Consider the following 267059-nt stretch of genomic DNA (forward strand, 5'->3'; position numbering starts at 1 on the left):
ATTGTGCTTCTGCATTAATTTAGTGGCATTGTAAGGCAATGTATTAATTATGGATGTTCATTTCTTTAATGTGTACTGCACTCAAGTGTCCATTTGAGGTTTACTTAAAGCAAAAACCCCTCTGTTAATACAATACAATGTAATACATCACATCATAAATTCAACGCAATAAAAGTGTAGCAAGCAAGCACAGTATGCATTCTCAGTATATTCTTATTCTCTATATTCAAAATATTAGTAACACATTAAAAAGGTTCCACTCGCTAACATTAGTTAAAGGCAGGGTAGGTGATTTGTTAGACACATTTTTTGTTATGCTGGTTGAAAGTCTCTTACATCATGATAGCAATCACTAAAGTATGTGGTTTAAATGTATTTACAGTGGGGAGAACAAGTATTTGACACACTGCCGATTTTGCAGGTTTGACCACTTACAAAGCATGTAGAAGTCTGTCATTTTTATCATAGGTACACTTTAACTGTGAGTGATGGAATCTAAAACAAAAATCCAGAAAATCCCATTGTATGTATTTGATCACCTACCAACCAGTAAGAATTCCGGCTCTCACAGACCTGTTAGTTTTTCTTTAAGAAGCCCTCCTGTTCTCCACTCATTACCTGTATTAACTGCACCTGTTTGAACTCGTTACCTGTATAAAAGACACCTGTCCACACACACTCAATCAAACAGACTCCAACCTCTCCACAATGGCCAAGACCAGAGATCTGTGTAAGGACATCAGGGATAAAGTTGAAGACCTGCACAAGGCTGGGATGGGCTACAGGACAATAGGCAAGCAAGCTTGGTGAGAAGGCAACAACTGTTGGCGCAATTATTAGAAAATGGAAGAAGTTCAAGATGACGGTCAATCTCCCTCGGTCTGGGGCACCATGCAAGATCTCAACTCGTGGGGCATCAATGAGCCCAGAACTACACGGCAGGACCTGGTCAATGACCTGAAGAGAGCTGGGACCACAGTCTCAAAGAAAACCATTAGTAACACACTACGCCATCATGGATTCAAATCCTGCAGCGCACGCAAGGTCCCCCTGCTCAAGCCAGCGCATGTCCAGGCCCGTCTAAAGTTTGCCAAAGACCATCTGGATGATCCAGAGGAGGAATGGGAGAAGGACATGTGGTCTGATGAGACAAAAATAGTGCTTTTTGGTCTAAACTCCACTCGCCGTGTTTGGAGGAAGAAGAAGGATGAGTACAACCCCAAGAACACCATCCCAACTGTGAAGCATGGAGGTGGAAACATCATTCTTTGGGAATGCTTTTCTGCAAGGGGGACAGGACGACTGCACCGTATTGAGGGGAGGATGGATGGGGCCATGTATCGCGAGATCTTGGCCAACTACCTCCTTCCTTCAGTAAGAGCATTGAAGATGGGTCGTGGCTGGGTCTTCTAGTATGACAACGACCCGAAACACACAGCCAGGGCAACTAAGGAGTGGCTCCGTAAGAAGCATCTCAAGGTCCTGGAGTGGCCTAGCCAGTCTCCAGACCTGAACCCAATAGAAAATCTTTGGAGGGAGCTGAAAGTCTGTATTGCCCAGCGACAGCCCCAAAACCTGGAGAAGGTCTGTATGGAGGAGTGGGCCAAAATCCCTGCAGCAGTGTGGGCAAACCTGGTCAAGAACTACAGGAAACGTATAATCTCTGTAATTGCAAACAAAGGTTTCTGTACAAAATATTAAGTTCTGCTTTTCTGATGTATCAAATACTTATGTCATGCAATAAAATGCAAATTAATTACTTAAAAATCATACAATGTGATTTTCTGGATTTTTGTTTTAGATTCCGTAACTTACAGTTGAAGAGTGCCTATGATACAAATTACAGACTTCTAAATGCTTTGTAAGTGGGCAAACCTGCAAAATCGGCAGTGTATCAAATACTTGTTCTCCCCACTGTATATTGTCTGTGGAAGGTGTAGGACCATAAAATGTTCGTCCAACGGCGGAATTAATCTACAGCAGTCAGGTGGTACAGGTCAGTGCTGTACACAAAGGAAGATATTTGGAAGAATTTTTGTAACCAAGCAGACTACCCCACTGACTACCATAGTATTTTTTTTTCAACTATGGTAGTCATTGGGGGCCATTCAATATCATTCTTCCAAATATCTTCCTTTGTGTACAGCAGAACAAAGAAATGTATACAGGTTTGGAACAACTTCAGCGTGAGTGAATGATCACAGAATTTTCTTTTTTGGGTGTATTGTCCATTCTACCAAAATGCTTTATATAAAATATTACATTGATTTATTTTATTTTGCAAGATGAGTCAGTCTGTGCCTTAGCAGTGGGAGGTTTTTTGATGATTGAGTGATGAGGAGTTTTATTATTATTTACTCAACCCATTCACTGGCTATAGAACACTGCAAACTGAGTCTTTTTTCCTTGAATATCAGCACGGTTGTGATTTCCTGTGGCATGAGCTTGCTTGTGTGATATATTTAATTCCATATTAAAAATATTTTCATCTTGATATAATTTATCGAAGAATTAAGTTGTCATTTCGTCTATTTCTTGCATATGAATGTTGTACATGCGTTTGCCATTAGTTCAGCAGATGGTAAATGAGCCAAATGCAAATGACCTAATAAACATTCTGCATTTAATATGATCATGGAGCACATTACTGTAGCAGCATTAAAAGCAGTTCAATTTAAAAGCACAAATCCAACACCACACTTCATGACCTCACATCAATCATAGCCAATTACATTACAGTCGTTTCTAATTAATGCAATTATGCTTGTTATACTTTAAACAAAAAGCTAGTGAATGCATATAATATTGTAATTTACCTCAGATTTATTGAGCATGGAAGTGCATGAGGAGCCTTGGATGTAGTGTGTTTTGTACACTGCACAGTATTTAGGTATTACTGCTCGCCATCTTCAAAAGAAAATGCACAAAACACTGTCAGGCTGCATAAAAGGCCATGGACTCTCTAATACTGTATTATGAAAGTACTTTCATCTGCTGCACCTTCTGTTCATTTCCCCCACTTTTTTTGTTTTATTCACTTGGCTGCTTTCATATTGTTATGCATCAGAAAACAAATGAAGCGTAAGTGTTAGACCACTGATGTCTGAAGACCTTTTAGGACTTTATTTTTAGTTTTCCTTTAAGTCATCAGTGCCCTCACTCAGACTTACATTTATTCATTTTCCACTGAAATCAGCAGGATGTGAAAAATAACCGTGCATAGTTTAATTTGTGTTTACAGCATTGGTCTAAACGGTGCAATTACGCACTTTTAGACTTTTCTCAAACTTCCTGGGTGTCTCTAAATCAGAATCCTAGACATATAAAAGGATGCATTTGGTCAAGAAAACTACAGGAGTATAAAGGATAAAATATACCACACATTAACAAGATGAGATATTATTTCAGAGCCCTTCTGCCAAGTGCCATGCTTGAGCTTTGCCAAATCAGACAGTAATTAAGAGGGGATTATATCGCAACCAGCCAGGTGTTTCATTACATATTCATTGCATTTATTCTCTAACACAAAAATGCTGTTTCAAAAATTTGCATTTGTCTTAAACGACTCTGAACTTCTTAAATGTACCATTAAACAGCAAATGTTTGTACGTCATTTACATATTGGAAAATGTACTGTAAAGCATTCAACATAAAATTACACATAAAACAAAATCACCGGTAAATGTTCTGCTACAGTTCAGTCTCTAAGACTCATCACTCTGAATAATTCAATCCAAAAGTGCAAAAATATAAAATAAAGAAAAGAAAAATAAAGAAATGGCAGCGCACGGCATTAGTAGGTGGTAAAAAAACAGAGCCACTGTCGATTACTCATGGGCACCAAGTTATTAAATATTTACCTTATAAAAATACTTCTTTGGGATTGGATAAATAATGTCTCTAGGTGCAAGATTTCTCAGATTTACAGTATGATAAAGGATGTTTCAGAATCTTTGTCAGTGACTGTTTGTTTCTAGTCATGCTGTCCAACTAGCAAGTAGTGGGTAAACAAAACTTCCATCACAATAAGTGTATTGTGATGTCACTAAACTTAATGAAATTAAGTTTAACACAACATATTTACATGGTAAAATGACTGTTAGGCTACTGTTTTATTAGTGCTTGACAAACATTTCACAAATGTTCTTGCGATCTTGATTCAATATCGATTAAATATCAGGTACAGTAGCTACATTCATTTTTCTCAAGGAAAATATCTCAACTAATGCTGCAAACATATGGGAGCCCTGTCAGCCTCTCTATAGTTATGGACTCTATAACCTCTCAAAACAAAACACCGGTCACAAATTAGAAGTCTAAAATGAGAATTTTTAAAGAGAAATTATGGAATATTTCGATATAAGAGAAGAGGGGAAATAAAATTCAATTTTATTTGAATAAAATAAATTTATTTTAAAATTATTTTTTTCTATATTTTCTTACAAAAACCCATCGATTTGCTTCAGAAGGCATTTATTAACCCCCTGGAGCCATACGGATTACTTTTATAATGGATGGATGCGCTTCTTTGGAATCAGGTCTGCCATTCACTATTATTATAAAGCTTGGAAGAGCCTGGATATTTTCTTTATATAACTCCGATTGTGTTCGTCTGGATGAAGAATGTCATATACACCTAGGATGGCTTGAGGGTGAGTAAATCATGAGCTAATTTTCATTTTTGGGTGAACTAACCCTTTAAATGGCTTTCCTGAGGTAAATGTAACGTTATGTGGCATTGTCCTCCAGCTGTTTTACTGACCTCTTTCCGCGTTTGAAACACTGATTGATCGATTACATGCATGAGACATGATACATTTCGTTAAGTTGTAGTGTATCTTTCAACACCTTCTAATGTTCATTTGTGTTTAAAAGATTGGGGGTATGCCCTTAAATGCATACCTCGGGTCTTTAGCGACCCGAGACGTAATTCACTACCCTCCTCCTCATTCATTTTTTAAAGTTAGACATCTACCTTCTTATTATTCCTCAATCAATCCATTTTAAACAATATAACAAGAAAAAAATAATAAAATTATAATTGAATGCCTGTTTTTCCACTAGTTTTTTGTCAAAATTGAATAGGGTCGCTAACGACCCGAGGTGTGTAGATTGTACAAATTTTTTTATCTGCACAATAATAAATAAATCTATAATGACGAAATGAGTGCACTTCACCTTTATTCCACAAGGTGGCAATGTCTGATACACAATGATGAAGTGACGTTTCACTCATATTTACCTCAGACAGAAAACGAAACAATAATATATATATATATAGCCTATATAATCTGCAAAACTTAAAATGGCTCAGCGATTTACTGAGGAGACTGAAACGCTGAACGCAATCAAATATTAGTGTCACTGTCACTTGATGATGGATCTGGTGAAGGAAGCTGTCAGTGATCAAAATATTTATTTTGAAGACGTTGAAAATGAGTTTTGAGGATATGTGTGAGATCGCGAATATGAGGGAAATGCAGAATGTAGCCTACTGGGAAATGAGTTCTGACGAGGACAGTGATGATGGCATAAAACATCTGCTCAAACTGAACCCTTCCAAGCTCCAAAAGGTAACGAAATGTGTTTTATTTTATTCTTCTGTAATTGTTACTCAAATATCAGGAGTTTTATATATTATTGCTACAGGTAGGCTATAGATCTATCCATGTTAGATATAGATCCGGGTCGCTAAAGACCCGAATATGTAAGAATGTTTGGCAAAACAGTCATGCATTTAAGGGTTAAAGGGTTAGTTCACCCAAAAATTAAAATTAGCCCATAATTTACTCACCCTTAAGTCATCCTAGGTGTATGACATTCTTCTTTCAGACGAATAAAATTTGAGTTATATTACAAAAGTCCAGGCTAATCCAAGCATTATAATAGCAGTAATAGTTGTTCTGTTTTTGAAGTCCATAAAAAATGCATCTGTCCGTCAAATAACGTGCTCCATGCGGCTCCGGGGTGTTAATAAAGGCCTTCTGAAGCGAATCGATGTGTTTGTGTAAGAAAACGATCTATATTTATAATTTTATAAAGTAAAGTTTCGGCCGACCGCCTTCCGTGTTCAATTTATGGAAAAAGTGTTGAAAGTGCCTCTGCCGATCGAAAGACTAACGCGACCAGCTACGCTCGTCACATACGCATCTAGAGTTTCACTTTCAACTTTCAACACTTTTCCACGGAAGGCAATCGGCTGGAACTTTACTTGATAAAGTTTTAAATATGGATAGTTTTCTTACACAAACGCATCGATTCGCTTCAGAAGGCCTTTATTAACACCCCAGAGCCGCATGGAGCACGTTATTTGTCGGACAGATGCATTTTTTAATGGACTTCAAAAACAGAGCAACTGCTGCAATTATAATGCTTGGATTAGCCTGTACTTTTTTAATATAACTCTGATTATATTCGTCTGAAAGAAGAATGTCAATACACCTAGGATGACTTGAGGGTGAGTAAATCATGGGCTAATTTAAATTTTTGGATGAACTATCCCTTTAATATGAAATAACTAGTAGTAAAGAGGAAGGGATGATCTGTTCACCTGCCACAACTGAGGCGCTACAGCCATCTGTCACGTTTTAGAGCACCAAAACTGTATTTTTTGCTTGAATTTCATAATAAAATTAACATAATTGGAAAGACGAGAGTTTCAAAGTAACCTGCTCTGCCTTTTCTGTCGGTGTCAATGCCCTCTTTGCTTCGCGATTTTTCACTGCTTGAGAAAATGGATGTGTTGCATGAGAGCTTGAGAAAAGTGTTAATTGCTCGAGTCTGAGTTGGTAGCCCTGGATCTAGCATGTTTACAAGATGTTAAATTAATAACATTTAATCATGAATTAATTCAAACTAAATCCATAATATGATCCCATGATGGGAACCCCTAAAAGGTTCTATAGAACCTTTTTCTTCTAAACATCTCTTTCAGCGTTTCAGTGAAAGAAAGAACATTATAGAGGTTAGACATGATATGAGGGTGAGTAAATAATGGCACATTGGAAATCTCTTGTGAAATCGGGAAAGCTTCAGAAGAGACGAGAACCAGACTCATCAGAATGGCACGTTTATGGATGAATATTCAAAGGGTGTGTGGGCTGACTATTGAGTGTGGGGGAAAATTGATTCAAAGCTAATTACAAGAAAACAGAGGAGGTCCTTGTGGGCTTTTTGTAGAGTCTGGCTAGTTTAAAGGATGAAAAGTAAATTGGCATCTGACAAAGTGAGGAACAAGCCTCTCAACAAAGATGCTCACCAGCAAAAGGGCATCAATTACGGTCCATCTAAAGTGCTCTCTCTCCCTTCACCTCCAAGTTTCCCATCAGCCAATATCCTGCATCATGCATCTGGAGCTCGTTCTACACATACTAATACCACGTCTCTCTGCTGCTAGATTGCTAGTGTCAACATTGTGATTATACAGCTGTCTGCAAGAGTTTTATTTTAGCGATAGTTGAAACTGCATAAGGAGTGGAACGCAAAATCTGCTGAACCATGGACTTGAAATATACTTGCACATATTTTTTCTCTGCAAAATACGGTGCTAGATTTAACGGATCAGAGTAAAAATGTGTGTAATTGGATAAATAACCAGCAATTGCAGTACATTCATGTTCATTTCCACATGGATGGACAGGCAATCAGAGATTCATTGGCACCAACTTTGCCTTGATCAGTGCAAGCTGAAACAAATTTGCTTGTTTGTCCATGCAGAAAGAGAAAAAAATAGACTAAACCACTGCAATGGTTTATTCCTTTTTCAAATGGTTTATTCATTTTCTATTTCCAATCTGCTTAATATGACTCATCATATGAGAAAACAAGAGTAACCAAATTACTTCCTGACACTGAACATAATATACATCATATGGGCACTTCCTCTGCTCTCACAGATAATTGCCCTTAGAGATGATGGTGCTAAATTTAAGTTGGGTTTACTATGCATTACTCCCCATCTTATATTTCTTTTTATAAAGATGCAAACCATATTTACTTTAAATCACAATATTTTTATGTTCACTATTTGGTAAACATAAGAGTGTATGTTTGTTCATTAACAATGCCAGAGAACATTGTAGTTCCTTTATAACTATACAAATTTTGGTGGATCTCCAAAAAGTTTCCATTTGATTCAAAGTCATTTTATAAATGTAAGTCAATCAGTTTACCAAGTGCCATTTTTGCTTGAGTATATGTAATCGTATAATAAGTATCTGTATCTGTCGGTGTGACTCGCACAACACCAAATACATTTCACTGCCAGCTGTATACTTGTATATAACTGTGTATGTGACAAATAAAACTCTTTGACTTTGACTTTGTACTATATATCAGTTATTGCATAGACATTGTCTGGCTCACAGGAATATAAATATGAGAAATCACAAAGGCCAAATTCCCTTAATCATTCATCACAATGAGAAAAACCAAAGAACAAAGTTCTGATGTGCAGCAAAAGATTGTTGAGCTTCACAAAATAGAAAGTGGCTGCAAGAAAATAGATTCCATTTCCACCATCAGGACAATATTTGAGAAGTTCCAATCAACTAAAGATGTTACGAATCTGCCTCAAAGAGGACATGTGTCTATATCGTCCTAATGCACGGTGAGGAGGAGAGTTTGAGGCCAAAGACTCTCCAGGTATCACAGATGGAGAATTGCAGAGATCAGTTGAGTCATGGGGTCAGAAAGCCTAATTTTTTTAATAAATTAAATTAAATCAAACAGCACCTACATCACCACATGTTGTTCGTAAGGGTTTCGAGAAAAATTCTCCTTGCTCATCCAAAAACACTCCAGCATATTCAGTTGTCAGACACGACTGGAACTTCAAAAGGGACCTGGTTTTGTGGTCAGATGAAACAAAGATGCTGCTTTTTTGGCAGCAAACCAACCATATGAGTTTAGTGCAAACAGGGATAAAATGTACCCCATGCCCACATTTAAAAATACTGCTGGATCTTTAATGATGTGGACCTTTTTTTTTTGCTGGAGGTCCTCATCATCATACATGGGATCATGGATTCTAGCAAATACCAACAGATCAGCAAAAAATCAAAACCTTCTGCTAGAAATCTTATAATGGGCCATTGTTGGATCTTCCATCAAGACAATGATCCAAAACAAACATCAAAATCAACACAATGTCATTGAGCACAAAATGAAGCTTCTGCCATGGCCGTCCCAGCTCCGTGACCTGAGCCCTATTGAAAATGAGTGGGGAGAACTGAAGAGAAGCACCAACATGGAGCTGGGAATCTGAAGGATCTGGAGAGATTCTGTATCCACCTTATTCTTGACAAGCCGACTGAGTTTTGAATTATGGATGGCACTTCCATTAAAAAGACTGAATCAAATCATATGGGGCAGGGGGCAGTCGTGGCCTAATGGTTAGAGTCGGACTTGTAACCGGAAGGTTGCGGGTTTGAGTCTCATGTCCGGCAGGAATTGTTGGTGGGGGGAGTGAATAGCCAGCACCCTCCTCCACCCTCACCACGACTGAGGTGAGACCCTTGAGCAAGGCACCAAACCCCCAACTGCTCCCCGGGCTCCGCAGCATTATGGCTGCCCACTACTCCGGATGCGTGTTCACGGTGTGTGTGTGTTCACTACTGTGTGTGTGCACTTGTGATGGGTTAAATGCAGAGCACAATTTCCAAGTACGGGCACCATACTTGGCCACACGTCACTTCACTTCACTCACTAAGGTTGCGCAACAAATAAAGCTTATCCGTCAGTTTGACTGAATGAGATGTCAGTTTTCCTTCATGTTTTATTTTCAGACATCATGATTATAACGTAACGCTTGGTATTTTAACACGTTGAAGTACGATATGAGTATTTGATATATTATATCAAGAATATCTATGGTAAGAGCTCTTTTCAGTCGCTGCATTCTTTTTCCCATTGTATTTCACACTGTGAAAAAGGAAAACATATACTGCACAATTGTGGTCTGTTCTCCCGATTTAATTTACGATATATCCCATTAATAATTCACTGGAAGAATCTCTCGTTTTTCTCATCAAATCCTCGCGTCTCTTTCCAGGTTTGTTTCCAAAGGTAAATACAATTTATTATCTGCCGAAATGACGGAAATCAATATAGGCATTAAAGGAGAAAGCTCAGAGCTGTTATCTTGGCAAAAGGAGGTTGCAAAAAGTATTATTTAATAAAGGGGTGCCAATAATTATGGCCAACGTGTTTTGGAGAAAAGCATTCATTTCATAATGTGATTTACACCACACTTACGGCACCCCATCCCCCCATTCTATTACTTCAATGAATTTTTTTAACCCTCTGGTGCTCTTTGTTTAGGGGTTGCATTGGTTGTCTTCCTGGTCATAAGTGACCGGACACCTAAAAATTAAACTTTCTCCACCCCAGTTAAACCAATGCAATTTATTTTTCTTCAATAATATGTTTTCTTTTTAATTTTGTATTTTGAGATGATTTGATGGTATTTTTTTATATTTATGCAATAATTATGGTCTATTTTTGCTATTGAAAATTATAAAAACATGAGTTTTTTTAATTTTTAATTGTTTTAATTGTTGCAGTATTTCAGGTTAAAATAGAGACTAGGCCTAGCCTGACGTCGTCATACTCAATTCTAGTCAGAATTTGAGTCTGATACTGCTCCGTTGGGCTGTGATTATGGGGCGTGTTTCAACCGAACCAGGAAAGACCTCAATTGGATAGACCTACAACCAATCAGAGCAATGGAGCGACGCATAACGTTAGTTGTCAAATGTCAACAGAACTCAACTGCACTGTGTTGCCATGTCCGCGGGTTGAAGCGACCCCAATTATGTGATATACAAACCCAGGAATGCAAATTTTAGCAGGCAGCCCTGCCAAAATAACATATTTTACCCCCCAAATGCCTTTTTTTCCCCGGAGAACCCCCCTGGAAAGCTATTGAGCTTGTTTTTGGCTAGTTTTGAGGAACGTTAGCAATTGGGCGGGTTTTGTTGTAAAAACCTGGCAACCCTGTCTGCACGCACGCTGGAATAAGTAGCCTAATGTTAGAAGAAAAAGATGAGACGATCTTTGCCGGTGTTGTAAAAAAATAATTTAAGGATACACAGAGTACTTACCAACACGATCATCATTTCTGAGAGAAATAGTGAAGGTGAATGCATATACGAACAAGTTCTCCGTTTAGGATTAGAACAAATTCAACCCAAGCGCCTTTGATGACGTGGATGATTACGTTACTGTTTATCATCTGTCCATCATCGTCTAAAGCCCGCCCTGACAATTTCATTGGTCCGAACAGTTTCTGTTCGGGCATAATTACTTCTCTACCGATCAAGTCCAGACCGAACTGCCAGAGTAAAAATGTTGTGGGCGGGGCTAAATTCGGCTGGCATCCAGGCTAGACTAGGCCTTCAAAATATTTTTTTTTGAAGGCAGATTAGCGCCCTCTTTTGGAATTATTTAAGAAATCATACAACCATGGGTGTAATGCATGGGCGTCAGTTTGGTTTGAAATGTGCTGGGGACAGAGACGCATTCAGAAGTGCATTTTCAGAAGTGCTGGGTACATTTTTTTTTCTCTTTCGCGCAGGTCATGTTTTGAAAGACTATGTCCTGCAGCTTACTGATGTAAATAAATAAAAATGTCAGATGAGAGACATATTGCGGGTCTTATAGCCTATCTTACTCATGCCGACGAAAGCGCCCCGCGAATTCTTTAATATTTTTCATTTTTGCAATTTTTTTTACCACTTCATTATCAGAGTCCCACTGGAGCCCGTGTTTTTTTTAATCCTCCCTATTACACATTAGTTACAGCCATTAAAATAGTTCAGTTTTGTTTTTAATATCAAAGTAGATATATTTCGTTTTGTTTCTTTATTAAGTTAATTTAGAAAAATGTTTAAAGCATTTAATGTTTGTTAAACTAAAGTTTTTGCTTTTCAAAGTGACGACCAAGCGGCCAGCGGCCGACAGTGAGTTAACCCAACACTTTAGCCTCTGAAATCAACACTTGACTTGTCTTGCTTATTAAATCCATAAAAAACACTTAAAGCATCGTTTAAATGTTTAGCCTATTATCACCACCATCACAGTAAAAAGGCATTTTTGACAAGATGAGGCAGGCAGATCGCAACGGCGCGCGCAAACAAAACGGGCTACACAATCTAAACAAATAATTAAAAATAAAAAACATGCTGGTTGTCTTACCTTAGGCTACACCTCTCCGCGAAATGAATATATATCCGATCTTCAATTCCCGTGCTATATACACATTTAACGGAGTTCATGTCAACGAAATCAACCGATATGAGTATTTTATTCATCAGCTCATTTCAACATCAAAGACCGCATTATGAGAACGAGCGACCTAAACACTGGTAAGAGCATTTAGTCTCATTAATTTTAATGAAGATGATTGTGCTTTTGAGCATCTAAAACTTAGCTTATTTTCAGTTTCACTTGTGGCAGTTTGCGTGTTGGCTTGCTTTACTCATTTGCGGCGATGCGTGTTGCATAGCGCCGTCCTATAGCCTAAAAAAGCCCGAAGCCCGGCCCGCGTCTGAGGTAGGCTATAACTGGAAAATTGGCCCGAAGCCCGGCCCTAGGGCGTAAAAAAGTCGGGGCCCGTCGGGCTCAGGCAGAAATGTAGGGCTCTACTTTGAGTAAGGCTGAAAGCGTCTTTCTTTTTAATACATTTCTTGAATGTCTCAATTACAGTAGGCCTAGCCTATAGATAATTATGATATTTGTGGCTGCACCGGGGTCCGTCATTACGCTAAATCATGAGCGGTCCATGGCACCTGCTACCCATGGCTGTTAAGAACTGTATAGGCTACATCAATCCATTACAACAATTTCGTGTTATGGGCACTGCCACTGATACAGGCAGCGGAAGAGCCTATTTTACGGAGCTTGCTTCTGCTTTTCAAACGTTTTTACAACAAAAGATGTCGTTAAAACGACATAAGATCTCGTTATTATGAGAAAAGATGTAGTTAAAACGACAAAAGATATCGTTATTACGACACAATTGAGTGGAAAAAATAATATGTGTGTGTCAGCAATGCTTCACCGCAAAATTGAACTCGAGGTTTAAAAAAAAAAAAAAAAAAGTGGTGGGTACAAAAGGACTCATGACGAAATCTGGTGGGTACGCGTCCCCCCCGTCCCCCCCGAAATCGACGCCTATGGTGTAATGGTCTCTATGGAGAGGCTTGAGAATTCCCTAGTTCTCTTTTGAAAACATTTAATGATTTTTTTTTTTGGTGGAATATATATTTAAAAAAAATCTCAAAAACTATTTATTCTAAAGTTTTAGATATTTTTTGTTGTTGTTAGAAATATAGATTTTTTCTGTGAATGTGTTTTTGCAGATTTCCCATTCATTTCCTATGGTGGTAATTTTTGACCGAAGAGCACAAGTGGGAGTATTTTTTTATGACCACTTAGCACTTTTGTCTGTTTACATACCTAATGCTAGAAAAGTCACCAAGTTTCATATCATTCTGATGAAGGTGTGATTTTTAAAAATTAAAAAATGTGGTTCATAGGCTCAGTTTTTCATAGGTGTGTGTGTGTGTGTGTGTGAGTGGATGTGTCAATATCACACTCTTGATGTTTTAGAGTGTCACCCCTTTACTGCTGTGTACTTTTTTTCAGCATCGTGGCTGATTTGTAGATTGTACACACAAATATTCTGAGAATTTCGCATTCATTTCCTATGGTCGGTCATTTATGACCAAAGACAATGAACGCTACTTTTTTTTAACGACCAATTAGCATGCTCGAATCATGACCCCAATTTTTTGGAGTGTTTACATACCTGATGCTAGAAAAGTCACAAAGTTTCATATCATTCAGATGAAGCAGTGATTTTTAAAATTTCAAAACAGAAAATTTTCCGGTCAGAAATGACCGAAGAGAACCAGAGGGTTAAATTAAATATCAAAAGGATAAACAATGCAGATTTTTTTTTACAGCCATCTTTGATCATATTTACCATATTTACAATTCTGACCACAGTTACAGACCACATTGCTACAACTACAACTGGTCCTGCAGATTTGCCTTATAAAACATGAGCAAAATCAGGCCCTTCCTATTTGGACCATGCTACACAACTCCTTGCCCAAGCTCTTGTTATATTTTGGACTCTTGTAATGCTCTCTTGGCAGGCCATCCAGCATGCACTGTCAAACCTCTGCAACTGATCCAGAATGCAGCAGCGAGAGTGGTCTTTAATGAGCCAAAGGCAGCGCACATCACATCTCTTCATCAATTTGCACTGGTTGCCAATTGCATCGAATTCAAGGCACTGATGTTTGTCTACAGAACAACCACTGGGTCTTCACTCCTGTCCCTAAACTCATTACTTCAGACCAACATGCCATCCAGAATCTTGTGTTCTGCAAGTGAACGGCGCCTTGTGGTGCCATCCCAAAGAGGCACAAAATTACTTTCACAGACCTTTATCTGGACTTTTCCAAGCTGGTGGAATGACCTTGCCTCCCTGAGAGATTTTTAAGGAATGGCTTTTGTCGTCAACACCTGACCCATTAATACTTATACTTACTATTCTAAATATCTATTTAAAAAAACAAAACTTGCTACGTGTACAGTGCTGGACTAACTGGAAATAGTCACAGCACTTGCATATTGTTGCCCTATTGTTGGCTTGATTTCTTCTATTGTTCCCCTCATTTGTACTTTAAATTAAATTTAAATAACCATTTTTTTATTCCCTATTTTCTCAAAAACAAAACAACTTTTGATCTTCATTTCCATCTTGTTAGGTATTCAGTATAAACTTGTAGTTATAATTAATTAAGTTTAAAGCTGCAGTCTGTAAGTTTTACCTCTTTGTCGCCATCTCTGTTTGAACCCTGAAATTGCAGTTATTTGCAGAGTTAGCTTCTTTACGTGGGTTGTGCATCGGCATGGCTCCTCAGCGCGGAAGAGTATAATGTTTTGAGGTGTATGTGTGGGTTGTCTATCAACGCACCAGTTGTCAACGATGACTGTCGTTTTGAACTTTCTAGATTACAAGCAAAATGTCAAAATGACAAGTTTAATTACATTCCAGCTACTGTAAGAAGAGGCCACAAATGATCCGCCACCTGCAGCATCCACACACACGATATAGCCTACTAGCCCTGACTCCTTTATGTATACAGACGTGACGTAAATGATGCAAAGATGAATGGCGGAAGCTCGTATTTCCCACGGAAAGCAACCAGTACCCCTTAAATTATAACATTATTTCAAGCTTACCATTGTGAATCGGGCTTGAACACTGGCTGGTTATGTACTTGCCCAAAAAATGTAATTTTAGATAATATTCGGCCCCAAAAAAAGTTACGGATTGCAGCTTGAAGTGCCTGAGCTTGACGTTCTGAGTATATAGCCGCATTTCCACCGCAGGGGTGGTACTCGGTGTGTTTCGACCACAGGAACCAGGGTCTAAATGAAGTTCCTGGTAAATATTTCCCCCTCCAAACGGCCCTGCTCGTGAGGTAGTACTTTTTTCAAAGTTCAGGAACTTTCGGGGGTGGGATTTGGGCGCTGAACATGCTGATTGGTGGAGCTCACGCAGCATTTTATTTAAACCGTCATTTTTAAAAGAATATCAGTCTTGCTCTTTCTGTCCAATGGTGCGCATTGTCTCAGCCATCGAACGGTCAATGTCCGTAATAGCTGATTGTAACATATGTTGTCTAATTTTAAATCTAGCTTTCAGAATACGCTTTAGTATCAGTGCTCTTCTCTTTTCCGCCGTTTTGTTAATTACATCTTTAGTAAACCAATACATAACTAGCAAAAGCAGTGCTGCTTGAATCTCCTCCATACTTGTTATTGTTGCAGACAGTATTGCACAAAAATTATTACTGTCCGTCGCTGACTGTCCCACGTCTCTGGACTAATTTGCCTAATCTTCACGGTACTTTAGACCGCAGTGGAAACGCAGACAGTAGCAGGTCTGGGGGAAAAAAAATCCTGTAAAGAAAGTCCCTGGTACAAATTGTTCTGGGTAATTTCGGTGGAAACGGGGCTTATTTCTGCAATGTTACCTTGACTCTTAACAATAAAGGTTCCAAAAAGTTTTTTTTCCCCTAAATTATGCCATTTAAAAGAACCATTTTGGGTTTACCTCAAAGAACCTTTCAGTGAACAGTTCATAAAAGAACCAATATAGAACCTTTATTTTTAGAAGTGTTGTACAAAAAAAAAATGCCGTCGGAAGCAAAAAAAAATGTGGGTAGGTACTCTCTCAGAAAAAAATTACTGGAGTAGATGCCATCTGGCAAATATTACACATAGTACAAATATTGCCTTGTTTGCTAAACGTCTGGTTGGACAAGACAACATTAAGGAAATCACCTTAACATTGAGAGTGGTAATAGTGTAGGGGTAAGATGGGTGGCATCATGTTTTGACGCAATTCGACCTGCGGTTCGAATCCACCTTTTGCCGAACTCACTCTACTCCCTTTCCCACCACATATCAGATCGGAAAGGCATTTATTTTCAATTAAAATTAAGAAAATATTAGATAAAGCGTCTAACATGTGTTTAATAATAAGTGTTTATCGGTTAGGGGTAAATAAACAGACATTGATTTAGAGACGATAAAAGTGAGTGGGTCCAATATCATTGATCGTAAAAAAGTGGGTGGGTCTTGTCCCACCCACATACAATGGCTCCGACGCCCATGGTTGTACAGAAATACTCCCTAAAATGACAACACAAATGTATACATAAAAAAAAAAAGTTAGTTTAAAAGGTAGGTTACTACATAACACGAATGACCCTCCTGCCACTCATACAACAAGTGCACAGTAGTGTGTGAACACATTTAATTGAAGTGCTTCAGTCCATTCATGTCAGCTACATGTTACACTCTGCTAGACAACATGTTTTACTGCCTTTCTTTTTTGTTCCCTCCACCAAATTCACTGTCAACTGCAAATCCCCATATGCAAATGAGGCCATTTCTGACCGGCCCCATTTTGTCTGCAGAGAGGAGCTTTTATTAACATGTTTCTTTCCTGCTTCACAAGTCTTGATGAATCCATTCTCATACTAATTACACTGTCCCTGCTTGGCAGTCAGTCCCTCCGATTCAAGGAAAGGTCTCCATAATGGCTTCAGATTAAGACCTGATCTCTAGGAAAAGCAATGAGTGCCTGAGCTCCAGTGGCTAACCCATTTATGGCGACTTGTTATCTGCGGCGGCTGGAGGCAGCTCTAATGAGTAGCCCAGAGTTGGCGCGGGAAGGAGAGGGTGACCAAAGGCAGGAGGCCATGCTTATCAATCGACACTTATTTGAATTAGTCACTGGCAGAGCGACAGAGGTGATACTTTAAAGCATGCAACGCCACTGAGCTCTATACTATGTTCTGGGAAATATACCACACGACTATAACTTGCACCAGGTCCAAATTGCATTGTTGAGAAAGAAAGTCCCAGCAGTATATAAGTCACGTTTTGTAAAATACCAATAGCCCTAAATAAAACGAAACCTTTACAAACATTTTAAACAATATAAAATATTTATTTTAGTTCCTCTCCCTCCACAACAAATTATTTAACTTGATCAGTATTCAGAACAAAACAGGAATGAAAAATTTAGCATAAAGGCCCATTCACATCAAGAACGATAAGTATAAAGCAAACATAAATCAGAGAATGATGGACAATGTAAGGTATTATTCAAGCCTCAACAGGAATTTTCATTTAAATGCACAAATGGAGCTCAACAACCGGGCATCTATAACACAGCGGTTGTTAAGTAGTATTGAGAGCTTTGATGGATACAAAGGTATTGTCCCCTCTTTCCTGATCAACAGCGGGGTAAATAACAAAACGAGAAAGGTCTGTTAGTATTTTTTCATTACTATGCAAATGCATGACTCAGAAGAGTTCAGTGACCTCCAGCATTAGTAGCTCCTTTCCAAGGTATAGAGAGCTGCTACTGGACAGAGATCTCATTTTCATGCTGCACCAGAGAGCAGTGTCTGGGGTATAAACACTCTTGGTCAGTCTGGATGAGGTAAGACATGCTTCAAATGCATTTTTTTTACAGGGAAAAGAGAGTACTGAGTCGATATCTCTTCCATTGAAAATGACCAATAAAAACAATGATATGAGAAAACAGCATTACACTCTGACTATGTCCTCTTCTTTTGAAAGTTTTATTTTTCCACAAATGAATAAATGCATGGACATGAAATATTTTATAAACATACCTGTATCTTAAGGCTTCCGCTAATAAAATAAAATAAAAAAAAGAATCAACCTAGCAACAAGACCAATACTGCAACAATATTATAGTGATATTAATACTGAAGTCCTCTTAGGTCATTTTCACTACAATCAATAACTGAGCTGGGGGATTTTCAGATTCAGTTGTTCATATGATTTCGCTGTGGTGACCAACATACGGCTGCTTGTTTTGAAAGTAACTTTGTTGCGAGATGCATTTCATACTTTGCAACACTATTGACAATAGACAATGGACATCGCAAGAAATGGTAAGACTTTTCAATTCCAAGCGTAGGTTAATTCTGTAAAGCCATTGGTATCTGTCAGTCGTGATAGTGTAGGGGTAAGGTGCGTGGCACTAAGTTTTTGACGCAATTCAACCTGAGGTTCGAATACGGCTTTTGCCAAACTCGCTGTACTTCCTTTTCCCATCACATATCAGATCGGTCAATAAAAAATGAAGAAAATATTCGAAAAGTGGAAAGAAAGTGTCTAACATTTGTTGTAACCGCTGCTCATGTTTTTTATGTGGACAGGTTGTAGCTGCAGTTTTGGTTTATGTTGACAGTGACACCGTGTGCGGGAAAGTGCCCGCTCACTTTTGCCCAGGCCCGACCAAAAATAAAATTCTGCCTACGCCACTGGATCTAATATAAAGCAGTGCAATGATGAAGATTAGGAAACATCTGACACTGAACCAGTTTACATTGCTTATTTATCTGACATTGAACAATTCCAATTAAGTATTCTATAGAGCCACGTGCGGTAACTAGTGCGTAATGTTAACCAAAAGCCAAATAGCTATTTAGCAGATTGTTTTTTATGGTCTCCTTTTTCAAACTGATACTTTTTTTCTAAAGTCTTTTTTAGCTTCTTTTCATTTTCAAGAAAGTTGCTGATATCTAAATCTGAATGCTGTAAAGAACTCTAAAAATTGAATGGCTTGTAAGATTCTTTATCGTGAGGCTTCTTTAAAATAATATTCTTCCGTTCATTTCAGAATTTAATGTATTGTAACCATCTTAGAGTATTAAGTTTATTGTCTTTATGCATGTAAAAAAAAAAAAATGTGTGGCATAAATTGCCACTTATGATGATCAAATTCCCATCTCACAATGTGAAAGTAAAATGGATTGTGAAAGACAACACGTATTGACTTTAAAGTAGTATTAGTAAATTCAGTATTTATGCGTTATGTGTTTATCTAGTGTTTATTATATATATTTTGTACATATGTGTTCAAATGAACAGTGGGCCGCATTCAGTTTTATCTCACTATTAGTCATTAGCATGTCTCTCATGCGTCATGTTTCAAAACTAAGACAGGTGCAGTATATCTAGAGTAAAACAGCTGCAAGTCATTTCCTCACTGGCAACATCAATCATATGAAACTCTCAAGCTATCAGAAGCATACTGATTAGGCTGGACAACACGAGGGAGATCGAAAGAGAGTTACAGAGGTAATTGTCGCTGGAGAATAGGTAAGAGTCTTTCAGTCGTCATCCACATTGGAAAACAGACAATGAGGGAGCGAGATATATGCTCTGATAGTGCTGATAATCGGTGAGGTGATTAGGAACAGGTGTGCCTAGTTAATACTCATTATTGTGAGCATTGGGTGATGGTAGAGCCAGGAAGGTAAGTCTGTTATTAAGTCCACACGAGGTGTGACCATAGGCAATGGGGCACAGGCAGAGGGTGTCACTTTGCGGGGGTAGATGGTGTGGTGTTTTAGCCATTGCACACTCCTTACAGCCTGAGACATCTTGGAGGCATGTGCAGAGTGGATTAGTGGTGTATGTTGGGTCAGAGGAACGTAGGTATGGTTAGCGGGGCACCCCGGCAGAGCAGGTATCCACAGGAGCATGGAGGCAGGAGAGGACATCTGCCTTGACATGTTTGGTCCCCGGACGATAGGAGATGGTGACTTGGAAACGGGTGAAGAATATGGCCCACCTGGTCTGCCTTGGCTCTTTTGGCCTTGTGAAGATGCTAAAGATTCCGATGGTCTGTCAACACCCCGAAGGGATGGCGGGCCCCTTCAAGCCAGTGCCCTCCATTCCTCAAGGGTGAGCTTGATGGCTAGGGGGTTCTCGGTTATTGATACCATAGTTTTTCTCTGCTGGGATCAGGATGTAATAGGAGTGGTGCTGAAGTAAAGGCCCGTTGGAGAGTAAGCATGGCTTTGGTTGCATCCGAGGTCCTTTGAGGAGATTGGTGAGAGGAGAGGCGATGGAACTATAGTTGTAGATTAATTGTCAATAGAAGTTGGCCAAACCAAAGAATGCCTACAATTCTTTGATGGTTGTGGGAATGGGTCAGGACTTGACAGCTTCCACCTTCTCATCCACCTGGATACCTTCACGGCTGATGTTGTATCAAGAAACTCAGTTGAGGGCTTATGGAAGGGGCACCTTTTGGGTTGCTTCAAGTTGCTGTTCCCGGAGCTTTTGAGGGACCTCCGAGATGTGGTGGCAATATTCGGTCAGGTTCCAGGAGTACACAAGAATATTGTTGATGTAGACTATTGCAAACTGGTTGAGGTAATCCCAGAACACCTCATTTATGTATTCCTGGAATACGGAAGGGGCATTAACCAGCCCATATGACATTACAAGGTAGGGGTCACAAAAACAATTTTTTTAACTTCGTCCCATCACATACGCGGATGAGGTTGTAGGCACTCTGAGGTCCAACTTGGTAAAGATGGTGGCTTCACGAAGCTGTTCCAGAGCAGCCAGGATGAGATGATGGATGATCCCTAGGATGATCACAGCAGTGGAATTCTCCAGAACCAGCAGGATTTGGAGTTGAATGGGACTCACACAATGACGGATCTCACCTCGGCCAAGCAGCTATCCCATTATAGATTGGACTTTGTACGGGATGGAGCTGAGCATTTTCTTGAGATGAAGTGTGGTCAATCTGCATGGACTCCGGAGCTGGTTCTGGAGAGCTGAGAAACTCTGGCTGGCTGGCTGGACATTTGGCACAAATTATCCTCCATACAGCCTTTGACGCAACTGGTGACTCTAATGAAAAGTTGAATAAATCACTCAAGCCCGATGGTATCGTCATTGGATGAGAGATGCAGCCACAGAGCTGGTTCCAGGACTTGGCGGTAGGTTTGTTAGAAGCGAGTACTCGTTCGAACTACTGGCAGCAGCTAATGTACAGCATCTGACAGCATAGTCTTGAATTGAACATTTGCCTTGACGTAAATGGTATAATTGCTCACCAATTGATGAATCTCTATTAGGTTTTCCAAAAACTTCCCGGAAATTAGCAACAAAAGCATCCAGGGTCTGTGTTGCTGCTCCATTCTGCTGCCAGATGGTTTCCACCCATTGGAGTACTCTGCCTTTAAGAAGAGATCAAATAAAGGAGATTTAAGCTCTTTCTGTGGGGAAACGATGCAGCTGCATATCTAGGGCGAGTGAACTGCAGGTGGAATACGTTGCAATCCTCTGCTGAGCCAGAATAGGTTGCCAGATTGACCATGGGACTGGCAGTGTAGATGGGTGCAGAAGAAGTGCTTGGTGCGGAAAAAGGTGCAGACACAGTGGCTGGTGCGCTGAGGACTTTGTGCAGGAAATCCTTCAGCTCCTGGATTGGATCGGGACCTGTCAGGTTCATGATGTGATGGTCTTCCGTGACGGGATACCAGACTCAGAGTTTTGTGAACAGGACAGGTATTTTATTGCATAGGTGGATAATGAGAATAAACAGGTAAGCAATGCAGATATAGACTTCTGCAGGCAATAGCAGATTCTTTTCTCTTTTTACAGGTTTCTGGAGGAAGCACGGGAGTGGATAGACTGCTAGCTAATCACACACTTCCCTGAATGGAGATCGGGGTAATCCAAGAGCTGGGGGAGGTAAGTGGAGCAGGTGAGTATGGTGAGGGAAAAAGAAGACACTGGAGAACACAAGGGAGACACTGGAGATTGAAGGAGAGTCACAAAGGTAATCGTCGCGGAAGAACAGGTAAGTGTCTTTCAGGTTTTGAGTTCAATGTCATCCACATTGGAGACCAGACAATGAGAAGTGTGCGCTCTTATAGTGCTGGTAATTGGTGAGGTGATTAGGAACGTGTGACTAGTTAATACTCAAGAGATTGTGAGCGTTGAGTGACAATGGAGCCTGGTGAAACCGTGACATTGACTACGTTTACATGTGCACCAATAATACGACTATTTATAATAATCAGAGTAAGGTCTTAATCGCAGTAAGATGGTTACATGACATGAGCAGAACTCTTCAAATTTTCATTATTATGATTATTCGCTAATAAGTATGATTATACCACATTCAGATAGGCATACAGTATGCATGTTACCGGCCATTGTTTTAATCTACTCGCATGAGATTCATATTACATTTTTATGGATGTAGCTTACTGGATATTATTCGGCGCTGTGATGAACATTGCAATGCCGGGTTTGTCTGCTGCTGTCATGTTCTTTGCGTTGTCTAGATAAAGATACAGAGCAGAGAGTGCACAGCGAGTTGTGTTGACAGAGTTTAGTGATTTGAAGAAGAGAAAACTTCAGAATAAATGTCACGAAGTTCATTCATGAAGTTGTGCGAACAACACACGATATCAGTGTACGTCCGCGAACATGCGCACTTTGGTCAGAATGGTAATAATGTGATTAAGGCGTTTACATGCCTGTTTATTGCAATTAAAATTGGTGTACACCACGTAGTTTAATGCGACTATGGCTACTACAATTATGAGCTTAATCGCATTTGTTTGATCGAAGTATTGCGTTTACATGAGGTAAAGTTTAACCTCAATATTGTCAAAATCCATTTATAATCCCATTATGAGGGAGCATGTAAACGTAGTAACTGTCTGTATGAGCGAGTCATTGAATAACTCATTCAACCAATTCAGTCAACACAGATTCATTCAGGAATTCAAATGTAACTGCCTTTACAAGAGAATCATTGAATAATTTATTCACCTGATTCTCTCAAAACACTTGCTGAGATGCAAAATGGTTTCAGTTTTCTTTGACACTGTTGATGAAGCAAAAATAGATGGAAAAAAAAACTGACCATGTGGTGTAAAACAATTTACTCACTATTAAATTTGTTTATTTAACTGTTGTATATAAACACATTTAATATGATTCTTAAATATGCATTATACGGTTTGAAATAAGTGTGTGGCTACTGTATATGAATAGAATTTACAGTTAAAAGTGAGCTAAAATGGTGTTGTGTATTGAGCATTATGTGTATATGTATATTATGTGTTATATGTATTTCTTTGACTGACATTAAAAGGCCAAGGTGGGAATGATATTCTATCCAAAAAGACAGAAAAATGCACATAAATGTATGTTATATATGTCAACATAAATAGCCTGTAAAGAAGAACCGACAGAAGTAAACACCGCTCCTTGATTTAATTTACTCTTCTGTCCATATGCAAAGCTGCTGGTGTGAGCAATGGGTATATTTCTCTCTTCTCATACCAAAAGCCTTTTTTTTTTCTTGAGTGAGTCACTCACTGATCTCATTTGGGAGGACTAAGGAAAAGGTGCAGCATCCAAGTCTCTCACAGCGATAAGCGAGATGGAATACAAGGACTGATATGCGAATAAATCAGATGCCTCATGAATATTTATAATGCTGCTTACCTGCTCAATTATATTTACAGATTTAAATACCATGGAAACATTTTGAATCTCTAGCTGTGTGCATTTGGTTGATAAGGGAGGAGTTGCAACATTTGATTTTGTTTTCTTTCATTATAAAAGATTTGATTACAGCTCTGAAATGGTTTTGAAATTTGTTTATATGTTGGACTGAGAATAAATAACACACCTGTGTTGTTTCTGCATTATAAACCTATGCATTTTATAATGACTTGTTGGCCTGCTATGAATAGATTTCAAACATTCGCAAGCCAGTCTAGCATCAAATATAACTTCGTCTATATGATCTCAAATAATCCAGATAGGAAACAAGCTAGAGCAAAATGATTAAAATAGCAACTGTTTGCTCTTTAGGGTAAACAGCAATTATTCTGCAAATGTAGGCATGAACCAATGAAAACACTTGTTCATCGGACAGATGGCAACATCAAAATGTGCTTATCTTACAACATTAGCAAAACTGAAGAACCAAAAATATCATTATTGCTTCCGAGACATCAACATCATTTTTCACATGGATCATTAATAATGCAAACAAAAGATTTCAGAAGAATCTAATTAGCCCATGGTGCGAGCTTCATTCAAGCTGTCTGCTGCACTCAGGTATATTAATGAACAGACGTTTTCAGAATTCACCAAATGCGCACACAAAACACATATCAAATGCCAAATAAAACCTGCCGTGCATGGCTGTTGCAAAAATCCATATTTCTGTAATGTCAGCAGCATGGTAATTCAATTTAGTAAAACATTTGACGGGCATTATATAATATGCACATGTAGAACAAAGCATGATGAGCAAATGCCTTTCTGGTCTCAAACCTATATAAACAAATATATAAAACATCTAGCAGATTTTTCCATCTGCTTGCAAATACATTCCAAATTGGTTTCCATGAGGATTGAAACATCCAGGCAGCAAGATAAATCTACAAGTGGATTGTACTTGTAAGTACACGGAGAGGGCAAAGAGAGCTTGAGAATGGCAACGAGAAAAATTCATTTCAGGAAAAAATCATTTCAAGCCATAAACTTGACAGCTTCAGTAGGCCCTGAGATGACACTTAAAAGACGCATCTTAAACGGCGAATGTTCAGTAAATGTTAAAGTGAAGTGCTTATGTAATCCTGTAGTTCAGGATTGCGTCCATGTCATGAGATCAATTCCGAGGAAACAATTTGCATACTATGCATCCTAAATATTAATCGAAAATAGAATTAGTATGTCCCAAAGCTTGCCTACTCTTCTGCTACACACTAAAAAGTATAGGTACTTTTTCTTCACAAAAAGAGTACATACTTTTAGGTCGTACTAGTATAAGTAGGCAAGTTGGGATGCAGCATTGGTGTTGTTGGGCAGAGGGTCAAGGTAGGTTCAGCATGACACCCTGTGGCAACTCTGCTCCAGTGCAGTTTGATTTCTCTAAACTATATAAAATATAAACCAAAATGACTGATAAAATCATTCTCAATTATACACTGAAAAAGAGCTTTTCTCCCTCATGTTATTGTTTTAAAAATGTGTCTAATAATGTTAGTATTAAGGTATTTTAATACACAATGTACTATTAATTGAATATCGATGTAATGTATGCAATACACAGAGCCTTCAGGAAAAATGTACACACATGAGGAAAACATTATTTATTATGGATTTTGTTTTGACAGATGGCTCAGGAGGGCTTTGAGAAGCTGTTAACATCTCACAACCAGAGTTAAATATGCAATTACACTATATTGCCAAAAGTTTTGGGACGCCATCCTTTACATGCACATGAAATGTAATGACATCCCATTCTTAATCCGTAGGGTTTAATGTGGAGCTGGCCCACTCTTTGCAGCTATAACAGCTTCAACTCTTCTGGGAAGGCTTTCCACAAGGTTTAGGAGTGTTTTTGTAGGAATTTTTGACCATTCTTCTAGAAGCGCATTTGTGAGGTCAGACACTGATGTTGGGCGAGAAGGCGAGAATTCATCCTAAAGGTGTTTTTTCGGGTTGAGGTCAGGACTCTGTGCAGGCCAGTCAAGTTCTTCCACACCAAACTTGCTCATCCATGTCTTTATGGACTTTGCTTTGTGCACTGGTGCGCAGTCATGTTGGAACAGGAAGGGGCCATCCCCAAACTGTTCCCACAAAGTTGGGAGCATGAAATTGTCCAAAATGTCTTGGTATACTGAAGCATTAAGTGTTCCTTTCACTGGAACTAATGGGCCAAGCCCAACCCCTGAAAAACAACCCCACACTATAATCACCCCTCCACCAAACTTGACACTTGGCACAATGCAGTCAGGCAAGTACCGTTCTCCTGGCAACCGCCAAACCCAGACTTGTCCATGGGATTGCCAGTCAGAGAAGCGTGATTCGTCACTCCAGAGAACAGGTCTCCACTGCACAAGAGTCCAGTGGTGGCGTGCTTTACACCACTGCATCCGACACTTTGGATTGCACTTGGTGATGTAAGGCTTAGATGCAGCTGCCCAGCCATGGAAACCCATTCCATGGAGCTTTCTATGAACTGTTCTTGAGCTAATCTGAAGGCCACATGAAGATGGAGGTCTGTAGCTATTGACTCTGCAGAAAGTTAGTGACTTCTGCGCACTGTGCTCCTCAGCACGTGCTGACCCTGCTCTGTGATTTTACATGGCCTACCACTTTGTGGCGGAGTTGCTGTTGTTCCCAATTGCTTCCACTTTGTAATAACAGCACCAACAGTTGACCGTGGAATAGTGAGGAAATTTCACGAATGGATTTATTGCACAGGTGGTAACCTATCATGGTACCACGCTTGAATTCACTGAGCTCCTGCGAGCAACCCATTCTTTCACAAAAATTTGAAGTCTGCATGCCTAGGCGCTTGATCTTATACACCTTTGGCCATGGAAATGATTGGAACACCTGAATTCAATGATTTGGAGGGGTGTCACAATACTTTTGGCAATATAGTGTATGTGCTTTATGGTTTATTTGAACCCACATCAATACATCAGAAGTCAAGGAACTAAATTCGGTATTAGTAAAACAAACAAGACAAAGGATTTGATGCTCATATATTATTTATTCCTTTTAAATATTTTCCTCTTATAATATACATTTCTATCTTAAATAATACAAATGCGCTGTGCTAGATCTATTATTTCAAAGAATGCCCAGTACTTCCATGCTGCACTGAAATATATATATTTGTATAGACACGCTCGCCCACATACACACAAACAGCCATTCATCAAAAGAGCAAAGAGCTTGGAATTTATGGTCAGTTGTATACAGAGGAATGAACATAATCCTCTCCCCCTCTCCTCATTTTGGTACACAATATGTTGTATTTGCCATCCAGAACATTCTGCTAGAGAAGTATACATTTCAAAAATACATAATTTTCACACAAACAGCAACCATTAAGGAGTCTACTCAACCACACTGCCAACCAAAGCAAAACGAGCTCTGCTTAAATGTTCCGCGAAACCGCTATGGCATTAACACGTCTAAACTGGCATATCTGACGCTAGGAGATAACATTAACTGAGAAAAATAAATTAAAAAAATAAACGGAAGATCAGGACGAGATTATTTCACTTCTGTTTTTGTATATTTTGGTATATATATATATATATATATATATATATATATATATATATATATATATATATATATGCAAAGGGCGTATAACTACTAAACGACAGAAGTCATATCTCAGCTTCATCACAATGACATAATTACCTTCGATTGATTAACATTCACTCAGCTCTCAATAATATGAAAGGAATGGATTCAAGAATGCCTCAACAAAGCACATCTGAACTTAAGACAAAAAAAAAGTCTGGTCTCCTTCTTCATCAGTGGCAAACCTTTTTGGGAGACCCTGTGAGTACAATATCACTCTTTAACTCTTCCGTCTTATGTAAAGTCCTCTTGATTTTCGAAAAACGTCCAAAACAGGGAAGTGTGAAGGTCAGCATAGTGCGATCAGACAATCTTATCGATGCTTTTTAGCATGGATAACAATGTGGTGCAAAACAAGCAGGCCAAAAACGTGAAGAGGCTTAAGGAAAAACAAAACCAATCAACCAGTATTTCTTCACATAGCATACTGTTAACTATTTAAAGGCACAAACAGACCATATAAAACAGCTTTCTCATTTCATAATTAGCGATCTTGTAACAAAACTACCATGTAGGACGAGAAGCAAAGGGCACACGTTGAAAGCAGGCCTGTGCACGCGAGATAAAGTTTGTCCATTCACATTTGTAACTGACAGTTTGCGAGTTCTCTCGTATCTTTGTACACGTACAACAAATACACAGTATTTTCCTGCATTGCAGATCAGTAGCAGGTGACATTTTGAACTGAGTCAGACTGCTGACTCGGTGAATGAGAAGTTTTAGTGCAAACTAATGGAGTTGCGAAGGTGGATGTTAAGGAGTGGCGTGATAACCTTTGGTTTGCTGGGAAGGCAGAAAACGGGGAAACTCGGTGTGGGATATAAGGCAAGTCATGATGGGCGACGGGAGGACGAAAGCTCATTACACATTGGTCAGTCAACAGAATGGTAAGTTAACCAAATGCATTCTGGGATATTTGGTCCGCCACAATAAATCTGTGATCCCCCAACACCCTGTTATGACGACTGAACGAATGATTGGCCAGTGCATTGTGGATCAAACTGATTGGTGCCTCCTAAAAGACGGAGCTTGTGTTCAAATTTATCTAAAAATAAATATTTGTAACCTTCCATCTACAGATCATTAGTTCAATAAGGGTGCGTTTACTACCAAAAAGAGAATATTAGAGCTCTATTCCATAATTCAAGGTCATTGTTAATGTACCTGCATTAAGTTCTTTTTACACTCATTCAGCAAATATAAAAGATAACTGTAAAAATAAACACTCAAATTCATGGAGTGAAAAAATCACATTTTGGCGATCGGTACCTTTGAACTCAAGGTAGTTGTGCTCAGAATGCCGTTATATAAAGTCACAAGGGATAATAGTCGAAACTCTTAGTGCTACGCCGAGAGCATTTATCCTAAAGGAAGAAAAAAAAAATAAAAAATAGGAAAACAACAACAACTCCCTAAAGACTTGTGGCCATCCAGTTGATAGGACTTTGATTGTGTCATAACGTTTTGGGTTCTGGTTTCAGTGTATGGCTCCATTTAGACCTACTGAAGGTTTTTCAGCAGACGGCCGTAGCGGAAGTCGTAAACGTGGCGGCAGACAAACACCAGGTCGGGATCGATGTCGTTGGGCACGCAACGATGAGCTGGAATTACATAGTCGGAGGGAGGGACCAGGGGGCTACGTCTGGGTAAGCCCTCCTCATGACACTTCATCAAGGCACAAAATCTGAAACATTAAAGATCAGATCAAATTTGTACAAAGGAAAGGAGGTGATGATACATTTGACACTTGCAGTGAGGTGATGAATATCGCTTACCTACAGTACTGTGCTAATGTCAACACATAGCACTTATCCTCTATACATGCCACGCTGTTTTCATCCTGATGCCGAGATGCGAAAATCTCATTCTGGAAAAATTCACACAGCATTAATATTTTATTTTCATTTTAAGGGAATCCATGCTGTAAGTGTACTGAATAAATATTGCAACAAATACAATGTGAAATGAAAATTTAAATGTAGATACATCAAATACTTCCAGATACTGGCATGTTAAAATGTCCAAACGATAGTCAATGATCATGTTAGAGAGTGCTGGGACTCATTTGTTTGTCCAGTGTCCCTATTACAGTGGGTTACTGAACACAGGAAACTTGTGCTGCCTACTTCCTCTATGAAACTCATAATCAAAGGAAGTCAAATGTTGACATTGCTAGTCCCCGGAGGACCACACTGCTGTGCCATGAGCAATTCTAGACTCACCTCACAGTGCATGCTGGGAATGCGACCCCCCTGAGTGTGTTCTGGGCGGTAGTACCAAAACAAGCTCATCATCAGCTCCCCTAAAAGTAGGATTCAAGAATTGTGAGCTCTTCTGTGACTGCCATTGGCATATTAGAGAAAACAGTGTTTAGAGGAAGACTTACCCGACTCAGGGTCTTCCCAGAAGGCAGAGACTTTGGCCACATAAGGCAAGGACTTCTTCCTGGGACCTGAGCGCAGTAGCACGGCGTCTCTGACCCTGATCACCTCTCCATCTCTCTGCACTCCTTCATAGCACCTGCGCAGGGATGTTGATTCCTCACTCTTAAATCAAATGAAAAATAGAGAGTTTTATCCCACATTTTATCTCATTATACACTTTTGCATCAAGTTAGACAAAAAAAAACTAGGGGTCAACTTAAAAACCAGCCTAATTATTTTAAAAAGTTTTCTTAAGATAGATTAAGTAGTAGGTGGCTTGTCTGAACAACTAGTCTCAATGCATTTCAATAAAATTGCACTAATTTTAACTTGACACTGACTTTCAAATGCAACATGTGGGGAGTACGACTTAAAGACTTAAGATTTTTTAAAGTCGACATTAATGTAATAAAAGTTGACATCATTAATGAACAAATAAGCCTGAACCTTGAGCTGAGACTCAAAAGTTGGTTGCGTTGGCAGGTGGCATATGACAGTGCTGCCCACAAGTCTATTGTTCCTACACAACAGCTTATATCTCTCAGTTATTTTGTCTTTGGCTTGTTATATTTCTCACAGATTTTTGCTCCTTCTAAATCAGATACAGATAAAGTGAAAAAGTAAATAGTACATTTTTATGAATGCACTAGTGAGAGAGCGATTGCGTGTGAATTAATTCTACTGGTAGCATGTCTCTACTCTCTACTAATAGTGAAGCTGTGGGTTTTAGTTACTAGGAAATATATGCAGTTTCTGAGCTATTTTATTGATAAAACAGAACAGTATTGACAATACATCTCTGCACTTCTGAATGTTTCTGTGTGCGTGTGATCTGTGAGCTACTGTCTGTGTGCTTTTTGTACAAGCTGTTTAACACATAGAACTACCGGAACTCTATAACTACTAGAATGGTCATATAGCACCGACTGCACCGAATGTCATTTTTGTCATGTCATATTTTTTTGTCATGTCACATTTGAAGCTTCTATTAAGGTTTTAAATTAAAAGAACTGTATGTAAGAAATGTATTTCAATTAATCATAAAATGTCCCTGATATGTCAAGACATTAAGAAATCATGTTAATTTCAAATACTTATATCACTGACAACAGTTGTCCGTCCAGGATATTGTCATTTAAAAGTAAAGTTGCAGCCCTCAACTGATGTTGATGTTGACATGTTGTGTTTTGGCCTGAAGCGCCACCTTCCACCTATCTACCAATCACGAAGTCAGTAGTGTTTCGACATCCGGGTTGCCAGCTCTGCTCTAGTTACCACAGTTGCAGCTACAAACTTTTTGGATAAAAAATGTCTAAGGAGGGGGAGAGGGGATACACCGCTCTACAGTAATTTGAAAGTGATTGCAGTACCAGTTTTGGCCACATTCCTACACACAGTTCCTTTAAGTTTTATATGTCTATCATCATATTTTGTGTCAAAATCCTCAAACAAAATCCTTAATTTGAATAAAATCGTACAACATGGATTAAATGGAGCGCCAAACGGACGCAGATTGGTCTACATATTACAATTTTTTTTATAATATATAATTGTATAAGAGCTACTAGACTGCACCCGATGGTGCGTGCCTCGCTTTGTGTGTGGCAAGCGGGAGAGCAAAGTTTTTCACCGCAGTGGAGAATTGAAGGAGAATATTTTGTTAGACAAAAATATGTTGTGAATTATGGAAATTATTAGATCTATTTGTTTTTCAATACATTTAGACTTTTGGACTTTACAACGCTCTGGATTTTTTGGAAATGTTAGGATCACACGAATCGGAAACAATCTCTTTCTTGCTGACATTTCAAAAGGTAAAGCTACGTTTTATCTTAGCAATAGCATAAAAAATAACTAGAAAGTTGCTAGGCACCAGTGGCGTGCATCTTCATTGGCGGGGAAAACGCAAGGTACGCCATCTGTAATGCGTACGTCAATTTGACCATTATGGCCATTCTACGTTAAAAAAATACTCAGAACTCTTAATAAAATAACAATTTTAGAACAAAATATACACACATTTAGGAAGAGTCAGTGTACTATAGCTACATGGGTTTAATTTCAACAAAGTTATTACATTGCAAAATTTAAAAGCGGTCAAAATGACCACCTTGGTAGTTAAAACGTACATTCACCCAATACATTTTGAGCATCCAGATGGTATTATCAGATATATGTTGGGGTGCACACTCCGAGTATGCATTTATTTGTAATTCTAACTTAGAATAGAGGAATAAAAGTGGACTTCAAAGATTTCTTATCCCGTTGCACCCTCTATAGGCCACGATCAGCAACTAGTCGACATCAAGTTTAACACGTCATAGCAGAGCATTAAAGTCTACTAGTCAACTAGTCTGTGCAACCCCCTAGAGTAGAGCTAAAAAAAACAGCACGAATTTCAACGCAACATTAAAAGATGTCATATGACTGCAGAAGATTTTTTATGTTTTTGAAAGAAGTGACTTATGCTCACCAAGGCTGCATTTATTTAATCTGAAATGCAGTAAAAACTAGCCTGGTTAAAACCAGACCATTCTCAGTAGTAACTGAGTTATGGTCTGGCAAAGCTTCATAGACAAATCATTTCCAAAGGGGCGTCACCAACGGACGACGCTCAAATGCCTCTGGGCGCAATTGGATAGACCTAAAACCAATCAGAGCGATGAGGGAGATGACGTATGCAGAGCGACGGAGAAACATCTGAGACTCTGGCCGTTTCTCAATATGCGTTCTTGTCTGTACTTGTGTTCTCAAATAGGAAATGTCCCCAGTTTCCATTTCAGAAATCTGGTCACCTTACTTAAACCACATATTAATGTTTAATATATTATTTTTTAAATGTAAACGAAAAGAGGCAGGGTGTTTTATACTTCGTTTTATTATAAATATATAAGATAATCAATGTAGGCCTAGCTACGCGTTGCCTGAACCACATTTGTGTTGCTACTATGTTTAAGATTTTTTTTTTTTTACTGAAATGAGGCAGTTGTGTTTTATGATATATTTTGTATTGCGTCCGTGACTTGCCAAGTTTGACTCCGGAGAATGAACTCCCGAGGACGGGAGGACACTAGTCTGCCTACTCTGCTAATGGACAAGCAGCGTTCTTGACAGTAGGGATGGGCGATATCTTATCGTTTGCGATATACCGGTAAAAATTCTCCCCACGATAAGAATTTGCCTTCCCGCGATAATAACGATAAAGCCTAGTTGATGGCGCGACCCATCCGCACCGTGCCACCGCTGGCCGTCTCTTGATGCCCTAAACGTTATTACTTTATGATGGCCGCGGTGGCTGCGTTCGTCACTCTGTATAGCTGAACGGGGGTTGGAGAGAGAATTTCTTGTGGTGCCCCCCGCAGCACTTGGTGCTCTACGCGCAGTGCTTGATAGGAGCTGCGGCACTGAATCCGCATCTCACGTGCAGAACGAAAACAACTATGGTGGAAGCTGCGGAAGAGTTCATAGCTAAACGAGGGGCTACCTGAGGGCAATCTGAACCATACAGATGTATTTTCACTCGCTGAGCACTTGGACTGAGCGAGATTTGCTCTTTCTCAATCGATCGGTAAAGCACACTATTTCAGTTAATTTCAATGAATGCGCAGTGTATATGACGCACATTAAACACTAGTGTGAGGCGCGCGACTGAGAGTGCTCAGTGACACACACACACACTCAAAGAGAGAGCGAGAGAGTCTTATACCAAACAGAATTGACGTGCTACATGTAAACAATATCCTTTGTTGCATTTTCCTGTAAAGTAATGGCGTTTATTTGGAATTATTCAGCCTTTCGTGAACAGGAAGAAAGGAATGCACAAACGGGAATCTCATTGGCTGGCATTGATTTCAGCCAATCAGTTGGAATGAACGCTGACAACGTGATTAATATTCATGAACCCAGAAGCTCATTATTCCTTAGTGCAGTTTATTTTTATTAGTAGAATAATTCGTGGTATTATTATATTATCAACTCAAATTACTGAAGTTCTATCATTAAATCATTATTTTCAACTTTTTTGTAATCTGAAGACATTTTTGGGATAATTACTTTTGCTGTTTCTGCTATTTTTACCACTGTATGAATAAATACAGAATCGGTTTACATGTAAAACTTTTCATTGATTTAAAAATTATTTTTGTTTGTATTGTGTGACGTTTTTTAGCACAGTTGCACTATTTAAAAATTTCCTGCACTTTTACAGAAGACAATTATATCTGCAACTTTTCCATTTCTGAAAAGGCTGGTGTGGAATTTTACATAAAAAAATTATAAAAAAATTATTAATTATATATATATATATATATATATATATATATATATATATATATATATATATATATATATATATATATATATATATATATATATATATATATATATATATATATATATATATATATATATATATATATATATATATATATATATATATATATATATATATATATATATATATATATATATATATATATATAAAACATGGGGAATGATACTACATTTATCGTCATTGATATCGTTATCGCAATAAATACTAGAAAATATCGGGATACATTTTTAAGTCCATATCGCCCATCCCTACTTGACAGTATCACTCAGTATATATTTGTATATTTTAGGCTACAATAAAATGAAATATATGATAAAACACCACTCTGCCTCTTTTCATTTTCATTAAAAAAATATTATTAAACATATTATAGCCACACAAATGTAGTGCAGGCAAAGCATTTGATCTTCAATGCATGTATATAACAAAATATAAAAAAACAGGCCTCTATTCGTTTACATTAAAAAGAAAAAAACAAACATTAATTTTGTGTGTATATATAGGCTATGATTATCATTGTAATAAAATGAAATATGACATAAAACACAACCCAGTCTCTTTCTTTTAAATGTCAGTTTATGTGTGATCAATAGCCATTATAAAAGTATAAGTAAAAGGTAAAAGAAGCTATACAATAAATAAAAGCAATTCAGTCAAACAAAGTCAGCGCTTTTAGACTACAACAGTAAAGTTTAAAAGCTTAAAAATATAAAGTTATGAAACTTCACTTTGCCCTCAGACAAAACGATCTGTCAGGGAACAAATTATAGATTAATGAGAGCAAAGATCAGCCGTTAGATCTACACAAGACGAATCATATCTTATGTTTAACCACTACAGAGACATCAGCGGCAGACGTCAGAAGGACTGGCTGAGGAAAGGCTGCTCTCGGCGGGGTTAATGAGCGCTGAGCGCCACTGATCCAATGGAGCTCACAACTCCGAAAACGGCAGATCAAATTTTCAAAAAGGGGCTCTCTTTATAAATAAACCACGGATTTGAGCTTTAAACAACTACATTCTCGCCTGAAAAGGACTTAAAACTATATTTTGTGAAACATTAACACTACAAGAGGGCTCTCGCTAAGACCCATTCGTTTAGCCACCAAAGGGGCAAGCTGGTATATCAGACTTTTGCCGAATCCAGTCGGTAAGACAGCGATAACATCTTTTTTAGATATGAAGGCTTCGGGTGTTGTTCTTTGCTCGGGCTTTAACGAAAAGGAAAAGTTTAAATCGCTTAAAACAGACGCGATAGCTGATTCGAATGAGTGATGTTCCACGGCGGCATCCATCTTTGTAATGTACAAAATCTGCTTCACCATCGCTGCGCTGTCGTCATCGAGTAAAGCCCGCACCAACGTTTCTGATTGGGGCCGCGATTTCGAAGGATTTGGAAATGGGCTTGAATGGGTCTTTGCCAGACTACTTGCAGAGCAAATCTAAATTTGCCGGAAGTTGTCTGGGTTTTCCCAGGCTAAGTAAAAACAGTAATATTGTGAAATATAACAATACATTTTTTTAAATTTTATTTATTCCTGTGATTTGTATTCAGCTTTGTATTCCTGTGGCGAATCTGTATTTCCACAATTACTGTATTTCCAAATTCCTATAGAACATATGTAGCCCTGCCTTTTTTTGGTACTGCGCTCGTTGGGTTCTGGTTTGTATTTCCACAGTATGAAGGTAAGATCTTATGGATTTATGATATATTAAAATCGTCCTGGTCTACTGACATTTATATGACATCCGCTTCAAACATTACAGTGCTCATGATAACTTTTGTCAACTCTACAATAAGTAAATCTACTTGATCAGCCAATTACTCTTCCACAGCCATAGAAATATAGTATTACAGGTGTGAGTCTCGAAATGTCCGGTTCACACAGCAACTTACAGTTGCGTCTCGGATACTGTCTGTATGAATGTGCAATGAGAGTCAAGCCTGTATTCTCTTACCCATAACCACAGTGACAGTGACCAAAGCAATATCAAAGATGGCGACGTTCATAAAACTGAAAAGTCTTATCACTTTTGACACAACAGAGTAAACATGCACTAGCCTGATGTCTTTAACCGTTGCATCTTGCGCATGACACGACATTTGAGGCGCGCATAGAACACAAAACTGATGGGAGCTGCTCTGGTGGTTAAAAGTAACTCGAGACTGATTCTAAAACCTTCAGTTGACGCACAGCTCATATCTCCCTCACTGCAAGTTACCGAAAGCAAAACCACACACTAAACCCCTAAGGAGAGGAGAGTGGCTCGCTCGCAATGTATGACGTGACAGACAACTACAGGTAGTTGTCTAGTCCGGTTCCTTTCACACAGCACAAATTTTCTGAGAATGCGGTTGTAAGTCCTTAAAATGTACAGGTGTGAGTTTGGTTATAGAATGCAGTTGGTGACGGACTAAATAGATCTGAAGTACTGTGTAAACATTTCATAAACTGTATTTAATACAGATGTTTCAGTTCTTATTGGAGAAGAAAACAGCAGCATGATGCAAATGTTTTTTAAACACAACCGCTCATTGTCTGAGGTTTTCCCGCTGGACGTTCGTTTAAAATACTTGTTTAAAAGCACCTCACTGGAATTTACAAATCATGTCCTTTTCAATGAACACAATACAATGTTTACTATTGACATTTTGCAACAGCTGTTCTAAAGAAATTGCCTGGGACATTATTTTGTCATTTGTAAGGAATAAATGCAATATATCTTGAATTAATCGCTGCTTTAATTCTTGCTCTGAGCACCACCTAAACGTCTTTTTAGGAAAATTTCGATACACCAGGACAGGGCAACTCGAGTACGTACCATGATGAATACTTCCTTTTCTGTTGCCACACCAACAGGCAGCCAGCCGTTTGTTGCCCGGCGACGGCTGATCTTAGGCTGCTTGGCAGAGCCACTGCCATGGCCTGCTCCCAGCTGGCCATCCTTAATGTGGGGGCAAACAGCAGAGTCCCGCACCCCTGAACGAGAGCCACTGGGCGGCTTGGCCCTCTGAGGGCATTCCCGCCCCACTCTAATCTGCACCTGGGGTCGACTGGCGTCGGGAAGAGGTGTCTGCAGGTGGGGCACTGACTGGGTGGATGGAGGCACACTGGAAATGGGGCAGATGGACAGAGGCAGGGCAGAAGGCATCGTGATGGACGAGCTGTGGTCATCCAGAGGGTAAGAGTAGTCTTCTACAGAGCGGAGGAAAGAAAAATCATTGGTTCATAAAATGCTCAACATGCATTTATGATCATAAACAAACACCATATTGCATGTAATACAACCCAGCAGACTAATGCAGTCATAAATGAGTCAGTGTGCCAGATGCTGCGTGGTCAGATGCAAAGCTAAGAGCTGTAACCACAATTATATACAACCTTGAGGGGATTGGATTTTGTGACAGGAACTACATATCAATTTAGAAATGTGGAAACAGGGAAGCACTTGATTATTAATTCATAATTGAACTTCGAACAAAACAATGACAGTGCATTATCATTTCAATAACATCCAATTGCTATGATCCATGGGTGTCGTAAAGGTTGCGTGGGCAAAATGGATGAGCCAATCTTGGGAAACCTCCTGTCAATGGGCTATGCGGTTCCCATAGTGATGAGGAAATTTGAGGTGAGCCTGTGTCATTCTTCTGGTAATGCATAAAAAGAGAAGAAATGTGCATTTTTAGGGTTCATCTTAACCCCAGAAATTACATTATGTAACGATTTGTTCCAAAGCTGTACTACTGTATTTTTATCAATGGAGAACAAAAGGTGAATTTTCTTTTCACATCTTGATCTTTCATTGTGACCATATAGGTTCAAGTAACAAAAAATAATACAAAGCAAATCACATACAGTACGTTTCATGCACTAAATAATTCCTTATGATTTGATTTTTATATGGAAAAGATCTGTGCGAACAATAATTAAAATTCTCCTTTTTTGTAAAGCATATGCTTTTGGCGCGACATGAGGGTAACACAAGTAAAAAAATAACAAGATCATTTATTTCAACACTGATTGGACTATCCCTTTAAGATTTAACTGGTCTAGAAATGCATGCTTGTTACTTTTCATGCATTACCCAGGAGAATGTTTTTTTGGGGGGACCTACTTCTTTGAAAAGCCTATATGTGAGACTAACTGTGGGTAACGAATCTGTGCAATTACAAGAAATTAAAAGTGCATAGTTGAGAACTGTCAAATTAGAGGAAAATCCATTAACTCTGAATACAAAGTTTTATACTTCATAAATCGTCAGATGTGCCAGATGCTGCAAGGTCAGATACAAAGCTGTAACCACAATTATATACAACCTTGAGGGGATTGGATTTTATGACAGGAACTACATATCAATTTAGAAATGTGGAAACAGTGAAACAATTGAAAATGTGCAAATATCAGAAATCAAAAGTGCATAGTTGGGAACTGTCAAATTAAGAGTTAAAAAAAAAAAATTAAGTTTTATACTTCATAAATCGACCTTTAAAACTACAACAAAAGAACACATACAATAGCAGATAAAACGTATTAATAACATCAACATACTGATTAAATGAAATGTGTCCCTCAATCTATTGCTGCCATGGTATGTCATTTTAAAAAGACATAAGTCTTCCATTTTTCAATTAAATTGGAAATCTTGTTAGGCTGCCGAGTTCCATTTTTAAGTAATTAAAATGAGGTTTAGTCTATACGCATGGTCAAATCAGCTCAGGGTCAGAGGTCATTGACTGAAGGAACTGAGTGACTTATCTGAAATCAATTATCTCTTGAATTACAGTGTTACTGACCACTTAAAAAATTACTCTTTAAAAGCTGATTAACAAGTTGGTGATTTTAACCTGCAGCAGGGCAGACTCCTTCAGGGACCTCTCATGCAAAAGATCAGGGTCTATCACCCTACCCATCCCCTGAGGTTTGACATCAATGAATAGCAAATGTGGACATTTTATTACAACCTAGAATCCAGAAAATCTGATAGAAGCAACAAGTGTAAATTGAACACCAAATCAAACAGCCCTCAAACCAAGTGCACACAATGACATGCGGCTGGAGTGGTAATCAATGGTCTACACAAATAATAGATAACAATACTTAAGATAACCCTGTTCACAGTGCTTGGTCTCTGTAGACTGAGTCTGGGTAAGTGTGTACGGAAAAACGCAGTCAATGTACATTCACTCAAGCATGAAGTGTTGCGTTATTAGAACAAAACTTCACTTCCCTCTGCAGTATATAGACAGCTTTACTAGATTTGCACTCTCCTAATACTCAGTTTTTAGCGCACACAGTATTAAACGGTTCAGTATTGCACTTTGTGTATGAGAGAATAGTAAAGCTTTGCATTTTCAAAAATTACACAATTTCCACATCCATTTAATAGCAAACCGAATATACCAAGTTTAAAGTAATGCTAAAATGCCTCTGCTTTGCTTGTTTTTCTTGTCACGGTAAAAGTCACGCTGTACCTAAAGAGAAACCCACAGAGTCAGATTACTGTCTCATTAACGGAGATTACGGCGAGTGAAAAATTACATTGTATAACCCAGCCGTGTGGTTAAAAACCAACAAGGGAGCATGTCTGCGGAGGTCTCTGCCTGTGCCGACGTTCACAGGCGGCTGCGAGACCACAGCTGCCACCTCACAATGAACAGACAGTTCAAGTCTCCTGCCAACAAAAATAACCAGCACCCTCCCCACCTGTGGCAATTACTCACATGCAAACCAACAGCGAACAGACTGCAGGGAACATGCATCCACAATGACGTGGCTGGGGAAGGGAATTTCATATCATTTGTCTCCTATTCAAGCCGTTACTTTTTTCCCCACAAGTCCTTGATGCAACCTCAACGGGGTTTCTCTTGACATCTTTTAATGTCACTGTATTTGGTGTGTACACCTATAGAGCAATCACTTTAAAGACTCATTCATAAAGACATCTACCGCCAAGACTGTCAAGGCTGAGGATAAAAGCATGGTGTAGAATGATGAATGTGGAAATCACTTCATCCACTTAAAAAGATAAGTTTTCTCTAAAAATCTGACTTGTTCATTTGCACATTGAAGTTTTCCACAAAAAAAAGCCATCTCTCAAATCATAGAGGAGATGCAACAGTGTTACTTTTTATGAATACCTTATGGATAAGTGAAAATTTTTATGGAAAAAACATGCCATTTTACATCTAAAAATTTTTTTTAATTGGCAAAACATCATTACTCCAGTCTTCCGTGTGACATAATGGTGATATGGTGCTTAAGAAACATTTCTTATAGTTATCAATGTTGAAAACAGCTGTGCTGCTTAATATTTTTGTGGAAACTATGATCATGATTCTTTAAATAGAAAGTTGAAAAGAACAGCATTTATTTGAAATAGATCAATCTTTTTCGTAACATTATAAATCTCTACTGTCACTTCCGATCAATTTAATAGATCCTTGCTGAATTTAAGTATCTTTCCAAAAAAAAGTCCAAAAAAAGGTTTAAAATATATGTTATGTGTTTAAAATAAGTTTGACCACGGCTTTAAAAGAACATAATTTTAATTCATTCAATTATAATACATATAACATACATAGGATAATACAATCTTTAAAGGAACATGCCAACTTTTTGGGACTTTAGCTTATTCACCGTATCCCCCAGAGTTACATAAGTCCATACATACCATTCTCATCTCTGTGCGTGCCATAACTTTGTCTGACACACCCACCGCTAGCCTAGCTTAGCACAAAGACTGGAGTTAAACGGCTCCATCTAGCCTACTGCTCAATAAATGACAAAAAAATAGCAACATTTTCCTATTTACATGTTGTGGTGTGTATTGTTACATCGTGTACTAAGACCAACGGAAAATTAAAAGTTGCGATTTTCTAGGCGGATATGCCATACCATGGGTGCAGCAGGCGCAATAATATTGCACAGCGCCTGAAAATAGGCTTACTTCCTTCAATATAACCAATGTGACAACCTGCTTGCACTGAGAGCGTGTTGGGGACTATATGTTGGCGTTATTTTGTCACTTATTGAGCATCAGGCTAGCTGGATCCATTCACCTCCAGTCTTTGTGCTAAGCTAGGCTAGCAGTGGGTGCATCAGACAGAGTTATGGCACGCACGGAGATGAGAATGGTATGTATTGACTAGGCTTGCTACGATAGTCGGTGTTGCCGGTGTTACCAGTGTTCAGACTCAACACCGGTTACATCACTTGCCCACCGTGGCACCGCCCACCGTCTTTTTGATTTTTTTATAGTAATAAAATAATTTAGTTCAGTTAGAGAACAGACAATACAAATAAAAACTGAACGTATCTGCTTAATAAAGCAGGATCCGACTGTGAGTTTCGGCAGCGGCAGGAGTCATTCATCAGATTTAAGAGTGAGGAGCTGACTGAGATGTTCGCGGAAGATTTGGTTTCAAAGCGAAACGTAAAAGTGCCTATTTAAGGGAGTTTGTCATTTGTTTTGTTGTTGTGTTTTTCATTAAAAACAATAGGCTAATGAACCCACAATTCAAGCAACCCACAGCCGAATTGGATTTGAATTTTAATTCAAAACCGAAAGTAAAATGTGCACGGCCACACAGAGCGGGCATTGTTTACTTTCGCCTGGCTCCGCAGTGCGAGCCTCCGCGCTACGCTGACTGTGCGCATTTATTTATTTTTGCGGGCGCGTCGAGTATAAACAAGGCTTTACGGACGAACTGTTATTCATTCATGGCGTGCATCTCAATCATAGACTGATCAATGCTTGATCAGTGCCCTGACTACTGAACTAGGGAACTGATTGAGACGCACCCATGGCCTCATAGAGCTCATTTACAGACGAGCTGTCATTCACGGTGTGTGCGCACTGGCGCGTTTTCAGTTCAGAGCGGTCGTGTGCATGTTACTTTCGGTTAGATAGAATTAGTGATTTAAAACCCGTTTTACCGGTGTTGTCACACATCAATTAACCGGTGGGAAAATTTCCTCACCGTCACATCCCTAGTATTGACTTATCCAACTCTGGGGGATACGGTAAATAAGCTAAAGTCCTTAAAAGTTGCCGTGTTCCTTTAAGAGATAATAAATTGCTTTTCTCTTACAGTTACTGTTCTTCAAAAAAAATCATTACTTGGTACATATAGGATTAAGCATGGTCAAATTTAAACCTAAAAAAAAAAAGTCAATATTACAACAACTTAAAGTTTAACGGCGTCTTGCTAGCTTGCAGTTTCTTCATTTTATCAAATGCAGCCCTACTTAAATATAAAATGTGACAGTTTACCAATTCTTACTTTCTCCTCAATACTTCAATCATAAGAACAGCAGGCAATCAGTTTCAAGTTTAAATGCTCAAACATCCTTGTAAAGTTACAGTTATGGAACTATAGACAAAATGATAGACATCTTTATCTTTCGTTCCATTTCTCATCCTACCTTTTTCCATTTTGTGCATGCAGCTGGAGCATCCTGCGTTGTACGAGCAGCCCCTGCTAGCGATGGGTTGCGTGGGTCTGTAGGCATAGCTGTTGAGCCTGCAGGCTTCTCCATAGCAGGTGCCCACAGAGTTACAGTACGCCGGATGAGGGATCCCTGTTGTATGGGAAACCGAAGAGGGCAGCAGTTTTGGTCTCTGGACCCCACTAGTGCACATCGCCACCTGGGGTACTGACGAGGGTGTGTGGCTTCCGGGATTTGAGCTTACAGGAAGCCCCGGAGTCCCGTGATGGGCAATGTGGACATAGTACCCAGGGTAACATGGATAGGAATGGGCACCGATGGGCATCGCTGGATGTGTCAGGGTGTGAGGAGAGGGAAGAAATCCCTTCAGAGAATGTTCATCGGTTTCCGGGAAGGTTTTCTGGCCGAGGAACAGGGCTAGTCTATGGCAGTACTCCACTGATGTCTCCTGGGAACAGCAGTAATATGATTTCACATCAGTCTCTGTTTTCTCTTCCTTCACAGGCTTCAGGGGAAAGCCGAGCATGGATCTGCACTGATATCCGGGGCTAATAAAGCCATGGCTTCCTGTGCTCCCATCCCACAATGCCTCAGCGTGGAGGGCTTGCTTCTCGCAGAGGCTGCAGCATTGCTGCGCTACTTTTAACTTGGACTGACAGGCCAAGTTGAGCTGCTGTTTACGCGATTTAGACTGTAGCTGTTTCCCTCGCACTCCACAGCCGCTCGGTTTGCCATCTGTTTTACCTCTGCGCTTCACTCCAGAGGATGTGCTGGTCAGCTTGAGCAGGGCGGCCGCATTTAAACCGGCCAGGCGCTTGGGAGCAGGACTGTTTAGAGTCTGTAGATCAATAGCTTCGGCTTCCGTCTTCGCTTTTTTGTGGTTCCGACATTGTTCGGTCTCTCCGGTACACGTGCGTTTTCGGTTGTCTTGGACTTTTCTGGAACAATCATTATCTTTCGCTGTGTCTTTAGAGAGAGAAGCGTCTCCTTTTGTCTGCTGCTGCTTCTTTGAGAGTTTTGAAGTCTGTTGAGGGTCCTCTCTGTCCAACAGCAGACTGTTAACAGCCTCTGCATTCAGAGAGGCCAGCCGTCTCTGGCGAGGTTCAGGGATGAATTCTGTGTATAAGGCAGATTTATCTGGTTTCACTTTGCTTTTTGGTTCAGGCGCTGACCGGCAAGTCTTACAGGCTTTCTTGCGACACTTGCAGATTTTCGCCTTCCCCTGCATTTCCTTCACCTTGGCCTTCATGCTGTTCCTACAAGTTTCGTTCTCGTCCAAGCGCGTCAGTACGACACAGCAGTTAAGCGCACTCACTTCACCCAATCCATGTCGTCCCCTTAGGGGGTACAGCTTCCGGTCTCGCTCTGTGGTCTTCCCTTTTATTTCCTTACCTTTTCTTCTTTGGGTAGAGCATCTTTTAGCCTTCTTTTCTGGCCAAGTTCTGTCCATAGTTGTCTGACAGCTCACCTGGTCCGCAGATTCACTCTTATATCCACATAAAGAGTTCCTCTGCCGTGCATGGGTCATCACACTCTGTCATGCAAAACCTATAAAAGTAAATATAAAGCATTGTTAATGATTAATTTCCAAACTGTAACCACTATGATTAAATATATAATGTGTACAGGAGCCATTATGAATTCCATAACCTTTACTAATTTATATAAATGCGACTGACTATATAAACCAAAGCTAAAAAAAATCAGCACAAATGTGGCCTCATGTGCCACCTTAATCAGGTTTCTGGTCTGGCAAGAGTTTAAAGAATTTTAATTGGGAAGGGACAAACATAGTTACTAATCTGCAAAGGTGCAATGAACTATTTTTTTTAATGAGCATATGTTGTTTTGGCCTTTTGTAACAAACATCTTTCAACGTGAATTCCCCACAAACAATGCATAAAACATTATTTTAATATTTTATCTTAGCAGGCAAGTAACACTTACATTTTACATTTAATTCATTTATTACATTTGACTCTAATAGACCTGGAACACTGCCATAATTAGCCTATGTCAATTATTTAAATGAATGATGATGTAGTTGCTAAAACATATACAGTGAGACCGCATAAAACATAATATTATGACATTGTGGGTTATGATTGATGTGATGGAACCACAATGTCTGAACTTTAAATCAGCTATTCTAATTTACATCTTGCATCATTTAAACGGATATTTCACACAAAACTGAACACCCTCTCATCATTTATTCACCCTTGTTATGTTTCAAAATAAGGACCTTTCATTAGCTTTAAAACAACATGATGGGGAGTAAATAATGACAGGATGTTCCTTTAAGAGATAGAGAGTCACCTGATCTGTAAAGAATTACATAGTCATGGTGCTTCTAATAGTTTCTTAAGTGCCCATTAAATTGTTGCTCTCCAAATAAAAACTATTCGATTTGCAATTTTGTGGTACATAAGGTTGAATACTTAACTCAAATGTCAGATGAGAAATGAATGCAAGAAATATTTCTGACGATTTATCATGTCCAACATGTTTCCCCAAGACCTATTGATTAACTGAAAGGCAAGTCAGGGGTCAAACACACACAGAGACATGACAGTAATTGGGCTCCATATGAAACTTAACACTTACTGACACAAAACACTAACTGCTCTGACCTATTGACAAGTTCCTCTTTCTTTAAAAAGGAACAGAAGTCCTTGAGGCTTTCCAACGGACTCTGAAGTTAGACCTAAAATCTATTATTAGTCAAAAGCATATTTTAATGTTTGATGAATCCCTTTAGTTTTAAATATGATTTTGAGTTTTATGTTCTGTATTATTAGGATCACTGTGCTCCACCATGAAAGACAGAAGAGCTTTGAAAAAGTATGAATGCTACAGGCTTGCTTGGATTGTGTGAATAGATTCATTTATTCATGTGCTTGGTTATTAAGTTTGACAGCTGCTGTATTTGAATCTCCATCTGTCAAATAAAAGAGGTCATCATAACCATCAGTCAAGCCCAGACGCATGCAGTGCTCTCCTTTACAACGCACAGAGCAAGTTCAGCACCCGTGAAAGACACATTTTTGTTTCACATTCCCAAAACCAAACTGTAAAATATGGACACAAAAAGGCATCTACCATAATTGACAACTGTAGCATTCTCTCATTTCAGCACAACACTCCTCTTCAGCTGTCCTACTGCTCTACCATTTAAAACCATTCACCCATGCACCAGATAAAGAGGGGAATCATTCTGTAGTTCGAACCCCAAAAGTGACTACACTTTAAATATTTAGTTATACTAAAAGTAAAATAACCAAACATACACAATATTGATCTCGACTGTAAATAAGTTGTAGTCAAATTATTATTTTGTTAACATTGCGCAAAAGAAAAAGTTTAACAATTTCCAATTGACCAAGAATCAGAATTAACCCAGGAAAACAAATCTAGGTTGAAAGCATATTACTTCTCTTCTTCTGCTTTATAAAGTTACTTAAAGATTGCTGCAATTAAAACCTAAAGTGTGTTCACAAATGTGAAAAGCTGTAAACAAAATGTCTAAGTGCCACTAAAAACTAAATCAACAGTCTGTAATTGTGAATGTCACAAGTTATTGATCTGGAGGGATGTGTGGCTCATAAAATAATAGACTAAGTGCTGGTCATGTCCAATTGAGTGACAACTCTCCAGTGGAAGGTAGCTGGAGGATGAATTGTTGGTTCCCTTTCAGGAGGGGTGAAGGGAAATGGACTGCTGCCCATAATTTACACCCATTGGGTGTTGTTGTTTTTTCGGGTTGAGGTATAAACCCGACTTTCTGGCAAATAACCGGATAGCCATCTGGCGTTTCGGGCATAAAACGAAAACGTTCAAGAGAAAATGCATTCAGTCTGCACTTTAATGGGTGGATTAATGCGGTTTAACATGATATCTGACGCGTGGAGCTATCTGAAGTTGCTCTTTCCTTCGTGTGATTTGAAATTCACCCCTCACTCACTGTATACAAATACATTATGTTCTTCTTTCCTCCTACACTGCAGATACGGAGAAGGGGAAGGTGTGGATTTGGGGGGGGGGGGGGGGGGGGGGGGACTGAAAAAAGGAGAAAACACACCAGAGTGAAATGTACAGCGCGATTAAAGTAATCCGGGATAAAGGCAGCAAGCGCGTGCTGGAGGTGTATGATGATGAGAGGAGCTCGCGCGGCTCATAGGGCGTATCACACACACAGTAAAAAAAAAAAACATCGCTGTTCGCCTCACATCCAATGGTTTCTGCCACCGCATACCTCCGACCTGCAAACCGAACCAGTAAACTCGAATCCGAGCGATTAATGCCAGTGCTGAAAATGACACTAAACGGCCAACCGTGAGAATCAAACGCCGAAGCGGGTAGCGCTCGCTCGGTCGGTCCCTGCCGAAATTTCCGAGCTTCGCGATGGTATCCTGAGCACGATGAAAGAACAGTTTTCGCAAGTCGAACTAAAAAGCGTTCCTCGAACCGAATTCACACAGCAATGATTAAGAATCATGTCATATTTCAGGCTTCCCCCCCACCGGAGAGAGCGCGAGCGCGAGAGAAAAGCGCATAACCAAGATAAAACAGATTAGTAATCCTTCATTTACCTCGTCATCCACTCACTCCGCTGATTTCCCGATCAAATAATCACATTCCGCAAGCAACGAGGGTCCTGTTGTTGGGCTATTACAACAATATCGATGTTCAACAGTGAAATGAAACGAGGGGAGCACACAGCTGACAAGACACGTTTAATCGGTGACCTACTTCCGAAGTAGCGTGCTGCTCGAGATAATATTCATGCGCTGCATTCGTGAAAGCCGCTGCTGCGCTGGGACGAGGTCTCGTTGGCATCACTCAGGTAGTTGAGTGATGAAAAATGCAAAAACGACAGGCATCGGCTGAGATTTAGACCCCAAAGCTCCGTAAAACTCACTGTTGGTCAGTGCTTGGTCTCACGCAGTGAGCAAGTGCCTTGGATCAACAGCTATTACATAATGGACAGCCTTGGACTATCTCATCATCAGCAATACTCAGAAACTAGATAATGAAATAATTGCCAAAGGGAAAAAAGTTTGCATGAGGTTATCAGAGATGTCTAGGCACGACTTCTAGTTTTAAAAGATTACAATTGCTCACATACAATGATATAGATCCTTTTAATCCTAATACTTCCAGGAACAAGCCTACTTCCCTATTCAAATCTGATTCAAATTGGTTGGTTTTTTACCTCCTTATTACGGAATGTTTGTCAGGCTTACAGGTGGTCGCCTCTTTAATGCATGTGAAAACAAGTAATGCAGGCTTGCGCTGTAAAAGACAATCACGTAATCCTGTTTTAGGGTTTAGAACACTATTTCAACTGAATAAAAATGTGTCCTTACAGAGAAATGTTACATACACACACGCTCACTGATGTTTGTTTAAAGATTGCAGCTCGATTTTATTTTTAGAAAAGTGTTGCTTGCTATGCGTTTAGTTCAATACTACTACATCCACAATTAGTAATAGATCCATAAAACAAGTTCACAGATAATGTTTTGTTATTAAACCAATAGTGTCTTGGACAAATAAAAATCTAGATCTCCAACATACACTCTAACAAAAGTCCTTGTTAATATAAGGAACTTTCTTATATTGAATTTTCAGGTGTTTTGCCTGTATTGTAAATTACTGTATGATTGCCTTGTGTTGTTTTAGGGTTGGTGAAAATATCTGTAAACTTGATGGAAAAAGTATAATCTTGTGCCAGGACGACATTATCCGTTTTCCTAGAGAATTTTCTCTTACGGTATACTTTTTCACTTACTTGTTCCTGAATTCCAATATGAACTGAATTAGCGAAAATTTACAATTGAATTGAGTTAAATGCCTTAAACTCAATGTTGAATTGAAGAATGAAGGAAAATGGGGCAGAAGACCGCAAATTGATGGGGAAGTATATCAAACGAAACACTATTTTAAGATAAGTCTCACAGAAGGATGATGATTTAAGCTTGAAAACTTTACAGACGTGTGACTGTAATGAAGATTTATGTCGTCTGAGAGAAATGGCTATCAACAGAGTTTACATACACTAAGAATACAATTGGAAGTATAGAGTATATGAATGCAAAGTTGTTATGCTTGAGAGCTCGGAGCAATCCATAATGATAATCATGTATAGATAGAATCTCTACAGACATAGGAGGACCAAAGTTTCAAGGTCCTACAAAGGCTAGTCTGAGAGAAACTCCGCAAAATGCTCAAAAGCTTATATTTTCACATGTAAATTGATACGTTTAATACCATTCAGAAAAGTTTAATTTAGGAAAAATGAATGGGATTCGCATACTTAGTCCAATAAGCTCAACAGATCAAATAGATAAGCACTTACAAATCTTCACAAAACTAGCTCGAGGCCAAATCTTAACACGCACACAATGAAACATTAACCAGGATCTTATGCTCAAAAGATTCTTTCTCTGAAGCTGTAATGTCTCAGATAAGATATCAAATAGAGATGTTAAATGAACTGTCCCTAAAATGTTGATTGTGCAGTTTTAATCAGGGAGCCTTTAAAACACACACACTGCATGTGCCAGGATGGCAAACACAGCCTAATCTTAGCAATAAAAAGTGGGTGGAAATATTAGACCCTTCTATCAAGCCCATTAGTATCTTGAGTGGAAAAAGCTTTAGAAAGTGAAACTGTGATTTTCTGCTTTATGAACCAATCATGATAAAAGCAACGCAAATGTCAGTGTCATCTCAAATTTCCGTCAGTCTTTTAAAATGGAAAACTCCAGCTAAAAACAAATGAACAGAGGTAACAATTAACACTGCAAGCAAAGCTCATTTTACACTGACACATGCTCATAGCATAAACCTCAAAGTGAAGATGTTTTCCCAGCAGATCAGCCTTCAGCTTGGCCTTCTCATGAACGTGATTATCCTACGCTACTTGAAATCCGTTTTAATGTTGATTTAACAGAGAGAGAGAAAAGCATTTCAAATAGGCTATTTAACTCGCATAATTCAGCCTCATTTAACAGATGCTCACTGCCTTTGATAGATCAGATGGTAAAGCAAAAGGACTAAGTAGAAGCTTGGTCATCCATTTGTCATTGATGCCAACAAGAGGAAATTTCTCTTGAATTTCCCTATGAAGTTCTGCCTATTAGTAAGAAAATTGGTAAACAAAATTCAAAACGCACAAAAGGAAATTAAACCATTGGTTTGTTTTAGTATCCTTCTATATGCAGAGGTGTAGTGTACTCGCTGAGTATTTTGGTGTTTTACTTGAGTAGGCTATAGTACTTTTTTTGCCCCTGTATATCCAAATACTAAGTTTTTCAAATTCACATGATAGGAGTTACATATCAGCTGTTATGAGAACTACATAAATGCTCGAAAGAACCTCTAAAAATGAAGCTCTATCAGCTCAGGTGGCCATGGGTTCATTTACACACACGCATTTGAAAAGCAGAATTCACTGAGAGAAGGCTGAAAAAGCGTTAATGTTAACCCACTGCGTCATCACACCAAGAGTGCAGAGGCACAGTCTGATACTGACACTAACGCATTGTCCAAGAGTTCACTGTCCACTGCGCAACCTTCTGCCAGTTATAGCGACTCAGAGTTTACTCCATTTCAGAGCACTAAAGTGAAGCTTTCAGATAAATTGCTTCCTTAATTTGCCTCAGTACATCAATAACTTCCCCATCAATACAAGATTTGGAAGTATACTGGTATATGTATAGTGGCATTTACAGAAGAAATGTATCTATTAGACATTGACCAATAAAGACAAAACCAGTTCTGCTTCTAACAGCAATTATTGTAGAGAAAAAGCCACTTTTAGATTAATTGATTAAACCAAAAGAAATTACCATCATCATCGTTTAATTCTGCAGATTTCCAAAATTACGTTTAAATCAGCAAACCAATAAAACAACGGGGGAGACAGAATCGCAAAGGCAAACAGAACAAGAGAAACATAAATACAAGGGTTTCACAGAACGATGACTTGATGTAAGGTCCAATAAGATCTAATAAAAATCTAATTCTCTTATTAATATATAATCAGACTCAAATGAGAAAAGATGAAGGAGGGTCCTAATAAAAAGATGGCATCTAGCTCTCCAACATTCATGTGAAAAATAAGCAAGCTCAGTTGCTCTATTAGCTCTCTAAATTAACAGCATGTACTGTAACCAGATTTGCTAATATTTGGTCACTGATGCATGACTAAAAATGCTTGTAATTTTTACTGGAAAAAAAGTTAATGGGTTAACCATAAGTTACCTTACCATATATGATGGGAAAACTGTAAATGGATGAACATTAACAATTTTACGGTAAAATGCAGTCCAATGTATAGTTTGAGCATGAATCGCCATACAAAGCTATGGTGAAAAACTGTAAAAGGTCATTCCCAGAAGTCCCTGCGTAACAACATATATGATAAAAAGTTAATATATATAATTTAATTCTCATTTTTGTTATCAGTAAATGTACATTATAGGGTGTTTTGTGTTACATCTTCTGTTAGTTAATGTTTATTGTATGTTAGCCTGATGGCGTTTTTTTGACCCTGTGCACCATTTCTGTATGAGTATTGGCCATGTTTTAAGGATAGGCTACTTTATGATGATCCCTAATGTGGTTTTCTATTGTACCACATTATGGTTATTAGTATACATTTTAAGGTAAAAAGTAAGTTCTGATAAGTAGATTTGCATATTGACATATAATGAAGTGTAGTTAGAAGTAGGATTGGGAATCGTTTGAATTTTAATGATTCCGATTCAGCTTATTTCCGATTCTTAGCGATTCCTAACTTCAATTCCAAAGTTAAACCATTTTAGATATCATTCACGTTTATTCTAAGTCTTATTGCAAAACTTTTAATTGTAGCTGAATGAACAAAAATCAACAGGCTAAATAACACTTACACAAATAACATTTCCCCACAGCTCTGGAAAAAACTAAGAGACCACTTAACATTGATTTCACAAACGTTAATTGGCATTTTTTTCAGAGCTGCATGTTACAAAAATAAAATAATGCATAGCAAAAACAACTAGCCTAATTCATATAAATTTCAAGCACTATTAAAGTAAAGTAAACACTCAGTAAATAAAAAAAGAACCAAAAATAAATAAATACAACTGAACAAAGATGCAATTGAAATGGTGTACTAAGATTTTCAGGTATTCAGGTACAGAAACTGTAATCAAATGTAAAATAATTGCACTAGAATATAGGCTACATTACAAATATAGTTACAAAAGTTATTCAGTCTAGAACAGCAGGTGATTTTTTTCCTTTGTCTTTTGTTGTTTAATGGACATTATAGAGACGGCAGGAGGAATATTAGGCTGCTGTCACTTTAAGAGCTGCACAGATCCAATATACAGTTACACATACGTTTTCTTTGTCAACTTAACTGGTTACATACATTTAAGACATAACCAACTGTATTTAAGAGATTATTTTGACATTTTTGTGTGTATTTGTACTTGCAAAAAGACGTGGAAGAGAATTCAGTATTGCATACTATTCAATATGAGAAGTCGTTCTGTGTGCATTTCGCTTTGGGTGTATGCGCAGCACAGAAAATAGCGCGAGTCTTATTTGCGCTTGAATGATTTAATATCACATTTAAATCCTCCCTAGTTAGAAGTGGTACAACAAAACCCCTATTCGGATGGTAATTTTTTCTCATGTGGATGACCGTAAAAATAAATTAGCATGCCACCTCAGTGATAAGACTTGTGCATTCGGATGGCGATTTATTCACAGTGGAGGAGCGAGTTTTGTGATCCTACGAACCTGGGAACCCGCTGCTAATGTGGTCAGTCGCATGATTGTCTGCTCTAAATAAAATGTCATATTGGAATACGAATAAATTAATTTAATTTAATAATAGATGATATCAAATTATTGTTTAATTATTTATATTGCCTGTTTAAAAAAAATAAGAAGATAGACAAATTATAGGTAAAATGGTTTTCTGTCTTGTATTTTATCTCAAGATGATGGATGTCATTTAAAAATGTGGAAATGAGCAGAAATAAGTTAATACAGCCTCTTACATGAGGTATACATAATGCTGATTGGTTATTTTAACGTATGATTGCTGGTGTAATAACTGCCCATTTCAAATATTTACAGTGAGGAAAATAAGTATTTGAACACCCTGCTATTTTGCAAGTTCTCCCACTTAGAAAACATGGAGAGGTCTAAAAGTGTCATCAATGGTGCATAACCACTGTGAGAGACATAATCTAAAACAATCCAGAAATCACAATGTATGATTTTATAACTATTTATTTGTATGATACAGCTGCAAATAAGTATTTGAACACCTGTCTATCAGCTAGAATTCTGACCCTCAAAGACCTGTTAGTCTGCCTTTAAAATGTCCAACTCCACTCCATTTATTATCCTAAATTAGATAAACCTGTTTGAGTCGTTAGCTGCATAAAGACACCTGTCCACCCCATACAATCATTAAGAATCCAACTACTAACATGGCCAAGACCAAAGAGCTGTCCAAAGACACTAGAGACAAAATTGTACACCTCCACAAGGCTGGAAAGGGCTACAAGGAAATTGCCAAGCAGATTTGTGAAAAAAGGTCCACTGTTGGAGCAATCATTAGAAAATGGAAGAAGCTAAAGATGACTGGCAATCTCCCTCGGACTGGGGCTCCATGCAAGATCTCACCTCGTGGGGTCTCAATGATCCTAAGGACCCGTCCACACAAAGCCAGAACTTTCCCTATCCGATCTTTTTTTTTTCCTTGTTTCAAGAAATATCTGCGTACACACGAGAGCATGAAAACGGCTCAAAACGATGTAGTATACATGCCAGGCCAGTATGTGGCACTGTAATTCTGCCACAGAAATACACTAAAAACGGAGAAGAAGAGTTGTGGCTAGAAGGGGTACGCCAATAGTCGGAGGTTAGGTAAAATCTCACAATAAAATAACAATAAATAAATTTGCTACTTACCAGATGTGTTTTATTAACGCATACACCTACCCCAACCCTAAACATACCCTTACAATAATGCAAATACAGTAATTAAACAACGCAGTATTGATGTGCGCATGCCCAGTGCCCGTAGTTGTATCCCTTAGTCTTCCCCGCGCAGGACGTGGTGTGATGACATCACCGTTTCACAAAATATATGGATTGGCTCTATACACGAAACCGCAAGGGTGTCGTTTTCAGATTTATCCACTTTAGAACCCGGTTTAAAAAAATAGTGGTTTCAGTCTCCCAAAACGCCGGATCCATGTGGACGAAATGCCAATACGATAAAAAAATGTATATGTATACAGTGATACGCGTCTCCGTGTGGACGGGCCCAAAGAAAGGTGAGAAATCAGCCCAGAACTACACGGGAGGAGCTGGTCAATGACCTGAAAAGAGCTGGGACCACCGTTTTCAAGGTTACTGTTGGTAATACACTAAGACGTCATGGTTTGAAATCATGCATGGTACGGAAGGTTCCCCTTCTTAAACAAGCACATGTCCAGGCCCGTCTTAAGTTTGCCAATGACCATTTGGATGATCCAGAGTCATGGGAGAAAGTCATGTGGTCAGATGAGACCAAAATAGAACTTTTTGGTCATAATTCCACTAAACGTGTTTGAAGGAAGAAGAATGATGAGTACCATCCCAAGAACACCATCCCTACTGTGAAGCATGGGGGTGGTAGAATCATGCTTTGGGGGTTTTTTTCTGCACATGGGACAGGGTGACTGCACTGTATTAAGGAGAGGATGACCGGGGCTATGTATTGCGAGATTTTGAGGAACAACCTCCTTCCCTCAGTTAGAGCATTGAAGATGGGTCGAGGCTGGGTCTTCCAACATGACAATGACCCGAAGCACACAGCCAGGATAACCAAGGAGTGGCTCTGTAAGAAGCATATCAAGGTTCTGGCATGGCCTAGACAGTCTCCAGACCTAAACCCAATAGAGAATCTTTGGAGGGAGCTCAAACTCTGTGTTTCTCAGCGACAGGCCAGAAACCTGACTGATCTAGAGAAGATCTGTGTGGAGGAGTGGGCCAAAATCCCTCCTGCAGTGTGTGCAAACCTGGTGAAAAACTACAGGAAACGTTTGACCTCTGTAATTGCAAACAAAGGCTACTGTACCAAATATTAACATTGATTTTCTCAGGTGTTCAAATACTTATTTGCAGCTGTATCATACAAATAAAAAGTTAAAAAATCATACATTGTGATTTCTGGATTTTTTTTTTAGATTATGTCTCTCACAGTGGACATGCACCTACGATGACAATTTCAGACCCCTCCATGATTTCTAAGTGGGAGAACTTGCAAAATAGCAGGGTGTTCAAATACTTATTTCCCTCACTGTATGTGCTTTTCTTCTCTTTCTCTTTTAAGCAGTGATGAAAGATTGTTCTTGTAAATACTAAATAATCCAGCATTTCAGTAATAAAAGTGTAGGCTAGATCTTTAAAATGCATCCAAATTACAGCGAAACGCACTGGTAGGGTGCTCCGCAGTGGTCGGATATAAATAGTGATGAAACGATTAATAGGGCTATAGGTACCAATATACCTTTCCTCAATACTTGAAAAATTGTCACTGCATTTTTTTATGGTGATTTCTGCAACCACAGCCGCTGTTTTATTTACTATACATTTAACAGGATTTTCTTTACAGAGTACACTTCTTAAAGCCACAATGTTGCACTGCAGTAAGCTAGATCGATATTAGGCATGATAAAACATGGTACTTGCGGTGAATCATGAAAATGAGATTTAAACAAATAAAGTTCTGTGTGAACTTTAATAATTAGCTACACATCAGAAATCACTGATCACAGATCAGAAGGAACTGAAAAAAGACTTCTGTTTTCATTTGTACATCCAAACACTGAGAAACTGCCAGCATTCACTCGTTCACAAGCCATGATCTCTCAAGGACAAACAAATATGGCGCTCACATGGGCGTGCCAAATTCTCTGGGCGGAGGAAAGGGAGGTAACCGTTCATGTTATGACGTCATAACAGGAAAATTCAAGATCAGCTCGTCTGGGCTGTCATTTTCTCAAAGGCAGAGAGAGACAGCCAGAACTAGGTTTACACCGATCAAAATTTCTAGCCACTTGGGGACAATATTCAGGCTAGGGGAACTCATATTAATGTTGAAATACCTCATAAAATGAAAATTTCATGCCATGGGACCTTTAAAGCGTTTCCATGGTTTCTAAAAAATAAAACGGAAATCGAGGGTATGATGTATTTTTATGGGCGACGCACAGACACGGTCCTTGTCCTGGTTAAAATGGCTTATTTCTCTGGATTTAAACATTCTTGGAAACATTTGGGAAAATGTAAGTACACAAGTCAACAAACTATATAATATTGTTCTAGTGGTTGTTGGATATTTTAATCCAAAAATCTTACATATTGTGCCTTTAAAGGAACACGCCGACTTTTTGGGACTTAATAATCAAGGACCTTTGTTGTCGTACCATGCAGTGCAGCAGGCGCAATTATATTACGCAGCGCCTGAAAATAGTCCCCAGCACGCTCTCTGTGCAAGCAGGTTGTCACGTTGGTTATGTTGACGGTAGTTAGCCTATTTTCAGGCGCTGCGTAATATCATTGCACCTGCTGCACCCATGGTAAGGCAGCAAAGTTCCTTGATTATTACGCAGGAATGAGAGTATAGTTTCTAACCATATCAGTCTAGAAAAACCTTTGACAAACTTTTCATTTCCATCGGTCTTAGTACACGATATAACTACACATCACAACATGTAAATAGGAAAATGTTGCCGTTATTTTGTCACTTATTGAGCAGTAGGCTGGATGGAGCCGTTTACCTCCAGTCTTTGTGCTAAGCTAGGCTAGCGTGGGTGCGTCAGACAGAGTTATGGCACGCATGGAGATGAGAATGGTATGTATGGACTTATCTAACTCTGGGGGATACGGTGAATAAGCTAAAAGTCAGCGTGTTCCTTTCAAATCAAGTGAGATCTTACATTTATCAAAAAATTATTGTTGCTATTAATCAATTTACTTAGTTAAAAATAACCTTGTTCACTACATATGTTTTTTCTCCTAATATCACAATTAATGATAAAGGCGGCATGAAACGATAATCGTTTTTCCTGCATTTTGATGTACATCGGAGTGAAAAATTTAGGGCGGGACTTGACTTGTCCATGGGGAATTGATTGGATGGTTTGCAATTGATGTAATGTAATTTATGAGGGCACTTGGGGGAAAAAAAAGAAAAAGAAAGATGTGTATAGATAAATCATTTATACTCAGTACTGCAATATTCCTTAAAACATGTATTTATCAATTTAGATTTTATGGTGACTTAAAGTATAAATGAAAGTCATTTGACATAACATTGTTTTCAAGTGTAACAAAGTGGTTTTGTTTATCTATACACTATTGCCATGAAAAGAGTGTAAAATATCTTTCAATACATCTAAAGAAAGCATAAAGAGACTGTGGATGTACACAGCATGTTCATTTGTTTGCTTGTGTTAGTTCAGACTCTTAGATGACAGTTTGTTGCCACTAAACTGACAACACACAGGAAGTCAAACTCTTGTTAGTTGTTAAAGAGTCTGCCTTCAAAAGCATGAAAGACACAGGACAAAGTGCCCAGGAAAGTGCAAGGGATGTTTTTTTTCCTCAGAATACATTCTTATGACAAATCTTGTTAAGATTACAGTGAAGAATCGACACCGTTAGATGCTTTCTGAGAGAAAAATCAACAATAGTTTGACTGGATTTCCAGCTGTGTAGTAACGACCAGCACAAACAACAATAGAGGCTCAATCTTGTGTTCTCGCACGCTGGGTGTTGCCAACTGTGATTTTGAAGACCATGTGCTCTACAAGCTTCAGGGGAAGCCTGAGGTCTGGCCTGGAAGATTTTAGCATGGCTCAGGAACAGGCTTTACCATCCTTTCAGCATAAACATTTTAGCAGTGCTAATAGACCAGAGCTTCAACCTCTTCACGTCAACCACAGCTGCAAACCCGCAAACAGCTGAATTTGGTCTCGGTGGCCACTTTTACCCCCAGTTCTCTCCTCGAACAGACCAGTACATTTCACAGCTGTGGCTCTGGCACCGGACCAGGTCGTGTCTGATCGGGTTTAAGATTAGCCACATGAAACGATTCTTCCTCGTCAAGCGAGGAAGTGAAGTCAATATGTGAGCTGGAAATCTATGGGACACATGTCCTGAAGGTAATGAAGAACATTCAACAGTGTCTTCATTCAAATAGAAATACTGTAATCAAAGTACTTTTGATGCAGCCTGAAGAATGTCTCGCCTCTGGGGATTTCATCTAGGATGAAAAGAAGGGACATTTGAGCCTTTGTGAGTCTATAACTGACATAACTCCAATCTCACCCTAAATTATCCAAAAACATGATACATTTGTTTCATACAGTGTCACTAGTGAGAAACTGCGTCTATAGGTTTCCATGAACAGCGTTCAGTACATCCCCCTCAAGGGAAAACAATTAGTCATCACTGATTAGTCAGCTGACATTTGGTACACATTTTGGTACATTCAAATAACTGTTTGCAAATGAATTATTAAATATGCATGAGGAGAAAGATGATTCAAACATTTGAAACAAAGCATGAAGAGCTTTTTCAGTGCAGAATTAAACTTTCTAATCATCTAAACAGGTTTAACAGTTTTTGGAAAGGGAAGGAACACTATCAACAAGTCTTGACGTTTTCATGGTCAAACTGTGCAACAGACACGGTACACTTTAGGTAGTGATGCACTGATACTAAAATTCTCACATCCGGTGTAAGCCAGTGCCAGCAGTTAAGCGACTGAATGCTAGTGGGCAGTTAAGTTACTGAATGCCTATAGTGTCACAAATCCCACAATATCCAAGTGAGTCGTTTTTGGAGCAGTCATTATTTCAATGGCAACGAATTATGCTCGTCACGTGACACACCACAGCCACAATAGCGCTGTATGACTGATGTATCGCTTATATTTAGCTTTTTTTTTAATTCAAAATATTCACAAACTTAAATATGTCATGAACTTTCTGATATTCCAATACTCAAATATGTGAAAAGGCCCGTTCACACCAAGAACAATAACTATAAAAGAGAACTATAAATATAACTATATTAGCGTCCACACCAGCGGATAATATTGTTCTGTTTATTCTAAGCGTGTGCTTGTTTGTCGCTTTAAATGCTCGAGCTCGTCACAGCAGGAAGGATTCTGATTGGCTGTCAATGTTTTTATTGTTCATCAGCTGGATAAAATCGTTCTGAAAGTGATTTCAACGATAGTTTCGCTGTGCCATTATCGTTATAGCTGTGGTATGAACAGTATTCTTTAATATTGAGAACGATATTTAGAACTATATCTTTAAAATTATCTTTATAGTTATTGTCCTTGGTGTGAACTGGCCTTGAACTGGCCTTAAAGGATTAGTTCACTTTTAAATAAACTTTTGCTGATAATATACTCACCCCCATGTCATACAAGATGTCCATGTCTTTCTTTCTTCAGTCGAAAAAAAATTAAGCGATACCAAACGTTGAATAAGGGTCTTATCTAGCGAAACGATCAGTTTCTGCGAGAAACCGAGCAGTATTTATGCTATTATTTTACCTCTTATCAGACGAACATGATCATCTCTGAGCTCCGCCATAACTTACACTAAGTGAGGTCAAAATACGAGCGTGGTCATTGATGTATACGTAGATGCCTCATTAGCGCCTGCACGGATCAGTAGAATGAGGCATCTACGATCGCTAGATCTTTGACCACGCTCGTATTTTGACCTCACTTAGCGGAAGTTATGGCGGAGCTCAAAGATGATCACGTTCATCTGATAAGAGGTAAATTAATAGCAATGAAACAGCTCGGTTTCTCGCAGAAACTGATCGTTTCGCTAGATAAGACCCTTATTCATCGTCTGGTATCGTTTAAAGCCCTTTGAAGCACTGAAACTGTCATTTGGAACTTCAACTATTTGGAGCCCATTGAATTCCATTATATGGAGAAAAATCCTGGAATGTTTTCATCAAAAACCTTTCTTTTTGACTGCAGAAAGAAAGACATGGACAGCTTGGATGACATGGGGTTAAGTAAATTATCAGCAAAAGTTTATTTAAAAGTGAACTAATCCTTTAAGTGAAAGCGTTTCGTCACCTTTATAAACACCTTTATAATGATCTTAATTGATAAAAACGCTGGATGGGAGCCGCCATGCTTGTTTGCCCTACAATACAGACAATCGTGTCATATTTACAATACGTAAATTCATTCACTTCTCCAGAAATACATGAAAGTTAGTGGCCGTTAAACTGGAAGAATAGAGTAAACTTTATAGTTATCTACACAATCTGATATTAATAAAACATTGTTGTCACATTATAATGAAAGGATTATTATTGCTGCTTCCATAGATCAGTGCGTATTTTACAAACTAATTTGTCAATTTTATTTTTTAGCTAATACATTTGTGTATATAAATGTCTAAAACCTTAAATAAATATTTGGTTGAAAACACTGAATAGTTGTGATGCGACACATTTTTTAAATTAGCAGTTGATCATATGATTCAAAAGAGTTAAATAAATGCTTTGTTTATAATAAGGACTTCGTTTTAAGCTACTTGCAGGATGTTTTAATTGTACAAAGATCACGGAAAATGTTCTCTCATAACACATGAATTTTGGCTCAATGTTACACATAACAATCATAACATTTAGCAGTGTTATTCAAAATTTTAAAGATTAGCTTTAGGTAAGCATTAAATGACAGTAAAGGTAATCTAAATGCAAAAATAGGGGAAATGTGCATGTACATGTACAATTAGGCATACAATATCAAGATTATAATAATTCAATCTCTAATAACTGATATGGCACCAATATATATTGTGCGTACCTAATTTTGGAATTTGCTTCTACTGTATGCCAAAGAAAATGGACCCGTGTGTCACAGGAATTTGGAGGCTCTGCTTTGTTCAAATTCTGTAAGTGGCTTTGTCCCCGGGTCCCGCTGGAAGACGCTTATATTAGCTTTGGCAGATCAGCAGCAAAATTACTTAAATCAATAGAGGCTATTATTTTTTTATCTTGTTTGTATCAGCAAAAGAATCAATGCCTTAAAGATAAACTAGCGTACACCCTGTATCTCCACTTGTAAAGCATTTCAATACAGTGAAGCCATTGTATAATCATTACAACTTTGTCAAAATTCAATTCGCCACATCAATTTTTTTAGATTTGATGTGCAACGAGTGGAGACGAGGCAGCTCTGTTATATTCCATGTTGCACAAATTTGGTAAAAGGGGTTATGGACCATTAATCTAAAAGTCAATTTGCTGCACATAAGCTGCCGTCTGTAATGGGATATCACTGATGATCTGCTCAGTGAAAAATCCTAATCATGCATACATGTTTGATGGATTTCTTTTTCCCAAGAGGTGATAATTCATGTTAAACATGAGTTGAATTGATTCAGTGAGAGACTGATCTGTACTAAGCGCACTTGATAACGAAAATAGAATGAGTGCAAAAGGAAACTAATTATATATCTAAAAAATGTTTGACATTTATTCATGATATATCCAGATCTATTAGATTAGATTTCAATTAATTTAATGCCCATAAATTCATCTTTACAACACTAATAAGTTCACATCACTGTTAAACAATTTTAGCAAACTTCAACATCCATTTTTTATACTGTACATTATAATGTTGTGACGCATAAATTCAAATGTATAATTTAAAATGATTGTTGTCCTATTATTTGCCATTTAGCGGTATTGGTGAGAATTTCAATATCGGTGCATCCCTAATAATTATTTTGGCTATTTACGAAGTAAACATGAGATTTTATATTAATTTCCATATGTATAAAACTGACCTTTCATGCTATATTGCAAAGATAAAAATATTCCTTACCCAGCTGTTTCATAAATCTGTTAAACTGAGGAGTATACCACTGACAAAAGGTGTATGATTTACTTTTAAACAATTTTCAATCAGAAATTGCTAGAAAACTTCAAAGATTGAAAGACTGTAATGGTATAAAACGATGCTCGGTTACTTAACGTAACCTCGGTTCTCTCTAGAAGAGGGAACGAGTATTGCGTAAGTTTCCTTACGCATCGGGAAAGTATTCTTTCTTCGAGATTTCTGAAAAACCCAAAATTATCCTTAATTTTGTAACATTGTCAACGCAGTGCGCCAGCCTGGCAGACCATAGCAGGCTATTCCAGCGTGCTATTGGCTGCTCTGCTGGCAACTGCAGCAGCCTATCGGTGAGCCCGCATGACGTGGCGACCAATGAGGGCGCTTCGCGCCCACCTGGCTTCATTTGCCTACAGGTGGGGCGTGGCCACGTGTATATAAGCGGGGCTCACGGGCTGCGTATTCGGTTTTCGTAGTTCTGAAGCGTAAAAGCCCGCGGGGCGCACGGCAAGGAACGCAATACTCGTTCCCTCTTCTAGAGAGAACCGAGGTTACGTTAAGTAACCGAGTATTGTTCTCTTACGAGAGGTTCTCTCGTATTGCGTAAGTTTCCTTACGCATCGGGAACACATTGTCAACGCCGTGCGCGCCTCGCGTACAGCATATGTATCCCAGGGAACCGGGGACCATAACACTGCTCGGGCAGGGTGGCCGGTAAGGAAAACGGGCCACCACATATACAGACACTTCATTCGAACTGACGGGTGGTTACAACACCGTCCCATGAATGAGGGAACGGCACCTGCCGGTCTCCTTCAAATTCGCCACACCTTGTCTCATGAATGAGGGAACGGCAACGCCGGTCACCTTCAAACTCACAACAGCTTGTCTCGTAAATGAGGGAACGGCACCGCCGGTCTCCTTCAAATTCACATAAGCCTAGTACCGAACTTACTACCAGTATGTGAGCTATGTCTGCGCAGAATCACTGGGCAGAACCAACAGCCCTATTGAACTGATAACACTTTCGCCTGTAAGGCAGGAACTTCCAGATTGTAAAATCTCACGAACGTAGACGGGGAGGCCCAGCCTGCCGCCATACAGATATCGTGGATGGAAATCCCTCTGGCCCAAGCCCACGAAGAGGCCATGCCTCTAGTGGAGTGTGCTCTGACACCTAGCGGGCACTGCAGGTGTTTGGAAGCGTAAGCTGCTACAATCGCGTCCACTATCCACCTGGACAGGGTCTGTTTCGAGGAGGCGAGACCTTTAGTGCGCCCTCCAAACGAAACAAATAGCTGCTCAGAGCGCCTGAAGGCGGCGGAGCGTGTGACGTAAATCCTCAATGCCCTGACAGGGCAGAGGACATTGCCACTGTCCCCCTCATCGGATGCTGGCAGAGCCGAGAGGGAGACAATCTGCGCCCTGAAGGGAGTGCCTATCGCTTTGGGGACATAACCATGCCTCGGCCTAAGAATGACCTTGGAGTCATTCGGGCCGAACTCCATACACGTCGGGCTCACTGAGAGCACACCACTCAGTGAACACCGACCACTTACAACTATATAACCGCCTCGTTGAGGGGGCTCTAGAGTGTGAAATCGTGTTCATAACCCCTTCGGGCAGGTCAACGGGTATCCGTTGGTCACCCATACATGCAGAGACCATCGCTCTGGATGGGGATGCCAAACTGACCCTCCTGCTTGAGAGAGGAGGTCTGCTCTCAGCGGAACTGGCCAGGGGGGTGAGTGCGACAGCTTCACCAGCTCTGGGTACCAAATCTGGTTCTCCCAGCGCGGCGCTATAAGGAGCACCGGGCGGCGCGTCTCCCTGATTTTCGCTATGACCTGGGGCAATAGGGAAATCGGCGGGAAAGCATACAGCGGGAGGCTCGGCCAAGGTTGGGACAGCGCATCCTCGCTTTTGGACAGAAACCTCGGGCAGCGGGCGTTCTCTTTTGTTGCAAAGAGGTCGAGCTCCGCTCTGCCGACTAGGCGCCATACCAGCTGGACTGTCTGAGGGTGCAGGGACCATTCTCCTGGGAGAATGAGGCCCCTGGACAGGTTGTCCGGGCCCACATTGAGGTGGCCAGGTACGTGCGCAGCTCTCAGCGAGCGCAGCGAGCTGTGTGCCCACACGAGCAGGCGTTCTGTCAGATTGCCCAGACACCTGGACCTGACACCGCCCTGCCGGTTCACGTAGAACACCACTGTGGTGTTGTCCGACCGGACCAACACGTGGTGTCCTCGTATAAGCGGGAGAAACTGCTTGAGCGCGTTCTCTACCGCTATCATCTCCAAACAGTTTATGTGTAGGAGCTTTTCTCCGCTCGACCAGAGGCCCGAAGCCGATCTGCCCTCGAAAACGGCGCCCCAACCCGAGGTGGAGGCGTCCGTCGAGATGACCTTGCGGTATGAGATGGCTCCCATCGTCACTCCCCGCTGGTACCAGTCGGCTACTAACCAGGGCTATAGGGCTGAAACGCAGCCCTGAGTCACTCTGATCCTGAAGCCTCCGGACGCCCAGGCTCTGTGAGGCACTCGGGCGTTTAATCAGCATTGCAGCGGGCGCATGCGCATTAAGCCCAGCTGGAGCACAGCTGCAGCTGAGGCCATACGTCCCAGCATCCTCTGAAAGAGCTTGAGAGGTGAGATTTTGCCCGGCCGGAAGTACGCAGCCATGCGCCGAACTTGGCGCGCGCGTTGGTGTGACAGGCGGGCTGACATTGCCACAGTGTCCAGATTCAAACCCAGAAATGAGGTTGATTGCGTGGGCACTAATGAGCTCTTGGTCCAATTGACCGTGAGCCCCAGGCTGTCCAGATGGCTGAGCAGCATTGCCCTGTGGGCGAGGAGCTCGGCCTCTGACTGCGCCAGGATGAGCCAATCGTCCAGATAGTTCAATACTCGCATCCCTCAACTTCTCAGGGGAGCGAGGGCCGCGTCCATGCACTTCGTAAATGTACGGGGTGCTAGTGACAGGCCGAACGGAAGGACGGTGTATTGATAAGCCTGGCCGTCGAAGGCGAATCGTAAGAATGGCCTGTGACGTGGCGTTATCTTGATTTGAAAATATGCATCTTTCAAATCTAGGGAGATTAGCCAGTCTCTCGGGCGAATATGCGCGAGGATCTGCTTGGTCGTGAGCATCTTGAACGATCTTCTCATAAGAGCTTTGTTCAGACGCCTCAGATCCAGAACCGGTCTGAGCGACCCATCCCTTTTTGGCACAAGAAAATACCGGCTGTAAAAGCCTGACTCGCTCATAGAATGGGGAACCGGTTCTATAGCCCCTTTGCACAGCAGCGTGGCTATCTCTGCTCGAAGTAGATGTGCTAATTCCTCGCTCACTCTCGTCTCCGTACGCGCACAGAAGCGCGGAGGGCGGCGAGCGAACTGTAGAGTGTAGCCGTGCTTCACTGTTTTCAGCACCCATTCTGATACACCTGGAATGGCTTCCCACGCTCTCACATGTGCCACACGGGATAGAACGGCCTCCGGGCTCGAAGCGCCGCGCTTCGCGGGTTTGACGGCCTGTATAGGAGGGGCGGGCGCAGTGCTCTGTGCTGTGGGCCAGCCGATCGCTCGCGATGGCTGGCTGCCCTACACACTGTATCTCTGCCGCTTCGAGCGGGGAGTGGCTTGTGTGTGGCCCTACACTCATCGCTCCGGCCACCCTGGGCGGAGAACAAATGGTGTGTGGCGCGGCGCGTAGCGCCTGAGGCATAATGTTCGCGAAAATGTGTGAGCGCGTTTGAGCGGGCACAACTCTTACGCGTGGAACATGACCGGTTAAGAGTGGCTGTGTGACAGCGCGTGTGGTGGTTAGGCGTGGACGCAAACAAGCGGACACGTGACCTAACTCTAGCACTCGAGCGGCCGGTGGCCGCTTTATGTGAGTGAGAGACACGGGGTTTATAGTGCTTGTGTGCAGGGGTGAACACAGAAAAGTGGGCACATTTACTGCATTTGAAACACCTACGGCGTGAGCCGTGCAACCAGAAATAATGCAACTTTTGTGATTTCTCTGGTTCGCCGTAAAAACGGCGGTTATTGACAGGCGAGAGGGCAGTTTTGCCGGCTCGTTGGCTGTGTGAAATCCATCTGCAGCAGCCACAGTGGTGGGGGCTGAAAGGAAAGAGTTTTGACGGTGGTCCGGCCGCGGCGGGACTTAACCGTCGTTTCTCGCCTCTGGCTAGGAGGACTTTGGAGGCTCGGACTTCAGCGCGATCCTAGGCCGGGGGCCCCGAAGGGGAGGCGGCTTACCACGGCTGGAAGAGCGCGATCTGGGGCGGCTGCTCGGTCTTCGCTGAGACGAAGGGGGCCGCGCTGGGCGCTGCGCGGAGCTCGGTGATGGCTGGTTACGAGGACGGCGAGCAACGGAGCTATTGCTAGCGCCGGGGCGTCGAGGCAGGAAGAGGTTCATGGCCTGAGTCGTCTTCTGCACTTCAGAGAAACGATCGACGATCCCCTTGACCGCTGGTCCGAAGAGCCCAGACGGGGAGAGCGGGGCGTTTAGAAAGGCTGCGCGCTCTGTTTCTCGCATATCCGCGAGCGTGAGCCAGAGGTGGCGCTCAGCTACCGTGAGGGAGGCCATAGAGCGTCCGAGGGCCTGTGCTGCGGTCTTGGTAGCACGAAGGGCGAGATCCGTCACGCTTCGCAAATCCGTGACCAACTCAGTGTCATAGCTTTTCTCGTCCAGGTCGCGGAGGAGATTAGCTTGGAGGATTTGCAGCATGGCCATAGAGTGCAGAGCAGATGCCGCTTGAACGGAGGCAGCGAAAGCGCGGCCGATCAGCGATGACGTCACTCTGCAGGCCTTAGACGGGAGGGCAGCCTTTGAGCGCCAACCAGAAGGCGGGCAAAGGTGCGCTGCGACCGCCTCTTCCACCAGAGGGATAGCATTGTAGCCTTTCTCAGCCGCGCCGTCAACTTGTGAGAGCGCCGAAGAAGCCTGAGACGAGACCCTCGCGGAGAATGGCGCGTTCCAGGACTTCGCGAGCTCCTCGTGAAGCTCTGGCAGAAAAGGTGCAGTCCTGGAGGTGGGCGCACGGCGGCGACTGTTTAGGAAGCATCCGTCAAGTCGATTCGGCGCTGCCACCTTGGGCGGGGCCCATTCGAGGCCTAGCTGCTCGACAGCCCGGGTGAGAAGGCGCAACAGTTCCACGTCTTCACCCGCTCGAGAGCGTCCGGAGGCCCGGACTGAAGAGGTCGCGGAAGACCAGTCCTCGCTGTCGGAAGCCATGATGGAGCAGCTGTCGGCGCGTTCCACGGCCGCTTCCGCCTCATCCCCGGAGGCGGCAACAGAAATGGCGGCCTGGGGTGGGGGCGGGGAAGGCGAGAGTGAAGCCGGCGGGAAGGGTTCCGGCGAGCTTCTCTCTGCGAACTCCGGAGTCCGCTGCGAGCGGCGCTTCTTTCTGTGCGGCTTAGCAGGGACTGGAGGGATGTCGTCATCGAACTGATTGAGTCGAGCCCGCAGGGTCGACATCGTCAGTTCCTCGCACTCCGGGCATCCGCCGGCGAGTAGTGCGGCGGCGGCATGATCACGGCCCAGACAGAGAGCGCAGATCACATGGCGGTCCCCAGAACTGAGCTGCGCGTGACACGAGCCGCAGGTGGAACGAGACATTTTGTATCAAACGCTCGGCTCTTTTTGAGAAAGTGTGACGCAGCGGCGACAACACTTGAGCGTAAAAGGATATGGGCTGCCGGATAGCAGAGCAGGCACGGATGGCTGAAGGTGGCGCGATGCTGCCGGCTTCTTCAGGCGCTGTCCTCTGCTTGCTCGTCTGCACGATCACGGCGGCGGGTTCCAGATCCAGCGATGCGAAGGGCTTCGCTGAAGAAAAGAAAATCGAATACGCAGCCCGTGAGCCCCGCTTATATACACGTGGCCACGCCCCACCTGTAGGCAAATGAAGCCACGTCACGCGGGCTCACCGATAGGCTGCTGCAGTTGCCAGCAGAGCAGCCAATTGCACGCTGGAATAGCCTGCTATGGTCTGCCAGGCTGCTGCACTGCGTTGACAATGTTACAAAATTAAGGATAATTTTGGGTTTTTCAGAAATCTCGAAGAAAGAATACTTGCCCGATGCGTAAGGAAACTTACGCAATACGAGAGAACCTCTTGTAAGAGAACAATATCCTTTGTTTCATTAACACCTTTAAAAAAAATTAAGTTCTCTACACATTAAAATAATATTTGCAGTAAAAATAACTGCAGTTATTTAAACTTTTTGAGGATTTTAAGGCCTCTCATTGCTTTTTATATACCAATCCTAATATTTACAAGGAAAGTAATACTATACATATATGATGGGCCCTGAACCCCTAAACAGGGAATAAAACCCTTTTTAAATTTTCATCCATACTTGTTTCTTTTCCTTCAGCTTCAGCTTCAAGCTTTCAACAAAGTAATACCATAATTACTGTCACTTTATATTCAGTAGACCTGAACACTATTTATATCCTCTTCTGATAGTAGCATTTAGACCTTAGGTTATATTTTACCTTGTCGGTTTAGTCAAAACATTTCACCTTTAGCTGACTGTTTTTGGGAGCACATTGCCTTGTAAGTGTATTCAACTTACAGAAAATTTAGAATTTTTTATGAAGGCATTTAGGTCAAACAAAACCAATGAAACGTAAAAACAAAACAATCATCGAGGAATCATCATTTTTACATACAATTCAGGCACTTAAAAAGGGAAGCCTAAAGGAATGTGAATTAAGTCACAATGGACATCAGACTAAATAACCCAACATCATTCAAAAATCCTATAATTGGATCATAAAATAGGACAACAGAACATACGCTTAATCCTCAAACATGACAAGGCAGCTCTGGATAATAATGGCATAAAATTGGCAAGCTAGATGACCAGACCTACTAACTGAAAATTTAAAAAATGAGAAATATTACAAATAAAACTGCTTATTCATTGGTTTCAGTCATGACCTAAAATATATTTTCCATACCAGCTTGCTTGTCATTGTCTTTTGTTTGTTAAAAAAATATTAAACCCACGCTTCATCATCAATGTGTTGTTGCCAGAATAGAAATAAAATACCCAAATTAATGCCTTTTCAAATGATAGCATATATAAAGTCTAGATGTTATGAACTAAATTGAAAAAGCTAATGACAATTGATGTTAAAGATTTTTGAGGTACATTTTAACCTAGACATTTTTTAATAAATAAGCAAAATCAAAAAGCCTTACAATTCTCTCTTGATGAAAACAAAACTGTAGATAGAACTTGAAAGATAGCAGACTATAATGTCATCTCTTGTTAGGCAAGTAAACAGCAGTTTGACTCTTTCTTTATCGACAGAAATAAGTTTCAACTAGTATTGTCACCTCCCACAGCACAGCAATCTGGTGACACAGTCATACAATAATGTCATGGAGCATAAATAGCCCATTAAAGCAGCTATTACATGCACTTAAAATTGTGTTATTCAAATAGGTACATTTTTATATAGATCAATCACTCAAAACATAGGGTTAGTTTACCCAAAAATGAAAATTCTGTCATTAATTACTCACCCTCATGATGTTCAAAACCTGCAAACCTTTCATTAATCTTCAGAACACAAATGAAGATCTTTTATTAAGATATTTCTGTCCCTCTATTGACAGTCCACACAACTACCATTTTGACGCTTCAAAAAGTTCATAAAGAGATAAAACTAATCCATATGAATTGAGGGTAATAGTCAAAATTTTCAGAATAGACTTGATCGCTTTATATGAACCGATTGAATTTAGGCTTTTATTCATAAACATTGATCCGCGAACATAAACAGAAACTTAATCGAACCTGCTCGACATACGAGAAAAAACCTTATTGTTCTTGCGGAAGCTAAAACGTGCTGCGTAACACACAAGAATGAACCTCATTGGTTCTTGCGGAAGCTCAAACCTGCTGCGTAACACACAAGAATGAACCTCATTGGTTCTTGTGGAAGCTCAAATCTGCTGCGTAACACACAAGAATGAACCTCATTGGTTCTTCCGGAAGCTCAAACGTGATGCGTAACACACAAGAATGAACCTCATTGGTTCTTGAGGAAGCTCAAACGTGCTGCGTAACACAAGAATGAACCTCATTGGTTCTTGAGGAAGCTCACCCGTGCTGCGTAACACACAAGAATTAACCTCATTGGTTCTTGAGGAAGCTCAAACGTGCTGCGTAACACACAAGAACGAACCTCATTGGTTCTTGAGGAAGCTCACCCGTGCTGCGTAACACACAAGAATGAACCTCATTGGTTCTTGAGGAAGCTCACCCGTGCTGCGTAACACACATGAGAAGGAACCTCACTGGTTCTTGCGGAAGCTCAAACCTGCTGCGTAACACACAAGAATGAACCTCATTGGTTCTTGTGGAAGCTCAAACCTGCTGCATAACACACAAGAATGAACCTCTCTTGTTCTTGCGGAAGCTCAAACCTGCTGCGTAACACACAAGAATTAACCTCATTGGTTCTTGCGGAAGCTCAAACCTGCTGCGTAACACACAAGAATGAACCTCATTGGTTCTTGAGGAAGCTCACCCGTGCTACGTAACACACAAAAATGAACCTTATTGGTTCTTGTGGAAGCTCAAACCTGCTGCGTAACACACAAGAATGAACTTCATTGGTTCTTAAGGAAGCTCACCCGTGCTGCGTAACACACATGAGAAGGAACCTCATTGGTTCTTGCAGAAGCTCAAACCGGCTGCGTAACACAAGAATGAACCTCATAGGTTCTTGAGGAAGCTCACCCGTGCTGCGTAACACAAAAGAATGAACCTCATTGGTTCTAGTGGAAGCTCAAACGTGCTGCGTAACACACAAGAATGAACCTCATTGGTTCTTGAGGAAGCTCACCCGTGCTGCGTAACACACAAGAATGAACCTCATTGGTTCTAGTGGAAGCTCAAACGTGCTGCGTAACACACAAGAATGAACCTCATTGGTTCTAGTGGAAGCTCAAACGTGCTGCGTAACACACAAGAATGAACCTCATTGGTTCTTGAGGAAGCTCACCCGTGCTGCGTAACACAAAAGAATGAACCTCATTGGTTCTAGTTGAAGCTCAAACGTGCTGCGTAACACACAATAATGAACCTCATTGGTTCGAGTGGAAGCTCAAAAGTGCTGCATAACACACAAGAATGAACCTCATTGGTTCTTGCGGAAGCTCAAACGTGCACACTTTTATGAACGTTTATGTGAATTAAAGCCTAAATTCAATCTGTTCTTAAACTGATCGTGTCTCTTCAGAAAATCTTGGACTAAACCATTCAATTCAAATGGATTAGTTTTACGATCTCTTCATGAAAAATTTGGAGCGTAAGTTACGTAGCTGTCAATGGAGGGACAGAAAGCTCTCAGATTTTTTTTTAAAAATCTTCATTTGTGCTCCGAAGATGAACGAAAGTCTTGCAGGTTTGAAATGACATGAGGGTGAGTAATGACAGAATCTTCATTTTTGGGTTATCTATCTCTTTAAATGTGCCATTGTTCATGTCTAACATCAACATTGCAAAAAATGCAGCCTAATCATAATATGAAAGTATTAAATTCCCAAGAACTAAAACTACTTACATAAAGTCTAAATTCTTAGTATAAAAATGCTTTTTGTTGGGTGACATTCAAAAGTTAATTTGCCTAATTATAGCCTTTAAAGAATCAATTAAATGCAGTACAAACAGCAAATGAGTCAATGTATCAATGTCAGTCAGTACAACAACAATTTATGAATTTCACTTTTTTTTTAAAAAGTGGGCCATCGAGTTTTATACTCGAATAAAAGTCAGACAATGTGAACTGCAAAAATGTCGGTTTCAATTTGATGTTCCAGTGTTTTCGACAGGGAACAACCAGTGCAAAGACATACAACCCGTGATTGCGTTACTAACAAACAAAAGATTAGACAAACAACTCATCACACTGCGAGCGACGCGACAAACTATTACGCTCCCTTTATATTCTCGCTAGCGCTTGAGTTTTAGGACAAATATTGGGAGCGTTCTAGTTTTGACGCGTCGCGTAGGAATGTGATGTAAATGGATAACGAACCTGTCATTATGAATAACGAAACTAAATGATGGATTAGACCTCTTATCAAATAGCCCTCGTAATTACTTCACAGAGTGACGTGCTAAGATGAAACTTAATATAGGAGGAAGGAACGCTAAAAATATCGACTTGTGTCTAAAAACTTCCCATATTCCTTCAAACGTACGGATTCTCTTACCTTTAGTTGTGTCGTGGATTTAAATTGCATACTTTGTTGATAACGCACTGCTGGCCCGCTGTTGTTTCTCTCGGGTTGATCTCTTGAATACATGGGAAGAGAAGCTCATAGTGCTGTCATCCTGAGGAGAACACCTGGAATCGAGCAGACTCATGCAGAACTGACACAAACACTTTTGCCATGGAGTTTACGTAACACCACCATCCGCTGTTAATGGCGGTGTTCCAAAACCTAGTGGTCTGCCTGCCTAGACTGCATTTTTAGGCATCACAGTCAACTGAACTGACACACAACACGCCGCTGAGTCTCTAAACATGCTGCACGCACTTATAATGCTCAAAAATAGCGCGTGGTGAATGCGCCCAAAATATCCATAATGCTGACTAGGTAGGCAGCTCACTAGGATTTGTGACGCGGCCAGTGTGTTGACGTATGGCATGCTGGGACAACATGGAGTTTCTTAAAGGGCTATGGGTACATGTGAACCCCAAAAAGCATTTAGACACTTACGACTGTATTTACTTCTCTTCATCAGACAATAAATATCAAACAAGAGAAATCTTCAAATAAATGATGCTACTTTTCTGAGACAATTTTAAAAGTGACTTTATAACCATTTTAGTAGATGAAGTCAGCTCCCCTGAAGTTCACACACAGGTGTAGTTTATCACACTGACTACAATACATGGGCATACTCTTTTACATCTGACAGAAAGTGTCAGAATACTTTGTTATAAGCCACAGTCTTTTCTCTAGCAGTGTTTTTATTTTAACAATCCCTTCAAACAACAATTTCAATTTTGACATTTTTGTAACTGCTATTGATTATCCATCAATGCATGTTCAAAGAACTTAACTAATCTATGATCAAGTATAAACAATATCAAGTTTACATCAATGAAGTAGGCTATCTCCTCAGTAGATCATATGGAATTTATATTGTTAAAAGAAAATAAATTATTCAATTTGCAATGAAGATTCATTGTTCAATAATGTTCCACAACACATGCTCAAAAAATAAACCAAATGATTAACATATAGGCTATTTATAACATTTAAATCACTATTGTCTAAAAGTTCTCAATTATTTTCAATTTTAGAAATTAAAGAAATGTACTGATAATAGAAATAGTGAACAGCTTGATGAGGCATCTTTTTCAATGTCCAAAATAAAATTACATTGTTATTGTTAACTAACTAATTATATATTATAGTTAAATTATTTTAGTTAAATGAAATAAAGTTGAAATAAAAATATTAATATTAGATGAACAGACAACTTAATTGGAAATGTTGCCTTGGCAACTAACTGAAATAAAAAATAAAATAGATACCAAAATGGCTAAAAACTAAAATAGAAATAAATGAAAGCCAAATAAAAAAACTGAAACTAAAATTAAACAAATATCTAAAAGCTAAAAATAAAACATGAATAAACTATATAGTAGTATAAAAATCCTACTAAAATAACACTGGTAAATTGAGGCATTTCTAAAATTAAAATAAAAACTGATAAAATCTAAAATAACACTGAAAGCATGCAAAGCTTTTATATACAACAGAAATTCAATAGATATAGATGGAAGGAGGATTATGTTTATTCTAAACAATCGTTATATACAACACGTAAGGTTAATTCAAAAACAAGATTATTCAGTAAGGCAGAATTCTGAAAACCCAAAGGTTGGAGGGATCAGTACAATACAAAAGCACAACTTTTTAATTTTAAGATTATACAAATGAATTGGATACACATCACTAAAATACAAACAAATGAAATTGGAAAGAATGGTTGAATTACACTGACTTCAATAAATATCCTCTATAAAGAAATCTTTATTTTATTCACCTAAAACGAGCCACAAACAATCATATTACGGGCAGAGAAGATATGCAAAGCAGCTTACGCACAAAGACTGACCGTGTTTTGAGAAAAAACAAATCAATTACATGTACCATGTGCTACAGAAACACCCAAGTCACATGACAAAGGTGGTCTGAGAGGTAACTCTCTTACTACTGCTTGCATTCTTGTATGCGAGACCACTTTATGTATTGTTACAGATCATCATATAAACAGCTTTAGACATCCAAAAGACATGTTATAGTTTTGTATCACTGCTCTTGAAACCAATTAGCAACTATGCTTCACATGAATGGAAGTGTTAAAATTAGGATGCCAGACGACTGTTTTGTCTGAAATAAACACAACACGGTTCATGTAGTATCAGATACTCTTCTGCAAAGTCCTGCTCTTATTTGAACATGGCATTGAAGGCTCTGCCAATGATCATCCTTCTGACCTCACTGGTACCAGCTCCAATCTCATAAAGCTTAGCATCTCTTAAGAAGCGGCCCATTGGGTAGTCATTAATGTAACCGTTTCCACCTGTGAACAGACGCAAAAGTGAGTCAACTAGGACTTGAGTCATAAGAATATTGGCTTACTGAATTAGCAGGATTTCATTCACTGATGTTGGGTGCATCCCAATCAGCTCTCTAGCTTCCTAGGTCGTGAATCAGTACATCATGTACATGAATTCAGGCGCTGGTGAGGACAGTAAGGACCCTGGCTCACTACTCATTGAGAAACTGATGACTTTTTTTCCAGCGACACAATTTCCTCATTTTACAACATCACTACCGGTATTTATGAACAACAGAGCTGATATTTTTCTGACATGATATTTTATATATATATCCAGTCTATCCAGTAATGCATTCATGTTGAAATATAATTCAATAATGGTTTATATTTTAAAACATCGATCGTGTGTCATTATGTGTAGCGAGTTGGGAACATCTGTTAAGGGAACATAGTGAGCATTGATATTCCCTGCTTTTCACGTTGCATTGTGGGACTTTTATGGAGCAAAGGTGTCAGTGCACTAGTAGGATTTTGCCCTTAAAATGGCCGACTCCCTGATCAGTGCCATGATGCTGAACAAGGAAGCTGATTGAGACACACCCAAAATCCTGAATTTATAAATTTTTTAAGCTAATGTCAGAGCAGTTGTCATCGTATCAATATACACTATATTGCCAAAAGTTTTGGGATGTCTGCCTTTACATGCACATGACCTTTAATGACATCCCATTCTTAATCCGTAGGGTATAATATGGAGTTGGCCCACCCTTTGTGAGGTCAGACGCTGATGTTGGACGAGAAGGCCTGGCTCGCAGTCTCCGCTCTAGTTCATCCCAAAGGTGTTCTATTGGGTTGAGGTCAGGACTCTGTGCAGTCAAGTTCCTTCATACCAAACTTGCTCATCCATGTCTTTATGGACCTTGTTTTGTGCACTTGTGCGCAGTCATGTTGCAACAGGAAGGGGCCCTTCCTAGCCTGATGTCGTCATACTCAATTCTAGTCAGAATATGAGTCTGATACTGCTCCGTTGGGCTGTGATTATGGGGCGTGTTTCAACCGAACCAGGAAAAACCTCAATTGGATAGACCTACAACCAATCAGAGCAACGGAGCGACGCATAACGTTAGTTGTCAAATGTCAACAGAACTCAACTGCACTGTGTTGCCATGTCCGCGGGTTGAAGCGACCCCAATTATGTGATATACAGACCCAGGAATGCGATTTTTAGCTGCCAGCCCTGCCAAAATAACACATATTTTACCCCCCAAATGCCTTTTTTCCCCGGAGAACCCCCCCTGGAAAGCTATTGGGCTTGTCTTTGGCTAGTTTTGAGGAACATTAGCAATTGGGCTGGTTTTGTTGTAAAAACTTGGCAACCCTGTCTGCACGCACGCTGGAATAAGTAGCCTTACGTTAGAAGAACAAGATTAGTGTAAACAATCTTTGCCGGTGTTGTAAAAAAATAATTTAAGGATACACAGAGTACTTACCAACACGATCATCATTTCTGAGAGAAATAGTAAAGGTGAATGCATATACGAACAAGTTCTCCGTTTAGGATTAGAACAAATTCAACCCAAGTGGCTTTTGATGACGTGGATGATTACGTTACTGTTTATCATCTGTCCATCATCGTCTAAAGCCCGCCCTGACAATTTCATTGGTCCGAACGGTTTCTGTTCGGGCATAATTACTTCTCTACCGATCAATTCCAGACCGAACTGCCCGAGTAAAAATGTTGTGGGCGGGGCTAAGTTCGGCTGGCATCCAGGCTAGGCCCTTCCCAAACTGTTCCCACAAATTTGGGAGCATGAAATTGTCCAAAATGTCTTGGTATGCTGAAGCATTAAGAGTTATTTTCACTGGAACCAAAAGGCCAAGCCCAACTCCTGAAAAACAACCCCACACTATAATCACCCCTCCACCAAACTTTACACTTGGCACAATGCAGTCAGGCAAATACTGTTCTCCTGGCAACCGCCAAACCCAGACTAGTCCATCGGATTGCCAGACAGAGAAGCATGATTCGTCACTTCAGAGAACACGTCTCCACTGCACAAGAGTCCAACGGTGGCGTGCTTTACACCACTGCATCCGACTGTTCTCTGATCTGTGTGCCCAAACATGTGCTTACCCTGCTCTGTGATTTTACTTTGTGGCTGAGTTGGTGTTGTTCCCAATTGCTTCCACTTTGTTATAATAGCACTAACAGTTGACCGTGGAATAGTGAGGAAATTTCACGAATGGACTTATTGCACCGGTGGCACCCTATCATGGTGCCACGCTTGAATTCACTGAGCTCCTGAGAGTGACCCATTCTTTCACAAATGTTTGAAGAAGCGTCTGCAAGCGTATGCTAGGTGCTTGGTTTTATACACCTTTGGCGATGGAAGTGATTGGAACACCTGAATTCAATGATTTGGAGGAGTGTCCCAACATTTTTGGCAATATAGTGTGTGTGTGACGTTTACAATCAATCAACACATGAATGCATTAGCAAATGTACATGCAAATTAAATTTGCCTGTACATTCAAGGCACAAATCATCTATGGCAAAAGGTACAAGTTTGACTTGTTTGCCGTTTATCCACCCAGTAATTGTTAAGAATGAAGACAGAAGGGTTTGGCCCTGATCTCCTAAGTTACATCGTGAGCTATTTCTCTGTTTTTGCAGTGCTAACTTCTAGGCACTCACCAAGGCATTGAATTCCATCCAAGGCAACTTGAGTCGCATTCTCAGCACAATAAAGGATCACCCCAGCACAGTCCTACAATAACATCACAAATCAATATTGATACTACACACTCTGGAAAAACTGTATGCATAATTTCCAGGCTGATATGTAACATTCTAAAATAAAGAAGTCAAATAACAAAAACTGTGTAAAGAGCTCTTACCTTAGCACTGAAATGGCCTTTGTCACAAGCACGGGCAACGTTGTATAAATACTGTCGACATGAACTAACCCGTGTGTACATATCAGCCATTTTTCCTTGCATTAGCTAGTCAATGGGGAGACATAGTTGTTTAATATCTTTTCTTAATTTGAAATGCATGCATGCATATATACATTCAAATGTTTGGGATCACATTTGGGGGGGGGCTTTGCACTGACTTTCTATGATGTTCAAAGCATTTCTAAGTATGCTGATTTTTAGAAGGCAACTGTCTGATTTTGAGATGGCAAACAGGAACATGGTTTTTGTAACATTAGCAAGACATTATTAGCTGTTTGATGTCTAATCATGTCAACGTTGTAGAGAGCGATAAATCAAGCACGTTTCCATTCTGATACAATGACTTGTAGACGACCCTGTATAATTCACTCTTCCTATTACTCTTCTGAAGAAGTTTCTGGTTCAAACATATATGGCTGAATTAAACCAACATTTCCACTTGCCATAATGCCATTATGTAGTATTTACAGATGGCTGAGTGGATTGCAAGTTCGTGACAACAGCCGTCTTTGAACCTCTTGTCAGATGCCAAAAGCTCAGTCAGTCTTTACTTTCAGTTTCTGTAGTGAATAATTGACTCGGGTTTGACACTTCTTCACCGACATAACTCACGCAAAGTTTGCACATTGCTTGTGTGATATCCACTGGCTCGCCTTCATGGTTTAAAATGGAAATATTTTCAATTTTGCCATGTGGCATTTTTCTTTATCACCAGTTGCTTGCAAAATGATGGACAATGATTCACATTATGTGTGCGTCATTTCCTGTGATAATAAAATTAAGTAAATTACTAAATAAATGACTAAATAAAAAAGCAACAAGCAAACTTAAAGGGATAGTTCACACAAAAATTAAAATTACCCCATGATTTATTCACCCTCAAGTCATCCTAGGTGTATATGACATTCTTCTTTAAGACGAATACAGTCGGAGTTATATAAAAAAAATGTCCTGGCTTAAAAGCATCCATCCATTATAAAAGTAATGCACAAGGCTGCGGGGAGTTAATAAAGACCTTCTGAAGTGAATCAGTGGGTTTTTATAAGAAAAATATAAATTTTGAACACGTTATAAAGTAAAATATCTAGCTTCCGGCTGACCGCCTTCTGTATTCAACTTACGAAGAAAGTGTAATCCTCTCACAGTTCAAAATGTCAGACGCGCCAGTTACACTTTTTTTGAAAGTTGAATACAGACTGCGGTCTGCCGGAAGCTAGATATTTTACTTTATAACGTGTTAAAGATGGATAATTTTTTTACACAAATGTCAGAAGGCCTTTATTAACCCCCCGGAGCCATGTGGAGTACTTTTTTAATGGATGGATGCACTTTTTTGGGCTTCAAATTTTGGCCTGCCATTCACTGCCATTATAAAGCTTGGAAGAGCCAGGACATAACTCTGAGCGTATTTGTCTGAAAGAAGAATGTCATATACACCTAGGATGGCTTGAGGGTGAGTAAATCATAGGGTAATTTTCAGTTTTGGGTGAACTATCCCTTAAAACTTGTTTGCTTAATTTCTGCAAATTATTTGCTGATGCAGGTACAAACAGATTCTTGATATATAATTAAAGTGCTGTGGCCGAAAGTTTGCACATCATTTCATTAATTAGTAGATGAACATAAAACATTTCAAACACACAAATCCTTCCATATTTCAGAGTGAAAAGCATACCTGGAAGTGGCCAATTTTCTGTCCAAAGGCTTCACGAATATGAACATAAGGAATTGCATTGTCAAGCACAGCTTGCATGATGCTGAGGGAATGTGTAAAAAGGACAAAAATAACTATTGGACAGTCTTTGTCAATTTACATTTCTAAGCACGATACTGTAAATAAACAGCAACAATTACCCAACAGGTCCAGCAGCCAGGACAAGTCTCTCTAGGTCCAACCCACTCATCATAACATATACTCCTTTATTTAATGGTCCCAAAATGTTTTCCTCTGAAACCACAAAAGAACATTTTCAAATGTAGTTTGTACCTCCAACACATTCAGACTCGCTAATATGCATAATAAACTTGTGCACATTCACACACCAGGAACTTTGCAGTCTTCAAAGATGAGTTCACAAGTGTTAGATCCTCTCATTCCCAGTTTATCCAGCTTCTGCGCTGTGCTAAATCCTGGCATGCCCTTCAAGTACACAAGCACAATGACTATGATATGATTACATTTGAAGTTGTAGCTTTATGGAACAACAGATTAAAAATGAAACAATTCAATCAAAATCTGAGTGATTTTTCCCCCCAAACCAGTTCAGCGGATATCCCACCCTGCAAACAATTTCATTAGCTGAGGTTACAGTGACGGGTAGGTTTAGGGATCAGGGTTGGGTGTAGGCTGTCGTTGTTGTGATTGACATGGCCAATGAAATGTTTAGAATCAACTCCAGGGTGGGATTTCCGCTGAACTGGTTTGGGGGGAAAAATCACGTGAATGCTACATGTAATACAGTGTGAACGGTGCATCACAATCAATCATCCAAGAGGAAGTGGTTTGTCTTTTCTAACCTTCTCTACGATGAAAGCAGAGATGCCCCGGCCTTCAGCCTCTGGGTTAGTCTTAGCATACACAATCAGAACATCTGCATCTGGTCCGTTCGTAATCCAGAACTTATTACCGTTTAACACGTAGTGATCCCCTTAAAGATGACGGATCAAAAGGAAAATCAAACAGCAAAACATTGGATGTCACCATTCTAGGGGCAAGATGAATCTTTTTTCATTAGATGGCCATTCAAAAGAAGTTATGCATTATGATTAAATTATTTTTGCAAGCAGCATAAATCACTAATATGTCATTACATTATAGCAGATATTTTTCCAGTCACAAATTTATTGAAAAGGCCCTTCCAAAGCATAACAAACATACAATACAAACACTAATTATAAAAGAATGCACAATATATTGATATCATTTTACTATATTTATTATTTTTATTTTTTTAATATTGGAAATATATCAGCCGATATTGTATATTTATTTGTTAGTTATAGTAAAGGGTTAGTTCACCCAAAAATGAAAATTCTATCATTAATAACTCATCCTCATGTCGTTCCAAACCCGTAAGAACACTTCGGAACACAAATTAAGTTATTTTTGATGAAATCCGAAAGCTCTCTGAACCCTCTCAGCTATTTAATTAACACTTTCAAGGTCCAGAAAGGTAGTAAAAATGAATTGTTAAAATAGTCCATGGGTTAACCTTAATTTTATAAAGTGATGAGAATACTTTTCGTGCGCAAAAAACAAACAAAAATAATGACTTTATTCAACTATTTCTTCTAGCATGTGTCAGACTCTTACGCTGTTGACGTAGTGTAAACAGTGCCAATAGAGTCCCAAGAGTCGGACACAGGCTAGAAGATACTGTTGAATAAAGTCATTATTTATGTTAGTTTATTTGCGCACAAAAAGTATACTAATTAAGGTTGAACCACTGTAGTCATATGGACTATTTTAACAATGATTTTACTACCTTTCTGGACCTTGAAAGTGTTAATTAAATAGTTGTCTATGGAGGGGTTAGAGAGCTCTAGGATTTCATCCAAAATATCTTAATTTGTGTTCCGAAGATGGGTCTAACGGGTTTGGAATGACATGAGGAAATAATAATTTTCATTTTTGGGTGAACTAACCCTTTTAAAATATTTATAATTTATTAACAGAGTTAAATGTAATCTTTTGCAAATCCAAAATGAGTGTGAATTTTGTGTTTATTTTTCATTTATTTAGACAAAATATTGTTTTCCTATCCATTTATCGGCTATAGTCAATAACAGGAAACTAATTATGGGCTTATTGGAATAATTTGAATATTGGTGCATTCCTAATAATAAGATCTAGATTCCTTATACATGCAAAATTGTACATACATTGGCATTCAAAAGCTTTGGATTGATAAGATTTTTTTTTTAAAGAAGGAATCTTGAATAGAAAATTCAAGAGAGCATTTATTTGAAATATAAATATTTTGTAACATATATAAATGTTTTAATGTCTTTTAATGGAAAACTATGTGAATGGCGCTGCAGGATTTTGAACAACTCATCCCGTGAGCGACCCCCGTCTGTTTGGCAACTAACATTAATATTCTCTTAATATTCAAAAAGCCAACATGAACAATGTGCAGTGCCACCAAACATCAAAATAAATGCGTCTTTCAATAGGAGGTGAAATGGAAATAGCGGGTCAGTCAGTGCCACCCTGGACACCCCTCTGGCTCCACCACTACTGTCTGATTGGCCAAATGGCCCAATCTGTTGTGATTGGTCTACCGCTTATAGCAGGTGTCAGAAATGAAATGCCCATTACCATACTGAATTTCAGCTACGGAGGATTCCTAAAGCTCAGCGATTGTACATTGTAAAGACCGCAATGATGGCGTTGATTTTTCCATATCAATCTGAGTGCGAGTCCGATGATGAAACATTGGAAGAACTAGTTATTCAACCCGAACCTCCATCGCAAGGATGACTTGACAGTTTGAGGTAAATTATGAGATGTTGCAACTGTAATTCCTCAACATCAGCATAAAAGTGCCCCATTATGGTTTTTCGAATATTCCCTTTCATGCAGTGTGTAATGTAACCGTTTGAGAATGTAAAAGTCGAAAATGCATGATAAATAAAGTTATTGTCTCCCAAAAGATAGAATCGACTCTGAACCGCCATAAGAGTCATTTATGTTTTGAATCCTACTGCGCTATGGTTCTATGTCACTAGAAATGTATTTACATGTAGGAACTGTATTTATCAATAACAACGCATACGTTAGCCGAGCACTAACGTGAATGACTGATGTAATATTAAAGTTTCTAAAATAAATCTTGGTCCATCCTTTATCATACTCAAAGTAGAAAGAACAACAGACAATCTGTATTAATGGACACAATTTTAGGTAATAGTGGCCCACAGCTGCTTAGCAAAGCCAGTAATAATGGGAGTTAGCCGGCTAGCCGGAGACCTACACAATATAAAAGACAAAACTATGTATTCTGAACACCTGGTAGAAAATATATACATCAATAATTAATCATACTCACAGGTTGTGATTCTGAGGAGCAAGTTGGACCAAATAAAGTGGGTAGTGTCCCATCTTTAATGAATAAGCGTTTTGTAAATCTCATTAAGAAATAATTAAGACCTCACTGAGATTTGAGAATCAATCGTCAAAAGGTTATACTGCTGTTGTATCGCTGTGGTTATTTGAACCACTGACTCTTCACATCCTCATCCTTTGGAAATGTTTACAGCACGCAGAAAACAGCGTCTTCTCAACATGTACACAACACAAACCAGCTATGGTGTTTGAGGGCAGGGCAAAGTAGATGTTGTTGGGCAGCCAATAAACACCATAGGCGAGGATTATGTAAATGTGTTACCGTGTTACGTATGCAGGTCACAGAAGTGAGACTGGAATTCCTGATAACGCATTTAGGCAGTTCAGTCAATTCTTTCTTTTGGGAGACAATAAATATTTATCATCCACTTTCGACTTTACAACTTTGCAGACGGTTTACATTCATAGACAACTATATTACATGCTGCATAATATTCGAAAAAGCATAATAGGGGCACTTGACTTTAATTTGAAAAAAAATCTTATTGACCCAAAACTTTTGAATGCTAATGTATGTGAAAGGACAATATATCTCACAAATCAGTTATACTGTAATATGCACGAATGCCAATGGCACTGATGTAACAGTGTTTATTATAGCAGCAGACAGTGGTGACTAACGGAACAGCACATAGAGTGATAACAGAAGGCCAGTCACCTTGTTTTTTCGCTGTCAGTTTCATGGACACCACATCAGAGCCAGCGTTGGGCTCACTCATGGCCAAGGCACCCACATGCTCCCCCGTCATCAACTGAAGCACAAACATTGTGAAAAACAACTCAACCCTAAAATCCATAAATAGCCTAAATGTGCTACTTAATTAGCCTGCATTTACAGTGTGGAAAATTAATTGTCCCTAATGCATTATGTCATGGGTCTGTTATAGAAAGCTAGCTAAGAAAACACAAGACACATCAATTTAAATGTTTTGTCTCACACCTTGGACATGTACTTCTCTTTCTGTTTCTGGGTCGCATGTCGAACCATCTGATTTACACACAAATTGGAGTGCGCTCCATAGCTGAGAGCAACAGCTGCTGACACACGGGAGATCTCCTCCATAACAATCACATGATCAAGATAGCCCAATCCAGTTCCACCGTACTCCACTGCACACATTGATAAAAAGTTAAAAGCCGTTGGTTTTTAAAAGAAAATCATATCAGACTATGCTCAATACTGTCTAAGCAACAGTTTTATCATAAACAATATTTCTTGAAGACTGTAAATGGTCCTACCTGGAGCAGTAACTCCGAGCAGTCCAAGATCACCCATCTCCTTCCAAAACTCCTAGTTTATAAAAGATCATATTTGTTCTGATTCATTACTCAGGATTATTACACAGAGACTCCTGAGATACTTGTCAAGTACAGGAACTCACCCTCATGCGGGGAAATTCGTTTTTCTTGTCAATCTCATCAGCTTGTGGAGCGAGCTTCTCCTGGCAGAATCTCTGGACTGTCTGTCTGAGCTGGTGTTCAAAAGAAACATGTGTGATAAACGCAGGCAAGTCTGTCCACAAACAACATGAGCTGCCAAAAACCTCAACAAAACAATCCCAATGCACACTTTTCATGGTGCTCCAAAGACTATCAAGGCATTATAGAGACCAACAAACCATGGTTTTACCCATGTCAGGGTAAAAGGAGGCATGGGAGGTCGTGCTACAAAAAAAGAAACTTTTTACGTTTCGTTTTTTTAGATTCGTTTTTCATCAGAATGGTACGAACCTTGGTAAATGTTTTAGCACTTGCTGTGTGAACAAAAAAAAATGATTAAATGGGCCTGAAAAAAAAATAGTCACACTTGTTTGCAGTTAATAATGACCGCATTGGAAATGAATGGGACATGCATTTCATCTATTGGAAGCGCTACGTACTGCGCACAAACAACTTACTGAAAGCTAATTTTTTAAGATATCAACCTCAAATTTGGAACACAGGTTGTTTAGATTCATGGCTTTGATTTTCTCACAGTTTTAGAGTACAACTTTTTTGGAAAATATGTAATTCATATTAAAATTTAAATAGTATTTTACATAACAATAAATGTTTAATTATCAAAAATTTGGGGTTGGTGATTGGCACAAATATTGATTTTGATCTATTCATTATCAATATATGTATATAGCCTACTGTACATGTAGGGAAAAATAAGTTTGCCTTTTTAGCACTATTTTAAACTTTTCTTGGTTTAACTTATATTTGCTCGCATTCATTAATATTCACTTGTGTGTGCTTATTTAAGTATCATTAAAAAAATATTAAGATGCAAGTTATTAACGTTTTAAAATTTCACATTTAAAGAAATCTAGTGTTTGATCATGTCTAAATATGTATTCAAAAGCAAAACCTAAAAATAAGTAAGCAGTTATGATCTTCAATATTGTTTTGAGCCACTAGATACATATTTATTAAAGAGCCATACAGGCACCTATAGTGGGTAAACCATGGCATTACAAATGAAATGTATTATTTTTCCAGCCACAAAATGACTCTAATTTGCCTCTTTGCATTGGAATTCTCTATTGTAATATAAATAAGAAAAATATTAGAAGAAAAATATTTTAACTCATTAAATGGTAATTAATGGACCATAATTATTGCACAAATACTAGGCCTATTTAGTTCCAAAAGATCTCCTCAAAATATTCAATAAATATTATTAAACTAAAATATAATTGAAAAATAGTTAAGGTGTGTGGTCACATTTGACCATCAATGAGTATGAGTGTGAGCAATTAGTAAGCAATACCTGAGGGCTAAATACAAGAAAAACATTAATGTTAACAATTGTGGGATTACAAATTTATACATTGTTATATCTAGGTTCCAATGTAATAGAATATAACTGAAAACATTATCTATATTTGTGTTTTACATTTTGAAGTAAACTTGAGGAAATTCTAAGGAGAAGATTACGTCAGGCTGTGTAAGTGGTTGAGACATTAAGTCTTTTGTCTTTATGCATCTCCTGACTATTTACCATGACAAGTTTAGAGCAATACTGCCTGAGTGATTGGATTAGCATCTATGCATTTGAATGGCACTGTTATGCTGATTGAATCTGGACGAGAGACACAGTTATGTAGGGTGTGTCCTTTTTACCTATACAACATTTGCATTGTATTGTTCAGAGTGTCTCCTCCTCTGCTGTATAACCCCTCCCCCTGAAATGTAGATAAATAGCATTATTTTGTACTGTTAAATCAGACTGTTTTCGGACGACCTGCAGCACAGAGTTCTCATTAAAAGAATTACTTCTGTTTGATCCGGACGTCTCCTGGTCTCTACTTCAAGAAACAACAGAAGTTCACAACACAATGTTGCATCTCCATAATAAAATGATACTGTAAATGGGTGACGTAATAATCCATGCACACTATGCTGGGCTGTTTACCAAAAATTGCAGCAAATACCTGTATGGTACAAAACGGTCGTCTATCCATTCAAATGCATTGACAGCGCTATATGTGTGGAACTATTGAGAGCTCCATGAACCACGTAACCGCGCGCGCCACCGGGAGATGAGAGCATGTCGCAACTGTTTTTCAACGCCTCGGCTTTAACTGCCACATTAGCGGCAAAACACTATTTCGTGTTTGAATTTCGTATTAAACCTTTAAAATTTTAAAAGCTTAGACTTTGTTTCATATAAAAAGCAGGTTTGGCCATTGGAGAGCGAGAGACACGCGTGAGTGAGAGAGAGCAGGGAAAGCAAATGCAGCTGAACGAACATTTTATATAGCGTAAAAAAAGAACGACGCGCAATATGTGGCGGCCGGTGTTGATTCTGTGGAGCACCGCCACAAATTAGTCTATGTGTGGGAAACACTGTTGTAATTATGTGTGGTACTGGTGGATTTTCATGGGAAATTCGAGCATGTCTTTGCGTCATTACATCACGTCTGTAAACATAAAGAAAGAGTCTGGCTAGTAGGCTATCGTGTGTGTGGATGCTGCAGGTGACGGATCATTTATAGCCTTTTCTCACAGCAGCTGAAATAATTAAACGTATCATTTGATGGTGGATAGTATTCCAGAAAGGTCCAAACGACAATCAGCAGTGACAACTGGAGATTCACCCGTAGTCAAAAGCAAAAGATTAGACAGTACAGGAATTAAAATCTACATGTAATGCTAAAACACACTAAATGCACGTAGTCACGCAATGCTGATGTTGTTAACATTAAAGGGGTGATGAATTGAAAAACAACTTTCCCTTGAGCCTTTAATATATAAAAGTTAATCGTGATATAAGAATATCCTGTAAGTTTCAGAGCTGAGAACTTCCTCATTAGTCAAAGAAAAGCTTTTATTGACACCAGGCCCAGAAAACGCTCAATCTCAGAATGTGTCGGCCCTTGACCTCATCGTATGCTGAAACGCCGCCTCAACAGTACGCCTGATTTTGTAGCCCCGCCCACCGACTCGTGGAGCTAAACGGATCGCGCTACTGAGCAAAAAACATGCCCGAAGATAGCAAGATATTGCGCTGTGCCTGGTTGTGGAAGAACACAGTCGCTGCATAAGCTTCCTTCGAATTCTAATATTGGGAATGTGTGGTTGAACTTTATTTTTAATTAATATCCAGCTCACGTGGGGAAGACAATACACGCATGTTCATGTAACCACGGATTCGTTTGTAAAAAGGAGACTGGGTTTGCAGACAGGATGAGATTACATGAATGAATGAAGCAACACACTAATGTGAGTAAAAATGTTTTTATATGTGATAGTATTGCATTGTTACAGATCAAATACAATGTTACATTTAGGGCTGTAATCAACCAAAGAAAATCTTGGTCGACTGAAGTCCTGAAATTTTCGACTAAAAATCGGCAAAAAAAAACGTTACATTTATTAGCTGCGCACTGTGCGCAGTACTTGGTGGCCTTGTTGTCTGCCTAAATTAATTATAAATAAACATAAAAAACTAGTAGGCTATTTGCAGTATATTAAATCGTTTTTGACTGAAATGAGTTTGACACACGAGTCTGTCGGCTCTGACAGCATTGCATCACGTGCACCTGTGCAATATCATAGCCTGTGATTTCCGAAAATATAGTACTATGTTGTCAACTAGTGATATCATCACAAGAACTTTTGAGGAATATGCAACAAAATTTAGACAATTGTTTTTGTCATATGTATTATAATAACTGACAGACACAATCATTTAAGCTGCTCTGTGCAGCTCGAACATAGGATCAGCTCAGCTTCGCGGCTGAGACACGAATAGACTTAAAAGCCACAAAAGGCACGTACACTTTAAAAAAGGAATATTTATTAAACAAGCCATATCAAGAGCAGAAACAAAATAAAGTGCATAACTGAAAAATAAAGCATAAGCTCAAAACGAATACAAACAGTGGGCAAAGCGCATCGCGCATTAGGCTCCAAATTAAAAATAAAATAATAAAGTGCCCAAATCCAATAAATAATACTATAAATAAATTTGCAGTTTGCACAATAATAAAAGGGACGGGGCAACTCAAAACAGACGGGGCAACCAAACACAGACAAGTTAGCTTAGCCGTTGTTTTTAGGTGATATGACATGTTTGTCGTCGAGCTGTGATATGCAAAATGTTGCTTGCAAAATTTGCATTCGACTTTTTTCCCCATTTTCTATTTTTTTTTAAATGCTGCCACATTACCGATGTCTTTGTTGACATGGTAGAAGAGGACTGACTAGGAAAACACTCTCACAATTTAATAAATAATAGGCCTATACAGCAAAGTAGCCTACTAACTTCAATCTGTCTCTCTTCTCCAGTGGGTTGGGCTAATCCAAAAGAAGTGAAAACAAGGGGGGGTGTTCTGAAGACAGACTGTTACCTGTGAAACAGGGGTGCTCTGAAAACACCCCCATAAGCAATTAGTGCTTTCCACCTGATGAAATGAACGCTGCAAAACTGATGAAATGAACGGGGAAAAAAAAACGACCAATCAGAATTTTGGTCGAGCCAGAACGTATCGACTAATAATCGACTGGGAGATTACAGCCCTAGTTACATTGTGTACATGTCTAACTAAACATAATTTGCCACTGTCACAGGGCTCGCAAAGCCCAACGTCCCGGGCTATGTGTTTTCTAGATACATATCATCTTAAATAGTGAAATAACATGAATTTCTTGATGTGCGTTGTTCACTCTCTTGACTTGATATTTGAAAGAAAAATACAATCGTTTTGATCATGCTCTGTCTGCAACGTACTTGGAGCGTGCGTATATCCACCGATCGGGCGGGCCAAGTAATATAAAGTAACATTCTTTTATTAATTGCGGGTGGATGAGAGATAAATCATTGTGTTTGTTTGATAAAGACATTTTGTGAGCCCTGAGGGACGAATCCGGTTGCCGTTTCCCCACACGCTTTCAAAACAATGCCTCACGCCTACTCATGGGGGAGCCGAAGCTCATTAAATATGCAAAGCTTATCCAATCCTAGCCATGGGCATTTACCTCCAAGTCTTCAGTGCAGTCTTAAGAGAGGCTCAAAACAAGGGCAGAAAATAGCCTATTACTTATTCAGTATGATGTTTTTGAATGTAAAACCACGCGAACGTCACAAGTAGACCTCAGACAACAGTATACATTTTTTTTAAAAGCCAGTTTATGACACCTTTAACAATTTGAGAACAAAGTATAAAAATAAAAACAATTTGCATGGTTGGATGTGATGTGAGCCAAGCTATCGTTAGATTTAATCAGCATTTGTAGCACGATTTTTTGTAATGCTCAGTCAGAACAAAAGTGGCTGACATGTTACTTGTTCAGATGACATTTTCCGGTGAAACATATTATTTTGGTCACATCTGTAATTCCGAAGTACAGTATCCACACCAGTGCAGTGGCAGCCTACACATATTACTCCTTAAAACATTAGATTCATCCACACTAAGGAGCCGTGACGATGCACAACAACCCACATAAAGATAATTCCACAAGGAACTGCAATTGCAGGTTTCATTTCAAACTGTAAATGTACAAAATGTACAGACTGCAGCTTTAAGTCTGTGCTCCAAAGCATTCAAGATTTATGACTGTTTAAATTGGAAATTGTATTTTCAGGTCCATGCTCAAGAAGTGAATAAATTGATTATTAATATCATAAATATATGCATAAATATAATTTAGCACCATAAATCCCCTAAAAATACAAACTATTAAACAAAAAAACATTATCAAACTAAAATATAGTACAATGATTTAATTGGGGAAAAAAGGTAATTTTTGACCGACACGCAAACAGTACCAGAGGGTTAAATGTATTTTATTCCTGTGATGTCATTACTCCAGTCTTCAGTGTCACATGATCCTTCAGAAATCATTCTAATATGAGGATTTGGTGCTCCGGAAATATTTCTTGTTATTATCAGCGTTGAAAAGTTTAGTATTTTTTGTAGGACTCTTTGATGAGTAGAATGTTCAAAGGAACAGCATTTATTTAAAACAGAAACTATTGTAACATTATAACTGTCTGTGCTGCATTTTTGTGGAATAAAGTACTATACTATCGTAGTGTTTTGTAGTGTAAAGTGTAAATGTGTAAAAGTGTACATGCAGACTTGGAAACCATAAAAAAAAAGATCTGGACTAAGAGGGATATTTGCCAATTCCTCACAATGAGACTACCATGTCCAAACCATATGTGTTCAATTTCAGATTTTGTAAGGTGCGTTATTATGACCACCAGTTCAAGTGGGCTGCTATAAAAACTAATGAAGGGCATCTGAAATGATCCTGTCCAATCAAAACGCGCCTACCGTTCACACACCCACCCAACAAGTTCATGTGACACAGGCAGCACAGAGAATGCTGCCTTCACGTGCTATCGGAAATTTGATAATTCCGACTTCTGAAGTCGTGATTACGAGCTCATTGCATTCAAGTTTCAGAATGCGGGGGCGTTCATGTGCAATTTTTACCTCGGAAACTCGTATTTACGATAATTCCGATAGCACGTGAAGGCAGCATATGAAAACCGTAAAAACATGTCACTTTAAACTATCTGTTTAAAACGTATACGTTTTCATTTTAATGTTGGATCTGTAGTTGATGCGTTTTTCAATGTCAGGTCAGAAACACAACTCTGACTGACAGTTTCTTGTCCAGTGTGCTCTAATTGAAGTTGAATATAATTGCGCGATAAATTCCTGGCGACTAAACATATACAATCTCTTGTAAGTTCCTAGAATTGTGTCAGAGGTCATTGTGTGAACACGCACAACAAACTGACACATTCTTATGAACGTTTTTAACAAGACGTAAACAAGAAACTCTGATATTTTACGAGCGTTGGCTCTGGGTTACGTAGCGGGGATGTGTGTGGGATACCTGGATCTGCTCCTCGGTAAGACCATTCACAATGTCGTCCACTGGAACAGCTCCAACGCATCCTCGTTGCGAAACACTAACATTTGCCACTCTTTGACAAAGACGCAATGCTCTTCTGACAGCAAACATTTTGTAGTGACTGCAGGATGACAGAACAAAAGGGGAAATCGATGAGCTACTTATACAAGTGCACTTGGACAGGTTAAAAGTGCAGGAGGAGGGCAGTCCTAAAGTTCCCTAAAATGCAGTGGAAGGAATTGCGTTCTCCTTCTCTTCTGTTGTGTAACGTGACCTCTACCCGCCACTGAAGCTTTACTGCCACCTACAGCGACGAAGTACAAACTACAGCCGAACAAACTATGACGACCTCAAAACGCTTTAGAAAAACAACAACAAAAAGATGCTACAGTAAAACCTGTACATTGGTTAACAGTAAGTTACCTACAGTACATTTTAATTGAAAAAAATCCATAGCCTACATGTGACTTTTAAAGAAATGAATCGAAAAGGCTATGAATTACTTTAATTTACGGAGAAAAAATAAACAAATCAATATGTAGCCTACTTATTTATAGGGTAAAATCATTTTGATTATTATGTTTTCAGAAGTAAAAATGATGCATGCATTAGAATTTAAGATAAAGGGGCCATTTCCAGAAGTCCCTGTGTGAATCACATTTGCCTGGGCTTTATTTTAGAAATTAAGTTTATTTTTTTGTTTAAGATTTTTTTATTATGAGTTAGGCTATATAGGCTACATTGGAATGTTGAGGAATGACAACCTCAAGCATTTTTTACAGAATACAAATATAGTAGCCTAAGCTTTAAAGCTGTTTTAATGTAGTTAAATAGAATCCGTTTTACAATGTATTTTCAATTGTAATTTAACATACATCTGAGAAACAATCAAAATAATTTGTAATGGGATAAACAATGCTTTATATTGTTGCATATAACATACGTTTATAGCATGTAATTAATGTGACTGATACATAATAAAAAACAGCAGTAGGCTATGATCGAATACATTGAATAAGGAAATGAGCTATCAAGCAAAAGTCAAACAAATTAAAAGTCAGGAAGAGCGGTGAACGTTTCAAATGCGGAAGATGTGTGTTCACAGAGCTCGAGCGCTGTTGACAGCTCCCTGGCTGTGAATGTAGTCGGCTACGTTCACAGATTCACACTAAGCCAAACAAACTTTCCTGGGTGGAGATCGTTTGTTATGTAACTTACTGGAAATAAAATAGCCTATCTGGACTGAACCGACTGAATATCTCTGTGGCGATACGCTGGATTTATTTTAGGGCCCCCCCATACTAGCAGAGTGTGGCCCCTCGGACAGAGGGGGGTTAATCTGAACCCTCCTGTCACTTCGATGCCCAAACAGAGGCGGAGGTCGCTGAGAGAGGCGGTGTTCTCCCGTTCGTCTCCTGTTTGCGACGGATCAGGGAGAGGAGGAGGAGGAGGAGGACGCGCAGGAAACTTTTCATCAACAGAGATTTGTGATGATCAAGCACAGATGGCGGAACAGTACAGTGGGCAAGCAGGCTTTCTCTGCGACGGTAAGCCGGGGAGAGGGTGCCGAGTGCCGCAGGTGACCATCACGTCTGATGGGGACTCACGGGAGATCACCGAGGAGGATCTCGATGAGGAGGTGAACGAGCGACTGCGACGCAAACTCTCCAACTCCTCCATCTCTTCCAACGGCTCCTCAACGGCGTTTGACGAATCTGAGGATGACATCCTCAGCGATAACGAGACCAAAAGCAAAGGCATCGTGACTCTGGAACATTTGGGGGACTCCGTAGACTCAGGAGAGGTAGGTTATGTTGTGATTTACGTGCTATAACCAATGAAGAGGCACTAACAAAAATAAAGTTTCTTTATTGGCCTCTAGCCTGAACAACCCTTAACGTCCATGGAAAGTTCCCATTATTAAATGCTCCTTTGCATTAAGAAATAATTTAAGAACAGAGTGATCACTGAAAGGTTCTTTAGGGGACCCAAAATGGTTCTTGAGTGTGAAAACCCCATTTTGAAACTTTTTTTATAAGAGTGTAGTCAGGCTATTTGACAGTAGGTTTTATAGTAGGCTTTACAGTTGTCACACTTTTTACTCTTGAGACTTTTTATCAGAATAATGTGTTTTTTAAGTTTGTAGTTTTTGCTGCAGTAAGCTATTGCTATTGCCACTATTATTGCCCAGGAAAACAAATGCGGTTCTTCAGACAGATGCTGATCTTTTGTGACAGCCTTGTGTTATCATGTTACTACAAGGGGCAAGCTGTCACACTTGAATCTGGCATTAAACGACACAAGATAATTAATGCAACTACAAAAATATAAGCATTGTCTTGGCATGCATTTTTATTATCATATATTTATTATATATTTGTATGGTAATTCTGTCATTTTAATTTTTCAAACTAAAACTAGGACTTTGACCTTATAGAAATAGGAGTTTGAAACCCACATACAAAACCACTTCTTGGGCAACACACATTTGTGTAAGTGGACTTTTGGCTCAAAAGCTTTTACTAACTGAGAGACACATTTGTGACAACTTCACTATGTGACAACTAGTCCCTGTCTTCAATATATGACACATGAGATAAATAGAAATAAACTTTTAGAGAGACTTGGGGTGAATTAAATGAGGGCCTCTTTATTATTTTTATACATCTCTTCTTAAACTAAATAAAAGAAGACTAAATAAAATGAGAACATGAGACTAATAATGAGGAACTGTTGTGTTGTCCATCTTCCTAGCGTTATTCCCACTCATTTGCAGGGTCTGCTTCACACTCACATTTGATTTGGCACAGGTTTTATGCCGGATGCCCTTAGGAACTGTTTTGTTGTAAAGTTATGAAATCCTTTTCGATCTGTTCTTGAGTTGCCAATGAGGCGTTTGATACCTGTTGCTCTATCTTCATTTGTAACTCTGAGGCATTAGAAAACTTTGAATTGAAATCGGCGTATTTCCACCATTAACACAATGCCCGCTATGTGTTTAATCGTTTGTAGAGCGCATTCACGTTCATCATTATGGTATGCATGTGTGGGCGTCTGTTTGTCTGTACTTGCTTCTAATTGTGAAATCATGTCTGTTCACCATGTTGCCAATTCAAAAGTACTGTATTTGTGAGACAACACATGGCTAGATCTGGATCAGGTGACTCATGTGTGTTCTTTCTGATGAAATATTTGCAGTTGTGTCACAAAAAATATAACCGAAATATCCATCCATCCATAGCAGATCGATGTTTCTCCCTTATTGTTTACAAAGTAGGCTGTTCAGAGTTTTAATCGGAATTGTTTATTTTTTGTTTGCATTGAGTGCCTTCAGTGTAGATTGAGTTCAGCAAATATCACAGGCGTGCAGCTTTAATAACCTGGCAGCACTTTGAGCGTTAAAATAACAAGCTCAACAGGCTTAACCACTATGTGCCAAAGCCTTTTTTCTTTTCATATCGCTACTCACATGTTGTTAATTTCTGTAACAGTGTGTGAATTCAAAGTGTGACCTTTGCAAATTGTTTAGAAAATATTCCTGTTAGTGGATGGGACAAGCAATGTTGATGATTTCTAATAATGGCTAATCTTAGCTACCAAAAAAACTAGCGAACTAGTGAAGAGAATTAGAAATAATAATGTACAAATAATACATTTAACACAATGCTTAATAGATCAATTAATCTGACCGGTCATCTCCTAACATTTTGTTTCTCTCTTCTGCCATGTCTGTGATTGTTTTGAATGGATATGTTATGTAGTCCTCAGGCTCATTCACAGCCATAGAAGGCCTTCGCTGTCATTGTATGTTAAACACTTTGCCTCTGTAAATCTGGACGGTGGACGCCATGTCTGCATAGTATCTACCGTTTCCTTTTCAGAAAGTCTTCTTGCACTGAATGAACTGATTGAATGTTGATCTTCTTCGTCACAATAAAAGCCGATCTCAATGACACTGTAAAAAGCCATTCAGAGCTTTTGAATGTAATGTATGCACAGACCTGTTCCAGACTCTAATATTCTGGGAAGGAAAGCACATGCAGTGTCACAAAGTGGCAATGTTTCATTTTATCTGCCTATATCAAAACATAAACTCATTGCCGCTTGACATTTAGGCAGAAGCCACAGACACAAACAAGTTTCCATCCGCAGTTTGATGGTAGACCAACTTCAGGTCAGTTTTATATTCTTAAATACTCACAGTCAGAATGTTTTCAGCTGTAAACATATGCCACTTTTGTAGTTCAGAAGCACATTTTCACTATAATAGTGGAAAAACAGTTGTGACAATTGTGTCTTTTTGACTATCTAGCAAACAAAAGATACTATAGATGGCACATTCAGCTTTTAGTGTAACATTTTCGTCCTGATTTTTTTTTATTTCAATTCATAAAGGCCTTGTTCTTAATATCAAATTTTCAGTTGCAAAGAACAGAGTGTTGACTGTTTTTTGTGATTCAGTATGTGATATGTTTACTGAAGGTAAAGCTTTTTATGTTTTTGTAGAAACATGTCATACTTTTATAAATCATGATTGGTAGTTGTTTGAGAGTTGGCACCATAATGTTTGAATTGTCTGTATGACTGTCCAGTTCAATATTTAGTTATGGGCGTGTTAAAATGTGTGTATGCACAGTTCCAAAAAAGTGCAGGGCATAGCCTTTAGTTTATGGCGTTTCTCTGTATTTATACAGGGCCGTACGCAGCCTTCTCGACTTTAAATATGATGTAGTCTCTGGATCTTGTCCAACCCTCTAAAGCAGTTTTATGTACTACGTCCAATTTAAAGGCTCAATAATGGCTGCACTGTGAAGGTTTTCAGATCAGCTCTTGTACCTGAGGGAGATTTGAACATGTTGGCAAACTTGAATCATCTGATTCTGCTTCATAAGCAGAGGTAGAAAGTAACACACGTGTTTATTTCCATATCAAGTGGAAGAACAAACACTGCACTTCAGCTACACCCTTTAGATTGCAACATATGCTGTATCTATTCTCCTAAAGGACATTTTTTCAAATAATATATTAGAAATATTTACAAAGTTGTTATGAAATGAAAATCGACCCAATGCCTGTATTCATTTATTGACCTCATAATTTTAATCAAAATGGCACAATTTAATCTTCTGGTGAAACGACTTCTCCAATCCTTTAGTTCACTCAAACCCAACCCCTTGCTTACTGTACGATCAACTGCAAGTTATTTTTTAGTTATAAATATAACTGCAAGTTAATATCTGCCTTAGTTCAATCAACAAGCAATGAATAGAACCATGTCCCACCCTAGTTATTTTTTCTATAGGTCACAGGACGAATTTTGTTGAAGATTGACAAATGAGGTCTTACTTTGGACTCCCAATCATCTCTGAGTTGTAGAAAACGGCCAGTGGTATTAGCAAGTGGAGATTGCATGCCAAGCTACTCCCCTGTAAATACGGCTATTTAAGATGGTGGCACACATCCATTCATTCAGGTTTATACTGAGGAGCGAAGTAACCAAGACGTTCTAACCTATCTTTCCGTCATGTTCAATGCTACGTTGAAGACTGACAAATGGGGTCCCTATGGAAAGCGCCACAGCCACTGAACTGTTACGAGTGTCGGAGACGCAGATACTGGCAAGCTGTAACGTGCCCTTTTTGCAACTGCCCTCATACAGTCGTAATCCTACCCAGCCCAAAAAATAATAGTCCTCAATGCCTACAGTATGAAAGGGGCAATGCTTACCATGGAGACGGTAGCAGCTGCTGTTCCTTTTGCATGTTACTGCATGGGAAGAGTGCTTTTGTTCTCTATTCCCTTTTTTTTTCAGCCACGACCACGCTCGTAACCCCCCTTAAAGGGTGAGACACAGAGCAAGCCTTCCTGCACATTAACGGTTTGTACCCAAGACACAGGGAAAAAAATTACTCCACCCGGAGATTGTATAATCTCACCATGGTATTAGTTGTCGCCCAGCATGCAGCTCTGCAGATGTCTGCCAAAGCGCCCCACACCAACGGCCAGGAGGAGGCAACACTCTGAGTGGAATAAGTCAAGGTGCGGGACACAGCAATGCAAGGGCTGGATCTGCTTCCTCCAGGGGTAGTGCTTGCAAGTTCACCACCAAGTTCACCTGGTGGGAACTTTGGGCACGTATCCAGGACGGGTCTCAGGATTATGTAAGAAGAGATCTGATTCGATAACAGGTCTTCCACCCTCTTGAGTGCAGTCAGGAGTGCAGTCAAACAGGTCTACCTAGGCATCCCCAAACTCTCAGTCCATGTAGCTAGTTCTGAAGTGTTCTCGTATGCATCAATCCGAGTCCCGTTACCATTGTTGTGGTTGCCATATGTCCCAGGAGCCTCTGAAATTGTTTCAGTGGAACCGCTGTCTTCCCCCTGAATGCATTCAGACAGTTCAGAAAAGAGATGCTCTGCACAGGGGAGAGCTTGCTTTACTCCTAGTTGACCTTGAAGCACCAGATGGTTGACGTGCCTGAGCACCAGGTCCCTGTGTTCGCATAACAGATCTCGGGTTGGTCTGAGAGGAGAGCTGGGGAGCATAGCATCCCGAAGTAGAGGCAGTGAGTGTGGTGTGACTACTACCTGGCTTTGTGGTTCCTGCGAGGGACTGGCAAAGGAGGCATAAGGAAGCAGCTTGTCTTTGAAACGCAAGTAATTTTTTAACTGTAAGTTATTTAACTTTAACTGTTATGCCACATTAGTGCCAAAGCAGTCAGGGAATAATACGGATTCAGTTGCAGGTAACAGAAGAGTTTATTTTGAGCTCAGAAATGGACACAGGGAAAAAATAGCAGGAACAAAAAACAGAAAAAATAATCCAAATCAAATGTCCACAGGTCCGGTGAGCACCATTAAACAAGGACGGTTCCCAACGTCACCAATGACGCAATGTAGAAGTTCTACTGAGTTCTCAGATGAGCGCAATGAGCGCGCAGAGGGGAAATTCCCCGGTGATAGTGACGAGTGCGCAGAGAAGGAATTCCCTGAAGAGAGCGGTGAGCGCGCTGAGAGGGACTGGAGCGATGATTCCGAGCTTCCACAGAGCAGGGATCACCTGGGCAGGTATCAAAGGAATAAAGGTCTGGCGGGCGAGAGGGAGAGAGGAAGTAGAACAAAAAAATATAAAACAAGAAAACAAACAGCACTAGGAGCCTGGAAAAGCACGACACGGCAGGACTTGACAATGACGAAAGTCGGTCAAGAGCAAAAGCGTTGCACAACATATAACAACGGTCGGACAAACAAGTGAGAAAGAGAGGATCTAATATAGGGGAGAATAATGAGGGGAAATTAGCAACAGGTGTAACGGTGAACACAAATGAGAATTAGGGATAACGAGTGGGAGGGGAAACACCATGTAACACCATGTAATAGAATGGCTATACGGCTGAATAAAATTATGCTGCATTATTTTCCTGTTTAACACTGTAAAGCTGCTTTGAAACAATCTAAATTGTTAAAAGCGCTATATAAATAAAGTTGACTTGACTTGACTTGACACAAAGACAGCGAAACACCTGTCTAACTTGTCAACCAAGACCATGTGCGCAAGATAAACAAAGCACGCAAAACACGGAGACACAAAGAAAAAACAAGATCAGACCAAAGTCATTACAGTAGCGCTATTTATTGTTTAAATTCCATATTAAAACTTAAAAAAAAGTAAAAATTTAGACTTTGGTTCATATCAAAAGCAGGTTTGGCAATTTGACGTGAGATTTACTTGGGCAGAGTGAGAGCGTGAGACAGTGCGTAAGAGTTGGCAACCCTGAATGCCATCCACGTACGTCATCTTGGCATGCTCGCAGCCCAGACATGTGAGACAGTGATCGTGGCCATCAGATGAGGACAGGAAACGACTGCATCCAGAAAAACACAGACGGAAAGACATCTTTAAAAACACGCTCACCACTCGTGCTTGCTCTTTTAGGGAAATCTGCTCTTTTGTGCTGATGTGCCCAGGGGGGGTTTGCTGCACTTAACTCTTTCCTCGCTATTAACGAAAATTTACATCATTTGTGAGTAGGGATGCTCATATTGACCGTTTAACCGTTAACCGAAAGTACGAATTTTGACCGATTAATACTATCAGTTAAACAGTTTTGTTTTTTTTTGGCTGCATGGTTAAAGAAAAATATTCTGTATTTGTTAACTCATGGGTCGCGTCGACACGTGCAACCACACGTGTCTAAACAGACGTATTTCGCAAAATGAAGCAATGGAAAAAAAGTAGGCATACTCTGTGGGACCATTTTGACTTGCAAAATATGCTACGCGGCATTAAAATACAGCAGTAGCACAAGCTCTAGACTGGTGGAAAGCAAAGGTGCTTCCCAAGGCTGGCCGCTCTAGCGAGGCGTTATCTCTGTATTCCAGGGGCATCAGTGCCATCTGAAGCCTTGTTTAAGGCTTTTCGTAGTGTGGTTTTGGTAAAGTTTACTAAAGTAAACATTGTCACGCATGTTCTTCTCGTCAATGTTTCCTGATGGTTTATAGAACAATTACTCCGAGTCGCCCTCTGTCATTTCAAAGAATAGCACAACGACGAGTGTGTCGAGTAAACACATCCCCAAACGGACAAGGCATGCGCAGTCATCGGAGGCTCGCGCTGCGGAGCCAGATGAAAGTATAAACAAGGCTTGAGAGTATGTTTTCTGTCAGCAGGTGCGTGAACATTTGATAATGTGTGAATCCAGGTTCTGTTGTTGATCTATTCTGTTTGCTGCGGTTTTCACGGTAAAATAAACCTGTGAAATAGGGGTGTGACGGTTAGTATATAACCGTGAGACCAACGGTTATTTGTTAAACACCGTCATTAGAACTCTATAACCGCCAAAACCGTGTTATTAAAATATTTTTTACAAACATAAAAAAATAAATAAAAAACAAATCATTTTTTAGATAGGTTCCCTCAGCTGACGAGGGAAACGGAGGCGGAGTTAGTGGTGCTTCGGAGGCTGCTACTGCTGGAGATGATTCGGGAGAGGTCTGTCACTGTGCATCACCCCCTACCAAGAAGAGAAATCTTGGCGATCTCCTTAATAAACGGAGGTCTGAAATCTCTGCCCCTTTACCGATCAGAGCGCGCGCTGACACGGAGTTAACCCGCTATCTCCAAGAACAACCAATTGACTCTACGGCTAATCCACTAGCATGGTGGAGAGACAATGAAACACGCTATCCGCTCTTAGCAAAATTGGCACGTAAATACATGTGTATTTGTGCTACAAGCACAGCATCAGAGCGAGTTTTTAGCACTGCGGGTAACATAGCTACCCCTGTCAGATCGTCACTAAAACCGAGTAAAGTGAACATGTTGGTGTTCCTGTCACGGAACTTGGAAGTCGAAAAAGATTAGGAATTTAAAATGTCATTGCACTTTCTTTGTTTCCTGTATGTAGTTAGTTTAATTAAGGTATTATTACAACAGTCGTTGTTCGACTTTTTTCTTTTTCTTTGAAAAAGGTATGTAGATTTTATCATTTGTAATTTAGGCCTAGGCTACTCATTAATTTTTATGCAGCTCTTATAGAATTTAAGTAGCCGACTTGTTTTAAAGGATTAGTTTACTGTGTGTGATTTATTTAAAACAAAGCATGTTCATTGCAAAGGTTTTTTTTTGTTAAGGATTTGTTTACTGTGTGTATTTAAATAAACTTATAGCAAGTAGGTAATCAGTGTCTGCTCGTTTATTCAAACTAAGTTGTCCTATAACAGACGAACATCATCATCACCCCCCCCCCCCCCCCCCCGACGACGGTTATGTTACAAACCGTCACATTTGACTCACATCATAACCGTCATCACCAATTCTGAAACCGGCACACCCTACCGTGGAAAACACGTATATTTAACGGGTCACAGACACTCGTCAATTGTATATTTATTTAATGACAATTCAATATTATAATCTTATCAGTTAACAGTTAATAATTGGATAATGAGCGGCGGTTGTCGTCGGGAAAATTAACCGAAATGAGCATCCCTATTTGTGAGACAACCCATCCCCACCATTGACAGAAATTTCCGGCTTTCCGTGTTTGCACTGTTATACAGTAGGCAGGGGGGCTATTACACATCTTCTGAAAGAGTACTGAATCTCCTGATCAAAACACAGGCGAAGAAGAAAATAAGCAGAAATAAGCAATATCTTATGTAAGCAGATGCATATGTAAAATAACATTGAACAGCATATACATAAAAACTGCCTAATGTTACCGAATGAAATGTCAAACCAGGAAGTGGTATAGGACTGTGCAAGCTTTGGGGGTGTTGATGGACCCGATTTACTCCATCTATGTTTTGATCATCATTGTGAATCTGTTCCAGACATAGCATTTTTTTTTTAAAAACGCAATTTTCTCAGTGTTGATAAAAAAGGAATGCATGACGCTAGAAGAGATCTCTCGGTTGAAAGCCCTTTTAGAATCAGAAAACGCTCTTTGTGAGGCGATTGGAAGAGAATGATCACTGTATGCAACCACTCAGCTTTGAAGCAAAAATCTGAATGTGGATGTGGGCCGCCGTGGGCGGCCGGGAGTGGCTCTCAAGTAAGACCCCATTTGCCAGTCTTCGACGTAATGTTGATGGAACGTTGGTGACTTCCTCTATTTTCATTGCGACTTTGATGTAAAATCAAAATGGACCCTATTTCCTTTTTTAAATCGCTGGTCTTATTATGAACAATTCATCATTGCATGTTATTCCAACAGAGAAAAAGTGGACCAAATTGGATCAAATGGATAAAACGATAGCCCATCCTAAATTTTTCCTCACTAAATATCCTGCTACACAGTTGTATGTCACATTATAAAAGTAAAATGCATTGTGAACACAATTCACGTTGACCTATATTATATATTTATGCATTTGTCCAAAGCGACTTACAGTGCCCTTATTACAGGGACAATCCCCCTGGAGCAACATGGAGTAAAGTGCCTTGCTCAAGGACATACTGGTGGTGACTGGGGATTGAACCAGCAACATTCTGCGTATCAGTTCCATGGTTTAAACCACTGGACCACCATCTCTCATACAGACATTAAATGAAGCGAAGGTAGCTAAGAGTGCAATGCAAATGTTACTTCTCAAATTAACAGAATAGCTTCCGGAATGCTCATTTGAAATGGGTAGCAAAACAAATTTTATATTTGTCTATAGTCTATATTTTGGAGTGCAGTGCTGAATTACTGAGCTTCACAGCTCCAACTGAGACCATGCGAGTGTGAGTCAGTCTTACACACTTAAAGAACATTGTGCAGTGTTAAAAAAAAAACACCGCCAGCTGGTTTCGGTCATTGGTCACTCTTCTTATTTGGGATCCAATCTCAGACTTGTTGTCGGGTGGTCAAGGGTTGAGCTTTACATACGGTCAGCAGAGTATTTGAAATATTTAATGCATGATTAATGGATGATTATGTTTTAATGTGTTCCAGCAAAGCAATGCTTGGTGGAAGCTGAAGACACTTGTCCATTGCCCTTTGGTGGCCTCACAACGAAGACGCCTGTCCTGGGTTCAGTTAGCAGGCCATAAAGGTACAGTATACCCAAAAATGCTGCACATTTTAGTCTGATTTAAATTCCTGTTTCAGTTCCATATCTGCACAGCTTGCACAGTTTCCGGGTTAAATGCATATGGAACAGCATTGTACCCTATGCTTGGGACCATTAATTTATTAACATTAATTATTTATTAACATATTATTTATCAAAACCAAATCAGACTTGAATATGCTTTTTAGTTTATTATTGTTGTTATCTCGGAAAGCAATTATTTTTTACATAAATAAAAATGATTGCTTAAAGAAATCTAATAACTACATGCAGTAATAGTGTAAAAAGCATATTTTGTGTCTTTGCTTTTATTTTTTAACTTCTTTCTGAATCTGGAGCTTATTTATTTCTGTACTGCAAGAACCAGTAATTCTCTCGTTCAAATGTATTTGCAGACATATTGCCTTTGTGAAAACACCACTGATTTTAGCTAATGTTGTCCAGCTGTTTTATTGTAAACAGGGCTTTTAAATACATGGGGAAGTAAAGTCATTTGATAAAATTTTTAGGGAAGTGGTTATGAGCAGTGTTATGTGATGACGCGTGACTCACATAGTCAAAGACCATAACATTCTACGTATGATCTTATTTTAATTAACACATCTTTTGCTGCAGATATCAGATATGTAAAAAAAAAAACACATACAATATCTAAGTACATTATTTACAATTTTTAACTCATCATGTAACATTAATTTTCACAGATGATAAAGGCTGACTAAGATCTGGTTGACTGGCTGAGCGGCTCAGTGTTGATTATATGTGCTCCAGTGACTCCAGTCATCCTTTGTGTTTGTGTTTCTGCCCAGGCAGCTTTAAAGCAGGGGATGAGGGCTCCATACTGAAGAAGTTCTCTGAGAATGAGAAGTTGTGTTTTGAGAGGCTGAAAGAGGATGCTTTACATTCCTTCGTGCCCAGCTATTATGGAGTGGTAGAGAGAGACGGAGAGCTCTTTCTCAAAATGAAAGACCTGTTGGCCAACTTTGATTTGCCGAACGTCATGGACTGCAAGATGGGAGTGAGGTACAGTGATTGGACAACAGATGCTCCTTTTTTTACACAGACACATGTTGCCTCAAATTAAAGTATCTTAATTTGGAGTTTATTTTATGTCTTTTGTTAATTCTCTCGTACTTTATTTCTTTATGATGTATTTGTATATTCAATGTTTACAAAGGGATACAAAAAATGCTTGATGAGCTTTTAATTGTTTGTATGCTCAAAAAAAGGTCACAGAACCACAGAATTATATAATCCAAATTTATGATGCAAATCACTTAAAACGTAATAATTACCTAATAATATATATATATATAAAATACAATTATTTATGACCATTTTTATTTGATCAAAAATACAGTACAACTGAAATATGATTACTATTTAAAAGGACTGTTATATTGTTTTAATATACATAACGTTTTTAATATACACTGATCAGGCATAACATTATTATATTATGTTATATTATATTGTGTATTGTATACAATATTGTGTCTAGCCATCACAATTTGTCCCTTGTCAAACTCGCTCAAATCCTTACGCTTGCCCATTTTTCCTGCTTCTATCACATCAAATTTGAGGACAAAATGTTCACTTGCTGCCTAATATATCCGTGATGAAGAGATAACCACTGTTATTCACTTCACCTGCCAGTGAAGTCATAATGTTATGCCTGATCGGTGTATTGTATATGAGATGGCGAAGCTGAACTCTCAGCATCATTAATCCAGTCTTCATTGTCACATTATCCTTCAGAAATCATTCAAATATGCGGATTTGGTGCTCAAGAAACATTTTGTATTATTGTCGATATTTTTGTGGGAATGTATTTTTTGGTGAACAGAAAGTTCAAAAGAACAGCGTCTATTTGAAATAGAAAGAGTAGTGCAAATATTTAAATATAACATTAATATAATATAATTAATAGTATATCCCCCAGTTTCACAGACGAGCCTTAAACTAGTCTCAGACTAAAATGCATGTATGAGCTGTTTTAACTGAAAGCAACTTGCACTGACATATCTTAAAATCTGTCAGTGCCATTGTTTTGACCCAAGATGCACACCAGTTATGTTTTTTTAGGGCACGTTTAAAAAAAAGCTACTTAAATGTCCTAATTGAACCAAGGCCTAATCCTGGCTTAGTCTAAGCGCTGTTTGTGAAACTGGGCCTATATGTTATAATTTAATATTAAATATTTATTATTGGAATACAATTAATATTACAAATAGAACCGTAATTATTACTTATTATGCTAAAATATTTAATCCTCTCTTTTCATAGTCATGCTAACATATTGTGTATGATGAGTTTACTCTGCCTGCTGAAACACCTGTTCTGGTTGTTGGCCTGCATCCTGTCAGGGCAATGGGTGGGGCTCATGAAGAGAGAGGCCCTCTCTCCGCACACAATAATAACCACTTCCTGTGCACATGCAGTCAAAACTTACATGCATGCTTAGCGAGGCAGACACGGGGCGTCCCTGAGGGCTTCCTTCTCACATGCATTTCACGCATTCACACTCTGAGAGACATTTTGTGCAAGGAGTCCCTTGGTGACTTCCTCTTCCTACACAGGAAGTCAAGTAAAGTTCAAGCTTGCATGAAATAAAAACGCACATGATTGAATCAACATTTCAGCCATGATTAATAGACAATTCCACCAGGTTGCTCCCTTTCCAGGTAATTAAATATCCAATTCAACTTTCTTTCTTTCAGGACATATTTGGAGGAGGAGCTGGTGCGGGCAAGGGTGAAGCCAAAGCTGCGTGAGGACTTGTATAATAAGATGCTGGAGGTGGACAGCGAGGCTCCAACAGCAGAAGAGAAGCAACAGCAGGCAGTCACCAAACCACGTTACATGCAGTGGAGAGAAAGTCTCAGCTCTACTAATACTCTGGGCTTCCGCATTGAGGGTATCAAGGTAGCCACAGTGCCTAAAAATCACAGCCTGCTTGTTCACATCCCAGCATCTGTTTTTCTGTCATCCTTTGGCTAGCGTTACATTGTACGATCACGCTCTTATTCGTGCAAATGCTTTTAGAACCTTTCAAGCGCAACAAGACAAAAGAGAACACGCTGTCTGTGAATGTCCTGTCTATGTGACACACACACGACGAAAAGAAAGACGCGCGCCAGAATGAAGTTCTCCGAACAACACATACAGTTGTGGGGGAAAAAATTTTTTTTTGCAGAGTATCCTGATAAGAGTATTCTTAAATTTGTTAAATAAAGTCTTAAATGAACGTAAAAAGTCATGAGAAAATGAGATGCATGTGAGATCTGTCATTGTGCAGCAGCGGCAGGTCTTAAAGGTGCGGTAAGTGATATCTAAAAAATGCAGTCAGACCGACACAACAACAAACATGTAGCCAATCAACATTAGGGGACGTATGACGGTGGAGGGAAGAGAACGAGCAAGAGGGAGATTTGAAGAAAGATTGCTGGAAGAGAGATGCCTGAGAGACATTACAAAAGAGAACAGCTCATAAGAATATCACTGGAAAATTAAGGGTTATGATCAGGAAAAAGCTTTAGGACCTGATATTACAAAAGAGCCAAGCGTGAAGGCCTGAAAACAGACACGGAGTGGAGGTTGGTAACACTGGTTTTCAGTGTCATTGTTTGTCTGGAGCTGCTGTGCTGTTTTTGTGCTTCATTGTCATTCGTTCGTTCATCATCTTTATTTTTCATGAACCATAATTTTGTTGCGCTTCTGCTCCGATAAATACGGTAGACATCCACACTTGCATTGCATCTGTAACGGAGGCTAGTAAGAGTTGTGCAGGGTGATGACTGCTAGAGAATGCTGTGTTTACCGTTTAGCGTCCTTGTTAGTGTGCCTCGCATGCCAGCGATCGGGGTTCGAAGCTGATTTGGAGCCGGACGGTTAGGATTGGAGGGGGAGCAATGAAGAGAGGGGTGTGTTTTTTTTTTGGGTTGATTTGAAATTTCAACAATGTATCAAAAAAACAAATATCGCTTACCCCACTTTTAAAGTGATAGCATCCACTAATGCTGTGTGTCATAAATGTTAATTAAAAAAAATTACTTGCTGTTCTTGATTAAACGTTTGTAGCTTTAATAAGACTGTGAAAAAAATCTTTGTGAGCTAAAATAGCTTGAATGTAACTCTACTACACCCTTGCTTTATTTAGTATACTCGGATTCATGAATATGCAAATTAGCCCCGTCCCCACTCGAACAAGCTCAGAAATACAGTCGGCCAACTTACCGTAGTAAACGACTCGGTTATTAACATAACCTCGGTTCACTGAGAGAAGGGAACGAGTATTGCGTAGCATACGCAAGGGGAACTCCTGTTTCCTCGAGAATTGAAGCAAAAATTGTATCCTTAAAATTATCCATGTAAAACGCAGTGCAGCTGCACAGCAGACCTAGCAGAGCGTATGGACGTGCTGATTGGCTGTGCTGCGGCAACTGCATGAACCTATGGCGAGGCGACAGAGCAGGAAGGACCAATGAGGCGGCAGTAATGTTCCCGCCTTGAAAGTCCACCTGAATTAGCATAGCGAGACTATAAAAGACCCTGTCATGCCATAGGTACTCAGTTTACCGATCGACTGAAGCGACACACTGAGCGAGCACAAGCACGGCCTGCTACGCAATACTCGTTCCCTTCTTTCAGGGAACCGAGGTTATGTTATTAACCGAGTCGTTCCATTTCGAGAGAATCACTCGTATTGCGTAGCATACTCAGGGGGACCCATGTAAAAGCTGTGCGTGCTGGATCTCCACACATTAGGGCATGTAGGCACTACAGCCCCATATAGCGAGAATGAAAAAAACCCTTGAAACCGTCCTTAGAGGGCTCCGAAGAGGGTAATCATAAATAGATAAGTGGGCCGGATATGATCGGGCCCTTATATGAATGTATAATAAAACCAGACAGAGTCGGGCTTATGGAAATTGTAATGTTTTGTGAGTACATGGGTGTGTTTCACAGTATGTTATATGGAGAGAATGCCTGATTGCAAAGCAGGAACCTCCAGATTATAGAATCTGATTAAAGTGGACGGAGAGGCCCAGCCTGCTGTCGCACAGATATCATCCAGTGAAATGCCACTAGACCAGGCCCATGAAGAGGCCATGCCTCTCGTGGAGTGATCTCTGATGCCTGTAGGGCAGATGAGGCCCTTAGACTGATAAGCCAACGAGATAGCATCTACTATCATCTCGATGATCTCTGCTTCGTGACTGAACTACCTTTAGTGTGGCCACCGAAACAAACAAAGAGCTGTTCTGACTGCCTGAAGGCTGCAGAACGCTCTATGTACAATCTGAGCGCTCTTACTGGGCAGAGCAAGCTTGCGTCTTTTTCGCCTTCCGAAGGAGGTATCGCTGACAGCCTAATGACCTGTGCTTTGAATGGAGTGGAAAGCACTTTAGGCACATAACCGTGTCTCGGTTTGAGGATGACCCGGGAGTCATTAGGCCCAAACTCTAGACAGGACACACTTATTGAAAGTGCGTGAAGGTCACCTACTCTTTACGGACGCTAAAGCCAGTAAAAAAGCAACTTTAAGCGAAAGGTGCTTAAAGCTTACTGACTGTAGCGGTTCGAATGGTGCTTCTTTCATAGCTTGTAAGACTGTGGAAAGATCCCATATCGGAACTGAAAGGGGGCGAGGCGGGTTGAGCCTTCTAGCCCCTTTAAGGAAACATGTAATGAGCTCACATTTCCCCAGGGACTGACCTGTCACTTGGATGTGATGTGCCGCTATCGCAGCCACATATACTTTGAGCGTGGAGGGGGAACGACCCGTGTCCAAGAGTTCTTGTAAGAAGAGAAGCACTTCCGCAACCTCACATGATTGTGGGTTCATGTTCCGTGCCCTGCACCAGTCTGAGAAGACTGACCATTTTAAAGCATAGAGCCGCCTGGTTGTGGGGGCTCTAGCCTGTGATATGGTATTTAACACTTTTTCTGGGAGGTTCCCGGGTAGCCATTGATGGGCCAGACGTGAAGGGCCCATAAATCGGGTCTGGGATGCCAGATTCTCCCCTTCGCTTGCGTGAGGAGATCCTTCCTCAGCGGTATTGGCCATGGGGCTGTTTCCAGCATCGGAGTCAGCTCTGGGTACCAAGTCTGACTTCGCCACAGCGGGGATACCAGCAGTATAGCGCATTTCTCCTCCCTGATTCTCTTGATCACTTGCAGTATCAAAGAGACTGGAGGAAACGCATACAGGGGATGTCTGGGCCACCCTCATCTTCCTCTTCCCATTGTGGTCCTGCAGCGAGGGAGGGGCGTTGTTCCTCCTGTGTGAACGTAACAGGAGGTGGCGGTACAAGCGGGGACTGACCCGGCATGTTCCCGCTAGGCTGTTCAGGCTGTCTCTGGTTGCGGCACTTCTTCCTGCACGGTCCAGACGAGAGAGCAGCCGGAGAGGGATCGTTGCTGAAGATGGCAGGCCGAGCCCGCAGGGTCTGCAATGCCATCTCGTCAGACTCTGGGCAGCCACCCTGGGAGAGTGCAGCGAGGGCGTGTTCTAGGCCGAGACACGCCACGCAGATGATGTGCCGATCCCCACCGAGCAGAGGTTTTCTGCACGATGCGCACGTAGAACGAGGCATTTGAAACAACACTCGTAGCGGATAAAAAGGGTAACGCCGGATAGCGCAGCTGGAACGACGGCGTCTGAAGGCGGATGATTCCGACATCCTCAGAAGGTGCACGGGTTCCGCTGAGGTGCTCTTTCGACGGCGGCTTCAGGTCCAGAGATCAGCGAAGTGAAGAGTCGCTGAAGGAGATTTAAACTGAGTACCTATGGCGTGACTGGGTCTTTTATAGTCTCGCTATGCTAATTCAGGTGGACTTTCAAGGCGGGAACATTACTGCCACCTCATTGGTCCTTCTGTCGCCTCACCATAGGTTCATGCAGTTGCCGCAGCACAGCCAATCAGCACGTCCATACGCTCTGCTAGGTCTGCTGTGCAGCTGCACTGCGTTTTACATGGATAATTTTAAGGATACAATTTTTGCTTCAATTCTCGAGGAAACAGGAGTTCCCCCTTGCGTATGCTACGCAATACCAGTGATTCTCTCGAAAGGGAACGCTGCACAATGCCGCTATTTACATCGTCGGACACATAACGGTAATTCATATGATTATTCTTTTGCTTGACTACGTTATTAACAGCTAATAATGTGTTGCTAATGTTACACAAACCATGTTCCCGTTTGCCATCTCAGTCTGCCTTCAGTATCAGTCAGTATCCTTAGAAACGCTTTTAACAACGTCATGGGGAGAAAGGCATACAGTTCATCATAACTTCGTAATATACATCATATACATAATTCACTTGGTAAATCAGATTTTTCACTTGGTAAATCAGACTCCGTCCACTGCTTCAGAGAATAGTTAATGATATTCTAAAGCCCGCCGGCACGTTGTCATGATTGGTTAACAAGGTAGTTTGTGACGTCAGAAACACTAGCGATTTCAAACTGCGTTTTTGGTTCACCGCAGTTTTAAAGAGAAAATACTCTACAAAGGTGCTGACTTGTGAATTTGCACATGATTTTAAAGGGTTAGTTCACCCAAAAATTTTAATTCTCTCGTTAATTACTCACCTTCGTGTCGTTCCCAACCCAGTAAGACCTTCGTTCATCTTCGGAACACAAATTAAGATATTTTTGATGAAATCCGAGTAAAAACAGTGTAGCGCTTCTGAGTTACGTCAGAGCTACACCAGCACGCCAGCTTACCATTGGCTGAAGCTGTTCACGTGAGCACCACGACGCATGCATGTCATGCTGACGCAGGAGCTGACCAATGTAAACTGCGCAGGAGACTGACACCGATGTGAAGAAATTATTGAATAAAGTCGTTATTTTTGTTGTTTTTTGCTCACAAAGTATTCTTGTCGCTTCATAAAATTAAGGTTGAACCACTGATGTCTTAACTACCTTTCTGTACCTTGAAAGTGTAATTTAAATATCTGTCTATGGAGGGGTCAGAGAGCTCTCGGATTTCATCAAAAATATCTTAATTTGTGTTTCGAAGATGAACGAAGGTCTTACGGGTTTGGAACAACATGAGTGTGAGTAATTAATAACAGAATCTTCAGCTTTGGGTTATCTAATATATAACAAACACCACATAGATTTATAAACAACATTAACACCAACAACATAAACACCCATGTTTAATTACTGTGAACTATATTGTTTGTTTGATGCTAATTATAGAATAAAAAGAGAGACTGGTTAAACTAACTAACAGTTTGTGCTTACAAAGATAACATTGCTGTAAAAGTTTAGTCATTTTGCTTCCACATGGCTTGAAATGTAAGATATATCATACAGTATGTTTTTTTTTTAATCATAGAAATATATTATAGCATAGAAAACTATGCAGATCAACGACGTGTGAGATGATAATTTACACGGATGTGCTGAACACCTCTGAAGTAAACTAACTCTGGAACAGAACCTGCTCCGGGGCAGTGTGAGTTGCTATGGCTACTTACATACCCTGAAAGTTACCTCGGTTTTTGGAACCGAAAGTTGAGGTTATCCGCTTACTTACTCTTATACATACTATGTCACATAACCTGCTTTCTGGAATACCCCCCAGGTAACATGAGGGCTATACATACACTGACTGCTAATGAGCAAACACCTGAAGGCAATTAAACATTGGACCAATGAGAACTTGGGAATCACATGACATGAAAAACATAACGACATGAAATACCAAGCAATAAAACAAACAAAAACTAGAACCCAACCAAACACCAGGGGGTATTCCAGAAAGCAGGTTATGTGACATACCTTGTTTATACTCAACGCATCCGCAAGAGCGTGAGGGTGCGTGCGGCAAAAATGACGTCAACGCGGAGTGGGCGGTCGTGCGCGTTGGGTGCGCAAGACCCAATTTCGCCTGGCAGTGTGCAGCGCATTTTTTGTAACAGCGCGCGCGACTCCGCATCCGAAGATGAACGAGTTCTAGGCGAATCTAGCCGAGCATGACGTCTCATCACACCGGCACCCAGTTTGCACATACAAATTAGGTGCTTATATTTACAAAATGAGTCTACAAAAGCAGTACATTAGCCCACTTCTTCTCGACGCTTTTTAAAACAATTACTCCGAGTCGCCCTCTGTCGTTTCAAAGAATAGCACAACGGCGAGCGCGTCAAGTATAAACGCCTCGTCTGTTTGGGGAGGAGCGCGCGCAGTCAGCGGAGGCTCGCGCTGCGGAGCCAGGCGAAAGTATAAACAAGGCTTAAGAGTAAGCGGATAACCTCAACTTCCGGTTCCAAAAATGGAGGTAACTTTCAGGGTATGTAAGTAGCCATGGCAACTCAATCTCTGAACATGACCTACTCCGGAGGGTTAGTTTGCTTAAGAGGTATTCAGATGCGTGTTTTATAATTAATATAACTAAATTTGTTATATAGTTAGTTATATAATTTACAATATTATATATTAATTCTAAAGCACTATTTTAATATTTTTATGAACTAACACAAATCGTTTTAAGCTACTTTTAAGCACTAAATTAGTGTATTAAGTTTAACAGACATGTTTTTTACTGATGTGTTACCAGCGTTCACAATTCCCTGACATTTTCATGTTTTCTATGACTACAAGAACCCTGTATTTGTAAAAACTTTTCATCTGACTTTTTTGTTTTTACATACAATACAATACATTGTTTTCTTATTTCAGAGAGGGGACACCTGCAACACAGACTTTAAAAAGACCCGGTCAAAGGAAGACGTCATTCAGGTCTTTAAGGATTTCGTCGAAGGCAATAAAAACATAATTGTGCGTGAGTTCTTGAGAACTAGATCAACCTGTTCTGTGACATAATGCATGCACACCTACATTTCCATGGAACAATCCTGTTCGTAGCTTAATGAACACTAGACCTTGGGTACTTTGTATCCAGGATATACATGTCTGATGTAAAAAGGCCATATATTGTTTACTCTCAGAGTGATGCTCTAACAAGGCAGTTCAAATAGAATCATAAAAGCTCATCTGTTCAGTATGGGGTCTACATGTCACTTCAAATGAAGGGGAAGGTACATTAAAGGGATAGTTCACCCCCGAAAATGATTTGCTGTTCGTTTTTTCTTCAGTTGAACAATCAAGACTGGTTCTTGGGGATTCATATAATGCAAGTCAGTGGCTACCGTCACTTTGAGAGTAATAAAAACATACAGGCAAAACTAAATGAATACCATGGCGCCTAACAATATATTAAGGTCTAATGAAGCAAAATGATCATTCTGTGCAGGAAACTGAGCATTTTAGACAACATTATTACCTGCAATCCACAGCCTCTAAAGGAACAAGGGTTGAAGTTGATGATAAAATGAGTCATGGCAAGACAGGAAGATATATAGTCTCAACAGAAAATAAACTGCACTTACAAGATGTCCTAGTGGAGCCTCATTCCAGTGAATACTGAAAAAATCACTTCTAGCATAATTCCAGTTGAATTATTGATTAATGCTGTGCTCTTCTCCTTTTCCAAACAGAACTGCTATATGACAAGGCTTGAAGATATCAAACAGGCACTGAAAGCCTCCGAGTTCTTCAAGAAACATGAGGTAAAATACCATATTTGATTTGTTCTGTAATGTTGAATTTTACCTTATTTATTTTTTAAGTTGTGCAATGTTAATATTTACTGATTCATATCAAATTATTATTTAACCCTCTGGGGGTCTTCGGTCATTTCTGACCCGAATTCTTTTTTTTTTTAAATGTTAAAAGTCGTAGCTTCATCGGAATGGTCCGAAACTTGGTGACTTTATTGGTACTTGGTATATGAACACATAAAAAAATTGGGGACAGGATTTGAAAAGTTTAAGTGGTCGTAAAAAAAAAAATTACCCGCATAGGAAATGAATGGGAAATTGGCAAAAATATGAAAATACAGAGTTTTTTTGTGCATACAATCTACAAATCAGCCAGGATGCAGAAAAAAAGGACTCAACAGTGAAGGGGTGAATCTCTAAAACATCAAGAGTGCAAAACAGACAAAAAAACTCACACACACACACACACACACACACAAAAACACAATTCGCTTTTGGAATGGCACGCGTTAATTTGTGTGTGCGTGTGTTTTTGTGTGTATAAGTGTGTGTGTGTGTGAGTTTTTTCGTCTGTTTTGCACTCTTGATGTTTTAGAGATTCACCCCCTCACTGTTGAGTCCTTTTTTTCTGATTTGTAGATTGTATGCAGAAAAAAACTAATTTCCCATTCATTTCCTATGGGGGTCATTTTTGGGCCGAAGGTCCTGAATGTGACTATTTTTTTTTACGACCACTTAGACTTTTCCAATCCTGTCCCCAATTTTTTGGGATGTTTATATACCAAGTACCAATAAAGTCACCAAGTTTCGGACCATTTCGATGAAGCTACGATTTTTTTATAAAACGCTAGATCCACTATTGTGGTAAAAATGTGCTATTGTGTGATAAAAATGCTCAATGCGTCCACCGGATGGCACCGATCTCATTAAAAAAATTGCTTTCATGAGGCCTAGGCTTGACTCTAAAATGAAATACAGCTTTAATAAAATAAAAATAAAAAATTATATATATATATATATACATTTTTTATTATATTCAATGGGAAAAAATGGGTCATAATTATTGCATAAATATTAATTATTAATCATAAAATTATCTCAAAACACCAAAAAAGAAAAGAAAAAATATTATTGAACAAAAATATATTTCAATGATTTTACTCAAATCTTTTTTTATCTTAATCCCGCCCTCCGGGTCATTTTTGACCCGAAGACCCTGAGTGTGACCCATAAATGAAGACCCCCAGAGGGTTAAAGGATTAGTTCACTAGAAACTAATTTTCATTAGAAAATTACCCCATGATTTACCCTCAAGCCATCCTAGGTGTATTTGACTTTCTTCTTTTTAATGAACATAATCAGAGTTATATTAATAAATATCCTGACGTTTCCAAGCTTTATAATGGCAGTGAACAGGGTCCATTGAGTTTGAAGCTCAAAAAAATGCATCTATCCGTCATAAACGTACTCCACACGGCTCCAGAGGGTTAATAAAGGCCTTCTGAAGCGAAGCGATGTGTTTGTGTATAAAATATAGTTAAATAGTTACAACTTTTTAAAGTAACGGCCTTCCATATTCAACTTACGAAAAAAACGTAACTGGCGCGTAACTGGACGTAGCGAATAAAACTATTGTTTTGATTTTACATATGATTGGGTCCACCTCAACATTAATCCCCATAATGCGATTTTGGCAATATTTGCAATTAAACTTGACCTCATATAAAGGCAATACTTTGATCAAACTAATGCGATTAAGCTCATAATCATAGTAACCATACTCGCATCGAACAATGTGGCGTGTGACGATTTTTAATCGCAGTAAATAGGCATGTAAACGCCTTAATCGCATTATTACAAAGCGCATGTGCTCGGACGTACGCATATGATTTGTCTTGTTCATGAACTGCGTGACATCTTCCGTGAAATTTTCATTCCACTCAAAATCGCTGAACTCTTGCCAACACAACTCTCTGAGCAGTCTCTGCTCATCTTCATCGAGAGACGGTGTGAAGAACGTGATGGCAACATAGGCAACCCCAGTTACATCGGCATTGCGATGTTCATCACGCGCCTAATTATATCCTATACATCCATAGAAATTCCTTACTTTGATTATTGTAAAACATTGAATTATTGGTGCACATGTTAACATAATGTTGCATGTCTTTCAGGTCGTTGGCAGTTCGCTTCTCTTCATTCATGATCACAAAGAGAGAGCTGAAGTCTGGCTCATTGATTTTGGTAAAACCACACCTCTCCCAGATGGACAGAACCTGGATCACTACAGACCCTGGGAGGAAGGCAACCGAGAAGACGGATACTTATGGGGCCTTGAAAACCTGCTGCAAACCCTTTCCTTATTAGCCAGGGAGTGACCTTCTTACGGCAAACTTTTCAGTTACTGTCCGGGCGACAGCAACGGCATGCTGATAGACACTTATAAACCTTTTGCAGTGCATTATGGGGAGACTACCAGTGAGCAAGTACTTTACAGTATTAAGCTGTAAAAAGCCTTTCACCATGACCGTGGTTTCAAAAACACAATTTGTTTAGTTGTCATTGCGCATCGTATAATGATTACTCTTCCCCAATGCCCAAAAAGAAGTTCAAAAACAAATATTTTAATTACAAATGTAATTTGTAAAAAAAAAAAAAAAAAAAATCACAATGAACAGGCACAATGTATATTTTTTCGACAAAACTAATTTCAAACACTTAAGCATAAACTTTTCAATCATAAGGGACAAATTCAGTCAGTTTTTGGCTGGTAGTTTGCATGCTGGAATCTATCAAAATCAATCATTTCTTCAGACTCGTGGTTAGTTGTTAGCAACATTGTTCAATGTCTAGGCCCAACAAACACTAGTCAAACAATTGACGTTGCACAACTGACTGCTAACATGTACAGTAGGTGCAGCACATGATTGCAACGTGCTACATGAAACGCATACAATGATACAATGTGATTAATGCACAACACTAGTGCATTTATAGTACAATATGATGATATTAATCGCTTTGACTTCAGTGATCAATCAAGGGTGGTGTAATAGATTATTTGGATGATTTCATGGATATATAGTATTGGTTTTGCGTATAAGAACCGGTGTTGATTTTCTATATCTGCACACCATTGAAAGTGTTTCATTATCAGACAAACTTAACATTGTGACACTATTTTGTTTGGGGGGGGATGGGGGGTCAGGTGAGTTTCATTACAGTGTTCCCTGTGCAGTATGTTTATGACAAATAAAACATCTGCTCAAAAATCATTCTGTATTTCGGAAATTCATTTTAGTATAGTCCTTCATGTCAGGATTATAGACAAAAACAATTTATTTAAAGTTTGCTGTTACGCAGCAGCGTCCATATTTGAACATAACAAAATACAGGTAGTACATGTACATTAAAATTCACTTAGAAATGAGCCCCTGCAAAGTCTTCCATAAAAAGACAAATGTAGAAGATTGGCAGTGATGACCTCAACATAATCCAACAAAAATAATAATAAAACCGAGAGATTGTATTAAATATTACAGCTACATAATACAAGGGTTAGTTTAGTGTGAAATGAATATTAATTCAAGAATACAGCACTCATTTTGCTGGCTAATGTATAACTTTTTATAATCAAACAAAAAGATAAGAAGTTTAAGCTCCTTAAATTGCAGTCAAAGTTTTAAATGGTTAAATAAGACAAAAATTAACTTAACTAGGTGTCCCCTGCTTGTAAATTTGCAAAAGGATCCTCTCAGCAGTCCCCGACTAAAAATGCACACAAAAACAAATGTTCACATTAAAACATTATTCACCTAAAAACTACAATATCTAATAAAACATTTGAGAATAATTAGGAGTAAGACTCCAAAATGCATCACATTACGCACACTGAGGTGTTATGTGGTTTGTGATTGTGTTTGTTGTAATTTGTCTGCATGTAATCAGCAGAAACAAAGTCACAATTAACACAGGGTAGCTAAACATTTAGTATAAGGACATTTGGAGATAAAAAGCACTTCTATAAATTTATTTTTGATGGGAAACTACTAAAAAAATAGACTGCTAAAGTGGTCGTCTTTTAACAGCTTCCTAGAGGAGTGCATTGACAAGGAAATCAATACAATCGCAGCAGCAGCAGCCACAACAATTGCACCCCACATCACATGCCTCATTTACTTCTAACACATTCAGGTGCAACACCTTTGTGAAACTCACAATTATCTCACACAAGACGTTTCGCACACAAAACACACCCTAAATAAAAAGGCAGCATAACTGTTTGCAAATGTGTTCGTTTTTCAAAACAAAGGACAAAACTAAAAATGTAATCTGAATCAATGGTCCTTAATGCTACTTTCTAGTTAAAACACCCTGTAAAGTCCACCTGATCTGAGATTAAAGATAAAGGTGCTTTCTGTCAGCATTTCTGTATTACTAATGCAACACACTATCACCTTTTTAAAGTAGGCTATTCCTCTGAGTTACTAGTGATAGTCCTTAAAAAGATTTAATGGGACAGCTCACCCCCAAAAATTGAAATATTATTCACCTTCATGTCATTCCAAAACTGTATGACTGATCTTCTTTAGAACACAAAAGATGCTTTAAACCAAAGACTTTATATACAGAAAGACGGTGAACTCGTATTACTATAAATGGGAGAATGTGCGTGCAAAGCACAATATGGCAGAATAAGTCCCGCCTTCAAAAAAAAAAGAGCCAATTGCCAATTGGTAAAGTCACTACAGCTGCTGTTTGAAGCTCTGATTCCTATAGAAACAGGCTGAATTCGGAACCACATATTAGCATACTACTCTTACTATTTCTGCCACAGAAAGATGTGGTAAAAGTAGTACGAGTGGTATGCTAGTATGTGGCATTTTTGGTCATGATTCAAGCATTTAGAAACCAACTGATGGTAAACTTTAATAGCGGTGAGGCAAATACGATTGTTGCATTCCCATTTGCTCCAGTAACAAAAGAAAAAAAATCAGTGAGAGTGTTTCCATGACTTTCTAAAAGAGGGGGGGGGCAGACATATTGACTACAGCAGTCAAAAGGAGAGAAAGATGTCAAATTTACAATTACAACCATTGTATTAGAAATACATACATATATATATATATATATATATATATAATTTAATGCCAAGCTTGAATAACAGAAAGTATAACGGTTTTAAAAAATATAAAATCTCTGCTACATTTATGATGTTAATAACTTTGGAAATGCGTCATTATTAATCGTCTGTGAAAAGGTTCTGTTGTTTTTGTGAACACAATGAAAGTCAATTGGATCCAAAATAACATTGGACCATATTGACTTTCACGGTCTGAAAAAAAAAGATGCTGCGTCTGAAATCGAATACTTCCCTACTATATAGTATGCGAAAAACAGTACGGTAACAGAGTAATATGTCCGAATAGTATACATAGTATTCGAAAAACAGTAGGCGAAAAGCCTGAAGTGATATACTGAAGTGTGCATTTGATGGACACTTTACTATCTTGTATTGTGTCCAAATTTCATTCATATTAACCGTATTCATACTATGTGGAGCATGAGTACATTCAAATTCAAATTTAGTACCTACTCAAGATTCATTCCGGACACAGCCTGAGACATCTTTTAAAATATCAAGGAAAGAAAGTCATACAAGTTTAGAACAACTAGAAGGTGAGTAAATAAATAATGACAATTTCTATTTTTGGGTAAACTGTCCCTTTAAGACAGGCTCTTTTTTCAGTTTCTTTTAAAGTGGTTAAAAAACTTAAGGCAAACAATTACTTTTAACAAACCAATTCAATTTTACTAGATTTTGTGACTGACTGTTATGTGACAGTGGCGTAAAGATTTTCTGTGTGTGTGAGGTCTCTGAACATGCTTTGGTTCTTCCTATATAATACTCCTAAAGCCAGCTGAAATGTGAATTCATCAAGGAAATCTAAACCTACATATGTATGCATTGCTAATTATGACTAATCCGTTCATCTTGTGTGAACGTCATGTGTTTTCACAGTGTTGACAGTAGATGAGAATCCAGTGTAAAAGGGCTGCTATTAGCCAAATGGAAGTTTCCATAGAAACCATCAGCCATTTGTAGGAGAGCCGCCTCTTAATGACAAATTAGTTACAACTCCTGTCTTTAGTGTTTTTGGCACTGCACTACAACAATGTAGTCTCTCACAAATAGTTATCGACTGGCAGTAATGGCTGGAATACACTACACAAATTTAGCTTTTTAGCCTTGGCTTACTGTCTGGACGAGTCAATGCTAGTTGCCGAAAGTCAGACGTCTGCAGATTTGAGCAGACATATTTCACAGAGTTTAATAATGGCTTCAGACTATTGCTTTGTCCCATTTCGCATACTATCCGTCCTAAATAATGTTCAAAGTTAAAATTAGTGTGTCCCAAATTGTAGTATGTTGAAATAAGTATTCCTGGATGGTTTACTATTTCCAGTTAGAATTCGAAGTGCAGATCTGCGCACACGCTACTGGCTAATATTGCCAATAACCCATAGAGTGCAACAGTCAGGTTCTAGAAGTAAAAACTCCATTCATTTTTTTCCATAGCCTTCGGTCATTAAGAGGTTGTTAATCAATAGCATTTGCTTCTGTTGAAGCCGTCAGGCCCTATTATTTCACCTTAGTTTCAATTGTGTTTAACAGTTTATTTGTGATGAAAAACTACATTACCCATAATGCTGTACAAAAATTCGAAACAAGCAAAATGCACCAAAAGATCTCTTTAGCGCCACCCACTCCCATGAAGTATTGTGAATGACGTAATCGCGTTGTTCTCCATTCTCAACATGTTAAAATATAAAAAAATTATAATTAAAAAAAAATTAACAAAAAATTATATATATATATAATATATATATATATATATATAATATATATATATATGCATATTTTGCTATAAACGTAACGTATATAAATAAATGTGTAAACAAAAAATGTTAATACATAGTTTATTATATATCCATTATTTTTTTATTTAATTATTCTGTTCGCAATGCTTCATGGGACTGTAGTTCGTTCCCTTACTAAAGCAGTTAAGTACACAGCCTTGTACCTTTTTATTTTTGTATGATTTTCCATTGCTTTTTTTTGTTGCTTCAAATCAAAGTTTGTAATGTTATGATTCACCTCATAGCTGGATGACTTGGTTCATGGCTAATAACATTTGAACAAATAATTTTTTGAAATCCCTATGGGAGAAATGAATGGAAAAAAGACTTCTGGAACCAACGCCACTGAAAGAGTGGGCACTAATGCACGAGGATTCAAATTAGAACTACAAACAGAAAGTGTTAGAAAACTACAAACATGGTGGTTGAGCAAAACCTAAGGGACTTGAGTGATTAATAATCAGTATACCTGACGAAAATATATTTATTCAACGTTATCCACATTATATTTCATCTGCAACAACATTGTGAGTTTTTATAAAGATCCGTTTGGTCATTAACTTGCATCATTATGCAAACACATAAGGCGACTTTCTTCACATGGAACACCCATGAGTGCAGATCAACATGCAAGTACATTTCTTACGATAAGATTACAATATGGTAGGACATTAAATTAAATTGAATGTGGAGGATTTGAACTGTGACAAGGTGATTGACAGGGCAGTTTAAACTGTGACAGGATGCACTTAAGTAAGCGACAGAGCTGTCTGTTAAAGATGCAATTATGACGAAGTATAGCTGCATTCACAGCATGCTGTAGTTACCGTAATTTCGAGATGACAACACGTGACGTTCTACTTGGAACTTTTCACGTCCACTGACTTGGAATTATGCATTTCTATGTCAACACTATCAATGCCTAAATTAATCTGCAGCAGTCAGGTGGTACAGGTGTCACGTGGTACAAGCAGGAGCTCCCAAAAAATTCCCAGCATACAAATTGTAACTACGAGCTCTACGAGGACATGAATCTTTACAATTTAAAATCTCATAATTACGGTAATTATGACATAGTATGAACACAAAGTGAACACTATTATTCTGCTACACAATCAAAATTATGTACTTTTTCTTAAAAAAAAAGAATACATACTTTTAGGACATAGTATAAGTAGACGAATTGGGACGCAGCATATGATTCCATCCAGTTTGAGGATATCTAACAAGTTTTATATTTTGAGCCGATTTTAGAACTCATTGTTTTGATTTGTCATGCGTTTCCTAGTAATGAGCGTCATGTTTCTGTGTGAGTTTGCAGTGTTCGGAACGACTTGAAAGTCTGGTCCTCAAGGTGCGGCCACATTGTTCTGCATTGTTCGTCGAATTTTTGTGGTCGAAATACAGTCATTTCTACAGGAATCCAGGCAACCGCGAATTTCGTGTGAGGCTGAAAGATTTCCCCACACAGATTTCACAACCTATTCAAGGTGATCCCACAGATTCGCTGCATTGACCAACAGAAAACTGCTTGGTTTGAAAGTAACTTCTATGTGAGCGGTGCTTCATACATCGCAACATTATGTATTCCAGTGCGGTGTATTCCAGCCTTAACCTGCCATTATGCCACTAATCCACTGCATTTAGCGCATTAAAAGAACCCCCCCCCCCCCCCCCAAATAACAACAAATGAGGCGTTTCCTCAATCGAATCGTTCTTCAATGCTACACCGGGGTGACACTGAGGTCTTCAGACAAGGAAAAGCCAGAATCCCTGTCCCTCATTGGCTTCTCAGACTGGGTATACCTCCTTACATCCTCATGTCCGTAGCTAGCATGGCGCTTCACCAGAGGTTTGTGGGTAAGGGTCGTGGCCAGGCCAAGGGCAGCCAGTGTAGAAGTTGCTCCAGAGCTGGTGCTGGGCTCCACAGATTTGGACACAACTACAGGCAAACTCTCAGTCTCGTAGCTCTGCTCATCATATGCATAGTTAACATTGCCACACGGAAAGCTCTGGAGTTTCGCCAAGTCCATAACAGCAGCAAGCGACCCTCCCGTAGCCCCTGTTGGACCCTTCCGAGAGGGAGGCCCTGTAGGACTGAACGTGGTCTGGGAGGATACGGCAGACGGAGGTGGGGATGTTGAGGCATTTGCATTAACTACTACTCCAGGGTCCATGTGCTCTGAGGTAGAGGACGGGGCAGATGTGGACTGGGTGTGGCACAGGGCCGTCTTCCCACGTCCAAAGCTCTCCAGGACCCAAGAACCGTAGGTGGGGTTCCAAAGGTTTTTAGTCTTGTTCTTTAGCTTCTGGCTGCTTGATGACGAACTGCTCCTGGAGCATGGCTGGTGATCTGGGACTTGAAGCCATTGTCCTGGACAGACTCCAGGAGCAGGAACCGGCTCAGCCCAACAGGGCTCCAATGTTTCTCGGTATGTGGCCACCTCCTGTGCAATATGGAGCGGCCTTTGTAGCTGCAAACAGGGTTTGAGGGCCTGTGGGGCTGCACAAGTGATGCCCGGTCGAGGGGAAGCATCCTGGGACAAAGAGTGGGCCACTAGAAGAGGGGTCATACTGCCTGATCCTTCAGGGCGGATCACAGTGCCCCCTTCTTCTTCGACAGCAGGACCGTACTCCACTGGAAGAGGGGTGTTAATGACATCTGGGTCCTGACGAATCAAAGGATGTGTGACACAAAAGTCAAAAAGGGTCAACACTATTAGTGTCACAGGCTTTCATTTATTAATATAATAATCATGATTATTATTTTATTCTGTTGACATCTCGAGTTTATAAGATTAAGAAATAAAACAACATCTACATGTAGTTTTGTGAAGAAAATATTCCTACTGTAAGTGTTTCTTAAAGTTTCTCCTTGCCCCTCTAAATAACTATTTAAAAAAAACTCTAAATATTTAATAAAAAGTTAAACTTAAACAAAAATTAGAAATGTTGGCAACTAACTGACACAAGTTTAAGTTAAAGTACTAAAATTACTAAAACAAAATAAATTAAAGCTAAATAGAAATATTAAGAAAACAAATAAACACAACAGAAGAATATAACAAAATTACTAACATTCAAACTAAAATAAAAAAAAATAAAAGCTAATATAAATTAATACATATTTTATTAAATAAATATTTTATTTTAAAGAAATACAATAATAGTTTATGAATAATGCTAAAATAACACTGGGTATAAGGCCATTTCTATTTTAAATTTATAATTATATAATTTGTCATTTATAATTATAAATGTCAATATTCTCTGTAAAACTGCTTTGAAATAATATTTACTGTAAAGGATTAAACACCAATACTTTAACTATTTAAAAGGATATTTAATTTCAAAACGTGTTTGTAATAACATCATATTTTTCTTAAACCACGTAAATGGGTCTTTATGCACAATATATAGCTTTGTTTATAAAAAAAAATACAAATATGTTAAATTCAAACTCTGTTATACCTGTGTACAGTAGTTGATCCTCTCTAAAATAGTAGTGAAGTTTGGTCTGTGTTCTGGGCAGTGTTGCCAACACTGTGTCATGATCCGATAACTAAAAGAGAACCAAATCCAAAACACTGTTGATTATAATTATTAAAACAGATAAGGCACATTTCACTAATGCTATACAGCTTCTAACAATACATTTTTCCTTTACATTTATTTAAAAGGTACACTATGTATTTCTTTTTTTTTTGTAAAAAAATTAACAAAATTGATATAATGAGTGAGTACATAATGAATCCAATTACCAAACAGTGTTTTTGTTTTATCTCGAATCACTACGGTACGCCTATAATAAGTGTTTATATTCAAACTATTTTAGACCTTGCGGGACAGCAACCGCTGAGGAGCAGCCCAGTACCTGCGTGACATACACTCACCTAAAGGATTATTAGGAACACCATTGCTTAAATCACCTTTCTTTCCCATTCTGACATTCAGTTTGGAGTTCAGGAGATTGTCTTGACCAGGACCACACCCCTAAATGCATTGAAGCAACTGCCATGTGATTGGTTGATTAGATAATTGCATTAATGAGAAATTGAACAGGTGTTCCTAATAATCCTTTAGGTGAGTGTATACATAAACAGAGAGTTGCTCTGGCTACAATGTTCTTTCTCAAGACACATGCTGTTTTTTTTTATTACGAGCTGGATGGCGCCTTGCATGGCTGACACTGCCGTCAGTGTATGAATGGGTGAATGTGAGGCAAAAATGTGAAGCACTTTGGATGTCTATGGGTCTGTTGAAAGCGCTATATAAATGCAGTCAATTTACCGTTTATTAACCGATAGAGCGCCAAAAGTTACATAGTGTACCTTTAAGTTCAGGTTAGGGCTGAGATCCATTTACAATTTGAGTAACAAATCTGGTATTGTTACTTACACAGGCCCTGGGCAGCTCTTAGGGGGATCCATACGACCTCCACCTGTTACAAACTCCAGTACTTCCTGATTGGTCTTGCAGGGATAAGGCATGTACCCAAGAGAGAAAATCTCCCACAGCAGTACCCCGAAAGACCTGCAGATGGAGACAAATTGTATGTAATGACTAATGACTACAATGTCTGGCACACACACACAGCATACATTACAAAAATACAATAGTTAATAAAGTAGAGTGTTTAAGAGTGAGTAATAATTTAATAAATACTATACATACACTGTGTATTTCTATATATTTTACCTGAATCTTGCACTAATCACTAATCACTTGCGTAAAACTATAATTATTTTTAACCATTGTTGACAAAATTACCAGGTGTCAGTCTTGCATGTAAAAATTCCCTCTAGGAAGGCTTCAGGTGGCATCCACTTCACTGGCAACATGGCACGGCCACCCTTCCTATAGTAACTCGCCCTGCAATGCAAAAATAATCCTTTGTTAAAACTCAATGCCTGTGTTCATTATTATACTCAACAGGTACTAAACTACAATAAATAAATAAATCAATAAAACGCATGCAAGATAGTGAAAGCACCTATAAATATCTCGAGCCATCCCAAAATCTCCAATTTTAGCCACTCTCTCTGGACCAGGACAGGTCAAAAGACAGTTTCGTGCTGCAATGTCCCTGAAACACAACAGACATACATACTTGACTTATCATATGCGTGCGAGACATTGAGGTCAAGGGCTGAAGTGAGTTAATGAGGTCTACATATTCACTGAATATTTCAGGGCAAAGTTCAGTCAGGTTTGGCAGTGAGAAATCACCTGTGAATGAAGTGGTTCTCTTCTAGGTAGCGACAGCCAAGTGCAATGTCTCTTGCCATATGCAGAAGCTCCAGCATACTTAGAGAAGATGGCTGGTTCTGTGGGAAGATAAGATACTAATGTTTCTGAATATATATAGGCATAACATTATGATGCAGTCAATGACACTGATTATCTCTTCATCACGCCACCTGTTAGTGGGTGGGATATATTAGGCAGCAAGTGAACATTTTGTCCTCAAAGTTGATGTGTTAGAAGCAGGAAAAATGGGCAAGCATAAGGATTTGAGCGAGTTTGACAAGGGCTTGTCATGTTGTAATGGTTAGACGACTGGGTCAGAGCATCTCCAAAACTGCAGCTCTTGTGGGGTGTTCCAGGTCTGCAGTGGTCAGTATCTATCAAAAGTGGTCCAAGGAAGGAACAGTGGTGAACCAGCGACAGGGCCATGGGCGGCCAAGGCTCATTGATGCACGTGGGGAGCGAAGGCTGGCCCGTGTGGTCCGATCAAACAGACCATGTACACTCTTTCATGGAAACGGCATTCCCTGGTGGCTGTGGCCTCTTTCAGCAGGATAATGCGCCCTGCCACAGAGCAAAAATGGTTCAGGAATGGTTTGAGGAGTTGCTTGGCCTCCAAATTCCCCAGATCTCAATCAAATCGAGCATCTTTGGGATGTGCTGAACAAACAAGTCCGATCCTCGGGAAGGCCCCACCTCGCAACTTACAGGACTTAATGGACACTGTTACTCACTGTTTGTCGCGGTGCTGTTGAATCCATATCATAAAGTCTGTTTGTAAAGCCTGTGCTGATATAAACTGAATCCATTTTCTCCGAGTGCTCTGGGCGGGCAAAGCAGAGGAAGGGGGAGGTAACATTTCCTGGTATGACGTCATAACAGGAAAATTCCAGACCGGCTCGTCTGAGCTCTCATTTTGTCAAAGGCAGAGAAAGACAGCCAGAACTCGGTTTACACCCATCAAAATTTCTAGCCACTTGGGGACCATATACAGGCTAGGGGAACTCATATTAATGTTAAAAAACCTCAAATGAAATTTTCATCCCATGGGACCTTTAAAGGATCTGCTGCTAACATCTTGGTGCCAGATACCACAGTACACCTTCAGGGGTCTAGTGGACTCCATGCCTTGACTGGGCTGTTTTGGCAGCAAAAGGGAGACCGACACAATATTAGGTCATAATGTTATGCCTGATCGGTGTATATTATATGGGTGTGCCTGACCGGTGTACTGGTTATATATATATATTAGAGCTGCAACTAACGATTATTTTTTCTGTCGACTAATCTAACGATTATTTTTTCGATTAGTCGACTAATCTAACGATTATTTTTCCAGATTAATCTTATTATTCTTTTTTACTGATTATTGTATTTCAAAGAGGGTAGTGAATTTGTATATTATTTTAACATGAAATCAATGAATGATGACAATATTAATTGTATTTCAGGAAGGGTAGTGTACATAGTATGCCATTTTATAATGAAATATATGAACAAAAGAAGCTTTTTAAACATAATATATAATGATACTATTCATCGTAAAATGTATACAGAGTAGGCCTAATTAGGAAAAGTTGTTTACTATAGTAGTTGAGTATGATTTACTTATTGATTTGTGTCAATAGTAAACGAAAATGCACTTGTATTTATCTGCAAAAGGTTCACATACAGGAGCTTTCAGCATAGTGTTAATGTATAACTAGTCGTCTATTTTGAAGATATACATGTGCATAAACAACGACTAAAGGCCCGGGTATACTTCGGCCGTCCGCGTTCGTGCACCGCCCGCATGACGTAATTTTCGTCACTCGGAGGGCTCGCGGCCGGCCGCACACCCCGTCCGCGCGCAGCCCAAATTTTCAGACCGCGCGGACGGTCCGCGTGCAACAGCGCATGCGCCAGCAGTACAGAAGAGTCCACTAGGTGGCAATACGCACTGTATTGAGCACAGTGTTCAGCCGTCGAAGAAGAGTGTGCAAAGACCGGTTTAAAAACAACACGCTTGGGGAAAAAAAGAGAGAATTTTTGATTCTTCAGTGTTTCTTCCAAACTATGTAGCAATGGTGGATGCACTACAGTTCTTCTCCGATCATGCCCAGCGAATGTCCCGTTGATGACAGGACTCAGTGCTGCCCTCCGATGTCTGGTGGAGCATAGACACTTTTTTACCGCGCATGTGTCGAACGCGATCCTCCGCGCGCATCCGTTGTGTAGTATACTTTAAAAGACGCGCGGACAGGGCTGCGCGCGTGACGCGTCCGGGCGCGGTAAAGGCCCGGGTATACTTCACTTACCGCGCCCGGACGCGTCACGCGCGCAGCCCTGTCCGCGCATCTTTCAAAGTATACTACACACAACGGATGCGCGCGGATGATCGCGTTCGACACATGCGCAGTAAAAAAATGTCTATGCTCTACCAGACATCGGAGGGCAGCACTGAGTCCTGTCATCAACGGAACATTCGCTGGGCATGATCGGAGAATTGTAGTGCATCCACCATTGCAACATAGTTTGGAAGAAACACTGAAGAATCAAAAATTCTCTCTTTTTTTCAAGTGTGTTGTTTTTAAACCGGTCTTTGCACACTCTTCTTCGACGGCTGAACACTGTGCTCAATACTGTGCGTATTGCCACCTAGTGGACTCTTCTGTACTGCTGGCGCATGCGCTGTTGCACGCGGACCGTCCGCGCGGTCTGAAAGTTTGGGCTGCGCGCGGACGGGGTGTGCGGCCGGCCGCGAGCCCTCCGAGTGACGAAAATTACATCATGCGGGCGGTGCACGAACGCGGACGGCCGAAGTATACCCGGGCCTTAAGTGAAGTATACCCGGGCCTTAAAGCTGGCAGAAATTTTTGCCCAAACTTCAAAGACACATTTAAATGATTAAAGCTAGAGGCATATCTTAACTTTAATGTTACTTTAATCATGTAAACTACCTATATACAACAAGTTATTATACATATGTGTTTGGGACAGAGCGGAACCAGGTCGCATTTACAGCAGATATATGCAGCCCATAATAAATAAAAGCACGAGACGTACTGGGGTCGGAGAAGAACCCAGGAAAATGTGACCGTCTGTTGCAATACACGCGCCACGGTTAAGGCCCGGGTATACTTCACTTACTGCGCCCGGACGCGTCACGCGCGCAGCCCTGTCCGCGCCTCTTTTAAAGTATACTACACAACGGATGCGCGCGGAGGATCGCGTTCGACACATGCGCGGTAAAAAAGTGTCTATGCTCCACCAGCTGTGCGAGAGAACACTGGCAGCAGGGTTGCCAGATTTACACAACAAAACCCCACCCATTCGTTACTCAAAACTAGCCCAAAACAAGCCCAATCGCGTTTCGGGGAGGTTCTCTGGTAAACATCCCGTTCGGGGGGTTAAATATGTGTGTTTTTTTGCTTCAACCCGCGGACATGAGACACAGCCCGCGGCAACAGTGTAGAAGTAGCCCAATTCCGCGGAAAAAAACGGACTTGGCAACACTGACTGCAGTGTGAAAGCTCCCGCTCTCCACGCGCACAGCTTCTGCTCTGCCACCGCGTGCAGTGTGAAACCGGCGTTTACAGAGCGAACAAAGCACAGTTTTATTCGGCTTCTGTTTAAAGTAGTCCCACACTTTTGAATGTCGCGGTCTGGCTTTATATGATAAATGATCATTTTCACTATGCCCGGGAGCAAAAGCTGCCATTATTCTAGATCTTCTGTTCCATTCTAGAACGTAAATAATGTGCCGCCGACGCGTCAACGCATTTCACGCACGTCGTTGCAGCCATATATATATACAATGCATACAGGTGCATCTCAATAAATTAGAATGTTGTGGAAAAGTTCATTTATTTCAGTAATTCAACTTAAAAGTTGAAACTAATATATTATATCGACTCATTACATGCAAAGAGAGATATTTCAAGCCTTTATTTGTTATAATTTGTTATAATATAATTTTCATAATCTTACAGCTTATGAAAACCCCAAATTCAAAATCTCAGAAAATTAGAATTTTCTACTAGCTGATGAACAGTGGTCTTTCGAATCGGCTTTGGCCGCGACTCTGGAAGACTTGGAGTTAAGCTTTTTTTTTGAGAAAAGAACAAAGAACGGCACTGAAGTCATTCTTAAGAAAGGAAGATGTGTTCTGAGTTTTGCCGACCGGATATTGCAAAACTTTAATCTATCAACTAGCTCTGCTTCACCTTCTTCGTTGCTCTGGTTGGTTGTAGCGCTATCCTATTGCGTGCAGAGGAAATTTGAAAGACAACCGTTTATCCCGCCCCTAGGATTGAGCCCTGACAATGGTGAGTTCCCAGACCCAACATCTTGATGTGGGTCTGGCTTGACAGGCTACAAACCCACGTCGTAAAAGCAAAATGTGTGCTAAAATGAGAAACAAAGGTGAGTATAATGTATATACACACACAAAAACACACAAACACTCACAGTTCTGGGTCGGTTTAGTCTCAAGAAGCTCTTCATGTCTCCTCCTGTCATGAGCTCCAGCAGTATGAAACGAGGCAGGATTTGCAGACTGACTCCGATACAGCGCACAATGTTCTGATGGCTGAACTTACTGCAGACGCAAAAGGGTGAAGAAAGGGTGAAGCTCGACTTTCACACAATGCAACAATAGTCCATAAGAGTTTCATAATAAGGTTATTGCAAATGATGTCTGTGCATATTTTATTGTGATTCAGTTATTGCAAAATGTAAAATATTTTGTTTATACTGGTTTATGAATAATATTAAAGGGGTGGTAAAACACATTGTTTTGAAGGCTTGATTGTGTTTGTGGGATGCACTGTAACGTGTGTTCATGCTTCGTTTTAAAAAAAAAAAATCATTATTTTTCATATATTTGACATTTATTCTACACTGCTCTGTCCCTCCTTGTAAAACGGTCTGATGCTTTCCGGGTTGTATGAAGCCAGTCCCTCAAAAATACGCAATGGGCTCAGATTGGTTAGCTGGCCCAGTGTGTTGTGATTCGCTAACCGCAGTGTACGTTTGTCGGAAACGTCTCGCCCCTTACCGGTAGACTGTGCTTTGGTCAGTATTAGAAACGATGGCGTCAATAAAACCACACCAATCTGAGCCCGAATCAGACCCAGAACATTTTAGTGAAGATGATCGAGCAGAACCTGTTCAGTCCTAATGAGTAAAGACTGCGGATCTATAATGATCGCTACTGAATGGCACTGTTACTTTTGTATTTTTAGAACGATTATAGCCAAATATCTGTCGCAAGAACTATTAACCCAAAACACTAAACACTGGCTTTACTATAGTAGCCAAATCACACACAGAACCATGTTTAGCATGCCTGTAGATAAATAATACATAAAAGCTCTAATCAAAGAATCATTTACACTAATGCCAAGTTCGCTGTTGAGATTTTAACGTTAGTGTTTGTAACGATAGGTGTTCGTCGGATAACGTTAAGTATGAATAAGCATTTAACAGACTGGTTTGCAGAACAGTGTTGTCATCTGTTTACTTCCTTGCTACAACCTATTACAGGAAAACACATCGATGAAAAATAAATCAGACTTACAGGTTGTGGCCCGTAAACAGCTTCTGTTTGTAAATCCAGCTTTCAGGTCAAGCCGTTGTGCATATCCTGTATTGAACTCGCGAACATTGTGAAAGTTTTCCTCCGTGAAATGTGCTGCGGGAGGGAGCCCCGCGCGCGTCGTGCATTCACACACTGGCCGCGTTTGTCTCACGCAGCTGACGTTGTGCAAATCCGGTGTTGAACTCGCGAACATTGTGAAAGTTTCCCTCCGTGAGATGTGCTGCGGGAGCCCCGCACGTGCCTGTTCCCTTCTGTCTCATACACACGTGCATATAACATGTTGTATGTTAAACGCTCTGCAACGCACCCCTGTCCCTATGAAGGCTGAACAAAGCAAGTACCCCAGACCTGCAATCCGGATGAATATAACAGCGTTTCCTCGGCATCGCGGCAACAACACTCCAGCCTAACTATACCACAACAGCGCCGCGATACAAAATGGCGCCCCCGACCCCCCTATTTAATATTCTCGGAGGAGGGGTTTATGTAAATATTGAGCCTGGTGATGTCACCAACCCTGGAGGAATGTGTGTAGTCGCCTACTGGCCGTTTGCTGTAGTTCTTAGAAATGGATTTCTTTAAAAGCAAATATCTCCCTTTGCTTTAAACTTTGAACGTTGTAACTTTGCAGATGTTGTTTATGCTAAAGCAGCAACATTACACGCTAGCTAAAGTTAGAATAGTGAAATCGTGGTTTACCACCCCTTTAAGCACTTTGAAGACTATTCATATTATTATAAAGCACCTTGAAATGAAGGGTAACATATGTCTGAGTCAAAGCCAAATGAAAAATCGAAATATCCGCTGTTATGGAATCACTGATCTAGCCCATGCAAATGAAGTATGAAGGATATGATGTTGATTATTACAATACAGTTTGCTCAGAAGACTGAATCACTGAAAAACATTGGTTGCCAGACTAAAGACAATGCCATACGCTCAAAAACAAACAACAACTGTGAACCTGCTAATCGTAAGAAACGTTTTAAAAAAAAAAGAGAAAGATCTCATAGCCTAAAGTGAGTTTGACTGAGAGCAGAGGATTGGAATGAAAATCTCTGATCCATCATTTTCTGTCTGTCACACACATGTGCTGTCCTAGCAATGCTGTGTGTGTGCGTGTGTGTGTTACAGTCAAGCATACCTCATAATCAAAGCCTCCATTAGGAAATCCATCTCATCCTGCTCAGAACAGATTTCTGGAAGAGTCTGTAAGAAGGATGAAGAGAGAGAAAACACAGAATCAATTAAGATAAACCAGAAACCACTTTCAAAGGCAAAGGCAGATCTGGGAACACTCACCTTTATAGCAACCTGCATGGCTGTGTTTTCTCCATTCATACCCAAAACCTGTCCTTCATACACTTCCCCAAAAGCACCGTGTCCCAACGCCCTATAGTCAAAGATTCCAGACAGATATTACTCACATGTGTAAATATGGAATACATTTCCAGTACATTTAATCAAAGAATTTTAAAGGAATATTATGGATTGAATATGATTGTTCCATACTGCAGACTTTTAGTCCAAGTGCAAAACTGTCAGCACATTTTGTGTTTTTTTATGTACACCAGTCAACATTATTTTTTGCTATTATACATGTCAGATATGCTTTCAACAGAACTCAACTTGTATTTAACAATACTATTTTAACCAATGCAACATGTGGCTAGTTGCATAAACAGCCGCTATGTCTCTTACTAAAGCTGGAGCCACACTAAAAGATTTTTAAAATCTTATAAGATTTTCAAAATGTGAGAGACCACAAACATGACGATAAGAAATCATAGATTTAACCATTTTGTTCCTCTAGTGTGTGGAGTGCCGCGATGTGATCAGGAAAGCACACCACACACTAACAGATTCCGTTCACAAACAATCTCACAAAATCAACATGTTGAAAATTCTTCCGAGCAGATTCAGTCACTCTTAACACACCACACACCTCACACCACAGGAAAATAAAATAAAATAATCTGAAGAACCATTAAGATAATCGGATTTTACTTAGTATTGTTGGAAGGGGAGAAATCTGCCCAAAATTATCCCCTAATTATCTTTTAGTGTGTACCCAGCATAACTAGTCTGACTAACTAGCAGTTAGCCAAGGGGTAATCAGTCTTACTTTTCCCAGTTCAAATTAGACAAATCTACGTTTTTATGTAACTTACTTAAAAAGTTATGAACAGTCTTAAAGAAAGAAATTAGATGACTAATTTATAAGACTAGTCTTAGCAGTTTATGCAACCGACCGTGTTATATTTTACATTTTTGCACAAATTTTGGCTGGAATGTGTGTCATTTTGTAGAATGGATGCAAATGTGATAAAACATGTTAAATGGAGTTGAGAGCAATACATTCTTCTTGGTGTTTGAATATAAACAAGTAGGCCGAACTATTTAAAAAACAAACAGGAGCAGATTCTGTGCTCTGTGCCTGGTAGTTTCCAGATACCAGCCTTGAGCTTGAGCCACCTTAACCTTCTTAAAGGGAGAGTTCACCCAAAAATGAAAATGATCCCATGATTCACTCACCCTCAAGCCATCCTAGGTGTGTATGACATTCTTCTTTCAGACGAATACGATCAGCGTTATATAAAAAAAATGTCCAGACTAATCCAAGCATTATAATGGCAGTGAATGGCAGCCCAAAATTTGAAGCCCAAGAAAGCGCATCCATCCATTATAAAAGTAATCCACACAGCTCCGGGGATTTAATAAAGGCCTTCTGAAGCAAAGTGATGCTTTTTGTATGAAAAATATCCATATTTAACATATCTAGCTTCCGCCAGACCGCCTTCCATATTTAACTTACGAAGAAAATGTAACGCCTCTCGCAGTTCAAAACGCTTAAGCTACGCCCGACGCCATTTAAGTTTTTTTTTCTTAGGTTGAATGTGGAAAGCGGTCTGGTGGAAGCTATATATTTTACTTTAAAATGTGTTAAATATGGATATCTTTCGAACACAAACACATCTCTTCGCTTCAGAGGACCCCGCGCCTCCTCAAAAGCAGAAATTTGAAAAATAGTCCTGCACGCCCTCCTTCCTATAATGGCAGTGGATAGCGATCAGGAAGTACAAAAGTATCACGCAATGATACAGTGAGACGCGCGCCATATATAATAAGTGTTCAGGAGGCATACTATAAGGTTTTTTCGATAAATAAGCCTTTTAGCCTGGTCGCTATTCACTGCCATTATAGGAAGGAGTACGTGTAGGACTGTTTTTAACATTTCTACTTTTGAGGTCCGAAAGATCTAAGAAGATAGAAGGACATAGGGCACTGGAACAACAGCAGGGTGAGTAAAAGACGGCTTTATTCTAAGAAGATAGAAGGACATAGGGCACTGGAACAACAGCAGGGTGAGTAAAAGACGGCTTTATTTTCATTTCAGGGTGAACTATCCCTTTAATCTAGGTTCATGTTAACTTCCACATGTACCATTATATATTTTTACTTGATTCATATAAATGATAAATTAATATAAATATATATTATATTATAATTATAATATTATTTAACATTGAACAATAGTATATTTATAAATTAACTAATAAAAGCTGAAAAGTTGAATTTTAAAATATATTAAAATAAAAAAGTTAAATTTGTAATGTTTCACAACCGTATTATTTTTTTACTGTATATTTGATCATATAAATGCGGCCTTGGAGAGCATAAGAGACTTCTTTTAAAAACATAAAAAAAATCTTACAGACCCCACACATTTGAATGGTACTGTATATCTGCACAGTATAGATACCTGAGGAGGGTGATGTTCTTCCGTGGCACCTCCTTAAGCTCACTCAGTGAGGCCGCCTTGCCAGCAAAGCAGTAGTTGGGGTTGTAGTCAGTCATTATGGTGGACGAGCGAATTTTGCTAAGCTTGTACTCTGGGCTCTGCAGACGAATTCTGACCGCATGCAGGTGGTTCTTCTTACGATAATAGACTGCAAAGAGAAAAACACACAAGGAATCAGCAAAAGTGATCATGCTTTTAAGTTCTCTTTAGGAGTAAATCCACCTGCTTAATTTGCATAATTATTGGTCTCAGAGTACGATGTGGATAAGATGAAAGTGATGCATCCTAAAAGTGTCTTTCAAAAGCTTTCAGCATGATGGTAATTTTCTCAGAGAAACAACCATGTGCACTTATTTCTCCCCGTGGAATTCTATCAAGATGACAAAATTGTGCATTTTAAAGCCCCTCAGGTGAGGGTTGAAGCTCTGGGCCTGTCAGCAAGCGATCGGGCAGGGTGGACTCACCCTCAGTGGAGGCTGCCCATGTCCCCGATGCAGGTTGGTAGTCTGCTGGGGAGGGCGCTGCGTGGAGGTGAGAGGTCCCCTTTTGCCGTCGGGCTGCTGGCGCAGTGGCGCGAAGCGAAGCCGGCAGGAAGTTGACCAGGTATTAGGGGTGCGAGAGGGAAAGCCCGAGCAAAGACTACCAACCTGCATGGGGAGATCTCAGGGGAAGACACACAATTAGCATCCAGTGGAGCTCTGCTAACTAAGGACCCAGAGATCGTGCTCTGCTGTTTATATTTAAGTTTTGTGTTTTGTGTGCACGGAAAATGCCAAAAATGAAGTATCGTGTGCAAAATATACCTTTCCCCCAAAAAACATGCTTCAAATGTCTTTAGAGGTGAGTTTCACTTCTCTTTAATAATGTGTGTTATGACAAGTCTTTATTTATCTTACAAATACATATAAAACACGTCATGGCAGAGCATTGTACAGTTAGTGCACAAGTCAAACAGACAATATGTTTTTAAATCAAACATTAGGAGGACTTGATATTAAGCATAGTTATTAAAAAAATAAAGTATTTATGATGATGATAGTCCATCGCATATACATAAAGTTAGAACACTGTGACAGACTGTTGGTTTAAGGCATATCTCAATCACATTTAAAGTGTTCGGGAAATTGAGTTCACCAGACATTAAGTAGTGATTTCTAGGAATGCATATTTATTTATTTATTTATTCACATAAAAGTGATAATTTCTTCCTATTCAAACAATATAGCCTACGGTTTATATGCCAAGTTTCTGCCCATTATAATGTTTTAATGCCTGGTTTTCATTTAAGCATATACATTTTTTAATTGTAACAATACTGATATATAATATCAGCTATTATATATGTTATCATATCTGTTTATAGCCAATAACATATTCTGAGTGATTATATGTAATCAAGTAATTATCAATATAATCATCAAGATCTATTGGTGCATCCCAACTTCCCATGTCATTGCTTTTTACTTTTTATATAAATTAATCTAGAAGGACTTTGACCATTTTTTTTTCAGTATTATTTATAATACCATCAGTATTATAAATTTGAACCAATATAATTCCACAAGATGCTCACATTTATAGGGACAGTTCATTTTGGCACCCTCAATATTCCCTCACTGTCCTGTACTGAAAAATAAACCTTTTTTTAAAAGTCCTCATGAAATCAAAATCGATCTTATTTAATTTGTTAGCACACATTACAGGTCTTAGGGTGAACAATTCATCCGTGCAAGTTAATGCACTGAAAGAAATTGTTTGCCATGGTAATCTTTAATCGTAAATCTGAAAAGTGACTTCCGGTCTGGAATGGCGCTCCCTTTCCGATGACGGCAGTTTGACGGCTTGGGTTTGAAAATCCTTAAATCACTCCCCTCCAACCGTTAATCTGCTATGAGCACGAGATGGAGAGGAGGAGCGCTGAAGTAAAACCCTGCCCTATATTCAATATTCCGTTTCACTTGGAACTACGTCACAGCACTGAAATAACATCAGTTGCAACTTCTGGTTCACTGGGACTTTAAGCATAAAATGTTGTTGCAAGTACAAAAAACACACAAGTTAAATAGCAGCAATTGTAATTAAGATACTGGTCAGCACGCATTTACAGAAAAGCCCATCAGTGAGACTACAGTTAGTTTTGACTATAATTTGACTTAATTGTTTATTTACATTCATTAATATCAAAGTCCATGTTTTAAGGTTAATAGCAGTCCCTGTCTTAGTTCCCTACTCATTCCTTTAAGGGTAATTGTGCAACACTACATATAGTAGTTAGATAAAAAACAAGCAAGCAATTTGTACAAATTTTTAAAAAAGCTCAAAAGCCAAGATAACACAACCTGATTTTTTTTCCATTCATTGTGAAATTGAGTGAGTGTGAAATTAACTAAACAGCAAGAGCAACAGACAGAATGATGAGAAATAAGTGAATATATGTGGATATTGCCACAGATCTAACTGGCAGTTAGCTTTTTTTTTTCTTTGCATGGCTTAAAGCTTCTGCAATACACATGAATGTATTTGATAGTGTTTTATAAAGGGGGTGAATATTCACGTCATTCATATTATCCCGTGTACACTACGGCTCAAAAGTTTGGGGTCTGTAAGATTTTGTAATGTTTTTGAAAGGAGACTACTTTCACTACTTATCACTACTTATGCTTACAAAGGCTGCATCACTGAATACAGTAAAACACATTTTATATATATATATATATATTTGTTTCATTTGTAATTTATTCATGTGATGGCAAAGCTGAATTTTCAGCATCATTACTCCAGTCTTCAGTGTCATATACTGTAATCCTTCATAAATGTCTTACTATTATAACAGTTGTGCTGTTATACATGTCTTTACTGATGATTTTGATAAATGTAATGCCTCCTTGCTGAATAAAAGTATTAATTCTGAAAAATCTTACTGAAGCCAAACTTTTGAACAGTAGTGTATGTCACTTGTCATTATATTATTTGCGCCCTTTCCCACAGTATTAAAGTGCTATATTAAATTTGGCCACATAATTGTCAAATTTTTTTTTTCATGTCACAGTTTTGTTCATGTTACATTTTTTAAGCTGTTAAAACCCTTTTCTTTAAAGGATTTTTAATGATGAAACACTAATGCCCAGTGGCTCCAACAATTTAGGCTTTTTTGTACTTGCAAAATAATTATAGCGTAAAAAAATATATAAAAAAAAATAAGTCACTAACCTTGTTTATATATATGTATAATTTCCGCTTCCTTTCCTGTTATTATTGCTTCTACCAGGTCTAAAAGCACTGATGTTGCACTTGCCTGAATGTTCTCTTCTGGGAATTGCAATTTTACGCTAAATCTGACCTGCAACGTCACAAGGACCTAAACAAAGCATATCAGAGACGATGGAATGTTGATGGCACAGAGTTTACGCAGAACTGGAAGAATCTCTTACTGAGCATGAGGCTGGCACAGGTGAGAACGACACCCGTAACTACTGTGGACGCGATCACCGCCAGGATAAATATCAGGGATGGGGGTCCCTCTGCCAGGGAGCCCAATGGAACAACTGGAGGATGACATCATGAGTGATGAATTAGAAATATTTCAAACAAAGGCATTTATAGAGAACGTTTTAAGGGCAAATAGACACAGGCTGTTTAGGTACCTATGCAGGTGACATTGTCTGGTGCAAGAACTTGGTCGCCGTCACACATGCAGAGGATGAGTCTGGTATCTTCATTACGCTTACAGCTCTGGGTCTGACAGTGGCTACAATTCAGATACACCTCGATCTCAGCTTCCCCGTGACTCTCCATGGCTAGAACACATAAAATACATCAATACTACACAGTAACTGTGCAAAACCTTCAGTCTAGGGAGCCTTCTTGTCATTATTCTAGGGTAAAACAAGCAAGATAACTATTCGTAACCTTAGTTTAAGCAGCATTATGGCTGCCCACTGCTCTGGGTGTGTGTTCACGGTGTGTGTGTGTTCACGACTGTGTGTGTGCACTTGGATGGGTTAAATGCAGAGCACAAATTCCAAGTATGGGTCACCATACTTGGCCACACGTCACTTCACTTAAAATTAGTTTAAAGCCTCCATGAAATATATATTTTTATTTAGTTCATGTGTATGTGCTATGATACTACCTATATGATAACATACTAAAATACTGTATATTAAATAAAGTTGACAAAATAAACCAGGCATGGCATGTAACCAGGCATGGCATTTAGCCAGGCATGTAAAATTGTATGTAAATTGTAATATAAAATATTATTTCCCATTCTCTGTATTAAAATACAGTTCGCAATAAAAGATTTGGTAATACTTTATAATAGAATGAACAAAAATGATGATCACATTATATAATGCTAAACAAATTATTAGTAAATTAACTAGCAACTAATTGCCTTGATATTTTGTGTAGTTTGTAATATAGCTGTTTGTGAATATAAAAAGGTACACAAAGTTTTAAAGATCAAAGTTATTATCTCCAAAAAGAAAGAATTGATTCTGAACTGCCTGAAACGAGCTGTCAGTAATACCATTTTACTTCCTGCTTAAACCTAAATTTGTAACAAATATACATAATGCCAGCCTATAGAATTCATTAGCTGCCCACAAACAATGACATCATCGGGTGAATGTGATTTCACCCTTTACAACATGTTTCATGAATCAACATCTTTGTTGATCCTGGAACAAACCAGATCAGATTTGAGGGACAAGTTCACAGTTTATGTTTACAACAAGTATTAGATGCTTCTATATTCTACATGCTTCTATTATTTCACTCTGATTTTAGGGATAGGGTTAGGACTAGGTTTTTGGACAGACATTTTGTTCCAGGGTCAACATCATATGTTGATCCAGAAACATGTCTTACTTGGCAAAATCACGGTGACCGACACCATCATTACTGTTCATATCAATGTGTATACAAGTTCTGAGGAATTCTCTGGACCTGAAATTCAGATATGGTAATTGCCGATTCATTTCCGACGGAAGCTATAAGCGGTAGACCAATCACAACAACCCTTGATAAAACCATTTTAGACACTGTGAGAAAAGAGGTGATGCTGTAATGTATGGTAAGAGAAAATTAAAGTGCTTTTTGACCTAGGACCCTTCAAAAAGCATAATAGGGGCAGTTTAATATATTTTTATTTACTAATATTTAAGCACAATTTGTTAATGACTTAATAATGAAAGTTATCATGAAGTATTACCAAAAATCTGTGCTTGGCCTCACAAGCGATAGTCAGTCTAAATTCTGGCCCTTTAACTCCAAACACACTCGCAGTAATAAACGGTGGCGCCAACTTTAATAAGTCACACAAAGTCTTCTATTATTTACCACGAGTTACATTTTCTCAATTTCACGTTTATTATTGAATCAGTGTCTACGTGTGTGTGTGCGGCCTGTTTTCTCAGTACAGCCAACTTCTATGAGAAAAACAATCTAGTTTTACTAGTGTACTGTACAAAAAATGTAGACCTTCTCAAAATCTGATTCTGTGACTGTTTCTAGACTTTTGTAATACATTTTTTTTTATTAAAAACTAAGGGTTTATAAACTTTTATGATCTTATTTTTAAGACGCTATCATTTTTTATTTAAGATGTTATCTCGCTCTTAAAAATGCTAAATGTCTTACAGATGTAAGGGGTATGTAAACTTAATAGCACAACTGTACATCATTACAGACAATCTAGAGATTAAGGCCTGACCTGCCAGAGGTTGTAGAAATATATTTCCCATGGGGTGAATAAAAGAGACACCATGTTGTCCATCTGCTGTGATGCCATCAAAAAGGGGAGCATCACCACCTGGGCAAAAGGGACATCAAAAATAAAAATTCATTAATTACATTAGCCAATCCACTTCCTCAAAAAAGACTTTTGGGTTTTATTGGGCTGCAAATGCACGCGTGACGTTTTTACAATTGCTGTATAATAATCTTCTTTTTAAAAGAAACATCTGCCTCACAAACCAAATAATTCTTAGCAATAACTCACAACAGAACTTTGTTTCACAGTATATGTTTCAGAAGAATAAAAATTTATCTCAACAATGATTATATAACTTTACAGAACATCTGAACTAGGATCTAAACATACATACAGAGTGTAGTATAAGGGATAGAGTTTAAAATCAATAAAATACTATAATACAATATTGTCACCATTCTGTTTAGTTTTGTTCGCGGACTTTCAGTTTGTTTTCATGTTATGTTTCTTTGTTCAGTTTCCTGACACTCGTCTGTCTCCCTGGTCATTATGAGTTCATTTAGTTCAACTGTGTCTGTTTAATAATCTCGTTTGTGGTCACCATTTTAGTTGTTCCTTCTTCAGCCCTCCTTGTCTGGTCACCGTTATGTTTAGATGTGTTGTGCAGTTGCCTGTCTCACTGCCTTGAGATTGTTTGTGATTAAACTACGTTTTGAACTTGATTCATCTGTATTCGTCTTTCTACCTGCACGCACCCGTGACAAATATCAAGCAATCTGTATCATATAATAAATGTATATAACACAATTTTATATCATTTTTAAAATGATGCACACTACCATTCACAATTTAGCAAGGATGCATTAAATTGGCCAAAAGTGACAGTAAAGTAATTTATAATGGTACAATGTAAATGTATTATTTCAAATAAATATATTAAAAACAGAAAGTTACTTTAAATTGTAATAATATTTCACATTATTACTGTATTTAGTGTATTTTTGAACAAATAAATGCTGTCTTTTTGAGCCTAAGAGACTTGATTCAAAAACAATTTTGAAAAGTAGTGTGTAAAAATTATTTGAAATGAAAACAACAAAAGGCTGATAGCTTGCTGTGGCCTTAGCCAGAAAAGAGTAACTCCAGGGTTGAATTACATCATTTTGTTTGTATGGTTGTGAGTGCAATTGCAAGTGTTTTTAATCTAACATTCACCTCTGTATCCTCCACCACCCCCTCCAGCGGTGCAAGCACCCCCTCCTCCCCCAAACCCCCCAAATGTAGCCCATTTCAGCGCTGACAGAGCCTCAGGACAGGATGAGCCTCCTTGACCCCCTTCAACAAGAGATTTCCCTGCCCAGGGAAGCGAGGATGAGTCGCTCCATCCACCTCCTCCACCTAAATACACACACAGAGACAAACACACACACACACTATAGAACTGCTTGTTTATTCAGTGCGACGCATGTTAGTCAAAAGATGTTCCACAGAGAAGTATGCAGATACTGTTATTCATTGTCTGCTCTTTTACTTTGTTTGCAAATAAATGTCTATAAAGTGAGAGCCCAGAACTGCTTTCATAAGACAATTCACTGACATCCGTCATAACTTATAGGATTGCCACAAGATAATGTGATCCCGATGGCTAAACTGAAACAGCAGTATCGTATTGTTGAGGGGAAAAAAGATGGTTAGTAGCTAATGGAATAAAAGAGCCCATAAAACATTCATAAATGTGGGATTAGCTGGAAATTGCTGGAATAATACTTGCCCTTCATCCAAATCTAAACCACAGAGTAATTGTTAGCATTCAAAGAAAGAAGCAATTTTAATATAAAATCACAGTAAATAAGCAGTTGCTGAAAGAAGCCACTGACCTTAATGCTGAACATATGGACAAAATATTGGGACATACCTCTCTATTCCTGAATTCAGGGGTTTCAATCAGACTCTATTTCCACAGGTGTATAAAGTCAACCACCTAGCTATACATTTACAAATATTTGTGTGTGGTAATTTCATCCCTGCTATTGAAAGTTAAAGAGTTTAGGAACAGCAGCAAATCAGCCACAAAGCAGTAGACCATGATCAGCTAATTCCATAGTTGAAGAGTTCCTAACCTCCACTGGCATTAATATCAGCACAAATTACAGGAACTTCATGGAATGGGCAGATGCATGCAAGCCTCACATCACCAAGTACAATGCCACGCATCAGATTGAGTGATGTAAAGCACACCGCCACTAGACTATGGAGCAGTGGAAATGTGACAAATCACATTTCTCTGTTTGGCAGTCTGATGGGCTAGTCTGGGTTTGGCGGATGCCAAATTTAATGAGTTTGGTGTGAAAGAACTTGACTGGCCCACACAGAGCCCTTACCTCAACCCCATCTACAGTAGGTATAATAAAGAATCACCCCCTTTAAAATAATATATTTTTTTACTTTGCAGCCAGAAATGAAGACAGACACAGTTTGTTTTATTCAGCTGTATTTACTCAGTGCAACTTATAACATCCAAGTGAAAGATATAACATCAACATGTCAGAAAAAAAACAGTTGGAAAAATAATCAGCCACCTCCTAAAAATGACTTTTAAACCTAATTAGGAGTAGCTTATCATTTTCTCAGTAGCACAAATCCATTTGACTTTCAACTGTGATCAGCAGTGGTCATTTTGATTGGCTCAGCATGAAAACAGCTATTCCTGGAGCATTTCAGTCCTTGGTTGATACAGTTTACGTGCAGGCAATGAGCTCAGAGACGAGGATAGCCAGGAGAACAGGAACTTTTAATATAAAACTCAAGAACACAACGGACACGTACAACATAAACGAGAACCGACAAACACTGAGGGCAAACTGAGGGTTTAAATATACAGAGCAAATGAGGATAACGAGGTGCAGGTGGTGGACAAGGCACAGGTGACAGACATGACTAATTAACCAAACAGAGTAATAGAAACTTAATCAAAACACACAAGACAGGACATACATGTAACATATCGCCCCCTCCCGGAAAGACACATCCTCGCGCCGTAGAGATGAGACAAGGAGGAAGAGGGCATGGCCGAGACAGGCTGAGTGAAGGTGTAGGAGCCACGGGCTTCAGACATCCAGGTATCATCCCAGCGGGTCCGAAGGGTAGCCGTGCCACTGAGAGGAGGCTGAGGTGAAGCTGAGGGACTGATGGGAGGTAGCGATGACTGGATTGTAGGAGTGGCTGCGGGCTGAAGAGGAGACTGACGAACACAGACAGGAATTTGGTCAATGATGGCAGTCTGTAGAGGTGGTGGGAGAGGGAGGCTGGGTGGGGTTAACAAGACTGAAGAAGATTCTGACGAGATGAGGGGGCACAGGAAATCGGTCTCTCCACACAAACTGTCCAAAATGTCCATAATGTCCAAGCAGTACTCACTCTCAGGGTGGGCAGGGCTCGCTACCATTCCCTCGAACTCCCTCGGCGATGGAAGGGTCAGTCGGCTCACCCACCTGGTCAGACGGGTTCCCCTCAGGCTTGGGTGAGATGTCTGGCTCAATCGCTCCTTCTGGTGTGGGCTCTGACATCACGCCCGAGGTCTTCTCTCCGTCTGCGGTGGGCACATCCTGCCATTCCTCGCAGAGAGTTGGTACTGGGCTGGGTCCTGGATCGGGAGTGAGGCTGGCAGCATCAACGACGGTGAACGGTGAGTTGCAGGATGCCAGCACCCACTCCACATATGTAGAAAAGCTCCCTCCAGGAACCTCCCCGGACAACTGTGCACGTGTGGCGGCGTTGAGTCCGACATGCAGGAACGAGCACAGGCAATAATCCAGGAAGGTGGTCTGATGGGCAAGATCCAAAAATTCTTCTAAATGTCTCTCGAGGGAGCTTTCTCCCTGCTCAAGGAACATGAGTCTGACCGCTGAAGGGCCATGGTGCACGCAGGGGTGAAAACGGAAAACAAAACACTGAACACGAAAACAGAAAAGAAGCGCCTACAAACACGTCACTATACGTTGTTTTCTTTTCGGTAAACTTAATCAAAACACACAAGACATAAATGTAACATTGGTAGTGCAACTGAAGAAAACAATCAATTATGGGAGGCAAGGCATTGTCAAAAGATCTCCGGGATAAAGTTGTGGACAGGCACAAGTCAGGAGGCCACATGCAGTCACGACTGAGCTTTGCCAAAACGCACATTGAAGATTCTGAGGCCACATGGAAAAAGGTGTTATGGTCAGATGAGACTAAAATTGAATTATTTGGCTTCAACGCCAAACGATATGTCTGGCGGAAATCCAATACAGCTCACCATCCAAATAACACCATTCCTACAGTAAAGCATGGGGATGGTAATATCATGTTATGGGGTTGTTTCTCTGCAGCAGGGACTGGAGCATTTGTCAGGATAGAAGGAAAAATGGATGGGGCAAAATACCATCAAATTCTTGAGGAAAATCTCCTGCCCTCTGCCAGAAAGTTGTCAATGGGAAGAAGGTTTACCTTCCAACATGACAATGACCCAAAGCACACAGCAAAACTGACCACACAGTGGTTAAAGGAGAAAAAGGTGAATGTCCTTGAATGGCCTAGTCAGAGCCCAGACTTAAACCCCATTGGAAATCTGTGGAATGACTTAAATGCTGCAGTCCACAAACGGTCACCATTAAATTGAACTGAACTTGAGCAGTTCTGCAAAGAAGAGTGGTCAAATATTGCAAAGTCTAGATATGCAAAGTTAGCAGAGACATATCCTAACAGACTAAAGGCAGTAAATAAAGCAAAAGGTGGTTCAACACAATACTGACACAAGGGGGTTATCCTTTTTCAAACTCAGTGATTCTGTTTTAAAATTTTTGGTGTTACTTCTTTCACGTGGATGTTATATCTTTCACAAAGTAAATACGGCTGGATGAAAAAAAAAAAAACGATGTCTGTCTTCATTTCAGGCTGCAAAGCAACAAAATGTGATTATTTTAAAGTGGGGTGATTTTTTCTCTACCCACTGTAACACTTGAACTAGAACAGAGATTGCAATCCAGGCTTCTCGTCCAACATTAGTGCCCGACCTCACAAATGCTCTACTGGATGAATGGGTAAAAATTCCCATAGAAACACTCCAAAATCTTGTGGAAAGCCTTCCCAGGCGAGTGAAAGCTGTTATACTGTAGCTTCATAGGGGGGACCAACTCCATATAAATGTCTATGTATTTAGATTACAATGTCATTACAGTCTCTGTTGGTGTAATGGTCAGGTGTCCCAATACATTTGTCCATATATATTTATATATATATATAGCCTCTATATATATATATATATATATATATGTGTATAGTCAATAGCAGAACAATGTTATGTCCAGAATATTTTTTCATTCAAGAAATACTGCTGTGAGCTGTGCTGTAAAAAATAAAGTACCTGCTGCTCCAGATTTGCCATTGATCCCAGAAGCGGAGGTGTCATTCTCATATTGTTCCAGGAAAATCGGGTCCAGGCTGCTTTCAGGGTCCTCCAGGTAGGCCTTTCCTCCCCCGCCTGCAGCAATCAACAAAGGCACTGGTTCCCCGTTCTCCATCTGCTCCCGGGCATCCCAAAAAAAACAACATCAGAGTTACTTTTCATCAAAGTAAAAAAGAAAAAGCCAGACAGGCCCTCATTTACATCTGTGTTCCAATTCAGATGACTCCAAATTATTTCAGGATGTCTCAAAAATGCTTGTCTAGACAGGCACTATCAGACGACGACTGCTGTCCACATGGCTCCCCTTAAGGGTACTCACAAGGCTGTGATGGATGTTTTTAAAGATGTGTTAGAGACAAGAAAATTGGAAGAAAAGAAAGATCTTACCCGATATATGTATGTGGCTCCCCCACCACCACCTCCGCCCCCCGCCCACTTCAAGGCCGAACCATCACTGTCAAAACCATCTTCAATCACAGAAGACTCGCCCAGACAGATTTTATGGGTTAGGAGGTTCCTCTGTACATATGTGAAGACAAAACATAAATGTAGACAGAAAGCTATACATAAATATATCGGGAAAAAAAACAATGGCCAAGTTTCACTCACTCCTGGACAGGCATCTTCTCCTTGGTGACCAATTAGGATGTAGAGGATGTCCCCTTTCTCCAGTGGGAAGATAGCTGAGATGATGACACCATGTGAACGCTTGTTATGGTTCTTTGCTCCTTTACCTCCTGCGGCTCCATAGGCTGAAATCCTGGAAAATTAGGATGTTTCCTCAGTATTCCCAATGCACTAAATTAACAGAGGACACACCTGCTATCTCTAAAAACTAATACACATAAAGAGAAACAGAAAATAATTTAAAATGAACCTTAAAAAGAAGAACGTTTGAGAACAGATGAACTATGGTCTAATAATACTGTATGAAAATGGGAAATTTTTACATTTTACAAGACAGCATGCGTATTTGAAATCAATTATTTTAATACTGATTATTTTTAACAGCATCAATCATAACCATATTGCTTTTAATGCTAAATAGAATCATTCTTATTTAGAAATAAGTAAATTGTTATTGCTAATTTAACAATAGTAAATCTACAAATCATAAGTAAATCTACACATCATACTTGAGGGTCCTTGGCATCACAAAGTTGAGCTAAAATATGCTATTAATATACAAGTATTATATTAAGTGATTAAGCCATAAGTGGGCCCAAAATCATCACCATTATCCCTGTGAATATAAACGCTATAATTTTAATAACATAGCCTACAACTTAAGCTGAGCTAATCCTAAAGTGTAAAAGCAAATACTTTCATTCCCTCACATCACTAAGGAAGATAAAACTTCCTGTCTGAAGGCAAATATAATATTTTGTTATTAAAGCCAGTGAGTGCTTAGGGCACCAAAACAAAAGGGTACAATATAAAATAATTCAGTTTACGAATGAGGGATAGCCTGGGTTGGATCTCTATATTTCAGTCTGGCACCCTGAATGCAATAGCATCACAACAACATAGTGTCGTATAAGTTCATCTGATAGTTATCTGCCATATTTCCTGTCTCCTGCATCTCGTCTCCTGCATCTCCTCTCCTGCACGCCCTTCTTTCACAGACAGTTTTGGAGTTGTTTTTAATGAGCTCCCATGACTAGCCTCTATAATCACTGTAAATCAGTTCAAAGGCTTGACTACACAGGGGCCAGATTAAGTGGAGAACAGGAAGAGATTTATTTGTGCCTACAGCCAGTGAGTCATGCCACTTGCTGCCTTTGTAAGAAAAGTGAATGAAACAGGGAAAAATAGAGAAACAAGAAGAGAGGAAGACTGAAAAAAAAACTGTTCACACCTGGTATTAACATCTGCTTAAATGCATCTACCTGCATTCATTTGGATTTTGAGGGGAGATTCTCTTATTTTAAGACCACATAGCTCATGTTGACAAAGCAAAAAACAGTTTAAATGAGCGGCAACAAAATTTTGGCCACACAAATATTTGAATTTTATGCATTTTGGATGTTTTTCACTAGCAAAGGATGATCACCACCAGACTTCTTAACTAGGTAAACCAGTAAGACGTATTTGATCAAACTGCTTCTCCAGAAAGACCAATGCTAGTAGTACCTGTACAGTACCTGTTTTTGAACCCAAGATAGAATCCAGCTTCTGAACTTACTTGTATATGTTGGTAGCTGGGGCCCTCCACATCTGAACCCCTCTGAGAGGGCCATCCTTCCCCACCACCACACTGACATTGGTGTTGCGGTAGGCACTGTCACATTGTGCTTGAGTCGGTCCTAGAGGTCCGCTTGCTCCACAGGAAGTAAACCACCATGTTATAAGGGATGCCTCTGAAAATAAAAGACACTGCTTTCTTTTTTCATATTTTTACAATAAAGACATTTAAAATGTTACAAAAGATTTCTAATTCAAATAAATGCAGTTGTTTTAAACATTCTATTCAACAAAGAATCTGGAAAAAAGGTTTTTATAAAATATTAGGCAGCACAACTGTTTTCAACATTGCATCTTGTGACATTATGACGTTATGATGCTGAAAATTCAGCTTTGCCATCACAGGAATAAATTACATATTTGTATTATTTTATTATGTTATTTTTAATGGAATAATATTTCACAATATTTCTGTTTTTATTTTTGATCAAATAATTGCAGCCTTGGTGAGCATAAGAGACTTATTAATTTTTTTTTTTTTAAATGTATGGTAGAGTATTTGTATAATACAGTATGCAGGAGAAAGACTGTACCTGAAGCTGAGGGTTCTGGGAGAGGGCTGGAGGAGTCTAAATTATGCAGTAGTCCTTGTCCAAGAAGCAGTTCATTTAGTTCTTATAAACCAGATGTGGAAAGAGAACAGAGAACAAAAAGAGGAAGACAAATGAAAGTGCGAGATGTTAGACTCAATAAAATTGTTGGTTGACAATACCAGCATTGTATTGGTGTCACAAACGGTGGCTGAAATAAACGCACAACAAACTAACAGTCTTTAATCATAATAATAATTCAAAAGGTTAACATGCAGGAGAATCACAAAGAGTAATGATATCAACAACCACTTAAACTGAAACGAGACCAGACAAGGAAACCGAGGGCTAACACAGGTGTTAACTAATTAAGAACCATGGAAATTGAGGGTATGTTTATACGACAATGATGCACTAAAAACAGACGACAGCGTTGTCAAAACAATCCCCGTTCACATGGATCTGCGAAAATGACTAAAAGTCTGTATTATGCATGTCAGGCCAGTAGTTGGCGATGTCGCTTTGTCAAGAAACACCCCGAACATGTAACATGCATGCGCATGACATCACCGTTTTCACAGATTCGCATTTTTGTTGTTTAAATGGAGATGGTATTGCTTTCAAAACCTTGCACTACAAAATGCGTTTTCAAAAGCTTGTGTTTTCAGGCCCCCAAAACGCCCCAAACTCACAAATACGGCAGGCAAAACTGGAACGGAACACAAAAAACTAAACTAAACTAAACTAAAACAGGCTACACGTGACAATTGGTTGCTGCTTTCCGAAATAGTCTGAAGATATAACCATCTTCACTAGTTTATCAAGCAAGACTTCCTTGGTCAACCATCTCCACTTGGACAATAATGCTTGTTGTTGAACAAGGCTATGTTAGTCTATCAGAAAGACAGGCACTAAACCAGCGCATACAGGAATGTCCATGCTGGTCCAGGCTGGTTTGGTCCATGAGTGGACATTCATGCTTGCCCAAATGATATAATGGGGGATGAGAGAGGCATCAGAAAATGTAGGAAGCCAGATTTGCACTTCCCTTACCTACAGCATGTGTAGCAACAACTAAGCCACAGCACTTGCATTTTTCTATTTATATTATTTTTCTTTCTCCTATATTTCAGAATAACTAAAATACAAATCAATAAAAAGAGAATTCCAAGACCTCCAAAGTCCATGTCCTTGGCTTTTATTGGGTTAGATAGGGTGGAGAATGAAGGTGATGAGTGAACACAGACCGTGACAGTGGCAACATGACAGAAAGAACAGAAAGAGGAGGAATAAATAGAAAGCTAAATATGATATTTATTGAGCAGATGGCTCAGGAATTTCTCCAAATCACAGATTATAGAAAACAAAGTTAACAAGGATAGTAAATCTCGTCTTTCACGAGTCTTGAACGTCAATTACCAGTCCCATCAATTCCTGCGGTCAACCGTAGCACGGATTCTGAGTATATAGTCAGAAAAGCAGAAAGACTATCGTTGCCATTTTTACAACATTTGCCGATTGCAAAATAAGAGAGCGAATAGGGAGGTCGTCTTATCACTTCTCCCATCCTTCGAAATCAATCAAGCAGAGTCTACATCAACCCCGTTATGAGAACCATCTCCCACTGCTAACTGGAGACAGCGGTTAGACATCATGTGCGCGCATCACATCTTAAATCACGTCTTACTAAATACTACATTTTTGAACACGCCTTATCGTTGAATGGTTGGACGCAATCATGAGTGTAAAACTGTGGTCAATAAACTTGTGTGCACGCTGTATATGTGTGAGGCAGAAAGGTTACCTGTGTCAAAACAAGCTGCACTTAATGAAATGTCATCGAGTGCAATGTCAGCCTTAGAGCCAGAAGTCCAGAAAGCCTGCACTTTAAGATGGAAGCTGTGCTCAAAACAAATGAAAAAATATTTTAGAATATGAAAGGTCAAATCAGAGTTGTCAATGTAAATCTAGACATATAAAACAAATAAAACAAAATAACCAGAGTAAAGTTCAACAATTCCTCGTTTACATCACTCTAATCAGGGCAAGACTTTTGTATCATAGACAGCACCATATTTCATCTCTAGTTAAAAGCTCATTCATTTTAACATTTCTATCTGAACATCATTGACAAATCAGAACAGTTCGGAGGTTATTTTAGCTCATTTTTGTCATGACATAATAGTGATGTGTGGTTTTATATTATGTTGGACATTAAATGGAGTTAATGAGGGATTTATAGGGTCCACAAGTAAGATGACCCCCCCTCCCCCCACCACTACCAACAATTATTTATTAGTTTAACTTATTAAATATTATACTCTTGCGCTGCATTTACATTACATGGCTCAAGTGACCCAATTCCATTTTTTTCCCCTCATTTGGCACAGATCGGATATGACCCACGAACGTGTAAGCAAATGGATTCCGATATTGGCTGGTTTCAGGCCTCATTCATATGTGGAAATAAATCTTATATGAATCGGATACGTGTCTGTTTGTGCCTGCCATATAAGCAGACAGATTAGACATTCCCGTCAATGTGAGTCGCCTGTCACAAAAAAAGCGGCAGTGGCGAATTACGTCAAATCTGGACACCAACCGCGATCACATGACTCTTTTCAATGGCCCAATGGAGGACTAAGCCTCAACCCAATGTTTTGCTGACCTTTAAATATTGTGCAGAAAGCAAAATCTTGTATTATCATTTCATCTGCATCCATTGGAAATCACACCCTTTTTACTTCCTTTTCAGCATAGCTTTTCCAGGTCAGTACATCTAGCTTGGGTTATTTTGCCAAGTGTATAGTATAAATGCAGATATCGGATATGGGTCACCTCTAAAAGAAAATGTAAGCTGGTCGTCAAAAAAATAAATAAATAGATAGATATAGTCAACAAATCGGAATTGGGCATCAAGACCTGCAATGTAAATGCAGCCCTTTGGCAGGGATTTTGTTAATTGATTTGTGAGGAATCCCCAAACTTTTTCGGCAGCTTTGACCAAAAATATTTTAATTGAAGTATACCACCTGAAATTAAGTTGGGTGCATCTAATCATCTCACCTATTTAAGATCTTTGTAATCGGCAGAGTGATCTCTTGCCAAGCGTCCTTCCAGTGTCCGGATCTCTCCCACATCAGCGTAGCTGCTGAGATTCCGTTCTCCAGAACAGACAGCAACACCGTTCCATTGAAGTCCCCATACAGGTACAAAGAGAACTGCAACTGCAAAGAAACCCTCAGCAGTTGAGCAAATCAAGTGTAATATAGAAACTTTGGCTGCATGTAAGATAACTCTGTGTAAGCTCTTTGTAGATATCCAGTACAGAAGTGTCCCAATTTTTCATGGACAATTAACTTGAAATCTGCCAACAAAGCAAAGTCTCAGAAACCAAATATTGCGTCACAGTACAAAACCATTTTATGTGAATAGTCAAACATAACTACCACTCAATTTTATTTTATTTTAAAAGACATTAATACTTTTATTCAGCAAGGATGCATTAAATTGATGTGACAGAAAAGACATTCAAATTAATGTTTGTCTATTCTTAGAAGAATCTTGAAAAAAATCATCATGGTTTCCACAAAAGCAAAACTGTTATCAACAAGAAAGTTTGCATATCTGAATGATTTCTGAAGGATCATGTGACACTGAAGACTGGAGTAATGGCTGCTAAAAAATGATAAATTAAGTACATTTTCAAATATATTTCAAACTATAGTTATTTTATATTGTTATTATTATTTATTTATTGTTAGCTTGGGTAATTACAAATCTGATACCATGCCGGTTCGACAGGGAGTTCCTCAGGGTTCAGTACTGGGTCCAATTTTATTTAACATTTACATGCTTCCACTTGGGCAGATGGTCTTGGGTATCACTGCTATGCGGATGATATGCAGATTTACATCACCACTAGTCCTGATGTCCATTGCTCATTAATAGCTTTGCGTAGTTGTCTAGCAGAGATCAGTATCTGGATGCAGAATTACTTCCTGAAGCTGAACGGCTCCAAAACTGAATTGATGCAGATTGGTACACTGGCGGCTACTCGTAAGGCCGAGCAGATCAGTTTGATTGCTGATTCCAGCACGGTAATCCCCACTTCACAGGTGCGAAATCTTGGTGTCATTTTTGATCCACAGTTAACATTTGAAGCACACATAAAACACATCTCTAAAGCTGCATTTTACCATCTGAGAAACATTGCTCGACTTAGACCTTTTCTCTCTTTTGCAGACACAGAAAGGCTTATACATGACTTCATTACAACTAGGTTAGATTACTGTAATGCCTTGTTCTCTGGCCTTCCAGCTACTCAGTATATTCAAAATTCTGCCGCTCGTGTGCTCACTCGTACTTCTCCTCGTGAACACATTACATCGGTTCTTTCACAATTGCACTGGCTTCCCATTCATGCAAGAATCGATTTTAAAATTCATATTTTAACATTCAAGGCACTTCATGGGACTGCACCAGTATTTTTGTGATCATCACGCTCTCTTCGCTCTGCTAACTCTATTTTACTTCATCAGCCTTCACGTAAGCTAAAGACCATGGGGGAAAGAGCCTTTTCATACAAAGCCCCCAAGCTATGGAATGTGCTTCCTCTTCCCATCAGAAATGCACCAATGTAGAGTCTTTTAAAAAGTTTATTAAGACGCATTTATTTAAGACTGTTTTTCTTTAATTAATTGTTGTATTGCTCTGGTTGTTTCTGTTCTATTTTACTTTAGCCCTCTGGGTTTAAGAAAAGTGCATTATAAATATAATAATTATTATAGCATTTCACAATATTACCGTTTTTACTGTATCAAATAATTGCAGCCTTGGTGAGCAAAACAGACTTCTTTTAAAAATCGTATGACCCCAAACTTTTGAAAGGTAGTGTAAGTCTAAAACATTAGAACATAACACAAGTCTTGTCCTAATTGTGATTATGTAATGTGAGTTTGAGATCATTATCTAACTATTTTAAGTAAATATTTTAACATTTCTTTGTTGTTCACTCACTTAGCCTTAATATTCCTCACAAATCTTTGACTGTCAGCATTAACTTACCTGACAGTCCTGATTGGATATAGTTGAAGGGAGAGCTGGGCTTTGAACCAACGGCTCACTTTCATCACCATCACCTCTGACCTTCAAGAAAAGGAAGTGCCCTGAGGCGAGAAAGGATCAGTACTCTATTGAGTGCTCAGATTTGATGTGCAACAGCCTATAAAACAAAAGCTTAATAGGCAGGGCTGAAAAGCCTCTTCAGAATGGGCATTTAAACACAGTGCTGACAATTTTATAACACACACACACACACACACACGTTTTTCTGGGTGCATTTCAGTTTAACAAGTTGGAATACAACTAGCCAGTAATAAACTGGATTTGGACACCTATACTGTGGATTTAAGATTCAGTCTTGCATCATTCTACAAATACATCACTCTAAGCTACATAATACAGCCTATTCTCCTCCAGCCTGTAAATCATTACAGACTCCTTGTAAAGATATCATGTTAAAATCACAGATGCCATTAACTCATCATGAAAATAGTTCTCCTTTTTTGGATTTTGGATTCTCATGCCATGAAAAATCCCATTGGTGACATTCATAACTAAAAGGATTGTCTGTCTTGGAACAAATGTGAACAGACATTTAAAAGATGGTCTTTTTATACACATGGGTCTCCTGTATGTCCCTGTCTCAAAGCTGTTGTATTAATGTAGTGAGAATAGTTTTGGTCAATGCGCAAACATGGAAACCAAATGATCTAAACTCAGTCCAACACTCTCCATTGACTTTGTATTGCGTGAAGCGGCCTCCTTGTCATTTTTGACTTGTAACAAAAAACAGAACAATTTCTAAAAGCTGATATGCGACAAGGTGTACCACTGGGTTTTTCGTTCTGTGTTGTTTAGCTTGCTTGCTGTACACCTTTTCACATATCAGCTTTTAGACATTGTTCTGTTTTTTGTTATAAGTCATAAATGACAAGGAGGCAGCCTCACGCAATGCAAAGTCAATGGAGAGCGTTGGATTGCCAAAAATTACAAATTACCGTATAGACCCGAGGAGAAGCTCATAGGCAATATTTTACTGTCTATGAGGCAATCGGGGGGACGTGGAGGCATCAAAAGTTGCTCCTGCTCACCCTCTCTGTCTCTGCAAGATTCGGTGATTCAGATTTCACTTTGCACAACTACTAGAAGACTTGCCACTGTCGGACAGGCTGATCACGTCACATCTACGTCGTCAAGCTCAGTCTGAGGCTGCGCAGTACGCTTAGCCATCAGGAAGTGAGTGCTTCTATCTGACTTCAACTATCTCCGTTGAAGTCTATGGAGTCGCTCTGTCCATTTCTTTTACTGTCTATGGCCATTTGGGACAGGGCCTTACTTACTTCCTGTTGAGGTCCTGACTAACAACATTATCAAGTATTGATAAGTTGCCCGAATAGAAATGGATAATGTGTGTCACTCAATAATTAACTTTTCTTTTTCAATACATTATTACGTTACAAAAATGTTTAAGGTAATGGATACATTTAAAAGATGATTCATGTATACATTTAAATAGTATTTCTATCCACAATATTCATTACAATGTTTCTATATTTTATAGTTCATTATGCACCTTTAATTTGACATTTCACAATTAATTCTAATATACTGATTTGGTGCTCAAGAAACATTTCTTATAATTGTCATCAGTGATTACTTTTTCCGTTATATAATTCAGGAAAGTTCAAAAGAATTATAACATTAGTTATAATGTCCTTACTGTCCCTTTGATCAATTTAATCCATCCTTGCTAAATAAAATTGTTGATGTATTATTTATTTCAAACAGTTTGTCTATTGGCAAATTATTTGTTTAAATAATTATGTTAAATGTAACAATATTTCCACATTTTCGAATGGAAAACATTGCTCTTCTGTTAGGTTACCAATGTCTGAGAGATGTTGTTTCACATTTACCTTGAGTGTTTTGCAGAGTTGTGCCCAGTAGATCTGTGTCTTCAGTGAGCTGTTGTCCACTAACTAGTCTCCAAGAGGACTTTGTATAAGCCACTGACCAATCACAGGTGCCCGACTCAAATGAACAGTATGAACCCAAAGGTAAGGAGTCTGCAAAGACATAAAGCAAATTATGAAACATGAAACAAATCTGTATAACATGTGTCTGCAAACATTAGCAGAGCTTTAAAAGCTCATCAGAGGAGTATTATGTGTTATCAGGGTCACTATATCAACAGCTGGTGTAGTTTGTTTTTCCAGTTTGTTTAATTCAGTTTTAAGTCCAAGTATATCCCAAAGACAAAGCCTGAATTTCAGCAATCGGATACAGTACTGAAAGTATTCAAGTATTACATAATTCCAACATCTTTAATTCCAGTAATAAACAGACCAGAATTATGCTGACATGGGAAAAGGATAGGTTGGTTGTTTTCCAGACCTCAGTTTAATTTCTTACTGGGAATACAATTACCTCCTGTGCAAATATGATGTATTGTGACACATTACATATTTGTAATGGCGCATAAATCATTTTAGGTTGTAATGAGTTGTAAAGAGCTGAGGAAAAGTCAAATATTCACTGGAGTCTAAAATATATGGTTTGATGAATTTACAAAAGCAGATTGTGCCTCAATTAGCAGAATGACAGCTGATGTGACAGGACTCCAACTAATGTGTGCTAATATGGTCTCTGGGTACCACAGTACATATTGGCTAGGACAGATTTAACTAACTGACAGATTCATTATCCAGAGGACACGTTTTATAATGTCATGGATGTAATTAACAAGCTTAAACTTAGTGGGAGTTACTTTGATCATTTTCATTAGGATGTTGTTCAGGATTAATCATGAAACCCTTCACAGAATATCAAAAGAAATTTCTTTTGACATTTCTATATTAGAGGAAAGAACAAAAAGTCTTTGGGCCAGAATTACTAACAGCTCTAAAACTCTCTTTTGGCTATAAAAATCTACTGTCAGGATTTACTAAAGACACGCAGTGAACAATTAGCACTGAATAATGTTATTGCACAGCATTTGTAGGAGTTTCCCTTTGAAAAGCAAAACTCATGGGAGGACAGTATTTAAATGAATCACGCAAGGTGATTTACTAAGGTTTGCGCTCGTCAATTTACTGGTGTTTGTGCCATTATTAACCACCCAAAAAAAAGCATGTCTTAAAGTAGATGCTAATTTGCGCTGCTCTTGGTATATTGCGTTGGTAATGGAAATGATCCGGCTGCGTCTGTGTTCTTTCATTTGCGTGTCGTCTGTAGATCACCCGCAGAACTTTCCACTCCCATCGTTGTTTTTTTGGAATTGCGCACTCACGCTAATTTGCCCTGTTTAGTCTGGTCTGACTAAATCTGGCCCTTAGTCTACAATTCAAGCAAAGGCCAGAATTATCTTGTAGCAACACTGGTGGTTTACATACTTCTGCATTACTTATGCCAATGACTATTTTTCAAGTAAATACAGTGAGGAAAATAAGTATTTGAACACCCTGCTATTTTGCAAGTTCTCCCACTTAGAAATCATGGAGGGGTCTGAAATTGTCATCGTAGGTGCAGGTCCACTGTGAGAGACATAATCTAAAAAAAAAAATCCAGAAATCACAATGTATGCTTTTTAAACTATTTATTTGTGTGATACAGCTGCAAATAAGTACAGAGCCACTCCTTGGTTATCCTGGCTGTGTGCTTCGGGTCATTGTCATGTTGGAAGACCCAGCCTCGACCCATCTTCAATGCTCTAACTGAGGGAAGGAGGTTGTTCCCCAAAATCTCGCAATACATGACCCCGGTCATCCTCTCCTTAATACAGTGCAGTCGCCCTGTCCCATGTGCAGAAAAACACCCCCAAAGCATGATGCTACCATCCCCATGCTTCACAGTAGGGATGGTGTTCTTGGGATGGTACTCATCATTCTTCTTCCTCCAAAAACGTTTAGTGGAATTATGACCAAAAAGTTATATTTTGGTCTCATCTGACCACATGACTTTCTCCCATTACTCCTCTTGATCATCCAAATGGTCATTGGCAAACTTAAGACGGGCCTGGACATGTGCTGGTTTAAGCAGGGGAACCTTCCGTGCCATGCATGATTTCAATCCATGACGTCTTAGTGTATTACCAACAGTAACCTTGGAAACGGTGGTCCCAGCTCTTTTCAGGTCATTGACCAGCTCCTCCCATGTAGTTCTGGGCTGATTTCTCACCTTTCTTAGGATTATTGAGACCCCACGAGGTGAGATCTTGCATGGAGCCCCAGTCCGAGGGAGATTGACAGTCATGTTTAGCTTCTTCCATTTTCTAATGATTGCTCCAACAGTGGACCTTTTTTCACCAAGCTGCTTGGCAATTTCCCCGTAGCCCTTTCCAGCCTTGTGGAGGTGTACAATTTTTTCTCTAGTGTCTTTGGACAGCTCTTTGGTCTTGGCCATGTTAGTAGTTGGATTCTTACTGATTGAATGGGTTGGACAGGTGTTTTTATGCAGCTAACGACCTCAAACAGGTGCATCTAATTTAGGATAATAAATGGAGTGGAGGTGGACATTTTAAAGGCAGACTAACAGGTCTTTGAGGGTCAGAATTCTAGCTGATAGACAGGTGTTCAAATACTTATTTGCAGCTGTATCATACAAATAAATAGTTAATAAATCATACATTGTGATTTTTGGAATTTTGTTTTTTTAGATTATGTCTCTCACAGTGGACATGGACCTACGATGACAATTTCAGACCCCTCCATGATTTCTAAGTGGGAGAACTTGCAAAATAGCAGGGTGTTCAAATACTTATTTTCCTCACTGTATGTATAGTATAATATATTCAAACTGTGCATTCATTTATTTATAAAATATAGCCTATTTACTACCATTCAAAAGTTTGGGGTAGTACGTTTTCTGAGTCTCAGTCACTAAGGCGAAATTTATTTGATCAAAAATAAAGTAAAAACAGTAATACTTTAAAATATTTTTACAATTTAAAATAAGTGTTTTTTATTTTAAAGGTGCACTGTGTAAATTCTAGCGGCATCTAGAGGTGAGGTTGCAAGTTGAAACTGGCCACCGCTCACCCCTCCTTTTCGAAGCACATAGAAAAGCTACAGTGGCCAACACAGGACAAAGATGTCATCGTCTGAGACAGCAGAGAGTAGCTAGTGCTCTGTAGATCAGTCCATTTAATGCTACTGTAGAAACATGGTGGCACAAAATGGTGATTTCATTGTAAGGGGACCCGCGGTGAATGGGGATAGAAATGGCTCATTCTAAGGTAATAAAAACATAACGGTTCATTATGTAAGGTCTTTATACACCACTGAAAACATAGTTATGTATATTATATTGCATATTATATTGTATATTATATTTCTGTCAATAGTAGTGTTGTTAAAAGTACCGACCGCAATACCAAGTCAGTACTGAAATGTTAAAAATGTGATGCTTTGAGCGCTGTTGAGCGGAATCGTAAACACCTCTGACTGGCCATTGTGCTCTCACGCGCTCATCAAATATGTCTGTGATTGGCTACAATGACCAGCGCTTCAAAAACATGTTGTAAATATACATCAATGACGCTTACACAGATACACGCGGGTGCGTTTGAATGCAGGCGCCTATCAGCCTACCGGTCCGCCTGCTTGTGCTTTCCGATGCTCCTTCTCCCGCTTTCAAAACACTTTCAAACACTTCCGTGTGCTTTCAAACGCTCCCATGTGTTGATCATTGTAGCCAATCACAGACACATCCGATGAGCGCATGAGCACAATGGCCAGTCATAGGTCAAGTCAAGTCAACTTTATTTATATAGCGCTTTTAACAATACAGATTGTTTCAAAGCAGCTTCTCAGTGTTAAACAGGAAAATAATGCAACAGAATTTTACTCAGCTGTATAGCCGTTCCGGAGAAAACGGTGATGTCATCAGTTCATTTCAATTATCATACAGTGACAATGTAGGCTTTAGGTCAGTAATTAGATCATTAATTTAGTTTATATGGTTAATTTAGTTTAATAATTAGATTTATTTGGATATTTAGTTGAAAAATTGATTGTCCCCAACTGAGCAAGCCAAGCCAGAGGCGACAGCGGCAAGGAAACCAAAACCCCATTAGGTGACCTAATGGAAAAAAATAAACCTTGTGAGAAACCAGGCTCAGTCGTGGTGCCAGTTCTCCTCTGGACAATTAACAAACAGCATGATTATTATTCTGGCAACTTAACAGGTCAGAGGTCATAATAGATCGGAATATTCGAAAGATCAGAGTCATAACGCCGGAGACAGGTTTATTGAGGATGCCGTATCAATTAAACAATTATTAAATTGCAATATTTGAAAGATCGGAGTCATTACGCCGGAGACGGGTTTATTGAGGATGCCGTATCGATTAAACAATTATTAAATTGCAATATTTGAAAGATCGGAGTCATTACACCGGAGACGGATTTATTGAGGATGCCGTATTGATGAAACAATTATTAAAGTGCAATATTCGAAAGATCGGGTGTTTATGATTCCAGCTCAACAGCGCTCAAAGCGTCACATTTTTTACATTTTAGTACTGACTTGGCATCGCGGTCTGTACTTTTGACAACACTAGTCAATAGATCCTCATAAATATTACACACTGCACCTTTACTATATTTTAAAATATAATTCATTTCTGTGATAGAAAATCAGAATTTCTGGCATCATTACACCAGTCTTCAGTGTCACATGATCCTTCAGAAATCATTGGAAATGTTGATTTGGTGCTCAAGAAACATTTCTGATTATTATCATCATCAATGTTAAAAACAGTTGTGCTGATTAATATTTAAAAAAATATGACAACAATATATAGCAATATAAATAAATGAAGATTTCTAAACAAATAAATTGAACTCAACTGAACTGAATTGTAAGATATTTATCAAATGCTTTATTTCAGTTTGAATGACAGTTTCAATTATTCAGCATTACATGGTTATAACTGCTTTTTCATGCCAATCGAGTAGGTAATCAAATTATTAGGGTTCTTTTGTTAATTCTAGAATAATTAACTGAATGTTTATGCAATATGTGTAGCAGATAAATCTTTAATACATTTTTAATAGGCTGTCTGTAAATTTGGATTTCATCGAGTCTTTGCTCTCAACTTTTTTATCTTTGTGGATTAGAAGTGCTGTGTGCCAAATATTACAAAATATCTACAAGTTCTTTGTACACAGACGATAATTATAAATCATCTAAGCAGAGTATAAATGTTAATGAAGATTAAACAAATCAATAAATATGCAAATAGTTTTCCACGAGGAAAGCACACACGGATGCATTTCAGGTCCATTGTGTAGTTCTTTACTCAGTGAAAAACTTTGACAGAGTAGGTTTGCTAATCCAACGCCTCCAGTGAAAGGATTAGAAATGTATCATGGCCATAAGATTTAATACAGCTAATGTGAATGACACAGCCAGCAAATTACTCAACAGCACCTTCTTATATCGCCTTGTCACACTGCTGTGCATACTTTTATTGAGCACTCTCAACGAAATGCAAATTGGCAAGAAAGATCTCACAAATCTTACAAGGATTTATGGCTTAAAGGCCACCTTTCAAAGAAATGTTTCGATTATCATAAATTAAATTAAAGGACTGGTGGGATGCAGCAAGTTCTTTACATTTAAAATAACCAAAAAATATTAAATATTGTCTTTTTAAATGGCTAAAGAGCTCCAAACTAAATGGTCTGATGTGCGCCACAGAAATGGAATAAAACTGTGAAAGGGGATCCCATTTTGAGTGTAGCGTTCACAATTACTGACAGCCTGATAAACAGAAACTACGCATCTTCATATAAAATATTTAAAATCTTTCATTTTACTCACTGCATATTAAGCCCTCATCTTCTCCTTGTGGACAGTCGGTATGAAAATCACACACTCTTCGCTTCTCAATGCAGCCTCCAGAATGACAGGGAAGTGATGAGTATTTCTCACAATCTGAACCCAAATTAAAATAATCCTCTCCTGCAGAAAAACACAGAAAACCATCAATATTTTGTTCAAAAGTGCCATATAAGGATAGAACAATGATAACCAGTGCTGTGCATTTAAAAACTTTAATAAAGAAAACATTGAAATAGAATAATTTAAAAACCGCTGTGGGCATATTAAACAGTTTCCATATCACAGTGATAAAGTAGAAATGCTCTACAGACAGCCTACGTGCAAGTAATACATACAGTAACTCAAACACACATTTGAGTTGAATAATATTGGAGAATAATTAATGAGCCGTTACCCATCATGACACAGTCCTTCAGCTCCAATGAATCAAATGCCAGAAATCCAACTTCATGGCCGCTACAGGAAGAATACTGCACTGTCACCTGGAACGGCTCATCTATCTGACCAATCATAGCCTCCAGCACCTCCCACTGCGGACTGGGCCACAAAAAAAGAAATGCTTTTCATAATCATTCAATTTTATATGCATACTTATTGACGAACGCAGAAGCGCAGAGGATAGAGCAAAACACTGGTCATGAATTAGGAGTCTAAAACGAGAATTTTTAAAGAGAAATGGCGGAGGATTTTGATATAAGAGAAGAGGGGCTTGAGTTTGTTGCCCAGCTCTATCCACGAGAGGCGTCAAAGTGTGCGATGCTCCTATACATCCCGTCAGGGGTTACTCTTTTAGCACAAGTCGACTTGTGTACCGCTGACCACCGGAAGCTAGTTATTTTAGTCTATAAATATGGATATTTTTCTTACACAAATGCGCCACTTGTGGAGCAGTTATATGATGGATAGATGCACTTTTATGGACTTCATAAACGACACAACCATTCACTGCCATTATAAAGCTTTGAAAAGCCAGGACATTTTTAATATAACTGATTTTATTCGTCTGAAAGATGAATGTCTTATACACTTAGGATGACTTGAGGGTGAGTAAATGATGGGCTAATTTTCGTTTTTGGGTGAACTATCCGGTTCCCTCGTTTTTGTAAATCGTGGCCACGAATTATTCATTAATTTAGTTAGTTAAACTGTGGCCACGAATTAAGAATCCATTCCCACAATTTATTAATTAGTTCCCTCATTTTAGTAAATTGTGGCCAAGCTGAATTAATTTGATCCCTCACTTTGACTTAACAAATACAAGGGAACAAATTATTACAATGTGGCCATGATTTAGACTAAGGCTATATGCATTATTATATCATTCCCATTATGTTTTTCAAACAAGGGAACGAATTAGTATAATGTGCTGATGTATTAATAATTTGTGCAAACTAATACACATTTTTTGCACGTCTGCTGAAAAAAAAAAGCTTGTTTTCGCAGATTAACCCCTGTTTTAATGGTAAAATAAGCATTAGAAAAGAGAGGCTATCTTTGGAAGCATATACTGGAATATACCATAGTGTATCATTTTTGATTCCATGTAGCACCATGTTCAAGGTCAGAATATTGTGTATAACGTTTTCCACAGAATTAGTACAACCAAGGGAAAAAAAACTTTCTTAAGGGCCATTCACAGAGAATTCGTTTTTGCGGTTAAAGCGAGACGTAGCCAGTTCAGTATGGAATTAGAAGTATCTTTTTACTTGAACGCCACGTTTTTAGAATATCATGCACGAGACGCTACAAAAGACACGTCCATCTAGCGCATGTTTACATGAAAAGCTGTGTGAACTTAAAACATTAAAAAAAACAGAACTCTTTAAACATTTACGGGAACAAAAATAATATTTTCATAGCTTAATATGAATTTTAGGAAAATGTTCCTAAGTTACTCAGAACAGTGTGAACAGTGTCTTTGTTTCATACTTTCTCAACATTGCCGCTTAAAGAATATGAAGCTCAGATCAACACAAAGTAGGCTATTGAGCTAAAGAACTACAAGAGAAGAGCCAGCATTGTGGAATTCATATTACATGTCATTGCAAAAATTCATACGTGAGTATGTGAGAGTGCTTCACTAGATGTACAGGAGCTTAAGTACACAGTGGAGAGCTAATGCATTGTGTACTGGATAGATCTCTGTTGGACGGGATTATTAAGTATATGACTGATTTGTATAATACACCACACTCCATGGCGTAACCTCTATTAGGCTCAGATCCATATAGCCAAATGCAGAAAGTAAAAGTATATTAGCTACGTCATGAATGTACTAGCTCGTTCCAAATTGCATTGCATCACCATCTATTCCTAGCTTTCTGTCAGAACCAATTATGCCAAAAGAAACATCAGGTCCTAGTTTTAGAAACAAAATGCTTTCATCCATCTTGTTCGTGATGTGCCCAGCATAAGAAAATCAATACCAACCACATCTCCATAACAAAAGTCTTTTGGTTGACATTTGTTTCTTATGGGTACAGAACGCTGCTTTATACTATTCTTTCTGTAAGTAAAGCGCATATGTCATTGCTTTTCTATTTACTTACAGAAGTGGCTCTGAAAACTTTCTGTTCTCATTTTATGATCTGTCAATCGCAGATCCATCACAACATTACCATTACATTTAGATATTCTTGTATGAGATATATATACACCGATCAGGCATAACATTATGACAATATTGTGTTGGTCCTCCTTTTGCTGCCAAAACAGCCCTGACCCGTCCAGGCATGGACTCCACTAGACCCATGTAGGTGTGCTGTGGTATCTGGCACCAAGATGTTAGCAGCAGATCCTTTAAGTCCTGTAAGTTGCGAGGTGGGGCCTCAATGGATCAGACTTGTTTGTTCATCACATCCCAAAGATGCTCGATTGGATTGAGATCAGGGGAATTTCGAGGCCAAGTCAACACCTCAAACTTGTTGTTGTGCTCCTCAAACCATTCCTGAACAATTTTTGCTCTGTGGCAGGGCACATTATCCTGTGAAAGAGGCCATTGGCACCAGGGAATACGGTTTCCATGAAAGGGTGTACATGGTCTGCAACAATGCTTAGGTAGGTGGTACATGTCAAAGTAACATCCACATGGATGGCAGGACCCAAGGTTTCCCAGCAGAACATTGCCCAAAGCATCACACTGCCTCTGCCAGCTTCCCTTCTTCCCATAGTGCATCCTGGTGCCATGTGTTCCGCAGGTAAGCAATGCACCCAGCCATCCACGTGATGTAAAAGAAAACGTTCATTCAATTCATAAATTCAAGAATTCATCAGACCAGGACACTTCCATTGATCCGTGGTCCAGTTCTGATGCACACGTGCCCACTGTTGGCGCTTTCAGAGGTGGACAGGGGTCAGCATGGGCATCCTGACTGGTCTGCGGCAACATACCCAACAAACTGAGATGCACTGTGTATTCTGACACCTTTCTATCAGAACCAGCATTAACTTCTTGAGCAATTTGAGCTACAGTAGCTCGTCTGTTTGATCGGACCATATGGGCCAGACTCTGCTCCCCAAGTGCATCAATGAGCCTTGGCCGCCCATGGCCCTGTCGCCGGTTCACCACTGTTCCTTCCTTGAACCACTTTTGATAGATACTGACCACTGCAGACCGGGAACACCCCACAAGAGCTGCAGCTTTGGAGATGCTCTGACCCAGTTGTCTAGCCATCACAATTTGGCCCTTGTCAAATTCGTTCAAATCCTTACGCTTGCCCATTTTTCTTGCTTCTAACACATTCTAACAACACAACAAGGACAAAATGTTCACTTGCTGCCTAATATATCCCACCCACTAACAGGTGCCGTGATAAAGAGAGATAATCAGTGTTATTCACTTCACCTGTCAGGGGTAATTATGTCATGCCTAATCGGTGTGTAATATATATATTACAACTTCATGGCTGGCTCATTTATTTTTAAATAAATGCTGTACTAAACTGAAAAAATGTATCAGTTTCCACAAAAATACTAACCAGGACAGCACAACTGTGTTAAACATTGATAATAAGAAGAAATGTTTCTTGAGCAACAAATCAGCATGGTTTCTGAAGGATCATGTGACAATGAAGACTGGAGTAATGGCTGCTGAAAATTCAGCTTTGCATCACAGGAATAAATAAATGACATCTTAAAATATATGAAAATACAAAACTCTATCTCACCTGCCAGTTCCTTGTTCCTTGATTGTAAGGGCTATTTGTTTGATGACGGAATTGTCAGTGTGTTTCACAAAGGCGGATACGTTTCCTGTGAGTGGTTCCGGTTGGAAACGAGCGAGACGAAGATGACATAGTGGCCCACTGCTGAGCACTACAGGACTGGTCATGTGGAAACTACATCTGCCAGCAGCCAAATTAGTTGAGGTGGGCTTTAGTAACAGAAAATGACCTGATGAAAGACAGGAAACTCTTATTGGACTGTAAATGACAGACAATTGATTCTTTTATTTTTTTTAAACAGAGCTGTAAACCTTTTATGCAAAATATACTTTACTATGCTTTAATGCAGAGCTCCTGAATGGGGTCTGCCAGTCATTGTTTGTTCTAAATTGAGTGTTAAAATATAATGAAAATGAAGGGAAGTTATCATTGATACCTTCAGATTTTCCAGCGGAGTAATCTTTAATTGGTTGAATGCCCCATTTGTTGGATCTGTGTTGCTGTGGTGATGTAACATACCAATCCCCTCCAGAGCTGTGATTGGATAACGTCCAAGAACATGGAGATTCAAAATCACAGAAGGAAACTGCGGAAGGATGAAGAAACACTATCAGAGGGTTAACGGGACGTCACAACTCACACGTCAGTGGCAAAATAATGACTTAAACTTTAAATGCAGGATCAGCTGTAATAGAAATACTAATCAAAATAGAGAAAAGATGAATATGTCTGGATATGTGGAACTGTGAACATATTTATCAGCAACACACAGGCAGATCTGGCCAAACTTCGAAAAATAAACACTGAATAAGACTATATGGACAACACACCAATTTTTTATTTAGCTACATTGTGCTCTTATACAGATAAATATTAGTCATATTAATATTAATAAATATTCAATCAAATTTTACAGAAAGTTTGCCCTGATTTCTCCTGATTTCCTACAAACTTTCTATAAAATGTAGACTGTAAAATATAGACTGGATTTTCAGCAGTCCTCCAGTAATCATTATAAAATTCAGATTTGGTGTTCTTATTATTGTCAAAACAGTTGTGCTACCTAACAATTTTGTTGTGCTACTTAACAATTTTTTTTCTTTTTAACAAAATGTTATTGAGCCCAAACTTTTGAATGGTCGAGTAGATAAATATATATATTCAATACCTAAATACCTACCCTATACCTAAAGTCATAGTTAATACCCAGACGGATTACACATGTACCAGATGTGGGCCGGATCTGGGCCCTCACTATGTAAGTAAGTTAGTAAATAGTGAGAATTGGACACTAAACTAAAGTGTGACCATATAAATAAATATACAGATACACAAAGTATATACACAGAACCCCCTAACCTTTCAAATATTATCTGTCCGTAATTAAAATGAGTATAAGAAAAAGCGACCTTGTTTGTAAACAGATTTGGGAAGAAATTAGGTTCAGTGGTAGGATCACACTGGAACGCCCTCAAGAAAAATTTAATTAAACAGTTTTTTACGCCCCATTCCTTTAAAATACATCCAAAAATGCAAAACTTTATAATAAAATTAAATCATTAGGACAAGGGTATGTCAGTTTGGACCAGAGAGGGAATATCTTGAGGGCTTTCTGTTTGTCATCAGGCATTCCAGTGGAAAGACACAGACAAGTTGTTTTTGGAATCATGTAAGGCTATTGATGAAGAGAGACCACAAAGAGGGAAACCACAATGCTGCTCTGATATTTGACTGAAACATCCCAAAGGGAAGTGCCCTGGGTGGGTGGAATACTTAACCAGATCAATGTTTCTTCTCAGTTGAATGTGGTGACTGTAATGACAAACTCCATTTAGGAAAAAAACTGAGTGAAATGAAAAGGAAGAAAATAACTGCAAGACATCTGGTGAAGGAAAAGGGAACAAATAAATAATCAATTTTACGTTCACTGTCTTCAACTGGACTGTAGTCGAGAGGATTTGGATGCAGTGGATCTTCTACTGCTCTTTCCAACAGAGCACAACCGCTCCTGAGAACTGAGGAAAGACAAGAAAAATACCATCAGAGAAAGTCCTTGTTTTGCCTACAGGCGACGTTATGCACAGTTCTTGTCTTTTATCAATGAGGCATTTATTCAGAACAGCTGGACATGGTGCTGAGCATTTTACCAGTCAGCAAACACTTCAGCACCCACGACTACTTATGTATAAAATAAATAAATTAAAACATACAATTAAAGAATTAGAAAGACTTAATATTAGCTGTTTTTTCATACATGTTTAAATCTAATAAATTATATATAATTTCTTGTTTACCATAGGACCTTGTTGAAACACAACTTTACTTCAGTCATCTGAAGTTTCCCTTTCTAATACAGTGCTGTTTTAAAAACCTTTCTTACGAGCACTGGATTGTGACTGACTTGAGGTGGGCCAAATTTCAAGTGATGTAATTTGTTATAACAGCATTTCAAAAGAAAAATCCTAAAATGTCAATGTTTCCTCTTGCAGATAGTGGCACATTCCAGGGAAAAAAACTCCATACAGGCACGAAGAGGGGCAGCATTTTCTTTTAAGCATTTTAGCACAATGCTGTATTTTAAAATATAGAGACTAAAAAAATTTATGAAAGCTCATTATCACAACAAAAGCTCATTATAGTGTGCCAAAATCAGCTCAGTAATGAATATGCTTTTCCAATTATGACCCACACTTCTTACACGCTGATGTAGACTATTCCTGTCATTTCTCAGACATAAACCACATCTGTTTGATGGGGCTTAAAATGACCCTCTCCTGAAAATATTCCCTTGATTTCAATGGCGTCAACAGTATTGAGTTAACAAGAAAAGCTTCTGATGGAATGCTAATGAAGATGGTAAGGTGTAACAGATGTAGTAGGCCAGTAAGAGCTGTGCATGTAAACCTCACTACCCTGATCTCAGGAGGCGGACTAGTGACTGACCCTAGAGGCAGTGGTCTTTAGCATCCTTGTTAGCATGCCTGCCTCCCATGCCAAAGGCCCTGGTTCGAATCCCACTCGGTTGAGTAGGACCGGTTACAATGGCATAAAGCAGGATTTAGAACAAACATACTGACTTTAAGGTTCAGATAAAAATTATGATGTTGAAGTTCGCAAGCCAAATGCTGCACAACAATCAGTTTGTCATACCCTTTTGAAAGCCATTATAAAAATATCTGCGAATCTTTTGAATGCAGGATGATTCATATGACACATAAACCGTTTGTTAGCAGACCCTGAACATTTTAAATACTGTAAACCATGCTTTTTAGGGCATGTGAAAAAAAAAATCTAAAACTAATAAAATGGCAAATTATTCCTTCAAAAACAAATTCCTCGACCAATTACTTGTCATGGTACATATTCTGCACAAGAGCAAAACACTGTACTAAAAAAATACCATGCCAAATCAAACACATGACGTTATAATCAATGACATGATTGACACAACGGCTTTCTTTTCATCTGATTGTCGGGGAACTGGGAAGATATTTAAAATATATCAACAAGGCAAATTTTAGCAACAGAGACGACTGAGAGCACATCTGTGTAAAGACTCAAATGGTCAAAAGGTCAAGACTGACAAAAGCTCAATCACAACAATATAGCCAATGGGGAAATTGTCATGTGACAAAATCATGTGATTTCCTGCTAAATATACAAAGAGACTGCAGCTGCCAAAATGGATCATTAAAATGGGCAAGTAAGCAACATTTCAAGCCTTATATATTCAACCACAAATGATAATCATATTTCCAGTAAATTACACTGGCATTGAAGATCTTGGAAAAAAGGGCCTGTATTAACCAGATGCACACTATAAAGAAGTTAAATATGTTTAAAGAAAGTAAATGCAGGCTATTTAAAGTCTCCTAAAACTTTAAACTCACATTATTTATTATATTATAATTTTTAGTCAATAAACATTAGGTGAAAAGTGCAGTCTGGCTGTGTATGTGCAAAGGTTTCAAGTATTGATACTGCAAAAACAACGTTTTGTTCTAGGCTACTTTAATTAGCACATCCAATAAAGAAATAGTTGCTGGATTTGCAAAGTTCTGCCTTATAGTGACACTGAATCTTTGAAAGACATTCTAATGTGTAATTCAAGCACAACTTTACACAACTGTTTTCTCCAGTGGGTTTATTTTTGTCAATCTCTGTAAATCTTGACTACAAAAAAAGTACCATTGCCCAGGCTTAGTTTAATGAACATGCAATAGTGGAGCATGCTGTTAGACTACAGGTATGCAAATGTTCACAATAGAACACTAGTATAGGCATTTCACCAATTTTGTAAAAAAAAAACCTGTAAAACCATAATGACACAAAACATTTGTATGTCATATAACATACATAAAAGCATAAATATCAAATCAGTGTATAGGTGATTTTGTTATGTCCATCTATCTGAGTTTTTAGCCAGACTAAGATACTACGTGGATCAGACTTATGCTGATGCTTGGGCTGTGATGATAATGAAAAGATGAATATCCATCCAGTTAGCTGATTTGAAATATGAATATGAAATAATTCATATCTGCACATGAGGAGCCTATAAACCATATGAAACATGTTGGTTTCACACTAACTATAAATATTATGCTATTATATGGAAATCCACAGACTAAATAATCTCGCTGGTGTATTTCTATACTGTATAGCGGCACAAGATTTCTTAGTTGTAACCTCAAGTTAACCCGCTTTCTGGGGGGTCCGTCCTACAGCAAGAACAACTTATTTCCTCTTATTTAGCTCTGCCAAGAGAGCACTCTCTGTTCGATTTGCATGTGTGACAGTCCTCTGATTTTTATCCAATTGGTGAAGCATGGCATCTGGCCTACCTGTTCCGCCCAGTTTATGGCCCTATAGGAACATCTGACAGCTGGCCTTCGTTAAGCGCACACTCTCAGCAGAGAGCTGTCACTCCTCACCAACATGATACACAGCACAGCATGCCCAGCTGAGTCATCTGCTGAGAGAGTGCCCAAGTTTCTCCAAGCTTCATCCTGCTCTTTCGTTCTCTGAGAGGATAATGTCGACTCTTAATACTCTCCATTTAAGCTAAGAGGCACACAGGCAATCCTCACAACTAATGTCTGATGCTGTGAAGGAGCTGAGACATTCAACGGGTTTAAAGGGGTCATGAAAAGCATTTTCAGATCTTTATATCGTCTCTGCGGTCAGCTCACAAAGACTTTTGTGCTAAAAAAGATACAATATTTGTAAATGTATTTTCCATCCTTATTTTCACACTCAACGATGTAACCTCCTCCAGAAGTGCAAGTAAACGCCCACTGTTGTGACTGGTGAACTTCTTAGCACCGTATCCACTCACAGCATGTGTGATGTGTGTTTTAATGCTCAAGATGGCCAGCGCTTGAGTTGTGCTATATATGTTTGAGCCTGAGGCGGAAGTAAATGAACAATGCAACCAAAGATTGCAACAGTCTGTTTCATTGTGGTAATTGCTCGCCCTTGCTAAATCTCTGTATACAGTTCTAAAACTATAACTTGATGTTGAACTGATGTATTTAATTGATAGGCCTATTTAGAAAAACCGGCAGTAAACTGATAATTATTTAAAAAGAGTCAGTTGTGAAATGAACAAACATAAGCATTTTTGTTCAGTCTCTCAGACATGTTGTTCAAAATAAACTTAATTTCCATCCATTCATCCATCCATCCATCCATCCATCTTCTTCCGCTTTATCCAGGGCCGGGTCGCGGGGGCAGCAGTCTAAGCAGAGATGCCCAGACTTCCCTCTCCCTAGACACTTCCTCTAGCTCTTCCGGGGGTACACTGAGGCGTTCCCAGGCCAGCCGGAAGACATAGTCCCTCCAGTGTGTCCTTGGTCTTCCCCGGGGCCTCCTCCCGGTTGGACATGCCCGAAACACCTTCCTGGGAAGGCGTTCAGGAGGCATCCGGAACAGATGCCCGAGCCACCTCAGCTGACCCCTCTCGATGTGGAGGAGCAGCGGCTCTACTCCGAGTTCCTCCCGAGTGACTGAGCTTCTCACCCTATCTCTAAGGGAGCGCCCAGCCACCCTGCGGAGAAAGCTCATTTCGGCCGCCTGTATCCGGGATCTTGTCCTTTCGGTCATGACCCAAAGCTCATGACCATAGGTGAGAGTAGGAACGTAGATTGACCGGTAAATCGAGAGCTTCGCCTTACGGCTTAGCTATTTCTTCACCACAACAGACCAGTACATCGACCGCAATACTGAAGAAGCTGCACCGATCCGTCTGTCAATCTCCCGTTCCATCCTCCCCTCACTCGTGAACAAGACCCCTAGATACTTGAACTCCTCCACTTGAGGCAGGAACTCTCCACCAACCTGAAGTGGGCAAACCACCCTTTTCCGACTGAGGACCATGGCCTCGGATTTGGAGGTGCTGATCCTCATCCCAGCCGCTTCACACTCGGCTGGGAACTTCATTTCCAATAGTTTGATTTTTTTGAAGGTTATGCACAGTTTTTGGAAGTGCAGTTTGCCTACATCCAGGGATAGAACAACATACTCGACAACTTAGGCCCTGTCCCCAAATGGCACCCTAAACCCTCACAGTCTTCCTCTGAGTCCGCACTTTCACGACGTAATGCCTTTTTGACTGCCGGGAAGAAGTCCTCTGAGACCCTTCTGAGACCTAAAATGACAAATGGGACACCCTGTGGTCTCGTGGACTTAACGGACACGCGCACGCAGCGGCCATTGTAAGTCCACAAGACCGAAAGTGCACATGAAGTGTGCCATTTGGGACAGGGCCTCACCCTCTGTCACATGTCTGTCTGTTTGTTAGGTCTTTCAGTTGTGTTTTGATTCTGGCACATGTTCCTTTGTCTTAAAGGGTTAGTTCACCCAAAAATGATAATTCTGTCATTAATTACTTACCCTCATGTCGTTCGACACCTGTAAAACCTCCGTTCATCTTTGGAACAGAAATGAAGATATTTTAGTTGAAATCTGATGGCTCTGAAAGGCCTCCATTGGCACAATGGCACTTTACACTCTCAAGACCCTTAAAAGGTACTAAAGACGTCGTTACAAAGTCCATCTCACTACAGTGGTTCTAAAATAACTTTATGAATCGGCGAGAATAGTTTTTGTGCGCAAAAAAACCCTAAATAACGACTTACATAGTGATGACGATTTCAAAACACGGCATCATGAAGCTTCGAAGCGTTATATATCAACTAAAATATCTTCATTTCTGTTCCGAAGATGAACAGAGGTCTTACAGGTGTCGAACGACATGAGGGTAAGTAATTAATGACAGAATTTTCATTTTTGGGTGAACTAACCCTTTAATGCTGCAACATACTCCGCAAGAACAGAGAAAAAAGTTCTCGCTCCCAGGACTGCGAGAACGAAATTACGTAATTTTAATAAAATGTATTATTAAAGGCAGATATAAGGCTTTTGAAGATGTCTGGAACCCCTTTATGATTTTCTTAGAAAACAAAAATAATAGGGATATATCTGATGAGATGTTAGAAGATATGTAAGGAAAGTATTGGTCGATGTGTCTTGTACTCGGAGGCCCTAATTTGATTTCTTTAAGGTTTTTTTGTGTGTGTGTGTGTGTATTTGTGGGTGTAGCCTATATTTGTATATATATTATATATATATATATATATATATATATATATATATATATATATATATATATATATATATATATATATATATATATATATATATATATATATATATATATATATATATATATATATATTGTTTTCCTTTCCGTTAATTATCTGTATGTGAATATGTCAGTGTTTATGTCACAAGTTTGTGTCGTTATAACGTTGTCTTTGTTTTGTAATCTAAAAAGCAATACAAATACAAATAAATAAAACATTTATGTGAAATAGAATTTTTGTTGTGACATTATAAAAGTCTTTACTGTCACTTTGACCAATTTAATGTGTCCTTGCTGAATAAAAGTATTAATTCGGTAGGGTAGGTTGTGACTTTTGTCACTCCTCATGCTTAAATGGGTTGTGCTTCCTTGGGTTGTTAACAGAATTTTTCCTTTAGAAAGCCCAAATGCACTCCCCTCTGCGTACAATATGTATTTTAAAGCCCTGACTTATAGCCACAGAATATGTTTTCATTCTGCATCCCTAAATGAAATTAGCTAAAGATGTGCATTATGTTACAAAGAACAGAATTTGACGTTTAACAAATATATATATATATATATGGCTGTAAAAAATAATGAAGATAGTAAAGTATGCAAGCCCACTTATCTGAGCCCCCATTCATAAGAGGTGAATCAGGCTTTTGGCATTTAAAAAAAAATGACTCACATAATAGATTTTTTCCTGTGACCGGTTGCGGTGAACCTGATTTCAGCAAGTACATGTTCAAGTACAACTGGAACAACATTACAATCAACCAATCAGATTTGAGGGACGTTTATAGGCTTACAACCAGGGTTAGGTTCTTATGCATCAGTGTTGTTCACCTGTCATTTCCCTCTGATTTTAGGGATACGTTGTGGGTAGGAATAGGGTCATTTTCAGACCAGAATGTTGTTCCAGGATCAACAAAATATGTTGACCAAGGAACATGTCTTACTTGGCAAAAAATAAAAAACATCCCACCCATAGTCAAACCCTCAACATTCACATCCTATACATTTCTATTATAAAGTGGAATGGGCATTGATAGAAAAAAAGCAGGATTTTGTTTTTCAAACTGCATACATTCCACAGAGTGCCTATAAAATTAATTTAATTTTGCACAGGTCACTGACTATCTAGATGTATTAGTATAAAATGCAAATGTATTGATTGAATTTGAAATTGATGCTTACTATTGAATGCCTTTTATAATTTAGTTCAAGCCAACACTGTCTATCATGGGATCCAGCTCAGCTTGGACTAAAATCAATCAGAAGATTAAAACAAAAAACAGCGGCACGATACACACATGAGAGCAGTTGTGTCCCTTCTGTCTGTTTTCATTCGGGCTTTTGTCTTGTTGCCAGATAATTGCAGAACAGCCTCCTTACCATATATGAGGGAAGATCCATCAAAGTGAATCGTTTTATTCTGACTGCATCAATTGTTTGTTATTGCAAGGCGTTAAAGGGATAGTTCACCCAAAGATGAAAATTACCCCATAATTTACTCACCCTCAAGCCATCCTAGGTGTATATGACATTGTTCTTTCAGACGAATAATCCACACAGCTCCGGTGGGTTAATAAAGGCCTTCTGATGCAAATCAATGGGTTTTTGTATGAAAAAAATCCATATTTAACATGTTATAGAGTAAAATATCTAGCTTCCAGCGGACCGTCTTCTGTATTTAATTTACGAAAAAGCACAACTGACATGACAATGACATTGGACTAAGCATTTTGAACTGCGAGAGGCATTAAACTTTCTTTGTAAGTTAAATACGGAAGGCAGTCCACCGGAAGCTAGATATTTTACTTCATAACATGTTAAATATGGATATTTTTCTTTCACAAACCCATCAATTGGCTTCAGAAGGCCTTTATTAACCCCCTGGAGCCGTGTGGTCTACTTTTACAATGGAGGATGCACTTTTTTGGTCTCCAAATTTTGGGCTGCCATTTACAGCCTTATAAAGCTTGGAAGAGCCAGAAATTTTTTTAATATAACTTTGATTGCATTCGTCTGAAAGAAGAATGTCATATACATAGGATGGCTTGAAGGTGAGTAAATTATGGGATCATTTTCCATTTTGGGTGAATTATTCCTTTAATACTGTAGATGTTGTAAAAACATGTTTATCTCTCTGTTTTGGCCTTCCATTCACACTGAGACGGTGCTTTTGTCCTGTGAAATCTTTTTTTTTGCTCTTCCAAGTGCATAAATTTGAAAACGGCATTTTCACGGAGTGTGGACTGTGAAAACGAAGGTGATGCATATTGTACTGACAGTATTACCGGTATTGTGCCTGTTATATGCTATTCACATTCACACTGTTGCTAAAGATATGTTACTTTGTACACTCTTCATATCACACAGTCCTGCAATTTGTTTGTTCTGTGGCAAAACATGAGTAGTTGCGTTTTAGACCAAACATAGGGTCCAGGGGGGCTAAAGTCTCTACGTGGTAAAAGGCTCCATTTATTTATGTTCATTTTCTTCTAAACCACTAGATAGCACAAAAACTTGCCTCAGCACTTTCCAAAACAACGGCTTTTCAAGATGAACGTGGAAATTTGTCTGATCTTTGACGAGATCGCAGGCAGCAGCGCAAAGATGATTCTGCGCTCATTTGATCTAATATTTGATGTTTTTTAAAATGTTGTAGATTTGAGTAGCAAATAAGAATCGCTAAAAGGTCTTGTTAATGTTTGTCGGTTTTGTACAAGGTAATTAAAGCAACAGTTTTTCAATAACAGAAGAATATGTAAAAGTGTGGTATTAGGGGAAAAGGCACCATATAACATAATAAACAGCTGGCTGACTTTTACATGTGTTGACATGACATGGTTAGATTCTGATTGTAAGTATCATATTTTAAGTTGGGTGTCCACCTTAGAGATAATCACCATATTTATAATGAAACCATCATATTTAAATATGTGATATTAATCATATAATAAAATATAATTTATTGTTACTACTGTAAATCTATATTAAATTATTATGGGATCTCCTTCGATGCTTTCAGAATATTTTCTTTTTTTTAAATTATTTTATTTCTATATTTTTCAGATATATTTCTATATTAACATATTTTAAAGAATATTTATTGATCCAAAATGGAATACTTTATTCATCAAAATAAACAGAAAATAGTTCAAACTTTGCTAAAGTGATTGTTTTGAACAAGTATTAACTTAGACATTATAAAAAACATTATTTTAGCGAAAGTATTTGTATCAATACTGTGTGCCTTTTGCCCCATGTCTGGGGTAAAAAGCCCCCCTTGGCCTTGACACCCTATACATTTTTAAGATTTTTAAATCAAATAAACCACTTTTATGATTTATTTTCACACAAAATCTGTTGCTCCATAAATGTTCAATACAAACATATATATTTTTCTGTATATCATACATCATAGGAGTAGTGAAAAGCACATTTTTCTAATGGTGTGCCTTTAGCCCCGTTGTGCCCTATAATGGTGATTGAGTGCGACGTGGATGGTGTTGTGAACTTCTGTTGTTTCTTGAAGTAGAGACCAGGAGAACTTGGATAGGTTTTTCAGCATGATTCTTTATTGAGAAAAAACGTGCTGTCTTTCCGCTGAGGTTCCAAGTCTGACTAAAGCCAGTTGAACATTGTATTTTATATACATTTCAAGGGGAGGGATTATACAGCCGGGGAGGCGACACTCTAAGCAATACAATGCCTGATTTAATCAGCATAACAGTGTCAATCAAATACATAGATGCTAATCCAATCACTCAGCATAACAGTGTCACTCAAATGCATAGATTCAATCAGCCTACCACTCAGGGGCTCCAAAAGTCATTAAAGACAAATGGTGCTCATTTTAGAAACAGGAACTGGCCTGGAAGAATCTGATATCATCATTTTTACCTTAAATGCTAAATACAATGTACTTTCTTAAATTTGTAATCCCACAATGGATGAGTGAATGGTGATATTTTGCTAAATAAAATGATCCTTCCAGCAGAATAGCGTGAGAAATGTGCTGTCTGTTCCGTCTGTATCATCTCAGTGAGCTTTTATGAGGTCTTACACAGTGAATGTACTGTTTTCTGACGTTTCAGTGTGGATGAGAACCTTTTGGAAAACGGTTGAAAATGCTAGTGTGGACGAAGTCACAGCGTTTGGAAATTATTTTTTGATGTTTATATGATGACAATTTATATTTGTGCATCACATCAGGCCTAAATAACTGAATGTTGTTTCTTTTTTTTCATGTATTGGCACATTCATAACTAAAATGTTCTGTATGCTGCTGTTTTGGATCATATTTTATAATTAATAATTTTTTGAAAATATTACAAAACTACTCTGAAAGGTTTTGATTTATTTGTCATTTCTATGTTCTATTAAATTATACATGTTGTGATTTCTGACCTCTCCCGGCGCAATTTAATATAACTGCAGCCCTTTCACAACTCTTTGAAAAGGTTCATGTTAATTACTTTGGAATCCTTATCAGATGTAATGCCATTGAGAAAATATCACTTGACACAGAATGTTCCTCATAACCATTCAATAATTAACTAGACCATATCTGAGCTTCTGATAACAATCTACACTGCCAGATGTCAAAGGCATACAGTGATTCATCAACTAATCATATAAAGTTACCATGTCTGGGTCAAGCCAACCACAGGGATTTACTGTTCTTTCTGATGTAAAGGATGTAGACACGTTTGAACAGGAGTGATGCAACAACAACAACAACAACAACAACAACCACATTTTAGTTCAACTGCCACTCTTAGGGAGCAATAGGTCTCTAAAATTCTCTCATTCGGATTCACTGAATGTCACAAACTAAATGTCAACAACATGACAAAGTCAAAACAGGCCCATCTCTGCTGCTTCACAGGACACAACAGCTTTGAAATCAAAGTGGTTCATTATTATGGAGTGATAGACATTAAGAGGGAACAAAATAATTCCCTTATGAAATTAAATTAAAATAATCCTCATGAGACTGTTTAATTGCATCTTGTGTGGATGTTACAAGTACTATCTGACACTTTCAACATACACTTTGGTGGCCCATGACCTTTTCAGAGGCCTACATCCCATGTTGCTTTACAGTGAGCACTATTAGATATGTTTAAACTATTATGCAAGATAACATTAAAGACTTTTAAAGTTTTTAAGGTTGTTTATGTCTTTGTGGGGGTTTTAATATGCTTTAAGACAAACCATGCATTCATCATCAGTCACCACTATTGCTGAGTATTTTCTCCTTAAAACTGCCGTGTACTAGCCTGACAAACCAGACCCACATCAAGATGTTGGGTCTGGGAACACACCATTGGCAGGGCTCAATCCAAGGGGCGGGATAAACGGTTGTCTTTCAAAATCCCTCTGCACACAATAGAATAGCGCTACAACCAACCAGAGCAGAGAAGGTGACGTAGAGCTAGTTAATAGATTAAACTTTTGCCGTATCCGGTCGGCAAAACTCTGAACACATCTTCCTTTCTTAAGAATGACTTCAGTGCCGTTCTTTGTTCTTTTCTCAAAGAAAAGCTTAACTCCAAATCTTCCAGAGTCACGATTCGAAAGACTGCTGTTCGCCAGCTTCTTTGTTTACAAGTAGCACGTGGAACCGCTGCAAATCTGCTGTCATAATGTTAAGCCCGCCCACCTACTCTATACACGATGTGATTGGCCTGACCTGACCAGAGTTTGGTTTTTCCAGCTCGCAAGCCAACGGAGAGTTGCGTCTAGATTTATAGGCTAGCAGTGTGCCAAAAACAGTCTCAAAAACATGGTTTAAAACCGCCCCTTTTTTTATAGCATTTTTTTAAAGGGGTGGTAAAACACATTCTTTTGAAGGCTTGACTGTGTTTGTGGGGTGCACTGTAACATGTGTTCATGCTTCGTTTTAAAAAAAATTGCCTTATTTTTCATATATTTGACCTTTATTCTACACTGCTCTGTCCCTCCTTGTAAAACGGTCTGATGCTTTCCGGGTTGTATGAAGCCAGTCCCTCAAAAATCCGGGCTCAGATTGGTTAGCTGGCCCAGTGTGTTGTGATTCGCTAAACGCCTAGTGCACGTATGTCGGAAACGTCACGCCCCTTACCTTTATCGGAGGCTGTGCTTTGGTCAGTGTTAGAAACAACGGCGTCAATAAAACCATACCAATCTGAGCCCGAATCAGACCCAGAACATTTGAGTGAAGATGATCGAGCAGAACCTGTTCAGTCCTCGAGAGTAAAGACTGCGGATCTATAATGATCGCTACTGAATGGCACTTTAACTTTTGTATTTTTAGAACGATTATAGCCAAATATCTGTCGCAAGAACTAACCCAAAACTAACACTAAGCACTGGCTTTAACTAGTAAGTTAGCCAAATCACACACAGAACCATGTTTAGCATGCCTGTAGATAAACAATACATAAAAGCTCTAATCAAAGAATCATTTACACTAATGCCAGGTTCGCTGTTGAGATTTTAACGTTAGTGTTTGTAACGTTAGGTGTTCGTCGGATAACGTTAAGTATGAATGAGCATTTAACAGACTGGTTTGCAGAACAGCGTTGTCATCTGTTTACTTCCTTGCTACAACCTATTACAGGAAAACACATCGATGAAAAATAAATCAGACTTACAGGTTGTGGCCCGTGAACAGCTTCTGTTTGTAAATCCAGCTTTCAGGACAAGCCGTTGTGCATATCCTGTATTGAACTCGCGAAGTTTGTGGAAGTTTGTGTTGTCCTCCGTGAAATGTGCAGCGCGCGCATCATGCATCCACGCACCGGCAGTGTTTTTTTCACGCAGCTGACGTTGTGCAAATCTGGCATTGAAATCGCGAAGACGGTGGATGTTCTCCTCCGTGGATGTGCTGCAGGGAGCCCTGCGCGTGCCTGATTCCCCGCTGACTCAAACACACGTGCATATAACATGTTTTATTTTAAACGCTCTGCAACGCACCCCCGTCCCTATGAAGGCTGAACAGAGCAAGTACCCCAGACCTGCAATCCGGATGAAAATAACAGCGTTTCCTTGGCATCGCGGCAACAACACTCCAGCCTAACTATACCACAACAGCGCCGCGATACAAAATGGCCTCACCCCCCCTTATTTCATATTCCCCGGAGGAGGGGTTTATGTAAATATTGGGCCTGGTGATGTCAGCAAAACCTGGGTGAATGTGTAGTAGTCCCTAGCGGCCGTTTGCTGTAGTCCTTAGAAACTGATTTCTTTAAAAGCAAATATCTCCCTTTGCTTTAAACTTTGAACGTTGTAACTTTGCAGATGTTGTTTATGCTCAAGCAGCAACATTACACGTTAGCTAAAGTTAGAATAGTGAAATCGTGGTTTACCACCCCTTTAAAACACTTTTATTTTATATACAGTTAGTGTAACCTACATGTTTTCTAAAGTTCCTCTTGATAATTTTATGCAAGAAAGAAAATAAATCACCCTCAAGAGTTTCAGGACCTATTTGTATTATTTGGCACTATTTTCGTCTATCTATCCAAATGGTCAAAAGATGAATGGACAATCAACACAACTTGGGCATGAGCCAAAGGTGATTGTGATCTTTGACAACTTATAATATCTGTGACTGTGAACCATTTGATTTTATCAGTGTAGTACAAATGCTCTGCTTACAAGTGACGTTGAAGTGATGCACAACACAACACACTTATTGTGCTTCTTTAAGTAGGATACTAAAAGCAAACATGTTGATCTATGTTTAGAGATTCAGACCTGTAATCACTGGATGATTATGCAGCTACTATGGCAAAGGAAGCCCATTTCACCAAACACACTGCCTAAAGTCATGCTGAGCACCACTTATACATATAAGCACCCACTTTACACAGACATCTAAAATCCTATACAAGTCAAAATTGACATCGCCATTTCAGTAATTCAAGGTGTGGAAAGAATGAAATGCAGTTTCCTCGGAAACCATGGTGCAGGCAAGTAACGCTATTGCACACACTGAGCAAAATGCTGGAGCATTTCACAAATTATACTGTCACAATGATGTCACCTTAGGCTATATTGTCACTGTTATGGTTTCATTTGTCTCATATATCAAATTGTAAACAGCAAAAAGTAATGATCAAAATGTGAGAAACTGATGTGATAAACATGACAAGGCTGAGCTTGTCTTCCCCATTAGCACAAATTCAGGGAGATCTCAAACACAGAAAAGAAACATCCCAAACAGCAATGACAAATGGGGAGTCTCCTGCTTCTCAGATTTTGCCACTGAGAAAAAAGGCCTCATTAATCTCATAGTTTTTTCTTCTTCTAGAGATCTCAGCAGTGTCTCATACAATGCTGTCTCAGTCTCAAAGCCAGACATTCAATATTAACTCATCTCATTCATTTTTATAACTCTATATTTTATAACAACAATTGTCCCATTTGTGTCTATTTTTATTTTCTTATAATGACTTTTATGAGAAACACAAGACAACATTGATATCTAAATAAGACATAAATAACATTTGCAATTACATGTTTTCCTTTTTCCAATGCTTTGATCCAACAAATGAGGGAAATAACAAGCAATTTGTCACAGAGCCAACAATATTAATAATACGCAATGCCAGGTTTATAGAGTGCTGCAGGGATGATGCATTTTTGTAGGCCAAATCCTGTTAACAAGTTAGCATTTTAGCACACATTTCCAGTTCCATTGTCCTGAAGTCAATGGTTTTTTAATGGATTTTTGGTTAAATGCCTGAGATAAGATCTATTTTTATGTTTTATTTTACATTTTTGTTAGTCACATAGCCTATTTTATCCAATAATCCAAAAATCTTATTGGATTTTTGTTGAAGGAACCAAGGTGATGCTATAACTTCCAAAAAGTCATCACTGCAGCACTTATTAGAAGGCTAGAATGGGAAACAGGTTAGAGCAGAGATAAAGTGCAGACAGATTTTTTTTTTTAAATCTTTGGGTCAATTGCTTGAACAAGACGTTTTTCCATTAAATCTCCAGATATGAAAAAACCCTGCATTTTTATAAAATGACTAACTCACCAGCACAGTTTACAAACCCTACTCCACCAAAAGACTTCTCAGGTTTCTCCATTGTCTTCCCAGAACAGTGAGGGACAGATTCGACATGTTATTTCTGGCCTCCTTTGTTAAAGGATATGATACATGCTATGACTTAAGCGTAGCAATCAGCTGCATCTAGTCAACTAGGTGGCCAACTGTCAGTCCCCTATAGTTCTCCCAAAAATAGTCAGCAAAGGTTTGCCCTTATAAAACAAATAACTTTTATACTGGATACCTTAATTAATGTGCAGGTGTAGTAAAACTCAGGTCCGACCTTGCCCTCTAGGTCAACATGTAATGTGAGGGGTGGAGTCCAGCATTCTACTAGTCTCAGCTTGAGACGGCAGGCCCACAGACCGACAACAGTCCGTTCACTGACTGCCTAATGCATATTTCATATTGCTTGATCTGGCAAGCTGTAATGTGATTGGCTAGCTTCATGCTAGCTTTGGCTTTAACCAGTCTCCCTTTATTTTTGCTTATGAAATAATCTACTTTTGAACGGATGGAAAATTTGATTACAAAGTTTCCACATATCCATCAATTTTTGGAGTGTTTTTAATACAGCTGGTCACAGACCAACACTATTATATAAATGAGTTATTTTCTATGCCTGTCTGTTGTTATTTTACTATAACATTGTTATTGCATGTCAGCTATTTCACATAAATCCACTGCTAAATGGTTCAAACAAAATAAACTGTGGTTTATCATGTTACATGTCAGTCATAATATGGTCTCTTCGTTTGGGCGGTTATTTGCTATCACAAAAATGCTCTTTATTCAGTGCGGTTAGAAAATCGGACAAATGTAAAATAAATGACAATGCAGATTCAAAGACATTTGAATCTGGTTCATAACTCTTACTTCTTTTCTAAAGCACTGACATTCGCAATCCCTGGATGGTTAAATATCCTCAAAGCTGACTGGATAAGCTGACGGGGCAGACTCATAATACATGAAATCAGAGCGCTGCTCTCCGTCTTTAATGTTCATAAAAAACATACTAACATTTTCGTAATATTACATACTGTAGTTGTTAGTACTCTGGGTCATTTTTGAGTGAATCAGAAGTTATTTAATTTGGCTTGGAAAGAAGCATAAATGGATGGAAACTGAAAACAGAATCGTGAAACCACTAGAGAAAAAGAAGGAGAATGTTAAAAGCTAGAGGCATACTTGTACGTGCCTTGAGTTACTTAAAAAACGGGTTTCAGTTTTTCCTGACATCTGTGAATTCAATCTCGCTAAAAGCTCAGCACAACAAAGGACGGCAGAAACTGATAGTCTGTGTGTGTGCCATAAATAATAATAAAGAAACAAATAAATACTATGTTAGACAGATAATGTATATACAGTATTGAATGCTAAATTGTTGAACACTGCAGAGAAATGACGTACTGTCCAACATAAACCAAAACTGCTTATGTGGACTGCTCTTCCCAGATTGATAATTAGAGGTGAAGTCTGTTTGCTATTGCATAAAAATGACCTTCTAACACTCTAATCCACAATAAACATGAGTTGATAATCTGTGATGTTTATGAAGTCCTTTTGTCTGAGCAGGACAGATAAAGTGCTAATGAGCAGGATTAGATTAAATATCACATCTCATAGCACAAGGCAAAAGATGCAAAGCCCTCTTGAATTAGAATATTTTTTGAGAGTTCCGCCCTTCAAACTAACTCAATATGTTTTTGCTCTATTGGCTGAATAAATGAACACAATAAAAACAAGGTCAACTGCAGTAAATAATTTTATATTTTTTTATATTTATTTATATATATATATATATACATAAACGTAAGGTTGAGAAAGTTGTCATGTGTTGTAAATGTTGATCACAAATGTTTATTTAAATGTTGGCCACACTAATGTGCTTGTGTGTGTATTATTGTATTTTACCTTTAATATTTAGGCTATTTTGTGAATTGTTTCACTGTTTAAATTTTGCACAAAAAAGCCTATAATATTTAATGACAGGTTATTGTGACAACTTATCCCATACAAGTTCAATACAGTGATAGAGTTTGTCTTTAACTCAACAAAAACAGCTGAATCTCCCCAAGTCATGTCTGATGACTATAGTTCTAACTTCTAGCTCTTAGGGTACTTTATTTAATAATGACACCACAAATTTGGCCAGCATATTCTGAGAAGACATAAGGTTTTATGCCTCGGAATAAATTAACTTAATTTCAAAGTGCTGCTGAACTGCGCCCTTTAGAAGAACACCTCATGTCGTCCTTAAAATCATTATGTGGAAATGAGAAAACCACTTGTGTTTGCCTGTTGACTCTAATCAAAGTAAAATGAGCGGTTTCTGTTTCCCCTGTGATCAAGTGGATTTCATCTGAAACCATCAAAGTCTAAATGCATTTCGTCTGGACATGTTTAGGATCGACAGAAACCAGCAGGTCAGAATTATTTAGCAAACACTCACCTGTAAAGATGAAAAAAGCAAGTTTTAAGAAAGTTTGTCGAGTAAAATAATCCATGGCTCCATAAAAAAAGGATCCTGGAGATAAGGTAGGCTACTGTTAGCCTAATCTCTGCTCACTTTTATTCCTGGCGCGGGAAAAAAAAAGCTCAATAACAACAGATAAAGCGCCTTTCCGAAACTATCCAATTCAGTCGTGCGGCTCCTGCCTCTCGCGCTTCAGAGCTGCTGTGATTCATTATGATGCTGATGCTGCAGCGCCTCTCTCTCTCTCTCTCTCTCTCTCTCTCTCTCTCTCTCTCTCTCTCTCTCACTCTCTCTCTCTCTCTCTCTCTCTCTCTCTCTCCCTTCTGCTACTGTTCCTGATGAACTGACGCTCGGTCCTAATGCCTGTTAGTCACGCTATGTCAGTCTCATACGCTCGCTTGGGTTAAAGGTGAACTCAGTATTTTTTTTTTATTTTTTTTTTTTAAATTATTTATTTATTTATTTTACAAGTTATGTTTTCCATATAAAGAAATGTGTGTACACTCACATAAGGTAAAGACTGTAGTAGGCTACATATCAGTAGCGTATTCTAGAAAAAAACATTCATTTAAGAATACAGGTCACCCTCTCATGAGCTCCGCCATGTTAAGGTCACATGGCAAGCTGCGTCATATAATTGGCATATAGGCATCATTACTAGCATACAACACTACTAATAATAATAATAATCATAATAAGGAGAAGGAGAAGAAGAAGATAAACATAAGCAAAAATGTCAGGCCTATAGGCAAGTGATATGTTGGACTAAATATATGTCATAACAGGCCTATTTAGTCTAGTGATATGTTGGACTAAATAAATGTCATATTAACATTTTCAAATCAACTGTTTGTTGTAGGCTATACTACATTTTCACATAAATGGAAATTAAAAAGCTAATAAATAAAACAGAATATAATATAAGTCCCACTCACATAAGATAAGGCTACATATCAGTATTCTAGAAAAAAAAAAGCATTCAAGTATAGGCCTACAGGTCGCCCTCTCATGAGAAGAAAAAAAAACAGTAGGCTAAATAAATAAAAGCTAATAAATAAAACAGAATTTAATAAATGTGTTTGTATACTTCTGTTCTCTGTTACTATTCAATTCTGTTTTATTTATTAGCTTTGTCATTTCCATTTATGTGAAAAGGTATGTATATTGTGTATATTATGTATGTATATTTAAAAATGTTAATTTATTTAGTCCAACATATCGCTAGATATAAATATAATATAAATAAATAAATAGGGTTTCACTGCTTGGAAACAGTTTAGATGATAAATACTGCAGCAATGCATCTCTGAATAAATGTATAATTAATAAATCTGATCATCCTTTCTCAAATGAAACAAATGTATTGCTATGATGTTTTTAGAGCATCACAGACAGCGCTGTTGCCAGAATTGGGGGTCATTGTGTTTTTCTGTGTCATGTGATACAGCATGTGTTTGACATGAGTTTCTAATATAGAGTTTAGATTCGCCTGTCATCTCTCAGAATAATGATGGGATGTCTAGCATTTAACCTTATTTCAGGAAATGGTTCACTTCCTGCCATAGATGTTCTGCTGCACATAGCTGACTTATCAAAGGCATATCAAAGGCATTGACTATGCATGGTCCATATAACCTAAAAACAATAAAAACTATTTCCGTCCAAATGCTTGTGTGTTTCTATATTTCTGCGTGGAACACATAAAATAGAATATAAATATAAATGTAATAATTTTGAGATATTATTTTGAAGTGATGCACACAAAAATGTTGCGTGATAAAGCAAATATTAATTTGTGATATACTGCTAAGAAAAATGAACATAAAAGCATAAATAATGTTTTAATATTTAATATATTTTCACAGCCTTTTTACAGTCTCTTAACATTCAAATAACAATCTTCTTCTTCTTTTTTACTGTGCAATGACATTAGCACAGTGTCATTACTTTAATTTTACTCACAATTAAACCTTCCTTTGTTGTTGTTTTTCCCACTCAAATTCTCATGTATAATACACAGAGAGAATTGAAAATGTAATGTCTGTCAGCTGTCCAGCCCATGTCTACTGTGGTCTCCTTTAAAGTTTGATTCTTCTAATTAAAACTGCATGATTCGTCAGACAACGGATAATTCAATGGCAGATACAGTTTTATTTGAGTTTTATTAAATTACAACTTGTAAAGCTTCAGCTATTCCTAGAAACCTCTTTAGAAAATTCTATTCTTAGAATTCACTTCTCTCTGTACTCGGTTGTTAAATGGAAAACTAAAGAAAATAGTATAATTCAAAGAAATGAAGAATAGAAAGACAGTGAACCCAAACACAATAACATAGTCATTAAATTAAATCACATCACATTACACCATTATGCTAGCAGCACCAAGTCCATGTTCGATTCCCAGGGAATACATGAACTGAAAAATGTGCAATTGAATGCAAGTTGCTCTGGATAAAAGCATCTGCCGAATGCAGAAGTGCAAATATAATTAGTTGTGTAAGAAGGACTCAGAAGGACTTCTGTTGTATAATTTTTTTGAAATATAAAATTATGTAAAAAAAACACACAAAAAAAACAATAAATCAATATATAATTTGCCGTGTCTTGAAATACTGCTCATAGAAAAAAGCTCAATTCTGTATATAGCATTCAGCAATATGCAAAAGATTAAAGCACAGTGCCTCTTTCAGCACATTAAACCGCTAGTAGTGTGCTTCCAACATATCCGTTGTGAGTATAATATATGCTGAAAGCACTCAATCACTTGACCCTCTCCAAGCCATTTAGCTGCCTGTTATTTACTGCTCAAGGAGAGCAGTAAAGACCCCTTCCAGCTTGTCTCTATCCCTCGGGTTGTAATATACCACTGCTGCAAAAGTATTTTCCAAAAAAGGCAAATTTGCTTTACTGTATTTTACATATTTTGATGACAGTAAACTCAATAAGCAAGACTTGTCTTTGAGAATAAATTTACTGTTATTATGTAGTGGGTGAATTTCCCTTTCAGTTTTCTGTGTTGTTGTTTTTTTTTTTACAGAATGCCACTTAATTTTTTCCCAAAAAGATTCAAAAGACAATCAAAGCAGCTCACGCATTCATATTATTGTCACTTAGAAAGGACGCTAAGACATTTGCATTTAAAATACAATAATAATGTTCAACCAATAAAACTGAATTTTAGAAATGTTATATAAATTCCATTTAAAAAATATGATTGTACAAATGTGTTTTCTAAAGTTTTTATTTTTAATGCACATTTTATAAAAACATAAAAGTCCAAATGAGGAGGGAGGATGGGGGCTAGAGGTGATGGTAACAGGAGAAACCAGGGTGGCAATGATGGTGTGAGGAGTAGGAGTAGCCAGGTGGTGATCCAAGAGCACAGCAGGATGAAAGCTCAAGGCGGAGTCAACGGTGGGAGGAGCCATAGTGGAGACTTGGTTGACAACACCCAGGGGACGACTGACGGAGATAAATCTGATGGTGGAGCCCTGGGTGCTGACGGAGAGCAGATGGGACTGGGCGACACGATGATCCTTGAGGCCTAGGCGGAGCCACAGCGACAAGTGTCCGAGGAGCCTGAGGACTGAGGCGGAGCTGGTGGGACTGAGGACCAAGTCAAAACCAGATGGAAGGTGGAGCCAGGCGGAACCGAAGAAGCGGAGAGACAGAGCGCAGCGGATGGCTCATAAGTCTGTGGCACAGACGAGGGAGCCCGGTGGAGCTGTAAGGACGATGGTATCTGGTGGAGTTGAGGGAGGGAGGTGACAAGGCAGAGCCAACAGATCCATGGACTGAGGTGGAGTGACGGGATCAGCGGCTAGAGGCGGAGCCGGAAGACCCAAGGCAGATCCACACAACTGAGTGGCCTTAGAGGAGAAGTCAAGTGGCTGAAGGGAAACAGTGGAGGTGGGGCTAATGAACTGGATGAATCAGGATATGGAGGCAGGAGAGGGAGGCTGGGTGGGATCAACGCCGATAACAGACTTGATACAGGGTGACGAAAAAGACTTTAAGCAGGGCAAGACGGGGGTTTGGGCGGGGTTTTCCTCCATACCTTCGAACTCCACGACACGTTGTAGCCGGCTCACACATCTGGTCAGATTCACAATGGGACTCAGTCTCTGGGCGATGGTTGGCTCTGCCCTCATAGTAGGCTTTGGCTCGTTCAATAGGAATTGAATACAATGACATGGAACCAAAACTGAGCATAACTGTGACAAAGACATAGTTTCACTACTTTCCAGGCAGTGAAATTGCATCTGAATTTGTGTCAAGATTGAAACATTTTCACACGAGTTCCAAATCAAATATAGCAGCACAAGAAGAAATGGAATGTTAAAAAAGTCAGTTATAAATGACGGTGCCAAAAAAAAGGTCACAGGTATAGAAAACAAATTTTGGAAAATGATTTTTCAAGCTGTGAATTCACCCATGAGGGTTATCCGTATTTTAACTCTTTGCCCTAAAGGGTTTGGCACTAGGAATTGAGCAAAATATTTCTTTGTTTGTAATAAAGCTGAATCATCCCTCTCAGGTCAGTTATTAAATTTGATCCTCTCCCAATGATTGTAAAGCCAGCCTTGGGCTGCCATATCGCAAGCAAAAACTCTCCATGAACATCAGTCAACAGAGAAGCCTGAAATGCTTTCATGTCCTTTCCATATTTGATCTTGAGAGAGAGAAAAAAAAAGTTTCACACTTGAGAAAATAACTTAATGACTAGAATATATTTCACATGGAGACAAAGTGCATGCACTGACATTTTATATGACAGCATGTGTCTGCTTATACTTCTAAGTTTAACTTCTGCAACAAATCTGCTCTCATATAGACCACTTTACTGTGATTTTAATGCTGGACGTTCTGAGCCTCTTTGATGCTTTCAAGTCTAAAAAAAAGAAAAGGAGCTAAGAGAAACTATATCCTGAAGTAGAATGGCTTTTCCTGTTGCTCTACAACATAAATTACCCAGTTATTTACCTAATATTTATGAAGCACATCAATTGTTGCTTGACAAATCAACAAACGTCAAGACAGTCAATGATAAAGGAAGTTGCTCCTTAGCAGCATTGAAGACCATACACTTTAAAAAAGTTAAAAACAATCATAGGGGAACCTTTTTAAGTGCTATATAGCACTAATTTTGGTGCTTCAGTGGTTCTTCAGCAGTTCTTTGACTAAGGTGCTATATAGCACCTCTGAAGAACCGCTGAAGCACCAAAATTGGTGCTATATAGCACTCAAAGGAACTGTATGTAAGAAATGTATTTCAATTAATCATAAAATGGCTCTGATATGTCACTAGACATTAAGAAATCATGTTAATTTCAAATATTTATATCACTGACAACGGTTGTCTGGCCAAGATATTGTCATTTTAAAAGTGAAGTTGCAGCCCTCAACTGATGTTGATGTTGACATGTTGTGTTTTGGCCTGAAGCGCCACCCTCCACCTATCTACCAATCACGAAGTCAGTAGTGTTTCTGCATTCGGGTTGCCCTCTCTGCTCTAGTTACCACAGCTGCAGCTACAAACTTTTTGGATAAACAATGTCTAACTTTACGAAACCTAAACAACCTCGTTATGAATCAGAAAAACGTCGTGACAGTGTCCGAAATAAAACAAGGATTTGAGATGCCTTTGAAAGATAGAGACGGCTGAAACGGAGAATAATTTGAACTGATGCCAACGTTGCTAATTTTCTCCTGGACAGGTAAGGTTCATCTATGTTTGGCTAACTTGTACTTAATGTAAACGGACATTTCAAATATTCATGACAGTCGAACAAAGATATGCATGTTCGTGCAAAGTAACGTTAGGTTAGCGCAGATGGAGGAGGTGGGTCATTGAATTGAAAAGGTAACGTTAAAGGAGCTGTATGTAGGACTGTGGCCAAAACTGGTACTGCAATCACTTTCAAATTACTGTAGACCGGTGTATCCCCTCTCCCCCTCCCCTGACTCGAGGTTGCCAGCTAGGCTGCAGGATCCAGCAGGAACGTAGGCTGCTACACGGAGCTTTCAATGGCAAGTGACGTGTCGTACACAGTAAGGTTTTTTTCTTTCTGTTAATTGTTTATGCTTCAAGAGCGATGTTTTGTGAAGTAATTATGAATCGCAAAAAATGTACTAATGGCGATTAGCCAAATATAATCGTAAATATGAACGCTCGTATGTGACAGTACATTCCCACATGAAAAAATACTATAGTAAAATTACAGCAAAGCTAAATAACATTAGCAATGGTCATACAGGTCCACTTGCAGCATGTTTTGTCCACTTTATATGCGAAGAACGAATGAGGAATAATTTTTACTGAGGTAACGTTAGGCTACAGTCTCAAATACGTTTTCACATTGCCATATATAGGCGTGCTAATGTTGTTTTCCTCAGCGTCCCAGCATAATGACAGAGAAAAGGGCTCTGATAATGCATTACTAATGTTAGCAATGACGACTCGCCGTTTTTATTTACCAAACAATTCCTTAACGTTACCTTTTCAATTCAATGACCCATGCACCTCCTCCATCTGCGCTAACCTAACGTTACTTTGCACGAACATGCATAACTTTGTTCGACTGTCATGAATATTTTAAATGTCCATTTACATTAAGTACAAGTTAGCCAAACATAGATGAACCTTACCTGTCCAGGAGAAAATTAGCAACGTTGGCATCAGTCTTCAAATTATTCTCAGTTTCTCCATCTTTCAAAGGCATCTCTTATACAAATCCTTGTTTTATCTCGGACACTGTCACGACGTTTTTCTGATTCATAACGAGGCCGTTTAGGTTTCGTAAAGTTAGACATTGTTTATCCAAAAAGTTTGTAGCTGCAGCTGTGGTAACTAGAGCAGAGCTGGCAACCCGAATGCAGAAACACTACTGACTTCGTGATTGGTAGATAGGTGGAAGGTGGCGCTTAAGGCATGACACAACATGTCAACATCAACATCAGTTGAGGGCTGCAACTTCACTTTTAAAATGACAATATCTTGGCCTGACAACTGTTGTCAGTGATTTAAGTATTTGAAATTAACATGATTTCTTAATGTCTAGTGACATATCAGGGCCATTTTATGATTAATTGAAATACATTTCTTACATACAGTTCCTTTAAGGAATTGTTTGGTAAATAAAAACGGCGAGTCGTCATTGCTAACATTAGTAATGCATTATCAGAGCCCGTTTCTCTGTCATCATGCTGAGACGCTGAGGAAAACAACATTAGCACGCCTATTAGCACTGTGTAAACGTATTTGAGACAGTAGCCTAACGTTACCTCAGTAAAAATGATTCCTCATTCGTTCTTCGCATATATAGTGGACAAAACATGCTGCAAGTTGACCTGTATGACCATTGCTAATGTTATTTAGCTTTGCTGTAATTTTACTATAGTATTTTTTCATGTGGGAATGTACTGTCACATACGAGCGTTCATATTTATGATTATATTTGGCTAATCGCCATTAGTACATTTTTGCGATTCATAATTACTTCACAAAACATCGCTCTTGAAGCATAAACGCAATTAACAGAAAGAAAAAAAACTTACTGTGTACGACTCGTCACTTGCCATTGAAAGCTCCGTGTAGCAGCCTACGTTCCTGCTGCATCCTGCAGCCTATCTGGCAACCTCGAGTCAGGGGAGGGGGAGAGGGGATACACCGGTCTACAGTAATTTGAAAGTGATTGCAGTACCAGTTTTGGCCACAGTCCTACATACAGCTCCTTTAAAAAGGTTCCCCTATGATTACAAGCCAAGAACCATTTTTGTTGCCATATAGAACCTTTTTTTTTTTTTAGAGTGTAACAGTTTCAAAGGTGCTTGAGGTGTAACTGTGTTAGTTTATGTTGTGAAAGAGAAACTATTATTTCAGATCACTAGATTCATCTGCAGGATGAAACTGCTGTGGTTAATCAGTCAGATTTTCTTGTCACAGGTTTCAGAGATTGTCTTTGTCAGTTCGGCTCTTTATGTATAATTTAAAGTTCATCTCACGGGTAGCTGTCTGTGCATCCACACATCTCCTTCATTGACCTTACAAACTCATGCACATGCTTATTCAGCTCTTTATAAAGTCAGGCTTTACTCAGCACCTTACAAACTAACCACATGTAGTCAGCACCTTTTAGACTTCTGCACAAATTTAAGTTCAGTTTCCATACAATATACTTGCATATACTTGTCAAAAACAAGTATATGCAAGGTCATCAAACATTCCACTATTTCCAGGGGGGTATTCCAGGAAGCAGGTTATATATACAGTATATATATATATATATATATAGTGTATATATACAATTTTTAATGAACACTTACAATGTTCATTTGTTCAACTTGCAACCAATGCAATTGATGTCTCATAAAAGTTGTTTTAAGGCACTTAATTAATGACATTATCATGACCAATTTACAATTAATAAGTTGTTAACAAAGCATAAAAAACATGACCTAACTCTTTACATATGAGCTAATTAAACAATACAAATTCTGTAAATTACAGTGACAATGATTGAAGAATTCACTATTTGTATATAACCTATTAATATATTAAGAATGTAGAAGACAATATACTAGATATATTAACTAATATTTTGCAAATGATTTCTAGGTAGCTACTTTATTACTGTATACTTATTATAGAGTTGCTTTGATTTCAGAGTGACTTTAAGTTGCAGGATTTTTGCCTGTGAAAATGTTCTTAACAATGGTGAATGTGATCGTACCTTTATAGGCCACAAAGAACCCTCACCCATGGTAAATCAATGTTTTTATAAAAATAAATTCTTTAATAACTTTTTTTTTAGCTCAATTGAAAATGTACATTTTGTAGTCATGATGGGGCGTCTTTGTCTCAGTTGAGGAGGCTTTGTTCCAGTCTCTGTCATCGCTCTTCATTTGAATTTGGAGAGCATGCGATGGTTGTCTAATCAGAATGAGACAGATGTGCTCATAGGAATGTGATGTTTGGATGCATACTAAAGCCTCTAAATTAATAGCTTGGAGCACTTCTTGACCTGAACATTACATCACTTAAAGATCATGTGTAATACCATTCAAACGATTCCTCACAGTCTACTTCTACACTATTGGAGAGAAACATTATTGCGGAGTTTAGTAGGTCATCAAGAGAAGAATGGAAGACATAGACATTTAAAAATCAAAAACATGATTAAAGAAAAGACTTTGAAGTGAAGCCACATATTACACTGCCTGAACTGGGCACCGAGCCATGGAGCAAATTAGATTTATAGCGTCATATTATCCATTCATATATTATATGTCATCTGATCATAAAAGAAAGCGTACATATTTCTGGAGACACACATGCACAAACTAAATACACAGGAACAGATTTAAAGCAGTATAAATAAATAAAATATAATGCAGTGATGATGAATTACATTTTGAGACAATCAGGCCTATCTTTTTTTTCAAGCAACACTGAGCAAAAATAGAACAGCAAGTCCTCCACTTAGAGCAATTTATTTAAAAAGGTGTTTTTTTCCGTTGCTAAATATTCAAGCACTATTCCTTCTCAGAAGAACTGATTTCAGAAAGCTCTTTAGGCTGTACAAGAGTCACTCGTGTAGCTTTCCATTTGCATAAAGTCAGTTGATATATAAATACTGTGCATTAATTCTAATATCACTACTGAATTATGCTTTAAATAGTCCATGCAGATATCAAATATCTTTCCATATGATATAAAAATAAGAGCTAACACCACTATTAACTACGACTTTTGCCTAATTTACTTTAATAGTTAGTAAGGTATAGTATTTGTAACGTTTAAGTTGAGGTATTGGGTAGGACTAAGGGATGTAGAATATGGTCATGCAGGATAAGGCATTAATATGTGCTTTATAAGTAATAAACAACCAATATCCTAGTAATATGCATGCTAATAAGCAACAAGGTAATAGTGAGAATTGAACCCTAAAATAAATAAGAGAATAAGAAATTGGAATGCCTTCTCTTAGACAGCAATAAAATAAATGCAAATGGAAGCCCCAAGTACATTTTTTTTTTCCGAGTAAAAGTCCACAATATTAGCAGTCTACACAATATCACATCATATCACATTTTCAGATTTGCCATGATACCAAAGTCTAAAATCAATAGAAACGTATTTCCCATTAAATTCCTCAAGAGAAATTTAATCATCTGGACTGTATAAATATATTAAATGTATAGTTCTAATGCTCTCAGTGGAAAAGTTTTGCTGATATGTAACTGTTGTCATTTGGTCTCTTACAATTCAATTAGGACTGATTGATAATGTTATAAAATGTTGTGGAACATGGCCAAGTTGGGTAGAACCCCTGCAGGTTTTCCTCACGGAAGAAGAGATTAGTGGTTGACAGATATTTGTTCAGTATCATTTTAACTAAGCTGGACATGTACATCAATAATTTGTAATTAGCAGTTAGAAGCATGCTGTGCAGTGCATTGACCTGTACAAAATTTGTTAAATGGGGAAAACACATCAATTGAGCGATATCCAGCATGATGCTTCATTAATGTGATGTGCATCTAAAGAACCAATTCAATTAAAACATCTGAAAACCTAAAAGGTCTAAGACTCAAAAGGAAGTTATCAAAAGGATTTGAATAAATTAGCGTCTCCCAATATTCCTGAGGACAGACGTTTTAATAAAATAAATAATTTACCAAAGCAAAGGCTTTGTCACTCATTTCAATCAATATGTGTACCTTGTGTGTATCAAAAAACTATTTAGTAATATCTCCCATAGGCCTACATACAGTGAGTATTGGTAGGGTCATATATATATATATATATATATATATATATATATATATATATATATATATATATATATATATATATATATATATATATATATATATATATAGGCACGCACCAGTATTGTGTGAACAGACAGCGCGCCAGAATCTAGTTCTCTTTCGCACTTGAACAAACAATAACACACAATTATATCAAAATGTTTGTTTTGTAGAGTATCCTCCAGCATTATTCATTGTGTTGACGTAATTTATCCTAATCTCCTCCATATCGCTTTCAAAATATAGCATTCTGTGGAGAATACAACTGGGTCCGATACATTTTGTGGTCTGCGCCGACTCACGCATATGATCCGATCTGTGCTACCGTGTCTCTGGACCGGAGCAGACTGTGTGCGCGATGCAGCATTTTGCGTGACACTTAGCCTACGTGAAACCAGACTTCATTCGCCTCAATGGAAAGCATATTTACACTGTCTGAATTGTGCCCTATCCCCTATATAGTGCACTATGTGCCATTCACCATAGAAAATAGTTTGAATGCTTATGTCTTCTAAATGCAAATTTTGTAATTTTTGTTTTGGAGCACACTAGCGTATAGAAAACAGTAAGGCTAACATATTCATACTAAAAGCCAAAAAAACTTCCATTTTGATTTCATGGCGACTTTAAAGTGACAGTATTATTGACTGTGTCATTATTGTTAATCACACAAAATAAAGGTAATAGAGAAAATTACTCAGTTATATTTTTTGAAGCCTAATAAATGTAAAAAAAAAAAAAAACAAAAAAAAAAACCTTAAGGTATAACATAAGCTTGTTCAGAAATGGTGACAACAACTTGATGAATAAAAAAGAAACGTCTTTCTCATTTTCGCAAAATGACGTCATTTAAATACACAAATATTCAAATATTTATTTTTATGAGCCCAAATATTCAAATACAATATTTTACAAAAATACCCATCCCTAGTCTTTATTTTCCTATTCCCATGTAATGCTACCTCTAATGCTCATTGAAATGCTCCCACAGCATTTTAGAATGTGTGTGCGTGTGTGTTTGTTTTTTATTCTGGGGTGGGGGGGGGGGGGGGATTGTAGTTTTTTCTTTTGCTAGTCCAAATATAGTTCGCTACAAATGAGACCAACATGCATCGTATATTACAGCCAATCTCTTTCTGATTGTAGCTAGACACATACAACTGATTTTATTCAACTGATAAAATTCTGATTTTATTCTTTCGTTCTCCAGTTTTTGCTGTTCCATGATTGTGGGAGCGAAGGCGAATCCTTACATTTTTCACCTGCAGTCTCGCATAAGCGCCAAGGACTGGGCAAAGCGATGGCAAGGTGGATGAATGTCCAAATTGAAAGTATGATAGCACTAAAAAAAGAGTTAGGCTAATAAAAGCGACGTAAACCATGAACTCAATTCGGTACTGACACACGGACTGATGTCAGATACTGTTCTATTTAGGCTTATTGCCATTGAACGATCAAATACACACATAATTGTGCCTATGTCCACATTGGTGGTTATGTCTTGAGTGAACAAGATTGGGAGACGTGTGTCAAGTGTTGAATCTGCTCATTACTGTAGGTCTTAAAGTGAAAGCAATTTAATATAGCATAGGCTACCCGCTCGTGTCTGTGTCATTCATGTTAATCAAACAACCACAACAGGGAACAATACTTAAACTTGTATCTGTATCTGTATCTTTATGTTGTATTTATTTGAACTATTCGGCCCTACAAAGGCAAAATACCTTAACTCACTAGTGTGGAACTGAGAAAAATTACTTCAAAGATTTTTAGTTTGTCCAGCCAAATTATTATAGGTAGGACACTGGAAATATGTCAATTAGATGTTTTAGCAATGAAAATTATCTACATGAAAAAATCTTGAGCTCAAACTTGACCTTTGACCCCTATTTTGAAGTTACTGTACTCTGCCTTTGTATTATCTGCAAAATGTCACACCAAGGCAAATGGCAGTAACTTCCACATTATGAATATTTGGTTGCTGATCACCATTTACAAAATCATTATAGCAACACCTGAATGTAGTGACCATGGCATTTATTTTGGATGATTTACAATTGCTTTTTTATATGGAGCAGTTTGGTAGCCTATTCATTGGATAGCTGACTAGACTATGTATGCTATAGGCTGCTAGCTAAACGAAGTAGATTGCGATCTATCTAATTTGTTAGTCTAAAATGCATCTTTTGTGTTACACAATTTTTTACTTTGAACTTGATGTCTGCGTTGCAAAGCCACCTTAACCATCCTTAAACGCTATTAGTAAAAACAACCACTCAACTATTGGTTTTACCTACACTTTTAGGTATCATGTGTGTCAGAAGTGCTTCAGTTACAGATGTATGACACAGGCTACACCGTAATTTAAACACAGCAAACTTTAATGGACAGCAAAACAAAGGCAAAATACCGTAACTCCAGGGATTTTGCCTTTGTAGGGCAGTACTGTCATTTGTTTATAAGTTCTTATTTTTTTCCTGACTGTTTAATTGATTACTTAATAAGAACTTATAACAAATAATTGCTTATTTTTGTGGTTTACTTGTAAGACTTTGATCATATTTCCCACTCTAAGCGGGAAAATGTACCACCACAAAATCAGCCATTTGGATGTATAAAAAAAAGTATATATATAATTTTTTTTTAAATAAATGTTTTTTTTTAATTGCGTGATATAGGTCTTAAATTTAATTCATTTTCATAATGGTCTTAAAAAGTCTTAAATTTGACTTGATGAAACCTGCAGAAACCCTGGTAATGCTGAATGGCCATAATTAATGTTTAAAAAAATCATTTTCAATGAGACATCAGTAGCTGTATTACTAGTATCAGTGATAATGGCCTTCATTCAGAAAAAAGGTGCCATTAAACAAGTATATTAAAATATATTGTCTTTATTGTTGTTTCAACATTAATTTGGAGATTAACGGTGAAATTATTACATTACATAATATATTAAAAACTTAAATGTTTTTAATCGTGAATAATCATGATTAAGCACAGAAAAATATGTGATTAATCTAGTTAATTTTTTTAATCGATTGACAGCACTAAATGCCATGAAAACCATGGCAAAATTAGCCTTCCGAGTTGGCCTAAAACTGACATCATGACTGAAAAGCTTTTTTTTTTTTTTTTTAATGGGCCTGTGCAAATTAAACTCACATGTGAGCTGTTTTCAATAATACCAATCAGCAGAACACTGGCTTCCTCTTTGACAGTTTCACATATTATCAAGCATCATTAACATGGTTAATTGATTCAGCGTGTCTTGAAGGGTATTAAACCTGAATTCAATCAAACAGACCCTGGAATCACCTCAGCAAAAACTTATGGAAATAATTTGTTGTTTTATATAATAATTACTGTTTTGTTTTGTTTTTTACTTGGAATGAAGGTCTCAGATGTCTGAAGTTAATTTGAAATCATTTGTTTGCCTTATTTCATGGCCTTATTTCATAGCCTTGAGGCAACAATATTCCAGAACTACTATAACAGAGGGTTCAGGTAAAGTTGATCTGGAAGGTGGCGGAAGCATAGTTGTATCTGAGATAGTTAAAAAAAAGTTTCCAGCTTTGACTCTTGGCAGGAGACTCAACAGAGGTTCTCAACTCTGGCCCTCGAGATCCACTTTCCTGCACCAACCCTAAACAAGCACTCCTGAAAAAGGTAAGGGTCTTCAGGATTAATAATCAGGTGAGTTTGATCAAGGTTGGAGCTACATTTTGCAGGAAAGTGGCCATTGAGGGCAAGAGTTGAGAACCCTAGAGAGTTACTGTGATCCAGACTGAAACCCAGAATCTGTTATGGATGAGATGCACCTGCTAAATGAGAAGTAAAAACTTCTTTTTCTGTAGATCATCATCTTTGGAAATTTAAAAGTGCTCATGCAGTGAAATTACATAAAATGGGAGCAACAAAAATATCCTTTTCCTGTCTACAGTTCAGTTTTTATTAGACCAGTGCCATGAAAACGCTTATACTAACATTTGTAAATTAGCTTAAGCACTAACAATTCTGAGGGCCTGAAGTTCCAGATCATTTATAATAAGCTAAATATAGATGTTTATTTTTATTTTAATTTCTATTGCAATCCTTGTTGTGCTCCACAAAGCTGACAGTTTCAGCAGTAAAATGTATGAAATAATGAGGAGTAATATTAAAAACAAGAACACTCACAGTGAGGGATATTATCACAAGTAATCTGAGTATTTTAAAATCTCCTTGACGAAGATATATTCTCACTGTACATTATCATGTATTTTCATTGGCAAAGTAAAAACTGGGGCAGTCGCAGAGAGAAGATAGAGTGAATTATGCTTATCAGCATTGTGGACCTAAAGCTAATAACTCGTTTTTAGACGTTTCTCCGTAGTCTAAGCTTACCAATATCGTGCTGCTGCTAGTTTAGAGGATTTTACAGGCTTTGTGGGAGTGCTCATGGAAGTAGTTGGGAAGAGAAACAGGTGTGTCTTGATATGTAATTAGGCGAGTACATTATTTCAACGGCCTAGAAAGAATACATAATGGGTGTTAATGCTAGCAAGTGAGTTATTTGTGGGTCTCTGGTGAATCACACACATTAAACAGGCTTTGTCTGGTATGTGCAGATGAATTTGAGTGTAGTATGGCTTTCTCTTTTGACATGCTCCTTGCACAAGATCCTGGCATTCATGTTGCAAGTCATCTCGAACACAACTTGGATGAGATGTTGTAGCTCTCCTGTAAGCAGAGCTTTTAACTTGTTTAGCTTTAGCCTGTCAACCCATATATTTTTTTAATAACTGTGGAACAATAAACATATTTAGTGCATGATATAAATCAGACTCCGTGTCTGTCTCTCCCTGTATATCTTTATTGGTTCAAACTGAAACACTAAAAGCAAACAGGTACAAATATTCAATTATCAGATGTTAGCTTTAAGATGTTTCGTGGTTAAAGGTGAACTGTGTAATTTTTGTAATTTCAAATATTTTGTCCTATCCTAGCTAAGAGAATTAAAGGAACACGCCAACTTTTTGGGACTTTAGCGTATTCATCGTATCCCCCAGAGTTAGATAAATCCATACATACCATTCTCATCTCCGTGCGTGCCATAAAGGCCTGTTCACACCGGGATGATTTTCGCGCGCGTTTATCGCTGATGTTTAACGCCTCGTGACTAAACAAAGGGCGCCAATGTGAGTGTGCACACCGACGTGCAAAACGGCAGGCGTAAAAGCGTAATTAAAAAAAAACGCCTCAGGTTCGTTTTTTTATTTTGACGCGGCGCGTTAAAAACTGGCCGACCAATGAGATCAGTGCTTTTGTTCACGTGCCTGGAGCTGCTGAAGTGACAGTAAAACATGACTTGGTGGCGCTCAAGCACAAAACGGTCTTGCCGAGCACACATTGATACGACGAAGAAGTAGTAAGTAGACAAAGAAGAAGATGAGCTGCTAATGCTGCCTGCCAGTTAGTAAAAAGTGTGTGAATGGTTTTGGCCATAGACATAATATGTCTGTGGTTTTGGCAAATACTGTCTCTCTTCTTCTTCTGTGTAACAAGCGAGTGTCAGAAGCGTAAAGCACCACCTTGTGTACCAGGAGCGCTATCTACTGAATGTGCACGTTCACTCGGCGCATCGCCAGTGAAAATCGCTTGGGTGTGAACACTCAAGACGCGCCGAAAAACGTCACGAAAAACGCTGGAAAACGCCGTCCCGGTGTGTATAGGCCTTAACTCTGTCTGACACACTCACTGCTAGCCTAGCTTAGCACAAAGACTGGAGGTAAATGGCTCCAGCTAGCCTACTGCTCAATAAGTGACAAAATAACGTCAACATTTTCCTATTTACATGTTGTGATGTGTATAGTTACATTGTGTACTAAGACTGACGGAAAATGAAAAGTTGCGATTTTCTAGACTGATATGACTAGGAACTGTGTAATGATCAAGGAACTTTGAGCCGTACCATGAGTGCAGCGGCGCAATAATATTATGCAGCACCTGATAATAGTCCCCAGCGCTCTCTGTGCAAGTAGATTGTCACGTTGTTTAGGTGTAGCGGACCCTGTCCGAATGATGGCCAGACTTTACTGATGTTTCATGGAGTTTATTGAAACCGTTTGATCTCCAAAAAATCACCATAAGAGCTGAACAAATAAAGCAATGAAGTGCGCATTAACACCTCTTACACAAACTCTCTCTCTTCATAGCATTATCATTAACATACAGCGAAATACACAAAAATACTCATTACAGATGACAGTAAACAAGCACATACACACCTTGGGCCCTATTTTAACGATCTGAAACGCAAGTGTCAAAGCGCGAAGCGCAAGTAACTTTGTGGGCGGGTCTCGGCGCTGTTGCTATTTTCCCGGCGGGATAAATGGCTCTTGCGCCCGGCGCAAATCTAAAATGGGTTGGTCTGAAGTAGCTTCATTATTCATAGGTGTGGTTTGGGCGTAACGTGAATAAACCAATCAGAGCGTCATCCAACATTCCCTGTAAAAGCAGGTGCGCAAGTTTCATTATGGATTGCTATTATTATGGCGTATTGACCAGGCGCACGCCAGGAGCGGTTCACAGCCGAGGAGACTGATGTTCTTGTAAGAGCAGTGAAAGACAGAGAAGTTGTGTTGTATGGGGATGGGAGAAACCCACCCAAAATAGCGTCGGTTAAACAGGCGTGGGAGGAAATAGCCACAATTGTTTCATCAGCTGGCATCCCCAGGACGTCGCACCAGTGCCGCAAGCGCTACAATGACATCAGAAGACGGGGAAAGTCCAAGCTTGCCAGCATCAATCGGGCACGCCGTGAAACGGGAGGTGGATCTGCCTCTACTCAGGACCTGACGCCAGCAGTGGACATTGCTGCGTCCACCCTCACCGATTTTTTTTTCTGGTTCTTGACGGACAAACCAATTTGTTAGATGTCCTTATATACATATATGTCTTGCCAGAAGTTGCCACTATTGGGCAAACAGGTCTCCTTAATTATTAGACTACAATTAGCCTGAATAATTTGTAAGCTAGATTTATGCCTATTTTTTCACATCTTCGTGGCACACCACAATGATTTCCGTCATCTCATGTGTTAATATTTTTTAGTGTAACAATTTATGATTTGCAAAAATAACTGTTGCATCTGTGTAGATTACATGAGCAAAGTGTATGCGCGTTGTGCACGCTATACATTATTGTCAAGCATGCGCCCTTAAAATAGCATAATGAACAACGCGCAACGCGCCACTGACTTTAGACTAGGTTTTTTCTGGTCAGTGGCGCAATTGTTTAATGGAACAGCAAAATAGCACCAGGGATTGTTTGCGCCTGAACACGCCTCCTTTTTTGCTCTGAACCGCCCAGGTAGCGCAAGTTCATTCACTAGTTTAGCGACGTGCTTCTGTGGAGGGAAAAGCGCGTTTTGCGCGGGTGCAAAATAGGAATGACACATGCGTCGTGTACAAAGTCAATTGCGCTGGGTGCAAGATAGGGCCGCTTATGCCTTTTCGGGGGGTGCTTAACAAACTGCAAACTTTAAATCTGCCTAACCACTCCAATGAACTGCGAGCTCTCACTATCGTTCCGTAGACTACAACATCCGTCAAAATAAAAGTTCCTACTTATTAAGACAGATAATGCAGACCTTAAACCTATTTAAACCCACAGAAATGTCAAATTTACACAAAAAACGAATTATAAGATAAATCACAATGAAGTCTGTTACACGTTGGTTATGTTGACGGAAGTTAGCCTATTTTCAGGGGCTGCATAATATCATTGCGCCGCTGCACTCATGGTACGGCAGTAAAATTCCATGATCATTATGCAGGAATGATAGTTTAGTTCCTAGTCATATTGGTCTAGAAAATCACAACTTTTAATTTTCCGTCTGTCTTAATACACAGTGTAACTATGCACATCACAACATGTAAATAGGAAAATGTTGGCGTTATTTGTCACTTATTGAGCAGTAGGCTAGCTAGAGCCATTTACCTTCAGTCTTTGTGCTAAGCTAGGCTAGTGGCGGGTGTGTCAGACAGAGTTATGGCACGCACAGAGATGAGAATGGTATGTATGGACTTATCTAACTCTGGGGGATACAGGGAATAAGATAAAGTCCCAAAAAGTCGGCTTGTTCCTTTAAGCCATTTGTAGATTTCCCCAAAAACTCACTGTGGCTCTGTGGTGATGTCTGTCAAGTCCAAGGATGACTAAGGTAGATAATAATTAAAGTTCAGTTTTAATAAACAAAGTAAACAAGATAGCAAAGGCAACATAACAGCACGTGTAACACACATACAAACAACACCGGACAATGAAGGAAACTGAGGGACTTAAATACACAATGACAATGAACTGAATGCAGACAGCTGTGCTCGTTAAATTAATCATCGTGAAAATAGATAGTGGTGGGAAACTAGAACAAAGCAAACTGAAGATAACCAAACTAAAAGTAAAAAGTGCCGTAAAAAGGCTGAGGAGGTGGTTCAAGAGGCGGATGAGGGATTGGTGAAAGAAGATGCAGTGGTAGGATCCGGGGCGGAGCAGACAGGGAATTCGAAGCCAGATGGAGCCGAAGGGGTGGAGAGCCAAAGCGCAGCGGAAGGCTGGAAAGTCTGCGACACAGACAGGGCGATGTCCAACCGAGGTGAGGCCAGTGGGACAAGGAAGCATGGTGGAGCCGATGGGATGATGTTCCCGGGTGGATCAGAGGAAGGGAGAAGCCAAGGCGGAGTTAACTGCTTGACGAGCCGAGTTGGAGCTATGGGCCTGGAGGTCAGAGGTGGAACAGAGGAGTCGACACACCTAGCCAAGGGACCGACTAGCCTGGGCAGAGGAGGTGGGAGAGGGTGGCAGGATGGGTGTATATTCAAAGGCATAGCAGTCTCTGAGCTGGTTAAGGCCAGTGGCGATGTCGGCTTTGGACTGGGTGGAATCAACGGAGGGCGGCTGTCATCCTCATCCAGCTCTTCTTATTCCAACCGGCTCGCAGACAGAAGTCTGGTCAGACTGGGTGGCTAATTTCAGCTCCGGGACAGACGTGGCCTCACGCTCTGGCTCTGTTGTGGGCATTGGTGCTGGGGCTCAGGGTCTGTAGTAGGCATCAGCGTGGTCTCCAGCTCTGCTGTGAGCTCGGGTTCCTTTCCTACCGTGGGCAAGTGCTCTGCCTCTGCAGTGGCGGTTAACACTGGCATCAGCTGAGGGTAGGCACACTGCAGACATCGGAGGATCGCCTCTCTTCAGGTTCCTTCAGTCATATTAGGTAGGTCAAACGGGGAATAATAGTTGGCTCCAGTCCAATACAGAGAGTTGAGAGTCTCATTGTTTAGGTTAATTTTCACAGCCAGTTGACAGAATCAGGCACTGTACTCCAAGATAACAAGGTTCTCTCGAGCAAGATTGATAAACTGGGCTGCAATATCTATTTTACTTCTTTTGGTTCGGTATTCTGTCACGTGTAAGGTCCAAGGATACAAGATAGCAAGATAGTAAACAAGATAGCAAAGGCAAGAAGCAATGTAATGTCATTTTGCCATAGTTTTTCCAATGAGCATGGGTTGAATTTGGGGCAGGGCTATCAGTTTATCTGACCATTCATGTGACCAATGACAGAAAACCTGTTTAATAACAGTCATTTTGCAATTCTGTTTGGAAATGCAGAAATTTCATACTTCATCTTTAAAGGAATAATTCACCCTAAAATGAAGATTCTGTCAATATAGCACTAACCCTCATGTCATTTCAAATTAGTTTGCTGTTATTTATTTATGTAGGACACACACATGTAGTGACTGTACCGATCAAACACACAATCTTTACAAATTAATCTCCTAAAGGACCTAGACAGGATCTGTGATGTCTAGTTGCCCCACTGTGAATTAGTGAAGATTTTTCTCTTTGGTGAACATTAGCACTTTCTTATAGAATGTAATGTGTTCGTTATATTTATCAGAATACAAATGAACACAAATTTTCAGCTCACTCCAATCATGCAAATGAGTCAGCCCTTTGTTCAAGCAAAGGAACTCTCCCGCCTGAGAACGCACCTTTGTCATTGGTCAAGCCAAACCTCAAAGGTGTGACCTCCGTGGAACTTAAAAAGCCAACACAAAGTTCCCTCTGGTTGTTAGACGTAATACTCGCTGGCATTCCATTCCTGAATTCTGTTCGCGCGAGACCTCATCTGGAGTCGCCAGCCCCACACACATGAAGCCATGTGGACCTTCTTCGACCATAACAGTCTCTGCAAGTTCACCGTTGTTTCTTCTCTCAACACGGAAAGAATCGATTGCAACTGCAACACCATCGGACCGAACTATCAAGACTTTCTTCTGCGACTGTATGCGGACGCTCTTCAAAATCTCAGGCAAATGCAAGTAACATACGATATACAAAATCACTGTGTAGTTCGTTATAGCTGAAAACCCCTTTGTTCAAACAAAGGTGCTTGTTGTCTTAACTGATGGTTCTCCCAGGTTTTTGACTCTTTTCATAAGGTCATTCCTCTGTTCTGATTAGGTTTTCCAGCGACTTCCACTTTCCATTCTACCCCTGTATGGTTGCTTGTGTGTATATTTGTGTAGAGTAGTTATGTGTACAAGTTTTAGTTCAACTTTGTGCACATTTGTACGAGTTGATTCTGGTCTGCTTATAAATAGTCACTTTAACAAATCGAAATACCTACGAGCTAAGAAATAGTTATTTTTCTGTGGCCACAGAAAATATCCTTTCTGAAAAGTAAGTACTGAATGTTCGCTGGACAAACAGATTATTTAGTTGTAATAATATCAGTTACATTAAGTTAATTCAGTTAACCGACCCAAATATTCATAATTGATTATAATGAGTTACGATTAATTATTAATATTTCCTCTTTGAGCTAATTTGTTACACACAAATGATTTTAAAGTCTTTTTAAATAAATCTTCCCTATACAAAACCAGTTAGTGTCAACAGGCTGAAAAAAACAACATAAAGGTTCATACAACTTGTGCACCATATTATATGTCTTCTGAAGCCTACATCTCAGGAAATACTGAAAACTCTGCGGTCATATAAGATAAATAAAAAAGCAATACTGTGAGAGGTTCCACAGCCATAAATCCTACATCTCCATTCATACAATTAATTCATCATTTTTTTCCCTTGGTGCTTTAAAGTGAACACACAACAGTGGCTTTTCTTAGTTTCAAGTTTACACAAAGAACTCAATAAGGCATTATGGAACGAGAGATTTTGAGGCACCATGGGATGAAGCACAGCTGTAATGTCCTTGCAGATGATGACATAAATAACAGGAACTAGAGAGACCCCAGCCAGCATCTGGGAAAGAGAGAGAGAGGTCGATTGAGAGAGACAGGGGAAAAAAGGTCTTCCGTCACACCATGCTTCATTACTTGGCCCTGTCAAAACACACGATGTGCTGTCAGAACGTTCAACTCGTGACCCTTTTCACCCACTATGGCCCTGATGAGAGAAGACAGGTCCTTGGATTTCTCTGGGACTGGGCGAGCTCCAAGTAGCACCTGAGCAAACATAAAACTTTACATTTTCTTTCCCCACTTTTACTGATTTAATGCAGACGTTTGTCTTAGCTGAATAATAATAAGGAAGTGCAATTATTGTAACAAAATGCTATAATTAAAGCAGGCATGATAAATCATACATTTTCTCAAGGTATACCTGATAGCAAAAAATATGTTATTTTAAAGATTTTAAATAACCTGATCTTCATTCACCACTACTAGCGTTCTACACTATCTATCTATCTACCTACAATATATTACAGACATGCAGGTCTCTTCAGCTTTAGTCAGCTCTGATTAACCCCAAAGGGGGTGGGGGGCGGGGGGGCTGTTTGAGTCCGAGACCAGCCAGGCGGAAACCCTAATTGGAAACCTCAGTCCACTAATTCCAAAGGCATGATCTCGCCCTAAGCAACTCTGTTAAACATGAGCTTACATGCTGAATCAATACCGGTTGCTTAGAGGTTCATTGGCTGGCCGAGAGCCTTGATCGTTGTATCTACCCAATGCCATTTTTCCTTTTCATTAGCCTGCATTAGCCTACTGCCTGGAGGCTTGATCTAACACGCAAGAGGAGGATAACAAAAGGAAAATGGCGCTAAACAATTATCTAATTAAAAGGCTTTTGCCCTAAATGATTGGCCAGGAACTGATGAACATGATGGGTCATTGCATTACTGGAGCAGGCTCTATACTGAGGAAACTTTCACGCAAGTAGTAAAAAGAAACATTTTGGGGTTAATTTGGCATTTGGATGGTCACTTGATGCAAGCACTGAAACTCTTAAACAGAAAACCAACAGTTGTTATCCCTAACCATGCCAAACACACCAATTGCTTTAACTTAAAGAGCTAAAAGGGTTCCAAAGAACATGGATAAAAAATACAAAAAGAAAATATGATTTATAAAAGGTACTTTTCGCAGAACAGCAGAAATAAACCATAAGTGCTCTCAACTGAGTTGCTCTCAAGCTTGGTTATATTCTGCCAATGAACTCCAATTAATCTATATGCTGTTCAGTTTGACATGGGATTAGGGTTACAAAAACTACTCCACTCCACCCAGTCATTCCTCTGACATTTCAAAAGCCTTCCATCCTTCATCTTAATGACTGGATGAGCAATCCCACAAAGAATTTAGTATTTTATACAATGTCTCTGTATGCAGGGGTACGGATGTTAAAAAAAATTAAATTGCAATAAAAGCCTAGTGAGAAATGGGAGACGGTGGTGATTTTGACTGATTTTGCATAATACATTGTAGGATGGATCAGCTACACGGAAACCATCCTGAATCTTTAAGAAGAAAATGGTGCCTGATGGAGGGGTAGAGCTATTAACAAAATCTCCCTTTGGCAGTGCTGTGAAAGTAAGTCCAAATAATATTTTATGAAGAATTAATGTTGTTCAGGAGGACAGTAAAGGATTTCTTGATTGAAGTTAACAATGACAGGTTGACATAAAAAATTAACAAGCTCAACCTCAGCAAAAAACCCAGGCAGTTTGCATACTCCGTGATTGAGATGGTTGTGTCAAGTAAAACCCTTCATTTTTAGACTTGCCAATGCGCTCTCAGAAAAAAAGGTACAAAAGCTTACCCCGGAAACCTTTACAAAGGTTCTAATACGTACCATTTAGGTACTATGTACACTTTTGGAACCAATATGTACCTTTGAGGTACTAATATGCACAAAGGTGTACCTTTTGAAAGGGTACTGCCCCAGTGACTTTTTTTCTGAGAGTGTGGGATCTCTGTGCAATTTATGAGGTCAATGTGAACTCCATTTTCTAAAATTATAATATGTGAAAGAATAAATGGTGATCCTTTGATCAGCACGCTCATCTCTAGGTTTCATTTGAGCCGAACCAAAGGCCCTGAGCTGTCTTTGTAGAACAGACTTAAAAAGCATCATACTCGTTAGCTACTTGATAAATAATAAAAACACCACATACTACAGAGGGAGAGAGAAGTGCCAGCACATTTGGATTCAAGCGCGCTCCATGCCCTGGCAAGGTCTCTGGAGCATTATTGATGATTCAATACATTAGTGATGTTCTAACGATATGGGTGTGTGTCATCTAGCATCAAAAGTACAAGCTGGTAATCATTTAACAATTAATGCAAGATCTATTGATGAGGCCGGCTCCATGCTGTGCTGTCGCTGATGTAAGCTGGAAAGTTCACCTTATTGGGGATGTTTTCAAAAGGTGATGACGCACACAGCTAATCATTTAAGGGCCGCTTGGTACTTTAGCAATGGTATGACTCACGAGGGAGGACAACCTAAATAAGTCAGAAAGAGTTTACGAGTAACCATGTGATCAGAGAGTCTGCTGTTGAAGTTCACTCGAACTTCTGCTGTTCACTCGAATAATGTATTTTTTACTCACCCTCATGTTGTTCCAAATAGTTTCTTCTGTGGAACAAGAAAGGTGAATATTGATGAAATATACTGACAGCTCTGTATAATAAAAGTGAAAAGGAACTAGAGCTGTCAAGCTCTGAGAAAGCACAATAAAATACCGTAAAAGTGGTCCATATGCTTCCAACTCTTCTGAAGCCACATGGTAGCTTCATATAAGGGAAAATGAAATTGAACACATTATTTGCAGAGACCCTTCCCCTATGCATCTCAACAGTATTCAGCATTCATCACAAGTAGTTTTGTTGTGTGTTTTTTTGTTTGTTTGTTTTTTCAGTCCGTTTGAATGTCGTATTCCACCGAACAAATAAATTCACAGATGTTTGAAATTACATGAATGTGAAAGTGAATGTTCATTAGGTGTCCTTCACATAGAATGTTCTTGTATTTTAAAAAAAGCGTGAACATGAAGCAAGGCAGTGGAATAAAGAAAAGGAATGTGTGTCTAGGGATGTGTTTTTTAAAAAGTTGAACTTGAGCATTTGATCAAGCACATATACATATAAAAACCAGGCAACAGCAAAGTAAAATACAGCCCCTTAAAGGGATAGTTCACCCAAAAATGAAAATTCTGTCGTCATTTATTCACCCTCATGTTGTTCCAAACCTCAATGAGTTTCTTTCTTCTGATGAACACAAAAGAAGGCATTTCACTTGAAGTACAGGGAGTGCAGAATTATTAGGCACGTTGATTTTCTGATCATATTTTTTTTCCAGGCACATTTGACCAATTCCAAACCACAGTAATCCTAATAACTACTATTGATTTAGTATTTAATTATGTATAAGTGATATATAATTGTTCATGAAGGCTGGAAATGAAAATCACCTTATATTCAGGTGTGCAGAATTATTAGGCATGTTTTCTTTTACAGATAAATTGAGCCAAAAAAGAGATTTAACTCAGACTGAAAAGTCAAAAAGTATTAAATGCCCATGAGAAGGATGCAATACTAATGCAATACTAGACATTGCAGTTAAGGCATGACCATTGGACAGTGAAATGCTCGTTGGGTCAGCAGGATCTGACAAAAACAGGTGGTGAAGAAAAGACACCTGTTAACTGCAAAAGAATTAAGAATTAAGGTGAAGAATTAAGGGTGAAACCATCAGGAACCCTTTAGTCTCCAGCGCCACCATTTTCCAGAGCTGCAACCTACCTGGAGTCTCCAGAAGTGCAAGGTGTCAGGATCTCAGAGACTTCAGTTAGGTAAAGAATCCTAAAAAATGACCCCCACTAGATAAGAATCATAAGCTGAAGTGTTGTAAAATACATGAAGCCTGCTTTTTTATAGGCTTTATATGTTTTATAGGTTGAGAGTGACTCTTGAAGGACCAGCACCACATCCTCTAGTACCACTGTTTGAAGAATTCATCTTCCAGAATCTGGCAGTACGTTTTGGGAGTTCATTTTAGTCCATCCTGAAGTCCGTTTTGCAGAGATGGACTAAAAATGAACTCCCAAAACGTACTGCCAGAATCTGGAAGATTAATTCTTCAAACAGTGGTACTAGAGGATGTGGTGCTGGTTCTTCAAGAGTCATTCTCAACCTATCTGTCCATAAAGCCTATAAAAAAACCTTCTTCATGTATTTTACAACACTTCAGCTTGTGATTCTTATCTAGTGGGGGTCATTTTTTAGGATTCTTTACCTAACTGAAGTCTCTGAGATCCTGACACCTTGCACTTCTGGAGACTCCAGGTAGGTTGCAGCTCTGGAAAATGGTGGCGCTGGAGACTAAAGGGTTCCTGATGGTTTCACCCTTAATTCTTCACCTTAATTCTTAATTCTTTTGCAGTTAACAGGTGTCTTTTCTTCACCACCTGTTTTTGTCTGACCCTGCTGACCCAACGAGCATTTCACTGTCCAATGGTCATGCCTTAACTGCAATGTCTAGTATTGCATTAGTATTGCATGCTTCTCATGGGCATTTAATACTTTTTGACTTTTCAGTCTGAGTTAAATCTCTTTTTTGGCTCAATTTATCTGTAAAAGAAAACATGCCTAATAATTCTGCACACCTGAATATAAGGTGATTTTCATTTCCAGCCTTCATGAACAATTATATATCACTTATACATTATTAAATACTAAATCAATAGTAGTTATTAGGATTACTGTGGTTTGGAATTGGTCAAATGTGCCTGGAAAAAAAATATGATCAGAAAATCAACGTGCCTAATAATTCTGCACTCCCTGTATACCGGGGAGACGTAATATGTAAGATATTTATATTAAAATATCCAAAAACCACTAGAACAATGTTATATATTTTGTTGACCTGTGTACTTACATTATCCCAAACGTTTCCAACAAATCATCTATTTTAAGACCGTATGGGGCTTATGCTCATTCACAATCGTTTCTATCGCCAAAGGTGCTTACTTGCTTATTTGAGGGAAAATGGAGGAGAAAAAAAACAGCGCATACGGCAAAAGAAGCTGTTATACCTTTTATTTAACGTTATTTGTATATTTGTTTCTTAAACACTGAATCCGTATGGGGCTGTCATTGTTGTTTCGCGGGCTATCGGACGTCAGAGTTCGTAACTGGGAGTACATCGATCTAGTACGAGTTCACGGGTGGGAAGTCACGGATTTGACTGCCGTTCCAGTGCACTTTCACGGGTAGAAGGATGGAAAAACACGGGTTACGGGTTGCCTGGAACGCGGCATAATATATAATAATATCGATTACCAGCTACCGAGCGAACGCACAGAGTAATGTTAGAACACAACTTTCTAACTTTTCAAAAGCTCAGAGATCTGTGTTTCGCACGGGTCTCTCTCATTAGCATTTGCTCCCGGAGGAGCATCCCGCTTCATACCATCGTAATGTTAATAAAACGTTAATACATTCACTCATTCATGAACATGATTTCTGCCCGTCAGATTCCTTCCCATCGACTGTGGAGGTGAAGAGTTAAGACTACAACTCCCATGATTCCACGCTCATTCACGGCGTCAGCAAGCTACACCTTTGTTTTGAATAAGCGACTTGTAAAAAACTTCTATAACAAACCTCTATAAAACTTACATACTGTGCCTTTAAGTTCTACACAATTAGGGGCCATTTAAGTCTCAAACATATCAGTCTAGCATATGTTGACATATAAAATCAATGAAAAAGGATTGCAGTGAAATGCAAAAACACATTCTGTGTGAACGGCCCCTCACCTTTTTAAAGAGACCCAGGATTTAGTCGTTAAAAACGCACAGTAAAAATGGGCTGGCAAGTGTTGCAAAACAGTGTCAGTATAAATTAAAGTAACACTGACAGAGACCTTTGCATCCATTGGTTTTCTCTCCTCAGTGATGTTTAAGTCCATTAACTGCTCCCAGCAGGCCTTTGCTTTAAGTCTCCCTTCTGAAATGTCACTTATCTGCTCTTACATAACATATGGCCTTTAGGAGGGCACTTATAATCATGGGCAGAATGCAATCTTGCATCAGCATCTGTGAGCTTTGGCAGTACATCCATGAGGCTGCCTTTATCCATAAGAACTGCAGAGCCAATGAACAATTGCCAAAATATCTAAATGTATAGTGCTGTGAGATTTATGGGAGCAAGAGTAAAATTGAGATCTCGAGGGAGGACGATAGGAAGACTACGGTTTTCACAGACATAATTCTCTTTTGACAGAGTGCATAAATCAATAAGTGAAGCACAAAATAAAAACTCCCAGTGACGGTTATCTAAAGCCCAGTCAACAAAGAGACACAAAGACAAACAATTCAGTGTAATCTTTCTTCACAATTAAGCAGACAAGCCACGAATTTAACAACCATTCCATCAAAAGCTATTCAAGTGTTTGTGTGCAGTAAGTTACATTCTGCTCCACATTTGAGCTCTTTTTAAGATAAAGGCCTGGTTTCATACATAGTGAGAAAGTCTATTGCTATAAAATAGTAGTTGTTTGGCTAAACAATTTAGGTGTCTGTAAAATATACACTTATATAGACTTATTTCATCTCCACTTGTGCTATAAAACCAGGAACCTGAATTTGCAAAATCCGAAGCATCCTTTTTCATTGACGAACTTTCAAAAATAACTGTGGGCTTTTAAAAACATTAAATGTCCCTGCCTCTAAGGGTGTGGGATTGTACGCATTCTTGTGATAGTTGGGAAAGTCAAGAGTGTGTCTTTAATTTGTTAGCCTGGTGCGATGCTTCACAAGAATTATTTTACAGGTTCGGGTACCTTATTGAATCGCTGTCCGTGTGTTTTTCAGCTTCATTTGTTGGCAGGAGTGAACACATGCAGACTGCTTCTCAACAACCGACTGCTTCTCATTGTTCTGTGGTGACTTTTTCTCTCCTCTGCCTAAAGAAGTCAAGGCAGCTAGTTTGAACAGGGACTTCGCTGAATTTTACATAGAAAAAACATTTAACATAAGATTAATTTTCCAGTAATACTGCCATTCAAACGGGTTGGTAAGATTTTTTAATGTTTTTGAAAGTTTTTTTATTCTCTCCAAGTCTGCATTTATTTAATGAAAAATACAGCAAAAACGGTCATACTGTGAAATACTATTACAATTTTAAATAACTGTTTTCTATATTAATATTTTAGCATTTTAATTTTAATTAAATATTACATTTAACATTGCTCCAGTCTTCTGTGTCACATGATCATTTAGAAATATTTCTAATATGCTGATTTGATGCTCAAGACACATTTCTTATTAATATTATCATTATTTTTTGGTTTCTTTATAAAATCTCTTTACAGTGACTTTTGATCAATCTAATGTCTCCTTGCAAAAGATTTAATTTCTTAACAAACATCATACTGACCCCAAACTTTTGAATGGTAGAGTATACATGATATTATACTTTATATAAATATTATACAATCTTTCCCCATAAGTATAACTCAAACAAAATATATTGCGGTATATGTTGAAAATAAGAGAATAAAATATAAACGTAAAATTATCAAAATTTGCAAAAGCTATATATATACACAAGTTTATATATACATGAATGTGTGTGTATTTATATATAAATAATAATTAACAGAGTACACACACACATATATTATGTAAACACAAACTTGTATTTTGGATGCGATTAATCGCGATTAATCTATTGACAGCCCTAATATATATATATATATATATTATTTATTTATTACAACAAAACAAAAATACTGATTTTCAATTACAACCTGCTAGAACGTCTCTATTGCTTGTTTTCTGCCTGCGGTTAACATGCTCCTCACTCAATGTGGGTATTGTCAGGGGCTTGAGATGTTGCCAGGGCACCATGTCCTGTGTCTAATATAATCAGTCTCACTGAATTACTATCCTAGCTAATAACATTATGACCTGGTGACACCAATTTAGTCCCTATAGGCTGAGGCCCTCGACTCCTTCATATTACACGGTCTGTTTGCCTCAGCTGCTGTCTGTAGAGATATGCAAGGTTTCTGTAAAGACCCTGAAAAAGGGGCACTATGCTGAACTTTGAGTGATTAGTCTCCAAGGCCCGTGAAAAAAATGGGTCAGGTTTTGACTTTTTAGACAGACTTTTGAGCCAACAAACAAATGTAGTCTGAATAATGAGGTAAAAATGTGTTACACAGGAGGTCATCCAAGTGACAACCAATAACAGGAGAAAAGCTGTCATAAAAAGATTGAGTGGAGCAACTGTAAGCTTGTGCAAGAAGACGCAGGAACGGGCGTTTATAGATGCCTACGGGCACAACCTGAATAACACCCAGTGCCATTAATACAACACATCTGGATTCTATTACTACAACACAGACACCCCCCCCCCCTCCCTCCCTTTTACATATTATATTTCAGCTGCATACACACAAAAAAATCCTGAAGTGTCAGTTAAAGACACACAAAAGGGTCCTCTGTGTCAGCTTTCAAGCTGAAAAGGAATGAGTAATTAGATTAACTATGAAGTGGCAGAAAAATACTAAAAACTCTATCATAAATAATAAAGCAGTGTCCAGAAAGGTTATTTTTGTTTCACATCCGGCAGAAAATAATTATATCATGAATATCCACAGGCATGCATTCCTTGAATTTTGTTTAGTCATGAGACAAGGCCATCCATTTGAGCTAATTTAGTTTTTACATCAAAATGCCATTGAACTCATTTTTCAAGTGGTGAAAGTAATTCTGTATACTTTCACAAACGATTTACTAAGCGAGACAACTTTTTAACAGACTGAGCATTTTGAACTGCATATAAATACTGCCATTCCCTTGTCGTCTTATTCTGTTTATTTATTGTTAACAAGTTTCCACAATCTTGGCAATATGCTAGGAAAACATGTTTTTAATTTTCTGCTGTTACTTTTGCTAACAGACAGCAATAAACAAATATGCTACCTTCTCTTGCAATATCATTAGAAAGAAAGCTTTTACAATACAAAATACCAATGAATGACCAGTCTAACCAATTACATCTCAACCACCGAAAAAACGGTTTCACACTTTGAAATCAAAAGTCATACCCATAAATATATATTGCAGAAAACAAGACTAATAGATCCCCACCATACATGCCTTGAAGACACACAGGTGCAATACAACATTGCAAGGTGCAATTAACGTGATTTCATACATCTGCAATGTAAAACAGTGAGAAATAGCCTTTCGCATGCAGCCATGAGAAGGCTCCATAATTGCACCACTGGGTCTGATGAGCAAAGTGTGCGTCTGCTTAAATGCACTGCGCATTAGTGTCTAAAATCATATTTCCATTTTTAATAAAAGCGGGTTAAGAAAAATCCAAACAAAACAAAAAAGCCTTTGACATTTTGCTCTTTAGACAAACAAGTAAATGGAGTCCGATTTCCATCACCAATTTGTAGAAGCATCGAGTTTGAAACGACACAAATGAGTCTGGAAAAAAACAAATTTGGATAAATAGGATCTCACGGTGGGCGATACAGTTGAGATGTTGTGTTGTCTACAGGAGCCGTAGTGAAACTCAGTGCCCCCTGCCTGTGATATAATGCAGACCAGATGTCAGCTGAACCGTGTGACTAGCATTAGCAGCACTCACAGGAGGCTTCATTGTCTTTCACTGGCAAGCCAAAAGTCAGCATTCCTGAAGAAGCAAACAAGAGACTAACCGGCAACTGCCGCCTTTTCCCGTTCTCCCTCATTTTACTTTAGTTTTATTGAATTCCTTAATGACATTTAAACACCAAGACGAGTAGGAAGCTGCAAGAACAGCAAAAACAAAAGTGCCTTGTACATGTAAGATACCAGACCGACCACGGACTTGGGGAAGGAATTAAACAATTCACGTTCCCTAACAATTTTTTAAAATAAACAATTGTAAAATGCAGAACAATTCTGCTTCCAAATTGCATCATTTCAATAAAGTCAAAACAAACAAAAAAATTTAATTCCTTAATTTTATAAAATACCACTGACAAAACTCAAACATGTCAGTAACTAAATACCATAAGAACAATTAGTAGGTCTCAAAGGACTTGCAACATAACCCAGTAGGTTATCAGTTCTTGTTTCATGGAGTTTTAATAAAACGGAATTAGTAACTTAGCTCAGCAAGTGAGTCAGATTAACCGAGAAACTGCTCCAAATGATTCTCAAGTGTTTGTGATTCACAAAAATGAAGCCGGTGTCATGAGAAATCGAGTCACCCCAGGAATTGGGTCTCCTTTAGGACCCAGGCGGTAATGCCTGATCAAAAGTACACACAAACGTTGTGTATTTTCAGTCATCTTTAGTCAGATGTATTTGTAACTGTTATCAACTGTATTCTTTTTTATTTCTTAAGGTGTGACCCAAAGCCCCTCAGTTCATTATTAGGTTAGTCTCCCTGGGGTGTTATCGTATGTTTATGACAGGAGGTCCTATCAGTTCATCCTAAGGTTATAGTCTCACTGGCTCTCCATGGGGTGTCATTGTATTGTTTGTGGAACATTTGTTACAAGGTATAAAGCTCTGTCACGCAGACATAACTTTGGGTTAAGATTGTTGAAGGCTGACGTGATAACATCGCTGCTGAAGAACTGCTCCACTACACCTTCAGTGAATTCTTCTCCCCACAAGAAATCTGGTCAAGCGCACTTATTTTATGTATTATAGAATTCTAATACATTGGCGAGCCACCCTAACCAATTGCTCGGCCAAATACAGTAAAATCTATTCTAATTCTAACACATGTAAATTGGAACCATAACTGTAAGCGAAAAACAAACCTAATATAATGTAAGTTCATACACTGGATAAACCCAATATTAATAATACATCATTGCATAGTAATATATACATAATATAATGTAGAATATAAATACGTACAAAATACTATATGGCCTACTGTGACATCCTTAATTTAAAATTATTTTATTAGATTACCTGTTAATAATAATAATACGTAAAAATGACAAACAATAATACAAACATATTACACAGTAGTTATAATAACTGAAATTTTTGCCAATTTAATGGCCAATGTGTGGTGTATAAAGCTAGCAGGCTAATCGGGTAGATGTGTGCGCTATGCTAGTACCGCCAACTGCAAGAACGATAAATGTTTGATTTCTCAACCTATAGCTTCAGTTATAGACAAGTATATGAACCATGTATTTTAAAATACATTAATGGTCATTACAACGCATTTTAAACTATATAAATCATAATGTGATTTTACAGAAAATCTAATCAGGCACTAAAAATACTACCCCTTAAGTCTGTTGAACCCAAGGGGGTAATGCAGCACCCGGAAAGCGTACCTTCCATAGGGGCACCCATTGCTAACCAAGCCATCACCTGCTGTTAGCATTCCATTGACTCCCATTCATTTTGGCATTACTTTGACAGCGAATAACTTTATATCTGAGGCGTGAGGTGTTTGTTCAATATTTTGAATTCTACTGACATAAGTGGAGCATGCTGCTCATGCCTCTCTGACTCATCTTAGAATGAGATGAAAGCAAAATAAACAACTTTTAAAAGGTCCTTTGTGATTCCCTACAACTGCCAGTGCAATTAAAGAAGCTCAAAATGAAACCGATTCATGATAAAAAATTAAATATTGGAATAAGAATGTATTCAATGCACGGGGGATTGGTGAGTTCTGACATCCTACAAACCTGGAATTTTGCTATTTATGTTTTCAGTCACATAATGTTAAACACAACGGTGAGCATGATGATCTAATAGACCTATAAGCAAAATACAAAATATTATAAACAATGCCATTTTAAATGGACCATTTCAATAGTTCACACATTTGGCTTCTTTTCGTTCCAACTAACTGTGGTAGAGAGGCGGCACAATGATTAATGTGAATAATTTCAAACACAGCACTTAGCAGTGGTCAAAAAAGATTTTGGATTAATTCCTGCTTTTAAACTCGGGATTTAAATTACCACACAACCCTGGTGTTTGTCCAAAAACAGTATAATTTAACTGTATAGTATAATTTTATTTTGTGGATGGATGGAGGGAGGGAGAAAAAAACCCTGACATTTCAGATTCAGACTGCAATAAAATAACTGACTAACCCCAGTAAATTCTGGAATTATCTTACATCCCCATGTCAAATAACTTCCCTCTTAATATGGCTACAAATCTACATCTCACTTCAGAACAGCTGAAGATGTGCCACTTCAGACTGCTGGGATATACACATTGAATTGTCCAAAATACAATGAGGAAAAAGAGATATGGTCACAAGTAACCACACCATATCCATGAGAAACAAAACATTTATTTCAAAGTCTATGGTTGCCATTTGCCCCTAACAGGCTAAAAAACACATATACAGCTCACAAATCACTTAGGAAACTATGGAACCAGGATTTTTCCTTTTTCACCTTTCTCCCCCTTTCTCTTCAGTTCCTACAATGCTTTCCAACCTGCGGGCACGAATGGAGGGCAGCTGTTCATAGATGATGAAGCCTAGCTCTGAGTTCTGCTGGGGCAGCCGAAAAAGAAGAAGGTGATTCTTCAACACCTGAAGCAAAAAAAAAAAAAAAAACAGATGTGTCATTACAAGAAACAACACCAGGAAAGGTGAGAAATCAAGAGGGATATATAATGGAGAAAAAGTCAGATCCAGGAAATGGAAGGTCTCTTCAAAGTAGAGGCGAGTGGCTGATGGTACCTCATCTGTCAGGTAGTAGGTCTTTCTTAGCAGGCTCCGACGTGCTGCCTCCACCTCCTGCAGAGTGTGTAAGTCAGGTTGGTCATAACTCACAGCACAATGACAAAATAAGACAGCTAAGAGACCATCTATCACACTTGCTTCACTCTTCCAACATATTTCAAACCCAACCACTCCATTTGGGATTAGGTGACAAAACACTTGCGCATATAAATGATAGTTTTCCCTGGAGAAAACATTTGCAATACTTAAATGAACACACCGACTTTTTGGGACTTTAGCTTATTTCACCGTATCTCCCAGAGTTAGATTAGTCCATACATACCATTCTCATTTCCGTGCGTGCCATAACTAGGTCTGAAGCACCCACCGCTAGCCTAGCTTAGCACAAAGAATGGAGGTAAACGGCTCCAGCTAGTCTCCTGCTGGGTGCAGCAGGCGCAATGATATTACGCAGCACCTGAAAATAGGCTGATTTCCGTCAACATAACCAACGTGACAACCTGCTTGCACAGAGAACGTGCTGGGGACCATTTTCAGGCGCTGCGTAATATCATTGCTCCGCTGCACCAATGGTACGACAGCAAAGTTCCTTGATTATTACGCAGGAATGAGAGTATAGTTTCTAGCCATATCGGTCTAGAAAATCGAAACTTTTCATTTTCCGTCGGCCTTAGTACACAATGTAAATATACACATCACAACATGTAAATAGGAAAATGTTGGCGTTATTTTGTCACTTATTGAGCAGGAGGCTAGATGGAGCCGTTTACCTCTAGTGTTTGTGCGAAGCTAGGCTAGCGGTGGGTGCGTCAGACAGAGTTATGGCACGCACCATGATGAGAATGGTATTTATGGACTTATCTAACTCTGGAGGATACGGTGAATAAGCTAAAGTCCCCAAAAGTCGGCGTGTTCATTTAAGTATTGCAAATGTTTTCTCCAGGGAAAACTATCATTTATAGTTTTTTATAAGTGCTCCTTTAATGGGTTAAATATAGGTCTTTTCCTCATAATAAGCCATTATATGGCTCCAGAAGACTTGGAATATAATGCACGAGTCATACTGACAACTTTTATTTTTGGAGCTTGACAGTCACTGGTCACCATTAACATTCAGTGTATTGAAAGAGCAGCTTGGACATTCTGCTACATGTCTTTTTTTATGCTCCATTTAAGAAAGTAAGTCATATGGGTTTGTAATGTTGTAATAACATGAAAATGATGACTGAATTTTCATTTTTGGAACCTTTAGGATTGCTCATCATTAAGATTTTTTTGTGTGACATTGGTCTTGCTCGGTATAGTACCTGTAAACTAAAACTAATAAAAAACTGAAATAAAATATTAGATAAATATTAGATGAAAAACTTAGGGTGTGTTCACACTTGTAATTCGGTTCTCTTGTTTCTTTTGGTCCGGTTTGCTTGGCGTTCACACTGTCATTTTTAACACGGTTTAATATTTAACTTGTCAAACATCCAAAACAATGCTGTGTGCTGGGCTAAATGCACTCGCTGTATGTGCGTACATATGATGGAGCTGACAACTCCCGAAGAGCTTATAAAATTTGTAAAGGAGTCAAAACAGCAGCAGGAATCCATCCATCCATCAGACACACACACACAAAAGAAGATCTGCTGCAAGACATGGTTCTGATGCCTGTACCAAACTAAGATGGGCAACAACGCAACTATGACAAGAAAAAACAGGTACTGTATATGCTTGAGCATTCTGTCCTTTTTAGGGTCGCATCTTGTCCCATTACGTCCTGTTTTTGGCTCATTTAGATGTCTTTGGTCCATGTTGCCTTCATATTCATTCAAACTGCACCAGAGTTCGTTTGGAAGCAGACCGAGACCCATCTTTTCAGGGGTCGTGGTCCGCTTGTTTGGTGCGCACCAGAGTTCAGATGGCAGCGTTCACACTTGTTCAAATGGACCGCACTAACAGAGCAATCGCACCAGAGTTCGCTTTAATCGAACCAAACATGCCAAGTGTGAACACACCCTTAAATGAAAATGTTGTTTTGGCAGCTAACTGAAATAAAGTAAGTTGAAATACTACAATGACTACATCTGAAATAAAACTATTAAAATGTAAAGATAATAATTTTTTAATAAAAGGGAAAAAACTAAACTAAAATTAAAACTAAAATTATAAAAAGTAAAAGCTAATTCAAAACTTTAATAAATACTATAATAGTACATAAATAATACTAAAATAACACTGGTCTTGATGCCCTTGTAGTTTACCTCTGCCACTGCATCCTGGGAGAAGATAAAGGCATTGAGATGGGCAACAGCCACCGCATAAAGTACAGGACACCAGCTCCTCTTCAAAGCTCCTGTTACTAGTGCTCGAAAGTACAGCCGCAACAGGGGCAGGGAGTCCTCCACAGGGGATGTGAACTTCTCCAATGGAACAGGCAGCTGTAAAGGACAAACGAATCAAATTTCAGATGGAGACTGTCTTAACTGGTTCACGAAAAGGATTTACAGTTTAGTCATATATATAGCACATATCTTGGATAAGCTCTGAAATGACTTAAAAGGGCTATTTTCTTTCAGTAAGAACAGCCATGATTTCAACCAAACAGCCAGTGTCAAGTATATTCAGTATAGTTCTACTTTTCAAATTACAAAAAAAGTTGAATTCAATAGCAATATTCAATAAAATCACTTTCATTTATATGCACTGGAATAACAATACATGGAAATAAACAACATTTGTCTCCATATATTTACTAAAGCCATTTCAAGTCACCATGAAATCAAGATTGTTTATGAAATATTGCAGTATTTATTATAAATTAATTTAATTTAATTCATGTGCCCTCAACTTTTAAAGCTTTAATATTCTGTCATCATTTACTCACTCTAATGTTGTTCATCTCTCGTAAGACTTTCAGGAAATTGAAAACTGAAAAGAAAATCATCTTTTTGATGAAATCTGAGAGATTTCTGTCCCTTCATTGATAGTCCACACAACTACCACTTTGACGCTTCAAAAAGTTCCTAGAGAGAATGTAAAAGGAATCCATTTGAATTGAGTGGTTAAGGTCCAAATTTTCTGAAAAGACATGATCCCTTGATATGATGAACAGATTTAATTTAGGCTTTTATTCGCACGCTGACCTTAACTATTGCATGTACCAAACGTCTACTGGAAAAGCTTCACGCCAACATAACATGGGCACGGATAAAGTTAAAACCTAGCAAATCCAGAAGTATATCCATCGTTAGAGGGAAACTCGTAGACCAGAGATTTTGCATTGACGAAACAACTATCCCAACAGTGTTGGAAAAGCCAATAAAGAGGTTCAGCCGATGGTACAACACAAGTCTCAAGGACTCAGACCAGAGTGACCAACTAAGGGAAGAAACCATCAAAGGCCTTGTTTGCATAAACAATTCCTTGCTTCCTGGCAAGCTGAAACTCTGGTGCCTACAATTCGGATTACTTCCCCGTCTAATGTGGCCTCTAACAGCCTACGAGGTCCCCATTTCCAAAATTGAGAAACTGGAGAGAACAATCAGCCATTATATCCAGAAGTGGCTTGGACTCCCGCATTGCCTCAGTAGTATTGGCCTGTATGGGAAAAGTGCTCTGGAATTGCCTGTCTCAAGCCTCACTGAAGAATACAAAAACACCAAAGTGAGACTGACATGACCTTGAACGAGTCTCAAGATGTCGTAATACAAGTGGCTGCTCCCAGACTGGCAAATGGAAGTGGACCACGGCTGAGGCCATACAGCAAGCAAAATCTGCTCTCAGGCATGGAGACATTGTAGGACAGGTGCAGCAGGGAAGAGGTTTTGGACTCCGAGCAAGCTGGCCCTCATGGTACAAGGCAACATCCGCCCAGAGAAAAAAGCTGGTAGTAGCAGAGGTCCGGCAGCAAGAGGAGGCAGAGAGATGCACAAAGGCAGTCTCACAGTCCAAACAGGGACTGTGGACTAACTGGGAAAACGTAAGCTCACCTGGAGGGATCTTTGGGAGATGGAAGGAAACAGGCTGAGCTTTATCATCAGAGCCACCTACGATGTTCTTCCTACACCCAAGAACCTAAACCAGTGGACTGAAGAAGATCCATCATGTCCTCTCTGTCGAACCCCAGCAACATTAAAGCACATCCTTGTCGGCTGCAAATTGAGTCTTTCGTAAGGCCGTTACACTTGGAGGCACATCAGGTCCTGAGACAACTGGCGATCATCCTGGAAGGAAGGAGAACCATCACCAATGCCTTCCCTCCTCCAAAACATGCATGCTCAAAATCCATTACAATCATAAGAACAGGACACCTTCCAATGCAGCAAACTACAAAAGTGGAATCGACACTGCTGGACGCTGCCTGGGACTGGAACATGCAAGTTGACCTAGACCGGAAGCTCAGCTTTCCCCCAGAGATAATTACAACTAACCTCAGGCCGGACCCGATCATGTGGTCAACCTCGCAAAAGTCTCTGTTCGTTGTGGAACTAACTGTGCCATGGGAGGCTACAGTTGGTGAAGCGAATGAACGCAAAAGCCTGAAGTACTCAGACCTAGTAGCTGAAGTAGTACAATGGGGCTGGCCAACCCAGTTGATCCCAGTAGAGATTGGTTGCAGAGGTTTTGTAGCCACAACAACAACTAGGCTATTGAAGGGGTTGGGAGGCCTTCCAACAATCTGTTAGGTTGCTGTCAGAGGCTGCTGAGCAAAGCAGCAACTGGCTGTGGCTAAAAAGGAAGGACCCCAAATGGACTGCAAAATGACCAAGAGGGGTAAAAACAGAGGGGAGAATACCCGGGACGCTAGGTGTTGCTTTAGAGCCCTTTGGAGGTGTCGTGGGCCAATCAATGAAACCCCAAGGAAGGAGGGTGTCCACCTGATGACCCCCATGATGTGATTACCCCTACCCACTCAAGATGTTAAGAAAGTGCTGATTATTCAAATGGGTTTTTCCAACAAGTCCTATATGCTCAACATATAAACATTCATCAACTTACACATCAGTTATGATAAACGGATCAACAGATTTTCTGAGCTTCCACAAGAACCAATGAGGTTCGTTCTCGCGTGTCAAGCAGATTCGGTTGAGTTTATGTTCACTAATAAATGTTTGTATGTGAAAAAAAGACTACATTCTATCGGTACATATAAAGCAATCGTGTCTCTTCAGAAAATTTGGACTAAACCACTTTATTCATATAGATTATATTTACAATCACTTTGCAAACATTTTGAAGATTCAAAGTGGTAGTTGTGTGGACTGTCAATGGAGGGACAGAAATCTCTCAGATTACATTAAAATATCTTCATTTGTGATATAAAGATTAATGAAAGGAACAACATGATTAAATAATTTGTTGACTCATAAATCTATTATTGCAAAAGAGAGTTTGAACTAAATCACAGAAATGAATGAAATTTATCAACTCTTACGCCGTTTTTGCTGTAGTATAAATAAGAGAAACGACTTCACTGGTTACTGTGCATCAAGCAAGCATGTTTGAACATCCGTTTACCATATTTAATGTCCACTATGTATGTGTTGATCAATGTTTATATGTGAATAAAAGCCTGAATGAAATCTGTTTATCAATCAATCTTTTTGAAGTGACAACATTTTGGTAGAATGGACTTTCAATGGAGGGACAGAAGTAATTTGGGTTATTAATTTCTTCATTTGCGCTTCAAAGATGAATGAAAGACTTATGAGTTTGGAATGACAAGTGTGAATAAATAAATGACAGAACTATCCCTGTATCACTCTCATAATTGAGTTGCGAGACATAAAAGGATAGGCAGTCTACAACTAATTTAGGACTGAATGACAAAAAAATGTGCATTAAAATATTAGCAATATTCAAAATGTTGCCTAATTTTATATTGGCATCAAAATAACAGTGAACAAACTATTCACCACACTAATATCATGCATTTGGTAGATCCTAGGCAAACAAATGGGTGAACTCAAGTAGACTACTCAAATCGTCTGATGACCTTGGGAACTGCGATTCAATGCTCAAAATCTCAGTCTGAATTGGATCAATGGTTCAGATGCCAATATTTCAATGAGAATGTTTCCATCATGCTTATCCTGCACGTAGAACACTTGATGAAGAGAAACCCCTTACCTGCTGTAGTGAGACCCCCAGCGATCGCAGCATTCCCACATGTTCACCAAACACAGCCAGCCTCATGATGACACTGTAGCGCCGCTGCAGAGGCAAAAGCATAAAGCAGCCAAAGAGTGGGTCACCGAATGACACAGCCTCATACTGTGCCAGTAGAGCTGAGTATAAGTCATGAAAGGAAGCCAGGCCTGGTGGAGCCGAGCCCAGATCCAGCGCCTCAAGCTGGGCTGGCCGTGTTAGCCTGCGAAACAGTGCCCAAGTAAGCTCTTGCACAGGCCGTTCCAGGAAGAGGTCACTGGAGCACAGAAAGACACAGGCTAGCCGGGCTAACTTAGCCACTGGTGGCACCACCGTGAGCGCCTGCTCCCTCCAGCTCTCCAGAACAAGCAACCATTGCAGGCAGTGAGTGGCTGACTGTACGGACCCTGCTGGAAGAGACTCGACCTGCTGCCCACCGCCAGCTGACAGTCCCATTTGCTCATAGAGACTGATGAGTGGTAAAAAGGGCCAATCGGAAGGCAGGGTGGGGCCGGTAAGCTCAGGTAGAAGATGAGAGCGGACAAAAGGGTTTCTGCCGAGGTACCGGTCACGGGATGAAAGGACAGATGGTTCCAAGTATGCAAGGTGGGTGAGGTAGCAACCGCGGATGGAGGGCAAATGATGAAGTGCGTCACGTAGCAGGGAACCAACGGCAGGTGAAGTCTTCTCCTGGAGCTGCAACTCAGCCAACGCGGCCACCTCTGGTTCACCACAACCATCCTCCCTAACAAGGAAAATAAATTACAAATAAATCCACATTACAAACTTAACTAAAAAAAAAAAGTATTATAACAGATAAAAAAACAATTATATTCTCAAAGTACATCCTTCCAGTGGTTAAATTGCAAAAAATATAAAAGACAGATTTTTTTTTTTTTTTTTTTAAATGAAAACTTTAAAAGTTTGGGGTCGGTTTTTGAAACAAGTCTCTTATGCTCACCAAGGCTGCATTTATTTTATTAAAAATACATTAAAAGACATAATATTCCTGTGACGGCAGGTGAATTTTCAGCAGCCATTACTCCAGTCTTCAGTGTCACATGATCCTTCAGAAATCATTCTTATATGCTGATTTGCTGTTAAATAATTTCTTCTTATTATAAGAGTTGAAAAGTTATGTAGCTCAATTTTTTGTGGACACTGTGATGTGGCTTTTCAGGATTGTTTGATGAATAGAAAGTTTAAAATAACTGTATTTATTTGAAATTGAAATCTAGCACAAGCGTTATTTCCAGCAGGCCACATAAGCCCATCTAAGGTACGTGTATATACACTGATCAGGCATAACAAAATATTGTGTTGGCCCCCCTTTTGCTGCCAAAACAGCCTGGTCCCGTCAAGGCATGGACTCCACTAGACCCCTGAAGGTGTTCTGTGGTATCTGGCACCAAGATGTTAGCAGCAGATCCTTTAAGTGCTGCAAGTTGTGAGGTGGGGCCTCCATGGATCGGACTTGTTTGTTCAGCACATCCCAAAGATGCTCGATTGGATTGAGATCTGGGGAATTTGGAGGCCAAGTCAACACCTCAAACTCGTCCTCCTCAAACCATTCCTGAACCATTTTTGCTTTGTGGCAGGGCACATTATCCTGCTGAAAGAGCCACAGCCACCAGGGAATACCGTTTCCATGAAAGGGTGTACATGGTCTGCAACAATGCTTAGGTAGGTGGTACGTGTCAAAGTACAATCCACAATGTATGGCAGCACCCAAGGTTTCCCAGCAGAACATTGCCCAAAGCATCACACTTGCTCCGCCTGCTTGCCTTCTTCCCATAGTGCACCCTGATGCCATGTGTTCCCCAGGTAAGCAACGCACACGTCCATCCACATGATGTAAAAGAAAACGTAATTTCTCAGACCAGGCCACCTTCTTCCATTGCTCCGTGGTCCAGTTCCGTGCTCATGCGACCACTGTTGCCGCTTTCAGCGGTTGACAGGGGTCAGCGGCTATGCAGCCCCATACACAATGACTTTGTCGCTGGTTCACCACTATTCCTTCCTTGGACCACTTTTTATAGATACTGACCACTGCAAACGGTTAACACCCCACAAGAGCTGCAGTTTTGGAGATGCTCTGACCCAGTCGTCTAGCCATCACAATTTGGCCCTTGTCAAACTCGCTCAAATCCTTACGCTTGCCCATTTTTCCTGCTTCTAACATCAACTTTGAGGACGAAATGTTCACTTGCTGCCTAATATATCCCACCCACTACAGGTGTCTTGATCAAGAGATAATCAGTGTTATTCACTTCACCTGTCATAATGTTATGCCAGATCAGTGTACATATGTGGCACTATTACTCACTTCCGGCTTAGCCATAGCACGCAACCAACCCTCCCTCCCCGCCTCCTTGACATTAGTATTCTCATTCCATTTAAGTGTAGGCCTACAGTATGTTCTGCACTGTTTGTAGTTTTTCTTTTATCTCTCGGTTTCAGATCGCTGCATGAAGCCTTCCAAGCAGTCCTCGAACGTAGTCTTTTTCATCATCTCTATCCAATATTCTATTAATCGCTCAGGCTCAGCTAATCAGATTTTTTTGTAAAGCTCAACTCCCATTCGGAACCATACCGCCAAACCAAATGTTGTAAATTAACAACAATAAATCATGTTTTATTGCCAGAGTGGTCCTGACTGAAATGTCAATTTAATGCATCCTTGCTGAAATTCTTCCCCCCTCCCCCAACAAAAATCTTACTGACCCCAAACTTTTGAACAGTAGTGTAAAATATAAGAATAAAACACTGTAAATAAAACACAAAATGAAACATTCACCAATATATAAAAAAACTAAAAGCAACAACTGCCAACTGTCCATGTAAACTGTCCACTATCCTGTCTGAAATGTGCAGTTTGCTGCTCTCTTGTGTGTATGATGTGAAACTACAGCTTGATAAAGCTGGGAATTCATCTGAACCATAAATGTATTTCTGTCAGGACCACTATCGTCGATTGGCGGTATGGTTCTGCTCTGGGCAAGAACTCCCTGCGCATCCATGCAGCCTAGCACGGATGAGAGTAGAGAGAGCAGCGATAAACCCCCCCTAGCGTAAACAGAACAGAACCAACAATGTATTGCAGGTATCATTAATGGCAATATTAAAATGTACAACATAATTCGGAAATTTAGTCTGATTCAGGGGGAATCAGAATGCCAAATCCTGACTGAAGAGAGGAGCTGGGGATGGAGGAAGGAAATTAGCTCCAGAGAAACGCGATAGCTGCTGATTGTACTGAAGGAGCTTGTATATGAATGTTGTGCTAGGCATCGTATTCTTATAGGTGACAGCTTGACTAACGTAACCTGCCAGAACTAATGCTCCGCTTGATTTATAGCATGTTTGAAACTACTGAAATACAGAAACATCAGAACAAAAACAGTACAAAATCAGAACGATGAACAATAACATGCAGGCAAATCTAAATACCCAGCCCTTGATGTAATTTCTCCTAATGAGTTTCAGCTCTTATCCTGTCCTCATTGCACATGTCTGAAGAGGTTCAAGAATATTAATACTATCATTTCACTTCAAAGCAACATAAAAATACATAAACATAATAGGTTACCGAGATAAAATCAAATCACATAAATTGCATCCTAGAGACCCTCTGATCTTGTAGGCACTTAAACAAATTCTTACGTCAGTTATGGTTAAAAAAAAAAAGAGGGCTAAAATGGCATTTTTTTCCCCGTTGCTTTGAATTATGCTAGACATAACTTCAATTTTATGTCTTTTTTTCTCCATTCAGTCATTCTTCCATTTATTCCAACTGGTGTCAAGGTAACTTTTAAAGGATGTATGAAGTCTAGTGCCTAGCATCTGTATATTTCTGTAAAATGTTCATATTATTTTGTGAATACAATGTATGAGACAAATTATGACCGCACTTAGACTGCAAAGCCAACACTGGGAGATGAGAGTTTGCAGCAAAGCTTCAGCAGAGACTTACGGAAGAAGGCTGTGGCTGAAAGTCATGACAGACATGAGTTCATGTGCCAAGTATTCACTGCCAGGCAGAAGCCAGGACAATAAAGCCAACGATACTTGGTGGAACAAGGAAGCGTGTTTGGCCACCTCTGGGTCGACTGGAACCTAAAGATTACAGAATAAATCAGGGTTCCCATTTCAAATTTCACATTTCAGGGTTCACATTTTGCATTTCAAAATTCCATACTCCAGACTCAAATTTCCAAACCTCTCCGTAGATTTTTCTGACCGCATTTAACATGCATGGATCATCCGGAATTATTTTAAGCATTATATTTGGTATATATAATATAATAACTATTTCTCGGGTTCTCTTAAAGTGATAACAACAATCAGATTTTCCATGATTGTTTGGTCTTTTTCAGTGGCATTTGAGTAAACATTCTTTTAGTGAAGTTCAAAATAGATTTGCTTATGATAAAGAAACATTTCTGAATAATGAAAAGGTACACCTTGAATTACTATATGATCACTTAACTTTTGCAATGAAAACACTCTGCTTGTATGATACATTTATTTCTATAAATTCTTAATTGTATATGTTAGAAAACTGAATAGGGGCAATAGTCTGGAAACAATTATTTTTCCATACTTATCCAGACCTGGAAACTACTCAAATCAAATTCCATACTTTTCCAAACAGAGTGGGAACCCTAATGTATTCAATTTAAATGTATTTAAATAATGAATCCAGCACATTTCATTCTTAAAACCTATTTTTAAGGTCTGCTCAAACACTACATTTCATATCATTATGTATAATATGTATGCAAAAGCGGTTTTGTTAAATGCAGAGGTTGCAGTTACCAGCTTGTGAGCCAGTCTGAGCAGTAGATACAGCAGGTGGTGCTCATGGCGTAAAATCCAGGCACTCATGTGAGAAACAGAGGGCATGGCTCCGACACAAGACCGCAGATAACCCAGTACAGCATCAGAGAGGATGAGACGACTGAACTGATAAGAGACAGAGAAAGAAACGTACCACTAATTGAAAAATCTCAGCATTTTTTCCACATCTATCAAAAAAGTATTGCCAAAGCGAATTTACTTTCTTAATTAAGCCCTTGTGGATGGAGGTGATGGTGTTCAGCAGGTATAGGAGGGCAGTAGGGAGGGACAGAGGGGAGTTGGACCCTGCCATTGTGCTGGAGGTCATCAGCCTCGAGCAGGACAGGCCTGGCAGACTGGGGACGACCTCCCCACCAGGGGCACTCAGCCTGGGGTTACAGATCACAGAGCTGGACCTGCAGAAGGAGAAGAGATCATCATCATCATTATGTTCCATTTATACAAGATCTATTCATTTTGTGTGGCTCAAAATGATCACTGTTACACAATATAAGCCTAGTCACCTCCTATATTTATTTACATACATCAAATGCTATTATTAATGGCAAAAATATAAAAATACAAAAATATTTTTTTAATTAACATTACATTTATTGTATTTTTGTATATAACATTATGTTGCTGTAACTTTGTTAATGCAACTATTATTGGTCAGTTATTTTTTTTAAAGCCAATACCTGGTTTGTTTAAAAAAACACACAAAAAAATTATATAATTTGAAATATAGTAACCGATGTGGTTAATCTCTGAACACTAAAGTAAAATAACAGATCCCCCTACCTGAAGCTGCTGGTCATATTTTGCATGACCTGATGGGATATCAGGGGCAGAAGCACGTCTGAAGTTAGTGACTCTAGTTCCTGTAGACACTGTACTGGCTGGAAAGAGCTCTGACAAATGAATCAGATCAGATTATTCGCGTTACAAATGCAAAGTAATTATTTTAAGTATCTGTATACAATAGGCCCATTTGCACTAAAAGCTTCAGTTACCACAACTACATTTTTATATATTGTGGTTTGTGGAGAGAAAACAGTATGTGAATCTGAGACTTTAAATGGCAAATATTTTGTGAAGATACATTATCAGCAACTATTTCATGCAGGCAGCATTATCCTGCCTTGAGGGAACTGACTGAATACGCTGAATAAAGTTGAATAATCTCTCCTATTTTGGTGTTTATCACACCAGAAGCACGGATTCAGGGCAGTTTGGCTCTAAAAGGATCCACTGATTATCCACTTTGCATCTTAGAGATGAGTTCATGTTTTATGTATCATTCATGCATCTATTGATAAACTTTTCAAAGGGGTCATGACATGGATATTTGTATTATTTTAATATTTTCCTTGAGGTTCACATACAATGTTAAAAAAGTTTTTTTGCACAAAATGTAAATATTAGTGGTGGGAATCGATAAAAAAAACAAATGTTTAATCAATTTTTTTCTGTAATTAATCATGATTAATCACAATTTAATTGTTTTTTTTATATTTTGATATTGTAATCATTTCAGTTACTCTCCAAATTAATGAAGAAACAATTTAAAGACAGCATATTTTAAATATTTGTTGTAAAGGCATCTTTTTATGAATGAAGGCCAGTATCACTGATACTAATGTCTCTATGAAACATTAATGACGTTACATTACAGTATAACTGAAAGCTACTAATTTCAACATTTATTAGGCTTTAAAAAAAATAACAACTTTTAATTTAAGTGAACTTAAAACAATCTTTACATAAACCCGTTATATTTACCCATGGCCTTCCCTGTTAGACATAGCCTATACATAAATGTAATAGTTATCAAACACCTTTCTTGACTGCATAAATAATCAATTAAATATAGATGAATCATCATTAAAGCTACAATTTTCTCTGTTCCCTTTGTTCTTTGATGAACATTAATGACAGACATCATCAGTGCTGCTGTCACTTTAAGATCGGCCGCTGCCGAACATGACATGGATCTGACTGTCACGCAAATCTCATTTTCTCACAAGTTCATTTAAAGCGTTATTTAACTCAATTAAGACCACTAGTATGGCAAAATGATCTGCATTGTTGTTATTGTTTGCTCAAGAGCAAAAGAGAACTCGATGTGTGCACGAGACTGACGCGAGTCTGTCTGTGCCTGTCAGGGTGTCCCTCAATGAGCCGATTGAGACGCACCCACACAGATAGGACAATGACATACAGCGTGTTCTCTTTTGTCTTGTCGCACAGATGGTTTAAAAGCATTTATATGAATAAGAGCGTGATCATATAATGTACCGCTAGGCAAAAATGGATATAAAAACGGACACTGCGTTAATTGCATTAAATATTTTTAATACGATAAACTGAAAAAATTAATCGCCCGCGTTAATGCGCTAATTTGCCCATTTAAAAAAAATTAAAAATAATTATTTCACTGTGTCATGTTTCAACTAAAGTTTCATTGCGAAGTCCCCATTACATTGTGCATCATTAACAAAACAAAATGCTCCGTACAAACATACAATCCTCTGACACGATCGGGACTCCATTAAAATAAACCATACACTTGTTTCCAACTCTGGGATCCTTCTAAAGTCTGTACAGAGAGGCAAATAAGCTATTTAAAATGGCAAGCCAACGTTCTTTCACTCTTCTATTTGTCCTGCTGTCAACGGACAGACTCAAGTGAGTGGAGTATGTCAGAAACTGAACGTGCATCTGTATACTGTATCCAGTGTAGACCGCAGCAGTGATTATAATGGGTTCTATTTGCTTTTGATGTGACGTGACGCTCACATCCAGTGTAGGCAAATGTCAGCCGTTAGGCAACTGATTGCTAGTGGGCGGAGCCTATGGTGCGATGATGTATTCGTCGATGTCTTGCTCTGGAGGCAGGCATATGCAAATGTATTTGCCCGTGTGACGTCACAGATGGAGCAATATCAAAAGCTGTTTTTGGAGCGTGATTAAATAAATGCTTTATTTATAATGAGAAAGGCATTTTAAGCTATGAATCTCGCATGATGTTTTAATGGTTCATGGACATCTTATAAGGCATCAAGGCAAATTTGATTTCTCATGTCATAACCTGTCATTAAATAAATGTAAAAATACATTAAAATGTTTTTTTTGTTTGTAATTGTGGCTAAAAAAAAAATTTAGGTATGCCTGTTTTATAAATACATACAAGTAAAACACACATCCAGAAGAAAAGGTTGTTTTATTTAAATGACCTTATCAGTGAGGCTGGTGTGACACTGGTTTTGATTCTTATTTCTTTCTTATATCTACTTACTTGCACATAGAGCTGTGAATAATACGCCTCCACGTAGAGCAGGTAGGATGGAAGCAGAATCAGAGCACTTGACATTTGAGACGAGCCATCGAGTGCTCTCACACAGCCCTTGAGAGAGCTAATGACAGTGGGCTGGAGACCTGTCACATGACTCCACAGAACAGGAGGTGGTGGAGGACACTCTGTACCCTGAGCACTGTCGATACACACAGACAAACAGCTCCAGACCATATCCAAAATGTATGGCAAAAATGAAATTGCAATATTATAAGCAGCAAGACAAAAAACTAATGGCACATATATTTATCTTAATAAACATTAAAACATTATAACAGCAGTTAATCCTATCAAGAGTTCTTGACCAAAAGTAAAAAAAACTCTGTATTATTATTTTTAAGGAACCTATGGAATTGCTTAATTAGAGCACATTCCTATTGTATTAAAGGAACAATATGTAATTTTAGTCGCTAGAAGTCACTTATTAAAACAGAGGCATAGCTTGATGACACCTTGATTTTGCAGAATCATGGGAGTTGTTGTCTACACCTCTACAGCCGGTGGAAAAGAGTCAGACGGTACTCAGGCAGAAATCATATTAATGGATGAGCTAATGTATTAGATTTGTTAACATTACTGTAGTATGAAGCAAGGTGGGGCTGAAAGCCGTTGGAGCGGAACGAGTCTGCAGGAGCGATTGCTAATGAGAGACAAGCGCCACACACAGCTCGAGAGCAGTGGAGCTTTTATTATGCCACAGACGACGGCTTCCACTTCTTCCGGTCACGCGTATGTGGGATAACGCAGCGCTGTTTTATCATATTAGATACATTTGAGTGTGTTGAAAGTAATGTTATAATGCAACTTTGTGCGTTGGCTCGTTGGCTACTATGAGACACTTTCTGCGCACTGCATTAAGCTAGATCGATATTAGACATGGTAAAACATGGTACTCGCGGTAAATCAAGAAAACAAGATTTAAACAACAAGACTAACTGTGCTGAGCTATATAGCACTCATTAGTTTTTGTCGATTAATGTATCCAAACAGTTGCTCACCTGTCTAATAAAACATAATATATTAAAGTGTCTTTGTGTTTCCATGGTTTCTACAAAATAAAACCGGAAATCGAAGGTTGACGTGGGGATTATGTCACTGACAGGTGACGCATGGACACGGTCTGTGTTCTGGTTAAAATTGCTTATTTCTCTGGTTTGAAACATTCTTGGAAACATTTGGGATAATGTAAGTACACAAGTCAACAAAATATATAACATTGTTCTAGTGGTTTTTGGATATTTGAATCCAAAAATCTTACATATTGTGCCTTTAAGCAATTCGACAGTTAATAATACACAAGTTATTTTTTTATTTATGTCAAGTGCAGTTGTTTGAACATGGTTTGCCACAATTACCACATCCTAAAAGTGGAGTCTAACCTGACTAGGCCTCTCTGCAGTTCTTCATGACATCCTGCCGTTTGAGTAACCTGAGTAAGCAGCACCAGCAGAGCTCTGATTCGGTCCAGCTCCAGAAAAAGCACAGCTTCAGATGAAGCACACGGCCGGTTCCCAGCCTGCAACCTCTTCACCAGCACAGGATACAGGTCACTGGAATGAAGGACACACTCACCGTCACTACAATCAGATGCTTTGAATACATCCCCAAACATCTGCATATTTGTCACTGTATATAGTTGCAATTTACATTGTATTGTAACAACCACCGATTATTGTCATAATTTGAAAGGGAAGTGAATGGTCACCCTCACGTGTAAAGACTGCAAGCCTGTCCGTAGCCGGCAGCAACTGCAAACAACCTCAAAGCCTCTGTACTGCAGCGAAGAGCTTCACCTGCTTCCAGCAACATCTCTGATGGTTCCACAACCACAAAACGTGACAAAAGCTCCTTCCCTCCTAGAGAGTTTAGCTAAGAGACACCGGTTAATTAGGGCCATGCATTGACTTGAAGATAAATTTCACACCAAAATGTAACATTTTTGTGTATTAGAACTTCTTTTTTTAGGAAAAAACAAATACATCAAAATTTGACATCCAAATAATATAGTAGCCCATAGCAAGACCATATATACACAAATTTCAGCACAACAGTACAGTTTGACATCTGAGTTGGAGACACAACTGTCACATCTTTCAATAAGCATCATAGTCATTTATTAAAGAGGGTGGGAGACTTCTCAATCTTGCAAAAAGTATCATAATAATGTACAATTAGTGGGCGCTTGACACCGTTAACCTATACAATTTGGGGAATACTTACTATTCTCGCACAAGCATGCCTTCCTGCACTTGCTAAAACACGAAGCAGCTTCATCGCCAAAGCAACAGGCAGCCCATACAAAGAAGATGGAGCCTGGGAGACCGCAGGAGTCCAGGAGCAGGGAAGAAACTCAGAAACCACAGTGTCCATCAGCCGCGGGCAGTTCAAGATCTGACAGAAAAAGCATTGTTAAAGAATTTTAATAAATAAAATTGAAAAAAGCTAATTATATCAGTAGGGAACATGGTTTGCATAACATTAGCAAGACATTATTAGCTGTTTGATAACATAGTCAAGCAAAAGGCTAATTATATTAATTCATATTATGTGTGCAACGTTTTAAAAAGCGATACCTGTGTGCAGCGTTTACTACAGTAACTTGAGTAAAAGTTGAGCGAGTGGATGTCTGAGGTAATTTGCATATTCATGGAACTGCATATACTAAATGAAGCAAGGGTGCACAATTGCATTCAAGGCATGAAGAATTTTTTTTCTCAAAGGAAAAAACTTTTAAACATGTCATTTTTGTGATCAAAGATGAGTTTTAAGTGATACAATTATTGACCACAGGGGGACACAGAATATAACAAAATGACTAAAACTTACATTAATGAACACTGAATTGAACACTAATTAAAAATATGAATAAATCCTATATAAATAATGATAAAAAAACAGTGGTTGTTCAGAATTCAGTTACCTGTGTGGCTGCAGCAGTCGAGTGGCGAGCAATTCTGATCAGAATCTGCAGAATATTAAGAACAACCCGGGGAGAGGGCCGGAGCACCTCCAGGATGTAGCGCAGCCGAGGAAGTCCCTGCATCTTCAGAAAGCCCTGATGACAACACAGAAATTTCACTGCATAACTAAGGGCAGCTACTAACTTTGCAGAAGGAGAGCAATCTTAGACCCCAGGTACCTTGACAACATCCTGCCTAGCAACATCATGATCGGTTTTCTTTTCTTCCTTCTCCTTTGCTGTTTCTTTTAAGGCCTCATCCAAACCTTCATCTTCCTCATCCTCCTCCTCCTGAGCAGCTGGCAGCAAAGGAAAGGTTGCCATACCAAGCAGCCATGGGAAGGCATTATCCAAGCATTCCTAGGATGATAGAAATCAGAAACGTTGTGGTTCCTTATCACCAAAAATGCATAAGTGATTCGCAAGATGATGGTCTCTTACTTCATCATCGGATGAAACCAGCAGAGCTTGCAAGGCATGCACCGCTGATGACATCACACCCTCCACACCATCATCCAGGGAGAAACGCAGAAGGAAGAGGAGTCCAGCATCCAGTAAAGAAGACAAGACGCTGCCCTTTAGAGATGAAGTGTACTCACCAGCACGGGCCTGATGGAGAACACAAGCGTACAGTGTTTACTAGGGGAAAATGTACAGAAAGAGGATGGATGGCTGGATGATTTCCGTTAAAGATAAGATACTTTGTAACTTTTTTTTGTTCAAAATTAACTATTTAAATTTTTGTCTTACCCAGATTTACTATCATAAAGCGTTTATATTTTAGATCAGGTGGGATGGTTTTCACGGGAAATTGCGTATATTCATCACTCGCCCGTACTTCTCATCATATCCGTAAATAGAGAAAAGTTGCTCCAGCAAGTTTGATGTGTGTACGGTGTGTGAGTGGCATAGGTTAGTTGTTACAATGAGTGAGAAAAGTTTAGCCTGGTCTTACCAGACTTTCGTAAATTTCATTTGTACAGAGTATGGCCACTCTCCATTGCATTGGCAAGCGTTTACTTCCTTGAAGGCGGGTACTCTGTTGAAATTTAAAACTATTGGATCTGCCCAGAGCCACTCTGGATCTACCCTAACCAATCCCTAACATTTAGTCGTGACGCATGTCATGCGCCGTACGCCTCTGTTTCTCACATGGAAATCCGTAAAAATAACTGTGCAGATTGTGAACGTCACCTCAGTGATAAAGCCTAAAACTTGTGCATTCAGATTGTAATTTATTAACAGTGGAGGGGAGAGTTTTGTGATCGGGAACACGCTGCTCTCGTGGTCCGTAACATGATTGCTATAAATACTATGTCATAATGCTTGGTAAGATAAGAATAAGTGCTGCCGTAAATAACGGCCCAATTCAAATGTTTACGTGCTTTTCTTCTTTTTATTTTTTGAGCGGTGATGAAATATATTGCTCTTGTAAATACTAAAGCCAGCATTTAAAGAAACACAAGTCTAGAAATGCATCCAAATTACAGCAAAGTGCAACCGTACGGTACTCTGCAGTGGTCAAAAAGGATATAAACAGTGAATTTTGAAGTGATATATTCTTGAAAACTCAGAGATGTGGATTCGGACAGCAATTCAATTACCACACGACCTTGGTGTTTGTCTAAAACAGTAGGTAATTCGGCCGGGGATTTTTACGCGGGTGGTGGGAGACGGACGGCAATAAAGTCACTGACTAGCCGCTGTAAATGATGACAATACCTTCCGACCCCCCGAGAAACAATTACTGTCCAAATAGGGCTTCAGCCAACTCCTTCACCACTAACAGAGCGAGCTGGAAAGGCTTTAACTTCTGGATTTTCGGCAGCGGTGCCACAACGGAATGAATGGCTTCGCTCGCATCTTTCTCCGCCGCCATTACTGAACTACAACTCAAACTAGCACACGACATCAATGTCATCGTTCTCAGCCACTCCCTCTGTTAGCTGATTGGACAGGTAAAAATTTGTTCTGAGAAATCCTAAGAATATACCGCAGTCCCAGACGGAGTACTGAAGGAAAATTAAAAATGAGCTTCGGAACTACGTAGGAGGGCGGAGCAAGGCTAAGAAAAGTTGACATGGAGCCGCTAAATCTTGTTACTCCAGGGAATCCACGCAAAAAACCCCCCCAAAAAACACAGAACAGAGGAGAGTCTGATGGCAAAAAGAGAATGTGACAGTTCGTAATAAAACAAGAATCAACATTAACTTGGCTTTTTCGGAGATGGTGAGAACCAAGGTATTTGAAAGGTTGTAAAAGTGACAGAGATGGCGTTTTTATTACTCAACAGGTGAGTAAGGTATTTTATTGAACAGATAAATTGCCATAAGTTACTCTCTAACAGAGTTTATTTTAAATCATCATCTATTGTGAAGGGTCACATTCATCCACAGTCACACAGAGCCTATGCACAACCAAAACACTCACAAAATGCATGCAGTTTTATTTTGTATCCGCTAGAGGGTCTAAAGTTACATAATGTACCTTTAGCAATGCTAAATATTTTAGTAAGCCATTATTACTTTATTTCACAATATAACGTGTCAAATACAAGGGTTACCCAGATAAAATGAGTAGTATTTTGTTGGTCAAGAGACCTCAACATGGAGACCTGCTCCATATAAAATAATAGTTTTAATCAGACCAGAGTCTTCATCTCATGTGAGTTCAGATTATTTTAAACATATTTTAAGTATGTTTTTTAAGTAATATTTATTATTTAATGTGACATTTTTTATTGAGGGGAAAAAGACTCTAATAGAGGATCCAGCTCGAATAATACAGTGTTTGTGTAAATCAAATCTACTGCAGTCTAATAGCTTTTCACATCAACTCAATGAACTTTTGTGTTTTAATTTTTAAATGTTGGTTTACTTTGGTCAGGACATTAGCGAGAGTGCTGACGGCCAGATTGCGCTGTTGGTTGAGCTGACTGCGAGAGAGGAGGAAAAGCTCTTGCAGTGAGTATCCAGCCAGCTGGAACAGAGGAGAGAGAAAATTATAGTTATTATTAAACATATACAACAGCTACACATGTCTGCATTTGACTAATACAAACACCTTTTAAAAGAAGTACTGGCATCAGTTCTATTTCACTGCCAGTCTAAAAACAATCCAATAGATGAATTTAGATAAGCCAACTCACCTCTGGCTCCTCTCCATGGTGATGCAGGCCCAAATGGGTGGGCAAGTCTTTGTTGGGTGGAATGAGAGCGCCAGCAAAATCAAAACGTGCTTGCATAGCCTGTAAATGTAATAAAGCATTCATACAAACAAAGTACACAGAATACCAGACAACGTTTCATTCATCTCATTATTAAAGGGTTCATGAACTGCATTGTTTTATATTTTCTGGGGAGCGTGCACTTATAATTTTAGTATGATTTTTACATGAAAAATTGTCATAATTTAGAAATAAAAGGCATTTTTCCTACCCTGATTTTAATGCTCTGTTTGAAGGGACGTGTCTGCTGTGAGACATCAGTGTGAAAGCCCACTGCTGTGATTGGCTAACATCTTTGCATATGAAATAGCCTAGCTAAGAATTACATGTGGAACTCTCTGGAAAACTGTTTTACTATTACCGCTCTCAAGGTTAACCAATCATGAAAAGTGTTGATTATAGCATTATATTTAGATCTATGGCATTATCATGCCATGAAAGGTTGCAGTGATGAGCATTGCAGCCAATCACAGACATGAATGCAGTGATCTCGTCGTTGCAACTCGATTTATGCACACTAACGAATGCTTTCATCATAACAGTGCAAACAGAGATTCTTACGGGAGTTTTGGCGAGAGTCCAGAAATCGGTCACTGACAAACTCGTGCTGTTTAAGCTCCAGCTCCAGCGATTGTAAAGGGAGCGTTCTTTGTTCACTTTCTATATATAATTTAATCACAGTTTTAATAACATATTTTCATCCTACTGAATGAAACAATATGACGTTGACCATTTAGTCACTGGTTTGATTTACTGATACATAGACAAAGAACATCTGACTGTACATGAATCATTACATCTGAGAAATCGCTGGTCACAGATCAGGCATTGACACGGTTGCTTACATGTTGTGGCATTACTGACAAGTACACATCATAAAAATATGTTTGCAAAGACTATGCCAAAACCGCGACTGATTTACCAAAGAATCCACAGTGAAATGTACCGAATACGAATAAATAATGCCCAACTGAGACATTCACATTGTTGAAAATAAATAACCACATTCCTAGCCTTATGATCCTTTGGAAGGTTGCTATTTTTAGTCCTCTATCGCTCCTCTCCTTGTCATCTCACTAACACGCCAGTGGGCGGGGCCAGAGTTGCAACGATGAAGTAGGTGTTGATTTTCTTCTGCAGAGGCGGTCTTTCACCTATCTATTATAGGCACATTCCACTACGTGTCATTAGCTGGGCTTGGTTATAATAAAAGTAATGCTGTTAAATCGATTAATCGCATCTAATATAAAAGTTTGTGTTTACATTATATATGTGTGTGTACTCTGTATAATTATTGTGCATATTTGAATACACACACATACATGTATATATTTAAAAAATATCTGCATGTATATACTGTGTGTGTGTGTAATAAATATATAATACATTTTTCTTAAATATATACTTACATGTGTGTGTATCTATATATACATAATTATACACAATACACACACATTATGTAAACTTTTATTTTGGATACAATTAATCGATTTGACAACACTAAATAAAAGCTGGTTTTGGACTAACAAGGAAGTTTTCAGTTCTGAAACTTACAGGATATTCTTATAGATGATCTTTTATATGTGAAAAGCTCAAGGAAAATTTGATTTCTCAGTTCATCTTCATCACCACTTTAAAGTCAGTATAAAATTTAATTAATACATTTTCTAAATGCACTTTATAGATCCTGTTGTGAATGATTCATCCATGCAAGATTCAGTTTTTACAAGCCCCATTTCTTTTTTTCCCCGATAATTCTTTTCACTGGGATGTAATCACACTAGAGATCATTTTTATGTCCATAATACAAATATTGAAGGATTAGTTAAAGTAAGTGCCAAAACGTAATACTTAACGTTTTGGGAAAAGTAGGTACAACTAATTAAACCCCCTCTGTAGGTTTCGTAGTTTGTACCTGATTGGTGCCGAGCCTACTGGGTGCAGGAAGGTCTCTAGTCCATTCCAGTTTTTCAGGCTCTACCTTGTCCATGTGAAGCCACACCTTCTGTGGCTTGATGGGCAGCTCCTCCCCTGTAAAACAAATAAAAATAAATAATAATTATATAATATATATATATATATATATATATATATATATATATATATATATATATATATATATATATATATATATATATATATATATATATATATATATATATATATATATATATATATATATATATATATATATATATATATATATATATATATATATATATATATATGGCCAATACTATGAATAATTAATAATAATAGAGCAACAAAAAAACTATACTAAGTTATATAAAAAGCCCATTTGCATGTATATTGACGCAAAACCACATGCTGATGGCAGTGCAACTACAGAAGAACGGTTTTCTGAACGGTAAGCTCTGATGTGCTTCATCCATTAATGTCATTGAATTCCTCTTATCTCTATTACCTTAAAACAAATTGGTGCTTGCTCTAGCTAACTCTGCTCTAATCAGACTAATTGAAATTGATGCATCTGCCTTAGCATGCTGGGCTCACAGCTTAGCTGGACAGATCTGCAAAGTGTACCGTCCAGAAAACTATGTGTGGCCAGTTCCAAGCTCAGGGTGAATAAAGAACTGGAAACCATCCAGCTGCACTTGTGCTGACAAGATTGAGATAACTACGTCCGGTACATTAGCTTTACTTTCCAATTTTGCATGCATGCAGACCAGTCCAAATTTTCCAATACAGCCTTCTTCATGGGACTAAAGCAACACTGTAATGAGTAGCATGTGTCAAATGAACCACAAATATGTAGGTTTACTTTATATGTAGGTGTCTTTACAACATTTCATCACAATACAATGGTATATCATTTATTATTTATACACATACCTGTAATTGGAGGTTGAACTACAAGCTGATTTTCATCTTCCTCATAATCCTCCATGGTATCCCTTTGAGATTCCTGAGATTTTATTGTGTGGTCTAACTCTGTGGAAGTGCTATTAGGCAGAATGTCTTCTCTGTGCACAGGATTGGATGATGACTCAGATCCTGGTGTTCTCTGTGCCTTCCGAGATCTCACAAAGTCCACTAATCGAGTATCTGACATAATGCAAAAGAAAATTAAGAAAAAAAACATGCTGCTTAATATTTTTGTGGAAATCATAATACATTTCAGGAGTCTATGATGAACAGAACGTTCAAAAGATTTTTTTTTTATTATAAAATAGTAAATGCCTTTACTGTCACTTTTGATCGATTTGATGCAAAATAAAAGAATTCATTACTTTAAAAAAAATTGAAATAGAATTATTTTGCAAAAATGGGTTTGCAAGTAAAATTCTTGCAAATTAAAATAGAGAAGGCTAGCTTGTTAAAGAACCAAATAATATTAAGATAAATATTAATATATATACACAGATGCTCGATGGATTGAGATTTGGGGAAATTGGAGCCCAAGTTAACACCTCAAACTCGTTGTTGTGCTCCTAAAGCCATTCCTGAACCATTTTTGCTTTGTGGCAGCAAAGAGTCCACAGCCACCGGGGAATACCGTTGCCATAGTGCATCCTGGTGCCATGTGTTCCCCAGGTAAGCGACGCACCTGGCCATTCACGTGATGTAAAAGAAAACATGATTCATCAGACCAGGCCACCTTCTTCCATTGCTCCGTGGTCCAGTTCTGATGCTCACGTGCCCACTGTTGCCGCTTTCGGCAGTGGACAGGGGTCAGCTTGCCCATTTTTCCTGCTTCTAACATCAACTTTGACAGGGTTTTCCCTGGGTCAAAAATGGTCTTTGGTGGTGCTTGACACACACACCCTACCCACGTGATCTGCGAGCGCAATACTGACAATACATTTAAAAAAATGCTAGTAATTTTGATCATCTTATTTTGACATCTCATATTATGCATGATCTCTTACATCGATGTTTGTTTCTTTTGTTCCTCATTTTTTACACCATTTACAGATAATTGTGTTGGTCCATAATCATCAATATTAAAAAGTAGCATTAAAAATGAACAAATAGCCTAATTTTCTGCCATATGCAATTTAATTAAAATGATCAGCTAGCTAATAACAACTTTGCTCTGGTTTCACCTCACTCCAGTCTAAATGATTGTAGGCTATTTATTTTACTACACATTGTCAACAGAAATAAGCTGAAATACTGTTGATAATTAAAAATAATTCTTACCATCCACTCTTGCTAAATTGGGTCAGCAAACTAGTGTTCTCATTTCAGATGTGTTCTGAGTAAATGATACACTGATTCTTAGTTCAGTGTTGGACAGTCCAGTTGTTCTAACCAGTCGTTAAAATGATTCGGTTCAAAAGAGTCATTAGGTCACAAATCGGACATTAGCAGACGCGTTGTGTGTGAATCCCGTCTGTTAGAACATCGCGAAAGATGTCAACACACAGAAAACACTTCATAACTGAATATAATTTGTTTCCTGTTTATTAAAAGTATGCTTTATGTCAGCTGGTCAGAGAAGAATCAAAGTTTTTTTGAGCACAATTCACACCCAGTGGTAATTCTCGGAAAAAAATGTCCGGATGTGCCAAGTGCAACATGGTTTCGGTCTTCTGACCTTTTGATTTGGATTAATATGTGAAATATGAGAAAGAGCTAACAGCTAACAGTGATTATTTTGAAGACCCAGAGAGTGTGTGTGGGGGAGGAGCTCTCTGATTGTTCTCTCTGCCACTCAGTCACAAGCGCAGCATCTATTCTACATCATTCATAAATCACAATAACTCAGCAAATTAGGCTTTGGCGGGACAAAAATTTGTTTTGGCGGCCACCAAAACATTTTCAATGCAGGAAATACCCTGTTTGAGTACAAAATGTTCACTTGCTGCCTAATATATCCCACCCACTAACAGGTGCCGTGATAAAGAGCTAATCAGTGTTATTCACTTCACATAATGTTATGCCTGATTGGTGTCTATACCTTCCTAATATTGCGTTGGTCCCCCTTTTGCTGCCAAATCAGCCCTGACCTGTTGAGGCATGGACTGCAACCTCAAGGACTTAAAGGGATAGTTCACCCCAAAAGGAAAATTCTGTCATCATTTACTCACCCTCAAGTTGTTCCAAACCTGTATGAGTTTCTTTGTTCTGCTGAACACAAAAGAAGATATTTAGAAGAATGTTTGTAACCAAGCAGATAGAGCAACCATTGACTACCATTGTATTTTTTCCCTACTATGGTAGTCAATGGTTGCTCTATCTACTTGGTTACAAACATTCTTCTAAATATCTTCTTTTGTCTTCAGCAGAACAAAGAAATTCACACAGGTTTAGAACAACTTGAGGGTGAGTAAATGATGACAGAATTTTCCTTTTTGGGTGAACTATCCCTTTAAAGGATCTGCTGCAAACATCTTGGTACCAGATACCACAGCCTACTCTCAGGGGTCTAGTGGAGTCCATGCCCCGTCGGGTCAGGGCTTAAGGTAAAAAGGGGACCAACACAATATTAGGACATAATGTTATGCCTGATTGGTGAGATTAAATAATAATAATAATAATAATAATAATAATAAAAAAAAAAATATATATATATATATATATATATATATATTATATAAATATAACATCACATTTGTATACAGTAATTTCTCTTACAAAGAAAAAAAAACACTATATACAATACTAAAACGGATTTGGATGGTTGATCCTGCCAAAATCAACACTCCAATTTCACACTTAACCTTGTGTAAAAACCAAGAAGGTATTGAGCTCACCAAGCTGTGCCAACAGCTTCCTCTGTTCCTCCAGTATCTCACTCTGGGACATGGCCTGCAACCTTGCCTGATTCTCCTCATGGATTTTCATTGTCTCCATGGCACTATTTGCAATCCCAAGTCCTTGACCTGAAAGTAGCAAGGGGCCACAAACACGGCCTGTAACAGAACCACACACAGAAAATATGTCATTCTTTAGTTAGCCTTGAAAAACTATCTGGAATGTGATAGCACTCACTCACCCATTACATCCGATTCAGGTCGCTCAGTCTCCATGCTCTCCAATGGCGAGAAGGCCACATGTCCAGATGCAGAAGACCCAGAACCATTTAGAGACTGAACATCTTTCTTCTTAGGCCTCTGTGCTGCAAATTGACGTGCAAAAATACTTTTTCTTCCTCTAGGAGCTCTTTCCTGCTCCTAAGTGCAATAAAAAAAAAGCAGAAACGTCAGACAAAAGAACTGAAGAAAAAAAGGATATTGTATGTATGTTTTCTCACCTCACTTTCCACTACAGATCTATGGAAGACTTTAGGGAAAGCAGTGCCTGTGATACACGGGAGCGACACAGGGACTGCACTCGTGTCCCTCTCCTATTGGAAGACATAACCAATAAGCATGGCATTTTCTTATAATTCAGTCAAACAACAGACATGCTGTAATAAATACAACTCACAATGATCCTGGAAAGAACAGCACTGATATGAGTATCATGCCTGTCCAGTCTCTCTTCTGGGTCCTCATCTTCAAAACGCACCCGCTCCTTTTTAAAACGTGACTTCTTTGCAGGGGTCAAGGCGGGAATCTCATCTGGAAGATCTGAAGGTGCAGATACACTAATTTCAGTCCAAGGCTAGTTTATTTTCTACAAAACACTGACCTCTATTATAATGAAGTGTCTGGAAAAGCTAATGGTGTGGAAGCTGAAGTCAAACATAAAGGGACAGGACAGCTAGATCTGTATCAGTTTGCCTATAAAGACAATCAGGGGTCCGTTCTTTGTACGTTGCTAACTGCGTTAGCTGAATTTGATTGTTGACGATTTGGCATGATCTTGGATTGTTTGGTTCTTCGACACTCATCCTGGGGCCTATACCATGTTATAGCCATATATATAGCCAGATATATTTAAGCTTAGTTTGTGCTAATCCTGGGTTTTAGGTACCATTAAAGTGTTTTGGCTTTTAGCGGTGTTCATCTCCATAGTAACTTACGCTCCTTGGCTAACCTGCTACAAGTTCTGGATAAGAGATCTCACACTGAAATTGGACCAATCAGCTATGAGCAAAGTGACACACCTCTGATGCAATAAAGTCCCTCCCCCTGTTTCTACTCCCAATTAAAGGTCACTACATAAATGTTTTTTTAAAGACTAATGCATCTGGCTTTTCACAATGCTTATTTATAATAATAATAGTAATAATTTTGAATGATTTAGATATCATGCATGTAATTATTATACCCTTAATCAATTACACATGTATAATTTTAGTCAATCAATCATTAATAGGCACTTAGTTAAATTAATATAAATAGCCTATATAAAAGGTAATGCAAAGAAGCTTTAAAATCATTAAATAAAGCTATAAAAATGACTACATGTGAGCTTAAATGTTGTTTAGTCTATAATACTATATAGACAGCCACTTGATTGAGTGATTTATTTGTGATGAAATAATTACTTTATAATTTTATTTTCACACATGCTGTGCTGTTATCTGAGCCGTGCATTAATTTGAGTGGTGACAGATATTATGGGAGTGGTTTGATGCAGAGCAGGAGATGCAGATAACTTGATTTTGGCCCTTAAGAAACTTTAGTAGATAGATATGTTTTAGTATATTAATGCTGTTATGAAACAAATCTGCTTCAAAGGTCAAATTAAATGAATTGCTAATTACAACATTGAAATAAAAATGTAAAGCCTGTACAAATACTAGAAATCTTGAATATAAATGATTGGGTATCATGTATAAAAAAATAAAATAAAAAAATAAAAAACAGTGCACATTTCGTGCATCTAATATAACTTTTATGCCATTTTGGTTGCCTGGCAGAGTTTCCTTATAAATTTCCAGAAATTCGTCAAGTTTTTCATCAGGTGTCTTTTTTAATTATATGATTTGTCTTGACACCAGCCAATCGCTGCACTTCTGATCGTGGTTTTGAGTATCGATACATCTGCCCTCTTCAAAGAATATGCACTAATCTCAGACAACTTAATCCAGATATTTTGATCCAATCCACAAATTTGTTTGAAGAACCAAATTAGCCAGAGATCAGTTATCACGATTAGAAGATATGGCATCTATCAAATCATCTCAGATGTATTAAGTGAGGTACGAAGAAGGGACCCAAGGGAACTGATGATGCAATATTACTAACCATAATACAACACCTTGAAAAACCAACACCTACGACTGCTATTTGTGGACTTCAGCTTTGCTTTTAATACTCTGCAGCCAGTCACACATCCTTCTCAGTAAACTCAGACAGATGTCTGTTAACCCATACATACATCATCAGGTGGTATTACTCATTTTTGACCAACAGGACCCAGCCGCTCTGAGTGAACCAGACATTATCTGAGTCTAAAGTCATCAACACAGGTATTCCTCAAGGAGTGTGAGATGTATTCCATTCCGTTTACATTATACCCAAAGGATTGCACAAGCCTTCATCCCAGCACTTGTATGGTCAAGTTTTCAGACGACACTGCCATCTTGGGACTTATATGAATAACAGACACTGACGTTTCTGGCTATAGTTTGTAGGTTAAAACTTTTGTACAGTGGTGTGAAGACCATCATCTCATTGTAAATACTAAGAAAACAGAAGAAATGATTTTTGATCCAGGACCATTCTCCATTATTGGTCCATTACATTTATATTACCCAGGTTCATGGGTGTGCATATTGAGTTGTGAGTTCTGTATGTACTAAGATCCAACAGCGACTCTACTTCTTGCTAAGACTGCTAAGGTGTTTGGGGGTTGGACAGAGGGTACTGATGTTATTTTATCATGCTGTGTGATAGAGAGTGTATTACATTACGAAATCGTAGCTTGGTTTGGTAACATATCAGTTAAGTTAAAATCACATATAAATTGAGTGGTTCACACAGCAATGCAAGTGATGGGGGTGAGGGAGCATCCCTCCCTTCAAATTCTCTTTGAGAAGACCATATTAAACATGCTAGAAAAATTATAGCGGACCTTTCCCATGTCCTGTACTCAGAGTACAAACTGCTCCCTTCAGGTAGACGCTATAGGGTTCCAATTAAATACAGGAAAAAAGATACCTGAATAGGTATAAAGACTCGTTCATCATTTTATCAGTGAATCTCCTAAACCCAAGACCACATAAGGTGGGTGTGAAATTAGGGGCTGTGCTGTAGGTGCTGAATGCACTCATGTGCATGTGCATGTTTCTGTGTCTGTTACTGCACTATTATTGTATGTGGCAGCCTTTAATCCAAGACAAATTTCCCTAGGGATAAATAAAGTAATCTTGAATCTTGTAAACAAAATCAGCCTGATCCTATGAATCTTTAAGGTCTAATGAAACTGTTAAATGTTAAAAGGTGTGATTCAGTAACTGGCAGTAAGCTCAGATCTTTCTAACTTACCTTCAATAGTCACAACATCTCTCTGATTTTCCTGCTCGTGTGCATCAGCATCAGCATCAGCAGCGTCTCCTCTGCGTTTATCTGGGCGCTTCACTACAGTGACAGTGGACTGACCGCCCGCCGCCAGAAGCTCTTGCTGCTCCCGGAGCAGATCCGCCTCACTGTCTGCGGGCTTGGGACGCCGCAACATCCCAAACTCCTGAAATAACACAAGGTCGTCAGAGAAGAGTGCCAGGAATAATACCGACTCAACATTTACCCCTTAAATTGGCATCTTGTACTTCACTGACTTACAGTCTTAAATGTTTTGTTGTTGGCTTGCAGTGGAGAATCAACTAACGTTTTACAGCTACAGCGAGCTTCTATTATAAACAGTCAGTCCGTGATCAGCACAGCAATTACAGAAATGTTCCTTTATTGGGAATCTGAGAAGACAGTTCATGCCACGATCCTCTGTCAACTATTTGGCTGAATATGTGCACTGAACACATGTAGGCTAGAGTTTACAAACGAGTCTCAGCTTCCGGGTTATGTGTAACCATTACAAAATAAAAGCCGTTCGGTTTAAGAGTTTTTCTTCTCTCAAAAAAATAAAAGTTTGCATCGTCATTAAATCATATAAATATATTGTCTGATATAAAATAATGAATTTCATTATATTATATTTAATTTTTATTCTTTTTATTTACACTACTGAAATTGTAGTAACTGTAGAAAGTTTCCCTTTCACTGATATTCATTATATTATATTATATTATATTATATTATATTATATTATATTATATTATATTAATTATATTTATTATTATATTATATTATATTATATTATATTATATTATATTATATTATATTATATTATATTATATTATATTATATAAAAATACAAAATATATTTAATAAAGCTATAAGAGTCTGGGGTTGAGTGATTGGCATTTGCATAAAGGATAGTCTAAATTATATTTGAGAAATAATATCTTAAGAGAAGCTATTACATACAATGTCTTAAAATGTCTGTTCACTTTGGCAATTTATTTAGGCTATATATATATATATATATATATATATATATATATATATATATATATATATATATATATATATATATATATATATATATATATATATATATATATATATATATATATATATATATATAGCCTATACACACACACACACAGTGAAGTTCATATATTTTCAATAAAACCTTTCTGCCGTATAAAAGGCTTAATATATAATTAAGTTTGAAATTAGTTACATTATTGAACATCTTCACAGACCCTATTTGTGACAAACATGGCAAAACAATCTCGCGCTGTTCAGTGAGTTCAGTATAGGCAAGGCAACACATAAACCAAAGAATCAGCTACGGTCTCCATCCATGAGACTTTGGAGAGCAGTTCTCGTTTTTTTTTTTTTCTTTTTTTCCCCCTCTGTCCTCCGCAGTCTCCCCGCGGTCTCCGCCCCCCTAGTCTGCCTGACTGGGAACACCCAGAGCGGGATCCCCGGCGTTCCTGGCATCCATCCCAAACACACCACAGCCGGGCAAAACAACGTCCTAACGCGTATTTCATTGAGAAAGGCGGCGTATTGCAGATACCATATTTGACTGCAATGTTACACCTGCCGCAGGATGTTGTCTCTAGATCTGGAAACTGATACTACTGCGGAGGACACAGCGCCAAGCACCCCCAATGGTGGCGCGGAGACACCGGCCAGTCTCGATGTGCTGGAAGAGGTATGAGATGAGGCTTATGACTGCCATCAGTACTATATACATAGTCATGGAGGAGAGGGATTTCTGCATTATATTCCTATGACTGTAATTGTCTTACTGTTCTTCCAGTAAAAGGTTGGTCACAGTATGTCTGAGATTGAAAATGTTTTATCTTAAATTCACTTATAAAAGAAACTGTTAAAAGTGATACCTTTAAAATGTCTCTGCCTCCAATTGATGCATAAACTTCATAGTGCACAAGTTATCGATAATCATATAGCCCATAATAAAACTAAGTTCTTTGTAAGAGATTACCTAGTACTGCAGATCTTGAGTAATAAACCCATAGGATGCCATACTTATCCGATTTAGGCTGTATGGTAGGAGAATGTTTGAGGACCTCGTTTAATTTTTTTGGTGGTAGCCTATATAAAAATCAGTGCAGCTGCTTGATTCCATAATGACAATTAATATGACATGACTTCACATTCACAGGGACAAGCGTAGATTTAAATTGGGAAGTGCATTTGTATTTTACATCAGGTGTAGCTATATGCATCACATGTCATAAATGTCTAAATGTGTATATCATATTCACTGCACCCAGCTTCACTTTATATTCAGATTTGTGCATTGATTAACACCTCTGAAGTACACTGCTGTAAATAATTATGGAACTGCCATTGAGGAAAAGATGCATGTTAGCTTGAGAATCACCCTCACCTAGGGAGTTGGAGCAGTTTTTGAGCACATCTGTTTAATATGACCTTTAATATGTAGGATAACACACTAAAAAGTCTGGTACTGATGCTGAGTCCAACCTGTATCTCTGGGCACATACTGCTTTGTGAAGCAGTCTGGCATGGCCTGCCAGTTCTGTAAATGTCCCTCAGCTTTCACACAAATCCTGCTTGCTGAAACTCAGAACTGTGATTTGCTTTTTTTTCTCTTTGAAAAATTACATTTGAACTAGTATGTTGGTTTGACTTGGCACTTTCAGGATGTAATTCTTTATCTAAAGCAGTCAACATTATTGTATTATTATTATTGTATTATTAAATGTGTTGATAATACTTCATATATTTGCATAATTATGCTGTTAATGTACACATACAGCTTAATCATTACATTTAATTTAATCATGTTTAATTTCTTTAATTTAATGGTAAAGGTATGTTTATTGTTTTTTAATGTACATTTTGATGAAATCTAGATGCTTTTCAATTTCCTAGGGATCACCAGATGAGCAGTTGCTTCAAATTAAACTTAATTTCTTTAGATGGTACCACAGTAAACCGACAAACAAAATCAGTGCTCCCACATTCGGTGTTCCTGAAGTCATTATCAAGTTTCAGCTGTAATCTGCTTATGCATCTTAGATCATAACCATATTATGTCCAAAGTTTCACTTATCCCAGGGCAGTGAGGATAAGAGCAGTTTTTCTAGAGTATGCTTTTGAATGGCTGACTGTTGGCTCTGTCACAGTATTCTCTTTCATGTGGGATTTCCATTATTGATGTTGCACCTCGCTCTTCCCTCTTTAAAAGCCTTTCAGCCCTTATAAATATCAGAAGCAGTGGTATTAGCTGCTGAAATGTACATACACTTACTGGACAACCCCATACATTCTCAACTCATACAGATATTGAGCATGAAACATAAACTTCTCAGATTTTTTTATCAGTTCATTGAATTAAAAGTAGACTAGTATTTTGAATTCAGTAAACTGGCAGCAAAAGCTTTCATTTATCATCATACTTTGTATTCAGTATAGCTCACCTTTTCCCTTTGAGTGAGATTCAAATTCATAATTAGGAGCAAGTGAACTTTCCCATTTCTGTGCAATGTGTGCATTACTAAAGAAGTGTATCAAGTTTAGAGTTAGCACAGAAAAGCATGAGCCACTCTCCTGCAGGTTTAAAAAAAAAATCAATTTGATAGATTTTGTCTGGCATTGATTGAAGACTCAAGACAAGGTGGCAATGACATCCACCATGTTTTGCTTTTGTTTCAACTGACCATTGCTTGGATACACAGGGCCCTATAATTGTCATGATGCGGAAAATTTAAATGACCTGCAAAATGGTCAAATGTTTAACCAGTTTAATACAGGTCAGTTGTCTAAAGCAAGTGAGTGCTTGTTTAAGGCTTAATAGACATAATCTGGAGACTTTGTGCCAGGATGTAAGTAATTAAGTCTGAACTGAGGGATGGCTACAAATCCTCAGTCTTGTCAGGCCCCACTTTCTCACCTAGATCTATATCCCTCTAGTCATGTTAAGGGTTTACTCTTAGTGCGTTGTCTGCACTTTATTTAAATTAGACTCAAATTAAACCATTTTATTTTTTATATTAACCATTTTATTTAAAGCTGCTGTCCGTAAAGTTTTTTTGTGTTCAAGATTTACAAAAATTATGTAATGAGAATGTACAACATGAATCCATTTTCCAAACCGTGTTTTTGTCTTACTGGGAATCATTATGGTACACTTATAATACGTGTTTATATTGGGACTATTTCAGACCAGTCTGGTAGGAACCGCTGCGGAGGAGCACAGTCCCTGCGTGACTCGCCATAGACATAAACAGAGAGAAGTAGCTCCGGCTGCAATGTTCTTCCACAAGACACATGCAGTTCTGTTTATTAACCGCTAGAGCGCAAAAAGTTACGGACTGCAGCTTTAAGAGGCTCTGGACATCAGTGTTATTTTATTATTTATATATTATTATAGTATTTATCTTTTCAAAGCTTTTATTTTTATATTTTCAGTTTTTATTTTTGATTAAGTTTAACAAATTTTCTGCTTTTGACATTGTTATTATTATGTTTTAATTATTTCTATTTGGCTTACATTTTTTTATTTCAGTTTTGGTAATTTTAGAACTTAAACTTAATTATTTCACTTTTAATTTTTGTTTAAGTTTTAGGTTTTCAAAATGTATATTTTATTTCAACCGAAAACCGAAGTTCTCTTTCAAACAATCGTTCGGTATCTCACTATGGGAAACGGCTCAGGCGTGATAAACTAAGCACCAATTACATCACATCTGTCCGAAGGACGGACCAATGACAGCTCATGACAAGGAGCCCACCCCTTACTATTTATACAGCTGTGATCCCCAAAACGGCATTCTTGTTCTCTTCCTCGTGAAGACTTTCCTTCAGCCCCTAGGTTGCGCTGCTTCAGTTCACAAACCTGCCATCGTGGCCGTTTTAGACCACAATCTTGAGCTTCATGTCAGCGTAACTACATCGTCACTGCAGCTGCAGATGCGCAAATTATTCTGGAAGCGTTTGTACAGTGTCACATCAGCAACTTCGGTACCAAGCATCACATTGTTTTAAATTTCGGTACCGACTTGATACCGAAGTCGGTACTTTTCACAACACTACATGGGGAGGTGTACAACATTCGCGTGTAAATGATAAACAACAAACACAACCAAGAAAATAGCTATGATCATGTAATTTCAGTCAAGCCAAAATACGTTGTTTACAAGACAGCAAACTGCGTATAAAAAAAACGCACACTCTAGTGCTAGAACATATATACCTGTCTGTGTAAGCCTAATAAACTAAAAGAAAGTTTATGTATCATATTTTCAGTATGTTCACTTTAGTTTTTTATAATACTTTTAAATTAAAAACAAGTTTAAATGGGTAAATACTTTTGATTATTACTTTTCTTTTCTGACATACTCAGTTCTTGTTAAAACACAAGAATTTTCTGCAAAAAATCAGTGAATTTTGAGCACTTTTTGTGTGAAATCAGATTTATTTTGTCCATCAAAAGTATTCTTTCACTTAAATTGAGCTCCTGCTTGACGCTGACATGACGCTCCTGCTCTCGGTGTGAATGCACTCATTGGTTAACACACACGCCGAAAAAGTAAGCGCTGCTCACGCAGTGTAAAGCGGCCATCAGGGTTGATGTTGCCGAATGCAGTGCAGTTCAATCTGTTGTGGATTCTCTGCTCATTACTGAGCCTCTCGATATCGCTTTCATTAGCAGTGTTTCCTATCCTAGCGAACGCGTTAAGGCGAGCTAAGTTTACTGGATAGTTTGACTCACCATGTCGGTGTCCAAGGTCGCTGCTGAGAAAGGGAAAGATGGCCCTCTGTGCTCATGTCCGGCGGCATGTGGATTCATGATCTTGGGCAGGGATCCGCATCCGATGTGTATTGCATGCATGGGTGTCAAGCATACTCAGGCCGTGCATTATTGTATAATGCCGGCCAGGAAGAAGTGTCTTTCCGTGTCTCTCTACTATCTCTCCTTCGGCTAAGGGGGCCCAACCCTCTCCCCCACAGGATCTTTCTTCGTGGGGGTATATTATGGATTCGGGGGTACCCTGAGTTTACACCACTTTTCGACCAGAAGCTGCTCGCAGAAGGAGATGAGGAGGAGGATGAGGAGATGTTAGCTCGCCTCCTCCGGTATTAGCCGGATGATGACGAGGATGATGCTATCCTGTCTGCAGCCCAAACGTCCAGGCCCTTGAGCGTGCAAAGTGATGACTTAGTGCTGGCGGTGGTGGATTGTGACCTAATGGAGGTTTGTAAGCGACTAAGCTTGGCATCGCTTGACCTGTAACTCTTGGGGATCCGAGAGTTAAACAGGATATGTACGAAGAGAAAAGGCTCCCTTCTCGCCTTCCCCCGGCAAAACAACTGCTTCCTGCTTTGCCAGCTTGTGTAGTAGAGATGAAGCGATCGTGGGATAAACACTTCTCTCATCGCATACTCGTCTGGGGCTACTCGTCGCTCAATGTGAGTGAGATGGAGGAGCTTGGGCTCTCTAACTCTCCCAAGGTCAAACAGTCAGTGGCTCATCTGCCAGTCCCTCCCTCCCTGGGAAAATTGAACTCTTCATGGACACTCATTCTCAACCCTTCCATGGATTCAAGTGGGTTGTTGCAGCGATGAGACCTTCAGAAAAAAGAAGGCGAGGCATTTGACATCTCTCTGCTGCGTAAAAGAGCACCGCATGCTCCTGTTCCCCCCACATCCTATTCCTCCAACGTAGAACAGGAGGTTTTTGAATGCGTCCAGGACGGCAAAACCCCAGAGTGCAGAGCAGGTGGCTGCTTCGAATGCTAAACCATGGGGAAAGCAATTTCTGCATGGGAGGGACAGACAGCACATAAGGTTTTCTCTGATGTCCTCTCCCGAGTCCACTACGTTTGTTCCCCCACCCACAAAAAAGCAGGGGATGTGGAGTTTGGGCGAGAAAATGGCTTTAAATTGTGTTCAGACCAGTTCGGCTTCCCCTCAACACGTGTTCCGTGGACTGCTGACAGCAATACCACAAGTTCAAGTGCAGAAACCTCTGCCACCAAAAGAAGGTAGTCTGATGGGTACAAGCACAAGTTTTCAAGAGTATTGTCACAAAGCACTTCAGCCCCTGTGTTCAAAGCAAATAAAAAAAACTTGTAAAGGAATTATTCCTTTTCAATGCGCTGTGAGTGATATACTTTGCATTTGCAAAGCTTAATTAAAAATGGGAGGGCATTTTCTACTATTAAAGTTTACCTGGCTGTGGTTTCGGCTTGCCACATTGGCTTTGAAGGAGTTTTGGTGGGACGGCATCCTCTTATATGCCATTCATGAAGGGAGTGATGTGTTTAGGACCAGTGTCAGAGCAACTTGTCCATGGTTCTGAATGCTTTAACTCGTGCCACATTTGAACCTCTGGAGATTGTTCATATTAAGCTCCTATCTCTGAAAACGGTCTTACTACTTGCTTTAGTCTCAGCTAAGTGAGTGGGTGAATTACATGCCTTGTCAGTTCATCAAGAATGTCTGAATTTTAGATCGGATGACAGCAAGGTTACTCTGCTGCCTAACCTGACTTTTGTTCCTTAAGTCAGTGATTCAGCTTATAACTGCTCTGCTTTGGAGTTGCGTGCCTTTTACCCACCTCCTTTTTCTTCGAAGGAGGAGCAGAAATTGCACTCTTCTGGGCTTCCCCTCATAAACGTATCATATTTACCGTCTTTATGTCACTGCACCTACTATAGCTCATGCAGTTCTTAAAGTTGGCTCTTTAGAAAATTGAAAGGTTGTCTTTCTTTCTTGCCAGATCTGTTCGGCGACTTCAGAAAGCATGTGTTACGGGAGTTGGCTATATAATTTCCATAATGAGATACCGAGCGATTGGTTGAAAGAGAACTTTAGGTTACTCGTGTAACACTGGTTCTCTGAGAACAGAGTGAGGTATATCACCAAGCTTCCCTACTCGTATAACAGGGGGGAAGAGCGTGCTTAGAATGCCGTTTTGGGGATCACAGCTGTATATATAGGGAGGTCCATCCTTTGGACAGATGTGGTGTAATTGGTGCTTCCATAGTCTATGATGCCTGAGGCATTTCCAATAGTGAGATACCTCGCTCTGTTCTAAAAGAACTGGGTTACACAAGTAACCTAACGTTTTAAATGTGTAGTAAGCGATTTCTGAGAAATGCCGTTGGAATTGGATCGGACCAAGCACCAAAACACACTTGTAGCCAATTAGAAGTAAGGGGTGTATACACTCATTAGAGGGAAAGTGCCTGTGTTCAATAGTTTGTGAAATTTGGGGCAGAGCTATCAAGATGGGGTGTGTTCCTTTTGGTAAGAGGAGTGTTTGTTTCGGTGTTTTCAAATATCAACAGCGTTTCTCAGAAATCACTTACTGCACCTTTAATAGTTTTAGTTTTAATTACATCACTGGTGTGAGCAAAATAGATCCTTTCATACAATTAGATGTGACGGTATCAAATTTTCAAGCTTTTATCACAGTATATGATATAATCACAATATTGAAATAAGTTGCAAAAAAAGTGTTGTCAAACTATAACAGGTTTAATATTTTTTTTTCATTGTCAGTTTGTTAACTGATTAATTAACTAATGTTAACTAATTGAGTCTTATAGTAAAGTGTTACCGAACAAAAATAATAAATAATCAAAAAAAATTCAATCAATATCTAGGGCATGTTGTAGTCCAGATTAAAATGTAAAAATGTTTAGGTTTAAAAATAAATAGCCATGTCTTTAAGTATGATGATATTGTATTACCGTGTACCGGCACATGTCTACAAACTACATAATTTGTTTCATATAAGTGACACTAAATTTCTAATGGTTTGTTTATTCATTACCTCTTTTTTTCTTGTTCACAGCATTCACAGCAAGTCTGTGTGCCTTACAATATGGTGATTACTCTTTGTCTTTCTCATTATTCCTTGTAGCAATGGCCAATAAAGCAGTCCCTGAGTGCCTCTATGTGCCGTGAGACGCACTGGCGTTGCCTTCTCCTTTCCCTGCTCATGTATAGCTGCCTGGGTGCCGTGGCCTGGTGTCAGCTCACCCAGGTCACCAAACTGAGCTTCGATTCCTCCAGTACTTCCCTCACAGCCTCAATGAACTCTCTTAGAGGAGGTCGCTCCATGATATACCACGACAGCCCTTGCTCTGACGGTTATGTGTACATCCCCTTGGCCTTCCTACTCATGCTCTACGCCGTTTACCTTATGGAGTGCTGGCACTGTCGGGCCCGCAGCGAGTTGCAGTGCAAGGCCAACATTGAAAGCGTGTACGAAAGGGTTCTGCGTATGCGTCAAGCCCGACCGTGCGTCTGGTGGAAAGCCATCAGTTACCATTTTGTACGTAGGACTCGACAAGTAACGCGCTACAGGAATGGAGACGCCTACACGACCACACAGGTTTATCACGAGCGTGTTAACACACACCTGGCAGAGGGGGAATTCGACTACAGCCACTGCGGAATGAGAGACGTCTCGCGAAACTTGCGTGGACTGGAGGGTCACGCAGCGACACGATTGCATTTCTCCAAGTGCTTCAGCTTCGCAGGAGCGGGACCTGAAAATGCATACCTCAACCAGCGAGCCAGGTTCTTCTCGGAAATCGAGGGATTGGACGACTACATGGAAGCCCGCGAAGGCATGCTGCTGAAGAACATCGACTTTAAAGAGCACCTCATCGCTTATGTGGATCCCGACCAACTGCCGTGGTACACCTCACGGGTCACCTTCTGGATGGCAGCTCTCCTCATGCTCTCCTGGCCACTGCGAGTGCTGATCGAGTACCGGACGGCGTTTGTGCACTACCAAGTCGAGAAACTCTTTGGACTAGAGTATAGCAACAACAGCCCGTCTCCAGATGCGGACGAGACCGTCAGGAACACTCACTATGGCCTTCCGAGAGCGGAAACGGTGGACAGCACAGAGTTGGAATGGCACATTCGTTCAAATCGCCAGCTTATACCCAGCTACTCGGAAGCCATGCTGTTGAACCTGGGGGCTTCGGGGTCAAACCACAGAGACAGCATTTCCTCCAACCGCTTACTGTTGGACAGCTGCTCAGCTCAGAGCTACGGGACGTTGGTGCAGAACTGTGAGCACTGCGACCAACATGAAGGTGGCCAAAGACGGCAAACGATCAGCTCTAGCTGTTCCTCCATCTTCTCTCGCCACACCTTCCACTCCCGTTTGTCCCTGGACACCTCACACTTCTCGTTGTGCCGCATGTATGGCTCCAGGCGCACTATGGGACTGTGGAGAAGCCGCAGTAGTACACTTACAGAGCGCTGTTGTCCTGATGAGCAGTGCTGCAGATCTTACACCAGTCAGCTTGCCCTTAATGACAGCCCTCCGAATTACCAAGACGCTCGCTTCTTCCCAGTCCTCATTGTACATCGGCCTGAGGGCTGTGGGGACTCCTCTGAGGTGAGGAGGTATTATGTTCGCAGAGGCTCCTGTTGTGTGGAGACTTCGGTTTAAAGTGGCTTGAAGTGGTCAAGCTCAGTGGTAGAAAAGGTTTGTTAAATGTTATTATTTGCACTACGCAGAAAGTGGACTTGATGGCTATTTCGTTCTGAGGAATTGCTATTCTTATGAAATGTATCTTGCTCTAACAGCGAACACATGCAAAATTAGAAATGTGGCTTATTCAGTGCATTACTGAAGACTTCTCTGTTTACATTTTGATTTGAATGAAAGGGCTGGATTGGACAGCTCTTGACACTATTTATTACCGGTTAGCTTACAAATATGTCAGCTTTAATAAATCTATTTAAAATAATAAACATGTTACATTTATATATTTACCTTTTTTATTAATAATAAAAATGTTTTGATATTTTAGCATTAATCCATGGATCATTTCAAATCATATCAAAAGATAAGCATTGCTATAGGATTATTAAAGACTACAAATATTTACTTGTCAAATAAAAGAAAGTGTAATATCCCTAAATCCTAAAAAGATTTTAATAGATGCTTCAAAATGAAAGAAATGAGTCAGGTTGTAACCTTTAATGTTATCTTTTTGTATATTTTCTTTCCTTTTATCATTATTAGTTACATTTAGTTGTTGTTGTTGTTTTATTTTGTTAATGCTGATCCATTGAATGAATATGTTGGCATCAAAGAATTGTCTGCGATGTCCGGTTTAAATAAGCTAAGGTTGCATGGCAATTTGCTCACATTGTTTCAAAGAAGCAGGTGATCTATTATGTATGCAGCTTGTTGGAAATTCTCTCCCTGACAAGGTTCCCAGAAACAGCAATATGGTCATTCACACCTTGGTATATCAATGTGTATGTCGCTGTAACAGAAGACATCACATACAAAATACACAGACTCATCAAATGAGCTTAATGAGAAAGACTCATCATATCTAGCAATTCCCCTTTAAAGTCAATGCAATGGCCTGACCTGTATGTTTGAAGTATGGTTGTGAGAAAGACAAGAAATGCTGTTGAAATGGCAGTGACTGTTAAAAAAAATAGTGCAGAATAAAATTGCGCCAGTGCTAAAACATGCTACAGATGTCTCCCAAAACGTCTTTTATTCATTGATTTGTTCATTCTTTTCATGTGTAGATGTGGTCATGATTGCTTTTGTTTCCTCTGTTGTGTAGTCAGCATTGTCTCTATTGAGTAAAGCTATTGTGACTGAATCCTCCTGTCAGGATTCATCCTGGATTCAGCCCAGGTGCTGCATGGAATTATGGTCTGATCTTGGCCCATAACTCACGTACCAAAGTCAAAACAACTGTACACCAGAAACAGGCCAAACTCACTCACTTTTCTTGAATGCCCAGACTATGACTGTGCTAGAATCACTCGCAAATGTACACAACAAATTTCACCATCTTGTAAAATAGATGAATTTTGGGGCTGCTCTCCCTTGGTCAACCCAAAAGTGTTATTTTTATTTTTAATTTGTTTTCATTTTTAAGTAATTATTTGTATGTAATGTCGAAAGCGCAAAATGTTTCTTGTCACATTTACACATCATATGAATCATGTAATATATTCTCAATTCACATTTTCAAATGATATTCCTGTCAGTTGTTTCACATTTATATCGAGAAACATATTATTAAATAGTACATTAGCTACTTATATCTTACCATGCTCTCTTCCACCATTAAAACGAAATAATCGCATTGGAATTTGCACTCGTTTTCTTTGAACAGGTCCTTTGTTCTATGATTCGATTGATCATCTCTTAATCACTGGAGAAGTCCTGCATACGTCAACAGAGAAATTTAATTTCATTAAAAAAAAATTTGCCCCTGATTTACTCACCCTCAAGTCATCCTAGGTGTATATGACATTCTTCTTTCAGTCAAATACAATCAGAGTTATATAAAAAAAAAGTTTGCTTCCAAGCTTTAAAATTGCAGTGTATGGTTGTTTCTTTTTTGAAGTCCATAAAAGTGCATCTATCCATCATAAAAGTGCTCCACGTGGCTCTGGGGGATTAATAAAGGGCCTTCTGAAGCGAAGCCATGCGTTTGTGTGAAAAAAATATCCATATTTAAAACTTTGCAAACTGTAATCTCTAACTTCTGCTAACTGTTGTATGCACGTTCACGAGAGACTGACGTTCAAGCGTAGTTAGAGATTACGGTTTGTAAAGTTTTAAATATGGATATTTTTCTTACACAAATGCATCGTTTCGCGGAAGAATGCCATATAGGCCTACACCTAGGATGACTTGAGGGTGAGTAAATCATGGGCTAATTTTCATTTTTGGGCAAACTATCCTTTTAACAAATAGGTCCAGTCTTAAAGAGTCTCTGAGCTATAGCCTGACAAGCCAGACCCACATCAAGATGTTGGGTCTGGGAACTCACCATTGACAGGGCTCAATCCAAGGGGCGGGATAAACGGTTGTCTTTCAAATTCCCTCTGCACGCAATAGGATAGTGCTACAACCAACCAGAGCAACGAAGAAGGTGAAGCGGAGCTAGTTGATAGATTAAACTTTCACGGTCGACAAAACTCCGAACACATCTTCCTTTCTTAAGAATGACTTCAGTGCCGTTCTTTGTTCTTTTCTCAAAGAAAAGCTTAACTCCAAGTCTTACAGAGTCGCGGCCAAAGCCGATTCGAAAGACCGCTGTTCGCCAGCTTCTTTGTTTACAAGTAGCACGCGGAACCGCGGCAACTCTGCCGTCATTATGTTAAGCCCGCCCACCGACTCTATACACGATTTGATTGGCCTGACCAGAGTTTAGTTTTTCCAGCTCGCAAGCCAACGGAGAGTTGCTAAACTAACCTGGCTGCAAATTAGATTTGCTGCCGCTACGGTGCATCTAGATTTCTAGGCTATCTCTGAGCCGCACCAAACGAGACTCTGCGAATCCGTCCGTTCAGTTCTTCATTTGAGTCAATCTTGCTCACAAGGAGTGAGGGGGGTAAAAAATTACTTATGACACAATTACAATGATATAATAAAAAACACTAACAACATGTAGCATTATACAATGTTTTCTTGGGTAAAAAAAAGGACTTATCTCGGTTTACAATTCACTGCGATATATGTTACTGGAATGAATCAGACATGATGCAGAATTCGTACATTTTTTATGTTGTTTATTTATTTTTATTAAAGTAATTCCAAAATACAAGAATTTGTATACACACCATCCACCATCTACAATGAGAATCAGCTGTGGCTGGTCCAATTGTATTTATAGCATTTAATTTTAAGATTTAAAATGTATTTCATTCAAATATTACTGTAGGAATGTAGCAAATTGCTGTCTTATTCAGTTTTGTATTATGTTATTGTTTTGAACATAAGTTTAACAGTTTTGAAAACAGCATGTAAGCATGTGCAAATTGGCCTCTACAAAGAGTTTTGGCAGTTGTTGAGTCTGAGTGAGAAAAGAATTCATGAAATTTGATTTTTGAAATGTAGTCATTGAATATGGTAATGATAATTGATCCTCAGTTTAGCCCACGTAGACTTCTGATGTGCTCACTGTGTGAAGAGTTTTGCAAAAGTGACCTTAGTATTGAGAAATGTGTCCAAGCGTCTGTAAAAAAAACTGTAAATGATGCGTTATAACCAATTTTTTTTACAGTCTAAGGTTATAACATAAAAATACCGTAGCATGTCGCCATCTACTGGCTTCTAAAGGCCCCAAATATGAATCAGTAAATGAATCTTTTTGGTGAACGGATTCAAAATGTTTTACTCACTGCACTGGGAAGAATCATCTCACCATCCATCCCTAACATAGATAGGAACCATCTTGGAATTGTCAGCTTGTCATCGCTCACAGTAAGAATCAATGATGTCACAACATTGGGCAGCATCTGGTTGTGAAACAGAAGAAATTGGGATAACCTTTCACAGGTGAGAATGTGTTGGTTTGTTTTTATATGTATTAAGTCAAAATTACAGGTTTTTACTATGGTAATTTTTTATATTTTTACTTTTATTATGGTAACTTTATAATGTTTTGTTGGTTGATGCCTTCGTCTTTTTGTATTGTGTTTAGCACAATTCTCTGCAATGAAGTGATGTCATACCTGCACGCGTCCCATAGAAACATCCGCCAACGAGGCTTCTATGTATGTATTTCTATGACCCATTCACGTTAAGGAGCGCATCCGCTCTGCAGCGAAAACAAGCACCTCGTTGCTATGCCAACATTTAAGCGCTCCAACTGCAAGAGCTGTGGTAACTTTACCTTTGTCAGCGACCTGCTTTTCTTGTTTTAAAAGTATTCTATCCTCTTTGCAAGTCGAAACGTTTGATATAAACTGCTTTTAAAAATACATGTTATAAAATGTCCAGTGTGATCTCTGTGCTGTGATTCCAGTGGAGACGTGATTTGTGGAGTGTGGCGGTAGGTGGCTTTACATAGTAACCATAGTGGCTAACGTTACTGTTTTTTTATCTGTATTATTTTCTTTTCTTTATTCATTGGGTTGATTGTTTGTAGTAATGTTTTACAACAGACTCCAGATTTCTTTTACAGTTTTTGCCTATTGCTTGAACACTATAGACACAAGCTCAGACCAAAGTTACAAAACTCGAAGCTTTTGTTACTATAACGTACCTTAAACACAGTGTAACCATACCTTAAACAAAAGTGCTGCTCTGCACTTCGGTTGCAATTCTGCAACACACTTGCTCCTGCACACTACACACTATTTCATACATAAGACACTTTGTTCATAAATGAAATCTCATGGGTACCATTGGGAAAACACATCTATTCAAAATACAAAAATCACTTTGGGTGATTGAAAACACTTACTTACAAAACTGATCACCAATCAGCCAACCACAAATAAGCCTCAGTTGAGCCATTTTGAGAACTTTGCAAGCATGGAGGCAGGGAGAGCAAGAGGTAGAGGAAGAGGAAGAGAGAGAGGAGTAGGACATGGTCGAAGAGGCTATGCACGGAATAATATTTCAGACGATATTAGAGCAACGTTGGTGGATCATGTGATAAATCATGGCCTGACAATGAGGGAAGCTGGGTAGAGAGTCCACCCACATCTAAGCCGGTTCACAGTTGCATCCATCATAAGGACATTCAGACTGGAAAGCAGGTATGTCTTCAACTCTCCACTCCAGACTGTATCTACAGTATTTACAGTACTGTACCGTATCACATTACTGTATTGCAAGTTGGCTAGTGCTCCTTTTGTAACAAAAAATGGTAGATTTGCGGAACATACAGTACAGTACATAGCACTGTACCATTGAGATTTTGCAGTACTGTGTACAGTATACAGTACTGTAAAGAACCAAACCAATAACAATTTGTGGTTGCATTTTTCTACAGAAGGACTAGAAGACCTTCTGGGGGTGGTCGGCAACGCCTGTTCACCCAAGAGCAGGAACTTGCCATTGTGGAAATGGTCAGAGCAAACAATGCAATCCGTCTCCACCAGCTACAGGAACAAATACTTGCAGATGGGCAAGTATTCATTAACATCAATCGAACAGGCATTACCACGATCAGGCGTGTCTTGGTAAAGCACAAAATCACATTGAAGCAATTGTAAAAGGTCCCATTTGAGAGGAACTGTATCATGGTCAAAAGACTTCGACAAGAATATGTACAGGTAAGTGTTGCAGTCCTTTACATTTACAATACCGTATTAGCTGAATATGTACCATTGTATCAGTACCACATAGATACATGCAGAGAGGGACACGGGTACCTGTGTGTTTGTGTGTTGGGGTGGGTGTGTGTGGGGGGGTTCTGTATGTGAAGTTGTGTGTTTTGAGTAATGCCAGCCATCCATGCTATGCATTTTTTGTTGCAAAAATTCTTGGACATGGATGGAGCTGCACAGCCTCATGAATTGATTTACATTGATGAGGCTGGTTTCAACCTCAGCAAAAGTAGACGACGGGGTCGTAATATAATTGGCCAAAGTGCAATTGTGCACGTCCCGGGGCAGCGTGGGGGAAACATTACAATGTGTGCCGCCATAAGCCTTCGAGGGCTACACATACTCACGTTTCTCGATGCACTTCATGATGCAGTTACACAGGACAGATCAGAGCAGCCCAGGTTTGTTGTTGTCTGGGATAATGCTAGTTTCCACCAGGCTGCTATGGTCCGGGACTGGTTCACCAACCATAATCAATTTGAAGTTGTATACTTGCCCCCTTACTCGCCATTTCTAAACCATATAGAATTATTTTTTTCCGCTTGGAGATGGCACGTATATGACCGCCGACCACATGCCCACATGCCTCTTCTACAGGCAATGGAAGAGGCATGCGGAGACATCGAGGTACCGTCAATCCATGACATTTTCCCCGTTGCTTAGCAGGAGAAAATATCGCTTGTGACGTTGATGAGATCCTGTGGCCAGACCCAAACAGATCTGTAATCCCACCCACGCACAATTGACCTATCGGTAAGCCCCGCCCCCCTTAGTTACTGTTGCTAACTCGGACAAACAAACGGAGTTGCTATATCTAATGCCGCGTTCCAGGCAACCGGTAACCCGTGTTTTTCCAACCTTCTACCCGTGAAAGTGGACTGGAACGGCAGCCAAACCCGTGACTTCCCACCCGTGAACTCGTCCTAGATCGATGTACTCCCAGTTACGAGTTTTGACGTCACATAGCCCGCGAAGCAACAATGGCAGCCCCCTACGGATGCAGTGTTTATGAAACAAATATACAAATAACGTAAAATAAAAGGTATAACAGCTTTTCTTGCCGCCTGCGCTGTTTTTCTCCTCCGTTTCCCTCAAATAAGCAAGGAGTAAGCACCTTTGGCGATAGAAATGATTGTAAATGAGCATACACCCCGTACGGTCCGCCATGCTTTGTTTACATCTAACTACCACACAATTCCTTGCGCTCAGGCAGTTTGGCGTGACTTTGCCTGGAACACTACAAAGTCGTGAGTCGTGGTTTGAAGTTGTAATTTACGGGCTCAAAAACCTGCCTGGAACGCAGCATTACAATGACAGCTGTCAGTGTGAAAACCTTATCCCAAGATGTTTTTGTAGACCTTAAACATATCTAAAATTAAATTAATTTACATATAACCAGTTTAATATGGAGAGGCACTGAAATGTAGACCTTCTTGTTTTTGACCTACAGTGTTACATGACGTGAGAACAGTTAGTTATTTCGGTTTGTATGTTAGCGGGGACTTTAATCG

General features: G+C 39.0%; 6 protein-coding genes across 8 annotated transcripts; 2 read left to right on the plus strand and 4 right to left on the minus strand.

The window, feature by feature from the left end:
* Positions 1–26957: 26957 nt before the first annotated feature.
* Positions 26958–72197, minus strand: bahd1 (bromo adjacent homology domain containing 1). Of its 2 annotated transcripts, none has more exons than XM_079832575.1 (7): positions 71992–72197; positions 42764–44335; positions 37158–37531; positions 29966–30125; positions 29802–29881; positions 29355–29446; positions 26958–29263 (listed from the first exon to the last, which is right to left on the minus strand). In XM_079832575.1, the coding sequence occupies exons 2-7, from the start codon at positions 44313–44315 to the stop codon at positions 29080–29082; spliced, it is 2442 nt and encodes an 813-aa protein (XP_079688701.1). In that variant the 5' UTR covers positions 44316–44335; positions 71992–72197; the 3' UTR covers positions 26958–29079. The 2 variants fall into 2 exon arrangements, with proteins under 2 accessions (XP_079688701.1, XP_079688702.1); XM_079832576.1 differs by lacking the exon at positions 71992–72197 and adding an exon at positions 47540–47771.
* A 383-nt stretch (positions 72198–72580) lies between these two features.
* ivd (isovaleryl-CoA dehydrogenase) lies at positions 72581–91081 on the minus strand. The gene is made up of 12 exons (XM_079833722.1): positions 90789–91081; positions 83828–83917; positions 83685–83736; positions 83386–83555; positions 83104–83197; positions 79835–79965; positions 79361–79457; positions 79172–79265; positions 78993–79074; positions 77258–77362; positions 77055–77127; positions 72581–74380 (listed from the first exon to the last, which is right to left on the minus strand). Exons 1-12 carry the CDS (start codon positions 90915–90917, stop codon positions 74247–74249), a joined length of 1251 nt encoding a protein of 416 aa, XP_079689848.1. The 5' UTR covers positions 90918–91081; the 3' UTR covers positions 72581–74246.
* Positions 91082–91870: 789 nt separating this feature from the next.
* On the plus strand, positions 91871–116221 carry itpka (inositol-trisphosphate 3-kinase A). The gene is made up of 7 exons (XM_079832693.1): positions 91871–92610; positions 102247–102346; positions 103174–103387; positions 105085–105289; positions 112067–112165; positions 112885–112956; positions 115122–116221. Exons 1-7 carry the CDS (start codon positions 92167–92169, stop codon positions 115323–115325), a joined length of 1338 nt encoding a protein of 445 aa, XP_079688819.1. The 5' UTR covers positions 91871–92166; the 3' UTR covers positions 115326–116221.
* Positions 116222–120072: 3851 nt separating this feature from the next.
* Positions 120073–184870, minus strand: ltk (leukocyte receptor tyrosine kinase). Its single transcript, XM_079832640.1, has 29 exons — positions 184642–184870; positions 167429–167521; positions 165943–166092; positions 165510–165735; positions 161738–161880; positions 161323–161463; positions 155415–155564; positions 153502–153602; positions 151501–151661; positions 150239–150333; positions 148438–148518; positions 147846–148020; positions 146270–146420; positions 146048–146179; positions 145619–145775; positions 141430–141612; positions 140215–140313; positions 138143–138295; positions 137930–138043; positions 134460–134646; positions 131999–132089; positions 131841–131905; positions 129565–129694; positions 125098–125195; positions 124862–124954; positions 124639–124740; positions 124267–124401; positions 123340–123430; positions 120073–122537 (listed from the first exon to the last, which is right to left on the minus strand). Exons 1-29 carry the CDS (start codon positions 184694–184696, stop codon positions 121593–121595), a joined length of 4497 nt encoding a protein of 1498 aa, XP_079688766.1. The 5' UTR covers positions 184697–184870; the 3' UTR covers positions 120073–121592.
* Positions 184871–219110: 34240 nt separating this feature from the next.
* On the minus strand, positions 219111–264327 carry rpap1 (RNA polymerase II associated protein 1). Of its 2 annotated transcripts, none has more exons than XM_079833302.1 (25): positions 263611–264327; positions 249394–249592; positions 246443–246585; positions 246267–246359; positions 246009–246186; positions 245767–245925; positions 242900–243112; positions 241962–242077; positions 239969–240067; positions 239698–239799; positions 237262–237429; positions 237001–237180; positions 236782–236916; positions 236082–236252; positions 235573–235730; positions 235241–235411; positions 233805–234000; positions 231308–231417; positions 230727–230922; positions 230486–230632; positions 229641–229783; positions 225650–226412; positions 221782–221958; positions 219527–219583; positions 219111–219376 (listed from the first exon to the last, which is right to left on the minus strand). In XM_079833302.1, the coding sequence occupies exons 1-25, from the start codon at positions 263725–263727 to the stop codon at positions 219233–219235; spliced, it is 4335 nt and encodes a 1444-aa protein (XP_079689428.1). In that variant the 5' UTR covers positions 263728–264327; the 3' UTR covers positions 219111–219232. The 2 variants fall into 2 exon arrangements, with proteins under 2 accessions (XP_079689428.1, XP_079689429.1); XM_079833303.1 differs by lacking the exon at positions 263611–264327 and adding an exon at positions 249688–249915.
* LOC307136350 (transmembrane protein 151B) lies at positions 251024–259891 on the plus strand (the record flags this gene model as incomplete). The annotated part of the gene is made up of 2 exons (XM_079833304.1): positions 251024–251128; positions 258341–259891. The coding sequence occupies 2 exons, from the start codon at positions 251024–251026 to the stop codon at positions 259889–259891; spliced, it is 1656 nt and encodes a 551-aa protein (XP_079689430.1).
* Positions 264328–267059: the final 2732 nt, after the last annotated feature.

This window comes from Gobio gobio (genome assembly GCF_949357685.1).
Source record: "Gobio gobio genome assembly, chromosome: 13".
Classification (NCBI taxonomy): domain Eukaryota; kingdom Metazoa; phylum Chordata; class Actinopteri; order Cypriniformes; family Gobionidae; genus Gobio; species Gobio gobio.

Excerpts from the sequence above, each read along its gene's own strand:
- bahd1 (XM_079832575.1), bottom strand. The coding sequence starts at position 44,315 with ATGACCCATGCACGGCAGAGGAACTCTTTATGTGGATATAAGAGTGAA. Across the intron at positions 37,532-42,763 it reads CATGCACAAAATGGAAAAAG|AAGACTACTCTTACCCTCTG; the intron begins GTAGGATGAGAA and ends TCCGCTCTGTAG. Across the intron at positions 29,882-29,965 it reads CTGGGAAGACCCTGAGTCGG|GGGAGCTGATGATGAGCTTG; the intron begins GTAAGTCTTCCT and ends TCCTACTTTTAG.
- itpka (XM_079832693.1), top strand. The coding sequence starts at position 92,167 with ATGCCCAAACAGAGGCGGAGGTCGCTGAGAGAGGCGGTGTTCTCCCGT. Across the intron at positions 92,611-102,246 it reads ACTCCGTAGACTCAGGAGAG|CAAAGCAATGCTTGGTGGAA; the intron begins GTAGGTTATGTT and ends AATGTGTTCCAG. Across the intron at positions 103,388-105,084 it reads GACTGCAAGATGGGAGTGAG|GACATATTTGGAGGAGGAGC; the intron begins GTACAGTGATTG and ends TCTTTCTTTCAG.
- ivd (XM_079833722.1), bottom strand. The coding sequence starts at position 90,917 with ATGTTTGCTGTCAGAAGAGCATTGCGTCTTTGTCAAAGAGTGGCAAAT. Across the intron at positions 83,198-83,385 it reads AAGAGAAGTACATGTCCAAG|TTGATGACGGGGGAGCATGT; the intron begins GTGTGAGACAAA and ends TTTGTGCTTCAG. Across the intron at positions 74,381-77,054 it reads GGATGGAATTCAATGCCTTG|GTGGAAACGGTTACATTAAT; the intron begins GTGAGTGCCTAG and ends GTCTGTTCACAG.
- rpap1 (XM_079833302.1), bottom strand. The coding sequence starts at position 263,727 with ATGCTGCCCAATGTTGTGACATCATTGATTCTTACTGTGAGCGATGAC. Across the intron at positions 237,430-239,697 it reads TCGCTAATGTCCTGACCAAA|GCCCGTGCTGGTGAGTACAC; the intron begins GTAAACCAACAT and ends GTTCTCCATCAG. Across the intron at positions 229,784-230,485 it reads TCAGACTGGCTCACAAGCTG|GTTCCAGTCGACCCAGAGGT; the intron begins GTAACTGCAACC and ends TGTAATCTTTAG.
- ltk (XM_079832640.1), bottom strand. The coding sequence starts at position 184,696 with ATGGATTATTTTACTCGACAAACTTTCTTAAAACTTGCTTTTTTCATC. Across the intron at positions 161,464-161,737 it reads GAAGGACTGTGTCATGATGG|GAGAGGATTATTTTAATTTG; the intron begins GTAACGGCTCAT and ends GTTTTTCTGCAG. Across the intron at positions 146,421-147,845 it reads CCAGCTACCAACATATACAA|GATTTCAGCCTATGGAGCCG; the intron begins GTAAGTTCAGAA and ends CTAATTTTCCAG.